This window comes from Coloeus monedula (assembly GCF_965178545.1).
Source record: "Coloeus monedula genome assembly, chromosome: 3".
NCBI classification, from domain to species: domain Eukaryota; kingdom Metazoa; phylum Chordata; class Aves; order Passeriformes; family Corvidae; genus Coloeus; species Coloeus monedula.
In genome coordinates, this window is record NC_138783.1 from 19,696,579 (window position 1) to 19,984,936 (window position 288,358).

Genomic DNA, 288,358 nt, shown 5'->3' on the forward strand with positions numbered 1-288,358 from the left:
CCCCCCAATTCACTGCTGGGGTAATTATTTGTCCAGGTCACAAGCAGAGACTTGCATGATGAACTCTAGCAAGGCTTTGTGTGCCAGCTTGTGCTTTCCTCTGAGCAAGTGCTTGTGCTCCCCAGGTGCTGTGGGCCAGGAGAAGCTCCACAAACCCACAATGAGCATCCCATGACTTTTCCTGCCAGCCAGACTCTACGGGGCTGTGTTTGCAGGACCAGAGGCAGCAGCAGCAGCTTACTCTGGGTAAGCGCTTTCCCTTGGGCTCACACGTGTTCTTGCAAACTGAGATTTCACACAAGCCAGTGAAGACAATACTTCAGTTTTATTGTTGTTTAGGCATGGATAGAAACATTAATTCTTTTGCACTCTTGGTTCTTGAGACTTGCCTATAGTGAACTTGGAGCAGTGAAAAACCCAGCTCCTCGGACTGACGATTTAAAGTGCATAGGAGATCAAGCAGAATCCCAAAGGCGAGGAGTTGTTTATATTCCTTTTTCTGTAGCTGTGAAAGTTGAAGGACTTTTTTTTCTTCTCCTTTGCCCTATATTCCCCTGACAGCGGTATGAAAATTTTCAGCCCTTCCCTATGCTTTCCCTTTGGAGTTTTCCCTATCTTTGGAAGATTCCTCTCTGTATTTAAGAACCATTTGTAGTGTTATAAACAAAGAGAGGTGATAGATGCACACTCCTTCACAGGACTCTGGTACAACTTTTCCCGTTCAGAGTCATGCCCACTGAATTTGTTTTTTCTTTTAAAAAACGTGTATCGCTTGGCAGTGTTCTTGCACCAAAAGAAAAAGATATATTTATATATAAAGTAACTTTTTTGTGTGTTCACGTTTTATTTTGGAAAAACAGGTGTTTAAAAATTTTAGAATTTTTTTAACAAAATTCTAAAAAGAAAAAAAATCACAATATTTACAGAGATAACAGAATGGCTTAGCCATGCAAAACAAATTACTTTGGTTTTTCCCCCATTTTACTTTGGTTTAAATATTGACCAAGATTATAATTTTTTTTGCCAAGTAAAACAGTAACAAATTAAATTTAGAGGCATATAACAGGATTTCCCTCTAATATTTTATACAGCATAGAGTTTATAGGACATCTTATGTATTTAATCCATGCCAATGCACTACAGGAAGCTTTTATTAAGACATCAGTCACTACTGCCCAGACATTTAACATTTTACAAATTTACAAGTAACAGTGTTTTCTTCCCCCTAAATAATGCAAAAGTGGCAAAATACATTTCCTAACGTCCATCTTTATCTTTTATTTATTTATTTATTTTTGCCTACCAGTCTATAAAAACTTACTTTTTCCCTGGATATTTGTAAATGGAAACCTGATGTTCTGCTTATTCTACTGTTCCGCTCTATCAAAGTTGCCTGCTACCTTCTTCCAGAAACTAACTTTCCAGATAAGATGAAACTTATCTCCCTTAAGTACAACTTTCTATTGGCCATTCACCCTAAAACCTTTTCCTATCAAGTACCATTCTAAAAATTCCCTCAAGCAAAAAACATGTTTATAAAGTTACAAACTTGAATGTAACTAAAGATACATAGACATTTCATTGTTACAATTATATGTACTGTTTGATAAATTAGGTACCAGTTAAAAACACTAAAATTATCTCAAGGTGCATTCAATATCTGTAGCATAGTTAACAAAAACACACAAAAAATATATATATATATATTCTATTTTTGTGGGAAAAATGCAGCTTTGATATGACCACGTTTTAAAAAAAGTTTCCAATTCTGACTGGTATCTCTCTGAAATGAAGAAAAGGTACAGTACTTTAAGGCAGCGAATAACATAAAGGAATCAAAATTAATCCAGAATTCCAGTTCCTTATCCTAATGCTAACATGAAAGACGACTGATAACCATCAATAAAATGCGTGTCTTGCTCTAGAAGAAAAGGATTTATTAGCCACCAGCTGTATGTAGGCTAGGAATTTTTCATAGTGTTCCTTGCTAAATACCCAGACTTCTTCAGGGAAACTCTTTATTCCCTTTCTAGCCTGTTTAGCTGTGCATGGTTTTTTTAAATGTTCCTTTTCATTAACAATTTAGTTCTTTCTTGTCACAGCTGTCCCCCTTCTGCTTTACCACGATTTCAAAGAATGGAAAAGGAGTTTGACATTTTCCTTTAAGACAATCTTACACTCTAGGTACTTGCTACAAAGCAGAGGCTTCACTGATAACAACCAGAATTAGACATGTACCTGCTCGAAGGGTGTCATAAAAACAATTGAAATAAAACCATTACACTATACATCAGATTAACAGCAACTCCCAGAACAAAGCCTTACAGTGTATAAAAATAGCTACGTAAAAAATTTACATAAAGGCAAACAAAAAGAAATCTTCAGTGCAGACATTTACAAAAAAATATTTCAAACAGAACACAACATGGTGACCTATTATCATGGCTGTTGCCAAAATTAGTTTGTGGGGTTTTTTTAGCTTGAGATAATTGTGTCTAAAATCCTTTGAAAACCTGGTAGTATGATCTGCTTAATACTTGAACCATGAATAGCTGTCACTTCTTTGTATATGTTTAAATACAATCCACGTTCATGCTTCAATTGGTCTATATGTATTCTCTGAAAATATGAAAGATAAAAGCCAGTTAAACATTTTAAAATATGTTACCCATCATGACTACTCTGTATGTAAACTTCAAATAACAGATACATGAATAGTACTTTCTTCTGCAGCTCAGTGATGCAAACACTTTCTTTCGTGACAAGAATCACTGTTACTGGACGTACTGGGAACAATATTGCAAATTTATCTGGTAAGTAATGGATTTATGTCCATTTCATTTGTGTAGATCTACTGTTCTGGAGGAATACAGAGTAAAAGATTGCACTGAAGGCACACATTGTATTTATGCTGCAACCTTTTCAACATTGAAATTGACTTGTTTTCCACCTTTAAATCCTTCCTAGGCCATAATTTTGGTATTCCCAACTCCCTTTTCCAAACTAATAAAACACTGATATTGCTGGTAAAGTGCCTACAGCAATGCTGCATCTCTTTATATACTATGTAATTGCTCTATATAAGCCAATGAATTCTGAATATTTAGTGAAAAACTTGTGACTGGTATTTGAAAATTTCAGACAATACTGACATATTGACATTATTAATGAGAGTTGCATTCACTGAAATAAGAAACCTTGTTATGTAAACATGAAATATATAATTCCAAATGCTTTAAACCCCTTTTACCTCAAGAAAGTGTCCAGTGCTATTTGCTTAAGATCACTGAAAATCAGGGCTGTCTACAGGTTTCCTGTAGAGGAGCTTACAATGCAAACACCCCTCCCTGTGTACTACTCTCATTTTTAAGAACAGTTGATGACAAACTCAACAAACCTCTCTACGGTTAGCTGGTTTTCAGACTCTTGTGTTATCACAGTGTTAATTTTAAATGGCCTAAATTGGCCAGAAAAATGGTCTAACGCCCTCCTTTGGGTACTAAGAGGAGAGGTGCAGCAGTGGTGTATATATGTGTGAGCACAGGGTGGTGCTCTTGGTGCTTTGCAGTGCTCCTGTAATTCCCAGCAGAACTTGGGGATCTGCCAGATCATTTGTAAACAGTTTACTTCATACAGATCCCAGCAGGGGAAACTTTCAAACCTGTTACTAATGTAATGGACAGTGTCTCTTTCCAGGATAGAATTGATCACAGTACAGGTGGGTGAAATCTAGACTAAGAGAATTGTTTGGTTCTAAGGGAAGTTTCATGACCTTTGCATTAATGATGAAAAAAGTGACCAAGGACTTGGAAACTCTTGCTTTCAGTAAGGGAAGAAATTCCTGTAAACATTTCAAGTCATACCTTGAAACCTTCTGAACCCTACATACACATATGTACCACAGTGATACATTATACAAATTTATATTTTCATTTCCTTGAGCACATACATTAAAATAAAGCCAAATATTAAGTTCCATCTGAATGTCAGGCTTCTTTTTATATTTTTGTGTGCAGCTCTGAATTCTTACCTAGCCAAAAGCTTGAGTCTGTCTGTCTACACCACAAAACGACTCTACTGCCTCACCTCTGGAAGGTGAACACCAGCCCAAGCTACAGCTTTAATCACCAGAGAGAAATGGTGGACAAAGAGATGTTAATGCTGTAACATGAAACACTTACCTGGAATGATGATTGACACATTTTCTCTTAAGTTTCAGATTTATGATTGTTTTCCTCTAGTTTTTTGTTCTCTTCTATATTTCCAAGATCTTTGTCGACATGTTTTGATGCTGTCCTATAATGTAAAGGAAGGGCATTTTTGCATGTCTACAGCATTTTGTTCCATCCTCATATTCATGACACTGCCTCCTCCCCTCACAGTAAACAGAAAATTTTGACATCTGTTCTGAGCAGAGCAACAGGTTTGCATATGTCTGTAAATAAGCCAGTGACACCAGATCCCCACTGCTGTGAGTACCACAAGAAGTATTGCAGCAGGGCTCTGTGTGTTTGATTTACCTCCTGAGGAATTCAGAATTAGTCTGAGCTAGCAGACATTTAGTAAGGTTAAACCAGTTGTGGAGATCCATGTTTCTTGAGAAAGTAATTGTGCAGCTTGTTTCAATAAACACGAGTCTGCTTTAAGGCGTACTAAAACGTTCCAAGCGTTGCTGAGATATCTTGATCAACACAGCAATCTTTTGTGTACTCGTAGTAAATGACTTTCAGAGCCCGTGCCAAACGGAAGCTCTTTAAATGTGAAGAAACTAATGAAAATTCTGGCAACACTGAGAAAAAATCCCACTCTAGCTTCTAGGTCTGTGCTAGCTATGACTGACAAGCTTTGGGTAAAGATGAGATTGTGTAAATGTTTGAGGGGGGAAAAAAAAAGAGGTATGCCTCATTAAAAATAGCAGGTCTTCCTTAATGCAAGTAGTGGTGATGAATTAATGAGTTGAGTGCTTAGTTTAGCTTAGCACAATAAAACCACTATGCCATTCATTTAATCTGTGAGAAGCCTCACTGTCTGCCAAGGTGAAGGATTCCTGCAGTGCTGTGATAACATTTTGAAGGTCCCTATTTTGAAAATGTAAATGGGCAAATGTGTTTGAGTGGGACGAAGTAAATCCCTTGTGTCAAAGCAGATTATCGTAGCTGCATTTTCTCTACAGATAATTTGTTTCCCCAAACAGAAAAGTGAGGTCTGTTGTGACAGATTGATGCATATGCTCACCCTTGCTGCAGGGTAAAGACCCGGAGTGACGCTGACTTGCAAAATACAAAGAAGACACAGGTTAGGGAGATAGTGTGACATGGCACGCTGACACCATGCAGGTACGCACCTCCCGAAGCAGCGGGCAGAGCTCGCGCTGGTGGAGCGCCCCTGTGCACATCCTCCATCTGAGCAAAGGCCGGGAGCAGTGGCTGCCTGCCGTGTGTGCCCTGAGCTGGAATACCCTGGGAGCAGTGCTACTGAGACAGCACTGTTTAGTCTTTGTCTCTGAAGAGCTCCTGAGGGGGTGCCAATGCACCTGACCCCCCCACCTCGGGGAGTGCTGCTGAAATGCTGCTCTCCGGGCTGGGGAACACAGCTTGGAGGTGGAGTGCCAGGGGAGCATGGGATTCTGGATCCCAAATCCCACAGGCTACACTGAAAGGGACCACTCTAAAATCTTTTTGGTTTTAGAGGCGGTTATTTCCTGAGGGGCTATAAGTTTTAACATTTTAAAGCAGCATTTACCTTTTCCTATCAGTTTAGGGCGCCTCTGTTATATTTGTGTGACTGACAGGAAGGTGTCATCCTGAAAACCCATTTACTGCAAAGATCTGAGCTCCTCTTTATTACAGGCAAATTTAATTTTAAAAGTGCTGAGATAGTATTACAAAGTAACTTGTTCTACAGTGGTAAATTTCCATTGGGCAGTAACATTCTATTTTTTTCTGGTATTCAAAACCTGAAACACATGGCATGCAAGAAAGGATGTGAGATGCAATGAAGAAGAAAATTCAGTGCTTTAGTAGAGACTGACCTTCTGTGAGCTTAATAACCTTTCACAAATCTCTTTAATCCTAACAAAAAGGAAACAACCCCTCCAAAAAAAACCCCTTGAAAATTAAAAAAATTTTAAATTTAAATTAAAACCATGTTTGGTTTAGGTTGAGCACGTAATTTGGCTTGTCATGTGGCTAATGAGTCTTCCATAAATAAGTCCCACAAAATAGGAGACAATAGGGAAAGAGATTAAAAGCTGAAAGAGTCTGGACTCAGGCAATTACCTGAGCTGAAATGAGTTGGATGTGAGAAAGCAGTATCATGCACATCTGTCCTCATATAACTGCTAATGTCTGCTCTTGGAGACTGGATAGATTATGGGCATGGCTCACTGGGATCCTTTTCTTTTGGCCTCTTATCAAGAGTTTTACAGTGCCCAAAGCAGACTGAATCTCATAGGACCTGACACTTACAGCAGAGGGATCTGTCTGGTCTTCGATTAGGTTAAAAGTATTCAATGACTAATGTCAGGATATTCTGCAACGCGATCAGGTTTTGATTTTGAAAGTAATCTATTTTAGTTCTGCATACAGTGAAACTGAATGTCACCTTTATTTTCCTAAAGACACAATGGGCAAAAATGGGACACTCAGAGAGCAACACTGGCTTTGAAAGAGGCAGGTGCTCCAGAACTCTTTTGGAGGATGTTACAAACCACCTGCTTGAAATGAGAGCAGCAGCAGTTTTTCATGTCTGACAATCAGATGGATTTCAATTCTCAGTGCCTGAGACTGAAATGCAGCTGTTTATTTATGGTGGTTTGGTGATCCTGCTGACCTGGTTTTTTTGTTCCCCAAATACCATTATCTAGGCAGATTCAACACCTCAGCACAAACAATGCTGCTGCCTTTTTTAGTGCTATCCAAATAGTGTCATTGAGAGACACAGCAGTTATTTTGCAGAGTTGCAGCAGTGTGATCCAGTGGCAGTGCCCTGCCAACAGCAGAGGCACAGCCACCCCTGGCATGGCACCAATCCCCAGGGCTTGACAGACGTGGCTTGGGTTTGTAACAGAAATGTCTCAAAACACAGGTTCCATCACTTCCTGGGGTGACTTCAGGCACAGGACAAATGCTCCTTTTCAGCTTAGCATTCAACAACACTTGTTCCTTACATTTTTTGTGCATTGACTCTTGTCAGCTTGCTCCATTTTCAACTCAAGAGTGACTTCCTGATAATGTCTGAGCAGGTGGGCAATGGAGTCTGAACAGATAGAAGTATTCCCAAGGATTTGCCCAAAAGGGAAGACAGCCCACTTTGCCCAGGCCCGGAGCACTCTCACACATTGTCATTATCTGCAGCTCCACAAAAAAAGCCCACACTTTTGTATGCTGTTGTTCTGAAGAGTGAGAAGTTGGTTGTAAAAATATGAGTTTACTCACTCAACTCTTTTCTTTTTTCTTTAAATTAATTTGTAAATCATGGATCATTTCGAGCTCTTGCTAAAATTATGACTCATATTTAATATTTATCTATGCTTGCTCTTCAGGAAAACAATTATCCCCAGGGAATCCTAATCAAAATCTGTCTGTAAGTAGCACCAAAGTGAGGTTTTTAGCATTCTTTGGCGTGTATGTACTGAGGGGCCACTATTTTCATGGATCTTGTTCAGATACTGAACGATGCTCATAGCATTGTTTGTAATATGAAGACCATTTTCCATGATAACTGTTTTTCCTGCTGTAGTGTAAATACAGACTACATATAGGTGACCCAAAAATTGCAGTAGGGTTTTAATTTCTGAATTCTTTTAATCTCGCAAGTCTAGGCCTCACCCTCAACACTATTTAAGGAAGAAAGTATGCAGTGCTGTTTGTCCTTGTTACTCAATCTTGTGATAATGACATGTAAGATAATGCACATCTGTGTAGTTCTGGGGGTTGGAGCAGGAGCCATGAATTTCATTAAAACTACACTCAACTGCACTGTTGCAGAAGATTTTCTAGGAGCTAATGGTTTTATACATCCCAATCTGGACTAGCTGCAACCTCCTTATTTACTCCAACCTTGCCTTCCACTTTCTTCAATTGTTTTCAAATGTCCATCAGTAGGAAAAACCACAGAGATCCTAGAAAAATATTCCAATCATCAGGAAATGGATGACTGTTTTTAATTTGTGTCACTTTTATATTAGTTTTTTGTCATGAACTGACACTTTCAGAGATGTTTGTAACTATGTCTTTTCTTTGGAAGGGAACTGAGTGAAAACCAACACAAATGCTGAGTCTTGTTGAAAACATAGTGACTTTCCTACTTTTTTGGCCCACCATGTGTGGACTCATATGCTTGTTTGCTCTAAAGTATCAGAAAAGCAGAATTTTTATGCTTCAAATGTTCAGTTTCAGAGATGCCAGTAACCTTTGTCATCACTGTGACCTAAGAAACATTTCAAGAGTTTGATGTGCTCTGAGTGTGAACAATTTTAAGACTGCTGCTGTGATTCAGCTGGTCCATTTGAAGTTTCCTTCACTGGATGTTGAACGATTTTAACCTTTATCTAGCCTTGTGACTTGAGATTTGGGCACCTCCAAACTCCAGGGACAAAAATGGGGCCAGGGTCCAATCTACGTGCAAACTTTCATGACTAGAGAGCAGGGTACAGGGTGCACTATTTCCTTTCTGAATCTTTAATTCCTGCTATGTCCTCAGCTGTTTCTGGCAAGGTGAAAATTTCATATATGAAGCATTTACCGAACATGGGTGTCCTGGAATCTCTCAACTGACGTCTGACACAAAAATTTTAGAAAGATTCTGAAGTGCTGAGTTATATTCTGTTCAGTGCATATTAGTTTACAATATCCTTTTTGGAAAAAGGAGAAATCTGAAGAAAACAAGTGTTTGGCCTTCTGCTCAGATGAAGGAGAAACAAGGCATGCTGGAGTAGGTAGCCTCAACTTTTTATTCAAAAGGAGGCTGGTTGCAGGACGTGGAATACAGATGAGTCTCTGATTTATGGGATAATATTCACACTGAAAAGAATATGTGGCAATAATCAGCTTTTCCATCAAGTGGAGCTGAGGCAGTGAGTAACTGTACAAGTGATTTATTGGGAATATATTCCAAGGCTACAAGTATAATTCCTACTTAGTGTGGATGACAAGACAATAGAAGATTATACAAACCACAACACCAATAACAAAAAAAAATTAACGTTTTTCTTGCCTCGGCAGACTTGGAAAGTTCTGTGCTGCTGCGTTCTCAGACTTTCCTTTGGCGTCACTTTGGGGATAGAGATTAGGTGAGTTACTGGTCAAGGGTGGGTTCAAAAAGTAACTACTACCTGTTGGCCTGGATGGAGTTGTGCCTAAAGGTGTAAGGTGCTTTTTGCAAGGCCTGCTTTGATTTCTAGGCTATGATTCATAATGAAAACTTTGTCAGAATAGGTACTGACATTCTGCTTGCTCCTGCAAGTATGGTGTGCAGAAAGTAGGGAGGATAACAACAGATCAATTTAAACATGTACAGAGAACAGGAGATTGTCAATGATGATATATCAATTAAGGGGTTTTGAAGCTAGCAACCACATGTCAAATACAGAGACTATTATTAAACTATAAAGGTATTTTTGTTTCCAGTGAACCCGTCTAATCAATTCTAGCTCTAATTTTTTCTCTAAGCTTTAGGAAGAGAAGTTGAGCATGAGAAAAATGAGTGTTGTCCATTTAGGATATGCTATATTCTATCTTTGAAGCAGAAAAAGTTACTGTAATTCATAAATTCATCTCATGCTATATTCTATGATTCCTGTCAGCTCTCCCCACACTACTCAATGGTGCAAGAAAAGATATTTTACCTTCTCTGCCCTTGTTATAATCAAACCACCTCATCCAAAGAAACCCAAACCAGTGTACCAAGGTTTCATGATTCTACATTCACACATTCAAAAATGAATGACAAAGTTATCTTAGACATTACTGCAACAGTAGCAAAGTGTGGGAGGAAGAGCACTATGTTGTTACTTTTAATTTTTTAACACAAGAAGCATAAGCTTTGGAAAAAACCCAAAAAAATCCTCTTTAATATCTGAGTGTGGTTCTGTGCTTGGGTAATTTATAACAACTCTATATTTGAAAAACTTCAAAAACCTAATCCGTTATGGTTGAACTAAAATTTTTATGTATTATCCAAAAAAAAAAAAAAAAAAAAAAAAAAAAAAAAAAAAAAAAAAGAGCATTTCCTAGCAGATGGGGAATTCCTTGTTGCACTTTCGCATCAGTGAAAACACATTTGTTCATAGTAAAATACCACTGGTATATTTTAGATTTCATTTGATTCAATTTTAGTGAAAGATCATACAAAAACCAAGTGAACTTTAAGACTGCTTTTACACCTGTCCTTGTCAGTGCCTGTTATGCACAACCACTTAACCTCCTGTGCTAAGAAGCAGCTGTAAGAGCTGTCAGAAAGCAAGCCTGTTTCTGACTGCCTTTGGTTCTCCCTGGAGACAAAGGTATAGGGATAAGACCAAATGGAGCAAGCCAACTTCAAAAGGACAGAGTAACATGGTCACTTCTTGAGACCCTCCCATTTATATTCAGAAGTGAGCCTCTGTGACAAGGAAGAAACTTGAAAGCAAGCAGGCCTCACTGAAAAATGCTATTCTATGCCTGTGATGGCTAAAACCTGGATTGGGATGAGAGCTTCTAGATTTTTCAGCAACAGAAGCTCTATCTTTACCAATTTTATTTCAGAAATCTTAAAATATAGGTGAACAAAACAAATCTCTCTTTTCCCTGAGATGGTTGAGCCTTATTCTGTATGTTATTCCATTTTAAAGAAAACAAGCTAGCCAATTTCTAAATGAAGGCAGTTTCTAGCACCAGTACAACCACACAGACTTCCACACAAGTTCCACAATTAAGTACTATATTTAAATGCAAGAGTCAGCACAGACTTGGCTGTCAGGGAAAAGGACCTCATTACAACTCTGATCTATGAAAATCTTTGAACCCCACCTCTAGGACATGAGTCCTGTTCAGCATTAGGACAAGACAGGGGTACCAAGTTTCCTTTCTCTACCAAGTGCACCTACTGTAACAGCTTTTCCCCACTTTAGACTACTGGAATGCTGTAGAGGAAGGAAAACAGGTAAACATACATCTCTGCTTATCAGCTTATCATTGTTCTTTTTCCAGTTTAGTATAAAGTTTTACAAAAATTCTTACTTTGATTTCTTCACATAGAGCCAGTAGACAACACCTGCAATCAGAGCAACCAGCAGAAGACCGACCACAATTCCCACTATTAGCTTTGCCTGGTCATTAACCTTTTCACTATTGTCATCTGAAGCAAAGAAGAAAAGTTAATGAGATGACCTACGATAAAGTAAAGCATTACAACATTTCTAAAGAATTTTCACCAGAAACAAGAAAAGGGACTAGAAATGGAAAAAAAAACCCAAACTAGGCATTGCTCTTTAAACGTGTTTTTAAGCTTCAAGAAAGTCACATCTTAGTCAATCACAGCACTAACTATTTCAAATCAAGTCCAGCTTTAAGGGACTTTAAGGAACTTGTGCAGTGCTCTACACAGGTCTTGAACCGAGACAATCAAAAGCAAGGGTTACAGAGAGAAAACCATACGTACCACTCCTATCCTCTGGCTCATCGTATTCTGGAATATTTACTGAAATGAAAAATGTTAAAATTAAATTAGAGACAACACATATTTGACCTGAACATCACCTTTAATTGCCTATTTACACCAGTGACAGAAACTGGAACAGTGTTTGCCAAACAAGATATTTAATCCCATCTTTAAACAGAAGTCTTTCCTTTGTAACTATAATATATCCCTTAGAAGAATTTTACTCTAAAACTGTATAATATTAAAGTCAGAAATATTTCTGAGTATTTCTGTGCTAGCCTTCCAAAGCTTCTCACTACTTTTTGTCATGATGTGATTAAAGCCCAGTATGGCTGATTTCTGTTGTGAGTCAAGTAATACCAGTAATAATAAACTGGAATTTAGGGACTAAGGGATATTGTCAATTTAGCAATAAATAAAGACCTCTGTCTTGTAAATAAAGTATTACTTTGCAGTATTTTGTGCTATTGTGTTGTACTATTATTTTGTAATATTGTTTACTTTTCTAAATAGAGGTATCTAGCCAAGAAAGTCATGAAGCCTAAGTGACCTCATGTAGAAAGCAATCAATAAATTTTATGTACTACTGATCCAGAGTGGATTTACAATTTCTTGACTTAAGACAAAAAGGTTAAATATCTTAGTATCAACATTACTATGCAGACCTACTCTTCATTTGAGTGTGATGTATGGGTACTTTATGAGAAACTGTAACTTTAAAGAAATGATCTTTAGAGGACACTCACTAGCAGAGACGTTCATGGAGGTCACAGTCCTTTCTAGCTCATTTTCTGCAATGCAAGTTAAAGTTACATTTTCCTCAGGAGCAATTACAATTTTACTGGAAAATTTCCCATTAACATATTTTGTCTCCTCTGTCTGAAAAGGTGAAAAATGAAGATTAGTATCCTTTAAAAACACAAAGAACAGTACACTCATTAATTGTGTTACACACTGAAAATGTTCAGAGGGAAATAACTTTCAACTATTATTTCAGTTCTCCAAACAATAGCAATAGAAATACATTTTTTATTAAATGGCAATGCAAATATTTGAAAGAAAAAGCCGGACAAAATATCCAGTTATAGATGGCATAGTGCACACTGTAAGACTAATGATAATAAAGGTTTATTCTGAAAAAGTTAACAACATTCTGTATTTGCTTTTCTTTCAACTATTTAAAAAATATTCCAAATGGCAAAATTCTTAAAGGAAATTTCAGACTTCTAAGGTGTTATTTTTTCCATCTTGCTGTTTTTCATTTATGTCATTATAAGGAAAAGAATTGCTCTAAGTTTTCCAGTTTCCAGCTTTCTAAGCTGTTTCCACATTAAGCATTATTTTGACAAGCTCCGTGTATTTAGTAGCACCTACAGTATCTGCACTGTAATAGTGATGTGTTGTTCTTTAAATTTGCTGTACATCATTCTTGGATTAATGCAACACCCAGAGAAAATTATTTTCAATCATTTGTGTAGCTTCAAGACAATTGCTGTCCTATACCTACAAGTCAATGGACAAATTTTGACAGCTACACATAATTTCTGTAGGCTTAAAGCACAACCTGATGAAATGTAATGGAATCTACAGGAGCACTGTACATTGTACTTCCATCCACTGACTGTAGAGAGATCTCATTTATTTTTCCTGCTAAGGCAAAATGTGGCAATACTCTGCATGGGATTTGGTAATCCATATAAAAATATTTCAGTTTGCATATTTTCCAGGTATTTTGCCTGCTATGTAGGAGTTCTTCTTATTTATCCCCAAGGATGCGGGCATAATGTGAGAAACAACAGGTATAACCATACAAAACCAACTATAAATATTAGGATAAAAGCTGCAAAGCCCATAAGGAATTATACTGAATGTAACTTCTGATTCACACATGCCAAATTTCATTACACTTCACTCAGCTAATGCCTACATCAAGTACCCATTTGCTTTCTAATGTAAGTTCTACAATTCCATCGTTATTTGCAAATTCTTTATGCAATGGTGAAATCAGCACATTACCCAGATAAAACGACTAAGTACCCTCATTTAAAAAATGCATATTTCATTTGTAACCTTTTCTTTTTCCTTCCAGCTTCAGCTTGTAGCCAGTGGATCTCCTTTGCTTTCACCTGTTCTATTCAAAAAGGCTTTATCATAAAAAATCATCCATGTAAGTACCATGTAGCTACAGCTACCACTTAACCTTCTCTTATATAAATGAAAAAGACTTTTCTTCAATCTCACTATCTGAAAAATGTTCCTCGACTTTGATTTGCACTTCTTATACACTAGTTTTTGGTGAATAAAGTAATAAGAAAGATACTTGCTTTATTTAGGATGCTTCCACTGCCTGTAACTGTCCACTGCACTGCTGGTTTGGGGAAACCTTCCACATGGCAGATAATTGTTTTAGACATTTTATTTGTGTTGGTTTTCTTGGTCATTTTGATTTGAGGTTTTCCTACAAGAACAATGTTGCAGTTAACCATTTGATTTAAAAAGAACAATAATAATCATAACTTTCTGCTCTCTTACCTTCCACAATAAGTTTAAGTGTCTGTCTTTTCCTCAATCCTTCCACCTCCTGGAGGGTCGTTTCACAGACATAGTTTCCAGCATCTTGATACTGAAGACTTGAAAATGATGGACTTGTTTGCATTCTGGTATTGTCCTGATAAAGTCAGGAGTTAGAAGTGACAGAGATAGACTCACAATACATTAACCCCTTAATGACAGATGTGACTACTATCAACAGGAGTTTTCACATGCTTTGGAAAATTAAAGCCACACTTTTAAGCTGTTTCCCCATTAATAACTAGCATTTGAATATCCAGCGTGAAAAGTAGAAACTGATGGAGATTTATAGAAGCCATCTCCTTTCTTCCTGAACAATATTGCTTTTAAATCTAGGGCATAAATGGGATCAGTTATTAGCTCTGAGCTTTTCTAGTGGGTTGGCCAAGACCACAAGTGACAAAACATGTTTGAGACACAAGCAACTCTCCTCTAGGCCAGGCTTACGAGATCGACATATCCTCATAAACAACCATTAGGCATCCTTACTGTAAATTTCCAGCACTACAGGTTTGGTGTAAAGCCACCTTCTTCAATAGCTGCATTTTTCACTGTCTGACCTCTCAACCCGTGCCCTTTTTGCTATGTTTATCAGAACCAAGACCAAGCTCATCTCTGAGAAAATGCACCAAAATTCCTCCAAACGGGCTTTTTTTCTTAGAGGAACCTTATTCTCAAAAGGCCTTGCATAGACAATTTCGAGAAAGTTGTATTTGTGTTACAATATGCCTTAATTCTCTCTATTTGAAAGCTGAGCTGATAATTATAGTAACTGATTTTCAGTCATCAATGTGAGTGAATAAGATCTCATTTTAAGCATATGCATAAGACTCATTTTAACAACATTCTTTAAAAAGCCCAACGAACAACTTCCTTCCTTCCTTCCTCCCAAAACACTGAAGTAGCAGCAGTAATATGAAGGGGTGAACACTCAGATGAAGTGTGAAATAGATTAATTACTGACCTTTATCCAAAACACAGTTGCATTTCTACTGGAAGAAATTGTGCATGACACAGGCAGGGCCTCTCCAATCTGTTTTGTGACTTCTCCACTAGGAGTAAGCTGCAAATCCAAATCTGGGATAGAAAGAACATTTGTAAAAAGTTAATCTCAGAAAGCCTGGCCCATTTCAGAGGCTTACCAAGAAAAGAAAATGTGACTAATTGCACTCATTAAATTCAAGATTTCATTTCTTCAATAAAATCTAAGTCAATTTTACAAGTAAGGGAGATGAGAGAATTATTCTAAAATAGGCATTGCAGAACATTCATATTTTTGCTGTAATTATAGGCTAACAGGAAAAGCAAAACCTCACTAATCACTAGAAAAATGGATACATTTTTTTCACCTTGTTCTGCTGAAAGAATGACACAGTAGGCATAAGAAGATGAAGAAGTACTCCACATAGAAGTATGTGAATTTGGAAAAGGAAGTACAGAATGCTGTGAGGGCAGCTTGCTATGGGCCAGGTAAAAATGCATCTTCAGGGGAGGACTAGTGCAGGTGGGGACAGGTTATGCTAAATAGTAATTGTAGAGAAAAAGGCAGGTCAAGGGGTACCTTTCTTTTGTGTGATAAAACTAGAGGATTTTTATCCTCAAAATCTGGAGGAGATGAAGGTGGTCAAAGAAGGTGTATGAGACATGATACTGACTGAAAGGGTGAGATGTCTGAATTACAGGGTTGGGGCCCTTTACACACGAAGCCCTTTACTTAAAGTGCCACTTTAGGTACCTCAAAAAAGACTCCAAGCTCTGCCTGACATATTTAAGCTCCCAGGAAATTGCAGTCAGCGACAGCTGTGTTTGACACAAGGCAGGGTGAGAGCCAGTAACAGGAGTATCAGAAAACACTGCTTTGGATTTTTCTTAGTATAAAGGTTTATATATAATATAAACCTTATATATATAAGCTATTTCTTAGTATAAATGGGCTGGTCATTTTTTTAAAATTTTAATCCTACAGTGAAAGAAAAGCAGAGTTTGCCAATCTCTATTTTGCTTCCCCTCTGACAGTGCCTTGCTTGTGAGCCAAGTTGCCTGGTTGAATGACTGTCACAGATGTGTGTGTGCACACACAAACATGTGCAGTCAAATGCACACATGACTTCATCACAAATATAGTACTTGCTGGCAAAGTACTGTAAAGCCTCCTTTTGGCTTTTAAGCAGAGCTTAAAAAAAGGCTTGAGACAAAAATCACAGTAGAGGAAAGCGAGTTTTCCTTCACAAAACCATGAACTTCCCTACTGGCTTCATTCAGTGGTTGCCCTGGGAACACCATTGTAATTAGAGGTAGAACTTCAGGGAACAACTAGGGTTCAGCCTGTACTACTAGTCTGCAGCATTATTATCTGTGTTACAAGCCCAGTGTCTCGTCCAAGAGGTCACAAGGACTGTACTTTCATTTGTGCATTTGTCAAAGATCTTGATGAGATAAAATGGCATCTTGTTTCTGTACTCCTATGGGGATTTCCTATCCTCCCTCCTGTAACCAGTAAATGGAATCCAATTATTCTCCGGTGGCTTCCAGAAGAAAAATAAAGAAATAAAATTACAAGACTCCTCCGGTGAGCAGCATATAGATTTGGATGGTGTATGGGATGTGTTTCTTCTTGCTTTGTTACCCTTAAACACATTCTATCAAGGCAGAGGGGTGGTTGAAGAAAAAGCTAAGATTTTTTCTTTTTTCCCTCAAGAATTTCCTTATACATGTACTTAAACCTCTTGTTCTTTGAAGCAAGATAGCACCTCAACCCCAAGAGATCACCAAGACCATTCAGAAGGTGTTCCTCTCACATTTGTCACAGGGAGCAAAAATTCATGGAAGTTTTTGCCTTCATCTCAGGCAAGAGTGACACTGAGCCCAGAGCAATCCTTGAGTCTTCCTCCAGGATAGTCTGTGCCCTGCCAGCCCCTTTGTGTGGTGTAACTGGGACTACAATCCCTCTCACACCATGGTCTTGGTTGCTATAGCAATTCAGGAAAATTTACAGTGTATGAGATGAGCTATGTAACTCAGAGCAGTATTTGTATGACTTGTGAGGCAAGACAGAATTCAGCTACTGTTATAGGATCCCCTCTAGGAACTCTGCACAAGCAACTTGATTTAGCTTAATTTTCTGCCAGTTTATCTGCCGGGTCCACAAAGAAATGCTATGTAGCTACCTTTATCTCTCTACTTAGTAAATAATCTCTCTTTGGTACAGAAGTATGAGGAGAAAATATTTCTTGCATACAGAAGACTGTCAGAATTAAATTTTTGTCTCCATTGAAAGAAAAACTTTTCTGTGAGAATTTTCTGTACATTTCACATTTGGCTTTGAAATGTTCTTCAGAAACAAGCTCCTCATCAGGCACCATTTTCAATATATGCTAGCTCTTAATGTGGTCTCACTTGAAGTCTTGCATTGATTTCAGTGCTGTCTTTGCATACCAAGTAGAGCAGGGAAGAGACAAACAGTGCATTCTGCACGTATCACCACATCATGTGAGGGAGGTATGGAATTAATGTGGGCAAGACTGGAGCACACAATTCAGTTTGGAAACTGTGGCACATCTAGGACAGACTTCCAGCATTTAAAGGAGGCCTCTGATTGTACTGTGCTACAATTGGGAAAACTATGCAGGCATTTGCTTGTTGTCTGAGCTCCATGAATAAACTAGCAGACAACTAGAAACTTCTCCTAGTATCCTGAGAATATATTTTCCCATGCAACATTCAAAAGGTGATTTCCCCTGTATTTTTGATGGCTTTAATGAAAGAGACAAGTCAATACAAGGCTATAAAAATATCTACAGAGAAATACAAGTGCTATACTCCTAAGACCTTTAATTTACTGGTGGTTTGCAGAACCCATTTTAGCAGAAAGGAAAGCATCACAAAGAGGAAGTTCCACAGACCTACTTACTCCATACTAGGTTTTGCATGCAGAAACAGTTACAGAATCATAGAATGTTTGGGTTGGAAGAGACCTAAAAGATCATCTACTTCCAACCCCCCTGCCATGGGCAGGAACATCAGCACTAGGCCAAGTTGCTCAAATCCCCATAGCAATAGATAAAGAAAGGGGACTGTGGGTTGAAAGAGTTGCTTCTTTATAGCTGAGAGAAGATACACCTGTCCTCTGCTGCAGGGTGCTTTCCTTGCCTCGCTCAGGGAGTGCTGCTACATCTCTGTAAGTGGTTGTAAACAGCTTTTGCTCTGGTCCCCTTCTCTGCCAGTTTTGCTCATCTGACCCTGGGCAAACTCACTGAAGGAACAGAGCTGGCAGAGAATTTACAACCTAGTGTAAAAAACCCCAAACCCACAACATCAATCTTTTTCTGTTGCTCCCTCTGTAGAGGGACAAATCATGCCAACCACAAGCACTCAGCTCTGCTGGACTCTAAACTAGGATCTGGCTGCACAGATCCTGCTCCGAAGGGCAAGAACTCAGGTTGTACAGTTTGTCCTTTCATCCCTCCTCAATTTCCTTTATAAATAAAATATTTCCCTAGACACTATGGGTAACTCAGATGCTTCAATGTCAATTTTCAGCTTTCTGTAAGTCTCATAATTTACATTCAACTTGCAAAAAGGGTGCTCTGTATTCAGCCAGAATATTTTTCTGCAAATAATATTTGAGGAATATGGCATTATAATGTTTTTTTCATACCAGCAAGAAGCTTTCCCTACCTAGACACTGAAAGAAATCAGGGTAATTAGAATGCTCAATAAAATTGTTTTGGGAAAAAGCACTAGAGTTGAAATTTAACAAATTACTGTAAACAGTTTCTCAAATTTAAATTATTATATTACCTGTTTTTTGTTGTGTTTGTGGTTAGGTTTTTAAAAAAGAAAACAGAAAATCTAAAATACTGAGATTGGATGGGAAGAAATGAAAAGCCCTGACTCCTAATCAAGGTTTTTTCAGTGTAACAGCAGAGAGAGGAATATTCATCCATATGTGACAAGGTAAAAAATAAAGCAAAAGAGGGAGAAAAAGTAGGATTTGATAGGCATTAGTAAGTACTATCTGAAGGACAAACTACATCCTGCAGAAATGCTTTAGAGCAGCATAAGGAAGACACTGAAGTACCTTAAGGATTGGGCATGGTCTGGACATTCAGGAATTACAGAACTATTCCAGGCCATTGCACCTCTTTTAAGCAAAGGCTTTATTTCAGATAGAGGTTTTTTGGAAAAACAAAATGAACCCTAAGTAAAATGAAGCAGTAGGGTACTAGAGCATAGCTCTGAGTTCTGGGTAGCTGCACTAGCTGCCAACACCGGGAAGACTCACACCTAGAAAACACATGCTTCTCTGGCATAGTAAAGCTCTTCCAATGTGCACACAAACTAGAAGAGAAAGGAAAACTGGCTTGTTAAAAATAACATGGAGTGGAGGATGTGATTTTTTAATTATTTATGAAAGTATGAGTAGACATGCAGTCCACTAGGAGAAAAATTAAAGGGTCAGTTATAAAGCTACATTTGCTACCTTAACTTTGCTAAGGTAAGAGGCAGAAGCACTGGGCTCTTTTCAGATTTTATATGCCCAACTCTTGGCAAACAGAAGGGGTGGGCAGGGTAACAGCAGATGAACTTACTAAAGGCAAAATATTAATTAAATATAACAGTGTAATTGTTCATGTACAGGTATATTATGGATGTATTGTATCTCTTCCAGGAAAAAAAATTCAAAACCAAACACAAAAACATGAAGTTTGTTTTCATGTAAAGTACAACAACTGTGGAAGCCTTTAAACTTCATTATCCATCAGATCCCTCTGAACCTGTCAACTATTGATGCTACCGTGAAGACTTCAGACCATCAACATAAGAGTTCCTGCTCGTGTCTTCTCCATAGGGAGATTAAAAGCAACTCTTGCTTCAATGGTTCCACCAGTTCAATGGCTGCTTTCGAAGTGTTGCTGATAGTGTGAATACACAGTATCCAGCTAAAGAAAATTTACTGAGCTCTGTAGCTCTCACGATCCTGGGAAAAGTAAAAAAAAGCAACTTTTCCTATGAGAACATAACAACATCCTAAGTCTCTTTTCTAGACTCCTTACATGTTAAGCTCATTGAGGGAATGTGAACTTGATTATGAAGAATGGCCTTCAGTGATATCCCTGTGGATCAGCTTCCATGTTTGTGTACATTCTAAGGCACAGCCAGAAGAGAGTAATTTGCTCTATATACGTTCACATGACGGAAATATAAAATACCAGAATTCTCACTGTATGTGACAGTGTATACTACACAAAAGTTACATGAAGTGAAACTGTATCTAGGCCAATGAATTGAGAAAGTTGAGATTTTCAAACAGAAATACATTAGAATAAATAGAAATGACCAGACACTCCTTCAAACCCACCGCTTCACCTGTAGGTAACTGCACTAAGCTACATACATAAAGCAGAGAAACCATCCCAGGAGGTCCAAGATCAGTTTGTATCCTACCTAAGAGTGCAAAATGCAATGACTTACAGTGCACAGTGATGGTGGTCGAGTCCATCATGCTTTTGTCAGTCAGAGAGCACCTGTATTGTCCTGTTGCATTTCGTCTCACATCTGTCATTACGTAAGTATCTGAGCTTCTTATACCTTCTGTTTCTCCCTGCGGGTGGAAAACAAGACTGTACATGGGCTTGCTAAACCCACTAATTTTTGTTGAGGATTTTTTAAATTATAAGGATAGCTAAATACTCCAAAGTACGTATAGACAAGGCATCATTGAAGTGTAATTACCTATTAATTATACTGTGATTTACTTCCTGTGTGAGAACATAATTTTAAAAAACAACTACAATCAAGAGCTTACTCTTTTAATTGAATGACTAACTCATTTTAAGAGGATGTTAATATACAAAATTTGAAAGTTTAGCAGAATAAGTATTGCAGAAATCAAAAACCAAAACAAATTGTGTAGCTAAATCTGATTCTGATATATTCAGTCTGGGACAAATCATGAACTGATTTGTACTGCATTGCAAATTTTTGAACAGCACAAGCAAACCTTGCTTTATCCACATCACAGTATAGACCCTGGTCAGGTATACACTGCATTATATGCAGTTATCCACAGACACTGGTGTTCTGAATTAGCCAGCAAATGTTGCTTTCTGGCTGTCCAGTTCCCTAGTTTCCCCCTGTTTACTGACTTAGATCAGCTTTGAAACAAGCATAGGATGATACCCTAATTCCTATCTCTGGATCCAGAAAGAGATTTATAATACCTCTGAGCCTTTTGAAGGAATCACCCACTGCAGCTCTTCTTGAGAGAAAAGACAGGGAGCCCAAAGATAAGACAAACTTGGGTGTTTAGCTCACTCACTGTGATAGCGGAGCAAGGAGAGATACCAGACACTTTTTCACAAGCATTTAGTGAGTTTCTAGGATGATTCACTGAATCTAAATGGCTGTTCTGAGATAAGGACTTCAGCTCCTAGCTCCCCTTGCTCTCTTCAGCAATTCAAACATGCCAGGAGCCCAGAGTAGACGACAATTACGTTCAGAGGGTGATATTCTGGGTTTGAAATATCTGAAAGGATACCACTTCTGTCTTGCAAGAGCAGCTCTGCTCAATGCTGCAGCAGGAACAAATAAGGCATGTAAAGTAGGAGTGGGAAGCAGGACATGGGAACAAGGACCAGGAGCATTAGAATATAAAGCCACATCTGTCTGTGGACTTCACCAGTACTAAGAAGATTAATGGTAACAAAGCCTTTATTTTTCTCAGTCTGTGTCTTATGCATTTGACAGATTTGTTCTCCTGTGCTGTCACACACATTCTTTTTTGTGTTTTATATGCCACCTAACAATTAATTAATTAACTGAAGAAAAGAAATTGCACAAAGATTAATCTGTGAAAGTCCAAAATATAGCTGAATTAATTTGCTGTACTTTCACTGCTGGATCTGTGTTATGACAACAGATGAGTTGGTTTCCTTCAAGGTGCTAAACTGCTGTAATCAAAACTGTTTATTAAAATACCTGATGATGGGAAATGAAGCCTTGTAATTTTTAGTAGGTCTAAACTCCTGCAAAATTCTGGTGGGCTGGGATAAAGGAGAGATTTTTTCAAAAATATTTTGCCAACTGAGGTGAGGCATTCTCAGAGAATGCTATAATGGTCAATGTCTGTCTTCAGTGTTTGTCGCATCGAATTCCTTCCTTCATTTGTTACAAAACCACGTATACACTGACATGTAGCAATGTCTGTAGGAAGGAATGATACAGAATATTTCACTAGGCAGCGACAGCAAGGCAGGACGCACCGGAATGTAAAACAGGAACTCCTGTGGAGGAGGGTTGCCATTTCCTGAGCACTTCAGAGTGATGTTATCGCCCTCTTTAATGGTACTACTTTGTGGCAGCACTTGAATAGTCACCTTCTCTGTTGGGTCTGTGAAAATAATGTACATATTTAATAGCTTCAGCATAATCCGCACAGCAACACTATGCATACAATATTCATGGCCCAAGAAAATGCAATTTTATCATCCCGCAGCTGAAAATATTTGCACGTGTAGATCTTTTCATAAAAGAACTTGAAGTTAATCACACTCTCTATATTTTTGCCAATTAAGTGCAAAGAAATCATATGACATAAAATTCATTTTTCTTCTCCAAAATACCTGTAACTGAAACAGCAATGATTACAAACATGTCATGTGCTTTAAAGCAAAAGAAATCCTGATTAGTATGAACCATTTCATGGTGTGATTTCATTATGAGGGATTAACTTGTCCTCTGTGAAATTCCCTTTTTGGAGGACTGCAGCAATCAGAAAAACAAGTGAAGCTCTCAACACCATGTATTAGTACTAGATAATAGCCTTCTGGCATTAAAAAGAAAGAAATATGAACTAAGCAACTATATTCAGCCTATTCTATATGCTGATCACTACAGGCTTTCAGAAAGATAAATCTGGTGAACATAATAGGACCCTTAACATAGTCAACAGAACAGTAAATGTAACATACTTCTGTCATGTTCACTGAAGTTGAACTATAACTTACATTTTACTTTCACAATTTTCTAAAGCATTATTTAGCAGATGCTATTCTTTCTAAGTAGAGGCTTAAATATAATTTTTAAAAAACAAAGTAAAATGAACAAAATTAAAGAAAATAATATGGGCAGATAACTCTCACCATTTTAATTTCAAAGGATAAATAAAATTCCATCAGAGGTGCCAGTCTTGCATTAAGATACAGTACAGCGCACCTTATTAGGCACTAAAAAATCTCCACAGCAAAGAAAGCCCTGGCTGACAGGTGATTTTGTGTGCTTAGTGAAGCGTGCGCTCTACAGCCCTTCCAACCCTCCAGGCATTTATCACGTCTGTCTTCTGTGACGGGATTTCTCAATAACAGGAGCTGCAGTTCACTGGGGCCTCTCAAGGACTGGGAGCCCCAGCAGAGCACAGCACCTCACCCCTCCTCAGGGCAGGAGGGGTACTGGATTCCAACCAGCCACAGCCTCCCTCCCTCCCTCCTTCAGAGCCTCGGCTCCCTTCCCTGGCCGAACAAGCTCCTTCCCCAGTACCTTCAGAGCTGAGGCACAGCTTCTCCTGCTTAGAAAAAGGAAGTCCAGCATCACTGCTGGTATGGAATACAACAGATGCAATGAGATAGCTGGCCAGGAATGACATGCATGCCCCTTTTGGTAGCTGCTGGACCAAAAACTCTGTTTCAGGGGCTGCTGCAAAAACGTGTGTCTCCTTCTGTCAAGTTTACGTTAAGGTAAAGTTATCATAAAGAACGTCTAGATATATGCTGGAATTGCTTAGGCTTTGTCTCAAGACTGAAAAGGGAGGAATTAATAAAGACTAAGACTTTAGGACTTTAGTCTAGAACAGGTTTTTCCTCACAGAGATAAACAGAACTGGATGAAATGGGCACAGTTAAACAAAATTAACATTCTTGCAAAGCACCAGTCTTTTCTGTAGAAATATCTTACCCTTCTATCTACTGTAAACAACCAGGAGCAAATTTTAATTTAATTTGCTAAACTAGAAAAAAACCCCAAACATACAGAAGTAAATAGCAAAAGACTACTTAAACTAAGATGTTTAAGATGAAGAGGTCACTCTTCTGAGGAAGATGCAGCCTGAGAACAGGAAGATAGTATCCAGTGCCACGCAGAGTGGTGTTTGGCATGAGTAATGTGCTCCCCTGCTTTCATTAATAAACAGGAGCAGCCTGGTGAAGGCACATCTTGCCTCTCAGTGGCACATATTCCTGACTTGGTGTTTCTGCAAACTTGAGATTCTGCTTTCAACAACAGCAAAATTCCAGGAGCCAGCACCAAAAGGCAGCCATTTAGTAAATGAATGCTGCTATCCCAGAGCTGTCCCAGCCAATGTGCCACTTCAAGGAAAACACCAATGCTGGAAGCAGTATGAGTGTGAAGTGCCTTTGACTCTAATCTGTCATGTAAAGCAGTTTATCCATAACAAGACAGACACCTAACAACACGGCATGACTGGGAAATCTGCCTGACAAACATTATCTTTTTACACTGATTACTGCTGAGGAGAACCCCACATAACTGGAGCCTAGATAATTAAATATCTGAAATACTATCTAAGTTCCCACTTCCAAGACTTCTCTCCTAGTACTCCTAGCTTTCAGTAGCTTCCTTGCTTGCAGCTGCAAAACCAAGCACGTAACTGCTGCTAGCTGAGCTAAATTATCCTAATCCAAGTAACATCCAACACAGCAAGAGCTAATTCACTCTTCTTCTCACATGAGGTTACAGTGGCTGGCTCCTTCCAGGACATGAACTAGCTATTAAACACTTGCATGCTAAAGATTGCACTAACTCAATACAAACGATAAAATAAAAAAACAAAACAAACAATGAAACATTTCTTAGATCCTGAGTGAGTAGATATATCTTTAAAAAAATCTTCTGCCCATATAATTTTAATCATGCTCTCCCCATTTCTTTAGGATAAATGGATAAGTTGCAAGGAATGAGCAGCAGGTCTTCATGATTTTGTTCTATTGGTTTAGAGATGCAAAATATCATAGCTTTGACAGTCCATCTAAAATAAAAAAGGCTGAAAGACTTCAATTTCTTAGAGTTGGAGTCTGACTTTTTTTAATCTGCATTATATTTGACTCATTAAAAAAATCACAATTATTGAGAAATGAATTAGAATCACTGAACTAAACTAAAAAAGCAAAACCAAATCAGACAGGCCATTAACATCAACTAACAGCAGTCATGAAATGCATCTGTTAACAAAGAATTTCACAAATTCATTTGGAGATGCATTTATGCAGAGTAAGGAACTGAAGTTACAGCAGATGAAAATACTCATAAAGAAAGTTGGGAAACTCCACACTCTAAAGACAAAATTCATACTTGAGGCCTCTTCTGAGGTACTGAATGGTGTGCTTGCCTTCCATTATTTGCTAATTAGCAGCACACTGGTGGAATTAATTAAATTGTGTATTACTAGACCAGGACTAGAAGAGCTAGTTTATCAAACATTAAATCTTTATACAGAGGGCACACTATACATGGCCAGTGACCATCCTGCAGCCGTGCAGCCTTCTTTTCCCCTCACATGGGGTAGTTCTTACTTGCGAGTGCATGCACCACAGGAACCTGGAAGAGCCTCACCCTCAACAGGTGAAGTGGCCCTAATGCATGAAAGCAGAGGGGAAATGAGGACAGCACAGCATCTCTTGGCAAGTAGTAGCAACAAATGCTTTCTGGTCATTACATTTCTTTCCTGGGAACATCTGCCATGCACAGCAGGAGTTATTCATGGTCATGGGGCTCCACAAATGACAGAAAAAAAAGCCACAGTGAAATTTGGTGCCCAGCTTTAGATCAAAACCAAAAAAATAAGAAATGCTTCTAGCTTTAAAGTGATGGGATAGGTGTCTGCAGGCTTGGAATGCCTGTGGTGTTTCCAGGAGTAACAGTTGTCCCAGGGGTTTTCTTCTCCATTAGTTCTTCTGCTTGTCATTCTGGAGAAACAGCTGGTGAAAAGACAACCTTAATCCAGAGGAAACCAAAGACCTCCAAGGTTTGGTTTTATTTGGGCAAGGTCAAAACTGATCCCCTACCCTGCGGCTCAACAAACTTTCCCTGTAGAGGAAAAGCAACTATCATCTAGGCAGAACATACATGGCACTTCCAGCCCATGGCTTTTGTTTTCAAGGCAATGGTGCACTCACACTGCATGGAGAGCTCCAATGCCTTACTTATTTGCTTTGTATTCAGCTGGATTACACAGCTGTCATACAATTTATGCTAAGACATAGATGCTGGGCTGTATACTTAGACCCTATCACTCCCAAAACAGGGACTAATCTTTTTATAAGATGAGGTATTTCTTGAAGTGTGCAGAGAGGTAACACTTGATTGGATATATTGTCTATCTCTGGTTCCTCTACATCCTGCTGTGACCTGCTCCCTTCTACAGTCCTTCAGAAGTGTCATTTTACAAGACTTTGAAATGTCTCTTCCCCTGGTCTCTAAGTGCTGCCACCTCCTCTGATCTTTCCTTGCCAACAGCCTGTTTTGTTTACTCGAAGGAGCATTTTGATTTCCACATCTGTCAGTAACACAGTAAGGAAGCTGCTTTAGAATTCAGTCCAGTTAGAAGCAATTATTTACACAAATTCTCTACTTAAAAGTCTACCAATATTCAAAATATGTATTTTAAATGTAAAACACAGCATCTTACAGCTGTAGAGAAGCATTTTATGCAAGGTAGACAGCCAGCATTAACTGCTTGGTGCTGACTCTGCAAAGATGAAAAACATTTGAGTTTACTAAAAACTGTATTGTGTATTTACTGCATATTTCAGGGGGCACAGAATCAACCACTATAACTTCTCTTAAAATTCTCAAAAGCCCATTTCACTGTGACTCTTTATGGCTACCACTTTTGTCAACGAAATCTTGATATTCAGTATTCTATTGTTAGGAAAAATGAAATCTCATGTAAACCTGAAGATAATAAAAATCACCTTGGCAATGTACTCAGACCTTCTTGATGCAAATCAATTTTGAAGAAACCATTTCAATAGCCAAGAAGCAGTAACTCTCTAATTTTGTAAACTGTTTTTGATTTTGCTTTCCCCTGCCCTGGAGGTAGACTTTGTACAGCAAAAGATGCTTTTTTGATAACTTACAGTGAACATCGAAGACAACTGGTTCAGACTGCATAGTTTTCTGGCCAGATGGTCCATAATAAGTCACAATGCAAGAGAACTTGGCATTTACATCCTCCTTTGTTGGCATGTACTGAAGAGACGATGTCATGGTGAAAAGTCCGGTTGTTCTGTCCACAATCTTTTGCAAATTTATGACCACAACTGAAAAGGAAATAATGTTTCAGTGTCACACAGACAGAATTTGAAACCTTTTTCCTGTATGTTGTTGCCTGTTCTGCATTTGTGATCAGGCTGCAAACATGCAAGCAGCATGACATGTCACCCAAGAGCTTGTACAAACTTTTCCTGTTGTACTGCCACTGAGGCATACAAGGAACATTTTACCAACAACATACTCCTAACCTACCAAATATTTTAAATCCAATCCAACAAAAAAACCTAGTTGCAAACTGGTGGGGTTTTTAATATGAATCTCAGCCTAATTTGTAAGACAGAAAGAAGGCCTCAAAAATGATGGCAAAAAAATTAGGATCAAATTTATTTTTTAAGCTTTCTCTGATTTATGGAAGGAAAAATATTGTAGCCTGATCAGTCTGTCAAAGTTGAAAAGAAGGAAAAAAATAGTCGTTCATACATATCCTGGAAAATAACAGTTGTATAAGATGATGGTCTACACGGTCCAAAACACAATATTGAACAGGTATGAAACTGAGACAGTTAATGCCTTATAAGAAGTTGAAAATTAGATACAGGTTTCTATTGGTTACATAGGCCCAAAAATAGCTTTGTGATAGCATTAATAAAGGCAATTCTCCTCCCCATGATGTGGTTTTAGAACCGGTACCAAAAGAAAAAGATTATGTGGCATAGCTTGGGTACTCTGAAAGGGCTAAACATCTTCTAGTTACATCTGTATATACATACAAGTAGCTTTTCTCAAAGGAAGAATATATTAGAAGAAAGCAGAGCAACCCTTATAAACACTCTTCTTGAGCCATGTGTGGATCCAGGGACATTGGTCATTACCAAAACCTACCATCATCCACGGGCTGCAAAACTCTCCCGTTTTTGTACCACGTGACATTGCCCTCGGGATAACTGTCCCTTGCAATGCACTCCCCGAGCTGCAAAACAGACAGGAATTAGTCACTGGTTTTCTCCACTAGGTTTTGACATAATTTTGTTTTTACTTATGCTGTTTTGGGTAAAAATTTCTAGAAAGTTCGAAGGCTTAACCTCAACTGCTTTTCTTAAATAGGGAAAATCAAATCAGTGAGGTACAATTTGGAAGAGGGTGGTGGGCCTAAGGTCAGGACGGCCCTTGTTTGCAGATCAGGCAGGAATAAAGAGAGTAGTGGCAAGGCAAATGCTCTGTGCTCAGCCTGGCTATAGACTCACAGGCAGGTGTTCATTCACCTCTCTGAGCCACCACCTCTGTCTGGACTGAAAAGGGACTTCAGGCAGCTGTCAAGAACATAACTGTGAAGGAGGATGCTTCTCTTACCATTTGTAGCTTCTCTGTTTCTAAGAGGTCTGCTTGATGTAAGATTTCTGGTTGAGAGGGTTGTTCTAAAACATAAATAGGATAAAAGTACTGGTGAAGGGAGCACAAACAGCTGTTTGAAAAGCAAAAAGAATACTAAAAATATGTGGACTTTTGAAACTAAACAGAATAATCTGGCCTGATTATCACAGCCTTACCTATGTTTTCCCATTAAAAGAAGAAAAGGTGAGGTACTTCTCTCTCAGTATTGGCAAATGGATTGAGAAGAACAAACTCTCACTTTAAACGTGTCACACCTTCCATAATGAATTCCATGTATTCTGACAATACATCTTTTAGCCAGACAGACTATTTCACCACCCAGGAGGAGAGAATCTGATCTGATCTATCGATTTATAGGATATACATGCTGGAGAAGGAGCCAGTGGTACAGAAACTGTAGCAACAAAAAAGCAGCTTTCCTGCAGATATTACTGTAGCTGGGCTGTCAACATTATAAAGGAACAAAGTCAACCTAATAATTCTTCTAATGTTTATTTTTTCCTAACTGGGATTATTACATTTAAGAAATTCAGATGATAGAGAGAAGTGTAATTATTTTAACCAATTCTGTGTTAGTCATAACTCTCTTAAAAAACCACAAACTTTTTCTTCAGTGCCAGTAAGTCTTTTTATTTACTTTTATTATGGTAGATGGACCTCTTGGCTTGCCAAAGTGGAGGATCTATCAGTGTTTCCATCATAAAAGACTACTTTCTAGAGACTATATAACTTGTCTGTTAAAACAGTTTGGCCTGAAGCCCGGAATGCAAATTTTTATCTCCAAAAAGAGACAGTTTTCCCCACAATTTTAAAAGGAGAGGGGAAGAGTGAAGGAAATAAAAAATAAATCAATGTCTATACAGTCAAGGAGAGCCTCTACACCCTATCTATACTGTTTAAACAAGCATACTTTGACAGACTGGATCATTCTTAACCGTGTCAACTTACAGAACCCTTTCCCCAAATCAAGCTTCCTATGAAGCACTGTTTGTATGTCACTAATCCCAGCCCAAGTGAACTTCACCACTATCTTGCCAAGGTCTCTACACACTGATGAAGTTGCTGATGTGCAGATGCACTGCTCCTGTTGTCACAGAGGTAGCAAGCCTGTGTGTTTTCCCAATAATCCATTTTACTTGTGCACATAAATGCACAGATACTCTTCACTTGGATGACTACTCCAGGACGGAACAAAATCAGGCCAAAAGTGAAATGAAAGTGAATAAAAGAACCTATTCATCTGACATTTTCAAACAACTTTGCTTGTGGCAAAAAAGAAAACCAAACAAAAGAAACAGTCAAAGCTATACACTAAGACCATCATATTTTCTTCAAAAGACTAATAAAGATCTTTATTTTTAGGAGAGATATGCATGTTTATTTCTCTTTTGTCAGCTTTAAAGGAAAAAGGTGAATCTTTTTCATATAAGAACCAGTCAAGGACAAAATATTTTCCTGTCAATTCAAGAAAACGTGGTTTTACAAGACCATTAACAGGCCTTCTGGGTCAGATTTTTGGGTCCCATAAACAGGGATAGTTGCCTGCCTGTCCCAGTCACCAGCTGACCAAGCCACAACACCTTCTTCCACCTCAGCTTTGCTTCTTTTCATCGCTCATCTCCCCCAGGACTGATTAGATGAGACCCTGTTTTTGGTGCGTTGGACACCCCTGCCCCGCAGTGATCCTACGAGGGAAAGGGGAGGTCCCCTGCTCCGTAGCTGCTGTCTGGGGCTCTCCTCGTTCTGAGTGCTCTGTGACTGAGCAGATGTTCCAGTTGAGAGGCTGCCACCTGCTCTCTGAGAGCAGCCTCCAAAGGAAATGCCTGCTGCCAGACCCCCACAGCCGCTGCACGTGCACAAAGGTAATTCACTGTAAAACACTTACTTGGCATTTACCAGCTCAGCGTCTGAAGCGAGAAAAAATTTTAAACTTGGCAGCAAACCCCACTTTGGTGGGTTTGCAACTTCAGCACACTGCTTATCTCTCAGCTTAAGAGCTTGCCAGAGTACTTTTCAACTCTATATAGGCCTCATAATAGAGGGAAAAAGAGTTCACTGCCTACAAAAGCCAAGTGTCAGTGCAGCAGGACAGCATCTCTGTCTGCTGGGCTGCTCTGCTTTGGAAACTGGCCATTTAATTCCACAAAAAAGTTGCTGACAGGATCCATCTGGAAAGCTGGTAGTGCTTGTTTGAGTAGTCGGTGAGAGAGATTAGCAGGTGGTAACTGCACAACGAGCCATTTCAGCTCCTTCGTCCTGAGTTAATCAGGTAGCACAGCTGAGGGCATAACAAGCTCCAGCAAAACCCAGAATCAGCCATGACTCCTGGGATGCAGCTGATTTTCAGGTGCACAAGGTCTTGGTTTATGAGGGTCACACTGCAGCTGCCTAGCTCTGTACCTGTGGCTCAATGAGTTAGAAACTCCCCTGGCTAAATAAATGAAGCTTGCCAGCTTAACTCTTAACTCTTCTGCAATTAAAGCAAGCAAACAACTAAAAATGAGAACTTAAAAACCAGACTCAAGAAAATTAAATGCAAAAAAATGTTAAGAGAACCATGAATAAAGTTGTGAATGCAAAGTGAAAAAACATAAAGGTAATTTTTCTTGCAGCACTAAGTTGGCCATATTACAAGCGTGGCATCCTCCCTTGTTATCTTCCTTAGTAAACAGAAGATTTCTCTATTAGTACTAATACACAGAATAAACCAGACAAGCTGTGCTCCATGGCTGAGTTAGCATTGTGTTCATACTTAGTAGAGTACACAGTAATTCAAGCAGTTAGCATTTCATTTCACCATATACCACTGCCTCATCTACATATTTACTACTGTGCAATAAGTAAACATGATAATTCTTGATCATTTCCTTTGAAGCACTGTGTTTACAATGCGTGCTCTGAGCACACTCGTCCCTGTTGTCATTAATTCAATCGTTCTTGCAGTCAAATTGAAAGTGAAACGAGGGAATTACTATTGGCTCCTAATCTGGCCTTAAACTCATTTATGTGACTGACAGCATAGACATCATTGAGGACTCCCTGACACATTCTACCTGAGAAAAGCAAAAGAATGCCCTTCCAAAACATGAATTTGTTTTTCAAGCAGAGTGTGATCACTTTGAAACTGCCCGTACCTGCAGTCAGCGTGTTCCCACAACAGACTTACTTTGACTGTGTAAATCTGCACCTGAAGAGCAACAAAGGCCAAAAGCCATATAAAAACATGAAGCTAAGGAAGATAAGACACTGCAGCCACAGCCCTGTGTCCCTTAAAAGCCACAATGGACGCCTCCCCAGGCTGACTCAGGGTTTGATGGATTACACTTCTGCTCTGAATCAGCACCAAGAAGAGACCAGGCTTGTCCTCGCTCCTGTGTGAACTCTGAGCTGGGCTGTGCCTCAGAGGACTGGGGTTTGCACTGCAGACCAGCCTTGCCATCGAGCTGTAGTGATACCAAACACTAATAAACCTTGCTTTGCTCCAGGAGAGAATGGCACACTGGTACTTCTCCTTCCTACCGTTCAGCAGGGGACAAAACAAGCATTTGGGGCTGGTGGCTCATTTTCCAGCCCCTTGCTCTCTCCCTCACGGTTCGTGCTGTTGCACAGTAGCTGCTTAGAGCCACTTCAAACCTCTCGCCTGAACTAATTCTACAGACTGCACACGGTTAATGTTTCCCTCCGGCAGAAAAATTTGCTCTGAGAACAAATGGAAAATAATCAATGCTAATTTTACATTTTTCATTTCCAAGGCCAAATGACATCACATAAGTGAGTCATTATCAAAGCCTAAAATTCTCTTTGAGCCAGCACTTATCATGAATAAACTGCAAGTGCAGGCAGTCCTGTTACATAAATGCCACCAGTAGATTACATTTTTGAAAGCTGCAGAAATTTGCTAGTCTTAGTAATTTACTGAGCCAAACTTACTTTCTTGGCTTTAATCCTGCCTTAAACAAAAGTTTCTGTAATTTATGATTCAGATGCTGATGAATGTTAATGGTAGTAACAACTAGATTTACTTACTGAAAACTTTGACTATCGTCGGCTCTTCGGAAACATCATCTTCTGTAACTAGCATACACACAAATCTCTTTTCATCACTGATTCTTGCATTCTTGATGGATAATGTATAGTTTTCTGAGAGACTCAACCTGTCTTTGTAGTCTGGTACATCATCATACTGTACATTTTTTTTTGTTGATGATCTGAAGGCAATAAATACTGGAGATCCATTTGGCATTTCCTATAATAAAAAGATAAACACCTCTATTTTGTATAAACACTCATTTAAAAGTTCCTGAAGATTTGCAATTGGAACAAACCCATAATTTCAAAAAAAGCCCTCTGCAAACTGTATCAGATGGCTTTTTTTTCCTGATTAATTTCTACTGTACATAGAAGAAATTCAGTGTAATAAGAGAACTAGTTTAAGACTGCCATGGTACACATTGAGCATATCATCAATAGAAATTATTTCAATCCTTTTGCTCAATCTCAGCATAGCAAAGGGCTTTCTCTAATAAAAGCTGGTGGTTTTGGCAGCTCTTGCCAGTGTCTGTATGAAAAAGTACTTGAAATAGATGCATGTGTGAGCTAGTCTCAACAGCTTCAATTTCCTTTTTTCATTATTGTTTTACATATTCATATTGTTTATTCGGGATATTTAGACTTCATTCCAAATGCAGGATTTAATCAGGCATAACTGCCTATTTTATTCTAAATTAGTTTTTAGCTTTATTTCCCTTTGTTTTTAAAAGACCCAAGAGCTTGTAGTATGGGAATATACATACAATCAAATACTGTTAATCTGCAAAGTATCATTTTCTAGACATCCTCCTTATGCAGTTGCCAATCCAAGAAGGAATACAAAGTTGACAGCCTTGCACAAATCTCTCATATAAAAAAATCTTTTTTTTGTGGGATGAAGTTACAGGGACGGTTCTACAGGATTGGATTCCTTCTTCCTTACACAAACACATGCACAGAGGAGAGACAGACAGTATCTGCCTTTATTTAAAGAGAGGTGAAACACTGATTCTATCTTTATGTTCTGTATTGTGCTGGGGGCTGGAAAAGGTTTTCATTCTCTTTTGTCCCTTATACCTTGCAGCACTGGTGTTAGTAGTGTTCCCAGCACAATACCTCAGTTGGACTGCAGAGCCCACAAAAGCATGACAATGCTGTGACGAGATGAGTGGTGTCAGAGCTGGGCAGAAAGCAGGAGGCATCAGCTAGCTGTGGAGTTTAAATTCCCTTACAGTCTTTCTCCCTCTCCTACTTTTAACTGCTGGATTTGTCTAGATGTCTGTCACACAGGAAAGAAAACACTGTCTTGACTTGATACACAGGAAGTTGGCTGTCAAGTGCAAATGAGCTCCTGACACCCATAGCCTACCTAGCTGCAAGCACACACAGGTAGACCCTGAAGCGAGCAACACCTGCCATGGTGCAAGTTTCCCAGTGCCTCCACATTCCCACCAGGAACCCAAATTGCTCCTCACAAGGCAGGAGAGAAGAAAACAGAGTTCCTCCTTCTTCCAACTAAATAATCACCTGATGAAAAAAATTAATCCAACCCTCTCTGTTGCCATGCTGTGAGCTGCCCCAGGAGAAAAGGCACCACTTTCACTTGCTTGTGTGGGCTGTCAACAATTTCATACAAAAAAGCCTGTCTAAGTTTCTGTTGTATGTTAGGTTTTGTCTCCCTTTCCATTTAGAAGAAGCTACAACATCTCCACTTGCTGCTTGGTACTCGTCCAACACAGGCAATCCAAATGCAGTGGAAAAAGATAACACGTTTCTATTTTTCAGAATATCCTTGCACCTTCAGAGAGATGGACTTGTGTCTTCCCAAGAAAAGTCGGCAGACTGAAAAAGCTACTGCAAAATGTAGGCACTCCATCTTCTGAATGCTCCTATGAAACAGTTTTACTTCTCCCTTTTGGGGAAATGTTCTCCACAGACTTCTGACTTCATTTCCCAAAACGTGTTTGCAGAAAAGGAACTACTGAGTGGATGGGGGCTGCAGAAGCTGCAAACCTGAAGGTAAAAAGGAAGGAGCTAGGGGAAAATAGGACTCCCCCTGCCACTGGCAGATCATTCTCCTGTAAAATAGGCTGGTGGATGCTATTTGTAAAGAGAGAGCTAGCGCTACATAATTTTAAATCCACTGTCAAACTAGAAATTATCTATTATTCCAGGTACATTTTTTTTGAGCAGAAGAGGAAATTTAGATGAACTTCACAGAGGCAGGAAAACCATTTGTCTCAATACCAGTCTGAGAAGCAAAAGGGGTTTGGTATGCCAGCATTTTTATCCGCATATGCTTCCAGATTTCGTTTGACTTTGATATTCTGATTCTCCTTTTGACCTGGGATACCGATCATATACAGGAGAAGCTCATACTGCAGTGTTCCTACTGCAGGCTGGCCAGCACACCTAGAGAGCACCCACATTTTTGCCTCTGTTCCCTGACAGAAATGGCAGAGTGAAACCACCAGTCATGCTCCTAAGGTCAGCTCTGCTCTCTTCTTCGCTGTGCATTGAGCACAACGAAGTCTGAAACAGATCCAAGTGACTGTCAGGTCAACCAAAGCCGGGACAGGGCTTTTTCCCAGGGATGGAGCATGCTCTGCTTCAGGTAGCTGACTTCAAAAGTGCTCAAATGTACAACAATGGCTCTGTCAAGTGAGCAACACCACTGGATAACAAGCCAGATCTCTAATACAGGTTGGCAGAGAACTCCTGAATAATTATTTCTATTGAACAATGAGATTAATTCCTCAAACCTCTAATCGACGCTTGGCAGAAATTATACAGCTTGGAATCTTGCAGTCTTACAAACACGGGAATAAATGGCTTCATATATGAGGCAGAAATACTATCATTTGGAATCTTAAAATCTCACACACACAAAAAATACACATCATCTTATAGCAGCTCTAACAAATATAAAGATAAGCTATACTTACATATTTCCATTTTCCAAACATAAGACCATCTGGTACTTCTAGAGGACAAGGCATAGTAATAGTGTCTCCATATACTGCATTTACTGTGTACAATCCCAGAGCTAGAGGAGAAACAGAAAGAGAAGAAACAATTTTAAGTGTTTTCTTGAATTCCCATATGCTAGATAATATTTGGTTCACACCTATTGCAACAGCAGCTCCTTTGCAAATGGTTATTTTCAGGCACGTAGGATTTATCCTCAATCCTGTAACAAAACAGAATTCCTGTCACTAAATTTGTTAAGTAAATGTTATGACATTTTTGGACCCATGTTTCCTGCTGGAGTCAATGGGAGCCAAGTGGATTTCCAAACACAACTGCACCTGTTCAACCAGATTAATACCTACCCTACAATTGGGATTGTCTCAAACTTAAAATGTACAAAGGGAAAATCCCTAAACCTTTATTTTCTTCATCTGAAAAAAGAGCCAATTCTGCCTGGGAAGGTTACATTGCAACACACTACTGTGAGGAGGCCACCAAAGAAGTGATACTCTGACTGCTCCACAACATTAAAAACCTAGGAAATGATGACAGAAAAGAGAATGATAATATTAAAATGTGTTCCCTAAAACCTGGGGGGGAAAAAAACTAGTCCGTACATTTAGATTTTGGAAAAATGAAGTGAAATGCTTCTATGAGTTATTTAAGAACAGCTTTTTTGTAAGCCTCAGCACAATGTTATTGTGCTAATGCATATAAATTTACAGAATAAAACTGACCCACTTATTTTCATTGTCCAAAACATGTGAATTGAACAAAACCAACAGACCCTAAAGTGAAGAAATGCTGAAATGCAAGGAGGCTTAAAGGGGAAGATGTTACAACTTGGTGCATTTACTACAATGCAACTTTGCTTCTAGTTTCCTTAGTTGCCTCTTGTCTGCTGCTCCTTACACTGGAGAGAGCTTTTGCCTCTGGTGCTTGCCCAGAGAGTGTGCTGGCTGCCTGCTCTCAGCCGCACATCTGCGACTTCTGTCAGATTCTTTGCTCAGAGACTCAGGATCTCCCCCTTTGCTGCCCTTTCATTTGCAACTGTAGCTTAAGGGCTTGCTGCCAAAGGAGCCGAGAAGTAAGATGCTGCTGATGTAGCCAGGTGTTCCTGAGGAGAATCATCCATTCCTTCTAGAAACATTAATTTTTCTGGAGATTCAGCTCTTTCTTTCTATAGCTGGAAAAGAAACAAGTTCCCATCCACCCCCAAAGACCTGAGCCACACACCCCTCTGCTTTTCCCAAGTCATAAGGCAGTTGCTGGGAGGGCCTGACAATTCTATAGAGCGCATGGCTGCACTCAATAGGGAGCTTTTTCAAAGGGATTGTTGTTTGTTTTAAAGAAAGTCATGCCTTTTCAAAGAGCCAAAAACGGAATTCCTTGACTACAATTTAAATTAGAAAGACTTCAGAGCATTTTTCTCACATAAGGACTTTACAGCTCACTTAACATCAGCTTGTACTTGTCACATGTATCACAGAGACAAATGAGGCTGTGGGGCTTGTGCTGTGTGATACTGCACAAAGAAACAGTACTCCAAAATCTTTCCTTAGAGAAGCTACAACCTGGATGGCACCACATGGTTAAGGCAAAAAAGCAGGCTGGAGCTTAATGGACTGAAGGAACACAGGAGATAACAGGCACCACTACCTGCATTTATCTTAAACTTCCATTCGTTCAACTGCTCCTTTTCAGCTAAAGCACTAGTAATCTTTCTGATTCTGTTACTTAATTAGTCACAAACATGCTTTAGGTGCATTATTCACACTATAAGTACTGGATGCTCTAATTTGTTATATGGTTCACAGGGACCAGCTGTTTTTCCTAAATGACAATAGCGGTGATTCCACTAGATGGTGCTGAGTAAGAGCAATCTTTGAAAATGAAACAAAAATTTTTAAAGAGATCAGATAACTTCAATTTCATGGAAATATAAGCAATGTTTTACAATACCAAGCCATAAATTGAAGTAAAATTCAAAGCTGGAATGAATTTTTCCCTTGGCCCTTTCTTGCACTCATCCTCATTCTGATCACCGGAGGGGGGGGGGCAACGCAACTCTGGCTTTGCAAGCTGAATCCTGATTTTCATTTCTTTGCTACAGCTGAAAAAAGCTGTCCTTTTTTGGTTCCTCTCTCCCATGGGACCAAAATTACAACAGACTTGCAAATATATATCCAGTTAATAAACTGGTTGGTACCTGTTCAAATTCCAGCTAAGTGCCATTTAGTAATTTGAAACCCGTAATAGTGTTTTGCACCACACGGAAAACCAAAAATTGCTCCTCTGATATGAGATACTCGCTGTTATTAGAGGAAATACTCCCTGTCATTAGAGGAAAACAAAATGACCCCCCAGGATCTGAAATGCTGCTCTCTTCTAGACACCCATTTAGCCCCCGCAAAATTGCTAAGGTAACAAGTATACACAACTGAAGACTCAACAAACAGCCTCACAAGGTGAATGAAAATGTTTCTGGAAAAACTCTTTACAGCATTCAGAGCAGGTAATTGATGAATGGCCTGATGAAGGGAAAGACTGGCCTCTGATCTTAGAACTCTTTCAGCTGAAAGGCATTTCTTAAAACGGACCGAATCATGACTTGCCATAAATTTTGCCTATACTAGAATCACACAGTTTTCTATGAATTTGCTACCACAGAACCAAAAAGACACAGATTTTACTTTAAATACAGAAAAATAGTCCTTACAAGAATACAAAAGGTCCCCCTGAAAAATATTCTCCTCCTACTTCTGTAGCAACAAATCTAGCACACTGAAGGAATGAAAATTAATTGAATAACTTCAAACTTTCACTGCAGTAACTGCAGTAATCTCCACAAAACAACCCTACCAACCTATACATTTAAGAAACAAACAAAAAAAACACTTCAACAGAATTGGAAATTCCTCTCTCTGTTGCTACTAGACATATTTGCAAAATGGCGGGATGAAGAAGAAAATTATTGCTTAACAATATGACAGTGCTTGCCATCAACCATCATATTGTGAGACCTCTTTACATAATTTCCAGCCCATGTTAAGAAAAAAAAAATGAAAGCAGGATCTACAAATACATAACAAATTTCTCCGTGCCCTAACACGATGCAGGGTCAATGTCAGGGCCCTCGCTTCTCATTAACTGCAGGAGGGCCCAAAGGCGGCTGCAGGGAATAACGCTACGTCACCAGACATCATGTCCTGCCCTGCTCTATTTCTGGTGCACCTTTCTGTAGCTAATTAAGAGCTCAGCCAGATTCCTTACATGATTTTCAGATGTCTTCTGAAACTGAGCCAGTGCTGTTAACAACACACTAATTCAGAGGCAGGATCTTGCCCCATGTACACCAAGAGCAGCTCTACCTGCTAGGTTTGAATTACACCTATATCACTTTCCTTCCATTTCTTTACATACATAAGAGGCTTGAGCAGGCTGAGATTTACCTCATTTCCCTCTCTTTGATCCAGTGCTGAAGAAACTCTGAGCCAGATGAAACCTTTCCACACAGGTTCAAACATGGGAAGAAAGCAGCAGCTTCATGAGGTATGATGGCTCAGAGTAAGATCCCAGCAGGACACTGGGTAAATTGAGATGACATAGTTGTTGATGATGCTTTTAGTTAGAGAACTTCCCATGTCTCCATGGCAGTGCTAACTGCATCCTTCTTTGTTCTGCTCTCTGCCTGTGTTTCACAAGGGAAGAACCAAACAGTACCCACATATTCAAGGGACAAAACAAAAAATCTTGAACAGAAGCTTAACGGCAGAGAAGGTGCTGTTGTTATTTTAGATCCTCACCAAAAGTACAAGGCAAGTCATACTTTAGACCAATTATTATTTTTAAATCAATAGGATCATGTAGGAGGAATGGATAGAAGGTGAGCTAAAAAAAAAATTAGGAAGCTGATATTTCTCCAAGGAAATAACAAAAGCTGTAGAAAGTGTGTGGAAAGCAGCCATGTTTTCTACCTCTACCATCCGTTTGCAATACTGAAACAACTTCTTGCCACAAACTCATCTTCTAGGTGCTTAGTAATAGCATTTTTGGGACAAATGTAAAACAGAAAAAGGGCTGTTCAAACACCCTCTAGATGCAAGCTCCACGTGAGACTATGAACCTGTATTTGAAAACTGGCTAGCACAGGTACTGCCCAAGACTCATCTGCACTGGTCTGCACAGCAGGGCTTACTTCCAGTGCAGTGGAAATCTGGGGAGCCAAACCTCCCTTAGTACATTGGTATCCACTGATTTAAATCACGTTTTACATCTACAAAGATGTCCTATATTCTCCTTTGCACTTCATTTTTTACTGCTGATGCTTCTGCCCAGGCGGGTTCAGCAATGCTGCTTTTTATTACACTTTCTGGACCCAAGGAGCAAAGTCTCATTACTAAAGAACAGCAGGACACGTTGGCCGCTATGGTTCTTTGCAGCAATCAGCAGCATCAAGCAGGGGAGGTCAATTAGCAGCTTCTTCAGTGGCAGTGTCCAAGCTCAAGAGCTATTATGCCTATTTAGCACCTACCTCAGAAACTGTAGTTAACTACTTTGGAAACTCTACATTAGGATTAGCACTCCAAATCTTTACTTGAGGCATTAGCCATCCCATCTTTTCTCCAAGTAGCCCCGACTAGCCTGTACTAAATAGAATCTGGGAGGTTATAAAGCTTTGCCTCATGAAGTAAATATTACGTTGTTTGCTACTTTTCTTTCTGCCCTCCACTTCGTAAAAGGATTTCAGCTATACAGGCATAAACATAGGTCCTACCAGGCTCCCACTTAGGTACCAGCCTAAATTGCTGGTACTGGCCTAAATGATTTATTTTAGGAAACATCAGTGTTTCACAAAACCATTACATGTTCTTAAGATTGGGAAGGCACCTTTTAGAGTCACAGAACCATTTAGGTTGGAAAAGTCCCTTTAGATCATTGAGTCCAACTGTAAATCTAATGCTGCCAAGTCCACCACTCAAGTATGTCCCTAAGTCTTTTAAAGACCTCCAGGGATGGTGACTCAATCACTTTCCTGGGCATCCTGTTACAGGGCATGACAGTTCTTTCGGTAAAGATATTTTTCGTAACAGCCCATCTAAATGTCCCCTGCTGCAACTTCAGGCCATTTCTTGTGCGCACCCATCTCGCTACAATCTCCTTTTAGGTAGCTGTAGAGAGTGATAAGCCTAGTTTCCACACTGAACAGCTCAGCTCCCTCAGCCACTCATCACACGACTTGCTCTCTATATCCTTGACCAGCTTAATTGCTCCTCATTGAACATGCTTTTATTAAAATTAATTTTGGGGTTTTTTTAAAGACAAAGCAGTATATGAATGACAGCTTGGTACAATACTAAATGTATTAGAAAAAACTCTCCTGCTTTGGATGTGACAAGATTTGACAGCAGGTGTTTGCTGTCCCAACTGTTGATGCCTTAAAGCAGGTTTTAACACGAAAAAGTATTTTTCATTTAATTAAAAGCACTGTTTGGAGAAAAAATTAAGAGAGCTTACAAAATCACAGACTGACTGAGGTTGGAAGGGACTTCTGAAGGCAACTGGTCCAACCACTCTACTCAAGCAGGGCAATCTACAGCCCTGACCTATGGTTGTCCAGGACCCCATCCAGATGGCTTCTGCACACCTCCAAGGAAGAAGACACCACAGCCTCTCTGGGAAACCTGTGCCAGTGCTCAGTCACCCTCACAGGAAGAAACAGTTTCCTGATGTTCAGAGTTACATCCTGTGCTTCAGATTGTGCCCACTGCATCTTGCCTTGTCACTGGGCATCACTGAGAAGATCCTGTCTATATTTTCTTTGTACCCTCCCTTTCAGGTATTTGTACACACCGATGAGATTCCCCCTGAGCCCTCCCCTGTCCAGGCTGAACAGCTCTCTCAGCTTTTTCCTACAGGGGAGGTGCTCCAGTCCAGCCCTTCCCTGGACTCTCTCCAGTATGCCCATGTCTCTCATACTGCAGAGCTCAGAAAGGGACATACTGCTCCAGGTGTGGCTTCACCAGCACTGAGCAGAGGGGAAGGATCCCCTCCCACAGCCTGCTGGCAGTACTTTCCCTAGTGCAGCTCAGAATCTCATTAGCCATCTTTGTGCATGGGTACATCACTCATGTCCAACTCTGTGTCTACCAAAGGATCTTCTCTCCAGAGCTGCTTTCCATGCTGCATGGGCTCCTCAGGTAGGGATAAACTTTTAAATATTCCTTCTCTCTCTCTTCTCATTGGCTGGCAAAAGGTCACTTTTTCAGTAAGCCATTTAGTAGGCTTTCAAGATTTTCACAACAGTGAGCGAAGACCGTATACAGCAAATGGTCCTTTTATTTTGCCACCTGTGCCTGATAAAATCAGCTGAAAAACGAGACAAAACCTTTATGGATATAATGGGCCTTTAAATAACCCTTTTTTTGCTTAGCCACAACAGCCAGGGAGCCAAACGCCACCCAGCCTTGAGTCTGCACATCTCTACAACAGAGGTTCAGCTGCTGTTTTCTCAACAAGCTCATCCTCATGATCCAGCTTGTTCTACTGAAAACAACTACTCTTCACATGAGCTACAACAGGCAGTCCTATGCACAGCTCACACAGTGTTCATTAATTTTCTGACATAGCACAGAAAACACAAGACACACTTCAGATGTCAAAAGACTGGTAAAAGCAGGCAAAAAAAGGCTCATGTTATCAAAACTCACACATGGGACACCCCCTATTTCAGCTAGGTGGGTATGATCATTCATATGCTGGGCATGAAAATAGGGAAGCAGGGCAAACACTTCCAAGAAAATTCAAACACTGATTATCTTCACTGCATATGATTAAAAACAAAGGCGCATGTGTTTGTTGATATGTTATCTGATACAGGTTATATAAACAGTATATTGTTTCTTATCTCTACCTGTTTAAATAGTGAAACAAATCCACACATGAGCGACTAGGTCATCAAAAGGACTATTAGTTACAAAGAATCATCAAGAGTATCCAAGAGGGAAACTAATTGTAGATAAACATACACATCAGTATTTGATGCGCCAAACACTTTTAAAGCAACACAGCAGAACTTTCTGAAGGATTTCTCATACTTTATCATGGTATACCTTCAATTAGTTTCAACCCTGAATAATATTAGAGCCCAGGCAATTTTAAAGGAAAAAAATTCTTTATAATCTTATAAGCACTGATGGAACAGACAGAAATTACCCTTCAGAATGCATACTGCTAACTTGAGCTCTTTGAAGATGTGAAGTAACTTGCACATTTGGGACAGTTTGTGGTTTGCTTTTTTTTGTTTGTTTGGGTTTTTTTGGGTTTTTTTTTTGTTTTGTTTTGTTTTTTTTTTTTTTGCAGGGGGAGAGGGGAGGGAAGGAAGGGGAGAAGATCCAGGTAAAAATATGGTTGTGGCTCTGGAAGATGTTGAGTTGCCTTTGACAAGCTTGTCAGATAAACACTTACTTAATTCCAATGACACAAGTAGCCAAACCCACACAAACAGGAGCACTTATGTACTTAACACTGATTTTGGCAAGTACTCGACCAGGCTAGAGAAATGGAGCTTGGCACCCAACAACATAAAGGACAGTACACATCAGCAAACAGGCAGGGTATTTAAAGCTAAAGAGATACTGAAAACACCAGAGAGTAGGCATTAAATGCCAGCAGAATTCAGCTATCATTACCCTACACAAGCATTAAGTGTGTTTAAACCACAGTTTTTCTTCATGAATTACGAAAAAATCCTGAAGGAAACATGTCAGCCCTTCAGAAATCGTCTTTCTTATGAATATGAACAATTACTCCTCTCTAATACCATATAAAACAAGTGTTTTCCTTATCAGTACAAAGAAATGAGCTATAATTAGAAACTAGCTGAGATAACTCGTCCCATCTGACCAAAGCTACATGGGCTCTATCACCTAAATCAATAAAGAAATCCTCAGCCCACTCCTTCAAGAGGACTGAGTCCATTGCATGTTTCTCACTGGCTCTTTTCCTCGATAGTTCAGCCAGTCTTGAATGGCAGGGATGAACAGTTTTCCTACAAATGCATACAGTTCGGCTTTACAGTTCAGCTATGTAGCCCCAAGTGTGAGCTCCAGGCTGAGCCTCTGAGTTTAGGTCCAAAATCCCATGGATCACTTTAACCACAGTTTTCAAAGTCCTACAAGGTGACCAAATAGAGCTCTGAGTGCTGCGTGCCTGTTCAAACACCAGACTACTCAACTGCTGTTAACTTCACCGAGGGCTACTTCTGTTCCAAGATCTCAAAATATCCAGCTGTTTCAGTATTTTGGTGGCTATTTTTCCCACTTCCCAAGCCAGAAAACAGCTTTCCTATCTCTATGCTCCTTTTCAGTATGATTTGCATGTAGCCTGATTTGGAACTACTTTAGCAGAAGCTTTTGGGAAGATTGAGGGAAGTTTCTTTGCAAGGCAGAGGTTTTAGGAAGTTATGTCCTTTCGAGAGGTTTTGTAGTGGATACCACAGTGCGTAGTTTACAAGGATTATCATCATTGCAAGCTTTACCCTAGGGAGGTTCACACTGAGCATTTCTCTGAACATCTTCTATCATCATCATTGCTAAAGCACTGCGCTGGAGAACATACAGAAAAAAAGCTTTTCATTTTGAATGTACCCAAACACCAAGAACGCATCTAAATAACGATGACTAATAATCTTTTGTCAACTTAGTAGCTTCAAATATTACATATAAAGCAATAACCATGACATTTTCCAGATCATAATCATCAAAAGTTTCTAGAACTTTTGATAGGTATGCAAAAGAAATTTGCACGTAGTCATACTCCTTTAAAACTTGAATGGCCATCATTAAATGCATTATCGTTGTCATTTAAAGTAAAACAGATACTGCTTCCAAGTCAGCAAAGCTTTCAAATGACATAAAAGAGCTGTTCCTAGCACTACCCTCTGCAAAGCCTGAGACTAAATGAGCAGTTCAAAGCTCAGTAACTGATGCAAAATGCTACTGCAAAATGAACTACTTGTGTCAGCACATCAACCTTCCTACCTTACCACCTCAGCCTTGCTCCAGTGCCCAGCTCCATGAAAACAAAGGGAACTTCTAAGTCCAACAGCTCTCAAATGGGACCAGAAAAGCTCCACTTTTTAATCTACTCCCTTTAAAATCAGGAAGGCTCCAAAATCTGCTAAAGAACTGCAAGGAAAACCCATGAAAGCCACCAGTGCCTTTGTAGCACATGGGCTTTGTTATAGCAAGACTTTCCTTCCAAAGAAAAAGACCTAAGCTTCTTTTCCCAAACCACCACTCCAAGACATCACTGTGATTTCAGTGGCCTTCTAATCACACTATTTTATAGAAGTCCTTGCTTTTGGCTCAGAATTATTTAACTCTGTTTCTGGATTCAGTGCTAATCCAAAACTAGTCATATTTGCAGATTTAAATTTTCATGTCCTTTGAGTAAATCTTAGAGGTTTAAAAGAAGTTACATATATGGCAGCGTTGCTGTAAATAGAAAAAAATGCAGAGTAATTCCAAGCAAATACTTACAAACTGGTCTTAAAGAACACACAACTACCTACTTAAAAATGCTTGAATTAGTATAAGGCTAGTAAAGACAACCTTTCCACAAGATCCAGGTGGAACCACATCAGAAGACACGTCCAACATTGGCAAATTGTGATCAGCATCAGAAAACCCAGCTATGACATTTATGAGCACCATACAGTGGGAAAAAAAGTTCTTTCCCACAACTGATGCTGCAGCTGAAAGACCAGGGTTAATAATTTATTTTCATACCATTTTTTACACATTTCTTAGGATAACTTCCATAATTCAGAGGAAGAGAAAAAATGGCTAATGAATCTTCTTATAAATACTTCTGTTCAAGATGTAGCCATGCCTAAAGGAACTATGATTTTTTTTTTTTTTTAACATACTAGAAATTGAGAGTAGTTTATTAAAATAGTTACCAACATACGGTGTGATTTTTTACAAGTGGTCAGGCACATCTGCCAGGGAAGTGAGTTATAGCTTACTAAAGTCTGATGACACAAGCTATCTGCCAAGAGATGAGAAGAGTCAAGAAATATGACTCAGAAAACAGTTTCTGAGTCAATACTGCAAAGAATTTTTACTTTAAAGGGTATACCTAATTATGAAAAATGGAATCAACAAAGCCTTTGTGGCTTAGTGAAACTTCCCACTGTTTCTGAGGTTAGCCCCTGGCTGCTCCTGCAGAATATTTCTGATATGCTTCTCACTTGCACTTCTAAAGACCTTCTCCATTTGTTAAAACTACTCAAATTGTTTTTTATTTTCTCATTATGCTAGTCAACAAGACTGGTGTGTAGCCAATAACTTAAAGGGACTTAAAAGTTTCTCCTAAGTCCAATAAAACCTGCAGCTCAAAAACAATTATCTAAAAATCCCCATTGTAGTGTTCTATGAATCCCTTTTTTCCAACTAAAAAAAGTCAATAGACAGCATACTAAAAAAAAGATGTTTTCCCTCTTGTTTTTTCCTAGCTTGATATTGACAGTACAGAGCAATATATCTCACAGGTTAGTAGTATAGAAAACCCACATTTTTTTGTACAAAAATGCTGAATAAAAGGCTAAACAGCACACATTTTTCATACCAAAATTATGAGAGGCTTTGATTTGGTGCTCTAAGTAAGATCATGCTGCCCCCTTTTATCCCAGATTTTAAGTTAGTGTCCAACTGGCAGTGCACCAAAGGAGAGGACAAGATCTTCTGATAAAGGAGGCTGAACTTTTGCCACATTTACCCTTCACCCTGCTGCTTCACAGCAATGAGAAGCCTGGGAAAAGGTGATGGAGGCACCAGAGGGGAGATGCCAAAGGGGGTCCAAACCTCTTGGCTCTTTCCAGGGGCACCTGGAAGCTAATGTACTGTTCCTCATAGGGTGAGACACTTGGGCTCCCTTCCTACCACACCCATTAACCTTTTCCCACCAGCCTGTGAAGGATCAAACCAGCGAGAAGAAACTGCAAGACAGCAAGGGGGAGGTCACTGCAACCCACTTGGTCAGCTGCTGTTTCTGGGAAGATGCAATCACAGAGCTAAGTTAAGGCTTTGCTCTGACCATCAGCTAACCAAAAAGAGAAGTGCCCTTCAGTCCCTGACCCAGGGTGCTCCTCTCCAACTGTCCAAAAAAAAAAAAAAAAAGTTTTCTTTCACACACATTATGGCCTACACATGCCAGTAAAGCACATGGCAGCTTGTCTACATTCAAGTACCCCTTGTAAGTACCTTATTTTAGGTTCTAGTCTGTGAGGCTCCATAAGCAGGTAAGAGGAGAAGGAACAGATTGACCTTCCAATTACAGTTGTTTCAGGAGTTAGGCACTATCTAAGAAACAGATGCCTTATTGATTCATGCTTCAACTCTTGCATCAAAACAAGGGAAAAATAGTTCTAGCCCTAGCTTTTGAAAAGCAGCCAATAAGCAGTATTTTCTTCACCCCGGCCTTGGCCAGATGCAAGGACACACACAAAGACTACAGCATCATAGAGGAAAGTCTGATGCTGAATCCTCCTACTCCCAGTCAAACACATGGAGGGGCTCCATGGCCACACTGCCAGAGCCAACATCAGCACTAAAGCCACTTGGTTTTCCTGACTTGTTCCCTGAGCCTTTTTTCACTTTCATTTAGCAAAAATTGCATGGATAACATACCTAAGGTTTGGCAAGTACAGCAATAAATAGGAATTACCCATATCTCCTGCTATAAAAGTAAATTTAAAAAAAGATACTAAATTTCTTGCTAAGTGAAAGCTTAGTAACTATTTATATTTTAAAAAATATGAACTTTCCAAAACATGTATATATTTTGTATACTTATTTAAGCTTGAAGGAGTCTCAGGAGCAAAATTGAAGCACCATAAAGCAAATAATATTGCAAAGCATGAGGGGAGAAAAATACCACTGATCACTCTAGTTAAAAGTAAATACATGCAGTGGAAAAAAAATCAGGAATTAGGGGAAAAAAAGGCAAGTAAGACAAAAAATTAGAAAAAGTGATGTAGTTAAATGAATGCCACCAGAGTCCTCCTATGCAAAGAAAGCTCAACAGCAAACAACTTTCCTCCTCTTCTAACCACTTTCCTCCCTTGAGTTGTGTCCTTTCTGCCCACAGTCAGATGGAACAGGCACTTCCCTTCCATCTGTCTAGGATCTTTCAAAGTTGAAAATTAGTGCCTGACAGGTTCCAGCAATGTAGTTTTTTAAATCATGCCTGTTGCTCTTCTACTTCAAATCATGATTTGCTCTGTCAAGGAATCCTAAAACACAGAAAACGGCCAGATCTCTACTACTGACTGCTGCAGATCTGCAAACATACCCCCCTCCATTATCTGCACGTCCACCTAGGCCTTTGTTTACTCATGCAAAACTGTCCTAAGGCTCAGCTCCTCGGCTTCTGCCACAGGCTCACTATCTGCTATCCATAATCACCTCTGCAGCAAACAGGGGTTCCAGCAAGCAGAGATGACCCTATGGGGAGAAGCCATCATGTCTTGGTTCTCTTTATCAGTGCTCTGAAACACTTGCAAAAGAATCAATTGTAATCCTGTAATAATCCCATACACCCCAATAAGTAAGAAATAAAATATTTGGTGAATGTAAGTCTGATAGGTGACTTGCAGAAGGGCGCAAGGCACTGACACTCTGCCAAGACAGGCACCCAAAATTGCACATCCAATATTGTGTATCACAGAAGAATGTTTGTCCTACCTGCCTTTCATCAAGGCTATGGGGTCCACAGCTAATTAACAGTGTCCTGCCACACTTGCCTTACTGCAGTTACACTTACCAGACCTGCTGCTTGCTGGTTTTAGCAGTTAGTCACAAATAAATCAGCTAGCCTTCATGATGGAGAAAATAATAACCTGTGACTGTAATTTGTATAATGTGTACAGAATATTATTTTCAGTGAATGAGCTTCATTAACTTGTGGTGAAAACCATGTGCTCATCACCTCAAAACAAAAAACCCCAGCCACACAAACAAAAAAAGGCCAAGGCCTTACAGAAGATACAACTTTAGAGAGCACAGATGAAGGGCAGATTTATCCTTCCATGACACTGAGTGGGTGAAAAAAGCTGTACAGGCTTTGAACAGACCCTCTTGGGCAGACACCCTGCAGCTGACAACAGGCTTTTGGCTGCTCCATCTTTTTTCCACCTGCTTTCCCTACTGATAAGGGAGAAGACAGAGCAATGCAGATGAAATGAACTTAGCCTTGCCAAATCATCAACAGGTCTTTGTTACCTGAAAACAGGACCTATCATTTCACTGATAACACAACAACACAAGTGTGGAAGGGGAAAAGCTCCTTGAAAGTATAATGCTACAAAATCCTTATGATTTATGCTAAAATACGTGACTGATATCTCCTCTGTAGCACTCTTTAGATTTAATGGGCTCCTCACAGATGGAGTTTTTTAAATTTCACAGATGCCTGTAGGCAGCCTTGGTACTGGCAACAGTCTCCTGCCTTAGGAGGATGAGCTGAAGCAGATGTGCACTTTCACTAACGGGAGAAATCAAGACCACCTTCATTTCTGCAAGTTTGTCTTTGCCTGCCTTTCTTAACCAGTATGTTGAAAACTCACAGGTGTGTCAAGAGCAAAGATTGCAAGCAATATATAAACCCAAATATATAAAAACAAAGGTTACACAGACTCTTATTCAACAGTGAAACATAGACATATGGATAAGGAGATATCTGAGGCTGGTGTGACTTCAGTGCCCATCATGTCTACTTGGGGATATTACTGACATGTGAGGGTAGGAAATGCTGCCAAGTATCACGTTCTGCTTCCACCTCATGTGTATTTACATTTCTACCTGCATATACAAACTGACATCTGTTGTGCTATTACTTTCCTGCTTTTCATGAATTTTTTTTTTTTTACAAAAGAAACCCCAAAAAACCAGCCAAATAAAAAAAAACCCAAACAAACAAACAAAAAAAATCAAAAAACAAACCGCTGTTTAAAATAACGCTGCATATATAAAACAATGCTGGAAAGGAGCACATAACAGCAGTTCAAATCTGTATTGATGGTGGATGCAGTCACAGCTTACAGTGATTTTCCAATATAATATAACATTGGAACATATAGGTACTGTCCAGTTACTGAACAAATTGCTGTAAGTCTCAGCTGCCATGAAAGGTTAGAAAATGCAAAGCATGATTCCTACTAATGCTTTAAATTAATACAGGAGTTACTTTCTAGAATTTTAAAATGTAGGCATTACTTTCTGCAAATACAATGCTGCTAAAAAGTTTAAAAGCAGCAGGTTACATTGCAAGGCCTGTATGTGGGCCCAAAAACAGAGTTACTGTCAGTGTGTGAGAATGGAAGCCATAAGAAGTTTAATCTTTCAAATATTTACGCACGTATTTATCATCAAGAACAAACAGTGCAACAGCATGAGGATGAAGACATGAAATATCAGCATAACTACTAGAAAACAGTTATGTTGACTAGGCTTCACTCCCTATCGTTATAAATCTTGTGGTAGCATCCTGAAACTCCAGGACCCCATGTGTAAGAGGATACGGAGAGACAACCAAATGATTGCTCAGGGATCCAGCCCAGACCAACCTGATGCGGAGCACTTTAGGGCCCCTATGGAGCCACTCCTACTTCCAGAGCATAACCCCAGCTCAGTGGAACCTCGCAACTCCAGGTTTGGGCCTATGCCACCAATAAAACCTGCTATGTGTTTTGCAGGAAGAGAGAAACTTTGACTGCCTGGGTGATACACTGTGCTGGCTTCAGGGAATGTGTTTTTTACACACAGCTCACGTCAACACAGTCCTGAACAGCAGTATCAGAAATGATAGCAGCTGCACAGGCTCTGGTGCTTGAAATTTCAGATTTTGATCTGAATGGCCAAGTAAACAGCAATTCCTTCAGAGTAGCCCACCTTAGATGCACAGCTTCCAGTGCAGAGTAGCTGCACTTATGTTGTCATTGAAACTCTCTGTAAACACCAATCTTGGTGTGAAAGTCACTGCTTCCTCTATACACCTGTCAGAAACTCAGCAGAGAAGGCAGCCGTGTTTTAGTCAGCATGACAACTGCTGCAGTGCATCATGCTCCTGTAAACCGCGTTAACGCCCAACTTTATTAATGCACTTTTAAGTACATTTGAACATCATCTTTTGACCTACACATTTGGGCCATAATTACCAATTTCCCTGTCTAGGTACTGCTGCTGCTGCCCATATCACCACTTGCCCCTGAGCAGGAACATAGAGGACAGGTCTCCTGAGCTGTTATTTTGATTTGTGGCAGGAGCTTTTACCGGTACAGTGCTAGTTATCCATCTTCTGACACTAATTATGTACTCAGAGAATGACCATTTTGCAGCCATTGAAGACAAGGTGTTTGCTATGTAGCCCATTTGTGGGCAAAGCACAGCATTTCTTGGCTGAAGCAGATCCCCTCCTGAAGAGCAGAGCCTTCATGTGCACCTTTATACTGCAGTACTGAGAAGTGAGAGGTACCTTACTTCTCTGCTAAGAGCACTCTTGTGCTTTCTGCAGAGAACCCGCGTTCACATGGGGTCTGCGTGGGACTGCCTCAGCTCTTGCTAAGCTGAAAGCCTCTCTGAGTCAGGCAGCTGCAAGCTGTCCTGCTGTGCTGTGGCTCTAAAGCCATCATGCCCGAGGGGACTCCTAGAGCACCCATTACCTGCAGCCCTCCCAAATCACTGCTCTGTACCAAGAGGAATATAACCGTGCTGGGTACCTGGCAGAAAACACTTCTGAAAGGCAGAAACAATCTTACAGCTATTCCAAGCCGCCTCTGACCATTTGGAGGGGTGCCAAGATGGCTCACAGGCTCAAAGAATCTGACCCCCCCAAAAAAACTTGTTCTATCTTTTGTGAGGATGAAGAACACTTTTAATCATCCCCACCTTCTGTAAAAACATGCACTAATTAGCACAAATATTTTTAAAAAATGCTGCTATATATAATGATTCTAAAGACAACCTGAAAATTAATTAATAATTCTGGAATCCTTTTTTTTTTTTCCCCTCTTTCTGGAGCACCATCTGGTGCCCTTCCTAAAATACCAAGGCTAGAGAATTATTTATGTGAGCTTTGACCATCTCTGAACAGCTCACAGAATGATGTATGTTTTTAATGCCCCGATACTGACAACAAGCCTTTTTTCTCTAAATTAATGGGAAACAAGTGTCACACAGTGAAGATAAAAGTGACTTTGTGAAGTTTTATTCTTTAGAAGTTGCCTTTTGTAACAGGTGAGGGTCTTTGCAGAAATGTCAGTGTCAGCTTGTCTGACCAAAGGGAGGAATGCCATGGCACATGTGGTATGAGCTGTGCGTGCACGGTGGGAATTGATGGTATTTCAGGTTGGTCTTAATTGGCTTGTGAAAAACAAACAAACACCTATCCCAAACCAGCTCCACCACATACAAATCAAAACCCTAGAGCAACCCATGCCAGCCCCCAGCAAAAGAGTAGCTTCCTTTAGCCTCTCACAGGTACAAATCAGCTTTTTAGGCTGATTTGTTTAACTTTTCTTTATATGTTTTTCTTTTTCACAAATGCCTTTGATATGCAAATTCACACTGAAAAACAGATGTTCACAGCCTAAACCAACCCACAGAATCTCAGAATGGTTTGGGATGGAAGGGACCTTCAAGATCTCCTAGTTGCAACCCCCATGCCATGGGCAGGGTCATGTTTCCCCAGACCAGGTTGCCCGAAGCCCTGTCTAGCCTGGCTTTGAACAGTTACAGGGATGGGGCCAAGAAGAGTGAGTGAAAGGCTGGCTTTTTGAGCCCTTATACAGGAGTTGGGTGTAGAGCCCTCAGAGCAGGGCTGCAGTGCACCAGCTGCTCACCAGCTGACCCCCAGCCATCCCCCCTTCTGGAAAGCAGCATGGGCGCCTTTCAACAGAGACCCACAGCTTCTGCACTGAGGGGCTGTGAGCCTGGACCTTTGGGAGCAGGGCTCAAAAAGTACCTGTTAGAAAGAAGTAAGAAAACTTAAACTGTCCATTTACAGATTCCTGTACACACCAGTGAATCTCAAAGCACATACTCCTGGACATAACTGCTTTTATCCTTGCTCTAAAACAGCACAGAAAATGTCCCCAGACATACAGTGCCTTGAACACCATGGTGTGGAGGGCTGCCAGCTGTGGCAGAGCTGGGATGGGGAGAAGCAGTGAGAGACAGTTGGCACAAGGCAGCTTTGAACTGGGTGACAGAGCACCAGGCTGCAGAGTTTAAAGTGGTTCATTTTATACCCTTGGCATTATCCTGAAGTACTGTTTACTAAGCACCACGCCTCTGCTTTGAGGAGGAGATACCAAAAAGTCCCTAGGAGTAGCTTCACACCTGAACCTGCCTTCTGTGCACCAACAGCTGCTGCAAGAATTATTTTTCCTCTCTAGACAATCCATATAAGTACCTGAAATTGACTGCTACAGTATTGAAATGAGTTCAACATAAGATAAATATCCATCATAGCCATTAAAAAAAAAAACCCCTCAATATATTAAGTGCTCTAAAATCAAAACAAGGCACCTTAAATCAAGCTGAATGCATCTGAGTAGGTTTTCATTATCTAGATTTATCTTAGGTACATGTCATTTCTTTCTCATTAAATTGCAATATAAATTGTATGCATAAAAATATTAAAACATATTTTCTTCTCAAAATGACTAAAATGTGATAAAAGCCCACACAATACTTTCCCTTGCCTTGGTGTTTGCAAGACAGTACCATATGGCTTGTCTGAATCCCTCAACAAGAGTTTTCCTGAATTCAAAACTAATTTGATTTGGCAGCTCTTTCTTTAGAAAAATGTAAATTTCCATAACATATTTTAAATTATATTCTAGCTAACAAAACATTATTTTCTTGTTCTAAGTACAAGCAAGCTTTTACCTATTTTTCATTTTCATCATAAAGGTAAATTCTTCAGCTTTTAGAACTGTCAGTAGTATTTTTTCCAAACAATCTTTGCACACCACTAATAACGTAATATTTCATAGTTGCCTCCATGCCTCCCCTGCAGCTCACAATATTAGGCACTCCAAAGATCCAGAGTACATGGTAATCTCTCTCTTAAACAGCTGTGCAATCTAAGTAAGAAGGACAATCAAAGGAAAAGAGACTTATTGAAACCAGTTTTCTCCTATAGGGCCGGTGCAGCACAAAGTTCTCATGATGGGCAAAGGCCAGGCAGGCAGCATTTGGCAGGATGATTACTTTGAGTTGGTTTTCCAAAGCTGTGATGCAGAAGACCATCCTTCCTATGACTTGTCTTCCAGAACAACCAAAGGAATTAAATCAACTAAGGGCTTTTCTGAAGAGATCTGCTTATAGGCCATGCAGTAAAATAATCTGGTTTTGTCCTGGATTTCACACCAGGATGAAATCACTTCTTCATTTTTCAGGATGGATGCAATAGCTACAAACAGAAATTGTTATTTAGTTACACTTCAGAGAACAAAGTAGTTTATCATAGGTTGCTTCTGTGGGCCTAAAAAACCCTGAACTAGTACGATAACCTTCCTTAGAGCTGTGTGTGACAGGCTTTTCTTTACAGTAAAGGAAAATGAAGCTTGTGTGACTGATGCTCACAGGTACCCCCCCACAGCAAGACAACGAGTTAAGAAGATGACAATTTCCACGTAAGTTTCACAGGAATGTAAGAAGTAGTTCATATCAAAAGTGTCGTGAAGACAGGGAAGAGGGAAAAATAAATGAATAAATAAATCAAAGATTGTGGCCAGCTGAGAAAAAGACTGCAAAACCAGCTTAAATTGACAGGCTACCAGAGCATCCAACCTGCAAAGTTTGCAAGGCTCCTAGGAAGAGGCAAGTTTTCACAGGACCTTCTACCTGCTTCATTTTCAGTGGACTGATGGGCATGAAGCCCATGGGAAAAATAGCCATAATTAGGTCTACTGTCCCTCGCTTCCTTAGTTACATCTCCACACCCCTTTATTCAGCCATTTCTGTGGGTGAGGGTGACCTGCACCAGGCTGCACAGGCAAGGCTCTGCAGGAGGCAGGCACTTGGGAACATCAGTCCCAGGATAACAGACAGATGAAAGGAAGACACAAGTGAGCACCAGCACCTTCCCTGCTATCTGAACAAGTCATCAGCTGAAATGATCCTTAACAAGGTGAGCTGTGGTTGTAGACCTGTTTCTCTATCTCCAGCCATTAAGGGACAGAGGTATACTGTTCTAGGAGTAGTTTCACTTCATTAAAACTATTATTTGAGAAGCAGGGAAACAAGAGGAAAAAAGGTCTTCATCCCCCAAAACCAAAATTCAGGGAATTCAGAGGGTGCAGCAGATTTTCTGTATCAAAGCACAGTCCTAACTAATCTTACAGAAGCAATTCTAATTAAGCAGGAAATGAAGAACAGTTCATTTCAGACTGGCTGAAAGAACAGTGGATTGATTTAAATCAAGTCACTGATTTTAATCATGGATTTAAATCAGCCAAGCAGGACACCTTGATTTAGCTCATCAACTTTAATCTTGTACTTTTTACTTTTTTCCTAATGAAAGCTCATTCATTTTGTTAAGATAATGTGGGGAAGTGTAAAAAAGAACATACTTCTGGTTAAAATGGCTTAAAATCTTTATTCTCACTCAACATTAATGACTTGTGACTCCAAAGCTTGAGCTGACTATTTTTTTAACAGTTAAAAAGCATAGCTTTTAAAATTCAATCATATTTTAAAGCTCATGAAACACATTGTAAATTATTTTAGAGATTGCAATAAATTTAGGTCTTGATAAATGTAAGGAATTCTGCTTAGATATCTTCTAAGACTTTTTGGGTAAAACAACTCCAATTTGAGATACCGCAGATTTCAATCTATTTCTGTGAAAGAACATTAGAGCTCACTGGAAGACAAAGCATTATGTAATTTAGGTACACCTATTGAAAGTATAAAACCTGACACTGTGCAACATTCTCTTAAAAAGAATTTAAAAGCTGTCAAGATACTTTTGCAACTGTGTTAATACAAAAAATATGAGGAAAATGGTGCTGAGATCACAACGATGAACTGTTCAGAGAACTTTGAATATGAGATAGAAATCCTGATTAGATGCTACACTAGGAAAAAAAAAGTGTCATAATTTATGGGGGAAAAAAATTCCAAAGCAAGTGTCAGCAAAAAAGGAAGAGGACATGTAGGGATAGTCCTTGTGCTGGGAAAGACCTGGAGGTGACAGAAGAGCAGAATAGATTTCACGTGTAGCTACTTGTAATACAACGTGGCAGAAGCATAGAGAACAACAAAGTGTATTAATAAGAATGAAGAGAGACATTAAAACGAATTAAGGGACATTTCAGGGGAGCGGACTGAGAGACACATTACTTCCAGTACACCCAAGCATTACCAGTGTACAGCATTAGTGTTTCATTCAATATTGTTTCCTTTTTTTCTCTTTTAGAGCCTTGACAGAGAGAAAGGTTGTAAGAAAACACTCATTTTGTACCACTGCACACCAAGACATACCTCTCCATATAAAAGTCAGAAAATCAAATACAGAGTTACATCAGCTAATAAATACAAGACAAAAGCACAGGGAGCTTGTAGCCAAGCAGTACCTCATTTTAATTGTTGGTACAATTCTGACTGTTTCTGTTAGGGAAAAGTTACAGATGAAAAATATCAACTCTTAATCTTTATGAGTTACTATTTAAATCTCTGCCAGGGTGCTGGGGCTCTGCTAAAAATGAGCAATGAAAAAATGGTGATGCTTTATTCATTAGTCCTGCCCTCAGCAGGCATTCAAAGCTGGGGGCTCAGAGCTGCTTATTTCCATGTCAATGTGTTAAGCGCCTTTCCCTTCTCCCCTTAGCTCTGCAAAGCTTTGACAGAAAGATGGGGATGGAGCCCATCTCGAACCATTCTGAGCCAAAGCAGACCTAAAACAAAACTTACAGTCCCTTCCAAAAAAGATTAAGTATGTTTGATTTGCTCATATTCTGCCTCAGAAATATCGGAGGATAATTTTTTTTACCGAGAATATTCTTGAGTAAGAAAAGATTTACATTTGAATTTGAAGTGTTAAGGTACTTTTCCTTACAAACCGTGGGAACCAGAAGCACGAAGTGTCAATCTACTAACCAAGGCAGATGCAGTGATTCTGCTTTTATTTTTCTTTGACACAGCAAAGAAAAGGACTTTTTAAACACCACTCAAGAGCACACAAGTGATAAGAACAGTCAACCTGGAGGGAACATTCAGAATAAAAATAGACAAAACCAAGCTACTGTGGGCAAATGATGAAGATTTAACAAAAACTCCAGATTGCTGGCCTTTGGTGTACACATCAGATAAATTAAAGTACACAGCAATACAGAATTTCTCCTGCTTTGTGGTTAGGAGCTTCAGCTACTTACTTTTGTTCATTTGCTTGTGAGGTAATATTCCAAGGTCCAAGCTACATAATCTGTGCACTCTTGATAATTGAAGTTACCTACCTGCAGCTTCAAGAACTTAAAAGAACACAGCTGCAGGTGGATTCTCTGGGCACCACAGTTCTTGGAGTGTTGACCACTACAAATACATGCAACAGAGCAGTTTACATCATCTTAAATAGGTACACACTTCACATAACTGCACCTAATGGTAGCAAAAGAAACACTCGGCAAAAACAAGGGCAAGATGCCAGTTAGGAGTGAAAGTGGTGGCACCAGGAGATAAAGTCAGCTGCATTAACTAACAACAGCACTAGCATATTAGTCTCTAATCATCTTTTGCACACTGTCTTCTCTCCCCTTCATCCCAGTAGGATTACCTAGTGCAGTTTATATGACGGACCAGACATGTTTTTGAAAGCTGTATTTGTTAATGTCACCTCATCCTCTGACATTATAAACCAAATATATGTAATTTGGTGTAGATTGTTCAACCTTGGCCTCCCCTTCCCTCACAGAGGAGGGGAAGAGGGGCAGAAAAGCTCTCTTAGTGTCAGCACTTAACTTTGTCCTCTCAAGTCTTCACAACTTCATCTTTTAAAATTACAGTTTTTAAGTGAAAGTAATAGTCAATGCCTTCAAAATTCTGTAAAACAAAACCCCATACTTTCTATGCTTAGAGAGCTTCCATAAATCAAACTGTTAGAGCTGGACTGTGAAACTGGCTCAAATGATATTTCAGGGCACTGAAGATGCCTCATGAGGTACTTTATCATCTATCTCATCTTAAACAAAAAGCTATCACATGAACAAAAAATAATATCAGAATACACACCTACACTGCTTATGAACAAGCCCCTCTAACAGGAGGAAAGCTGCACTGTATTATAGACAATGAATACATCTTTGAATTAATGTGTTTTGGTTTTTTTTAAATCAGTAAGCTTGCTAAATTTATATACTAAAGAGAAAAAACCATCAAACCTTTTGGTAATCAATAGACCCTCAAAAGACAGAGAGCATCTATTTAGTAAAATAATAGCTATCCAAGCTGGTTTTGGCACATCTAGCTGGATACACCTATGCCAGCTGCTGCAGTCAGAAGCAAATCAAGGACAGACTTTTCCCTGTTTTCCATCACAGCCAGAATTGTTATGCTTAGTCACTCATCATAACAGAAACACATGCTTAGGAGTAATTACTGAAAAACCTTACCCTGTACTTTTCACCAGATTTCACTGCGCAGATTAATTCAAAGCATAAAACCTAATGATAGGTTAAACCTGGGACTTAGCTGTTTTCAGAAGGACACTTGCTATGTGCTGACACACCTGCTTTCTTGCCTCTTCTGTATTTCTTCTGTTCATCTATCAAAGAAACAATCCTATTCTTGTCTTGTGGAAACAGCCACTGGAGAGAAGTGAATCATATTTTAACAAGCAGCCTTTTGGCTCTGTTCTATTCAAAGGAGCCGTACATACAGGAAAACACGCAATTTTCTTTTCTACCTAACTTCACATTGTAATTTTTGTGAAGAACACATTTAAGCAGGTATCTTCAGACCTATAGCTTTTTGATTCTAGGTAAATTGTTGGGTTTTAAAAAATGTCCACACATTTATGCATTAGTATTTTACATTACAAAAAAGCCCCAGTCTTCTGAATAATTTTTTCCTCAGAACTATGGTTCATCACCTTAACTTGAGGTTTGTCCTTCACTGAACACAGAATGCAGCATTTCTTATTTTCATTGTTTACACAGGACATACCATCTTAAACAGAGTTTACATTCTTCTGTGACAGCAGTTGCTTTTCAACAAGTGAGTAAAATTATTTTCATTAATAACTTGTTTTTCTGGTTTAAAAAAAGACAAATCCACATGAAATAAGTTGTATAAATGTGAAATTTTGTTAAAACACTCATTATTCCTAGCAAAAAAAATAAAAACAAACCCAAAAGAAAATTAAACTAGAGCTTATTAGCATTATACTGGGTATTTTAGGCCAAATACTGACACTTTGATAGCTGATAACTAAATAAAAATATTTTTGATTATGAGATTTACCCCTTCAGTTTAAAAAGAAGTGCATGTACAATTTTTTGAGATATTGATGGTTGAGCTATCAAATTTTTTGAGGGATAACTTTAAAGTTTATATCTGATATGAGCTGGAGCTAACACATCTGGTTTTAAAGGTACATTGCAAATAATAATTTCAGCATTTCACAGATATATATGATATATTCCTGGATTTTGAATTATTTAAACACACATCATTAAACATAGACTTTTTTCCTTGGTTACAAAATTTTATACAATCACTTTCCTGTTAAAAAAACCCCAACAAAACCCCAAAATCTTCAAACTTTAAATTTTGGCACATTTTAGGGCTCATGGGCTGAAACCTAACAGCCCTTACAGTCTAAAACAAGAGAAGGGATCCAGTTCAGCTCTTCCAATGCAAGCAGTCTGGCAAGTAAAAGTTCTGATTTATTAAGAATTTTGCACAATTCTGCAGAATCCTATCTACAGCAAAGCAGAAGCCTATAAAGATGTTAAACCTTTCATCTATTAGGATTCAATCTCTGCATTATACTTTCACCTACATATTCCTGTAAGATATCAGAAAAGGACAAATCAAAATAATATGAAATATTCAAATTACCAGATGAAGACGGGACTTATCAAAATATAATGAAAAAGTTGTGTGCACTCAATTGAAAAAGAAATTCGATAGAGATTTTATATTTCAGGTTTCTGGAAAGAGAAAGTGGGTTAAATGTAGGGTATGTATGTACCTACACAGCTGTTTATGTGTTCATTCACACTATAAATATGGCCGGATTTCACATCATCTTATTTTCAATCTCACAAGCATATAATACTGAAACTCCAAATAAAAAAAAAAGAGCCAACATGCCCTGCCAGGTTAGTGAACTCATTACAGTTTCTTGAGATTTCAGCCTTCAAGCTCCCTTTAAGTGCATGAAACGCAATAGCTGTGGCTTGGGTTCTGATTTCAGCTGCAGCTTCATAAAACACTGAAATTTAAAAGTTATTCCAGATTTATACTAGAGCAATTAAGATGTGGCTCTACATTTTTAATGTCATCATGTATACTTTTTAAATCACAGTGGAAAAGTCTGTTATGGCCACCAGAACAAAGCACTAAAAGCTAATTATTTCAAATCTATATGTCCTTGCTTTTCTCCCTGCTAAAGCCAGTCAACCAACCCAGCATTATCTTTCAAGCTGCTTCTAGGTTTATTCTGTTAAACACATCAGTCAGTTTTCATGTAAAGCAGGGTGAAAGACCTTATGTGAACCAAACACCTTAATTTCAATAATTTACTGCTAGGAAAATTGTGTGTTCTATAACTGGAGTAACAAGCAAAGTATCAATAGAAAACCACAACCAACCTATGAGTATTAGAGAAAGGAAGGTCTTTTGGCTAAAGCTCTGAATAAAGAACAAGGACACTTGTATTCTTGTTCTGCCACCAAAAATAAAATATGCATCAGACAAATTGCTTTTGAACCTTTAAACCAGCTCTATAGTATTTTGTGATGAAATAATAATACATTGTATAAAAAAAATAATGATTTTGATAATATTGTTAAATGATCTAACACCTGACTACTGATATGAAATATGTAGTTTTAAACTCTGCTAGGTTAAACACCGCAGTTACATAACAAATGATGACAAACTGTTCTGAAATAAAGGCAAATACTTGTATTTCAATACTGCAAAACAATTACTGTATTTTCTATATCATTAGAGTTTCAGTATGCGAGGCGCTATAAAGCCAACTCATAAAAACCATCCCTAAAGCAGACCGAAGTTAGAATGCAGAGAAAAACACATTCCCAAAATGAAAAGCTTAGCAGTAGTAATAGAATGGTGACACCCACTGTGCACTGCAAAAATGGAGGAGAAATTATAAAGAAAAAAAGAAACATTGTGTGAGAAATATTTTGATAGGGTTAGGAAAATGCTAAAGCTCCTTGACAGGGAATCTCTTTCCTACACTGGAGAAACTTTTCAATTGCTATCCATGCAGGGTTTGCTCAGTACATCTACCTAAGTAGTCACCTGAGCTTAGAACTGTCTGCTTTTGACTGCACACTCTTCAGATCCTGTGCACATGATCTGGGAAAGCTTCCAGTGGGCAGAGCAGCTCTTCATACAGCCCTCTGGGCTTGTGTAAGTCTGTCTCAATGGTTGAAACCCAAAATCTTCCTTCACAGTTCGCCTACTACGCTCAGTTTTTCCTACCTACAGAGGTTTTAGTTACCCATGCAACACATGGAGTTAAAAGATTACTAAGCTATATGATGAAAATTAGAAAAGAAATCCAACCCAGAATGCCAAAGTTGTATTTTACAATAAGAAATTCAAGTGAACCAAGACACACAGCCAACTCTTATTTTTTAAAATAGGGCAGTAATTGAAAGCGATAACTCTGCCTTCATGTGGTTAGCTGTTTACTTTGTTGATTTAAGTATATTCATATCTAAGCCAGGTGTCCAAGTAGGCAGATGGAAGTTGGACAGAAGTTCTCTTATCTGATGCTTTCCTCTGATGTATACAGTGCATGTAGATAATTGGTTAATGAATATTGGCTTTACCTACATATCATGAAGCAGGTTGAACCTGTCCTGTAACATCCTTGAACATCAAAATGAACTCTAAAACAGGCTGGGTTTCAAACATAATGCGTACACTTACACAATAAACAGCTTGCTAATATCCACATCCTTTGGGAGCAAAAGAAACCTTGACCAAAACCCCCACAGTTTTGCCCAAAGGTTTCTCATGCCTTCAGGCTTATCCAAGCAACTCACAGGACTCTCTGTTGAGCCCCTTTCAGGCTAATGAAGCCTTTGTTTCACAACAAACCAAAGAGATCCAAGTGATTTTGCTGACTTTTGCCCAAACAGGCCAACACAATCAGGTTTAAGGCGGAACAGCTCAGGAAGCAATGTCAGAGGCCCAGGCCCACCGAGGCACATTGAGTTTTCCCTGACACTTTGTTATTGGATTACAGCACACGTGCTCCCTTGGCTGACCTGCGTTTCCACTCTAGGGATGGGTACTGCAGGAGTAGCTGCCTCTGAAGTAACCACAAAACCTGCTATTTAATCCAGATTCTATGGGCATTGCCAAATAAACCCTCTCAATGCACAGTTAGTATAAAAGTTCACCAATTTCCACAGAAAAATCTGAAATTGGTGTGGTAGTGACAATTCTGTGAGACTTTTCAGGGTTTTTATGACACATAAAATTTATGATGCCTTATATATCTGGGGAATAAATAAACTGAATGAACACAGTAATAATTTTTCAAATGATTCTTTAAGGCATTCTATACATATTGTAAGTCGAAATACAAACTTATAAAGTGCTGCTAAAATTCTAACCTTCAGGTTTAATAGCATGAATAAAAAAAATTGTCATCATTTGGCACCCAACTGTGAAAACAAAACCACCATTTTCTGGTTTGGAAAAACAAAACAGATTTTGCTTTCAGCTCATTCTTCATGAAACAATGTGGGAAGAAGCAGCTTTAAACTGGTGCTTTTAAGTGTCACTTGGAGGCACGGCTACTTAGAAAATTAAACCCATAATACATTAAATTACAAATGCAACTCCAGGTCTTCTGGGTATTAACCTCATGTTCTAAACACAATTTAATTTGACTCAGCTGCCTGTCAGAAAATTGAGAAGACAAAGCAAGACTTCGTAACTTTTCCACTACAGCACAGTAATCAGTCCTTCTAAAAACTTGCTATTCCACTATACTCAAAATCACTGTGTGCAAATACAAGAATTACTCCTTTACACTTTCTTTTATATTTTCTGTTCAAAAACTGACAGCAAAAAGGAGTCAGTGGAGTAAGTATTAAAACACATCTAATCTACTTGATTCTAGAGATGTCAGCATATTTTTATGTTATTACAGATTTACAATCTTCCATACTGCTCAGATATCACAATTTCTCTCTGCATTTCAAATGTTGGCATTATTAGGGCTTCTCTTACAGTGGCATGAAGCAACCTGAAGACTCAGTCTGCATGGTACCAGGCGCTGCACATCTCTGGAGGCAGACTGCCACAAATCCTTGCAAAACAAGCAAGGCAGAGGGACAAAATGAAGGGCAAAACACTTCTTCTTCCACTTCTTCTCCCCACTTCCCTGCCCTCAAAGCAGCCATGGGAAGCAGGATCCAGTGAGCAGACACTGATGTGCTTTGGAGGTGAGAAGCTGTACCATGGAGCTGGGAATGCCACCGTGGAACAGGTCACACCTGCTGCTCACCAGCAGCCTCAACTGCAGATGGAAATCTCAGTCTTTAAGATGATCTTCCTCAAATCCAGGCTTGAAATTGCAGAGGGGGGCAGAGCCATCTCTCACAAAGGGACAGAGACCGAAATCACCTTCTCCAACAAGATTAACTGAGGAATTCAATTGTAAACATGCCATTGCTGTGGTACCTTGGTTGGCTTGTTTTAAATGGTGAAAAGGCAGCCTGCGGGAGATGAGAAGGGCTAAGAGGCAGGGACAGCTTTCTTCCTAGGGACAGAACATTTCACAGATTCAAGAGATATTAAAATCTGTTGAGTCCTGGGCTCACAGCCACAAGCTCTGTGAGCACATAAAGGCCAGCTCTGGAGGGGTCCAGACAAAAGAGACACTAAGAGCAACAGCTACTTCATGCTTTTTCCAGGTCTGGCTTACAGAAATGACGTTTCCCCTTAAGTTCTCCTGTTAACAAATCCCCATGGATGCTGCTACCAAGGGCTATGAAAAATGAAGCATTAGGAAGGATGCAGAATCTGTTGGTGCAGAATGATCAGCCATGAGCAAGTGATGTACAGTTTGCTTGACAGGTCTGAACACTCACCCCTTACCACATAACCTCTTGCTTTTTATCAGAAAAGTACGCAGTTGGTAAAGCTGCTCCTGGACAGTAACCTTATTCTTTTTAATAGGCAGGAAGAAGTAAAAGTAGCAGAAACTACAGAACAATAAGCCTTAATAAGCCACAGATATTTTATTTGAGTTAAAAATTAATAAAGAATATTTATAAATCAGAGTAGTTCTCAAAAACGTTAACTCCATCAGGGATACATTTCTGTATGAGCAAGAGAGCACAGACATTAATTTAGAAAGTCAGTATTGCTTTTTGGGTGATCAAAGTGACATATAATGGAGAAATCTGATTTCCTGAATTGCCCCTTAGTCACACTCTGAGAAGATACCCAGCTTGACATCCCAAGGCTAAGTACAACCAGTTGCACTGCTGCTTAAGATTATCAGGTCTCTACAAAACATAGGATCCCCCCAAAATTCTGTTGTTATGGGTAAGCAAAATTCTGAAAACTGGCTCAAACCTACAGAATCCTCTATTCATCATATTAGAATTTCAATTAATGTATATGGACATTAAAAAAAAAACCCTAAATCAAACACCTAATATCCCAAATCCATCCCAACTCAACAAATTCATGGCTGCAAGCTGTTGAAAAAACAAATTTTTTTTTATTATTTTAAGAGATCTCTGAAGATATCTTAAGAGGAAAGCAAACAAAATCCTTGTACACCTTTAGAAATTTGATTTTTTGAATCAAAACTTTTGAACAAGGATTTGTAAAAAGGTATTTAAAATTTTGTTTAACTTTGTCTGTGGGTTTCTTTGATTTGATCGAGGAATTGAGACCCCTCATCTTGGAAAACATGCCAGAGCCAGCTGAAGAGCACAAGCCCTCAGAGGTATGTCAAACAGACATATGTGCTGTAAATTAAAAGGATTTTCCTCAGCTTTTATAAGGGGTCATCAGGCAACTCCCCAACTGTAACAGGATCCACAACACAAGTTGTTCATAGCTGCAATCTCCACACTTCCCTCCCTCTTCTCGTCTTTCCTGCCCAGTTGCAGAAAAGTGTAGAGCACCAAGTGTTCCCTCTTTGTGCATATAAAATAAAAGTCCAGGTGTTAACTCAGCCCACATTTCCCCAGCTAGAAACTAACCTGACTTGGACTCATCTCCATCTGGAAGAAACACGTGACAGGACATTATGGGGGGAAAAAACTGCACAGGGGACTCATCACAGACCCAAGCCAGGTGCTTTTTCACTAACGCCAGTTCTTCCCACATAATCTCACGGCACTCTAAAAACTGAGTGTTATAAAGGTGAGCTGTAAAAAAATACTTTTTTTTTTTGCTGTTACACACTCTTGAAATCTTCTATGTCACATTAAAAGGCCCAGCAAACAGTTTTTCAAAGGAAGAAAGCAATAAGTTACTTCTTTACTCTGCTTAGTGGGATACCCTGTTGTGTCTCCAGGACCTCCATTAAAGGAGGACTGCTCACAGTCCTCCTTTGGTTTTCAACTCATTACTTGCAGGCCTAAGATGCAAAGACCACTATGTTCTAAAAAGCTTGCTCTTGCCAAGTACAGAAGCAGCACTCCCAGTTCTTCTGGTGTTCATCACTTACAGATTTGCTTTTTATGGGGTTTTTGGAGGAGATGGGAATACAGATCAGCATGAGCATAAAGTCAGCCAAAGATACATCTTTAGTATTAGCCAGCTCTGGGTAGATGTGTCCCCACCGTGCCCCTGAACATACTGTAGAATCGCAGACTCATAACAAAGCCTGGCTTGAAGGGGGTTTGGAAATCATCCAGCACAACCTTCTGTTTAAAGGAAAGCCCAGATCAGATTATGTATGGCCCTGTCAAGCCAATTCTTAACTATTTACAGTGAAATACTACGTTTTTGTCTAATCCTCTTCAAATTAGGTAACAAGGGCAAGAAGAACACTCAGATGCCAGATGGATGTTGACTTCAATGGAGGCCTTTCATTCTGACTGATTTTCATATATTAAGTTTTTTCCTTCAAGGAATGACAACTTCTAATATAATTTGGAGACAGAAAGATGGTGCAAGGTTAAAATGATGCTCCAAAATGCCCAGTATCCTCTAGCTCTAGAGTTTCATAATAACATGGAGATAACAAACAATAAAAATGCAGCTCCAGATTTACCAGAGCATTCTAGAGACCTTGTATTCCAGTTGCCATTTGGTGTAAAACACAAGCCACAATATTGTTTTCCAGCTAGAGACAGAAAGAAGCTGGGTGAGTTTTTTTGTAATTATTGTGTGACAGTTGAGACAGTACTAGAATACCTCATTTGTGTTAGACTTGGGTCTGTCTAAAGCTTGCTCATATCAGTCAGCTTCAACAACTGCTGGATCAGATCCACACCTGAGAATTTAAGCAATTTAATTAAGGCTTTGTCAATCCCAAAGTTTGTTCAAGAAGCATCTGGCCATTAACTGAAGAGGACAGGTTTTTCTTTTAAACTTGTGAGGCTCTCCCTTGAGGATCACAGCAAACACTTTAGGTCCTTAATCTACAGCTAAGGTTAATCTGTTTTAACAATGCCCTAATCAGCTAAGATGTGCCGGATATTGATGAGAAAGGAAGCAGAACAGAGCCTTGATTAACTGAAGGGCAAATTAATTTTTCAACTGAATCCTGGGACACTGGAAAAAAAACAGGTGAAAGGAGGAGGAAAATTTGTCTCCTGAAGAATAAGGAAAGATCTGAAACTCTAACTCTCTGTGCAGAACAGCTAACTACAGGAGAGGCATTTGGAAAAAGAAGAATTACAACCAATCAAAACTAGAACACTCCAAGGTTGCTTCCATTAAGAAACTCAATATCAGATTAAGACCACAGGGAAGAAAGATCCTCTGAATGTGAGTTTTGTTAAAAGGAGTATTTTAGGAAAAAAAGAAGAGAAAGAAATGTGATTTCAAGTTGTGAAAGAAGGCTTCCCCCCTGCCCTGAACTCTGCATCTGATTGCTAAAATTGGTGCTATTTGCCCTTTCAGTAGCTACCTCTGTGGATTTTATCAAAGACTTTTGGTGGGAAACCAGGATCACCATCTACTTGTTAGGAAGAATTACGCCAGTGTTATTAGATAGGCCAGACCACCAGTCTCCAAAACACATCAGCAGCTGCTGAGATGGCACTTCATCTCTTGAGGATGAGATTAACTATTCTGAACCTGATGTTGAGAAGCAAAAGAAATAGACTCTGCACCCAAAAGATGAAGAACTTAACAGCTGATCATCAAAGAAATCATTCTCTAACACTTATGCAGACAGGGCATGACCTGTACCATTAGGTGTGTGTGGGGAAATGTTAAGAAGTAACATTTCTTGTAACATAAATTGCAACAAATCAAAGCAAAAACATCACCAAAAGAATTATGAGAAAAAAAATTGCTGATTCACTATTTAAGTAATGTCTCTCTAGATGGATCTGAAATTTGCTATTCTTGTTAGTCAAGGTTCCTCATAAATATCACTGAAAGAAGCATAACATTGAGAAAAAAATACCAGCAAAAAAGGTGAGGAAGCAGAATCAACTGAGTAACAAGAGGTTAGATAGAAAAAAAATTTAAACTGATTAATTTTTAACTGAATTGAAGTGATTCAATACCAAACACTGGCAAAATTAACATGGCCCATGAAAATTGTTTAACATGACATAAAAAAACAAATTTCAAAGAACATTGAAAAAAATTAAGAATCCTAGCTTAATCTGACTCTATTAAATCACTGAATACTTTGAGGATCTTAAGCTTGCTAATCTGTAAAGAGACTTTCAGATACTATAAGCCATTTAAAAATTCTTTGTTAGGTTTTCTTAGAAAATTATCAAGACCAGTATCTTTTGTATATCTCTCCAAACTGTGATTTGGTAAGTTGGGATTTCTGAATGTTGTTGCCCATATGTCTTAGTAATGTCAAAATTCTCTGGGTTTTTTGGCATACAAATTAATTTTGGTTCATGAACAGTCCTTGAGCTGAGTACAAAGTTGTTTCCACCAGTATCTGAAGCATACAGAAAACCTACCAAAAAAATGCATCTGAACAGACTACCACTCCTGGCTGACCTATTCATGCTGTAAAATTTCCATTTCAGCTCCTCAGCAACTCCCACTTATCTCCCTTTAAGGGTAAGTATTATCAGGGCTAAGTATGTTTTTTAGAAATTTGACTGATTTTTTGTATGCTGATGTAAAGCTTACCAAGCATTTGTCACTAAAACACAGTCCTAAAGTCATAAACTCAGGATATTTATCTCACTGTATTTTTGTTACCCCCAACAGAACCATCTATAGCCATTCTCTGACTATAGGAAAAATTAATAAAGCAGTAAACTCAGGTAAAATTGATTTCACCTAACTATAATTACACTCAGTGTGGGCTTCAGCATCATCTTTACGCTCAGATGAGGGAAAACAGCATTTCTAGGGAACTAGAATATTCTTCCTCACAGTGAATCATGCCCTCTTGATTGTGAGCAGATGCTGTGTAAACAGCTGGCTCAGATGCACAGCTGGCTCAGATGCACACCTGCCCAAGTGGTCAGATAAACTCCTGTGATAACTTTACTCAAAATATTTGTTCAAAAACAAAAAAATCCCAAACAGAAAACAGATTTTTTAAGGAAGTTATCAGCAGAAGCTGACAGTCAAATATACTGTGCATGCAGCCTGCAACTGTTCCAGCTCTGCCTTGGGCAGGAACATTTACAAACCCAAAGCTACCAGAAGTCCTCCCCACAGAGCAGGGACACCCCGCAAATCCACACTGGCCACTGCTGCAGGTCTACACATGCAGCAGATCTCCTCCCTCAGGTAAGTGACTTTGGATGCCTGAGGAAGTCCCAACACATAAAATAACAACAGCATAATGGAGCTTCAAGGACTGTTCAGATGTTTATCAAGATTTGGTTCATATGGTTGCAAAAAAAAGCATCCTCATTTCTACCACCCTGGTACAAATACTGATTTTCTAGTCACTGGTCTGCAAGATGAAATGCTGAATAAGCACTTTCAATAGTTTACAATTTTTGCAGACAAAAAGTAAAGGTTTTCTAATTAAAATGCTGACATTAACTTGCTCCAAGCATTACCAATATTCTTAAAGTTATAGAACTAGAGAAAAAAAAAAAAATCGCAAAATCATGTAAGATCAGTGTTGAGAGCATTACTTTTCACAGATAATGTAAGTGATGGATTTCTTTCCACAGACATTGGAAGATATTTCCCAGACACTGCATACAGAAGAGAACACTGCGCAGGCATTTAATCTAGTCTCTGGCAATAGAACATTCAAAATATTTCGAGGATGTAACAATGACACCGATGTATAAAACTTTATTTCATGGAGACCTTGATATTGAGCAAACTACATACAGAGATTCTCTAGATATCTCAATTAAAAACCTACAGAATTTTTAAAAGATATCACCATTACCATAAATCACCAAGATTAAAAGAAGCACACAATTGTTTATGTTACTTCTTCAAGTTCACTTAATTGCTTCAACTAATAATCACTAGAATTTGAAACAATTTTTTTGTAAGCAGCTACCAAACTAATTTCCTAGTGAACTTTTCTGACCCTTAAAGTAAGTAAATAAATGTATACAAGAAAAAAAATCTGTTTAAAGACTGCAACAATTAAGAATTTGTGTACAGCTGATTTTTCAACAGAAAGTCTGCTCCTGTGGGAAAGACAGGATTAAAAAAACAAGTCCTTTCTCCTACTTTGTGCTCTCCAACACAAGGAAAAAAGAGAGGTAGAAAGATACTGTAATTCACAGGAAGGGCACAGAGTTTCTCTTTCAAGGGAAGAATCCAAAATTTTTCTCATTCGTTTTCAGACAAAATTTATCTAGGAATATTTTGTCACGACAAGCAATTTTAACAATATAGTTCAATATTTATCTATTTATTTCTAGCTACTATCCCAAGCAACATAGTGATCCTCCCCGTGCTCTCTCTTAAGCATTGGAAGCTGCTACTCCTTATCTTTTACAGAGCTGTAGGCTGTTTGTGATTTCGTGATCTTCTCTTGATGATCTAAACTCACTTTTTGATACACATAATTTTTCCAATTTTCAGGCAATTCTTCAAGGAAGCCTTCAGTCAGAATCACTTAGGATGAGCTTGTCTCCCACAGCAGTGAAGAGTTGAGGGAACTTGATTTGAGGCACGGCCAAGAAACATCTAGTTTCAAAGTTTAAATGTGCCAGTGTTGATTGTAACAAGTCCTTTTTTGCAAACTGAGCTAGCACACCCGAGCACGTTTATTTTGCCAGTGAATCAGTATCACTTGAATCAGCATCTTTGCACTTTGGGGAGAGATGATGGGGGAAGGATCTGCATTTTTGACTATCCAGCTATTCTGCCTCCTCATGATATTGATATTAGATATTTGGATGGATATCTATCTGCTCTATTGAACAGGGAAATTAGCTGGTATCTACTGATCTGGAGGACATTTACAGGGATTTCATCTTCTCACACATCTGCACAGACTGACTGACTGCTGTCACTCTTATCAGTAGACACAGACTTTATTAACCAGTATGTGGCCCTTCACAGGGAAGGATAAATGCTGCCATTCTTTTTCTTTGTGAAGTCACAAAAGTAACAAATAGAAATTAATGTCATGTCCCCTCTACAACCACAGATAACTTATGTGGTACCATGTGTTGTTAATTCTGATGGTAGAAATAATATTGATGAGATGAAAAGGGATTTCACACACCCTGACCTATGCCTGTATTTTCTTCCTACAGCAAAAGAACAATTGAATAGGATTATCTTCAGCATAATCTTTACTATCATCCAAGAATCAAGGAAAAGAGCAGAGTTGGTGCAGATTATATCTACATACTATTTTAAAGTTCTCTGGACATGTACTATCTCCAGAGTTTTATTCCCTTCTTCCCCATATCTTTGCAGTCATTTTGTGAGAATTGTGTGTAAGCCAAGAGCAAACAAATCCTTGTTACAACACATGTTTTACATCCCTTCTGCAGTCAGTATGAAAGCTGTCTTTGTAAGGCACATGTAACAGACTGTAAAGGTTTAGTGGTGTGACTTTACCCTGGATGTCTTCCATTGCTATACTCTGACTCTAAATTCAGTGGATGAGGCGCAGCAGTAAGAGCACTGTCTCCCACAAGGGTTAGATGCACAAAGAGGAGCTGTTTTTTTCTTCTGTGCTGTGGGCAAATCTCTTGAGTACGGAACAGAAGATAACCACAAAGGCTGACAGACTGGGTGGGCTTGAACAGGCTTTCATTTTTTCTTGTATAGATAACTGTTTTAAGTCAATTCTTTATGGTCATTAGAATGAAACATTTTATTTCAAACTCAGGATAACATGCTTTTGAACACAAAAAGAGAGCAAACAGACCAGGGACTACCTCTGCCACTCCCCTGCCCTTCAATTTAGTACCGTGGGAAATGGTAAAGGAAACCAGAGGAGAGAAGAGACAGTACTTTACAGAGACTTCGGACATAGTTGTCTTCTCATGTCATAAGAACTCTGGACTAAAAGTCATCTACCTTTATGAGGCAACTTAAAAAAATAATTTGGGGGCACTTTCAAGTGTATTGGTTCCTCCCTCAGAGATGTCAAAAAGCAAATTAAAAAAAAAGTGCATACTTACTGGCTCACCAATAGTAATTACTTTTCTCATGCAGTGGGACAATCTGAATGAATGATCGATGCTCCAAGAGCAGCTGTCTGAAAGCCCTGAAGGTCTCCTGCTGGTGAACTTCAAATGCATAACTAATCCTGGCTGTTTCTGGTAGGCAATATTCACCCTCCCAACTCTGCTGGGGAGGAGACAGAGGAAAAGCATTAGGTCACAGAAGCATCAAAGCACTTCAGCAGGGAGTCCTGTGTTTCCTGTCTCATTTTCCAGCTCTTAGTATCACACATTTACCTGTTATCTTTTCTCTTCAGAGGATCCCAGGCCATACTTCCTCACCATAAAGTTTCCAAGATAAGAGTGGGAAAGGCAAGAAAAAAGCAAACAGCTCATCTGGCCACATTCCCTCTTCCTCCTGCACTTTGCCCTCCACAAGCAACAAACTAGACACTCTGAACAAAATGAAAGCCACTCAGTTTTCTGTGGATCTCTCTGTTCCACCCACCAAAACCACATTCAAAACAGAGGACAAGGCCAGAGGTTTCACCTGATCTACAAACTGGCTCTGGAGACATTAATCTTAATTAATTACATCCTGCTTTATAAATCCAGCAGACAACATAACACATGTGCTACACTGATTTCAACAATGCTGGAGAAAATGAAGTAGCTGACAAAGGGGAAAAAATTGCCTTTTCAACCTTTTGCCATTTGAAATTAATTGCAAAACATGTGCCAGCGTAGTGTAAAAAAGCTGAAGTCAATATAAAAATTTGCAAATGTAAGGACCCTCATGTATTTGATATATACTTCATATGATTTTGTTTTTAAACAACAAAGATTTTTTTAAATTAACCAGTTTACAGGCATTTTTGCTACATCTTCATAAGCTACCCAGAAAAAGCAGTATTACCATTTCTGGTTTTCAAGCACAAAAGCTGAACAAAATAAAAAGAAAAATCAACTGTTTAACACAGGTTTGAGCTGAGAGAGCCTGGAGTTCATATCCAGCAGAGTAATGAACTTGGCAACCAAACATGGAACACAAAGAGGTTCTATCAGCCCTCATTTCAAGGTGGTTATGTACAGGGTCACCACCCTGACAGACACACAAACACCTCAGGTCACCGACCTGACATCAGTGGGACAAGCAAGCAGGAAGGGAGGTGCAGCTGAAGGACCTTAGGAGTGCCAGGCTCTGCATCGAAAGGAGACAGCAGCTCTTGGCAGCCCAGGCAGCCCCAGCTCTTCCCACTTCCAAAGTAGTTGGAAGAGGAATGCAAATGGTGACTCTCTAAGTAACTGCCAAAAGCTAAGTGCTAAGGAAGTTACTTAACAGACTGACATTTTTAAGGTGAAGTTAATGGGACCTAACCACTCTGCATTAGTTTCAGCCGTTATCAGGTTCTTTAACTTCACACCCTGTTTCAAATGGAGTAAATCATTCATTGCTTTCTAAATGGGCCTAATTAGTTAGCCAGGCAGCATGTGAAACTTCATTTCAAAATGAAAAAATGACATCCCAGAATACTTAGTTAACCTGTCCAGATCACATACTCCCTAGATTAAAGGCCAAGAACTTGAGAACACAGCTTCCATATTCATAATAAACTACAGATCTCTGAAAGCAAGGCTGGTGGAAGACTCTGGGCAATACATGCCCATGTGGCAATAAATCCATTTATGGTGCCAAATTAGTTTTCCAATTTACACTGCAGAGCTCAGGAAATCTTGCTCCAGTTGTTCAAAATCATCATGATCCAGATTCAGCAGATGTTTAGCAATGAAGCACAACACTTGGTACCGTACTTAGATGCTGAATTCAGGTAAGAGTGGGATAAAGCAACTGAAATACAGAATTTCCTCAAATACCCTTGAACAATAAGGTAAAAAATAATGGCATATTTAGAGAATGCTGAGTACTATTGTCTTTAGTGATTATACTTCTAATTGCAGTTGTCATCAGCTTCTCAGGAAGATCATAAAATAAGAAAAGTTTCAGGAGTGGAAATTGAACAACCAAAAAACTACTGATTTTTAAATAAAATTTGTCAAGCTTTCTAACAGACAGAGTTTTACACTATGCCCTCTAAATTATCATTGCCTTGAGACATAAAGCCCAAGAACAGAAGTCTCTACTCATGAACCCACCGGAAAAAAAACCAGCAAGGAAACAGGCACTTCAGCACACTTTTTTTCCTCCTTAAAAGGCCAAAGCACACAATACCTGCCAACATAATGGCTTGTTTTGCTTAAAATACTTAGGTGATCTATTTTTCAGTGAAAGTAAAGGTTTTTAAAGATCCCTGCAGAATAAATGCATCAAAAGGCATATATGATTTTCCTTATATTGATGTTTTCATACAGTGTTGTTGGAAGGAGATACAAAGAACTCATTGCTGGCTAGGAGTGACATCACAACTACACATTCATATACAAAATAGAGGCCACACTGAGCAAAGTTCAACAACTTTGAGCATTCTCCTGACAAAACACAACTGTCTTATCAAAGTATACAACACATGCATGAGTTCTCCACCTTGTCTGCTTTAAATGATTCAAGTGACCTGGCCTAAGTCACTCCTCCTCTGAAAAATGCACAATTGAGAAATGGTTCTTAGTAAAAGGGGCAGGGGAATACTGAATGTGAAGTTCTAGTGCTCTGCATGTGTCATTCATACTAAACTGCCTTTTTATGAAAGTGGACTTGTCTGTATTTGAGAATTCAAGAGTCGCATTACAGCTCTGCATAGAGACCCTTGGAGGTTTGATTACAAAAGCCAGACATCTTATTGTGTATTCCCTGCTGACAAGAAGTCAGCAGAGCCTATTACATCACTTCAAAGAGTGGTAAAGCAAATGCAGGAAAATCCCTGAAGTGATCTGATAAATGATTTTGTTAGTTAGTTTGGCACCAGTGGGTCTGGTATCTAATGCTTATGACACAGCCTACCAACTACATGGTATTATACTCCTGCTATTTTATGTCAACAAGAAATGTATGCTGTGACACAGGCCTTTGTAGTAAAGTATAGAAGGAGAGAAAAGTCAGAAGGGAACACAATACATTTCCCAAGTAAGTAAGGAAATCAATGAATTGTGCTAGGATTGAATATTGCTAACAAGCTACCATTAGGGAGAGAACCTCACAATTCAGACCAACTCCAAGCATATCACATTGCACTACTAATACCTAGCTTTCAAACACAATTTACTATTGGACAAACCCCCAAACCAGGGTATCAAAAGATCTTTTGCTTCCCTCATGATACACATTTCACACAATCTTCAGGTATATCCAGTATCAGACTACGAATGAAGGAGGGAAGCAAATGAAGGACAATAATCCAGAGAGTGACCTATTTCACAGAATCATCACAGAGTAAATCAAGTTAAACAGGATCCCAGGAGGCCTCTAGTGCAGCTCCTCTGCTCAAACCAGGGTCAGCCATGAGACCACTTGAGGCTCCCCAAGGCTTTATTTGGGCAGATCATAGAATCATAAAAGCCCCTCCTGCATGGCAGACTCCTCACCACAATTGCTCCAGTTTATCCACATCTATCTTGTATCTAGAAGCCCAAAATCAAGTGCGGTTTTTCCAATGTGATCTAGGAATACCAGTTCAAGGAAGTAACTGCTTCTCTTGACCTGGTGCTATTCTGCTAATGCAGTCCCATATAGCATTTGCTGTCTGCTTCAAGGGCACACTGCCAGCTTGTGGGCAGTTTGCCTATTGAGATCTCTAGGAGATCCAGATGAAAAGTCAGGAAAAGAAACTTCTGGAGACTTGGTCTGCCTGAGGACTTCTTATCTATGTGCAGTCACTCAATCTGTCCTGTTCAGCAACAGGGCAGCATTTTCCTTGCTTATTCTTTTACTGCCCATCCAGTGGCACAAGATTGCCTTGTTGTCCTTGATGTCCATTTCCAGCTCCAGGTGAGCTTTGGCTTTCCTAACACCATCACCGTGTGCCTGTGCAATAATTCTGAATCCCTCCTTTGCAGCCTGCTGCTGCTCCCCCCTCCCCAGTACAGCTTATTCAAAATTAAGCTCAGTTGTGATCTACCTACTTTTTTTGCTGACTAACAGGCAGAAAGCCCAAAGGAGGGAAGGAAAATATCAGTGTGAAGAACTTGCCAGGTAACTTGAGATCCCCTCACAATCTTTCTCTCCATCATTTCGTGGTTGCCTCAGTCATTGATTACACCACCAGTTTCTAATTGTTCATGAGCTACAGATCAGGAAAATATTACCCCTAGCTGGCCCAATAGTGTAAGTGTCAACAAAAAAAAAGTAATTCTAAGTCCACTTCAATATCCATTCTATAATTCTAAGGTATTAAGTCTGGTGTAAATGATGGATTTTGTGAAAAAAATGCATTTAAACTGCTTCTAGAATTTAATGTCTTTTAGTACTTGAATGATTTGACTTTGCACAGCCACACTTGGGACAGTAAGAATTCAGATACGGAGTTGCATTTGATAGCAGTGGTCACTGTACCCAGACTTAAGGCAGTAATAAGCCTTTCAGTGTCTGGATATTATTCCAACTATTAGAAAGATAATGTAATATGAACTTCCAGGCTAAGAAGTAGTTCGGTATTGAAGCTTATGGCAAAGCACAGGAAAATAATGATTGAGCTGAAAAATACTCTCATCAGTATTTTAGTTCTTTTTACTTAGTTTATCTAAAGCAACCAGATGCGTGCAATGAATAAAAATGTCTACTTTGCAGCATTTCAGCAGTATTAGAAAAATATACACTTGAGTACACAAATATTGGCGGAAGGAATCCTCTGCCTGAGTTTGGATATATGGTAGTTTTGTAGGTCATGCTAAACTTCAAAGAACAAATATAAAAATTGCCCAATTCTTCTTTTTAATAAATAGAACTTTTGAATGAGAAAGACTAAAGGAGACGATTTCCTTCACAGTTAAAGCACTCTATAACCACTTTACTACTAGCAAAAGGCTTTCCCCCACCCCCATGTCTAGACAGCAGTATTTTTGTGTGACAGAGACCAACCAGCCCAACCTAACTGTCGGGCAGAAGGAGTAACATCAGTCTTTTTTAGCACTGTCATCCTTGATACTTTTTTTGGATGAGGCTTCCATTTAACATATTCAGCTGTATCTGATGTAGATGACTGTCTGCTAGGAAGAAGACAGATGACCCCTCTGTATTATCCTGTATGGGAGCTGCATTGATTTTGCAATAGCACCTTTTCACTGTTTTGGTTCGCAGTCTGGCATTTTTGTCAGTACTGGCAGTTATTTCTCATTCTCTTTCTGTGAAGAATCCCCATCTATCATCCATCTGGATGAAAGCCACAATAGGTTTTGCTCATCTACAATAAACACTGTCATATATGGAGCCTGGTGTCCTATCGAAACAGAGCTTATGTAAACACAGTGAGCTGTGTACCTGTCCATCCATCAGCTGAGCCCTAATTACTTTGGCCGGAAAATATCTTGGAGTTGATACAGAGCTACCAGCCTCAAAGTTCTTCAGTACTTACAATTTTCTCATTTAACAGAGATAAGTACTACGAGGAAGCTCATATTTAATTTAATTTAATTTCTTCCCCTTTGGAAAAACTAATTCATGTCTGGCTGATTCTCCTTGGATGTGGGTCAGGGTTATCATGGGTATGACCTCAAGGTTCCAGGAGCTTGAGAAGGCAGAAGAGAGGTGTGAGATAGGCAATACAGTGCTGTTTGAAAAGAGACTTTACTATGCCTTCTCCCTGCAGATGAACACGTTGACATGTTAACCAGTATATTCTAACCAACATGATCAAGCTGAACAGTAGCAAGTCCTGAGTTGTACTTTCCCAGGAAGATTGCCCTTGACAAATATAATCAAAAAATTTCTGTAAGAGAGCTCTCTGAGAAGGTGATGCGATATTTATCATATCCCCAAGCTGATTCAACCTGACTCATTTTCTCAAAGATTTCACTGACCCACACTCCTGCAATCCCACACAAGCCTGTGTGTCCAGGTGGTCTGGCCAATATATCTTGTGCGCAACACTGACTTCAATGCAACATCCTGTATTATCATTCTCATGTAAACTGTTGAGGTAACACTTGTTACAGCACTGTCCTTTGCTTCAAAGTGTTGCTTACTTCAGTCTTCATAAATCTTAGGCATGTTGCTGTTCGCTGGCCATTACCCCTTGTTTGTTTGAAATGTGTTTGTTTTTCCCTCATGAGCTCCCAGGAAAGAAAAATAGATGATATTCTGCAACCTTGTTGTCACCGTCCTGTTGCCAGCAGAAGACACTGCGTTCTGAGCATTCATCTATGTTGAGGTCTTAGTCTTCTGGTCTCTATATAAACCATATGTTCTTCGGTGTTACTACTAGGAATGGTGTCCTGGGAATGGCACCCTCAAATTGTGTCTGCTGTTAGCAAGACAGGCTGTTCTTACAGTCCTCACCCTGATCTTTCTTTTGGCGCTCTCACAGAAACACAAACACATATAAACAGCTCTTCCACTGGTACTTCATAAGGTCTTCATAAATGTAACTAAATTCAAAGCATTGACTGAAATGTAAAACTTTCCTTTCAAGTTAACATAACTGTTACAAACAGACTTGCTACTTAAAATCACTGTTGGTTACATTCTTGTTATTTTGAGGGTCTGAATAACATTGTAGGTGAGCCAAGGCTTAACTTTGACAAACACCTTCTTTGTAAAACCCCAGAACCTGCCTCTTCATGCTCTTCTGAACCCCTGCAGAAGAACTTCAAAATCTCCTTCCATCCCTGGAAGGGTTCAAGGGATAAAGCTCTGAGCAGCATGTCTTATGGAAGGGTGTCCCTGCCCACAGTACGGGGTTGGAACGAGATGATCTTTAAAGTCCCTTCCAACCCAAATCATTTTGAGTCTATGATATGACCCAATATCCAAAATGCATCAGGTACCTGTGTTTATGTTTTTATCTGCAGTGCCAAGATGAAATCCTTCCATGCTTACTTATCTCCAGGTAGCTTTTCTGTGCTTAGAAAAGGCAAAAATCAGCCCTCCAATTGCTCTTAATGAAACACACAGCTATTACAACATAGCTGGATTGGCACTTAACAAACATGTCCTTATCAGTATACACTTGAAAAGACTTATGACGATGGTTAAGGCACAAAAACTTCCCAGCATATGGACATATAGTTTCCATGTTTCTTGTCTAGTGTTTACAATTGCCTCTAGAACTTGCACCTAGACCCCGAAAAGCTGATTAGTTCAATTGAGCTAATAATAAAAAAAAAAAAAAAAAAAAGCATATCGCAACCTTCACTTGACATTAACAAAAGTGTTTACATGGCACAGTTCCTGGCTTTCCAAGCCAGCAGAGCCTCTGCAACACAACTGATTAATTAAAGAGCGCTGAGAAGTTAACACTGAAGGTTACTGATTAATTGTATGTTAGAGCTGCCTAATCAAGTACCCAAGGCAATAAACAAATACAAAGATATATTATACACTGATTAACACAATTATTTATAGTTTTACTTTTAACTGGTTGCCTGCCATACATCAGTCTTTAATGTGAATAAACACTGGGAAGGGTGATCAGGATCACTTACTGCGTTTCCCAGTCAGCTATTATTCCCTGGAAGGGAAACATATGATTATAAATCCTACTTCATGCATGGTCATCACAAAGGCACACACACTGAACGAGAAACCACACCACAATCGTTTATCATGCATTTTTGAGTGCTACTGGTTGCTATGCATGTCTCCAAGGGCTGAAATTCGGCATTGCAAACAGCTGCTAGCCATCATTAAGAGAAAGTAAGCAAGCTACTCTAAATACTACAGCCTTATTTGAGGACAAGATTTACACCTAGAGATGATCAACAGCTCTTTCTCTGATTCACATTTCTCAGACCTAACAGCAAATTTCTCATTTCAGAGATCTTTGCTTCAATGTACGACTTTCCAATCCCAGACTGTAATACTTCATCTCATAAGGCTATTTTCATGGCCTCCTCTAAATCTATCACGTAACTCATTTCTCCATATCAAGAGACGAATACTAAAATGTGTCCTCACTCCATAGTTTCTGTGTTATCCACATACAACACAAAACAAAACATTTCCTTGCAAGCACTGGGATGAGTTTATTCACTGTTAGAGAGGTCTTTTGAAGGAAAAACTACAGGAAGGGCTCTGAAAGACGGAAACTCTGGAATTATTCTTTTGCCCCCAAAGTCAATGAAAACAACTTTGCCTCCTGCAGAAATGTCATCAGTTCTCCTCCCAGATATGCCAGTTCTGTCTGATTCATACCAAGAAGCCAATGAACAGACTGCCTCTTTTGTGTTCACCATCCACCTCTCTCCTCCTCTGAAGAGAAAAAAGAATAAAAATGAAAGAAAAAAAGCTGTGCCTCAAAAAAGGCAACAATTACTGAGCAAGTCATTACCTGGTACTTTCTGCAGAATTTTCACTGTGCCATAAAAAGTTTTATTAGCCACTTTAAAGGGCAGAGCCCTTTGTTAGCCTGCCCTTAATACAGTCAGCACAGCAGTTCAAGTACAAATGTTTATTCTTGTCCTGTACTATACTTTTGTTATAAGCCATTTGTATTTATCCAAAATGACCAAGATCAAATCTGCCATTAAATTACTTCTCAGCTATGAGGGGACAGTTCAAACTTTCCTTCTGTGTCTGAACAGCCCCATCTATATTACACTACTTTGAAAGAACTTCCTGCCACAAGACTGGTGTAAGACAAGAGGCTCAGGCACATTGTGCCAGTTAATCCTGTGTCCTCCAGCTACGAACATTTGACTGCTTGCAACAAGATCCACAGCCAATCACAGATTTCCCTTTTTCCATTGAGTTGGTGAGCATGAGATCTGACAGCTCCAGCATGCTCATCTTCCCCTATCCCCAGATAACTACTTTTTAAAGCTGTTCAGGGGGATGAAAATATAATAGCTTCAGAAAGGGTTGATCAGTATGAAATAAAAGAGAAGGTCAAAAGCTGATTGATGCCACCACTGAATATTGTAATATTAAGATTCAGTCAATTTATATTGTTAAAAGTCACGATTTTCATACCAGTACCATCTATTTTTCCCATGTTAAAATTACCATTAGAATTTGTCTTTAACCTCTTTTTTTTTTTTTTAAATCTGGTTGCAATTACAATCAATCAAGAACAAACAAGCCCATCCCTTATCTCCTGAATTATGGATTCTGTGACATCAGTGTAAATTGCACATTCAAAAAATCTGTCTGTCCTTGTTTCCAAAAGTGGTTAATTATATAACATTTGAGAGTTATCTTTTGGAAGGCTAATTTTCATAAGAATCTTTAAATGTACAATAGTTTTTTTTCTTCAGAAAAAAATCACCCAGCAAAACAGAACAGCGGGAATGTCTTAAGAATATTGAGCATCATTCACGTATGTACCAATCCTGTAAGTATTTATTTCATGCTCATGTACTAACGACATTTCTCCAACCAGGGACTCTCAAACCCACTGTTTGACCCATGTGAGCACAGATCTCTTCAGCATCCTGCGCTTCCAAGTTAAATGAGAGCGTGTGTCCCGTAGTGAAATTTTAGATCAAACTTGAATCTGGAGCACCTGTGCTACACATGCAATCAACATGCTAAAGCAGGCACTGGACCTTCAGTAACAATTACCACTCACTGAATAAAACATTTAATTAACCATCAGGCAGGGAACAGCTGACTGCGAAAGCTGTTCAATGGCCATCACTCTTACAACAGAAATATATCAATCCTCAGCCATTAAAAAAAATAATAAAAAGTAAATTAATACATTAAAAAATAATCTCACAGTATGTTTGTTACAAGTACAGATTCGGAGATTATAAGGGGGTTTTTCCTTATTTTCTCTCACAGATTGGTACTTAGTCTGTACTGCTAGCAGTATAGTGACTTTTGCTGTACTGAAAGTTTAACTGGTTTCCTCAATTTTGACACAGAAAGGTAAGCTAATTTCATAGCAAGCAAACACACTTCTTCCTTCAATTGTATAGCAATTTTTATTCCAGTTCATTTTTAATTATCTTCCAGATTTCTGTGACTAATAAAACTCTCTACCACCTTCTTCCACCTTTTCCATGACACTGTGTTACAACACAACTCCCTCAGATAGCTTTCCACCTACTTTGTCATAGACTATTTCCAAAAACTAAAAGTAACTGGACACAATCATTCCAACTGTTCACACAATCAAAGGCCTTTCAAAAGCCTCTATGAGTATGCCCTGTAGCTGATGGAAGTTCTCCTAGCATACATGCCAAACCAATAACATTCCAAAACACTCAGGTAAGAGTTCACAGCTCAGCAAATTACACCCAGGTACTGCTGAAGGGTACACCTGCAGTCAGGAGACTAAGTTAAGAGAAGAGTTCTTTCCTCTGTCAGTAAAACCCCAGAAAATGTGTCAGATAGGACTCATTTCTATTTCAGATGCCTAGTGACACTCAGTGGTTTCGAAGCACTTTTTAAGGGCTTGTTTCCTAGAGGCCATTGCACTACCAGAAAAAATACGGTGAAACAACTGAATGAATACATTTGATATGGACAACTGCAAATCTCCACGTATTTCTACTATTCTGGGGTAGAGAATGACCCCGAGCTCTTGAGCTGACCTGTTTATCATGACCTAATTTTCTCCAGCAAACCTCCCTGGACAAGCCCTTAAAAAGAAACAAGTTCCGTGCTCCTTTTATGATGCATGAGAGAGAGCTGTGCCCTAAGTGTTAAGCTTCTCTACACTGAATATCTGAAAAGTTTATTATCCCTGTAGCACATAATCAGGCAAAAAAAAAAAAAAAAGTAGGTAAAATAATCCCCTGCTTAAGGGTTTGTATTAAGAAGATGGCAATGGTATTTAAGAATCAACACAAGGCACACAGCATATTAATCTCAACAATCTGAACAGTACACACAGGCTCCTCACAATCCTCACTCACAAAATAGCAATGAAGTTGTCACTGTTCTTCAACCAAGCCATGCCTTCTTAACAGCCTCCAATGGCAAAGCCCAAATATTACATCTGAGAAACATTCATGATGGCATTCACATGGATCAGAAGGCAGAATTTTGTGAAAGGCTATTTATGCTCAAGTATTTAAGTTTTGACATTTCCTTGCTGAAATTTCAAAAGAGGATATCTGTGGGTGTTTTTGATGAATTATGTATCATAAAGACAAGAAAGTTATTAAGGAAAAGGATACTGGTGAGCACAAGATTGTTCATTTTCATTAACCAAAAATGAGCTGAAATATACAATTATTGAATGCAGTGTACTGTAACCTAGAACTAACCCCATAACCTTCCTCCTGCAACAAAAGATCTAATTATACATCTTGCTATGAAATCTTGTGAAAATACCCTCTGAACACAAAATTAACTTCTGAGTTATTCTTACTGTGTCATCGCTACATCGAACCTGTGCAAGTGCTTAAGTGCTCTAATTATAGGTTTATAGGATAAATGCCTCAGAAAGTAACCATCTAAACTCCATATAGATGATCAGGACAATTACTCTTGTGCAAAAGTGTTTAACACAATGCTAAAACACACAGCATTTGAGTATTTAAGTGCACGGTTTCTGTTGTTGCCTACAATTATCTTCTGTCCAAGCAGTGGTGTTACTGTCAGGGAAAACAGAAAAGTCTTTGAGCTTTTCAGCTTTTTTGTTCTCCTCCCATTCTTCTAATGCTGATGCTAGACTCCCACTATAAGCTAGAAGGCATTTGCAATTTGTAAAATAACTTGTAAACAAACAAGAGTTGCAGAAAGATCCAAACAACACAGTATCTTCTGCAATGGAGGACTGAAACCATAACAAAAATCCTCCTACTTGCAACAGAATTTATTTCATTTTCAATTTTGAACTAAGCATTAGTGAGTGAGAAACTTCTGTTGATCAAGGAGACTTGCAAACCTCCTGTCCTGGGTTGCAGTGTATTCTATTACCATCCTCAGGAGCTGTTGAAATCAGGTGGGGCAGTGTTTCCTTGCCTCCTCCCCCCAGACTATCTTGCTGTTAATGGCCCATCATTGTCCTGCCGCATGACTCAGAGGTAACTCCCTCCGGACTATCATCTGATAATGAGCCTTATCAACACTTGGCCTCATGACTCATTACCCCATTGTGAGGTGCTCCACCCAGAGGGAGGAACCAAGCATCCCATCGTGGATATAATCTGGGACTCTGACCACCAGAGACAACCCTTCCCACTGGATTTCCAGAGGACAGGAGCTACACAGCCACCATTGGACTTTCTGAGGAAGAGCAGACTCTTTTACTACAGGATCACCATTTCAGAGGACTGCAGCCACCATTCTGCCAGACTGCTACCACCACCCTGCCTAACAGGGTGTCAGGTTGTACCTTGACTCTGTCAGTTTGACAGTGTTTTCTTTTACTTTTTTTTCCCCTTTCTTTAATTTCCACAAGATTGTTATTCTGACTTGGTGCTCCCACTGGTTTGTTTTCAAACTAGTACACCTCCCAAGCACCCTAGAAAAGACCCATGTTTGTGAGCAAGTTGTGTTGTTTACACCTTTAGAAATTTCAGCTTTGTCTTGTATTTCCCTTTCCTTTGGTGGTTTTTTTTTTTAATGTTCACAGGACTGTATACTGATGGGTTTCTACAAGTCAAAAAAAAAACCCAGCAAAAAAGCCAAATGTCACCACTGCAAATGCACAACAGCAAAGTTACACCTGCCAGACTTTGCTCCTAGCAGGATGTTTGGTGATGGATGTACACTCCATGCTCTACCACCTGCCCTTTTCCTTGGCTAGCATGGATGTGGACACAGAAGAGAATCAGGGAGACTACAGATTACAGCAATAACCCTAATGGGGATCGGGTGGAAAAAGCAGGAACACAGTAGGAAACACCACATCCCTAGCAAAAGGAGGTGAATAAAAAACATGAGGAAATGCTGGATAACAGAGCTCAAATATTTAGTCTTTGAGATTAAAAGTCATTAAAAGCCTTCCCCCCTTTTCCATGTCTCCACACTAATGCTTTAATCCTGTTTGCAGGAAAAAAAAAAAATCTTACAGATTTTTACTCATAAAAGTATGATCCATCTGGGTCTTTGAGTTTTAAAATGGAAAAATAGGTGCTATCCAATTTGAGAACACAACCATAGCAACCCTCTATTTTCATGTGAATTAGAAATAGCTCCCGCTCTGGTTGGGTCAGACTTGGGATGGGACGAGTTAATAAAGAAAAAAATTGGGAATTGTAGATGCATTGAACTAACTTTTTTGTAATAAACTAAACTAAATCTGCACAATTTCTTTGCAATTTAAATTGCTGCTTTGTCAGCGTAGCAGAGAACATCTTAGCAGGACCACTTTATCCTTTGTGTATTCCCATAAGTAGGGCTTATCAAACTTCTAGACTTGGCATAAATTAATATGGAGCAGACTTACAGGCTTAAGAGACATTTCCCCCAATTTTTAGAGACTTGATAACAACTGTACTACACTTTTTAGTACATGACATTTTTATGGTCTTTTTACATCATAATTTTTAAAAAAAAAGGAAATGCAAAATCTTCATTGGGCTGAGACTGAAAATTTGTAAGTACCAAAGGAGTTAAGTAACCCAAAATTTAATCTGTGACACCAAATTTTTAGAATGATACAAAGTTGCCGGCATGTTCCAACACTCCAGTTCATGTATTACTGCCTTTACATGTTTAACACTTCCAGTTTAACCTCATCTTGCTTGAGTGCTTCTCTTGGTAGTTCTACTAGTACACTTTTTAACAAGGGAATCACAAGAAACAGGTTCACAGCTTTATCAAACAGTAAGAGCTCTCAGGCCTACTTTAATTTGAAACATACAGGAAAAAAACCCAAGTATTATTCCGTGTCTTTCCTAACCAACCACACACGTTCATACACTTGGGATTAGCCAATTGCTGTCACACACAAAACCATAGTGACTGAACACAGACATGTGAAAATTCCAAACTGGGAAAGTGCTCTCCCAGTGTTTGGACTAGCTCATTATGCAATAATTCTCATTTCTGATATTACATAGAAAAGAACACAGAATCTGTTCAAAGCAGTAACACGAAAATATATTTTAAGTTTTAGCATGCTAACTTACATGAAATCAATCATTAAGAAGCTCACAAGAATTTCCTGAGCAAGTTTTGCATCACAAAACATACTGCTAAGAATTTTAGTTTTGCTCCAATCATAAGATTATATTAAACAAATGGCTTAGCCATTTAAAGTTCTATGCCAGGCTTCTTGTGAAGTCAAGTAAAGTTGAATGGCATTTCACTATGGTTACCATGAAAGAAAAAAGACCTATTGTTGGAAACAGACAACCAGTTCAAATAGATGGTTATTCACAGTCATTTGTAGCTACAGTAAAAATTCTGAGTTCCTTTTCAGGAAGTCAGACCCTGTTTAAATGGTGGTTTTGCTTCTGTTTTTGCAGAGGCTTCTTGACATGTGTCAGAATCCTAGATTTATTTACAGCTTGCAAAATTAATTTGAAAAAATGCTTAGGATAGAAAAGTTAGAGGGAACAAGAGCAGCACTTTATCGTGTTCGGAGCCCAGTAACAGTATTTGAGAGTTTGCTTTCCTATTTCTGTGTTACAAGTGACATCCCCCACTAGGCATGTTTTGCTCCAACCCTCCTGACTTGACCCATTAGAGGACACAAAAGCTGCCAGGTTTTTGTGCCAGAAAAGCTGCTTCTAATTAAGAGAAAGTGTGTATCTCTTGGTATCTGCCACAAAATTTGCCAGATTCTAGATACACTCATGTTCAATGAGGAAAAAAACACCCAATTCCTTTTATTTACTGCTATCCTGCCCTTCAGAAGGGCTAATGAGTTCTGTAGTCACCGTCAGCCACACAGCTGTACATGCTGCAAGGCAGGCAACAACACTGACGACTAAATGAAGACTGATGACATTCTGAGGGGAATGTTTCCAAGAAAAATTTCCCTAATCAAATTAAGCACTGTGCACATAGATGAAATTTTATTTTTAATCACTCGTAACTGTTTGCATTCTAGCAAACATATTCTAGCACAGCCTTAGAGAAGTGGAGCAACTTGTAGTTACTTGGATACACTAGAAGAAGAGGGACAAAGCATGTCAGATCACAAATGCTCTTCAGGGTTGTCAGGAACCACTATTTGCATAACCTCTCTCCCCTTTTTTGAAAAAACAAAAAACCATAAAAACCCCACCCATCAAACAAACAAAACCTCAAAGAAAGACAACAGAATTCTTGTGGCTTTCAGCACATTCTGTCCGAGAAAGCCAGCAGGCTCTTTTAATATTGTCAATCTCAGTTTCACTTGTTTATCTTGTGTATGTATGTGCTAAGAAAAATACTGGAAACAATGGCAAAAATAGCTAGAATCAGACCGATGTTTCACTAGTGTGTAGTTAAAAAACCAAACCAACCCCTTATGTTCATTTCTTAAATAAGAAGCTTAGGTGACACAAGTCAGAATTCCTTCTCTTTGTCCAAGGTCATAAACTCATGCTTAGGTGAATCCCCCTGCAAGAACACAAAAAGATGCCTCCTCAGACTGAAAACACTCAAGGAACTGCAGTGATACACAAGTATCTCCCTGTTAGCCACGTGTTATGTGCCTTTTTTCATCCCTTGATAATTTTAGAGTCATTCACCAGGTAGAACTGGCCAACACAATTCCTGTCCAGTGTGATACAGATGTCGAGGGATCAGACCACAAGTCTGCCAGAAAGCTGCCTGTAATCTCCTCCCTCACGATTTTTCACTGACCTAAATTTAAGGCTTGAAGTGCTTCCATTCATAGCACACAGTATACTTGATATATTCACATACTGGTGGCCATTTCCTCTATTAAAAAAAATATATTATACTTTTTGTTATAAAAGAGGAAAAACTGTCTACTGAGAAAAAAATATATATTTCACTGTTTTGGTCATTGGTCAGAAAAGAGCCGTTCCAATTTTACCCCACTAAGATGGTACTAGAGAATTCAAAATGCATTTATAACCTAAGCATACACCATTTTTAGCGAGCTATAAAACTTAACCTTTGTAGAATATGAATAGTGCTTCACAATAGCTTTTAAAAAGGCTATTAAAACTTCACACTTCCGATAAAAAACAGTCTAATGCTCTTGATCCTGACATCGCCTTCATATAATGTATTTCTTCTGCTACTCAACTGTGTGAAAAAAATCCCACCTATATTCTGAAGATTACATCTTTGGACCTTCAAAAAGTAATCTAACTTGAATTTGAAGCCTGCAAAAAAAATTAAAAGAGAAAAAATCCTCAGTAGTAAGAAAATAATTTTATCCAGTTCCTGCCTTGTCTGCTCACTAATAGGGATGGATGTCAAGTAATTAAGGCTTTAGTGGGGTTTCTAATTTTATGAAAAGGGGTTTTTGTAACTTTCAGATGGCAGAGAAAGAAATATCCTCCCATTACTTCATTGATTTGTAACAGCATCCAAAAACTAGTTTTTTCATAACCACTGAGAAGAGAACAGAAAAAATTAACCGGCATTTCTTCTGATACAACTGTGGGCTAGACTTCCAAAAGCCCTTTGTTTATAAAGCAAAGCCAAAAAAATTAACTGCCACTGAACCAACAGATCAGAAAACCAAAGCAATATGTTAATCTAACACTGCCTACAATGAACTGTTCAGTTTTTAGGTCAAAACACATTTCTTTATGGGAACATACAGGGCTCCTTGGACTCTCCCGGGGCAATAAAGCCTCCACATTGTATTGTCAGTATAGTGAGTAAGCGATCACCCTTTTCACAGAGAAAAGCAACTAAAAAAAAAAAAAAAAAAAAAAAAAAAAGCACAGGGCTCATATCCCCAAGTCTCTTGCCTCCCAGCAGAAACCTCTTTTCTCATGCCATATTCATGCAAGCATGCTGCACACGACAGCCATAATCCACAATTCAGCAACAAGAACAGGATGTGTGTTGGCACAAACAGAAGGTTTGAAAGACGAGCTATGGCTGGGCAGTAATTGATTCATGCTTTAAAAATTCTTCACACAGAAGTCAGTTCTAGAAGTAAAGACTCCCCCAGCAAAATCTACTAGATTAAAGAAGAAAAACAACAACAACAAAAAAACAAACTAAAGAAAACAACAACCACCAAAAACCCTACAACAAAACAAAACAACCCCAAACAAACCCAAAACAATACCAATTTTTTTACAGGCTCATTACAAAGAATACCGATCAGAAAATAGGTATAGGCATGCACTTTTCATTTCTCCCTCAACTCTTGGGTTCAGCTTCCTTGACTGACTGCAGCAATGTCAGCACATCACAGTAGCAAGCCCAACTGTGAGACCAGAAAATCACGGAAAGCCATGACCCCCTCAGTCTTTTTCTTGTTGACATGCTTCTTCTGTACGAAAATTATTTCTTTTGGGGGTTGAGATGCTTCCTAGGAGTTGACACATGCAAGATCCACTTCCCCTTGCTTACAAATATACATGGGATGGCTGTACAGATCTTCCTCCCTATCCTGCAAGTTGGGTGCTGGCAAAGGGGACTTAGACTTGCATCTCCAGCTCCTCAAAAAACCACACCACTGCAAACAGCACTCACGCTAATTCTGAGCTGAACATCTTTATCTGCTTTGCAAAGTCACTTATCTTGTATTTGCTCACACTTTATGTCTCATTTCTAGTACATTGGTTTTCATTTTCATGGAAGATTCTAATTTTTTTGAGTTTCTGGGTTAGACGGCTGAAGTCCAAAAGTCTTCATCCACATAGATACCAAACAGATATAATTCCTTTTAGCAGGCTAGTCTCTAACCCGCTAGTGTTACATGTGGTCTCTGCCAGTTTAATCTCTGTCCCTGCATTTTCCTTCCATGTTCCTCCCACACAAGGTGGGAGTAGGATAAAGGCAGTAAGACAGCTCTTTATACTTGTAACAGTCTCTTCCCACACAACCATAACAACACAATTAATAATCTCAGTATTTGAGTAAGACTTATCTAAAAATTCTTGCAATCATATTAAACATGAAAGATGTCCAGTTTTAGCCCTTCATGTTTTAAGCTCCATTTCAGGGAATTTTTTAAGCCCTGTGATCAGAGGATGGAGCAGCTCTCCTACCCAGACAGGCTGAGAGAGATAGGCCTGTTCAGCTTGGAGGGCAGAAGGCCCTGGGGAGACCTTACAGCAGCCTCTCAGAAATCTACAAGAGAGTTGAGAGGGACCTTTTACGAGGACATGTAGTGATGGGACAAGGGGAATGGCTTCAAACTGACAAAGGGGAGATTTGGGTTCTTTACTGTGAGGGTGATGAGGGCCTGGCGTGGGCTGCCCAGAGAAGATGTGGCTGCCCCATCCCTGGAAGCGACCAGCTAGGCTGAATGGGGCTTGGAACAACCTGGTCTAGTGGAAGATGTCCTGCCCATGGCAGGAGGGTTGGGACTAGATGACCTTTAAGGTCCTTTCCAACCCAAGCGATTCTCTGACCTAAACATAGTTTTGGAAGTTTGGCACATTAACATTACACTTGCTTTAAAGCCAGATGTGATTTCACTATATATCCTGCCTTTCCACTATCCCTTGAATATTTACTGCAGTGTAAGAAAAAATATTGTAACTGAATTTATCAGCTAGCTCCAAAAACTGAAAAGTCACATAGCTCATATTATAGCTTAATGTCTGAATGTAAAATATAGCGATTTAAGTATTTTTTTCTTGATAGCCTAATCTGATATTTTTCTTAAACTCTTTGTGGGCAAAACAAAACCATCCACCCTGATGTAAATTTTTTCCTCATGAAGAGTGATATTTACCACTTCCTAAGAAAGTCAATATATAAATTAAAAAAATATTTTAATGTTTTTTTCAGATTTATCTGCGGATTTGTCTTTATTATGTAAAAAACAGAAAACCATACCAAGCCAGAAAACCCCCCTAAACTGAATAAACACACTACAATAAACCAGTTTTGCACTTCAAGACCACATGCCCTCTGCTTTAAGAGAAATGCTACATGCATGGGCTGTCACTGTCTGGCATTGCAGGAAACTAGCTTTCATAACCAGAGGATGAGATTTCAGCAGCACAAATCATCTTTGGCTGCCTTGTATTTTATCATCTCACCACCAATTTCCTTCTGCTGGGGAGAAATGAATACAAAAGCAAGACATTCTATTTATCTTCGTTTATCTTCCATATTGCTATGCCTTATGAAAAACAAGAGTTTTGGTTGCTAACTCCAAAGTCAAACAAATTCCAGTGCAGGAAGTCTTACAACCACCCTGTTACAGCATTGCTAGGGCTTGGGTTAGTTTTTTGGGTTGTTTATTTCTTGAGGGTTTGTGTTTTGGTTTTTTTGTTGTAAATCCGAAAGAAATAACTTCCTCTGTAATTTATTATATCACTAAAACAGCCAGAGTCAGCTAATGTCTCATAGAAATAATATATGATGACAAATATTTTGCCATAAGTTAGAGGCAGGCAAAGCTAAAGCTAGCATGGGTCTCATTACAATGCCATTTTTGGAAGCTAAGTCCAGCTGTGTGTCATTCCAAAGAATTATGCATATTCTTAATTAAAATCTATTAGTGAGCAGGATATTTCCCCCCCTTCATTTTCATTTTATCACTGCATTTACACTGTGTAGGTAATGGCAAGAAATGTTGCATGTGAAGAAATAGAAAACATTCATTCTGATTTCCTAATTACAAGGGAGTAGAGCCTGGCTGTTTTGAACTATCTCTTTGTTGTTGGTTCACATGTGCATAAAATGAGCAACCTTTCCAGTAGCTAAGTGAGAAATAGCAGAGCATTGCTTTACTGGCACTCTGAAAAATGACTGCTTGTTTTCAGTAATACCAAGGACAAAGTAACTGGTGAATATACAGAATATCAGAGCAAAACCATTCAGGATCATTCTACTCACAAGATACTGACTGGGAATCAATATTCTTCCACTGTCTTTTTCTGTCTTTCACTATCTCAAGTATTTCCCCTCTTTAAAAGATAAGCAGCTATTGCAATACTTGTATCCTTACATTAGTGGGGAAAACAAACAAACAAAAACTCAACAACAACAATGAGAGTAGGCAGACTCTCAGGTATTGGGCATCCTTCAGTCCAGCCTCCTTCCTGCCAGTCCTGCAGCCACCCTCTCTCTCATTAGTACTTCACTGCTCTGCTCCCTCAGGGTCTTGTTACTCAGCAGCAAAAGCAACAATTTATTTTTCAAATGGTGGGGGAGAGTTAGATGTGTGTAAAAAGAAGCTCATGTCTTCTCCCAGAAGAGTCACTCATTGGAAATACCAGTTTCGGTTTCTTCACTCAATTCAGAAGTTTGCAAGGAATCAAAATTTCCATATTACTTAGATCCTGCTTACCTGCCCTACAAAAATGCTGTGATCTATGCCTGAAATCAGGAGATCTGACGTTGATAAGAGACCACAGGAAACCACATCATACTGACTTTTCATGTGGTATTTTTCACTGTTCTCACACACCTTTCTTTCTCGTCTACCTCTTTTGCCTCCCACTATATTACTTTTCTACTGAGTTTACACTCCATAAAACAGTTATGCATTAATTTTATCCCTTAATGCAACTGATATTTTAAAGCATAAAAAATTAATTTTAATGATACAGTCAGAGCAATTTAATTATGTCCTACTTTTGAAATGCTGTAAAAAGTGATTACACCTTTACCTTCACAGTTCCTTTATGTTTTATGTCTCAAAAAACTTCCCTGAACTTTGTACCTCCAGCTATGTGAATTCTTCTATTTCCAATGAACAGCAGGTAATGGGGAAAAAAAGCAAACAAAAACCAAGGAGGGATGTGGGTCACCTTGGACATTGTAACATCAAGGACCATGAGCTAAACTGTGTCCTAACTTGTCAGGCATTGGTTCTAAGATCCAAGACATCCTTTTTTGGATTGCTCCTTTCAATCAGCTGTAGTAAGGATATATTTGTGCACACATGCAAACTAACAGAAAATGAAAATTCTGATGATGAATAGGATATAAACAGCATCATCTGAACTAGGTTCAGTTCTGCACAGCTATAAGAAAATCACGTATAAAGAGATATGACTAAGTCTTTAGAATAAAAGTCTAACACTTTCATGTGCCTTAACAAATATCCATCAAGTTTTCTATCCACATCCATCTTGCTTTATTCATTACATTTTCACAGTTCAGTCATTTTCTCCACTAATACAATGTTTTGTCCCAAAACCCCCACCATATTTGTACTTAGAATCTGATACCAGATGAATGAACCCACCTTCTAAAAGTTAAGATGTGGAGAAAACAGTGTGTCAATTACCACAGCTTTAGTCAAGACAATGACACATTACAGCTCATAACCAAGTCAACAGCTCTGCTCCTCCTGTCACTGTGTTCATTTGCAAGGCAAATTTTGACAAGGATGAACACTGGGAGGCTGAGCAGAGTGGAGAGATGCTATGATGCTGCCATTAGAACAAATAACACTGCATGGAAAGGTCTGGGATTGCCTTAGGAGTAGAATAGTAGAAATGGGACAAAAGATATAAAAGCCCAAGTTCTGCAGAACATCTCACAAGTGCTGCACAAGTAGACATGTCTAGGCATGACAGATAATAACACAGCAACTATGGTCAGACAGCTCTACAAAAAAAACCCCCTAAATTATACCTGGGGACAAAGTATTAATGTCACTGCACAAAACCACAGTGAAGCGTAAACTCAACAGCTCATTTCTGTTAATATATCTTCAAGACCTGATTTAACTTGAACAAGTAAAATGATAGTTTACTTGCAAGAAGAAAGAGTCTATCACATGAGGGAAGACTAAGAGAGAAGACTTTATTATCTGCACATATTGGAGATAGAAGTGTTTAAGCTACAGTTCAAATACTGCCAAAAAACTAATGCATATTACTAATGCATTCTGACAAGCTGAAGTTTTCTTCCCTTCTGAATGGAAGAAACAATGACAGAAAACAATTTTTAAAGGGAGTCAGTCAATTCATAAGCAAAATTTATATTATCATCTGCAACTATGTGGGCACCGACTCAGTGATCCAAGGTGCCTCTTCCAGTCTTAAATGTGAACCTCTCTCTTAGTAATATCAGTATAAATCTTCCCAAAGGAAATTCCAGTGTGGGCATAAACCTCTTGCTTCACCCAAATGTGCCATGCCCTTTAGCCTGAAATTAGCACTGAACACCTGAACTGGAAATGCAAGACTCCTCTGAGCCTATCTCAATTTTCCAGTCTGCTGAATTTTTAAACAAATTCCTCTATAAGGATCTTCTTGCTGCCTAGTCCCTTACACATTTAACATAGATCTACTAAAAATTTCTGTATCCTCTCCGCTCTCCTGTGTTTTCACCATTTTTTTTGTTTCAAATACCCATTTATTCCTGCTGAATTTCCTGGGCCTATAACAACATGTTGTAGCCCAGTACTTGAGGCAGAAGCCTTAGAGGCTTCCAGGAGCACCAGATGTGTGTGATACCCTCACACCTCTCCATGCAGCACTGGGGAGGGAAGATCCATCTTTGGTCATACTTCACACTCTGCCTTCTCCTTCCCCTTTCCTGTCCTTCGTTCTTTACCCTGCAATACATTTCTTTCAGAAATGATTCTGAAGTGAGGTTTTAGACTTGACACACCATGGCGTTTTTAGCATCTAATAAGCCGGTTTAATAGCAAGTACTTATTTGCTTGCATCTCCCACCTGCAATTTCTTAGCACTAATGCTGGTGTTGCCAAGCTCCAAGGTTCCTCCCCATAAAAGTGGTATTAAACTTCTAAATTACAGACCTTGTCCTATGTGTTCTAAATATATAGAAAAATATTTCTTTTGCTCAGTTGGAATAAATTTGATCTAATTTGATTCTGTGGATTGGGGCTTATCAGTGCATCAACTCTGCTTAAATCACATCTCTTACCAGATACTAATGTTTTTCAAGACCACCAGCAAACAAAATACCAAAACTGTTGTTCTTCGGTGCAAAGAAAAAACCCAACACTTTGGAAACGAAGTCCTAATTTAAGTCTGGTGGTTCTAGATTTGATTTTGGTACAGAACAGAACTAACAAACCCTTGCAATTTTTGAATAAGAAACCTAGAACTTGGACTTTGAAATGTGTCTAGAGGCTACAGTAAGGAAGAATGTACCAGCATACCATTTTCTAATTGAGTATCCAATTCAAAGTTTCTACTTACTCATTCAAATGCAAATTAAACCAGCTAAAGCACAAATGCCCAGTCTGAGACACAAATTCAATTATAACAAGTCAGTCTCTGAATTCTTAATATGGATGCTTTTCTGTACTTACATTTACATTTTAATCTAGACAGAAAAAACCCAACAACCCTGATGAGGCATATGCAGATTAAACTTCATGGTTCTTATGTATATGATAAATTAGAACAAGCCAAATAAAACAGACAAATAGGAGCTCTGGGATTTACTTTTTTTTCTACTTTAAGAGACAGGTATGACCATTTTTATCACTTTTTGTGAAGACTTTTCCTCTCAGTGAAAGAAATGTAACTCCGGACATCAGCTCAGAGATATGACCTCAGACTGGTATTGCTGGTATGACCACAGGTAGATTAAAGGTTGGAAGAGATTGTTCATCTGAACTATGGCAGCTTTTACTCAACTTAAAAGTACTTCATGGCTTTAGCTTCTAGAAACACCTTTCAAATTACAACTAATTAAGAGCTGAATCTCTTTGAATGAGCACTCCTGCAGATACCCAAGTCAAAAGACTTTGAGAGGCTTGCTCCATGCACAGAACTGAACAGCTTCCAGCCATTCCACACACTGACCCACCCCGGCAGTCAAACACCATGCTCAAGGGCTCCAATCACACAGAAGTGCAACCCACATCTCCCATTCCTTGTGGCAGTTATTTCCCACAAGGTATGTGGCTGGGTGTGGTGGGCTGACCTTGGTTGGATAACAGGTCACTCCCCAACTCAGCTGAAGAGGGGAGAGAAATACAGCTGAAGGCTCAAGGGTTGAGATAAGGACAAGGAGATACTACTCACCAGTTACCTCCACAGGCAAAACAGACTTGATTTGAGGAAAATTAATCTAATTTATTGCCAGTCAAATCAGAGTAGGATAATAAGAAAATAACAACAAATCTTAAAACACCTTGCCCCCACACTTCCTTTCTTTTTGGCCTTAACTTTACTCCTGAATTCTCTACCTACCCCCACAGTGGTGGAGGGGGATGGGAAATGGTCAGTTCATCACACGTTGTCCCTGCTGCTCCTCTTTCCTCAGGAGGAGGGTTCTGCACACTCTTCCCCTGCTCCATCCCACAGGAGACAGTTCTCCATGACCTTCACACAGGTTCTTCACAAACTGCTCCAGTGTGGGTCCCTCCCATGGTGTGCAGTCCTTCAGGAACAGACTGCTCCAGTGTGAATCCCCCACGAGGTAACAAGTCCTGCCAGCAAACCTGCTCCAATGTGGGCTTCCCCCAGGGTCTCAGCCTCCTTTGGTTCTGCTCTGCCGTGAGGCTCTCCACAGATTGCAAGTGGATCTCTGCTTCCCCATGGACCTCCATGGGCTGCAGGGACACAGCTGCCATACCATGGGCTGCAGGGGAACCTCAGCTCCAGTGCCTGGAGCACCTCCTGCCCCTCCTTCTCTGCCCTTGGAGCTGTTTCTCACCTATTCTTACTCCTCTCTCCTGCTAAATCTCCACTGTGCAGAGTCTTCCCCCTCCTTAAATACATTATCCCAGAGGTACTGCCACCATTGCTGATGTGCTCCATGGGTGACACTGGCTGTATTGGACATGGGAGAAGTTTCTGGCATCTTCTCACAGAAGCCACCCTTTTAGCCTCACCAATACTAAAACCTGGCCCTGAAAACCCACCATACTGGTTCAGAGAAACCCAGCCTTCTCCAGGGAATACTTATCCTTCTTAGACCACAGCTCACAGATGTGTGCATCAGCACTACTGATCCAATCTGCTTGTAAGCCCAGTGACTGACAGCAGAGCCAGGACTGTGTGCCCTGACAGTAACAAGCCTAGTTAATGCAGTAGCTTAAGTAATCCATTCTTGCCCTCATAAAAATCTGTGAATCTTGCTCAGTGCCATGTGCTCAGAGATCAATATGTTTCACTAGATCCCCAAAAAGATGCTTTGATCTTGTGTTAGAAGCATACATACAAAAAGATCATTTTGTTTCAGAAAGGGCACCCAAATCAAAAGCAAAATGCATACATGTCTTCCCATCACACACACATGAAACAGGATGTTTACACATCCTGTTTACAGTGTTATCCAAAGACTGAATTTAAAGGTCTTTATGGTCTCAGCTGACCTGTAGCCATAGAAGCCTAACATTACAGTGTGGCAGATTTTCAGGGTCAAGGGTTACACCTAAAACCAAAAAGCAAAGATAGAGTTCATTACAGAACTTAAATGGATCATATTTGATGATCCACCATGAGTGAAACTTAGCTTTACATCATCCAAAACTCTATCCACAGACTAAAGACTAAACAGCTAAGCACAGTCTTCCACTTAGCCCGTAACTCCAAACTGAATACAACCAAACTCAACTCCGTATGAAATACAAGTTTTTGACAAATTGTATTCTGATGGAAGAGTTTTATATGGTTCAGATTTCCTGCTGATCAGTTAAGATTACTTTATCATATAAATTTTTATTTATGTGAGTAGCTGTTTCATGAATGTACTTTCTTTTAAGGTATCTTCTCCTGCTCGCTATACTTCATTTATTTGCGTCATCATCCTCTTCCTTACTTCTGTCCTTTAATCACAAATCTTCCTGCAAAATAATTTGCAATTTTCCCATAGCTCCATGATCTACTCACACCTTTTTGGCATTAAAAAAAGAGCAGAAATATTTGTGGTGCTGTGATAGATGAAATTTGAAGAGGAGAAGGGAAGGAGATTAAGTTTGTTGCATTGTGTCTTTTGCTTGGGTGCTTTCTGGAGAATTAAAGTGTGCATTAAGCTAAGCATAACATTTCTCAAAGCATACAATTATTCATAAAGGTCTCTTGTGCTTAGCTTTATATTTTTTCCCCAACAATATTTAGTGCAACTTGCAAGCATCAATAAAGAACATGGCACCTAAGAATATCTAACACACCCATTTAAGGTACGATATTGGCACTTACAAACTATTCTAGTAAAACTTCTGAAGGGCAAAACTAAAACAAGAACTCAAAAGTGAAGTATAGCAATCAATCTTACACAAACACAGCAAGCTTTCACAGCCACCAAGGCATGTTCTTGCATGTATTAGAGCAGGTAGGCTATTCTGCTTTCTGCTCTAAGCATTAAAAATCCTAGAGGAGAGATTTCATGCCAGACTAGAAGAGAGAGAAACAATCGTAAAAATGTATAATTTGAAGTCATTTTGTGTTTAAAATACACCAGTACAGAACTTCACTAGTTTAATAAAGAAGTTACATACACACAGAGTGGATACTGGGTCACAGGGATCTCAGGGGCAGAGCTGCCACCTTGTAACAGCAGAGAATTAGTTTGTCAGCATTAGAAATAATCAGGGACTTCCCTGTTTATTTAGCACATTTAATGATAGTAAAAACAAAGAACCCTGGCTATTTGCAATGGTGAAACTTAAGCAACACGTATGTATGAGTCATTCCACTTTGAAAACTCACATTGCTGAAAAAATTTAAATGGTTTCTAAGATCAGCCAAAGAAATTAAGACAAAGCAAGCAAAAACTCAGCAGGACAGGTGATTTGATTTCAGCTGACAGAAGCTACACATCACCTAGCTTCCACTAAGGACACCACTGCTGCACTAAACAAACCCTGCAATTTGACATCATAAAAGTTCTGAAAAAACAGTACATTACATCCTGGAATCACTATTTTTCTTCACTTGGTGATATTTTACAGCAACTGCCCAAGGGACATGAGAGACTTCAGCGCTAGTCAAATAAGAATCTGAGGAAAAAGAACTGTTTTACTAATACAGGCAACTTAATTGGAAGAGCTGCTAAAGTGACCTTCCAAGTGATAAGGTGTAATCGGGCTGCTCCACTTCCAGAGCATGTAAATGAATTAAAGCCAGAGGTACTGGACAGCTGCCTTAGAGCTTCTAACACCCAAAGGTGTTTTTGAAACCGGCTACAAAGGGACATATAGTCCATCTTGCAAATAATTATCTTAAGAGGACAATTCAAGAGCACACAATTAGCTGGAAACTGCATCCTGAGAGTAGTGTGGTGTGCCTCTTCATTACCTTGGCTGATGAGGCAAGGCAATATGAGAGCTGTACTGAAATAGGAATAAAACAGCCAAGACTGTCATGGACTGGGACAGGAGAAAAGGAAGAAAGGAGGGGAAAATGAAAAAACCCAGTCAGGTGCCAATTTCCTCCAACTGTGGAAAAAAGCAAAAAGTCTGAAGTACAGATCTGCTTTTAAAGACAAGAGCCTTCAAAGCAGCAGCTCCAGCTTCAGCAACAAGTCACTTGGTAGGAGGAAAAATGCTCAGGATGTTGAGAAACAGCCCATGCTGGAGCAGAAACCATTGCTGTACAGCACAGCATGCTCTCTTTCACCAAGTTTCAAGTCAAAACATTATCTAACCTGTATTTTCAATATTAAAATGCAGACAGTAACAGCAAATAATTAAGCAGTATTTTTATTTCCTTATTTTAAGGAAACCAGTCACACTATATGAAAATACAGTGATCAGGAGTCCACTCACACCACTATTTGTTTTTCTTCTGTAGGATGTTTCTACTGTGCAGTAATAGGACACAAAGCACAAGGAAAAAAGGCATCTGCAGAAGTACATGTGTATCTGCAGAAACCAGCTTATGAAAACCTCTGCTACAGTTTATTTTCCTTGCATTTGAACTTGCATAGCTTTTGAGGAATAAAGCAAAACAAAGAACTCCAATGTAGTAACAGAGAATTAAAACACATTCAGTAAACACTGCCCAAGGCCCATTTGAAAAAGAAAATAATTCTATGTTTTCTTAGTGAGATAAAAAAATGGAGATAGCAGTGTTTGGATCATCATCTCTGTTGCATCGCTTTCTTCTACTCTTAGTTCACAAAAAAAAAATTGCCAACTAAATGCTTTATGTCATTTATTTTAAAATTAAAAAATACCACTTTAATAACTGATCAACAGGAGGAATTTATAATGAAAAATGGGCTTTAATAATATTCACTACACACAGAATCACAAGGGTTTATTGGTAATAAAAGCCTTAATTACAGACTCAATTATTGATAGGCATAAATGAAGTACCGTTATATCATTTTTATAAGCTGTGTAAAATATAAAATAGAAAGCAAAGAAACCATTCCTGGGCTTTATTACTTAATGTCAGTAAGCAATTTTTTTTTTTAATTTTTGAAAAAAATTCTGCAACAGCCCTCATTCACTCTGCTTTTCTTTTCCATTACCTTACACTTAGCTTTGCCATCTCCATCCAATTTCTCCTTTCATGCAGTAACAGAGTCCTTCCCAGGCTACTTAAATTCTTTCATTCTGTCATTTTAGATGATTATACAAATGAGCTCCACTGAGTTTTTGACCCGGCCAGCAGCAAAGCAAGCAGGTCCTGCTCCCCCAGGCATCCGGCAGCAGCACTGCCTCAGGTGCAGCAGCATTTGCTAGAGGGACAACCCCACCTGGCCAGGATGAGGTGGTGATGGTGACAAACCAGTTTCATTCTAGTACCCTTCTCTCATCTCTGCAGAGGGCAGAGCTCACTCTTATGTCCCTGTCCTCTCCACACGGGACTTTGAGAAACAGTCTTGCAAGTCTCCAACCCCTTTTGTATGGCTCGGGCACCTCTGAGCTGATGTTCCACAAGGTAGCAACAAAACCAGAAGGAAAACTGCCTTGTTGACAATGCAACTGAGCAGCACCTTCATAAATCAACTCCTAGCACAGTACCACAGCTACATCTCTCCCCTCCAGAGTGCTGTGCTCATTCCAGGATCCTTGCACAGCCCCAGGCACACTTAGCACCCCAGAACACCACTGCCAGAAGACACCTGCCCTGCAATCAACCCCCTGCTCACTGAAGAGTTGGTTAAACCATCTGTGTGGTCTGGATTCCCTGACTAATTTGTGCAGAAGCTTGGGACAACTTGAGAAGACATGCATGATCTTGGAGAATGGAAAAATAGCCCCTCTAACCGCAGATATCAAGACCTGAAGGAGCATCAAGCCAGTCAGACTAGAAGAGGTTGTCATTCTTACCATTGCTTCCTGTTAAATAAAGATTTCTGAGTTAAATAAAGATATCAAGAGTACCTAAGAAATGTTTTCCTTTTCACTGCTGCTGCAATCTGCAGCTGGCAGTTGAATTTCTCGGTGAGGACCTGGGAAGAAAAACTTCCACAAACTTAAAATGACTGGACATTTCCAGAGATTCAAATGCTATCTACCACTTTTAAAAATAGAGATGCAGTGAGGACACTAAGTCAATTACCAAAAAAGATAATACTGAAACAGAAAATGCAGTTAATGAGAGCCTGACTAATGCCAATTAAACACTCTTTGAAAAAACAGGATGCCTATGATACAGTATGATTCAGAAACTAACTGGTCTATGAAAACCAGCCTTGAACAATAAATAACAAATAGTTGTGTTAAATAACTATAAAATTAACACAGAGCAAGAATGTTTTTTCTGTAATTAAAAATGAGCAAAAACTCAACTGGTAACACCAAGCAGTTTCAGTAGATTTTACCATGCTCAAAGAGAAATAAACAAACAAAGAAGAGGTACAAGACACCCAGTTCCACCAAAATTAATTTTATCTTGGGCAAAATAACCAAGAAATACAAACAAATCAAATACCCTACTGGGCATGATCTGGCTAGTGGAGAAACTTGATCCAACCATTTCTGATAGCTGCAGATATTAGGAACTTAAAACAAAACCCAACCAAAAAACCCCCCCCCAAAAAACCAACAACAAAAAAACCACCCTCAAGTATTATACTGCACAAAAGATATTTTTTTAAAATATTTCAGTGAAGCAAGCCATGCAGAGGTATGCAACTCTGACAGGATATGCTGCCATCCAGCAGAAAACCAGAAAAAAAGCCTGCACAAGCCTTCAGAAATACCATCATGGAAGAGTTAATAATCAAACATCAGTTATAGAACATTTGAGCAAAAATAAAGAAGTGTTTGATAAGAAGGTACTTAAAAAATAAGAACATGAAAGGTTGCATATAAGCAGCAAACACTGGGCTAGCAGGACTGAAAGATTGACAATTACATGGCACAATGATCTCACAGCCTGTCACCAGCAACAAATAACTTCTGCATACAAAGAATTTTGGATCCTTGTTGAGAACGTTGGAGGAAAATAAAATAACAAAAAAAGAAGAAAGTTATCCTTTGTTACTCTCCCACTCATCTTTAAATTCTGAACAATGGTGAGGCTGAACTAACCATGCAGGGATGCAAGCATTCTTTAAACTCACAAAGCTGAAAGTAAAGTAATCTATGCTTACAAGTGAAAAAACAAGGTGTTTGACTAATGAGAAAGTACACACCATCATTTTTGTTGTGGGATGAATGTAAATTGAGCTTAGAAATTGAAGGGCTTGACCCTCATCGTTCAGAAGCCAGTTTAAAAGACTTCAGGAAAGAAACATTTTTCTTTCATCTCCCTAAAATGCAGCATGTAGAAATACACTGAGATAATGTGCAGGCATTCACTGAAAATTATTACAGCAGCTCCTAACCTTTGCTAACAAGTTTCAGGGCTAGGTAATTGATTATAAAAATGAAACTGCATTTACTATTTGCTAACTTCTGATAAGTAGCAGGTATATAATTGATTCTCCCTTTCAGTATGCATCCAACTGCACTGGTATGAAAGCCTATATGTGAAACGCTGGTATTTTATTTAACAGTTTGTTTCAGTGCCTACTTTCCCCTCTATGAATAAAGACTGAACTCAAATTGCCATAAAAAATTATATGGACTACTTCAGTGTATGTAGTGTTACTACTGGGTAAATGGCCTGAGACAAAATGAGATTCAAGGTTATCTTAAGTTTCTACTTTTCTGGGGGGAATCTAGGAGTCAGAAGCAATCATTAGTCATTGTTTCACAAGTCTCCCAAGAAGATCTGTGCCACAGAGATCTGGCAAATCTCATAATCCCCATGTTTCTAGATCTCCAAGACATAGTTTGGTAGACAAATTCTGATTAATTAGATGTATCAGAATAGTCTGCTAATATAAACATAGCTCTCATTAGCATGTGTATTCCTGGCAGCATAACAATTCTCCCTTCTTCCTCTCCCTTGCTCTGTTTTTGACAGTGCAGTCTGCTTACGTAAGCACATCTATGCTCACACCTGAGCTGGCATAGAAGCATCAGGGAAACATGCATTATATTATTGAGCAAAGTCTGCTGGGTAGTTAGCCCTGAGAATTCTACCTAATGTTTATCTGATGTGTTTCCTCTCTAGATTGTCCCAAAACCCCTAAAGCTTTTGTTTAATGACCCACAGGGGGAAAAGTGCAGTGTCCTTTACTCCTTTGCATAATCTCCTGCTGGCCTAGAGCACAAGTCTCTCCCCATGGTCACTCACACAAATAGGTCAAGGCAAAGGACTTTGAATCCTCATCACATTCACTTCTGATGGAATGATTCCTAGACTGAGAAATTCTGCAAAAAACTCCCAGGTGTTATTTGAGATGAGAGATGAGCCTGTGATTAAAAGATTCGTGCTGTCATGCTATCATAGGCATGGTTAAAGCAAAACAAAAAAAAATATTTGTTTAAGCCCATTCTTTCTTTAGACTGAGGATGAGTTCAAGTAAAAAGCACCATGCCTAGAGATCAATCTTCCACTGACGTGCCTGTCCCCTGCAAAGGGAATAGAGCACATGCCAGTCTTCAATAACTCCTGCTTTATCCCAGTAAATTTTCTACAGGTCTTGCTTCCTATCACAGTTTTATGCACTGAGAGCCAAGGTTTTACAGGATTTTATTTATGTCTCGACAACATTTTAAGTATTTAAGTCTCTTGCAGCTAGTCACAGTGATCCTTCCTTCACTTACATTTTACAGTCTTCCAGTATAATGAAAATGGATGTCCAGGAGCTGGAACAACCTAAATGACCATTATTCACAACAATCTAATCAAATATGCTTCACTGAAACTTAATATTTAAAAAAATACAAGCTGAAATTAAAACTATTCAGGGAGTTTATTTTAAATAGCAATAACAATAAAGCACTACAATATCTCGTTGAAAAGTGGGACACAAAACCACATGAATGGGACCATAACTGAATTAGTCTACACTGCAAAATAAACAAGTAATCATCACAGGATTTGATAGCCATGCATTTAAACATATCCTAATCCCAAAACTAATAAGAAGGCATAACTATAAAAATAGATCTCTCATGTTAAGTCTCATAAAAGTCACAAAACTGCAAATCTGCTCTAAAGGATTTTCTCACATTTTAATTAACTATCATAAAAATATTGTGATGAGATAATCTCAGTTTATATAGAAGCATTTTCTCCATTTAAAATTATACTCAAGAAAGCTTAGTAAGCTGCCTATTCCCTGCTGACAGGCACAAAAAAATATATATATTCATTCTCATACATTATACTTTATAGATGGGAAAACCGTGTGTGAGCAATTTAAAAATGGAGGCTTTAAAAAGTCAGCCAAAGAGGTGAACTTGCATCAGTCTTGGGAAGACTGAACTAGATCAATCCCCTACTTAAACTACTTCTCTGCAAGTCATGATAGCTCAACACGCTCTGCAAGGAGCAGAAGATCCTATGACTCACAGCCAGTATCTAGCATCTTAACAGCCTCTACACCATGGTTTACTGTATCCTCCTGTGTCCCCTCTGCATGGGCCCTGCTATCTCAATCCTAAAAATTAGGTCCTTAAGAATCTATTAAAATACTCAAATAATTTCAAAGCTGGGTGTTCAAACATGATGGATCACGGCCCAACACTATTGTGCTAGCTCAGTTTCTAGATTTAGTAACTAAGCAAAGCTGCTGTTATAGGTTTACAGCACCTGTCAACTACCACAGGCTGATTCTCCCTACCTCAGTCCAGACACAGCATGAACAGGCTTAGATCAGAAAAATAGTTGACTGTTGCAATTTCAGCAACAGTGCATCATATATCTGCATTTATTACAATGTTCTTATTAAACAACTAATGTTACACTTCTTTAGAACTGGTAAAAATGCATTGTGAGAACACAGGCTGCTTCCTTCCATGAGTGAGAGATTTTTGACCATCTTGAATGCCCACATTGTAAGGTGTGAGTCACCCCAGAGAGCATCTGGTGGCCCAACAGCACAGAGACAGACATTTAGGTCACCCACTGATTATGCTCAGCACATGACACCCTTTCCCTGACACATTACCTCATACACCAAGACTGTTATGACAATTAGACGAAATCACTGAGGGCCTCCCTCAAAAAAAGACTGTCAGTATGAAGAGCTTTTCAGTTTATCTGTCCTGACCCCTACATGGAGAAGGGAGGCTGTCTATAAAGGGTGTGTTAGTCCAGGTGATTGCTCTACAAGCACAAGGCACGTATTCCCAGTGTAAGAACGTGTCAGCTTTGCAAAATCCCTGTGGGGAAGCAGAGGCGGCTTCCTGAGACAGGAAATATCACTCAGCTGTGTGGCTGACAGAAGAGGAACAACATGGTGACATGGCAGTAACATGATCTTTACCAAAAGGGACATCCTGTTAAATTATGGCAGGTGAAAGGGAAGGGTGTGACTGCCAAACCCAGGGGAGCACGTGAAGATACAGACACGGGACTGCAGGCACTGCCTACCTTGAAACTGGGTTCTCCCCTGCTCCTCTCCCTCAAAATACTCTGATCAGGGGCTCTCCTCAACCCCACCATTTCTCAGAATGCTTTCTGTTCTCCTGTCACAACTTGTTTCACTCGCAAGCCCAAATCCAGCTGCCCTTTCTGTGCAGAGGAGTTTCCTCCCCCATCCACATAAGGGAAAGAGGAAGCACACACTGGCTCTGTGCAGCTGTGCCAGGGCCTTCTGCTTCCTTCCTCCTGCCACGGCCTGCCTGCTCTCCCATCCCAGGCTCTGCACCACCAACACTCCTTCCCCGCCTCTGCAGCAGCAGGGGACATGACAACCCTGATCCAAAAGCAGGGCTGCCCTCAGACTCAGCCGACTGTTCTCCAGAAACTCACAGCTGCAAGACATGCAAGCCCCACACACGCCAGCTACAGCTCCTCCTGCCCGCACACTGTCTGTCCCTTCTGTCCCAGCTTCCCAAATGACATTGTATCCTCCCTGGTCAGCATTGCAAAGACCCCTTCCCATGATTTTTATTTATTTATTTTCACAGGCTTTAGGGACATACCTGGTTGGACATGCTGGAAGTAAGTTCTTAGCCTTTTATTTGGGTATGCCACTCTGCAGAGATGCTGATCTGTATCTTTGGCCCGATCACCGCTACTGACAGCAAACTTCTCTTTCTAGTCTGTAAATGTTCCAGTCATAAATATTTGCTTACAGAACAGTGACAGAAAAGTGGACTTTTGAGTAGACACATTAATACACCCTGTCAAAGATCCAAAGTGCTGCTGTTGCAATCCTAGATACTCCAGCTTTAATTGTTCCGACCTCTAAAGTCTTCACTCTCCAAAGCCTACAGAACACAGAGACGTACATTAGTCAATGACACTGAAGTTAAACAATATGCTAGCAAAAAAAAAATTCTATTTCTCAGCCTGAAACATTCTCAAATATCTTTTGATGTTCAAGTGCTTTATAAATCAAAAATACCTCTCTTATTTTGCTTTCTTTAAACAAGAAATCTAGACCTTTTCTCTTAAACTTCAGCTGCCAAAAGAATAAAAATTGGTGGGTAAGAATTTAAGTAATCTTTGCATCATTTTCCCTTTCCCATGATTTTGAAAAGTCAGGTTCAGACTCCCCTCAAAATAAAATGTCAGTAAAGCACAGCTTTAGCATCCAACTCACTTTACAAAATTTTAAACCTTCACTCGTGTGTGTCATCAGTAGAAGAGATCACATGTGGCAATATACAAAATACAGCACCTAGAAGGCTGTATTAAAGCCCACACGAGGGTTCAGTCCAAGGCTAAATCACAGACACTGATGCTCCTCAGCTGCAGCAGTAGCTGGTGGTACCAGCTGACACTGTCAGACTGCCTCGAGAGTCACAAAACACTCAGCCTCGTCCCTTCCTGCAACACAGGGAAGAAACAGTGTCTCACAGGAATTGCTACTCCTGAAGCAAATGGTGGTGGGAGCTGGATGTCCCTGAGCTCTTTGACCTGGACATGTGCTGTTCAGGTTCTGATCACAAGGAAACTTCCCTGCTCCAAGCCTTGCAGGGCAAAGTTCACCCATCCCTGTCACTGGGAGAGCTCTTCAACATACAGTTCATCTGGTATATTTGCAAACATGATTTGCAGAAGATTAAGCATTCCAGACTCACCAACAGCTTGTTGTCAATAGAAATTATCAAGGATGTGCATCCATTGCAGAAGCAGACCATACAAACTATCCAGCCTTGCACTTGCAACTAAAGCATTGCCAAGCAGCCAAAGGATGTGAAGTGTCCATTATGTTTGAAGCATAGCTTCAAGCAAATGCCACAAGAAACATAAATCTCATATAATTTTTTCACCACTAAAGTACCAGAGATCACTCAAATTCTTTCAAATGAAATGTACGCTGTGGTACTTCCATCCTGACTTAACAACCCAGGAGTGCTGACATGTCCAAGGGAGAAATGGTTCTCCTAAGACACTGTCAGTCCCAGCTCACAAAAGCTTCTACAAATACCACTGTTTGAAAATCCTGGCATATGGTTGCCACTGTTTTCAGAGAACACTGATCAATTTCCTCTTTCATTGAGTTATACTTAAAGGAAAAAAGAAATCCACAACAAAACAACCAACCAACAAAACCAACTGAAAAAACCCCATCCAACACCAAATCCACATCCAGTCCTCAGTGTTCCCCAACCAGAAGGAATTAAAGAAACTCTGGGTTTTGGGTTCTTTTTAAATTTCAAGTTGCTGTTGAGGAAGATAATGGAAAACTGCAGAGCTTAGCATTTTATTAGCAGCTGGAAGATTTAGGTCATAACCTCACACCTGGAATTAATGCAAGTCCCAATAAAACTTTTGGTTTTCTAGTAGCTATCCTTCCCTAAAGACACAGTTCAGCTTTAAAGAAGGAAAAGAAAATGCAAAAAACAGAACTTGAAGTGACTTAAAAGCCAACTAAAAAACCCTTTCAGGCATCATGAAAAGCTCCAGCAAGAAAATGAGATTTTCATTGCAATATTCCTTTTTTTTTTTAAAGTTCCTATTTTTAATTAACAGGGTCCTTCAAGTTTTATGTAGAGTTTATCACACTGTCACAGAACTTGCAGTCTGTGAGCCACCAACCTCCTTCTGTGGTCATGAAAAAAATCTGTACTGTACAGCATGTCCAAAAAAATAGCAAATATTGACTCTATTGCATGAGGAGAGCCTCCTCACAAGGAGTCATAGTCCCCACATGCTCAGCACTCTGCTCTCTCACGCTTACATGAAAAGCTTCCCAGAACAATTGTTGCTGTTTACAGATGACAACGCCTCACAGGAAGACTAGAAACCAGTTGAAACACAAGTAAAATCAAGCTATGGATGCTACTTTTGTGTATTAGAATCCACACCAGAAACAAGGCATCCCACTATACCAAGAGGGCTAAGTTTTCATAAGTACACAAAATTTCCAGTGTGAAGCTCATATGTGGCCCTCAGGAGTGACCATATGTAAAACTAAGAATAAATCGTTTTGAGAAACACTTCGAATGTACTACTTCTGCCCAGAAAAATTGACAAGCTTTTGGACTGAGCCATCAACCTCAGCCTTCAAAACTACTCCCACATCAAATAAAACTGGACTGAGCATTCCAGCTAGAAATGATTCACCTGCCTGTCCTCCTCTGGGTGCAGATATCGCTCCTCCCAACACCCCACTTTTCTGGATAAAGCTGCTGGCAGCTCACATTCAGCCATTCAGCATTCACTAAAGAAACACAGTGTTATTCATTCCTCTATGCCCTGTGCCACTGATGCAATGGAAAGAGAGCCAAAGATTGTGAGCATGCTGGATGTGCTGAAACCCATCTTTCCTTATCACTGCTGTACTTGCAGATGGACATAATGATTAAAAAGTGAGCCACAGAGGGCTTCATGCACCATTCAGAGCAGAAAAAAAAAGTGAGATGTTTCTAAAGTAAACAGACACCTCTCTGCAGTAGGTCAGAGAGCAAGCATGCCCCCAGCAAAAGGTGGGAATTTCTCATGCTTGGGAGGAATAGAGATCTTTCCCCTATTAGGCAGCAGAAATGAAACAGCTACCATGGAATTACAGGTGACCACCATTACAGGGAGATCCTGCCTGCTGGCTCTTGAGCTGCATGCTGTCCAAGAGAACTCCAAAGCTCCCCACACTGAGCTGTGCTGCCCTGGTGGCTGCCTCAGCATTCCAACCAAGGCCCCCTTTGCTGGATGACGACAGCCAGCAGGCTCTGCAGAGCCTAACACTGCTAGCATGCCCCAACACCCAGCTACATTCCCACTCCCACAAGACCTCCAAAAAAACACAGTTCTCATTTCCCCTGCTCCTATCCCTTTGGCTCTCAGGCAGACACAATGCATCTCTTATGGCCCTCTGATACACCAGCAGTTTTATACATAGGCCAGAAAGTTTGCCTTCCTTCTGGCTGCAGATACCAAGGGCTTAAGGCTCTTTCAAGACAAGGAAAGAACTTTCTTACAGAGCAGGCAGTATGCTAGGAGGCATAGAAGATGAGAAAATATTCTGTGAATCTACTAAGAAATGGTTTACCTGCCTATACATCCATGGTAGTCACCATTGCAACATAACACTTATTTCCCAATATCTTAAAAGTTTTAGACTCCTCCCCCTGCTGCCCCAGGAAGCTGTGCAGAAGTTTTGGATTTAACACCCGATGACACTGATCGTGCTGTAATCAAACCTCTCCTGATGGGAGAGAGTTTTTAAAGTCCTTGCCAGGAGTTCCAGAGACAAACGGGGACTCTCAGCCTTCGCTGCTTCTTGATAGTTGCTTATTAAGTCTTATCAGAAAAAAAGAGTCACTAGCATGATCCAGACATAGCACAAAGCAGAGAGTACAGGACAAAGTCAAATTATCAAGATTACACAGCCTTTTTAAAGGTAAATCAACCAATGGTTTCTAAAACATACATTATTTTTACTTTTCTACCAATTATTTAGTAACACAGTCAGGAACTGTGGAATTCTTTGTCCAATCATCCCAAACTACTTTTACTGCAGAATATGGAGTAGTAGAAAAAGAAGAAGGTTTGGAGAACAACAACAATCCTCCATTTTGATGTTTTTTGCTTTTATCTATTTACTACCTTAACAAACCCAAAACCCCTATATTTTTCACCCTGTGACAACCTTACATAGTAGTCTATCACCTAATTTACACTAGTGTAGTTTCTAGTTCTTCTCTAAGAGTAGGCAGTTTTTTCCACAGACAGAGGTCAAAAGCTGTGTTGTTCGGGGGGTGAAACCCCAGGGAGAGAAATATTCTCTGCACTCTGGGTTCCTACGACCCCAGGGTACTTAAAGTGACAAGAAATGACCCACAGACACAAGGGAGTCTGGATGAAATACCAGAACCTGACCCTTACCAAGCCTTCAGGTGAACTTCCAGAAGGCACACTCCGAGATTCATACAGACACTTCGGAATTTGCTGCTGTGGGGCACCTCATATTAACTGGGGTTAAATCTTGAGGGTGAAGGACTTAAACTTCAAAGGTAAAACGGAACATGTTGCATCATTCAACAGCAGTGTGATGTGCCAGGTCAAACTGAACTATGGAATAGTCACCCCTCCAAAAGTCCTGTTACAGAAACCATGTCAAGAGCAAAACTACCAGAGCAAACCATTTTCTAGAAGCTTTAAATATTTAACAAAACAAAAAATACTGTGGAAAACAATCGTGCAAAATATAAACTTATGCAATGTGAAGTAGCTGTCATTATTTACTCATACATTGGTGACTGTTTCAAACCACAGGACTCCATTACTAATCACAATTACTAGAATTACTTTACTAACCATAAAGCTTTGAATCACTAAGTTCTTGTCTGTGCAGAAACACAATAGTAAGAAACATAATTCACTCAAACTGGAAGCTGCTGGGACATTTATAACACTGACTTCCTTATTGCTTCTGTGTGTAGGCAGGGCTTAAGTTTAGCAGCAAGTTGTGCAGCAGTTTGAAAACTGAAGAGTAATATTAAAAATACTTGACAAAAATCTCAGTCATGACTTAAATTTGGAAAACTTATCCCCTCTCTAACCTTTAAAGCTGTCAAGTGTAAGATGCAAATATTTTCTGGATTTACATCACCAGTTGTCAGGGCACTACTTTGCTGTCAGTGTCAGAAATTTTCAGCTTCCCCAGTTTTAGAAAGCAAATCCCATAATGGGGTGTCACTGTGTGGATTTTAAGATAAAACCTACCCTATCATCCTCTCCATAGGCGAGCATTTGATGTGCTGTATCATGAATGAAGAAATTGATTCAGCATTCTTCTCTCTTCTGAAGTTACACAGCTACACTGAAGCTCCCCAAATCCTGCCTAAATATTCCATTTGTCCTTTCCCTGTTCCATGTATGGTTTTGTAGGTAAAGGCCATTAAGTTCATCTCTACTCTCCAGAACAACTAGAATAAACCAACACGCCATGATTTTATGTGGATGAGTCACAGAGCTCACTTTGCTAAACACATGGTGCTTTGTACGTTTCACAAACAAAAATTCCATGCCAAAATGGAAAAATGCATATATTAATACTCTAGCTATCTCATCAACAGCAAAATAATTCAGAAACTGCAATTAAAAGAACAGCATCTCACAAATAATTTTGAGATCTCATAGTTGCATTCAATTGCCCATTTCTAAGCCCAGTTCAACCCATGTATTCTCTGTAAGGTACCCATTTACAGACTCTTAAGTGAACATTTACCATTCCACCTCAGAGATAAACTGCACCAATCCTCTAAAATATGAGTCTTAGGAATTCTTCCTAAGCATGAAAAACTCACTCAGCTCAACAGTGAGTTCTCAAAAAATAAATTACTTCATTTTCTAACAATAACAAGCAAACAACAAGAGCACAAACAAACCCAAAACCCACCTCACCAAAAACTCACATTAAAAAGGCAAAACAACCAAACTATGAAATAAGTCAGTTGTATATAAAATGCCACACTTAAATCAAGCTGTACACAAGCTATATCTATTTTGTTCTCCACTATCTATGGTTAGTTTCTTTAGTTAAATTGGAGAAAAATTGATTTAAAAAATGCAACTTCTGCAGCAAGTGAAGTAATAAAGGGCATTTGTCCATGATTCATCTGATTGAAGAATAATGCTGAGTTCATTACAGGCTTACTTGAAGGTGACTCAAAGAATATTTTTTTAGGAGTGCTGTTCTTTAATTGGACTTCATAATTAGTTTCAAAACCATCTGATAAGAAATAATATTTTAAAAAGGAAAGTATTGATGAAAAATATAAAGTCCTAAGTTTACAGAGCAGTTATCGGCTCTCTGTATGGAAGCTTTTCTGCATTAAAGACATGGAATGGGTTAAAAGCATACCAGCACACACCTAAGCTGGCTTCTTTCACAATGACCATGTTTACAGAATGCATACATATTCCACTTCCCCTTTAAAAAAAATCCTAGAAGAACTTACTGAAAAACCAGATTTTTTTTTAACAAATATCCTACCTAGCATTTTGCTGGAAGTGTTCTAGCTTTCTCTCACCACAACAATAAGTCTGGTACAATCCTTTCCTTATCCTCTTTGTACCCTATTTCATGCCACACCACTCTTGGCCCATTCCATCCCTGAAAATACCCCCTTTTTATTCTAATTCTTCTCCATGAATCTCACCACCTGCCTCCCCAAGTGTCACTTGAAAACCTGATTCTGTAGTGTATCCATCTAAAACACCCAAAGCCTTGCAGCAAAAGAGAACATCTCTAATTGAGTCATCTCTTTGGGTCTGTCTAGTATGTGATTTGGATTTGCCCTTCCTTCCCCTTCATGCAACAGGAAGGCTGTGATGAAAGTAAGATGCTTGCAGTAACAAAGCCTACCACTACAAAACAGTGTGAAGAAACAAAGACTTTTAATATAACTTTCTGGCTGAAGCCAGAGGTCTGGGAAAAGCTGAGACGCGCTGCTTCTAACAGTAAAGTAGCGGAGCTCCCTCTATTGAGTTAGCTGCCAATATCTCTTCAAAGTTTAAAAGATGCCAACTATGGTAAGAATCTATGTTCTATTAAAAACCCAAAATCCTCCAGCCTGGGCAGCTGGGACCCATCATATATACTATATGCAAGAGACAGCTAAGGGAAGGGGACAGCCACCACACAGAGCCTGTGACACATGCCAAAACGTCACTGTGTGTCAGGGCTCCAGCCCTGGGGACTTCTGCTATCCTTGGCTGCTATTTGAGAGGTTTCCCTCAGGTCCAATATTGCTGTGACCAGCACCATGATGCCAGGAGGTACTACAGATGGTGCTACCACAGCACAAAACACAACACACGCATGCAGTTCAAGCTTTTGAAGTTTTTCTTCACAACAGGGGTTAAGTATACAGAGTACAACCTAAACAAAATGTATGGATATACAGACTGCTGAAACACTCATTAAATCACCAACTGCACATTTTAGTTCTTATCAAGGGAACAGCTTAGTACTTCCATTGCTGTTGAAAGCACTTCAAATGCTTTCTAACCAAATGTTACAGAACTGTTCTAACCCCTGATAACCTCTAAAAATCACACCCTGAAGCTGCAGGTACTTTGTCTTGCTCTGTACACTATTTTATCATTTTCTCCCATTTTTTACCTCCCAAAAGAAGTGTATTTCTTATCAACAATAAAAATACTAGTTCAGCAGAAGCAGTAGTGTTTTAATAAGCAAATATTTATTTGTCTTTCTGGAGACCTATATGCATGATAACAAATGCAATTTGATCTTAAGCTAGGCAGAAATTCCTCAAAAGAGCCAACACTTTGAAGCAGTAGATTAACATCCACTGATGTAGGAATGATTATGATTCAAGCCATCCTCAATAAAACACAATGGGGAAGAAGAAAAAAGAAACAAAACCGGAGAAGAAAAAAAGGAAGAAACTTGATCTGATCACTGACAGTAGAGGACTGTCAGAATACAAGGTAAATTGCAATCTCCTCTCTAAATGATGATATTCATTTTCTAGTGTATTAAAGGCAGAAATGTACAGCTTCCTTTAATATTCATCCTGTTCCCATTAAAGAAAATATACCAAGATAAAGAACATGTAGGTCAAAGCCTTGTCTTCTGGGAAGATAACACTCAACCATTTCGTATCAATGGGAGTTGTTAATATTCAGGTTTTCCTGGAAAAATGGCGTTCTGCTTGAGTCATTTCTAATTACCACCCTACAGCATTTACAGTTCTTTAAGAGTCTCTCATTTGAGCATCAGTGCATAGAAGCGTAACTATTTTTCCTGAACACAGAGGAACTTGGGAGAAATCAGAATATTGCAACAGGTCCTCAATTCTCTTACAAATGTGGCCTTTCAGTTTACATACATTTTTTAATAAAAAATGACTGTATTACCAGAGGAAAAAGCCACACACCTGCCAACCCAGAGGAACCTTGAGTAGCACTGAAGAGAGTTGGCAGAACTAACCAAGACTATACTAAGAAACCATACTATTAGTGATGAGGAAAAACAGTTTCAACAATCAGCATGGTAGTATTAAAAAAAGCCACAAACCTCCCGTGTGTGAAACAGCAGTGGAACAAGCACTGGAGACCAGACCTCGAGCCAGCTTTTCTGTGATCATCATGTTATGGTCATATAGTACAGATCACAAGAAGGGGAGACTAAATATTGGTAATCTAGTGTTAGGAGATCCAATTACAAATTACAGCTCCTACAAAATAAGCACATTCAGTCTCTCCAGTGTTAATAGGCTCAAAGTGCACACAGAAGTGGTGCTCCTTTGTAGTCGGTTTCCTGTTCGGCAACCTGCTCAAGTTTAACCCAAGCAGTCCAAAAACACTTTGACCAAAAAATAGTCTCCAGAAAGTCCTCTGGTAGGAACCTAAAAAAGCCTATGATGGTGTGATATGGTATGGGCAGCCAATACATTAAAGCTACTGCTGCTACAGAAATGCTTGTTTTCATTTGGCTCAGAAGGATCTCATACAGAATCAGGTATGACATCATGGAAATCTGCAGTGAGCACTCTTACAGCTTAAGACTGTAAACCACCCTACATAAGTAAGATACTTGCAAGAAAATAGAGAAGACAGTTTTAACCTGATCACACAGATCTAATTTGCATTATGCAAAACACTTAATGCTATTTATTTTCCCCTTTATGTATCCTCATGCATAAATATTTAGAGATTCTGTTCCCCAAAAATTTCTGCTGGAAGTAAGTCAACAAATGACTTCTAATGCAAAGAAAGATAATACATAACCCCAGGGTAAATAATTTTAGCAACCCAGGTTACTTTCAGGAAGGAGAACAGATGGTACTGTAAGAAAGGGTATTACTCTTACACAGGTTGAAAAGTGAAAATAAAATATCTTGAAATTAAATATGACTTGCAACAGACATATTTATTTCATGAACATAACATATATTTTCTTCAATAAAAATCACTTGGCTGAAATTTCAAGGATTTACAGACCTGGATGATTTCTGTTGTTGCCCTCTGCCTTCTGAGTGCTACAAACCCAACAGTAGAGGGGAGAGCACAAGAAAAATAGTTTATGTTGGAAGACTTATATACCAAAAAAGAAAAAAAAAAAACAAACCCTTAACATATCAAGCTCTTCCCAAAGCAATCAATTTAACAATTTATAACTCACTTAGGAATGAGTCTGGTTTGTAACCTGTATATTGGATCACAAACACATGGCACACTGAAGCATATACATGTGGTGCAGATGTTTTCCGACTTCAGTTTCAGAAAACCCATGTGAATTCCAGATCTTAATGTAGAAATCCAGTTAGCTTCCCTAGTTCAAAGCCATACCAGATATACCAGGGAAAAAACGCAGTCAGGGGTGAGGACACAATGAGTGCTACGTGAATAAGATTACACGTTTCAGTTTCACTAGGCTTAGGCAATATGGCAATATGTAACAAGTCTAGTAATAAAACGAGAGACTAAGAGCTTCATTGTTACAATCTACCAGAAAGCAGGGGGAGGGGAAAGCTTTACAAAGGTCATGATTAGCTGCTGATTAACAGTTGACTTTCTTTTCAAATACAACCATTTCCTCTAGAGAAGTATGAGATTATAATCGGTGATCTCACTTAATCTGACCTAGAGTTAGTCTCTTAGTACCAAATATGTATTGGACCTCTCTCTTTTTAAGATGAGTATCTTCCTAGGCAGGCTGTTCTGTGAAGAAATAAACCCAAGTTTTCTCATAAGGATCTCCAGTCCATCATGAATATTGCCAGAGATATTTATACCTGCGGCCCATAAACTTTTAATATGCTTTTAATAGCTCATCTACTGCTTTCCAGATCCAAAGCTCCAATGGAACTCCCAAAAGCCAAGCACCATGACAGAGCAATACATCCAGAATTTGTTTTGATGATAGCAAACTAGCTATCATCTAAAACAGCTGAGATAGCAAGGGGGGAGAAAGAGTAAAACTACAGCAATATCAAGAGCTTTTAATAGGTATTTTTATGCTAAGTATCTTTTATATTTCTCAGAATAAACAGAGAACTAGAGATTTAAATCTTCTTCTGGGCTTTCCAGGCATTTTCAGTACTGCAGGGAAAGTTTCCCAGCTGAGGTGGGGCTGGTTTCTCCCCACATGTGTTTCCTTACATTTAAGCCTGAGTTTCTCCTTGAGGGGGCAAAGAAGGAATGAAGAGCAGAAAGAACAATTTGGATGGTTTTGCTGACAACCTATTAAGATCATAGGTAGTCAAGTGCCACCTTTTTATACAGCTCCATGAACACAACCTTTGAGATAAAATATTTTACGGTTTCACATTTTCTTCAATCGGAAAATGTAGACAGTCACACAATCAGCAAGATCATTTTGTATTTACTGGGTGAAATCTCTCCACAGGGGCCAAGTCTTGCTTCTTAGAAGCTGAGATCCTTATCCCTCTGATAATCCACATGCCTTTAAGATTTCCTAAAATGAACAATCTTTCCTGAAGACTTTCTCTGCATCACAGCAACCAGTATTCTTTGTAAGCTCTGCCACTGGGACTGATATTTATTATGTCCGACAGTGATTATACACTGTATTTGCCAAAGCAAAAGCCAAGCAGCACAGCCTGACACACTGCTTACGGTTCCAGTATTGCTGTTGATCCTGTCTGGAGCTTTTTTACTATTCTGTTTGAAATTTATAGATTCAGCAGCCTTATTTTACTGTTGTAGCTGGTTTTCTACTTGGAGCTTGTAAAACACAAGCATAAATGATCTAGTGAAAAAGGTCTGCTCTTCTCTTCCATTTCGACAAGACCATGCTGGCCGTAAATGGTTAACTGGGGAGCACATAACAACCAGGCAGAGGCCAGGAATGAAAAACCACCACCAACTTCAACACTTCTGCAAACCATCCGTTGTTGCAAAGGCACATAGAGGCAAAGCCATTTCTTAAAGCAATACAAAATTTTACCACAGGCTGACGCTCTTTCTACAAGAATAATGAGACGGTCCCCGCGCTGAAGGCAGAACTCACTTCACAGCTTTTCCCTCATACTTCACTTTCACGCTCAATATTTACAAAACAAAGCCTACAAACACCTCATAGCCAAAATATTCCCAGAACAATTAGGGTATTTAGCACTCTCTGCGCCTTCCTACTTCCCTAGGGCCTCGAGAGAGCTTTTACGGAGCGGGAAGGGGAAGCGAAGTTACCCACGCGACCCCGATCCGCCGGAGCAGCCTAAGGCACGCAGCGCTGCCCCCAGGCGCGGGACCCGCGCTCCCCAGCGCACTGCCCGCGGAGGGGGCACCGACAGCGGGGCTGCCCCGCCGCGCCCGGCACCGCTCCAAGCGGCAGCGGAAAGCGGCGGGCGGCCGCCGGCCCCGCGGGCTGCCGGCACGGCCACGGGCGGCCACTGAAGGCGGGGAGGGGAGAAGCGGCTGAAGCGCCGAAGTTGCAGGCGGCTCGCTGCGCAGACGTGCCGCTCAGCCTGCGAGTGAAGCCGGCACCGCGCCGGGGCTCGGCTCTCGCTCCCGCGGGGGCAGCGCTACCCGGCGCCTGCTGACAACGCCCCGGGGGGACCCCACCGCCGCTTCCCACGGGGAAAGATGAGACCGCCGCCTCTTGGTCCCCCTCACCGCTGGGACAGCTCCTGCTTTTCCCGCAGGAAAAGACGGCATCAACCGGCACACCCTCGGAGGGCAGGAGAGGACCGCTCTCCTCCAGTAGCGCAGCGGGCACCACCGGTCGGAGCCACCCCCGGCGCGCAGAGAGCCCGCGGTAGGTGCCGGGGCGCTCCGGGGAGCGGCGGGCGGGCACCGCCACTTGCACCCCGGCCTCCCCTCCGCCAAGTTACGCGCGGCCGGGACGGCGCGGCCGCGGCCATCGCCTCCCGCGGGCGGACGGGCGCTCACCTGGCGGCAGGCAGAGTGCTGCGAGCAGGAGGCAGAGCAGGGGCGGCAGCGGGCGGCGGCGGCAGGAGGCGCAGGCGGCGGCGGGGGGCTCCATCATCCCGCCTGCCCGCGGCGGGACCGGGAGGCGGCGGCGGAGCGGGGCGGCGCGCCCGCGGGGGCTCTTCCCTCTCGCACTGGAGCGCGGCGGCGACTTCTCCCTCGTCGAGGCCAGGAAGAAGCAGCGGCGGCTTTCCCCCGGCGGCAGGAGCAGCGGTAACTTCCTGGGCGCGGGCGGCGGGGCGGCTGCTCTCCCTCTCGGCGCGCAGCGAGGAGCGACTCCGCACCGGAGCAGGTGGCGGCTCCCTTCTGGCAGCCGAGCGGCGCTCCAGGACTGAGCGCTGCGGCAGTAGAGGCGGAGCCGGGCGGCGGCAGCGGCGAGGCTGGCCCGGCCCCCCGAGCCCCCGCCCCTCCCGGCGCACGGCGCGCAGGCGGGGGGAGCCCCGTGGGCAGCCCCCGCTGCCGCCCCGCCGGGTGCAGCCTCCGCTGCCGCCGGGGATGTGCCTCTCCTGCCGCCAGGGATGTGCCTCCCCCGCAGCCCCGGGATGCGCCGCTGCCACCGGGGCGGCGCTGTGAAGGCGAGGGGGCCTGGGCGGCGGGGCTGGCGAGCATGCGGGACAAACCGATCCCCCCTTCACCTACCCCTGTTTTGCCTCTGCTCGGTGCATGGGCTGTTTTCTGGTGCTGTGTTCAGGATGCGTGTTGGTTACGAGTACTGCAAATCCGCAGCTAAAAAAATGAAATAATAATGGCAGTGCCCGTTCTGTCGTATGTATAGAAACGAGATGGTTCCTCCTCTGAGCCAAAATGAAAAAAGAAAGAAAAGGAAGCAAAGATAATAACGATCAGCTTAATCTGATTTAATTGATATAGCAGAGGATTGGATCAAAGGAAGGGAGCTCACGACACTCTGGCTGCATGAAGAAATGCACTGCAGGGTGAAGAGGGATCTTTCGTCACTTGTGGAAGTCGGCTGCCCTAAAGGTCAAAAAGATTCCTCATCAAAGTAATGCAATCCAGAAGCAGCGCTTTCATGCACAGCGCTCTATTCTCCTCCCGTTTCGGTCTGAGTAAGCAGTGCTCTTTCACTGAGAGGGAAATAAGCACGCTGAAGCCGCACAGCAAGTTTCTCAGCTAGCAGCACTGCGTGATCAACATGTAGCCCACGCTGTCATGTGAAGCAAACCTGATGTCCAAAATCTGAAATATGAATAATGCACATAGTTTGGTCTCTCCAGAGGGACTTTCTAGTAGTGAAATCCGAAGTGTCAAGTGTTTCTTCACTTCACCATGTGATGATTTGAATTCTTGGACGGGAACTTCCCCAAAACTCCTGAAAATGAAAGACAAACTTAGCCAGTCTATCGTGCTATTCTCAAAACAGTTTTCTTGATGGCTAACAACTAAAAATACTTAAACATTACAGTGATAGAGTACCTTTAGAAAAACACAGCCTGTGTACTTTTTTGTATATTATGCTTGTTTTCTGTAAAGCGGAGTAAGAATATTTGGCTTTTAGAACTCTAAGTCTAAAGCATTGTCTTCACTTCAGAAAGTCCTTCTGTTCTTCCACATTATTATTATTATCTTTCTTATTGTGTAAGGCATGCCATGCAATCAGTTTTAAAAATATTTTACTTTCTAGGCTTACTGCTCAGCAGAGCTCTGTCATCCTTTGTTTTCTCAGCAGATTTCTCTTTACGGGCGTAAACAGATTTAAAAAATACTACTTTTAAGACCAATAATCTTTTTGTTTACCTGTTGAAACAAATTAGTATTTCCCATTCTGGTTTTTTTTTCTTGTGTGTTTAGATATAGTAAGGTAATCATTAGTACGGATATTTAATATTCCTTTTGCTGTCAGACCTGGAGACCCGCTCAAAATCTTCAGAGAGGCTTTCTATAGAATTGCACTGAGATGACCATCTAATGGAGTTCAAACTTTTATTTCTACTAGGTTTTTGGTTTTTTTAAATTTATAGATCTTTTAATTTTATGTGCTGATTTTGCAGCAACTTGGGCTCCATTACAAATTAAGGGCCTAATTCTGCCTTCTTCATTGATATGGACAATCTTGTTGAAGTGAGTAGAATTGTGGCTGGGAAAAAAAGACAGAAAAGGCCAACTCTAAAAATGATCTAAACGCAAATAAACATAAGAAAAGGCTTATAGGCTAGAATTCACTCTGCATTTAGTATGTTTGCTTTTTTTTTTCAACATAGCAATAGCGAGAACAATTTGTATAAATGCAAACACATGGTTTGCTGGTTTAGGAAATTAAATAATGCCCAAGTACCTTGTTTTCAAAGCAGATGATTAACTGCTGCCTCATTTGCATCAACATAATGAATAGTATATGTTCTCTCTCACTGGGAGAAGGGATGAGGAAGTCTTTCTGAATATTGTAAATAACTTCCAGTGGCATGGTGCAGAGACTAAAAGGCAAGCTATAGAACTACACATTTCAGGCAGGCAAACCATACAGAGTAGTTTTACAATTTATGCTCAATATAGTATTGAGAAAAGTTATTTGAGGAGTATTTTGCTCTGAATGTCTTGTTTAAAGTCTGTAAGAAATATGAGAAATGTGGGAGATTACATTAAGGACATAATACTTTAATCAGAGGTATGATTTGTTTAGGGTTTCCCTCACTCCTTTGTCATTTATCTTCAAAGCTGTTTCTACCTTTCACATGAAAGGAGCTCTTTGAATTCTGAGTAAATAGAAAACATCTCAAGATCAGATTACTTGAGGGTTTTGATAACTTTACAGGATTCTAAATGTGATTAGAAATTGTTAAGATAATTATTAATGATATCTTTATATGCTATGTCATTTTGACTATCTTCAGTTCTGAGATTTAAAATTAATTCTTTTAATGTCTATTAGGTTGATAGAACATAGATTTTTTTTCTACAGATTATTTTCTTGGGGCATGCTCCTCTTCCTATTGAAGTTAATAGGAGCGTGAGTGAGGCACTGATCTGTTGGGAAAGCAGCAACTGCCTGGCTTTAAAGACCAAAATAAACATTTATTTTGAACAAGTCAAAACACTTACTAGTACAAAAAAATTTTAGTAGAAAATAACTGTTTTTGAAAAGCAATAATAATAATACTTTGTTAAATGCTTAATCCTATCAAACCATAGATTTTCTATTTATGTGACAAAGTGGATTAAAAGTGTAATCCATTAATAGTGGTTGTGCATAATAACAAAGAGTTTTTGTTAAGCTGAAACGTCATTTCCCTTTTACAACAGGTGCATAAAACACTTTGGAAGCAAATTTCTAGCAAGAATAGTAGAGAATAGTGTTTAATAGAGCACAATGCTCCTGGTAATTTAATCTGTGGTTAATAGTGAGTGGAGGACTGTTAATATTATTTCAAGGAAACTTTGCAGGATGGTTTGGCTCAGCACTCAAACTACAGTCTGCAAAGGGGAAACCTGTTGTTGAAACTACCCTTGAATTGTGAGACAAGTATTGAATGCAATGTCCAGCCTTGCATTTCTGCAAATCTGATTCTGTTAGTTTGGCTGGGCACTGCTGGGGTAAAGGTTTTAATTCAGGAGAGACCTGTGTGGGTATAGATGATTGTGTTAAGATGTGATTCAGCATTATCTAACATCAAGGGTTAAGCATATAGTAATCCATACTGCTGGTTACAACACAGCTACAGGAATTTTTAGTGAATCATCTGGGATTTGGCTCATGTTTTATGACACTGGAGAAATCCACAAGGTGCTTCCAGTCCCCTTATGCACCTTGAATACTTTAAACACCAGGCTCTGCAAATCTGAGCCAACACATGCTGAAGTCAAGCAGAGTCTTTCACTGATTTTGCTTGATTGCAGTAGAATCTGTGGTAGATGAATGCTCTTGTCTGTCACAAATTGTTTTGCATTGCTCAGTATTGGCACATGAGGATAACTGGCAGCAAAGTCTTTCTGAATTGGATCAGCTGTACACGGTCAAGTGTCTCTAGGTTGTAAAGTATTTCAAACAGAACGTGCAGAACACACAGAAAATGGTCAAAAACCAGAGCTGGCATAAAGGCAAATTGAGACCAATAGTAGCAAAGAAGAAAGCCTACTTAACCAGGGTTTCTGTAGGTATCTACAAATGTGGCTGTCTCTGACTAAGTAAACAAAACCCATATATTTGGAATAAATAAAAAAACCCTGACAAATTACAGTAAGAATAATACCTGGAATCTGTGTTTTCAGTATTTCTTCACTGCAAAAATCATACTACTCCAAAACATCAGCAAATGCCTGCCAGAGTTGTTATTACTGTCATCAGTGTAGCAATTAGGCTCCTGAAACAAACTTATTTTCCTATTACCCGTGTCCAGTTTCTTTTTTACATAATTTAACTAAAGGACCAGTACTGTACAAACATTCATTAAAAGAACATTACACTTGTATTATATACAAAATACCCAGAATGCTTTCAGCTGAGATGAAATTTTCATAAAATACAAGTGGAACATGAGAGTAAGGAGTTTGAAGAATAGGTGGTTGTCTTTAAAAGTTTGTGTTCTGCCTTAACAAACATGAAGAAAACAAAATTTTTAGACTATAAGTAGGTTTTATGCACAAAATAGACAAGAGTCACATTAGCTGCTGATGATTGAGAACTACATAAAGAGAAAAAGCAATCCAGTTCTTTAGGCTGGACCAGTATGCATCAACTTTGTGGGACACCTACTTGCCTTTTCCTCTGCCTTTTTTATAAAGGTTTGAGGTAGGTAAAAGTGATCAGTTTTCAGATTTCAGGTCTCTTTTTTCCATTACAAAAGCCACTTACGAGGGAAAAGAATTATTTTTCTATGAATATCTAGTGAGATTCGCAAGTGTGAAGAGTAGCACTGATAATGTATTGAAGTAAAATAGCTGTAATACAAAGCTTTGCTAAAATGATTAGACTGCTTTCCCTTTTCTCAGTGTCCATGAAACTAAATTCTTTGACTTTCTATGCTTTCTAGTCATTAACAGTCCCTGACTGTAACAGGAAAATACCTTAATAATATAGGATCTGATGGGTCTCCTGTACTAAGGAGCATCCTGGACAAGACATGTTGCATTCTGCCAGAAATATCTGCAAGCGGTTCTACAACATCTGGTTTGAAATGTTGGCGTGCTGTGAAGGAGCAAGAAAGAGCAGAGTGTCATGTGATTTATTAGGATGTCACTGAGTTTCTCTGCCCTGTTGGATGGATCCAGACAACTCCTTACACTACCAGCAGCTGGCCTCTCCTGAGTCCATCCTACACACTGGCAGTCTCAAGTGGTTCAGAACACAGTTCTCAGAAGTGCTCAGCTAAGTCCTGGCTTGTGAAGTTGTTTCTTGGGCTGAGGAGCCTTTCCGCAGGGCTGTCCACAAAGGAGTGGAGTGCAGTTGGTGTTGGTGCCAGCCTCACCTGGAAGCAGTTCCCCATCTGTTCCCTTGATGTCACTTCAGTCTGGGACTTGGACTAGCTTGATTCTTGCAAGGTCAGCTCTGGCATAATCTGCCCCAGTTTCCAAATCTGGGGCTCTGTTACCTCGTTCTACTCATGTTGCCAAAGCAAGTGCAGACAACATCCTGGCAGAGCAACAGAGGAGAATGGAGGCCCACTCTGGCCAGCAGCCTCCTTTTATCCCTGGTGCCGTGCTGCCAGTCAGGAGACAATATGCAATCACTCCGGGATTGTGTGGCATCAGATGAGCTGGGGCAGGTGCTAGAGTTGAAACAGCATTAGGAGGAGCCTTCAGTTTCTGAAGTGTGAAATAGTGCAAATGGGACCTCTGGAAGCATTGAGAGAGGGATCCTTCCATACGGAGTGCCCTTGCTGGGGGGCTAGTGGAGAATAATCTGACAGAACAGCAATGGACATGGCCACAGGCACCCCCTCCTGCACCAACAATGGAAGACTATTTAAATAGCACTGTATTAAAAAATTAATTTTGACTTCCTTTTTTACAGGGGCTATCTCTGATTTCTGTAAAAGAAAATCAAATTCTCATGTGGATTCCTGATTTCTGTATGAGCTATATAATTTTTAAAATCTTCTTGATCAAATCTAATCAGAATATTGATACTGTGCAATTTTTAATCTGGGGGTCTGATTAAGCCTTAAATCATGGTATTTTATAAGGTAGGTACTCAAATAGCTTTCACCTTTGTCCTGCCTTTCATTCGAGGATTTCGGATTCTGTGAGAGCATTAAGTGCTTGGCAGCCTCTGACATTGGACAAGATACTGAACCCTAGAGATATGAACAGATTTCCTAATCTGTTTGAAAAACCAGTGGTGATCAAAAGAAAGGATTCAGAGTTCCTGAGATTTCATTCTCAACCTCCCAAACTGAAACTACTCTGTTTCTATTTCTGTTGGTTAGAGAAAGGTAGTAAAAACAAATGTAAAGATCAGAAGCATGGCTGGTTGTCAGTTCAGTGAAATGCTCCTGCCTGTACTAGTTAGTGTGCTCATGCTTAACTTTCAAACCTAGCCAAGGGGAGAAAAGTGGAGGTAACCTAATCAGAGCATGTTTTAAATTTTCTCCTTTGCATTATGAAAATAGCTGTGAAAGTAAGGATGGAAAGAAGTGAAGTTTATTTTATAGAAAGTTTGGGTGCAAGAAATGGAACAGAGTCTGCACTTTATCCACCTGGAGACAACTTGGTTTTAGGTCCACCTGTGGCTGAAGAAAATCAGTGAAAATTGAGCAAACCTGTAGGTCTCTGTGGAAAATGGACAGGAGAAAGACAACTCAGAGCCTTTCATGTCTACTCAGAACTTATACTTGGACCAAAGGAAATTTGTTGCCTTTTCTGCAGAAGCAATTTTCTTCCCTTTTTGTCTTGGGCAAACCAAAGAACCTTGATCAAGTGTTGAAAACTGATGAGTTAGTGTTGAGTGGAGCGCATGCACCATACTGCAGAGTTCAGCTCCTTCAAAGTACTGCTCCTTTGAGAGATGGAAAGGAGGGGTTTCAATTGGAAAGGAGGGATTAAAATAGAGAGTCAGTACCAGGTTCACACTGGTTTTCAATGCTAGGACACTGGGCTCTGCACATCCCAAAGCCAGGCATTTTCCTTATGTGACAGGTATTGCCTCAGACCCTAATAATCAGTTTTTCTTTACAGTCTTGATAGTAGTAGCAGACTTTATCATGCTGCATGACTTTTAACATAAGCAGCATTCATTCATTAACTTGGAGGAGAGCATCAGCAGGAAATCAATTATGCTTTTTTTTTTAATGTAGCCATATGCAGAACCATTAAAATAAATCCACTGTCTGTGTTCCAGAGTTGTGATTTCTTCCTTGCAACCTTTACTGCAGTGTGCCTGCCCCCAGTTGTGCTACATCAGCACTTGCAGATTAGGAAGAGCAATTCCTAAGTAAATGAAAGGAATTGCTTCTTTCCAGTCTGCCAGTTACCCAAGGCAGTAATAGGCTTGCCTCAAGAGGTGAAAAGGCCACCAGTTGGTCATGTGTTCCTCAGAGCCATGTGTTGTCAGATCCCTGGAAAAATGTATTTGATCTTCTGTCGTTTATCTGGATACCTGTGTCAAGGCTAGGTTTGTAAATTATATTTTTAAATGTTCAAAGATGGAAAGGTTTTCAAGACCAGGCTGTTTGGATTGCAACACAACTTGAGGGAACAGTATTGGAATATCTCTCTTATGTATGTAATGCTGGTTCCTCAGAAGGTGATATTAGCTCTTGGAAAGGAGGCTGTGATTGAAACTGTTGAAAATAGAGAGTTTAATTAAATCGGTAGAAATGTGCCAACATACTTGAAGATGTGGAGGGATAGCACATGGATTGTGAGAATTAGCCATGTAGGAATTATGCTTATGATATAATATGTATGTTGCATTAGAACAAAAGTCTCTGAAGTGCTTGGACTCTCTTTAAATAGGTTTGCTGTTCTGGAACAAGGAAGAGCTCCTGCTACAGACAAACTAGACAGGATGAGCAAAATGTGTTTTGAAGGAAAAGAAAATTGTTTTTCTTGTACATCATCCTGGCTCAGTTGAATACATTAAACTGTTGTACATGTTTCTTTTTTATGCTAAAGCAAAAAAAATTGTAGAAAAAGTCAAATCAAACTTGAAGAAAGCCTTTTGATTTGCAGAAATTATAATAGGGGATGTATTTTCATAAAAATGAACTTGTAATTACCTTCAAGAAATTGTAAAGATGTCTTTGGGAAGGAGATTTATGGCATTGTATGTTGGCAGAAGATGTAACCACAGGTTGTTGGATTAGGGGCTAGTGCTGAGTCACAGTTTAGAAGGTAATACCAATTACTGGTGCATCCTTGTGAGAGAGGCTCACTGTAGCTGCCCCGTGTTTCCAGTGGCTAAAATAATCAGTGCAATTATAGAAGCAGTGTTGCAAGGGCTTTTTTTTTTTTTTTATATGGAGTGCTGAGAATTTCTGATAAGGATGCATAACTAATATTTTGCCAATCTATTTAGTAGCAGTCTGCAACTCAAAGGCTGGAAGACAATTGTTATCAGCTGTCTCAGGATCACACTCTGCAAGAGATGGATTCACAGGCACATTGTAGATTTCAAGGTCAGATTCACATTCTCTCAGGATGTGTGTAATGGTTCTTTGCTAGGAATGGAAGTCAAAAGGGTTCAAACCTCCCTGGCATTAATGTTCTAAAAGTTTGCAGTTAGTAACAAGAAGGAGAGTCTACCTGTTTTGCTTAGAGCAGATTTATCAAGATCTCTCTACTATTCTGGCTTACATTTGATCTAACTTTTTAAGTCTATGAAATTTTTCAGAGCACAATTTATTCCCTTGACTCTGCTATCCAGAGTTCTAATTTATTTGCAGACTTGCTGTTCACCCTATTCTCTCATTGCCAAACAGTCTCCCATGTCTCACAGACAAGATGTTTCTCCTTCATCCTACTATTTCTGTTTCTTTTCTCTGTCAATCTCAGTTCATATGTGTGCCTATTTCTGTTATTTCTTGGTCTGTCCCCCCACCCTCAGTCATTAGTCTTACCCCACAGGTAGGTTTCTCCCTCTCTACCTGTCTGCAGCCTAGCAGCCTCCAACCTGCCATTCAGTTCTTCTCCCCACTTTTTTTCCGTGCACCTTCCTCTGAAGAAAAAGAAGATCAAGAACCCCTTAGCTCTGGTTTTAATTCCCACCAAAAATCACCTACTCACTGCTTGCTGAGCTCAGCAGCACGGGATTCTCCTGTTACTTGGAAATGCACCTATAGCCCTTGTACTGGTTTTGGCTGGGATAGAGTTTTTTCTTCCTGGTAGTTCCTATGGTGCTGTGTTTTGTATCTTTGACCAAAACAGTGCTGATAGAAGTACTTGCACAGTGTCAAGTCCTTTTCTCTTTCTCACACCACCCCACCAGTGAGGGAGCTGGGGGTGCACAAGAAGTTGTGGGGAGACATGGATGGGACAGCAGACCCCAGGTGACTGAAGGAATATTCCACACCATATGGCATCATGCTCAGTATGTAAAGCTGGGGAAGAAAGAGGAAGTGAGGGATGTTTGGAACAATAGTGTTTGTATTCCCAAATCACCTTTACAAATGGTGGGTCCCTGCTTTCCTGGGGATGGCTGAACACCTTCCTGTCCGTGTTATGTAGCGAAGTAATTCCTTGTTTTGCTTTGCTTACATATATGGCTTTTACTTTCCTTGTTAAACTGTCTTTATCTCAGCCTACAAGTTTTTTCACTCTTACCCTTCTGATTCTGTCCCCCATCCCATTGTGGGGAGTGAGCAAGTGGCTGGGTGGGTGTGAGCTGCCTTTCAGAGCTAACATACAACAGGTCTTGTTCATTGCAGAATGCTTCTGACACATTGTTTGAATTTCTCTTCTGTTTTGTACTTTTTTTAATTCACCCTATGCTAAAGATGTTACATAGTCACTACAAGGGAACAGGCTTTATACCACTTTATTAATAGATAATGACATACACAAAACAGAGGTCATGCCACTTATTCACCAACAAAATTGTATGTTCAATATGTAGTTCAAGATATGAAGATGCATCTGTACAAGGATAAGGATGTTTATAAGTGTAAGATGTATGCTGAAGAACCATTTGATCCTCAAACTAAACTTTTCCCCTGCTGTTCTTTTGTAAGACAGTTGTAAAATCTATTTAAACAAACAAACTGGATGCATTAATCACAGTTCTCTGCACCTTGCTCACATTCACTCCCCCACTCTTTAAGCATAAATCTTTCAGCGTTGTTGCTTTCTCACGTAGATAAAAGGTCAAAACAAAAGAAAGAAGTTGGAAATGGGAAGAGAGTGTAGACATTTTATAAGTCCTTTTGTGGGTTAGAAGGGGAAGGAAATTAAAATTTGCTTCAATGAAACAGGGCAGTAGTGTATGAAGATTCAGTTTTCTGAGAATGGAGGTGAAGTTTTAGAGAGGCATAAATGCAGTTACTGAAGTGAATGCTGCTGTTCCACTTTCTTTTGAACCACTGCAACTAATTTTGCATGCATTGTGAGCTTCTTTTTTGCAAATCATATCTCTTTTGAGAGAGATGAACCCCTTGAAAAGCAGAACCTCTAAAAGGCAACCAGGCAGATTTGAGCCTATAATTGAGCTCCTACCAAATTAATGTTGCTTTGTCAAATGCTACTTGATGACACAGAGGATGGCACAGCCATGTAATTCTTATATTGTATGAACCAAATTCTGAGGTCTTAAGAGGTTCTTAGAAATGGCATCTATCTCACTTATAGCTAAGTGTCTCTTAAACTGAAAAAAAAAAAGAAGAGAATGATAGTACTTACATGCAGCTTCTATGAAGTGCTCATCATGCACAGTTCCAACAGCACTTTAAGAAAGAATGTCAGTATCATTATTTATATTGTGTTTGATTGGGAAACTGAGGCAAGGGATGAAGTGTTGAATTCCTGAATCAACAAGTAAAAGAGTCAGGAACAGCTACAATGTCCCATGAATGCTAATAATGCCCTGTAATCTTTAACATCTTGTTTTTCCCTCTGAATGTTGCTTGAGAATAAGCTGTCCTTGAGGGAAACTCTTCAAGTGGGCCACTTCAGTTCTTTGAGAAATGTTAAGAAGTCTGAATTTGAGTATTTTTTTAATCCAATGCCTCTTTGCTATTGAATCCTTCATGTCCTTCCCAAAGTATATGTGGAGCCTTTGCAGAAGCCATGGATAATCTGGAAAACGATATTGTTAGGAGGCAGGCAGCATGCTGATTTATCTCCTTTGCATTCAAGTCATATACTGTGGTCTTTGTTATTTCAATAGCTGCCAACCACAAGGACCAGAATGAAGAGCAGGGAGAAGGCTGAGCCAGAGATGACAGAAGGAGAGCAAATATATTGGCACAGGGGCTTTGCAGTGGGTGCATTATCCTCCTGTGACAGCAGATTGCCCTCTCAAGGTATTTGTTCAAAGACATTACTGAAGATAAGTCTTGCTGAAACATGAAGTTTTAGATAATGCTGGTTAAATGTGATTTTTAACTGTGTGCAACGAAATAAGTTATGATTAGGTCATTTAGATTTTTTTTTTTATGAAAACATCCTTGGGATCTTACATATGCAATCTATAGGACATGGTATTTATCTGTAAATAAATTGAAGGTAGACAAAACTATGTGGAAACCATGGGGGACAGAGGTACTTTTCTTGTACAGGTGCTTGGGTGACTGCTACAGTTAATGTAGTAGGCATTATAATTACTTGTTCTTATGACCTTTTCATCATGAAGCCCTAAGTTCTGATCAGAAGACGGACAGTACCATGACCCTTGTGGAACATTCATGGGAAAAGATGGGCAGAAATGTGTGACTCTGTGATTCAGAGTGTTGAGGCTGTTCGTGGCTATAGGAATTGGGTCTTGATTTTTCAGAAGGATATCATGTTCCCCATGCAGAGCAGCTGCTGTTACTGATGACTCCTACTGTTTGAACACATGGAACACAGCAGCAGTGGCTACACATGATTATATGTGTATGTATATAAGGGAAAGAGTAGGCTGGAAATAAGTTTGGAAATTCCTTTGCCTTCTGAACAAGGATACATTAGCTTCAGAAATAATCCACTCTTTAACAAGTTGGAAAAATGATTCAGTTACAGCTGGTGGGAGGCTGAAGAGTAGTGAGAATCAGTTGCAGAGACATATTGTATGCTGCTAACTCACATTCCTGTTTTTGGTCTTTTTTATTCCTAGCTCTACAACTATTTTATTTTAGTATAGTAGGTTTGGAAATCATTGAACATAATACTTTGTTTGCTAAGCTAATCTTTGAATAATTTCTGTCCAGAGATAATTTATTTTTGTTATTCAAATTTACTCCAGTGGCTTGTTTGAGGGGGTCTTAACACTCTTCTGCAGCATATGCGAGCTGATCTTAATAAATGGGCTATTGTAGAGTTTATATCTCAACATGAAATTGAGTTTTTACTTGTAATTTATTTATATTAAAACTTTCCTGGATTGTCAAAAACCACCAGTATTTTTGCATGAATTCCTGCTGACCTGAGAAATTGTTTATGCCCTTACTTAAGTCCATCCTCTTTGTCTTAAAAGTGAAAGAAATCTTGGCTGATTCAGGGCAGTAGCTTTTTTGAAGAGTGTGTAGTACATTTTCATTGCCTTTTAGCCTAGATGCAGCTACCACAGGATGCAAATGCTCTCCATGAAATTCCCTACGTACGTGGTGAGTTAACCTGCTCTGAGCTCCTGTTGTGTTTCTCTCAGTACCCCAGCTAGTAGCAGCCATTACTGTTGCAGACATGCACAGCAGACCAGAACTGGTTTCCTTTAGCCATGTTCCTCTTGGTGGCAAGATGCTGTTTCTAGCAGTCCAAGTGGCATTCACTTCCTTTCAAGAGAGGTCCTTTTGGCAGCACTCTCACCAGGTCACAAGCAAGTTTCAATGGAATTTCTTGTTGCACAGGTTGTTCAATGTACCTCCCATACTCCCCAGACAATGGCTGTATTTTGCTGGTTTTTAACCAAGTAAGTTTCCTGTTAAACAAGATTATGGCTTAATTAAGATGCAAAGAATTTGATCCAGTATTCACTTTGTTAATGTATTCTTTGTTTCATTTTCCTCCCAATTTTCCTATGCTATCAACCTCTATTTGGAAAAAAATAGTTTGAGAGTGTAAACAAAGCAAAGGATTTAGATGAGTTTGTGCCCTAGTAACCAACTAAAACCTCCTATTTTCATTGAGATTAAAACTGTGTTTGAACTCTCCACTAATGGTAAATCCATGGTTATCAAACTGTTCCACAATACCGTGGGAGTGAATAAGGCAACTATTTTTTGGAGACATTGCTTGTGATTGCTGGAAAAGAGAGGCATATTAGCAAAACATTCAGAAGATTTATAGCTTGTTTGCTGCTGCATAGGAGAGTAAGTGCAGATTACTGAGGGCTCTCAGTTATGAGGGCTATGAATTAAAGTTGTTATCCATAATTTATTATTCTCCATGTGCTTCCAGTCTACATTTAGTTAGAGAGAAAACATACACAGGCAGAGTAAGGAGGAGTAACCTTGAAAGAGCAAGACTTGCTTCATATAATTACCATCTTCCTAGTGTCCCTGAAAACAAATACAGAATCTTACAGTTATTTAAATACTTGATTTCTATCTTGCTTTAAGAATTGGAGATACAGTCATCAAAACAGAAAAACTGCAGCAGCCCTCTTGCACAACTTCTGTGCCTTAACCATGGGCTTCTGTGGAAACTTTGGAAGACTAGAAAAAGCAACAATGAGCCCTGGAAAAACTACCAGCATAGTAGAATCCACTTCTTCTATTCTTGCAAGTATTTATATACATTTTTCATAACTGGTGCTCCTTGGATCTAGTGCACAGGTCAGACCCAGTACACTTCAATGTGTTTTTCTGAAATTGGATAAGAAGAAAAACCAGGAGTTTGATAGATGTACTTTTGTTTGTTACATCCTAGGACATTTTTCACACTGATGTAGATGTATGTATTTAGAGAGAGAAAGTTGTACAACATTGCTTAAAAGAGGAAAAAGAAAATGCCTATAATTTCTTTTAAACTCAGTTAAGGTGAACTTTATTATCAAAATACATTGTTTAATGGTCTACCCTTTAGCCTGTATAAAAGAAGCATATCCACTTCTCTTCAGTATTTAATTATTTTCTTTCCCCAAAATTTTAAATATTTAATAATTTATTGTTTCCTGTGCATCTTCTTTTTTTCAGTGTCTTCAAATTAGCTTCTCAACTCCTGCCCATGTAATGCATGGTGCAAGTTCTGCAAAAAATGAGTAACTTCATCCACATATAGATGTGTAGGGTGGCTGACTTTGTAGGTAATCATGATGTAATTAGGTAACAAAATTGTTATGTTAGAGTCTGCCTAGGCAGATTGAACTTCACCATTTTTCAAATTGTCATTAATGTTCATAAAATGAGGATATAACATTTTATTACCTGGAAATAATTTACATTTATTTCCTAGTTATTAATTTTTAAATTTATAGCACAAAAGTAACAGGAAGAGATCTGTCTGAACATTCTAGATTCCTCTGACACATATCTGAGAATGGAATAAATTCCCACCAAAAGCAACATCCTTGTGAAATGCGAGAAAATCATTGGGTAGATCAAAAAATAAACCAAAATGCTTTTTTTTAATTTGAAGAAGATTCCCAATGCTGCTATAGCAACGGTTCTAACAATTTGAACCTTGTGATGCACGAAGGAAAGGGGTGGATTTCAGCAGTATTGAGGAACTCATTGAAAAGTGAACCTTAGAGCCGTTGCTAATGTATTGCCAAAGGACAGAGTTCTTCTCCTGAACTCCAGACAAACAGAAGAACTCAGATTCAGTTCTCATGGATGGATTAAGACTCCTCCAGAGCAATTTACCTTGTATATTTTTTTAACACAGTGCAGTCACAGAAGTGTTGACATTGCTCCTTGATTTAGTTGAGATTTAGAAATGAAATTTCTCACCACCACAGTAGTGAGATTTGTTTGGCAACTTGTTAACACATTAAAAAAGAAAATAACTGGGTTTATCATAAAAATGTACTCCTGAGCATCACATACATACCCTTTGCCCCTGTATTTGTTGCCTTCCTTTTTTTTTTCTTGCACTCCCTTTCTTTAGCTAATAGTCTGAAAACATTTATGCATGTGCTCCTTGTAGGTTTGAAAGTATTCCAGATGTGGCTGCTCAAATGCTTAAGTTCCTGTGTTTGCTGAACCTTTAAGGACTCCAGTTGTGGTGACAGCAGTGTTTTCTTACAGTGTTTTAAGGCCGAATATCTGAAGCTATCTAGATATTTGGCTTCCCCCAAATCTAATAGAAATCAGTTTCCTTAAATACCTTTGAAAATCTGCACTCTCAATCATTTGGGGCAGGAACATTCTTTTCCCTTTTTAAAAACAGAACAGTATGCCAACTTTTGGTTGTGTTTTAGCAGCAATAACAATACTAAATGCAATCACTGCTGCTTTTTTCATATGTGTATGTATCTTTTTGCTTTTACATTATTACTGGAGGACTTGCTCCATCTGGAGAAGAGAGGGTCTGGGAAAACATAATAGCAGCTTTATATGGAGAGGTGAGGAGGTGATCAAGAAGCTGGAGACAGGTTCCGAATGGTGGAGCATGGTGGGAGGGCAAGAGGTAGTGGACAGGAGTTCAAGAGAGGTTCAAACTGGATACAAGGAAAAAACTTTTTCCCCAAGAGGACAGTAAGGCAGTGGAACAGGTTGCTCAACAAGGCTGTTCTGTCTCTGTCTTTGAAGGATTTCAAGACCTGGTTGGACTAATTTGTGAGCAACCTGATCTGCCCTCAATAAAGATCCTGTGTTTGACTTCCTGAGGTCACTTAAAACTGAGCATTGTTATAATCCTATGAGCATACTATTTTAATTACAGTGGTTTTAAAATAACACTACTGGAACAGATAAAAATGGCTACTGCACTCAGATTGTGAATGAATTAGTCTAATCAAGCAGTTCTGTGTGAACTACAGGGTCAAACTCTTCCTTGATACTGTAAGTATGTTTCTCTATAGCTTCTGAATCATTGTAGTGATGCCACATCTAACGACATGCAGGTGCTTGGATATATTTACTGGAAAGACAGGTTGATTTTGTTTTTGATGTCTAGCTGTTGAGATAAAGAGGTTGGCAATACCTTCATAGACCGTAAGAGAGGCAAGCTTAGTATTGCTAGGATTTTAGCTGTTAATAAATTCTTCAGTTTCTGACAACCAGCAAATTTTTTTTGAAAAGCAGAACTTAGTCAATGTCATTTTCAAATGAGACTTCTAACACCTAAGATGTATTGTACTATAACATTTTTTTCTACATAAGATTTTCTTTAAATCATCTCTCGTGGTTAAAGACAGATGTACCTTTATTCCATGCTCTAAAGCAGTGTGTTTTTATATTATACCTTGAAAAAAATCTGCTTCCATCTTTCAATTCAGAAAGCCCCATCAAGATGTGCTTGTTTTTGCCTCAGATAAAAATAAAGAAATAGAGGGAGAGGGAGAGAAGCTACAGTTTTTAAGTTCCTTTTTTAGAGATTCTGATTTCAACAGCTGCAGAGAGTAATTACTATAAAGACTGTAGTCCCAATTGTTTTGAGTTGATGTTGTAGCCCTACCGTAGCAGACACTCAGCAGATGCAGACTGAAGCACACAACTTGAAACATATGGCAAGATAAAATCTGAAAGCTATACTAGCTAGCTACCATAAAGATTTTGTGAGGGAAAAGAACTTTAAATCAACATAGACTTTTAAGGGAGGACAGCAAAAACATTTTAGGACAGAAATGAGGATACCTCTCTAACACTTCTGCATCTGCAGCTGAAATCTCTGGAAGAAGAAGTAACTATATTTTATTCTAATTGAGAGAAGTTAACAGTTTTTTCTAGACTTCAATATAACACTTATAATCTCAAAGTTCAATTATTGCACATTCTATTATTCCAAAGTCTTTGGTACTGTATCCGTATTCCAAATAAGGCAAAATAAAATTCCAGATATTACCAATAAGAAAACAGATTTTAACTCAAATAAGTATTATTAGCGAGTAAGTCACTGAGACAATTTCTGTCATTTGGAAATCATTTAGCTGATTTCCACTGGAGGCATGATAGAAATAATGTAGCACCTGCCTATTCCCCTGATAGGCAAGTTTAGTTTTAATTTCTCTGGTAGAATGCATTACTGAAGTGCAATTGCCATTCATTTAATTTTAAGCATTCCAGGGTAGAAACAATTATATGCATCTTAGAAGGCTCATAGAAGGCTTATAAATGTGAATATCTACATCTATATTTATACAAATAAAGAATATATATATTGGCATTGATGCTTACGATGCCTAAAATGTGGGATTATTCCTTTCACCTGTAGATATATACCTCCACCACACATGGACATTAAATATATGAACAGAAAGTAAGAGTTTGTTATCTCTGCTGGTCTTCCTACTGTCTTGGTTTTCCATTGTCAGCTGCTTCATACTCTGCCCTGCTAGCCATCATAATCACCCTGATTTTCCATCTTTCACCCTTCTACCACTCGTCTTATGTAAAAAACTTCCCTGAGGTGCCTAGTCATGTTGAAGCAAGTCTGACAAGCAGCAGCAGGCATCCCAGAAACACCTTAACATGTGGATGACACTTAACTGTAAACTATGCATTTCTGTTTTCTTCCATATATTTTGATATATGTATTTCTTGTTTTTATAAAATATTTACATGTATAACATCCTGGGAAAACAGATCCTCCTGAATACAGTACAATATTTTTTTTCTGTTTCAATACTGTTTGTGTATCACACTGATGCTTCTAGAACTGTCTGGGTGTCTAGTGTGTGGTTTGCAGCAACATCTTCCTTTTGCATCTAAGCCTTTAATATCTTATGCTTCTGGTTAATGTTAATGGCACATGAGTGGGAAAGGTCTTGTAATGCAATGTACTGTTCCTATCTGTGTATATTAAGTGCCTGAATGCATCTTGTCTTTACTAGAACGGTTTTTTTCTTGTGAGAAAAAAAAATTGCTATTCATTGACCTGTTATCCATTGCACTTTTCAGAAACTTGCCCTTAAGAGATAGCAGGGTATGGGGCTGTGTACATCTGAAACACACGTTCACATCTTCAGAGATAAGAAATGGCATGCATCATGACCAGCAGATATTTCATATTGGCAAAGAATGATTTTAAGTCAGATTGGAAGCTGCTAGATGCTATGAATGACAATGACGACTCCAGATATCCCCGGGAAAAAAAAAAGAAAAAAGGAAATGCATACACACCATGTCAGAAACTCTTACAGCATTCTGAGTATGCCTGTAAATTCATGTGGAATGCATCTCACACCTGGTGTTTGGTTGAAAGATGTACCACCGGATAACTGTGGTAGAACAGAAAAGTGTGTGGAAAGTCTTTACTTAGAATGCCATGGTCCATTACTGTTTCCTCGATAGACCCTAGAAGCACTACATAATCTTTGACTTAGGTGAAATACCTGGCTTTTTAGGAATCTATAGTCAAGGATTTGAATGAATCCCTTGGACATTCTACTAAAACTTTTTTTTAACCTGAGCAGGAAAAAAACAATGTTTCCAAAAACTCCTTGATGAAGTACAGTGAAATGGTCTTTGCAAATATATGTAGGAAAAGAGGTGAAGACTCTGCTCTGTGCTTGACTGAGTCCAGAGATGCCAGTTGGTTAAATAAATGTATATGCATTGTCATTATTATTATTATTATTGTAACTATTAGCGCATTAATTATAATAATTTTTAAGGTTCCTAGTAGATATATTACTCTACTATATTTACCAAGACATCCTGTTTGTTAAGAATTTAACTACTGTACAATTTTATGTGGGGAATAAATCTTGTAAAACAGATGAAAAAGGAGCTGGGGAAAAGAAAAATTAATATGGATTTTTTTCTTCATAGTCTGACCTAGATTACATCATCCACGTAATTTACAGAGTCTGCAGATATCACATCTGACTGAGAGCTCAGTTCAAACTGCTGCAGAAGGCTGGAGCAAGCCTTTCATGAAAACACAGTCCTGTGTGTTGTGCTTGCTGTGGTTGGGAGTTTACTACATGGTGTTCCAGGGCAGAAAGCTGAATGCAGCACTTCCTATTTTTCATTGCTTGTAATTTGCATCGGCCTTTGAATTTGAGAAGTGAGTCGATGTGTTTCTGGATTGTGCTTTTCTGTGCTCTCTTGCAATTCTACTTTTGATGTAGCTGCAGTAGGAAAGAAAGGGCTTTGGAGTAAGTATTAGTGCCCTATCCTGCACAATTAATGTAATGCACATATCTGGACCTGGTTCTTGTTCTGTGGAAGTGGGCATGTAGAGTCCTGGTCACTCAGGCTTAGGGAAGTAATGGTAACTGTGTTTGCAGGATTGAAAGGAGTGTGCCACATTCAGTGAACTCCTGTTTCTTAACATATGTACACAGAAGGTGTACAAGAGCAGTGTTCCCTTTCCCCTTCCTGAAGGTCTTGCTTTCCTGGTATCTTAGAGGGAAAAACAAAGGATTTAAAAATTAATGTCTTTTTGGAGAAGTAATTTTAAGCAACATGCGGATTTTACACGTATTTTTAAGTGAGCAAGATTTTTTTTCATTGACATAAATAGGTAATAGCTGTGTTATTTGTGTCCTTGTTTTCGCTCATGGTGAGGACAATAGATCCTTGTAGCTCAGACCTCATTTTCAGAAAGAAGTTCAGGCATAGTCACACCCAGTCTAGTCATGTAATCAGCATGCTCTGCAATATTGCTAGTTTAGGGGCAGTGAAGTTTATAAATCAGCAAAACAGTAGTATAAAGCAATGTATTTTTAAAAGGAAAGCACTGTTTAGACAAATAATGATTAGGTGAGATGAAAATGATGTTACTCTTAACAAAACAATTTACTGGAACATTTTGAAGATGGAATTGCCAGCAGGCAATTTATTTTGCTTTAAAATAAGCTTCAAAATTGCCTTCTGCCTCTGTGATGGCAGGATGAGGGAGGCATGTATACAAAACCAGGAATATATGTACGTGCACTTATACATCAACACATATCCCCATGCATGCATACATTTGTGCATAGAGATAATGCTTTCCTTTACAACATTTATGTTCAGCTCTTTAAACCTGATACCTGCTGTTGTAACAACTCTGTCTTGGAATCTCACGGCAATTGCATATGGGAAGCAAGTCTCTTCTAACAAAAATAATAAAAAGTTCTAAAACATTTTATTAAAACAGGTTGAGTATTACTGAAGTCAGATTGATAGAGCCTTTTCCAATCTCTATTTCTACATATGGAGCATTTCACGTATATGGAAAAAGAAACAAACCGTTTTGGTTTGCAAGTTGTATGGTAGGGGCTATTCCACACTGTAGTCAATAAATTTGGTAAATTCATTGTTGAGATGAGAAGAGTAAAGATGTAGAACGGACAGTAGAGGACATGGAGCACAAAATTGTGAAAATTTCAGAAGAAAACTGCTAAGAGTCAGGTTTTCCAGCTTAGAGCTTAGGCTCTTATATGTTCACCATTGCATGCTATTCCCCTTCTTATTTTAGAGACATGCACTTCTTGCACAATGTTAGTACTGAAAACTGAAATCCTTTAATATCAATTTATCTGGTTTCCTATGTTATGCCCATGGTCTTCAGACATGCTGAATTTGGCACAGACCTGGGACTTGAAAGAAGTTCTGAGCATTTTAGAAAGAAACTATAACACATATGAAAGTGCACATATATGCAAAATCCCATGAAAAGGTTCCCCGAGTGTACTGAGGATGGGTGGGGAGGCCCCTGACAGAGGAAACAGGGCAATGGGATTGGTTGAGGATGGCAGGGGCATTTGGCAACTGATTTCTCTAGCTGTTGTTGAAACCATTATTCCTGCTTTTCCTCCCAAAGCTGAGATTTAGGTACTCTCTGAGCATCTCTCACTGATTTTTGAGTTTGTGTGAGGGATCGCAGGGTTTTGTTCATGACCATCTGATCTAACACTTCAAAGGGCTTATCCCCACATGTGGATATCTGAAAATACTGTTTCAGAAGCACACAAGCTAGGTGGAATCAGGCTGGCAAAATGTACATTGTAGGGAAGAAGAAACACTGTTGTCTTGCTTGCATGTATGCATCATCCCGAGCACAGAATGTTGCTCCAGAAAGGCTACACTGCCTCAGGTATTCAGGAGAATCATTGCAGTTTAAGTGATGTTATTCAAATCCCCTAAAATCTGTATCTTTTTCTTATTGCTTGAGATACAGTAGTACATTAGTGAGGTAAAGGCAGAGGTGGTGGTCCAAGTGCAGGGTTGTTTGAATGAGACATACCAAAGTAGTGGGACCAGTACAAAGAGGAAGATGACAGCCTATCTAGAAAAATATCTGTCTTGGCTTATGATCTACCAGATATAGTAGTACCCAAAATATTCCCACCATGTTTCCTCCTCCAACACTCAGTTATACAAGATAAGCTACACCTTGTTAAGAAAAACTACATTAAGATGAGGTAATAGATCACCTTGCAGAATATCTCTGATTATCATGCTGCCTTTATGGCATATAAGCAACTTATCAAAAATACTTGATTTCAGTGTCAATCTTTACATCTTCAAAGAACTGGAAAAACATGAAATCTCCTAACCCAGCTGGGAGCAGGAAGGATTTATATTATTCTTATAATATCTTGCTTTTATGAGTGAAAACATTAAAGCAAGTTGCAACCCTTCTATATTTGCAGAATAAGGACTTCTGTGTCATGAATCCAGGTGGTCTAACCTGGTACTGCTGATTGTCTCGCCAAGGGCAAAAAGGGAATCAATGTCAGAACCAAAATGGGAATGCAGACATTCCAGGTGACAGTTGCAGAAGTATTGATGTGGTATGTTTATTTAGCACTTCCAAAAGTTTTATGTAAGTCAATTCACAGAGAGATACGCAGATATCTTGGGGTGCATATCAACCTATGCACCTTGCCTGTTCCTGTCTGAGCTCCTCACCTTTATACCCTACTCCATTTAATACTAAGTGTTTGTATTTGTGGTTCAAATGCTGCCTACAGAGCCTGTAAGACCTGTCAACACTGGCAGTTCTGTTGCTGTGCTGTGCCACTGCCATATTTCATCCTTTGTCAGCAGCAGCTCTAAGGGTCAGTCCTCCCTATTTCCAGCAGTTAGTGCCATCAAAGATTAGAAGATTAGGTACAAAATCAGGACATGACACACGCACTCATGCTGGTTGCTTGGATTTACCTACACCTTCAGCAGCTCAAGCACTCTTCTGGGCTAGAAGATTCCAGAGCCACATTGTGGGGAAGTGGCTGCTTATGGCATAATTCCCCTGAAATTAGGACATAAATTTTGGTTAGGATGCCCAGGATTCTCCCTGACAAGTCTGCACAAAGCATCTGTGCAAGCTGAGGGTTCTGCCTGCAGCATTTTAGTAATAGGAACAAACGTACCTCACCAAGAAATGACCCTTGGGACAACAGGAATCTGTCAGAACCTCCTAACACAGCTGTTTCTGGTGTGGACATCACATTTAGCCTCAGAAAGTGAAGTTCTTTATCAGTTCTTAGGCAGCCTACAGCAGCTTTATGAACTTAGGGGAAAAATCAGAGAGTTCTTCGAAGACATGAGCAATACTGATACTGCACTCAAGGCAATAATTGAGCTCTGTACCAACTTTCTCTTTTATATTGTTTTGGAACAATGAAACACCCTATATGCTAGACTTTGGAGATATTTCTTGATTTATTTTTCTCCTATTGTTTTATCAATACTTTTAGCATGGCTTTTTGTCAAAGTATAGAAAAGACCCTCATCTTTCAATTCTTTCTGTAGGTCTCTGACTTAAAGAAGAAATAATGCTGGGCTGAGGGACATTTTTTGGTAAATCCTATTGCTTTTAAAATACCCAAGTTATCTGTTGCCAGCACAGAACAGATGCTAAGAAGAGGTGGAGTGGATTTGTAGCAAACCAGTAAAAGAAGTCTTTCTTATAACATCCAATTAGAAGTCTTTGTTGTAACATAAGATTATGTTTACATTGTAATTAAGCTTACATATCGTCCTGATAAAAGGGGTTTAATGTAAATATTTTTTGTCAGAGAGGGAACAGCTTCACTGCATAGTATACAAAGCACACAGAAATCTGAGCTACTTTTAAACACTCTTGACTGGGTAGATGCCTGTACTACCGCGGTTGGATTGCTTCTATACTGATTCACATACCTCTACAGTATAGAGAATTATTCTATAATGCCCCTGAGTTATAGACTGCATGCATGGACACCCCATACCAGATGTACTACATACAGATGTACTGTAATAGTTTTCCCATCTGGTCACAAAGGTTATTGTGCAGATTTTGATTTTTTCCCCAAAATAATGACCAAAATTGTAGTGTGACTCAGGAAATTAATACCAGGCGAGTTTCATCAAAATACTTGGGAGTTTTTGCCATCAGCGTCAGTAGAGCTGGAATTCCATCCACTGTGCTTTTTAGCAAAGATACCCTTGGATAAACTGCATGGGCATGTCCAGTGGGAACGCTGAGCAAATCATGCAGCTAAGAAATAAGAGAATAAATCTTCTTAGTCCCCTCAGAAGCACACATCTCGCTCAGTTCTAGGAGGCTAGTGGAAAGATCTTTGCCCCAAATTACAAACAGATCCTAAAAACCTGGGAAGCCCCCTGGGAAGTCTTACACTGGGCCAGCCACAGAGATTGTCCTCATTATTAAATTGCCTCCCTTGAAGTAATTTTGAGGATTAATAGAAAAAGTTAAATATTTTTCATAGATAAAATGATGTCAAGTATCAAACCACTGTCAATGTTGAATGCTTTATTCAACATTGCAGCTACTGTAGGTACATGTTTGAGTATCAGCTTTCATTCTAAATAGAAGTTTGCATTTTGTGTGGTTTTCATGTTTTTCTTTGCAAATATCATCTGATGCCCTTTTTAAACGGCAAGGCCAAAGCATGAAATGTTTCTCTTGTAGTGAAGCCCTTGTAGGGCTCTTAAGGCTTACAGAGCCCTTTTAGGTGGCGTTTCAGCAGCTCTGCACATTTTCTGGTGCTTAACTCACTTTTTGAAATCTGAAGAGATAACAATGAATAACATAAAAGGAGAAAGAGAAACAGGCTGGAGAAATTCTTCAAAGCACAACTCTAAACAAAAGAAATATGGGGCCCTTGTCCTGTCTGCTTCACATTCCTGTTGTAACGATTTCAGTTCCTTCTGGTTTCCTTATCTCAGGAAAGAGATAGCATTGCTTGCTTACCACACACAAGGGCTGCGGGAAGTAATTGATTTAGACATACAGGCTGCTTTTGAAAGCCTGGAACATTATTAATATGAACCACTGCCTGCCAAAGACATGACCATCTAACCACTGCACCCTCTGTGATTGAGCTTTATGGAATCACTGCAATTACTCCCAACCTGCGAGGATTAAGGAGGCCAAGCAGAGCTTTCTATTCAGCAAATTCATTTTCTGCTTTATCCCCAAACTATATCCCTCTTCTTGGTTTTGCTCATCAGCATTCAGCTTCTAGCCAAGGAGCCTGTGGGATCTGCCTGGCTGGCCCGGAGTGAGACTTTAAGGGGCTTCCCAGGTTTTTAATATCAGTTTGTAACTAACTTGGAGCCGAGGAGCTGTCTGCTAGCTGCGGTGTCAGAGCAGGAATTCACACTGCTATTTTTAATGTCCTTAGAGCAGTTGCATGTCCCTGGGGCTCCTGCAGACATTTATCCATCTTAGGCTTCCTTCCACAAACCACTGTTGGAGCAGCACTTTCGAAATGGCAGCTGGCTGTGGCAGGCGCCGATTCACTGTGCTTTAGTCATGACTGTTGCTTCATGCTTGTAAGTAGCACTGAGGGGTTGTTCTTTCCTAATTGCTTCCAGCTCACCCCTGCACCACAAGAAAATATTTCTCTGCCTTGTTGATCCTCTAGATTGTGCAGATATTGTGCCATTGGCTTTAGTACCATGTTTTCTGTGCTTTCAAGGTATTTTAGTATTTTTCGCTCCTCTCTTTCCTTCTGCTCCAAAGCTCTGCTGTTATGCTGTGCTGGACAAGTCACATTCCAGAAAGAGTTAGAGTAATAAATAAGTTGCTGGCAAAGATGCTTCCTTTTATAAAAAATAAGTATAGCAAGCCAGCATGTTCCTTTAGCTTTCAAATGTACATTTACTGTTAGCAGTAGTTAAAATAGTTTGAGATGGACTATTTCAAATACTTATGTGAATGAATAAAAATATTTTGCAGGAAAAAACATTTTAATCAATGTTCAGATGAAAAACACATTTTGTGCTTTTTCTTTGGAAATATTTTTGCTGTATTTTCTCTTAATGTTAACATTTTGATTCTGCATTGTTTTATTCACACTTCTATATTATGTTGTGTGCATGTGTTTAATAAAGATTTGAATAAATTAAGTGTTTTGGTAAGCTTGTGCTACAGTTCCATTAATGTATTATTCATCTTTTACAATTTTTTTTGGTTGGGGAAAAAAGCCCAAATTGTTATTCTTCAGTCTGAAGGTACGACAAAATAAGGAACCATGGTGCAGTTTCTCATGGACTAGAAGTGCACCAGCACATCCTGACACACAGCTCTTGGAGAGTATTTTAGATTTACCTCATTCCATTGAAGTTTCCATAAAATTCCTGCCCTTTTCTCTACTTGCCAACACTTCACAATTGCAAACCAGCACAATGTTGTAGAAAGGTATAACAATATAAAAATGTGACAATATTTTATCTAATAGTAAAGTGACTTGGGAATTGACTGATGTAACTTGGCCATCTCTAGTCTAGTGCTTTCATACTCTGTGATGTTTAAGCTCTGATAATTTATATTTTTTTCCCATAGTCCAAACAGGAGGTATTTTAGGGAGTCAGTCATACTCTGTTGTAGTCCACAGTTTTGTATTTTTACCTGAAGCTCTTTATTTTCACCCAGTAAAGGCTGGAAAATGGAGTTTGAAATTATGAAACACAGTCTGAGCTTTTCTGGGGAAAATATTTCCATCTATTTTTTATTCTTGTATATATAATATTAAAACTCACACAAAAATCTGAAGGAATAGGAATCAGGCAACAATCTTCCAGCAAAATTCTTGCTTTCCTGATTGCCAGCACATGTTTTGGTATGCGAGCGAATGTGAAATGTGATGAATTTCAGTTTTGCTTTATCCCCCAAAAGCCTATCTTAGGCTAGCCCCTTATACGAATCTGGATGAGTTTAATCAGAGCTGAATTTTGCAAGGTGTTAACTCAACAGGCACACTTCTATTCTGTCACTCTAAACATGAACTGCCTTAATTTAAATTTTCATGCATAAAAATCAATTATCTTCAATTTTGTCTGCAATTCCCCATAAAAATTCAATCCCTTTCAGAAGAATTTTAGGGATTTTATTCAAAATCAAATTATCTGGGTAGATTTTTTAATAGGAACGAAAGGATGGAAGTGTGAGTTTTTGACTCTCCCCAGAGCCATAGGAAGAACTCAAACATTTTGCAATCAAAATATTATGTTGAAATATTGCAGAGTCTTACACTATTTGGCAAGACCTTTATTAAAATGTGCAGTGGCTTTTAAACTCTACTTAGATATTTGACTATATTTCAACGTATCAATTCACTTGGAGCTTTTAATAAAATATTAGAAAAGTTATTTTACAATTTTCTATATGTTTTGGAATTTTAAATTAAATATTTCTTCAAATTACTTCTTTGACATTGTTAACAGCTCTTGTTCTGTCAATAATAATAATAGTAGATAAGTAAAAGGTAGTATTAGTATACTGATAGTAAATGCTTTGTAGGTTTTTATTTCAATCCTTGATGTCTAGGAAGAACATCTAGTTAAGTCTGACACACACATATAGTAAATTTTTTGGGGTGTCTGTTATATTGAAATACTGCATGTAGCCATTGAATTCTTTTGAAGATGCAATTTTTAGGCATTTTGCCTCGGAGTTCAGGATCTGATAATTGTTTCTAACTGTTATTGTTTGCATATTTTGTAATAAGAAATTAAATATAGCAGCTTTCACTTGGGAATTTAGAAATGATTCAGGAATTCTTAGTTCTATTCACACTGTTTGCTGAAAGCTAATATTATCTCTTTTTCAGCAGAGGGACTCCAAACAGCAGAACGCAATGCAGTGGTAGATGCTGCTTCCACACGTTTTTTTTTCAGGTGCTGTCGTCCCTAAATATTCCTTCTCCCCCTGCAGTTTTCAGTTCAGACAACAAAAGCGTTTGGCACGTGGCTCTGGTGATTGCGACCGTGCCCACTTGTGAAGGCAGCAGGAGCCACTTGAGTGGCTGATTTCATTGCTGCTGCTGCAGTCGCTGTGGCTCACTCTGGGGCACTGAGGGCCAGGGGCCAGGCTCTGTGCCCAAGGTGTTGCAGGCTCAGCTGCCCATTGTGCATGAGAGCTTGTGGGGCTCAGCCTGTAAATTGCAGGCATCTCTGTCTGCACTTTTCTTCCCCTCCTGGATCTGTGGGCTGAACAGAGGTCAGGTGTTCTTAAACTGATAAAGGGACTCTTGAGAGAGAAATGACTTGACCATCCGTATGATGAATGGCTGAAGAGAAATCAAGAAAAGCTAAGCTTCAGCTTGGCATCCAGTACAAACACAAATGTACATTTTGTGCCAGACATCTGTGTTTGATCCAAGAAAAGCCCTAGGAAAGAGGCTCTGGCCTTTCTCCACCTGTAAGTTCAGAAAAAGGCATGAGAGCTCAGTTTGCTTTTCCTTCGTGTGTACTGTGTTTTGTCCTAGGATACTGGAAGCTCTTAAAAGTGGAACAGTGTATTTCCATTCAGACCCTGAGCTTTACTGATCACCAGGTGCACCGTGTGGTTTCCAAAACGCTATCCCAAAGTGTGCTCTAGCCAGTATTTCCTGCCTTCTGGCTGGACATACAGAAGGGATGCCCTCATGGCAATGCACTTCAGAACATTTACATATGCAATTACAGTGTTCTCAAGCAATGTGCAATGCTCTCAGTATATCCAATTAAAAGCTCTCAAGGAATTCTATAATTCCTTTAAAAATATACAGTCTTTTGATGCCACAGGTTGTGTTCCATGTTCATTGGAATACAGGTATTTGCTTCCAATCCCTTTGTCCTTTGTTCTGCTCTTCAGAATGAACATCACTTTCTTCTCATTGTATGAAGGACTCTGGGTTCGTTGCTTTGTTTGTTTGCTTGCTTGTTTTACATTTAAAAAATCCAGATCTTGCCTATTCTGAAGGACATTTTGATTGCATGAGAACACAATGAAACATCACAGGTTTGAAGCATACTTGAGTTTGTTTTTGCCAGCCTCTTATAAAGAAACAGAAGAAAAATTGCTTTTTATACAGCATTCCTTTCTTCAATTATCTCTTGTAGGAATTCCCAGTTCACATCTCTTTATCATCCAAATGATTGTTCTACTAGAAAGGTTTCAAGCTCATATTTTTGCCTTTGTTAAATCTCATTTTATTTCCCATTGATATGAATGGAACCTTGAGACCTGGCTCATGTTTTGGCAGTCTGAGATGTTACAATGCTTCAGGACAAATCATGAAAATACTCTAAAAATTATTTATTTAACCATTTTTAGAACATCTGCAACAGTTTGCTTAATCTTGAACACACAGAACCTAAAGTAAAAACATGCTTACATTAATCAGGTTGCTAGGAGAGCAGCAAGATTATGATCAAACAGTAACTGCCCTCAGGAAAGAAAAGAAACAACCTGGTATATGAAAAAAATGGTGGGATGAAGGCAGGAGGAAACAAAGCAGATGATATCCCCAGGTTTTGGTGGATTGGGGTTTTGTTTGGTTTTGTTTTGGTTTGGTGTTGATGATGATGTTTTCTTTGGTTAGTTGGTTGGTTGTTTTGTTGGTTTTTATATGGCACCTCAGTAGTTTCTGCTTAGCTCTACCGAAAATGATAAATTTGAATAGTGAGGTTTCCCCAGATTCTGCTTGGGCTCTTGAAGCCCCCAAAGGACTTCCAAATCAGGTTCTGGCTGACGAGGACAGCTTAGCAACAGAAACAAAGCTGTAGCTGAGTGAGCCTTATTTTCCAGTTTTAATGTATCCTGTGTAAAACCACCAGGCTATTTCCCCAAACATTCTTAATAAAGCAAAAAGTGGAATTTTTCAGAAATCATTACACCAGCCCAGATCCTGCTGAGTATATGTGTTTGGTTTGTCACATAAGAAATCAATAGCAATACTGCAGTCATGGGACTGCACAAAATATAAATGTGTGCATTTGTTTTCCAAAATGAAATCTTAAAAAAAGGAGATGGAGAGTGAGATGAAACATGCTAGTGAGTAATGGGGCTGCACTAGAGTTTCATAAAATTGTAACATGCTTTGATGGACATGTCCAGTGTTAATTTGGAGGGAAGTTAGATGTGCGAGTTCAAATGAGTTTCTAATATTGAAGAAAACTCATGCACTGTACTCAGTGTGGAATTACACATCTGCCACCAGGAAGCTGCTGCAGTATGAGTCTTTGGTATGGAAGTACAAACTTCGATGGAGAATTCTGAAGGCCAGCCCAGGATAGCCATAACCATGCTCGTGGATGGTTTTTGGCTTCTGTATGTCTCCATGTAAAGCAGTGTCCAAGATTTCAGTCTCCTCCGAGTAAGAGTGTAATGCTTCTCTACTATATCCATTAATGAATGGAAAGCAGTGCAAAACAAGTGGATGCAACTTCAGAGTGTTTTATTTGAATGTAAGCTGACATTTCTTAGAAAAAAATAAGGTTTTATCTTAAACAAAATTGTTATTAGAAATAGTAATGTCAGAAAAATTACCTTTGCCTGCATAGGGGCAAGCCTATATACTTTAATAATAACTTGAAATTTTGTCAGAAAGCATATTTTTGTAATGGTTTTTAGGGGGTTACATGACAGTAGTTATCTCATTATTCATCTTCAATATTAACAATTTATTAAACTGTAATAAAAGTATTCAGCTTCATCCATTGAAGACTGGAAGTTAGGTCTGTGAAATTTTATCCTTAACACCTATTAAAAGTGCAGAGTTAGAAGAATGTAAAAAAGAAAAGAAACTTAGGATGATATTTCTGACAATCTAATAATGACAACAGAAGACTATTCATTAGACAATATTTAGTTTTATCTTCCTTCTGATTCATTAAAGGTGCCTAACTCGTCTTTATATTAGGCTTGATTTTGTGGTAAAATGAATGAATATGTGTATATTGGAGAGTAATTGGTCTTTCCATGATCTTGTTAGAACAAAAATGTTGACTCCATTTTTTTTTAATGTGGGTAATAGGGCCTAACTTCTCTGTAGCAATTTGGAGGGGGCAATTTGGGGTGGTAATTTCATTCCTTCACAAGGGAATTTTTTAGCTTTACCTGAATTTTGCAGCTGGTGACCACAGGATGCAGAAGGAAAGTGATACACCTGTAGAATGACACTAGAATGGGGAAAATAGGGTAAAAATCACCTGGGTCCCAGCCCATCGCACTGTCCTTTAGACCAGAAAAGAGACATGACTTGAGGGTCAGTCTTTTGTCAAAAACACTGTGCACTCAAAAAATTGAATTGTTTGTCATGCTGAAAATCTCCACAGCTGGCTTTTTTGAACGAAAGCTAAAAATCTGCCATGTTATAAAGTCCCTTTTGTAGCAAGTAGCCAAAATTTAGTGGTTGCTTTTGCTTGTTTTTATTTTATGAGATTGTGCAACAATGAGGAATTCAAAAAGTGAAATTAATTAATATCTATTCCTGGAATTAGTATTACAATTACCTCACAAGGGCATAGACCAGGGCAAGGATAAGCCAGGAAGGCTAACAGTGCTCAATATCAAAACTTAGTTGTGCTTGTGCCCAGGATCTTGCCATGACCTATGGTACCTCTGCTCTTCAGTAGGAAAAGGGAAGAAAAACACCTCTGTCATTTCTGAAAGTCCTGTGGCTAGGAAAATTAGACACGTTTCATTTCCATCTCCATTAAACTATGTTGACAAACCAGACTATTAGCCATATTTGAAGAGGATTAGTAATTAACTAGGTGGCCTAATTTTCAGAACTCCTTTGTCCTCCCAGAAGAAAACAATTAGAAATCTATTTCCACATATTATTTAAAATAAAAATACTTCACAACGACAGATTTTATTGCTTGGCCAATGGTTTGCAAATGAATCATAGAATACAACGCATTGCTTTTTGAAGTTGCATTTGGTGGCTTTTAATAAAAATCACACTATTTATGCATCAGATGGAACATAATCTGCTTATTTACTTTTTCCTGTGCAAAGCATCACTTTAATGCCAGTCTGCTGAGACTAGCAGAGACTGACAGAGACACAGTTGCATCATTAGAGTAAAGGTGCCAAAAGGGATATTTGGCTCTTTCAGATCTCCAGCTCTTCAATTCCTTTTATGCCAGCAGGGAATATTTATTAAATACTCTGAAAACCAATTCAGACCATTTAAAAAACACTGGCAGCATAAACTTGCATGTGATTAGCAGAGAGAGCTGCTGGTCTGGGCACAGGATAAGTTACAGGAGTCCTTAAAGCTGATTCCCCAGCTGACTGTAGCTCAGTGCATTTCTTTAGCCATGCCTGTATGAATGGGCACAGGCAGATGAGAGCTTGTGTTCCTTTGCATTGTCCAGATCAAAGCCAGCTCTGGTCGGGACCTTGTGGAGATTTCTTGCCAGGCTGTATGAGGCAAGAGCTGCTCACTTTATTGTGGGGGTGCTCCAGGGTAGCTGTGGGGGGTGTGGGGTTCTCCTGTAAGTCTCTGTTCAGGTGCTGGATAGCACCTTTATTTACCATGGTGCAGAGATTATGTTCCTGTCCCTCCTGTGGTGGAGCTGATGGGGCTTTGTACCTCCTGGAGTTCTGGCTGCCACTCGGTGCTTTTGTACTGATGGGAAGAATCATGCTGGAAATATTTCTCAAGGGCTCTGAAGAGAAATGGCTCTCTGTGTTCTTCATGTCCTTTAAAACTGTTGCTTTTCACTTTTAAGGATGAAAATGCAGCTTGGTGCTGCTCTTGAGGGCATCATTAATCAGGTCTGACTGAATGCTCATCAGTTTAGTAGATTTATGTGTATTTATTGTCATTGTAACATTTCATGTGCAGTTACATCCATTACATGGAGACTGTGCAAACATAGGCAGATGCAGATTCAAGGCTTGTCAGGTGTATTTTTTCTTTGCAGAATCAGGGGCACATTTTACACAGCCAAGTCAGAGAGTTTGAGCTACTTTTATAAATTCAGATATATTTAATGTTGATAGCGTTTGGAATAACAGGTGAGAGCGCAAACTGAGCTTAGAATCTGTTTCTGCTCAGCATTGTGTGACTGCATAGTAGGAGGAGTTTTACAGTCTAAGCAGGTATCTAAAGGTGAAGATTTGTTTGGGAAAATGTTTAGAATTACAAAGTGATGTGTGCAAGATAGCACAGCAGATTGGATGCAGATCTTGGCTTGAAACCATAACTCCTGCTTTCTGGGACTGTTCCCTTGTTTCTCTCCAGCTCTCCCTGCCAATATAGAGATATTATCCATACATGGACACACAAATGCCACAGCGGACTGCAAAGCCAGATCTTCAGCTCAATAAAAAATCAATGCTTTTTCATTATGCCAATAGGGCTATGCTGATTTACCATATATGAAGATTTGACACCATGTTTCTGTTAAAGTTTTCAAATATTTTTAAGATTCAGAACTCAAGACTTCCAAAATTTCCTTCCTAATTTAGGCATTAAATCTATATGTAGGCTGAGAAGTGTATGACCTGATTTTTGATGAGTGATTCCGGTATAAGCAGTGGTTGCCTGAATCCTTCATAGCTCAAATCACCCACATCACTGCCTACATATGAATGCGGGTGCTTAACTTCAGGCCACCTAATTTGAAAAACTTGTCTCAAGTATTGCTTTTGGCTGCTGGAGATTTTACTGCAGACAAACATTCCCATTGCCTTTGTTCAATTCAGCCATCTATCCTTCTGAGTCTTCTTTGTTATGGTGTGTGTAGCTCTTGCATTAGTTTGGTCTCGTGTAAACAGATAACCTTTGCAAAATTCTGCTTAATCTTTCCATAGGTTCAGAATAGGAATGGATGAGGTTCTATATGTGGGTACTGTTGCTAACTTAAATAGTACAGGACAAATGTAAAAGTAAATTGGCAAAAATGCCCTCACTGGATGAAACGTAATGTCCTCAGGTTGGTTCTTCTCAAGTGCGCTTGGTTCTAAAATGGGTGCATTTCTGAGGGTGCTTGCTTTCAGCTTGGCCGCCAACATCCTTTAATTTTCAGCAGTACTTTGAAATGACCTCACAAGGTTATATAAGAACCCTTTACAAGGCGATCTGGAGACTGGATGAACATGTCGGGCTGGTATTTCACTTACATCCAGGTGTACTGTGTGACATATTAACACTGCAGACAAATCTGCTATTCCTAAGGGGCTGGGGAAGCGTCAGTCTCAGGCAGATGCAATACGAGGGGTTGACAGAGCAGACAAAGAATCACTGCAAGTTACTGTAGCAGGTGAGAGATGGATGCAGGGGAATTGAGCAGGGCTTAGTGTGATGCTGCGTGATGTGCAAAGTAACATAAAGCATGTGGCTGTGTTTCGTGACTTAGAAAGAAGGCATAGATGGTGATTCACTAATATACATTCTGAATGTAAAGGAGTGACTGTTTATGGCTTAACTTCTGTCACTCTCCCAATAGCTTGAAGTCTGGTTCACAGTGACTGTACCTCCATAAGTACTTCCATAATTCTGAGCTTGATCTCATCCACGAGACCAAAAAGGTAATTAAAAAGATGAGCAGTGCCTAGACAAGTCATCGTTTTATCTAGAAGTTCTGAAACACTAAATCCACATAATCTGTAACATCCTGTGGGGTTTTCCATTTGCTTAATTTTAAAACTCCTAAACAGTTGTTACATGCAGCTGACAGATATGGCAAGGTTTTGAACTCTGTAAACAACTTTGGATGCCCATCTTTTATAGTCACGCAAGTATTTAGCGTCACCTGCATTATTTTCTAAATAGGGAACTTGCTTCTCCTTTTTGAAAACCTCTTTAGGCTTTTCAGTTCAGTTTGAAATGTAAGCTATCTGAGGTGTAGACTAATCTTTCTGCCCTCTGCCTGTGTCATGGCTTCAGGTACTCTTAATAAGCAATACAAAAAGAACTTTTACTCCCTTGTTCTCCTCTTTCTTGGTTTTTATGTAAAACTCTTATTTTGTACCCTATGATTGCAATTTGATTTGACTATTTACTTACTTTATGCTGATCATTATCTTCCTACTGTGTTCTGTCTTCATTTTTATTTTGCTTCAAAGCTGCCTAGAGTTGAATTAAAAAAATAAGACCAGTTAAGAACCGCAAGGTAGTTCATTATCACATACAGCAAATTAAGTTGTTCATTCCAGTGGTTTTGGTGGCCACCAGTTTGGCATTTCTGTATTTGGAAACCTTTTCGCACTAACACGTGAATGCTGGAGTGTCTGTAGGTATAGGCAAAAAGACTTGCCTGAAATAGCAGATTGCTCTGTGCAGTCCTGTGGTGATGACCTCCTGATAGCTTTGCCTGTACCAGAGCACTGCAAAATCAGGCCAGCTGCAGCTTTAAATGAAGCTGAAGGTGGGTGGTTGATAGGCTGGGGCAGCACCTGTTGTTGGAGGTGAGCACAAGGCTTCTTCTCCCTGTTCCCTGGATACCAAAAAGAGCACCAGAAGCAAATCTGCAGAGCTGTAACACTGGGTCTCTGACCTAGTTCTGTCTTCATCTCTTTTCCTTCCAACAGCTTGGGAATTATGGCTTTGTCTTGACCCAGACACTCATTCTTTTGATGAGGCTTTCCTTATACTGCATAGAAGTCCCAAATTATAGGAGAAAACTTTTTAAAGCTCCTCAAAACTCAAGAACATAAAAATTGCAGCTATTTTCAGTATAATGAGGCTGTAAATCTTTCGGTCTTTTTAAATCTCTCTAATATTTAAGTTCAGTTGAACTACAGTAGCACAGCCTTGTGGGTTTGACAGTTTGCTTTTAAAGCTCACCCCTCCCTGAAAATTTTCTTACAGGAGCAGTCCAAAACATGACTGTGTCAGCAGGGCTTCATGGGAGGAAGCACTTTCTTTGGGTGCTGTCACATCTGTTATGACATACTATACCAGAAATCCCTTCTCATGCTGGTATTCTCCAGGGGTATCAATCTTTCTTCAGAGGTGAAAGCCTCAAAGGCTTCATTCTTACTAGTGGTCCAGGGCCTGTTTTCTGTCTCCTAGTCCACCTGACATAGCACATGAAATAATTCTATCTCTCTGGATGCAATAAATTAGGCAATATTGTCAGGGCTGCAGCTGTGCTGCTTCTGCATGTACCTTATCTGCACTTAATTATGGATTAATTTTTGATATGTGCCAATCTGGCACTGGCAAAATATGGGTGGTTTCTGAGTTATGCAAAGTACAAAAATTTTGGTAGCAAAGGAGAGAAAACAAGGAATTGGGGCTGGTTTTAAGATCAGCTGTCTGAAGGAAGCAGGGTAACATTTAATTTCCTAAATTATATTGATTCAGCTTCCTGAAAATAAGTCAAGAAAGGGATAATTTTCACATTTCATTTAAATTACAGGAGGACCTTGTAAATTAATTTATTGGTAGGCAGGTAAAGTTGAATTACACTAAGAAAAGAGAAGGTGGCATCTTTCTCAGTACAGCTCCTCTGTGGGTAACTTTCAGAAAGAGGTTCAGAACATCATTAAATTACAGACTCTAGAGACTGAATTGGCTCTGTCACCATTTATAATCCAATTAAGAGGAAATAAATAAACAAACAAACAAATCCCAAGACCCATCCAAATTGTCAACACAGAAAAAAATGCATTAAAGTTTAACTCCCATAAAGTTTTCTTTAATGAAAAGGGTGCACTAAAGTAAATGCCACAAAAATGCTGCTTTTAGCAAATTGTAGGTATTAGCATATTTAGGATTTGTAATTTTTTTCTGAAGCCCCTGATAGTCCCCAATATCTTTCCAATCAACGTCCTGTTATTGTTCTCCTGATTTTTTGGAGTACACAAACAAGAAAATGAAAACCATTGAAAAATTTCATCATCTGCAGCAAGATTTAAAGCTGCTTTGGAGAAACTGTGCCTCATTATCTGGAAATACAGCTACCCAGACTGAAAACAGCCCATGATGACAGAATGCAGCAACTTGTCTACTTAGAAACACAGGCAAATCTATTTCCCTAGTGCTCTGTTCTCCATTGGTTCCCCACTGAATACAGAATGAACTTAAAATTTCTGCCTTATGCTCAAAAGCCTACAGAGGGTTTGCCTTTTTTTCCTTTCCTTAGCTGTAATAGGGACTCACTGTATTAGGTAGTTTGCAAAGTCGTGTGTGAACAGTCCCAACCCTGGCACCACTGAGGAAACAAAACAAGAGGACTAGATTGAGTGATAATTTTTCGGCAAATTCACAAAAGAGCTGGGAATGGAGCCAAATCCGTGACATTCACACTAGTTTCATAGCAGCCAAAGCACACTGGCTGCCAAAGCTACTCAAGTAAGCACATCTTTCTTTCCAAGCATCATCTTTTGTAAGAATTTCTGTCATAATAGTGAAGTTTCTAATCTCAGGATGTGAAATGGGATACTCTTTTATGTCATGTGCAAAACTTACTTTAGCAAGCAATTAGAATATCAGCCCAGGGAGATCTGTCAGACACGTTTGTTCCTTTGATTTAGCTTTCCAACATCATCACGTCTTTCCGAATCTCAAAACCAAGAAGCAGAAGAAAGAAGAAAAGATGAGGGGATTTTTATTTTATTTCCTTAAAAATCATCCAGCATCTGAACAGTGCAGGGCTGAAGGTAATATGCACAACTCGGTTAATAGAAGGGAGCAGGCTGGACAAAATTTTGTTAAATATTAGTTTTTGTTCCTACAATGTCACATTTGGTCATCTTGAAACTCTTTCACATTCCGTCTTCTCCAGATTGAAACTTCAACCTGAAAAGATTCCTGTTCACCTCTTGGTTTTGTGTTTATACTTGCTGGGTGCATCCATATCTGCACCTGAATGCCCATGTAGGCTGAAGGCTGCTCAGAGCCCTCCTTTTGCACAAAGGTTCCCAGCTAAATGGGTATGTACTCAAACTTGTTTTGCTTCAAGGAGACCTGGGAGATCAGCCTCTTAGCTGCCATAAATTTGGACATCATATCTTTACTGAACAGGCACTGAGTATACTTCCCATGTGCCCTGGACAGCACACAGAACCCGAATCTTGAGATGCAGCCTTCACCATTGTTGTAGGGGCTGCCTCTATCTTAGTGAGTGCAGAAAAGCATAAATATTTGTCTTCCATAAGATACATTAGGGAGGTAAAAGCTTACCTTAATTATGAATGAAGTACAGCATTTGCACAACTAGGCAGAGTTACTTTTAATGGGGTATATATTTAAACGTGTCTTTCTTTGAAACTTCAAGCTCATTGCTACTTATCTTTTTTTATTAAGCAGCAACCTGTGTTGGCTAGGTGTATTGATGAGCTTGTACTTCAAAAGAACTGTGATTATAATCCATATTGTTATGAATAAAACCCACAAAGCTTGGATCACATGAATATGTAACTGTATTTTAACAGATCTGCAAAGAGGTTTGCAGGATTGTAGACAGAAGATGAAGTAATTAATTAAGGAATTACACCCACAAGGTGAAAAGTCCCTAAAGATAAGTATGCCAAGAGCTATTTTAGGGAAAAGATCTAGGGTTTCTACACCTGAATAATTTTATGCAAATCTTCAAAGGCAGTGCTTGTGTGTGTGTGTGTGTGTGTGTCTCTATTTTCTCTCTTACACAAGCGCTCTCAGCTCTGGAGTCTCAAACTCTTTGTAGCCTCATACACATCAACAGTAGGCCAGAAGTCAGTGTGCCTAAAGGTTACAGGAGAGGACCTTCCAGGTGGGGAAGGTCATGGTGACTGTTTGATCAGGAAAAGAAGCATTGAAGGGGATAAGAGAGTGTAGGACATGGAGCTGGCTAATGCTGAGGAAGCTCATCTCTTTCCTGAGCTCTGCTTAAAGACCCCTTTAACTCACTAAAGCAGTTTACATAAAAAATTTAACCCAAGGTCACAGAGAGTACCAGACTGTGAACTAACCAGTTACCATATTATAATGTCAATTTGACACAGGTGGCTCCCATTCTGTGTATGCTTTCCATTCTTCAGTTGTGAGGAAAAAGAGATTCAAAAACATTTCTTCAGTATGTAGGTGTCCTCTCTTCCTAGATGTTATTTTGAAATATGCTGTTTGTACTTTTCATATGATTAAATGCTTGGCTTAAGATACCTGAAATATCCTGTAATCTGCACACACACACAGATTGTAATCTCATGTAATACATACAGAAGTGTTCTTATTATTGTTTCTATTTTTAATCTCTTCCATTGTGTTACTAGGAAAGTTCCAGATTTTTACTAACACTTGTGTGCTTAGTGTATTTATTTTTTAAATGTGTGGATTTGCTTATTTATTTTGATTTTTAGATGAAAAATAGATTTCTTTTAGTTTGATGATCTCCTTATTATATTCAGTATGTGTCTTTCCACTCTTTTTTCACAGTAGATAATACATTTTAGCCACCAAATTAGAATAATTCTACATACTCCTCTATTTTAAATGACCTTAATAGTGGCTGTGGTTTGTTTTAGATAATAAGCAGGTTGACAAGATGATTTTTAGAGGATTTTTTCCACTTGTAAAGCACAAAAGTAAATAAATAAATAAATAAATATAAACAGGAGCAATTTCCTGTTTTCCTTTCAGTAATTTCTGGCAAGCTGAAATATTTTATGCTTTTTTGTGTATTTCAGTGAGGGCTTCTGCTCGTTTAGGAAATAGGTTTCTCCTGATTCTTAGGCGGAAGAAGTAAGCTAAGAGGGGCAGTGTATATTGCTTAAATGAAAGAACAAACAGTAGTAACCAAGCATTCCAATACTAGAAAGCAGAAAAAATACATTTGAAGTTCTTAAAATTATATCTTTTGAAGACCGGGGAGATTAAAAAATTTGCGTGTCTTAAGCACTGCTTGTATCAGATGTGTTTTGAGCACTGCTGCTGTTGAAATTTTTTTATGTTTAGAAGTTTGCAGCACATCCAGGTCTGAACTAGGAAGCACTGCTGGGTAATATGTCCCACACCATCAGGGAAACTCCTCCGTGGTGTGTCCTCAGTGATCCCATACCTGTGACCAAACCCAAGCAAAATGGTGCTATTACCAGAAAATTACTATTGATTATGATCTTTATTTTCACACATTTTTAATGGAAGTTCCTGACATCATCGAGGGTACTTTTTTCACCTGAAATAGTAAAAACCCACTCTTGGGCTTATGGCCAGGAGTGGGCTGTGAATGTGTCATCTCCCTGTATCCAAACCTGCCATGTTCCCTGCATCCTGAACTGCCAAGTTCCCTGCAGACCTTCGCTCCAACTGTACCTAATTCCCTCATAAGTTCTGGCACTTTTCCCACTCACAAGGGTGAATCAATCCACTCTTAAGTCTCATCTATGCAGCTTGGATAGCAAAAGGTGAATATTCAAATTGACAGCCACAGTCTGGAATTTTAAGCTGTGTTCTACAAACAAAATGCATAGGTACAAAAATACTCAGGCAGACCTTTTTCAACAATCCTAGTAGCCACCACTGTATAACAAGGGCATGAATTTTTGCAGACAGTGGCCCAGGTATGTTTTATACAGCAGAGTGTCCTACCTAAACTGTGTCAGCTTGGTACACAAAACTGAGCTCTGCTACCTCCTAACACTAATTGTAAATGGAACTATTACAGAGCCAGGGAAGTCATTATGATGGCTCTTTGTCTAAGTCATCTGGCAGCCTGTAAAACATGGTGTTTGTGCTGGTATTAGATGGCTCTGAGAGCTGTATATCACACCTGTCGCTCTGGAGAGGCACCTGCTGACTGTTCATATGCCAGCTTGTTAAAAAAGGTATGCAGACAACTTGGCTACAAAATCTTCCTTTTATGTTTAATGAAAGCAATTTGAACTTTGGTCTGTGACCCTGAAAAGAGTTGTGAAAGAATTCTTTTAAGGATGTATGCAAGGAAAAGAAAACCTTTGCTCAATGCGTAATTGGTCCAAGGACAGAAATTTTTAGTCGAATATTCTCGATAAGGTCATTCTGTATTTATAGGTAAACTGCCTTTTGGTGCTTTGACCCCAAAACCCCTGCTGAACAGAAATACTCCTCCAAGTGTCTGTCTAGTGAGAACAGGCCATGCAGAAAGCCAAAGATATGCATTCCTTGGCATACCAGCATTGGTAGCTGTTCCCAGCTCCCTGCACAACATTCTTGCCTTTCGTCTCTGAGGTAAATTAGTGCATGGGCCACAGCCTGGCTGCTCTGTACCTCCCACCCCTTGCCTGCAATTGTCTGGCACAAAGAAAGGGTTGCTTCACCTTTGCTCTGTGCAAGTGTGCTGCTGGTCTTTTCCGTGTTCTTGCCCACTTGGCTTCTGGGGTCATGGCAGGATTCAGATCCAAGAGAGCCAACACTTTCCATGTGCAGAAGTGCTTTTCCATGATACAGAAGTCTTTCAGGAAATGTAATAATTGTCCTTGTTCCTGCATTTCATGCAGAGGTGCTTGAGGACACGTATAAATATCTGCAAAGAGTGTTTATGGGATGCATAAAGCTCTGTCCCTGGCTTTCATGCTCACTCATCCTTAACCCTGCTAGAATGAAGAGATATACATAATAAACGATTCATTATGAGTGATTATCTCTGGAGATTTTTTTAATCTAATCAAAGCACAGACTATGTCAATCATATGCAAAGTCTCAAATGGAATTATTTCTTGTAATCAACCACTCTTAAGTTTGTATGTAATTTTTACTGTGTCATTTTTAAAGGAGATCTCATTGTCCGTGCCTCTTTTGCAAATTGAAATAAAGAAATAATGTATTTTAAACTCCATATTCAGGACTCAGAGCCATCAGCTGAACAGCCTCTGGAGTCTCAGGATTTCCAGTAAATTTTCATCAACAGAAAATCAATCACTTCGGGGAAAGATATGTATCCCAGTGGTTGTATGCAAACAGAAGAGTGGTAACACGTGTTAAATTAGATGCCTTGTCAAGTGGCACAGTAAGAATGGTGCTAATTTACATAAACCATTGCAACAATAGCCTCTGACACAGTAAAGCAGACTGTTAACTGTAAAAAATAATATTTTTTAATGTACAACATATTACCAGATCTCCTTTGAGAAAAAGTAAGTAAAAAGAAAAAAAGTCAAACTTTTTAGTCTAATAATGGAAAAGACATCCCATAATTATCAAGGTTCATAGAATGTGAATGGAAAGTTTTAATTGTGAATTTCTAATATGTATGTGGGGACCCTATGGTTGAAAACTTAATGAAAGGTAGACAAAAAGGATTTTCTAAAACAACATGAGGGAGTAAGTATGCAGCCTGAATCTGTGGAGCATTGATTAAAAGTAAAGGGTATTTCACTGTGTATTTCTGGCATTGAAAATTTGCCCTTGATAGGCTCATTTGATCTCACCGAAAGAGATTTCAAACTTTAGACAGGAAGTGGTAAATACTATGCTGTACAAGAACAACAAGGCACAGACATAATTTTGTTCTTCTGCTCAATGTGTAAGGCTAACGGGAAGCACAGCCCCGCAGCTGCTCTCCTCTGGACTGCAAGCTGCCTCCTTGCTGATCCACATGGCCATGATTTCTTGCCTTCCCACCATGTAATGACACAGAACTGCGGCCCAGGAAACACTCTGGGAGCTTTAGCGAAAGGTAAGAAGGGAAGAGGCAGAGTAAGTGACCCAGGTGGCTGGGGCTGGGTGTCGGACAGTTGCAGTACCAGGTCAGTCCTGCTCTAGGCAACACAGGGCCTGCTGGCTCTGGAAGAAACTGGGAAAGACCCTAGTGAGAATTTGTAAAGGAGCAACCTTGTATGGTGTAAAAGCACCCTGGGGCCTTGGTAGGATGCTGAGGAGGTCTGTGAGACTGCATACTGCAGTGAGTCACCAGTTGGACACTTATTCCCATTCAAGCCAGCAACTTCTAAACCTTCCTTTTCATGAAACAAGAAGTGTAGAAAGCAGGTACATTAGAAGCTAAAACAAGGGTTCCCTGTCTCTTCTGGTGATCCAGCTGGAGTTTTCTTGTCACACTGTGTAGGTGTGTCAAATGGTAGCACAAGAGATGTATTTAAGGCCAGCACTGCATTTTGGAGGCATGGAGCAGATCCAGAGGTTCTGTGGAAGGAGAAATTGTATGGAGGGGCAGCTCCCTGTGGTCCCCGAAGAATGGAAACCTTTTTCTTTGGCAAAACTCAGATATCCTTATGATTTAATATATATTTCTGTCTAACCTAAACCCTTTATCATGATTGAAAAGACTGTTACTGATTTGGCAGGATTTTGAACCAAATGTGTTGAAGACGTTACTCCTATGTAAAACTTAATTTATTCTATGTGTGTTCATATACAGCCAGGTCCCGCATACATCAAAATGTATGTTTTCATTCACAAAAACACACAATGAAGACACTTGCAATTTTTCTACCTTTATGTCTTCCTGGTGCCAGAACTCATAAAATGGAACACTTTTTTTTGATAAGCCATGGGAGTTAATTTGCTCTTTATGCCCACTCTCTCTGTAATAAAGCAATGCTGAAATACTCCTGTTCATGTTGCCAAAAACCAAAACGAGCGTGTGAAAGGGCACCAAATCTGAAAAAAGCCCAGTTCAAAACTTGTTTCCTTGGAAATTTATGAACGCATGAAAACAAGGTGTCAGAATGACAATGTGTGTGGGCTATTAAGTTTCAGTATAATAATGGTGCTCTAGCTAGAATTATATCTCACTTTTCAGTAGTTCATTTAAACTTTGGCACTTTAAATAGTTAAATCACCAAATGAAGAAACTGAGGCAGGTGTGATTTTGACCTATATTTTTAAAAAATATTTCTTTCACACTGCATGAGCACATCAGTGAGCAACGAGCTAAGCACAGCTCAGCCTGTTTTCAGTGCAGACTCAGTTCATGCATGCAATGAGAGCAACACCAAGATCTGTATCTTTTCAGCAGATATGGCCTGGAGCCAAGATCCTGAGCAATGCAGGTGCGACTGGAGTATCCAGTAATGATTTGGCCCCACGTATGCAAACTGCCAGAACCTAATATTGGCAAGAGGAGAGGAAAGGTCCCATCTGCATTTTGTGTGTGACAGGTGTGGCTCAGTCTGTTGACTCACAGTAGCAAGAGTAGTGTCATTATAAGCCCTGCCATGATCTTTGTTAAGTCTTCGTGCTCTGCTGCAGGGGTGCAATGCACAGGCTGCTGCCATTTGCCTTTGTACTAAACACCTTCGATTCTATTCCAGCAAAGACCAAATGCAAAAGGGTGGGAGGTGAAAGAATGCAGCAAGGCCTTAAATCCCAAAGTCCTGCATGTGGATACATGTTCTGAAGTCACAGAATGACCAACTTCCATTTCTAGGCATGTAAGACCATTTCCAGGGGTCACAGCCTGGACATTTTAGGAATTAGATTCAAGGGATTTTAGGATTCCTTTAAAAGGACAGTGTATAACTAACTGCAGGTGTTAGATGATAGGTGGAGCATGAATGAAATGGAATGATATTAAAAAGACACTGTCTTGATAACTGTTGTTCATTAAAGGTCAGACTGTGTGGAGAAGCCTCTAATTTATGGATTATATCGAGGTAATTCACAAGAGTGAAGTGAGACAGGTCCTTACAAATCCTTCTTCTCATATGATAGAGAACAGGCATCCCAGAGCCTGGTCACTTTTTCACTTTTTCCAGAAGCACTGACAGGGTATGGAGAAAGAGAAAGACTCATTTCAAAGAAAATAATGTACTTCCCAGAGGCTGGTAAGCTGCACATCATTCTCCATAGAGACCATTGCCTCAGACAGGTATGTTAACTTGCTGTGTTCTGCTTATGCTATTATTATTATTAATCTTGAAACTTTGGTTTCATCTCTGGTAGATGATTATGTTTTGACCTGTGATTCATCTATTGACTTCTAGTTTTCTGTGTGATTAGGATGTTGAGCAGTTGCCAAATTTCCTACCAGAGATGTCTGAACAGTAATGGTAGATTAAATAATCTCTACAAACCACATTTCTATACAGGCTCTTAAAGCACATTAGGATTTTTTGGCATGAAAAGCAATTGTAAACTGCAGTTATGGTTGTCATCCAGCACTTAGGTGTTATTGTAACAGAATGAAGAAGAAAGAAAGGTTATATAATGATTACTGACATGATTATGTGATGTGTTGACCTTTGCTAACTAGCACAGTTTCTTTTTCAAGTGTGAAGGTACAGAAATAATATCTGACTCAAGATTTAGAAGATTTCATTTTCATCCTCTAGAGGTACTAGCTTGTATTACTTATTTACATTTATCATTAATAAGGACCCAGAAGCATAGCAAGTGAGAAAGTAGTATCCCACAAGATATTCTGGAATTTCAAAGAGTGCTTTTTTCCTCAATTACAATGAAAATCTCAGTTAGACTAGAAATGCTAATCTATTTTATTTTGGAATGCTAAACAATTTTATTTTAATAATACTGAAGCAGAATATTATATTGAATCAAATGTCTGAAGAACATTATGTAAAGAACATGAAACCTTGTACATTAAAGATAATAATAACAAAATTGATAAATTAAAAAAAATATATTGAATGCTTCCAACTTTTCAAAACATAAGGTTTTAATATGACAGAATCAAAGCAAAAGGTGAAACAAGAATCAATTTTATACTTTTGTCTCAAGGGGATGAAAACTGGCCCCATCTTATTTTAATGCAGCATTTCTGGATGTGAAACAGCTTTTGACCACGTATTAATTCTTAAGAAAACAGGTACATCAGAATCAGTCTTTGCTTGGTTCCTTCAGTAAGTAACAGTGAATGACTGTCTGCAAAGCATTTCTGTTGGCCGGTCTTAATTGCAGTAGAAGAGACATCTCTCCATCAAATTCCTGCAGGCTGTGTGCCAGGGACAGAAGCTCTGCTTGGCTTAGATGCAGGTCTAAAGGGATGTAGCAATTAAGCTGTTTTCTTATCCTTAGGTCTTCACTTATACAGAGTTACTGCTATGCAAAACCGGAGTGTGAAATTACAATTGGTGTGGTGTTGCACAGAACTCTACACTAAGGAAGAAAAAGGAGATGTTTGTGTGGCCTTGTCTGGTCCTGTGTTTTGGAAACATGAGCACCACAGAGAGTGCTATTAGTAGGATGAGAGTATGGAATAATGAGTAAGAGCACAGATACATTTCCTTGTCAGTAAACCCAGCCTTCAGCTGGGTACTCCAAACTACCTCCTTGTGTAGACATTTTTATGAGCAATCAGAAAGGTAGCTTACTTAAAAATGTGCTTTCTAAGCTGTTTGGCTCTCAAAGCTATTTTGAAAACTTAATGTCTTTGAAGATAGGTTGAAGTGCTTCAGTCATATTTGTGGCATTAATAAGCTTCTCACAGAGTGTGATTGTAGAATGGCATGTGTACAAACCCATAATAACTTCCTAACTTGTGCAGCCCTCTTCTTAGACCTAATTCCCTCAGCTCAGGGTTGACACAGGGCCACTGGCAATGTTATCGTTCGGTTTAACATGCCATCCCTCTGCCAATCTCAAGAAAGACTAGCATCAAGCAGCTGCCACCAGCAGCTGTGGACATTCAGCACCTCTGAAAATTAGCTGCAGGGTATCTTAAGTCTGGTATTCCAAAAGCAGTGAATCATAAATTAGAAGCTGCAGTTGCAAACACAACTGTGGTTCTTGAATTTTTCATAAGAACTACTAGAATTAAAGCCTTACAGAGGATAAAAATAAGTGAGAAAAATCAAAAGACTTGCTGTACCCACTTGAAAAGGAGCATCTATATGAATGATACTCACTCTAATTGTTTCAAGCAACATCTTAAAAGCAATGTTGATAATTTTGAAATAATAAAAAAGATTAGTAAATTATCCATTAAAGTGAAGCTACACTGCAAGGTTGACAGCTAGTGTGGTACCATACTAAACAACAAAATGAACAAATTTGTTGGTTAAAACAATGAACAGTTGGTTGATAAACCTGCTGGGGACTTGGCAAGAAAAGCTGAACATCAGTAGAAGTTAAATTGGGATGGAAATACCTGAAGAAAAAAAAAGAATGCAGGAAACTAAGATTTGAAATGCCTCATTTACTATATTTCATTTTACAGTTTCTTACCTGATATCCTACATGCTTATCACATTTTACAGCAAAGATATCTGATTCTACTCAATAACACAAAACACTTCTGTTTAAACAAAGAATGAAACATAGCCCCATTTCTGAATTTATATTGGTTCTATAATGTGGTGTCAGATATCACAAAGAGTATTGCTAGAGTCGTATCACCTAGCACAAACTATGCCATACAAGTTGTAAAACAACATATCCAGGTCTAGGAAACCCTCTTGCCTCTAATCAAGCTTGATAAATAGGAAGTCCTTAAGCTGCTGGCGTCAGTGAGATAATATCCAGATCAGTTCATGTCACAGAGCTGTCTGAAAGATCCCTGACTCTTCTGCTAAAGATTTCATGGATGGAACCACATTTCTGGTTTACTTTGGACTGGTTTTGGATTTAATCTCCTCATTCCCTACACCTAGCAAACTTTTACGTCATGAACGAGTCTGAGAGTATTCAAAGGGGATTTCTTTTGGAGGAAACTAAACCAGAACACATGCTCCAGTCATGCTTCAGATGCAATGGGCTCAGTGCATGAGGCCAGACCAGAAGTAATTTGAAGCTCTCTGAAGTGCAGTTCATGCAGATACCAGTTCCTAAGCACCAGCTGTTTGTGTCTAAAAATCTTCTTTTGCTGGCCTGCATTACTTGGTAAAGCAGACATAGCTTGTCTGTGCATCTGCATTGCTGCCTGGACACTGCCCCTGGGCCAGGCTGCCTACAATTCCTGCGCTCTGCAGGCAACATCAAGACCCTTCTAAGACTTGTTTGCTTCTATGGGCTTTGCAGAGGATAAAGTGAGTTTACAACAGCCTTCCCCTGAGCAAGGAAATCTGGGGTCCAAAAAGGCAGTAGACTTGAGACTGAGAATCTTTATCTGGCTTCACATGGTCTTGCAGTGAGTTTTTAGGACCCACATGTCCACTGGAGTTGTAGCAAGGGAGTAACAGTGATTGCTGTTTGGCTGGTGCATAGTCCAAAAGAGGTAAAAAACATAATATGATGTTCATGGCGTGTGCCTTTTACAGGATGCACAACAACATGGACTTTGGGGTGGGAGGACTTTTTGGAGTGAATCATTTGGGTTAAAATGGACCTTCCCAGAATTATTCTCTCAGCTTCTTCCTTTTCTGTCTTTTTCTCAGAAAAAGAGTTCTCCATTGACTCGCAGAGTTCTGTTGTCCCCAAAAGGCTAGAGATCTCTATTTTCTTTTAATGTATTTGTCAAACCTCACCAGTGCTAATAAATATCCATATGGGGTTTAAAAAAAATCCGTATGGTATTCCTATAACAGAATCAGCATGTGTAATCCACAGAAAGCATCCACCCAGTGGCTTTAAAAGGCAGCCAGTTCTCCATAAACAAAAAGATAATATAATTGGCTCTATGGTCCTATGGAGGGAAATCCTGGTGATTTCTCCTCTCTGGGTTCTGTCTGAAGGCACTTCTCATGCTTGACACAAGGAAGAAGGAGCTTCACACTTCACACTCTGGTGTTAGAGGTGTGCAAAGCCTCTCCAGGTACCTGGCCAGTGGAGATGATGATTGTGGCAATTGTGTGCAGAGTCACTGCATCTGCTGAACTGCCTTGAATATGCTCTGTTGATTTTGTGATTCCTGCTAGCAAAGAGACTTCTCTAGAGGTTTTTCTTATATACTGTTATTGCATCTTTCTGGGATCCACTCTACCCACGAACCATTGCTGACCAGCGCAGAAGTTGTGAGGGCTGGATGAGAAAAGTGCCTTTTAAGAATTGACTGTTGCACTATTTGTGTTCCTACAGCCCATACATCAGTAGTGCATATTTAAAACATGGTGGTGGTCTCTTCCTGGTGCCTGTGAATTCTGAGGAATGTGAATTACTGATCTATTTTGGTTATTTTATTTCTTTTAGAACATTAGGTCTTGTTTTCCTTGTTTTTTTCTTGGTTGCGTTAGCAGATTACACCTCCTCCTTAGCAGCCCATTAATATTGATATTTTCATGTTTATTCTCATATCTCACTTACTGTCAAAAAATAGTAGTTAGCAGTACACTTCATTTAGTGCAATGTATGAAACTAATACTATCTCAGAATAAATAAATTATGCCGCTCATGCATGATATAAAATTTAGAAAGGAATCAGATGCTAGAAAGAAATGAAAGAAAGGAAAGAAAGGAAAGGAAAAAAAAGAAAAAAGAGAAGAAAGAATTGCCATGGACACCCAGAGGCCAGATTGATGCAAATTGTTGTAAGCTTCATTGGAACAAAAGGGGAAAAAAAAATCAGTTCTCATAAATAATACTCCTCCTCGTTGCATGTTGATATTGTTTAGATGAGTGTTTATATGACTATTTGACTGGATGCTGGCATCTTTCATTGCTTTAGAAAGAGAAGTTTGTACACACGCTGAAGAAGAACAGAAGACAAAAAAAATATATATTCCTTATAGGAATATGAGGGCCTCAAAAAATATATATTCCTTATAGGAATATGAGGGCCTCTGCTAGTACTCTCTCTGCCCAAGGAAAATGTAACCAAATGTATGAGAAAAAATGCGCAGTGTTTGCAGGCCTTTTTTCTCCATTTCCCACAGAATTAGAGAACAGTGGGTTTGGAAGGAACTAAAAAGGTCAGACTGTGAAATTTTCAGGCAAAAATATTTGTTGGACCCTTCAAAAGGGAACTAAAAATAAGGGAATAGCTTAAAAACAAAACTACTCATGAATGATTTGGAAAAAATTAAATATTCCTCACAGCTGTAAGTGTTCTCTGTGCTTTGCACTGGTAACTCAGGGCAGGATGCACCAAAGCCCTGACCACTGCAAATCAGTCCTACACCAGTGCTTGTCCCTTTCGTTTTTTTGCAGAGGAGGGTAGCTCAGTAAAGCAAGAAGCACTTGTGTGGACAACATATTTCACTGTGTTTAACTAATTCAGTTATTTCCAAGACAGTACAGTGCAGTACTTACTGATACATGACAGGCAGAAATTCCTTTCACTTTCAGCCATCACAAAACTAAATATTCTTTTTTCGCTTTTTGGCATCATAGCAGAAAATGACACGATACTAATATTATTCTCTGAATTTTGCATTGAGTATGCATGAACAGGTAGAGTAAGCTGTAAATCCTCTTCAACTTAAAAAGATCTTTTTCAAATTTCTTATTGGGAACTTCTACTTGTAACATTTTTTTGCTCATAAAAAGTGGTAGCAAAACCATCACATCATACATATATGTTTGATATTGTTTTATTTTGGAATTCACAATAAGTGGGACTCTCAAAAGCAATCTGTGATGATCTCATTCATGTCTTACTGGCATTGCATGTCTGCAAGGACATGCCACTTTGGAAAAAATCCACCACAGAATCACTTAAGCTGTATTTCTACGTGACAGTAAATCTAATTTTAAGGAGCACTGTAGAGAAACAAAACACCACAGCCACATGAAATAAAGCACTGAAGCTGTACAATATCTCCCTGTCAGTTCAAGTTGTTAAAAAATACTAAAGGAGAACCTTTGTTTTAGCAGGATTTAGGTCAGAAAGGCATCATTTGTTTGTTTATAGCTGGGATAAAGATGAAATGCAGCTCAAGATATAAGCCCCATGTTGTTGGGGCAGGTGTTGGTGGTTCTGTATGGCAATAGGAACATGTCAGAGTCCTTGGATTTAGTCCTATGAGAATATGGGCTCATAGCTGGATGTGTATGTGCCGTAGGGGTCTGTAGGAGCAATGGAGAGCTTTACTTCTCTGCAGTAAGAAAAAAGACATCCCTGTATTCAAAGGAGTGTATCAGGTTCACCTATTATTTCATCTGTGTAAAAGAGGGAACTCTCAGTAGGTTTATGGTAGCGTGACATGGGTGAAGGAGTGCCTTTTTTCTGATTTAATTTTGGGTCAAAACAGAAGAATCACACTGTTACTCCAGTGCTGTGTTACTGTCGATGCTCAGGGCATCTTTATAATTTAATCTACTTTACTGGCTACAAAAAGATCACCTAATGCAGTAGAATCATGCCAGCTATCAAAAAATAACCTGAGTAGTCAGTGAGTTGGAGTGATCTGCTCCGTTTGTCAAATTTGTGGAGTTAGGGCACTTGCTTGCATTCCCTCTGCCTAGATCCATTGTCATAAATTTGGATTGCGTGTCAATTACTGCAATTTATGACTACCCATCTCTCCATTCTGAATATGTATGTGATTTTAATTTAAGGCTTCCTTACTGTACAATATTTATTATCAGTTCTCTATTTTAGCCAGCATGGAGATAACTGCTATTTTACACTCTTCTAATGTCTTCTCTTTTCAAGGTCATCAGTTTTGCGACATCGCTGAAAATGAAGTAGGACGTATGGTTCAGTTTAATCAAATTTCATGCTCTGTTGCCTCCTTCTTATGGCCTCTGTGCTAATTGATCAAGTTTTCAATTAAAGTCCTCCATCTTTGTTTTAATTCTTTGTTAAGGTTTTTATTCCATTACATGGTTTCATGAGATCTAACTTGTTACAAGTGCAAACTGTCTCTGCTTTTCCAACTGTCTAGTTACAATAATTTAGCCATATAGCTACAATTTAGCTATATAGTTAATCTCATTTCCACTTTCTTATTATTAAAACCCTCAGTGGACTAGCTTCATCTGTTGGATTTAGACTTAAAATCCAAAAAATTTGATTCATTTGTCAAGGTGAGATTAGTTTACCTCATGAATCTTCATGGCTAAAAATCGCTCTGTATCTCAGCGGTTTCCAGCCATCTTGCTTAGCCACAATTAAGAAAATTGCTGTTCCTAAAGAAATATTGAAATGACTCTCAGTAATAAATGGGGGCATGCCAGGCATGTGCAGAAAACACTGCCTTATAGAGAGGTTTTCTAAACAAGCAGTGATTCTGGTTTCATTCCTTTATTGTTTTTGTATGGATCAAGAAAATGTTGATACTGTAAATGTATATTGCTACACGAGGTTGTTTACTCATTCTTTAGTTCATAACTCTTTGTTTCAGCCCCTGAGTACTACTATATCAGATGTTTTTTGAAATCCACTAACAGGTTCATTTTTAAAAATCAAATAATCTTTTGAATCAAGTATTTTTTAAAAGGCCAAAGAAAATGTGCTTGCAGAATCCATACAAGTACAATCTTTTTTCAGGGAATCTTTGTTCAATTAGGGACAGTTCAATTTAAGTTATGGACTTCTAACTTAAATTCTGATGCTTTCAATTCTGATGAAAATATAGACCAGATCATTCTCTGAAAGGACTATGATAACTGTCAGCAGTCTTAAAAGGTTTATGGTTTACACTCTTTGTGGTATGAAAAAATCTCACTTTACAATAATCTTCAAATAAAGTGTGAAAGTCTATAAAACATTTTACATGCTTCTGTTTAAGATGCAAAATCAGGTTTGCTTTCAACCTCAGCTATCTGAATGTTAAAACAGAGCTAATGTGTCAATAAGACTGAGTGTAGCAGACCAATTCCAGAGTCACTGTGCTTGTACATTTTCGTATGCTGTTTTAGTATAAAGTCCAGTAGTTCTTGAACACTTACTCTCATGTTATTTTGAAGAGACGTGTTGTGGTTTAACCCATCCAGCAACCAAGTACCACACCACCCCTCACTCACTGCCCCACTCACAGGGTCAGGAGAGAACTGGAAGAGTAAAAGTGAAAAAACCCATGGGTTGGGATAAAAACAGCTTCATAGGGAAAGCAAAAGCTGTTCACAAGCAAAGCAAAGCAAGGAATTCATTCACCACTTCCCATGGGCAGGCAGGTGTGCAGCCATCCCCAGGGAAGCTGGGCTCCATCAGTGTAACGGTGAACAAACGCTATGGCTCCAAACATCTCCCTTCCTATCTTCCCCCAGCTTTCTATGTTGATCATGATGCCATATGGTGTGGGATATCCCTTGGGTCAGCTGGGATCTGCTGTCCTGGCTGTGTGCTTCTTGTGCAGCCCCAGCCCACTCACTGGTGAGGTGGTGTGAGCAGCAGAAGAGGCCTTCACTCTGTGCAAGCAGCAGTAACAACATCTCTGCACTATCAACACTGTTTTCGGCATAAATCCAAAACACAGCCCCATACCAGTTATTGTGAAGCAAATTAACCCTACCCCAGCCAAAACCAGCACAGCATGCTGCAAAGTTCTGTGGTTTGGAAATCTTCTTGTCCTTTCATGTTGACTATTCAGGCAGTCACCAAGAGAAAACCTGATGTGTCGGGAGTACTTGAGTCTTGGGAGTCAGGTAGAATTAGGTAAAACCCTGCTTCTACTGCAGCGGGTGCCAACATTTCTGCTGATTCAACATAGTCAGTATAGTCTTTCCACCCAAGAGGAAATAATTCATTGATGCTGGTATCATCTGTGGCATCAAATTCTCCTTGGGATCTACTGGGTTTCTTTGGGCAAGCCCACTGACCACAATGAATAACAGAAGTATCAATATCAGCAGAAATACTTCTGTTTGTAGAGGTTCTCCTCAGCCCTCTTCAGAGGCATTTTTTTAAAGGATGGTAAGATTCATCTAGTGTGTAGCTGGTTTTCAACAGCAGTCAACTATCGAATGCTTGAGGAAGACAAGGCAAGTATGCAGTGATGCCTCCCTGGCATATTCTCCCTGCTTCCAGCAATCTATAGTTTAACAAATTCCTTGGTTATAAACATAATTTTGGGGTTTACCATCCCTGGTGGAATAATTTCCATGAATTGGCCCTGTTGCTTTTTGAACTGGTAATAATAAACATTATTTAGAACAGTCTTGGGCAAGAAATTTCTCAGTTTAATTGTGCTGCTTGAAAAAGTGTCTTCTTTTGTTTGTTTTCAGCCTGTCACCTGATAATGTTATTTTTTGCCCCTATTTCTTGCACTGTGAAAAGTCAAATAATCTCCTAATGATCTTCTCAATGTTATTGACATTTCTATTAATTTGTGTCACATCTACCCTTGGTTCTCTGTTTTCTCTTCAAAAGAGTCTTAATCTAGTTATTTCTACTTTGTACATTATTCTTGTCTATGTGATACCTTCATCTGAATGTTTTCTCACCCTCATACAGCCTTTCCGACCAGAAAGTCAGAACTGCAGGTAGTGTTGAGCTATGGGCACACCATGGGTTTGTAAAAAGAAATAATTACATTTGCAGCCTGATTCTCTATTTCTTTCCAAGCATCCCCAGTGTTTTTCTTGGGCCAGCTGATGTTTTTATGGAATCAGCTGCTGTAACTGGGAGTTCTCATTCTGGACACAGGGCAGATAGTTTAGAGCCTGTCCTTGAACACATCAGATGAAATTGTGTCTCCTGGTGCATCACTGCATATTTACTGACACTGCATTTTGGCTTCCATGTTATTCTCCACTATTGTGCTTTATTTCTGTGTGTTTTTACAGCATCCTTTCCTTTCCACTCTTCTGAATAATTGAGCATTAAAAAACTTGTCCTCTCACTCTTCCCTCTTTTCTTTTTTCAGCATTTTTGTAAATATTTTTTAAAAGCCCTTTAAGAGGAAGCTTGTTGAAAGCTTTTTGAAAGTCCTTTCACTATGTGGTGAAAAGCCTTTGAAAAGGCTTTGTACTGTCCATGCACAATTCCTACAAGTGGAATTACCTCAAATGGGCAAATGCTTTTGCCTGAATGTCTCTGCCCTTCACTTCTCCTCCTCAGAACAACAGGTCAATAATGCCCCTCTTTTGCAAGTTATTTTAGGGGTTTGGGGAGTAAAGATCATACAAGTGTTAGCCATTACTATTTTCTAATCTAGCTATTTCAGTAATGACTTACATGCTGAATGCTTGAAGGGAGCCATAGGAAGAACACAAGCTGTTCTTTAATTGCATCTGGCGGCCATAATAACTAATAATTGTAAAGCAAACGTTGTCTACATTTGAAGTATGCAACTACTACAGCGAAAGAAGATTATAACGTCTCTTTGCTTTTAAAAATCCCTCAAAGCCGTTATGTTCTTTAATAAGCACGTTCTGGAGTGTATTTTCTTATGCAAGTGGGCAATTCAAGAACTGCAGAGATGAATACACAGAATTATACATTTAAATCAAGATTAAAATAAATTCAAAGAAAATTGAAATTTTTACTAAACTTAATAAAGCAAATTCCTGTATCCTTCCCATGGTTATTCAACACTGCTTAGCTTGCAAGAAGAAGAGTAAAAAAATCCATTCCCTATCCTAACAAAAAAAGATGGCAGCAATAAACCTCTTTAATTGAATGTTTGATTATTTTAAGAAAACCGGCTTGTTTTTTAAAATGTATGCTCTGTTCTCTCTTGACATGGTGAGCCACAACACATAATAAATTTTAAACCACTTTTGTCTGCGAATGCACAGAATCGATTTAAATAGCATTTGCTTGCATTGGATTAAGAGGACAGTAGCTCAGCAAGTAGGAAACTTTCTGAGCCTCCACTTGCTCTCTGCTGAATGCTAGGCCAAACTGAGCTGAAACTGATCTGGTTTTCTCATCCCAACCCAAGTAAAATAGGAAGTTCAGGTATTTCAGCAGGAGATTTGGAACCAGCCTGACATGTGAGTTGTAACCTGGAGGATGCTCCCCAGCACCCCTTATCTACTAGACAGAGTAGAGACAGTGTGGGTTGTTTTCAGACCCACCTTATTTCTTCACTCAGTCACATGTAAGCTGGAAAGTGCTCTATGAGAGCCATCCACCCTACAAATCATAAACAAGTCTCTCTTTGAGTCTTCTTTGGCAACCATTAGCATCAATATCACTTCTGCAGACAGAGTTTGGACAAACTCCTATTTCCTTCTTAGTTTCACCTTTAACTCTGCTATCACTCTGCATTCTGTGTATTCTAGAACAGTAGGCACTGTTCTCTGATCATGGTAAACCAAACATGCACAGATGAATTGACCTTTTGCTAGAAAACTGGAATTTATTTATTCCTTCCCCTTTTCATTGTGCGTGCTTCTCTTACCCCCCAAGGTTCCTACTTTCCTTGCAAAAGAATAACAGAGAGATAATGATTAACCTTTCAGTGCCCTGGTGGTCTTTAAGAGTTTGATTGACCATGGTCAGAGTGCAGTGCCTGCAAGTCTTAGATGACACAGAACGCAGAGTTGTAACAGCAAGTACCTTTCACACTAGTGACTTTGTATGTGGACAGGAAATCACATTGGGTTTAGGGTTAATACTCTTATTTAACCTAATAAACACATTTGCCACAGGCTACCCTATGTTATCTATTTATGGTGACTCTTTTAAGCCAATTTGTCACTAGTAAACTAGCAGAAGAAACCATGATTCTTCTTAAGAGCTGAAGAATGCACTCGTCATCTCTATTTCAGAAGCTGCTGTGGGAAACAGCCTCATAGCTGTTTCTTCTTCAATCCAGCTGGCTTCTGCTAAGCTGATGGTTGCTGTATTAAAAGACAAAAAATGCTATTCTTAAATTTAGGTTTTATTGAATTTAATCATTCTATTTTTAAAGCTGCACTTCAGTTAATGGTCCAAACAGATCAATATTTATAACCGGAGTTGTGCAAATGAAATATATTAATAAGTAAAACATATACACTTGTACTTTCACATAAAACTTAATTAATCTGATGTGATTTGTAGACATTTTAATTGGAATTATTAGCTAAGGAAAATAAAGTGTTTTCCTCTCCCTGAAAACAAGGAGAAATTCTGGTTATTTCCAAAGAACAGATACCAGATTCTGATTTAGTAGTGTTTTTTCATAAATTAATTAAGCTCAATTTCTTCAGGCAGTGCCTTCAATTTAAAGAAATGAAAGACCAGTGGCATACCTTTAGGAGACAGTAGCAGTGAAGCTGGTCCTTCTGCTAAGGGTTGCAGAGAGTCAGCTGAAGGTACAGTAGCTTACTTTCAAAAGCAACATCTTGTGCTGTGCCTGAGAAAATAAGCCTAACCACTCAATAGACAGAATTAGCTGACACTTGGTTCTGGAGTTAGCTGAGTCAACACCAGCTCTGCATCCTTTGCATGGTGGTCTTCCAAGATGTGTGAAAACTAATCTAGAGCAAAATTTCCCTTGATGTGTTTGTGGACTTACCCTCTCCATTATGTCAAGGTCTTCCATAGACTTGATAAAACTGTCAGTAGACTTTGCAGTCTAAAATAAATGCATATGTCATAGGCATTTCCTTTTTTGTGTGTAAGTGGAGACTGTTCTTACTCTTTTGGTTAGGCAGACAAGAGTAGATTTCTGTCACCTTTCTATTCCTTCTTTATTTTGACTCCTGGAACAAATCTGTCTGATCTGTGGGCTGCTTTATTTAGAACAGTGATATCTGGATCCCAGATGCATCCCTTGCTGTCCCAGACTGTCAGAGTTCTCTCTGTATCTTGGGAAAGAGAATTCAGGGACACACAGTGTCAGGTCATCAACCCTGGCTTTATATAGTCAGAAAATCTCCTATCAAGTGTAAAGTGTGCCAGGGATGAGGATCTGATCCCATAAAAAGGATAGGAATAAAATATCTCTATTCTATAGAACCAGAATTGTTAGATCAAGAATGTGATAGTAGTAGCTGCCATGTTGTACCTGTCTTTATATACTAAGTGGTCAAAACAGATATTTTTCTTAATCACAAGTACAGGTGTTTTGATGGAGAGATGTAATTTCTTCCTAAACGTTTCACATGCTGTTTGGTCCGTGTTAAGTTGCTTACACACACACAAAATAAAATAATTCTCAACAATAGTTGTCAGCAAGACAATCCCTCCCTTTTCACCTGTGCTCAAAACTTGTTATTAAAAATGGTTGAACTGCTAATGAAGATGAAACAAACCTCTGAGACATTTTTGAGAATACATTTGTCAAGTAGAATTTTATGAATTTCGTTTCATGAAGGAGTATGCAGGGACTTGCTGCTGTAACAAAAAATGAAAAGTACCCATTCTTGTCTCATGTCCATAGATTATTAATGCCCCCTATGCAAAAAGGAGTATGGACACCACTCCTTCCCCCCTTGTTTTCCTATAGCAATAAAGCAGTGAAATCTGAGTAACTAATTAAGTTTTAGATTTCCCATGCAGGAAAAATCCCTTCTCAAATTCACTCTCAACTCAAATTCATTTCTGAAAAAGCCATGTCTGGGATGCTGGTAGAAAGCTGGACACTATAAGGCTTTTTGCAGTTTTGAATGGTGCAGCTGGTGCTGTCAATTCAGTTTAGACAGTTTTAAAATACCTGAGAATCCCTGGGGGAAGTTGTTTTGCAGTTCAGTAGGCTTGGCAGGGGTGGTAGTCCTGTCCAGGTTGCCGAATTCGTTTTGCTTACTCATGGGAAAAGTGATGCCCATGTGTTAAGAGTAGCACTTGATTTAAACTTCAAGAGGGTAGATTTAGATTAGATAATAGGAAGAAATTCTTTACTGTGAGGGTGGTGAGGCACTGGCACAGGTTGTCCAGAGAAGCTCTAGATGCCCTGTCCCTGGGAATGCTCAAGGTTGGTTGGCATTTTGAGCAACCTGCTTTAGTGAAACCTGTCCCTGCTCATTGGAAGGGCATTGGAACTAAGTAGCCTTTAAAGCCCCTTTAAATCCAAATCATTCTATGATTTTTCTCATCAATGGCTAGATAAATAATAGTTACAGACCAAACTCTGCAAAGAACTCCTCATGTCAAGCTTTGTCTCTAGGACCATCAGCCCAATGCATTCTGCTCTGTGATTTGTATCCATTTCTCAGTCTGAACACAGGAACCAAAATGTCTGTTCTTGAAATCTTGCAGTTTTCAAGATTTCATTTTCAGTTCTTATGTTCACTTCAGGAAAGCCTGACTCTGCTGTCTCTACTTTTAATTCTTTCTTTCCATTGTACTTAGGTCCAGAGAGAAATTGGTGGCACCTGTGGATTTTGGTGTGACTGACTCAGATGGCAAACGGGACAGAGAGGAATGGCATCTGTGTGGTTGGTCCTTCATGACTGTAACTACTTGTTCCTAGAAATGAGGAACAGGTGCAAGAAATCAAGAGGCGTCCAAGAGTCAAAGTCTCCCTGTTCAGTGCAGATTTCTGTGGGAAGTTTGCAGAGACCTGCAATGAACTGCTCTGTGCCTGGCTGTCTGTCTTCTGGGATTTTTCAGCTACCCAACGACTTGGGAATCTGACTCTGTGGCAAAATTTAGCTTCAGAAATTGAGCTTTTGTAGTTTTGCTTAAGTTTCCACCTTTTCTGGTTGCATAGTACCTGATCTTAGTGTAACCCAGTGCTGTATTATCTTTCCCAGCCTACACTCTGACAGCTTTTAAAAGAGGCGTGAATTTTCTCTGTTATCTCTGTGGGATGTGTAATGCCCTACACCTAAAATTCAGCTTACTAACTATTATGCTCCTGCTCACTTCAGCTAATGGAGACAGCTAATAAGGTTCTTTTACTGTATGTTCCCAGAATATGTTACATAGCCTGTGTTAAAGTCTTTGCATAATTGTTTGATGCATTAACAGGTCCTGGAAGAGTGGGAGTGAAAGAACAGGTTAGGAATTTCAGCTTATTTAACAAGCTGTTTTTACCTTGCCTGACAAAGGAGGTAGAAGAGCCTATATCACAACTCTTTCCTGAAGATCAAGCCACCTACCTTGTTCTGGTTTGATTAGTCTGATCCAATGTTTCCATTTCTGGCTCCCAAAATTGATTTACCTATTTTCCATGTGATTTTGCAGCACAATGGTGACAGAAAATAGATTGTGCTGAAATCCTGAAGTAAACACTCCATTTCTAAGTAAAATCAAGATAAGAGAAGGCAACTAATTAGAGACACTTTCTAAGCACCTTTGTTGAAGACACCACAGATGTCACTGTTGCACAGGATCTTCTCACAGAATTTAAGTCCAAAGACAGGGAGACCCCAACTACATTTCCCATATTGTAAAAACCTGCAGGTTTGTGTTGCCATATGAAACACTGGTCTTCACTTGGACACCCTCAGGTGTGGTAATAAATAATACCATGAAACTATACAATAAAGAAATCATGGTTACTGCTGCCCAGGAGTGTGTGTGCTCTTGTTGCTACAACCAACAAAAATCACAGCAAAATTTATGCCTCTCTAATCTAGTTATACTTGGTGTTAACACTGGGAAAAACTCAGGACCCCACAGACATTTTACAAGTGAAGGCCCAGTTTTCTATTTTCATATCTCTTTTGTTTTTCCTAGAGATACCCCACCCAAGAATCAATTGGGTTTTAAGTGACATAGGTTACAATGTCACCACATAAGTCGCAGTAGAGTTTTCTGAGATGTGAAGATGTGTACTTTCTTTTTATTTCGAACAGACTTCCTTTTTATGCAAGGAATTCTCTGACACCCAGACTGAGAAAAAAAAGGTTGGAGTATATTATCTACACCTACCAGGAATTCGTTACTTCTAGTCGGTGTTAAGAGCTGAAAAAATTAGTTTTCAGACCTCGTCTGACTCTGCTGCAGCTGACTGGTAGCCTAAGTAAATAAAGTGATTTCACTTCAGGAGATCTTAGAAGATTTGATTTCATCACCAATGTAAAGATTTCTGAGGGTATGTAGAACTCATATTCTTTTTACATCACCTCTGATCATAACTGCTTTCCAGGAGAATGAGATTTTGTATTTTACTGTGTTACTTAAATCATTATTTGGATGACTGAGAAGGCAAAGCATGACTTTGCTGCTGTCTTTTCTTGCTCAGAAATTCCCTTTGTAATCGGCTGCTTGCTCTCATTGACTGTAATGGAAGGAAAACAGCCCTTGACACAGAAAGGATTAATGGGAAAGGTCAGGTGAATGAATAGATCTCTGGAGCAGAAGCTGGGTTTGAGGAACAGGATAAAGCAAGCTACAAAGCCAGGAGAAGGTGAGCATACCAAGTAGGATTTGGCATCAGCCTGGAGGCTGATGCTGCCCTGTTTCAGTGTTCCAGGCAATGCATGGTTATTTGGGCAAAGGAAAGAGACCCCACCAAATCCTGCTGTTGGTAGAGAGACCTTTTGAGTCAAAGGTCTGAGAGATGGTTCTCTATCTTAAAGGGAAGGACTCAGAGCACTGTGACTTCTCGTTCCTATAGTTCTTTCCAGATCCTAAAAAGCAAGTGAACATTTTCTACCCAGACTGAGCATCCTCAGGGTAGGGAATTGAGTGACTCAGCCATGTATCAACTTGCAATGTGTATATCCCTGCAATACAAGTCAAGAGGCATTTGTTTCCTGTGCCATAAAAGACCAAGGAAACATATCATTATTATTACTATTAGTTTTATTGTTTAAGGCTTGTATTGGGGCACTGTGAATTTTGGTTTGTTTTTTTTTTTTTTTTTTGAAGAAGGAACTGGCAAAGATTAAGTGATCTAATAATTTGTAATAATAGCACTGCATTTGTGGGTACTGCAGGGTGTTATATTATGGCTTTTGGGACCATGCATGCATTTTATAGGGGAATAAATAAATAATCATTTGTGACTTCGAAGTGTAACAGTCTGCAGCAGGGAAGGACAGAGAAATGAATGTTGATTCAGAAGGGAACTGCTGTTCCAATTTGCCATAATTTTAACAAGAAGAGATCTGTTGAGTGCTTATAGGAGAGCAATGTGTAGTTAGTACTTCAAGTTAAGTACTGGCTTGACTTTTTTCCTCTTTATTCTTGGATCCATTTATGAGCAATCTGCAGAAATAATGAGAAATTATTGAAAGTTTTCCAAATTTCAGACCTTTTTTAAGGTGATAAGAAGGAGCTGTACATTTTAATACCTTTATATCTTTCTTCACTTTTCAAATCTTTGTGAACTTCCCTATACAATTCACCTCTGAACTTACACTGTAAAATCTGATTTATTACTAAAAATTATGGCCAGCTGGATATTGATTTACTCACACCAAATGATAATATATGCTAAGAGCAGTCCCTTAGGGCATACTTGTACAGTCAAATGCAACTTAGATTTTCAAAGTCTGGACTTATAGCAATAAAATGGGTTAATTTGAAAGGCTTTCTAGAACTTAGTAATTATTCATATTCCCTATTTTTATGAAAACTAGCTTGAATTATTCCTAATGAAAATATTGTAACGTTTGTTGGATATGAGAACTTGCTATTTACTTTGGATGTTAAAAAAGATTGTAAATATTCTACCTCTCTTTCTGAGACATAGTAATTCACAAGAATAGTCAGTGATACTGCTCACAAAGGGGAGCTGAAGTCTCTTCTGGCCTTTAATAATTATAGGTCATACTGTGGCCCTAGCTGTAAAACAGATCTTCTCACTTCAGGAGGTACACTGCTGACCGCTGGTGTGAAATTCAGCCTCCAGCTGGCATAGTTAGCTGTGTAAGAAGTGAGTACAGTTATAAAATTCTTCTAAGCGATTTTTGTGGCTTTTTCTAGGCATGGAAGGCCCAACCTTCCCTGTCATGCAGGGAATTTCTGGAGTTCCAGGATGAATGCCAGTCTAGATTCTTTGGCCCCAAAATTGTTCCCAAGGCAGCCAGAAAATCACAGCTTAATCTACAAAAATTATATCATCATGTTTCTAGTTCACACTAACAAGTCCGTCAGTGAAGTTAATAACACAGATTGAGTAGCAAAATCAGTGCTCAGCTGTAGCAAGTTTTCTTCTCAGGAAAGAACCAAATTATACTGAGGTGTGGTAGAAAACACATTGCACCACTTCCCATTGTTACAGCCATGCTGCGTCACCTGCGGTGCAGCCGGGGGAGTTCTGCACACGGAATGTACAGCAAGACCACCCCTCAACCACATCCTACCTTTCAGGGTAAAAACACAGTCATAGAATGGTTGGGGTTGGAAGGGATCATCCAGTTCCAACCCCCCTACCATGGGCAGGGACACATTCCACTCCACCAGGGCTGCCTTCCACTAGACCAGGTCTCTTCCATCAGAGACCCATCCAGCCTGGCCTTGAACACTTCCAGGGATGGGGCATTCACAGCTTCTCTGGGCAGCCTCACCATCCTCACAGCAAAGAATTTCTTCTGAATACATGAGCTGGTGGAAAACCAGCACAGCAAAGATCCTCTCATGTCAAGGTAAAGACTGGGGAGGGTGAGGTGCTCTCAGAGTATGCCTGTCCTACGTTTGAGACCTAGAGAAAACTGCTGTAGCAGACACTGTCCTTCTGAACACTTGTAGGCTGAGTGCTCTGAAGAACATGTGCAGTCAGCCTGCCCTAGAGAGACAGGCCATCTAGAGAGGGATGTGGGACAGTCTGCATTACTTGGCTGGGGATCCATGCACTGCTGTCTGAGGGGGTACTTTTAGCAGTGTGGGTGCAGCCTTTGGCAGTCCCCTGATGCTAGATTCCATGTGTATGGAAGGTGTGCTAGCAAAAGTTCTTATCAGCACCATGGAAAACCACTCTAGTTTGGAGAAAAACTATTAACAATTGAGCAGATACCAGGGCTGTCTAGCACTGGTGGCCCTGTGTGGTTTATATTTAGTTGCTTTACTGGTGCTTCACTGTAGAGTTTATCTGTATTTTCAAGAGTACGTTGGCATTTTGTGGACAAAGATTAGTGCACTGCATGGTTGCACTTGCACATGTCCTTCCCTCTTGAGAATTCCTTGTGGGATGTTAATTTTCCACTTCTAAAATGTTATGTCACCTTTTAAGAGAGAAGTATTATACAGGAACTGGTGGATACAGCTTCCAGGTGATGCATTTATCATTTTAGAGTGTAGAGAGCGAGGGCAATATTGTTGAAAGGCCAGATACAAGCCATTGAACAAGAAAATAGCAGTGGCACTTCCAGGGGGGTAGACATACCAGAAATAAAAAGATTTTGTGGCATCTCATAGACAGAACTGAGAGTCCTAGACATTAGCTAACTCCAGAGCCCATGGCTCTATCTAGATGTCCAAAGCACAAGGGAGTCAGTGGAAATGGATATCACAAAGCAAGAGACAAATGGCCAAACTCGATGCTTCTGTATACTCTGACTGAATAATTTCACTCACAGTAGGGGAAATATTCCTGTCAGTATTATTAGTAGCAATATTTAACTCAAACTTTGGAAAGCAATGCTAGTCTTTGACACAGTAAACATTATGTTTTCTGTTTACCTTCCTCATGTTTATGTTTTAAAGTTTATACTGTAGTAAATAATACAATAGCATATTTTTATTAGATTGAGGAGACACTTTTACATTCAGTTATTATCTGTTTAAACATTGGTAAATGGGCTGTTGTCAGAGATGCTGATCTTTGGATATCCTTTTTCTCTCCAAATGCACATTCCAAACCCCGTAACATTTCCCTTCTTTGAATCTTGCTTTTTCAGCCTTTTTCACCCCTTTTTTTTTTTTTTTTTTTTTTTAACAGAAGATTTTATTTGTATCCTCAGTTTTCCAGTGTGTTTTTGTTGGGCATGGTATGCATGGATATTTTATTAATGTTCAGAAGCAGCATTTTTATGATTCCTTATGATTCTTTCTCCCTCCCCTCATAACACAGATCTGATTTAGTGGAAGGTAATATATAGGAAAATTTTTAGTGGCTTATGTGATCAGTAGAGAGCTAGCACAGAGCCTTCCAGAAACTCTTGGCAGGACCCTGAGATGATCATCACAGACGAGTGGCTGATTGCAGAGCTGAATCAATCCGTGATTACATTACAATATAAGGGCCAGTTTCTGCAACCCCTTATTCATGCAGGCAATTCTAATGGAAGCAAAGCTAAGAAGGAGAAGAAAGCTGAAATCATCAAAATCCTTTCAAGAAGAAAAAACTTCCTGTGGAATGAAGGGGTTAATGCCTTGAAGACTGCCTTTTCCCCACACTTTCCATCAGATGCATACAATGTGAAATGAAGAGAATAAATTTAATAGTTGCTAATGGCTTAAGCAAAAGAAACCTCTGTAAGGCCTGGCCCCAAAAATACTGAAGGTGTTGCTGACTCATTCTGCAATTCAGGGGATGTTTCTTCAAGTAATCTATTTAACTTTGAAAGACAAGTGAAAAGTTCCTTAACCGGAAGTTGCTGGTACGGATAGATATTTTAAGGTATATTGATCTGAAGCATTTATTTGAAAAAAATTTGTATTCTGATGTATTTTTAATGCCATAGAAAGTATAACTGCAATTAACACATTTCTATTACCTCTAGCCCAGCTTAAAACTGGAAATGTGACATGATGGGTATAAAAGGCAGAGGAATACATGATTAAAATGTAGTCACAAGAAAACACAGTGGGTTGGGTAACATGCCTCCAACATTGCTTATTTTGTTTTTGAGAAAAACATTTAAAAATCCACACTTAAACTGTGTTTTTAATAAAACCTGTCCCTATGTAAATCATTTAAGCTTATGCATATCTTGAAAGCTCTGGTCAAGTCACACTGATATAAATAGAAAAGGTGTATTCAAACCCATCAGAAAGAAAACAAATATGGACTGATGTAAAGTCCACTGATACCTGGAGGGGTGTATTTAGAGCATTTGCTAAAATGGGATCATTCATTTGTTCATTCCACAGCTCTCTAATGTATTCCTAAACAAGGGCAGGGCAGTATTCAGGTGAGAAAAAAAATACAGGGGATGCAGTCTGTGCCCTACCTGATCTTAGATTTTTCACAGGGATTGGAAAAAGTTTTTGAAGTACCTTCCAGCAGGAGAAGTATCTGTCATTTCCCCCCAGTTTCTTGGTCCTATATTTTGGACAGTCTTATTTCCCTCCAGGATGTCTACATTTCTGGAGACTGTCTCCAGGCGCCTCTAACTGCTACCACCAACCAGCTCCACATGGGGGTTTAAAGGAGAAATTTCAGGATCGTCTTTGGGACCCATGACAAGTACTGAATAATCATGAGATGGAAGGAGGGTGTAGGAAGAGCAAGTTAGTTTTAAATTTCTACTTTTTTTTTTTTAATGTATAGAATCTGCATATACAAGTGCGGAAACGTTAAATTTCAGCTGTTAATGATGTTTTTTCACTTATCCAGCACATTGCAGAGTTGCCCTGAGTGTGCTGAAGAGTGTGGCTCTCAGTCTTTCCAAAGACCTTTCATTTGAGTAGCAGGTAAGAATTCCCACTGGACACTGGTCCAAGGGTGCAGAAGGGATGTGTGTATTCAGGGATCTGTGCAATAAACATACCTAAGCCTGCATGTGTTCTCAGTATTGGTCCTGTGAACTCCTATTGAAAACAATATGAACCTTCCAGTCTGCTTTTAGAAGAGGCTTTAAAGCAGACTTTTGAACATGCATGTACTGAAGGAGCACAACAACAGGAAATTCAGGGGTTCAGAGCTATGGTATAGATAACAGGTTTTTTGGACCAGAGTACAAGGAGTTAAACAGCAGTGGCACACTTGAAGTAGTTTCACACTGGAATGTTGCAAATCCTGTTGCTTGTCTCAAGGTCTTGCATACAGAGAAGTTATGAGCTGCAGTCTGATTCAAAGCTATACAAGTTAGCTATGGTTTGGCAGCCTCAGGACTATGTTTACACACTATTTTGCATTTCTGTTCAAATAAGTTCTCCTGAAGTTTTAGGATTTCCTGCAAAGCTACAGCAAAAGTGGTGATATATTTTCCATAGGCTTCATCGCTCTATGGGAGAACCAGCTATGCAACCCGTCTAGTGTGAAGGGAATTCTGTCATGAATTGGAAAGGAAGAACAGAAAAATGTCACAGAAACAGTCTGTCCTTTGGGCTAGTAGAATTTTATGTCACTGGCCAGAAATAGGGGGATATTCAAGCTAAGATGACTTAGTGCTGTGCTTGATAAAATGTAATAATCCTGACTGAGGAAACTCACACAAATATTAATAAAAATGGAAAACTTTGAAATCAAGGCATTTGCAGGTGAGTGGGGAGGCTTCGTCTTCCTTCCCACAATTTACTGTCCTTCACTGCTGAGGCCCAAATGACCACAGATGGATACATGGATATGTGGATAAATGACTATTATCACAGCAATTGGCTTTATCTGTCCTGTGCAAATGGTAGGAGGAAAATTAATACAGAAGCAACAACCGGGTGAAAGCCACTTTAACAACAGCCATTCTTCATGACGTGCTGCATCCTAAGCTGCTTTTTACTAAATGTTTACACTTGTGTATCCCTTGTGTATCACTGAGAGACATTCATGTCTACTGTATGATTTAGTCAACTCCTGCAGCTGAAGCACCACAAAGCACCCTGAACTCTGCCATGCAAAAGCTGATGGATTCTCGGTGCAGGGGCATTGCTCAAGACCCCTTCCATTCTCCAAAAGACACCCACCCTGAAGCCCCTCAGAGCACCTGGAGCTCCTGACGTTTCTTGATTTCACCTTTGGGGAAAAAACAAAAAGGATGTACAGTTGAATACTGCACTGGAAAGAGAGAGTTGTGTGAGAAAAGTGTGCTCCTAAATGTTTGGAAAGATAGAAATTACCTCCTTTTTTTTTTTTTTGTGAGCTCTGTGCAACAAATTCAGTCCAGGAATTAGTTACCCGAATCACCTCTTCCTTCTGTCTAACGTAAAAAACACTGTCACACTCTTAACTAATGTTTCATTTTTGTTTGTAAATGTCATATTGGATACTTAATTAGGCCAATAATTATCCACACATTAGTGTGAACTTTTTGAAGTATAATGGTAACTTGTTAAATGTATAATTATTACTGCTGATAATTAGTAACATTTTTTTTATGTGCATCAGTAGTCCTGCAGAAAATATAATGTTTGCAGTACTGAATGGTGAAATTCAGGGGAATTTACATCTCACAAAACCTTGACCTTCCTCAGTTAGAATTTTCCATGTCTTGGATATTCAGTTATACTCTACACTTCTAAGAAGCTGCAATTTTGAATTTCCTGCTAACTCAATACCCTTCTGTTGTTTTTGAAACAGGAAAATTGCATCCTTTGTGTCATTATTATGAAATAATTTAACTCTCTTTTGATGCAACTAGTTCTGTGTGAAATCCTTGCTTTTTTTTTTTCTTTGGAAGTTCAAATAGCAGGCATTTGATTCCACAGCTGAAATTCTCTGTGAGGATGTTTATTTTTAAGGATCTGAGCTTGATGCATACTTTCCATTTTGCTCTAGAACTTTGAATGGAAAAATACTAAAGAAAACTTGAAGATTAAATATTAATTCCTGCTGAACATTTTAGAAGCACTTCCCTAGCCTGACCTATTCATTTTATTACTGTACAAGACTGTGTTGCACATAAATTTTTATGTGTGTGTGTGTCCATATATATAGGAGGGTACCCATCTACATATGCTCCCTATATATACAATTTATATGCCCATTAAGTACAGAACCATATGTTTTACAATACTATGGCTTCACTAGTATTCAGCAGAAGTTAAATGTTTCAGAAGCTGAGGTACATCATGCAATTGTAACTGCAGTCCTTCACCTATTGCAGTCTTTAACAGGGTGATCATGCATTACTTCTCAAATAATGCATCCACGTGTTTTAAACCTAGAAAATTCTCCAGTCTCTCTGTCAGGAGCTTATCTTACATGATTTGAAGTCAGTGAAAGCATTCTTACCAACAGGATGCAGAACTCCACTCCTTAAGCCAGTCCATCCTCTGCGCAAAGACAACTTTAAGGCAGTACTTCAAACCCCAAATAGACAAACTTTCCCTTCATTACTTCACAGGAACAGTAGTATTTACCTGAGTTTTATTTTGAACCATTTATTCTTTTTTTAATAAAAATTATTTATGAAATCTTTTCCTCAGACTCCTGCTAAGTTCCTTTCTGATGATACAGAAGACTCCTATATCTACTCATCTTTAGTCATACTAGGGGGTCATAGTAAAAAAAATTACTATCCAATTTATAGAGGAAACTAAGTTTTTTTGATTTTTTTTTTGACATAAACTTCCTAAGGACAGTTTCGATTTTAATTTTTCAAAAAGCACAACTTCAAGTTTTTCTAAATAAAAATATTTTATTGGGTTGACTTACCTTAGTCCTTAGTAGAAGTTATAAATGAACCCTTTTACATACATAATTCTCTTTTCTGGGATTATCTTTACAGATGTAATCTTACTAATATTGTATTTTCGTATTGTCTTCCATTTCACCTAAGGACAACATCTAGTGTGCCAAAACCTGAGTATCCAGCTAGAGAGGTCCCAAAACTCGAAGTTACCTAGATTTAAGAAATAGTTTGGACCCTTAGAAAATTATAAACACCGATAATAAATTTTGGATAAAGCTTCAAATTTGGATTGCTTATTTGAATGAAATATAAAGGACCTTAGAGGTGGCATCTAGATACTGTTGTTCCCTAACCAAGTTGCAAAGCAGATGAAAGGAAATAAAACCAAAAGAGAATGATTAAGAAGAGCAATGAAAAGCTAAATAGTTCCCTGCTGTATTAGAGTGGCAATAACTTTTGTCACTTTGATTTGCAGCTTTGTAAATTGGGAATATCATGGCTGTTTCTGATGTTTACACACACTGAAAAGATAATTAAAATTGTCTACATGCTAAGTATTTCAGCTATACGTGGTATTTTAATGGCAATATCTATGCATATCAAAGCAGCGTAAAAACACAATTTTTTCATACTTCATCTGGGCAAAGAAAGGATGTTTTCTTCAGTCTTCCATAACCCATTCTCTTTCCTCTGCTTTGAGTGTATGAACTTGGAAGAGCTGTACCTGGAGCCATGATGGAATAATAAATACTCTATGCAACCTTTGGGCTGTATTTCCCTCCTGGTTTTTTTGCTTTTCACAAGGGTGTCATGGTTTGACACTGGCCGAACTCCAGGCACTCATGAGAGCTGCTCACTCACCCTCCCCTGCCACAGCTGGGCAGAGGAGAGAAAAATGAATGAAAGCTTCATGAGTTGAGATAAGGACTGGCAGAAAACATGCCAAGGGCAAAACAGGCTCAGCTTAAAGGTACAAACTGAATTTATTACTAACAGAATAATGAGAAGTAAAATAAGCCCTTAGAACACCTTCCCTCCCCAGCCCCTCCCTCCTTCCCAGCGACAGCACAGGGAGACAGGACATGGGGGCTTGGGCAGTTCATCACCGAGATTTCCTTCCACTGCTCCGGGAGAGGAGTCTTCCCATGTGAGGCCGTGGGGTCCCTCCCAGGGGAGACTGTTCTCCATGAACTTCCCCGGCGTGGGCCCACTCTCATGAGCAGCAGCCACACCGCACCTGCTGCAGCGTGAGTCCCTCCCACGGGCACACAGCCCTCCCAAACTGCTGCGCTGTGGCTCTCTTTCCACGGGGTGCAGTCCTCCATGGACAGGCTGCTCCAGCCTGGAAGCAGGGGCCCCCTCTCTCCATGGAGTGTTCCACTGGATCGCAGCCTCCTCCAGGCATCCACCCGCTCCGGCACGGGCACCTCCCCCACGGGCTGTGGGTGGATCTCTGCATCCCCCATGGATCCCCATGGGCTGCAGGGGCACAGCTGCTTCACCATGGTCATCACCACGGCCTGCAGAGGAATCTCAGCTCCAATGTCCTGGAGCACCTGCTGCGCCTCCTTCTCCACTGACCTTGGTGTCGCCATGTTGTTTCCCTCACATATTCTCACCTCCTCCTCTTCTCTGGCTAGGAAAAAACTGTGCCCACTTTGTTTTGATTTTTTTCTTCAATCTTTCATCACAGAGGCATTACCAACCTCTCTCATTGGCCCAGCTTTGGCCAGTGGCATGTCCATCTTCAGAGCCATCAGGGATTGGCTCTGCTGGACATGGTGGAAGCTTCTGCCAGCTTCTCACAGAAGGCACCTCTGTGCCCCCACCACTACAAAAAACCAGGCCATGCAAAACCAGCACAAAGGGTGATACATAAGGAAAGCGAGAGTAGAACTTCTTTTTAAGTCTTTCAGCCTTGCCTGTTCTTTGGCTGGCTGGCTCCTCTGGAAGGTATTGTGCTTTAGGAGATTACTGCTTATGCAAACTTGGCTGGAAGCAGAGCGCTCTATCACCATGCTGAGCTCAAGTAATATGCTGCCTCTTAGTAAACCTTGCTAATTTGAGTTCAGCACTGTGCTAACTTTAATTAAATGGCTTCTAATTCAGAGCTGGTTCATACCTTGGCTTCTATCCCCATTCATGGGAAGAGTCAAATTTGTCTGCCCATAGTGATACGACAAATCCCCACAGTTATTACTGAGTTCTTTACTGAGTTGGTTCAACTTGGCACTGTGACTGTAGTGGCCTGCTTGCTAGGATCAGTGTGAATGTTTATTTTCCATCAGATGTTCAGGGAGTCAGGGAGTCAGGAGTACATTAAAATAGCTCATCCTTTATTCAGAAACATAAAGGGAAATATTTTATCTGTTCCACTTTCTACCTCCAGAAGTTACCAAAACAGCAAGACAAACTTTCTGATTAAATAATATAAACATAGGAGAAGAACAGCCAACAGTGTCATAAAGTTAATACGAATATATTTTTATTTGGGCTGAAAATGAAATAATTTTCCTTTTCTTCCCTTCAATTATAATTTCTGCTTTGAAAAAATGATGAGCGCAATCGACATCTGCCAAAAGCAAATGATGTGTCAGTTTACCATAAATTCCTTGTCAATTCTGGGCAAGTGTAAAAATGCTAAATGTAACATTAATGGATCATTTTAACATACCAGAATTGCTAAATTGCTCCATACAATGAAAATTCTCATTTTTGCCATGTTTGAGTATCCTTTTCTAGTGCAACTACTTTACCACTGTTCAATGACCATGCAAGGAAATTAATTTCATATTCTTTCTCCATCACTGCAAATTATTTTAATTATTTCTGCAAAAGGTAACTGACACAATCATCAGAGGTTAGCAGATAATTTGGGAATGTTTATTTTGCCAATTTATCCATTCTTGAAACATCAATATTAAATTATTTTATTTTTTGTTACAAATACATATAGAACAGCTGTAGTGAATGTGAGTGTTTTCTAGGAGAACCTGTGACCTCAGGGTTCATGAGTTAATACATTTGTTCTGGCTACCAAAGCTTAACTGAATATTAGTGCAACCTTTCAAATACTATAATCTGAAGGCTTTTGTAAAAACAATATTTTTGTATCGTACCACAGAACTGTATTTATGTAATGAGAAAGCATAATGTGCTCAAAATATTGAAGTTCTTGGCCTCCTGCTGAGCATTTGATATTGAAATATACTTAGTTATAGACTTTGAAATTGATGCCCCTTTTCATTCTGGGTTGAATTTGCACCTTTACTACAGTATTTTCACTTTGCATCTCTGCACATAATTATTGTGAGACTGATTCAACAGGGGAAAAATAAAGAGAGACAGAGTTCTGCCTGAACATCAGATAGTGTTACTTTAATAAAACTTGAAAGTTTGAGGGACTAAAACAATAAACACTGCAAAATGCCCAAACCAGGAATTCAGGCAGTCATTTTTTGGATCCTTTATTACCCTTGCAGTGTTTGGAGCAGAATTTCTGTAAAGTGAGGTGTAAGTGTAAAAGACAGCAAACTTTTGGCCTCTGCGATCTGTCCTGCAGCAGAGTAAGGAATCCTGTACTAAACATCCATCACCTGTAGCCTCCAAGCACTTAAGTGCTGACATGGACACTTGAATAAGGAAATGCAGCAAGGGTGTTAAGAAAGACTTATATCTTCCTAATCCTAAACTCAGTATCAATTTCTCCCTATGTATTCACTCTGCTGAGAACTCTTAATTAGCTCCCAAGGCAAATGGACTCAGGAAGGTGACTGTCTCTTTTCATTCTGTGCTGAATCATCACTGTCATAAGCAGCTACAATCTTTTTGCTCTGTGAATGTGAGTATATTTTTAATGCTCATGTCAGTGCTGAAGTGCCCTCAAAACATTATTATATTGCTTTGGCATAATGAGCATCTCAAGGAGACATTCACAAGCTGAGCAGATCCTTAGTCCCTTGGAAAGTGTTGCTGTATAAGCATGTTGAGGACATACCATTTTAGCAACACTAGTAAATTTGAGAGGGTGGAGGTGGTGGTCTCCTAGGAGGTATTTCACTTTGGTGGCTTTCTCAGAGAACAGTTTGCATAGACTGTGCCCACAGGACAGTCAGACCCCAGGCATAGTCCTGCTGAGAGATTCATTGGCGTGAGGCAAGTTCTTTCAATCAAGTTCAGAGCCATGCATTTCTCATTCAAGAAATTTTGGCCCCTTTGAAGCCAATAGGTGTTCTGCTGTCATCTTGCAGTGTGAAAGGTGTTTAAGCTCTGAATCTGCAATAACCTAAGTGGTTGAATCAGAAAGAAGCCTGTCAAGTTACTATTCACAGCAATTGGTGGTGATATGGGATTAGTCTGGGTTTTTTTGGGAGGGAGATTTTCTCAAGATATTTAGGAAGTTACCCCCATTTCAGTTCAATCTAGCTACAGATTTTCTTCTTTGTATAAGGGCAGATCTCTCCCAATGTCCTTATAATGGTTCCTTTAAAATAAGAACAAGGGAAGTGTACACAGAGGTCCAGCTACTTGGGCACTGTCAATCCATTGACTTCAAGATCTGCTGAGAAATCAAACCCAAAAGCACGCACAGAGGGGTCTTCAAACTTGATGTTTAATTAACATTAAAAATTTTTAGAAAAGCCTGTGCCAGTTCAAATCCTCATGCTGCAAATTGACATCAGTAAATTTACATGCCAGCACTGATGTTGCCAGACTTTCATCAGTCACCAACCTGATTACCTCATGCATTTGCCCACTGATCCCAGAGACATAAAATGAAATTCCAGACAGTGGAGTTTTCAGTCTCGTGAAACCAGAGCCTTTCCAATTCTCATCAGATAATTTCTTAGGACACATCACCTTCTAAAATTTAACTTTGATTTTATAACTTGGCTCCATGAGGGAGCAGAGCGGCCAGTGTGATGATGATGGATTTTTATATGAAGTCACTACCACTTAGGGTTACCATTAACTCTCTCTCTCTCCCATCACTTTAGACATTCAGGTTTCCTACAAACATTTCTCTGTGATATAGCTTCTTTACATGTTAACACTCCCAATGATCTTTCAAAAAATATGTTTCCAATTTCTTTTTCCTTAGCTTCAGAAATGTCATAATCAACTTTCTATGGAAAAATGCTACTGGCCACATTTATTTCAGGTACATTGCAGCAACAACAGGGGTGACATGTTGTGAAGGAGAGTGGGTTGTTCCACTCACAGCTTGTTGGCCTTGGTTTGGCCCTCTGACTCATAAGGAGCTTTAGATATGGTTGTTTTCAAATTGTAGTCCTCTTATTTCCCTTCTTTTCCCAATGCAATTTCTGTACATTTGCCTATTGATTTGCTTCTCTTCAATACTTTCCTTCTGCATGAATATAAGGGTTTTTATTCCTGTTGTATTTTCCCTGACTTTTCATTGCTGTCTCCACTGCCCTTCACTTTGTTGAACCCATTTACATCTCTGTAAGGAGTGAGAGAGAAATAGTACCCTTCAGTCCCCCATTTGCTCATCTCATTGCACAGGTGTAAAAGACAAGATATGAGATTTTCAGGAATTAGGTCTGGCTCAAGCTATTCAGGCATTGAATTATGCTTGCAATTTGAGGTTTAGAAAACACTGGAAACCGTCAATTTTCATGTTATGCAATTGTGCAATGGAATGGAATAGCACAAAATCTTACTTTGATCCACAGTCACTACTTATTTCTGTGCTATAGCAAACTCTGAGCAAATGTGAATTTAAATGCAAGTTTGTAACCCCTGAATTGGGCAGTATACGGTCTTTGAGATACCAGGTTTTGCTGCAAACAATTCATGCTACTCTGTAAATATTCTTTTGCTTGTAAACAATTCAGTCTTCTGTAGGTTCCCAGGCATAGGTTAGTACTGTTGGTATGAAAAAGTTTTCAGCTCAGCTGGCCATTCTTCCCTCATTAACAGGGCATTCATTTGCTCCCCTACCAATCTCTGAGCTATGCAAATCACAGCCTGATAGAAAAGTGGGAGCCTGTTACTGTGATGGTTTAGAAACGGAGGTCACCCAGCAACTGCTTTGATAGCTCCTGAGGTTTGTGTGGATGGACATGGAGGATTGGGACCTGAGAGAGAAGATGGACAGCTGAGAAAGGCAATCACCCTGACTCTTTGCTGGTAACCCATCTTGCCTGTGCTTACGTGTGTGTATATTTTGAGATCATTAGTTATTTTGAGTTCATAAGTTATTCTGTCCATTTATCCAAGCTTCTATTCCCAAATCCAGTGCATCTCAAAGTTTTGGTTTGATACTGGTTTACTAGTAAAGTTATTACACTGAATCACTTAAAAAGCTTGAGAACTTTGCTCTCAGACTGAGCTTGTACAGTTACCTGAATGACATGCAATGTTTTGTCCTGGTTTTAAATTTATCTGCATTGTCTTTGGAGACACACTCAGACCTGGGTCCTGTGGAGTTCATGGCATCACATAATGGTTGTGGTTGGAAAGGGCCCTGGAGCTCCTCTACTTCAACCTCCCTGCTCAAGCAGGGCAGTCCAGAGGCTGCTGCCCAGGACTATTGTTTCCCTTCCAAGGAGGGAGACTCCACCCCACCTCTGGGTGACCTGTGCCAGTGCTCAGTCACTCTCACAGGAAAAAAGTATTTCCTGACGTTCATAGAGAATCTTGAGTGTTTCCATTTGTGCCCATCGCCTCTCATCCTGTCTCTGGGAACCACAGAGAATATCCTGGCTCTGTCCTCTTTGCACCTTCCCTTCAGGTATTTGTAGACATTGATGAGATTCCTCTGAACCTTCTTTTTTCAGGGCTAGACAGTCCCGGTTTTCTCAACCTTTCCTCATAGCAGAGGTGCTCCAGTCCTTTAACCCTCTTTATGGCATTTCACTGGATTGTCTCCAGTAGCTCCAAATTCACAGTCACCTACACATTTTTAGGGTAAAATTTAGCCCTGTGCCTATTTTTTTTCTTTTTTCTTTTTTTTTTTTAAATAATTCTGGCTATTTCAGGAACACTTAAAATGGAAAAGTAATGAGAAAATAAGAATATCTAATATACTTTCAATTTCTTTTTTCCTGCTAGAGATGCTTAAGAGGCTGTGGTCTTGTTCTAAGTCATTTAAGAAATGAACAGAGGGACAACTTATATGGGAGATTAATGAGTGTGAGGGACTTTGGTAATATGGGGGTAAGTACAATAGAAATGTTATAAATACCTGAAAAATCAGCACAAAGGGGTATGGGCAAAACTCCAAATGGTTGTCACTGCTGTAAGATGGAAAATAAAACCCTTAATGGGCAAAACCTCTGCCTGTTATTGGTAAGAAGCACTAAAAGTAGCCATTTGTAGGAGCACTTGTGGTTGACTAGCACTTGTTATGCTACAGGATAGAAGTAGTAGTCCTGAGGAAGAGGTTTTTCTTTGTCATATCAGCAGCTTTAAGTAGAGCACAGATGCTTTATGCTTCTAGGCTTGGTTATGTTAGAAGATGTACTGAGCACAGTGCAGAGGACTTTTTTATTTTTAAGTAAGAGATGTGCTGGGAATGAATAGTGTGACTAGTGAAATTCTGCTTCTTTCATTTGTAAAAAAATACTGCCACTTTTCACTTTTGCATGTGTTTCCAGTCGAGATAGGTGCAAAGTCAGATATTTTCCCAGAAGTCAAACAGGCCAGAGTGTACAATAGCAATTAAGTATTGAAGTGTGCATATGACTAATTAATTAGTGCCATAGGGAAACGTGTTTTGGCTTCTTCCTGGAGCCAATTACCACATGCCTGTGTTCTAAGGCAGAATGAGAAGCAGCCCCATGCTGAAATAGGACTGTGTTGCAAAACAACATAACAAAGAAGGAAGGAAGGATGTGCTGACCAAGCCAATGGGTACAGATACAACAAAGGAAAAAAGTATTTAGGAAACTCCTGCACTGAAAAAAAAGCTCAAGCTGCTTTCAAGGGACAGCTTCAAATCATAGGTGCATAACTTTTTTAAAATTAATGTACAATGCTTAAACATATTGAGCCCATGGTGGGAAAAAGCATATAACTTACTTTTAATAACCCCATCAAAGTGGGAATGCAGATAAGTTTTGATACTTCCATTTTTGCTTTGTTTGAGTTCATATTCCTATATTTATAGTTTCACTTTAATTCACTCCATGTTCAGTCCTGAACTGTGGTTTACATGGTTGCCTTTGCAGCCTCAAAACACCCATTCCTCCTGAGATGGAATCTCAGCAAAACTGAGCAAATATTTTATTCAGTATCAGTATTAAGATGGGCTTTTGGCCAGGATGCTTTCGAAGAGTCAGTAAGGATGCAAATCTAGGCTCATCAGCTGACCCAGGGGCTGGGGTTTACTCCCTTCTGCCCTTCCAGAGACAGCAGAGACTTCCCAATTCTTCCTCACTTTTAGAGGATGCAGAGACAGTCCCTTCACCAGTCTTTGTTCTGCTGGTGTTTCATCATCCTTGGAATCTTGTCTCCTTGAAAGATGCTTCTTAAAAAACAAGCTCAGTTGCAGGAGACAGGTACAGTTATATGTCTTGGTTACATCTGCCATGTAAATTATTGTTCAAGCAGCATTAAAAGTAGCATTCTCTCAGTCACTGAGAATGTGGACAGAGTTCAGCTGAAGCTTGGTGAATGAATGTTGGCAGAAACTTTGGCCATATTCATTGAATATTTGCACAAACTGGGATTATGTCAGTAACAATAGCACAAATTTGTAAGTTAAATACAGGAATGCCTCCTAGCAAATGACAGTGACTGGTAATGCCTTCTGACTCTGTGATTTGCTTCAAACTTAGGTATTATCTTACCCAACTCCTGACATGAAGAAATGTCAAGCGCAAGTATGTTTAAAATGAATAAATCTCTGCAGAATTCTTTATGCTTCCATTTCCACCTTGCATGAATACACCTCACCAAATACATTGCTACTCTATAATACTTTTGTCAGACCTAACTGAACAGGATTTAAAAAACTTTAGCACGGCTTTATGGCAAGAATATTCATGAATACAAATCTATAGTTTGCTCACTCTTAGCATAATCCAGGTACACACTTTTCCTGTGCATTCATTCATGGGAAACGTAACACAGATGAAAATCCCATAGAGAATCAAGGTTTTTATATTTGACCATCTGTGCTTCTTGCTGCCAAGAAAATGTCCTTTGCCTTTGCTCCTATCATTTTATTGACTCTTTTGGCAGGTGGGGCTTTTACAACCATTTTATTATTTTACCTACTTTTAATCCTTGTCTCCCCTCTTTAGGCCCTCTTAGATGGAAGTATTTAAAAAATATGCCCCCCTATTTCCTGCTGCTTTCTTGAAACAGAGTATTCTGTTCACTCATTTTGTTTCTCAGCACGACAGGTGCCATCCCCTCTGGCTTTTCTGCTTCCACCTTGAGGCTTGGTAAGATTGCTGCTTTAAACATGAGCACTCCTCATTTCTCCCCCACCTCCTGTGCATTAACTTTGGGGATCTGTTTATCCAGCAGCTGGCCTGCTGAAGCCGTGGATCTCCAGGGATCACCCCGCTGCATTAGCAGTCATTTTCATGTCTGCACATGGCAACTGTGTTGGTTTCAGCCAGAACGGGGCTCTTCCCCACCTCCCTGACAAAAAGGGCGGCAACGTAGTCACAGCTGAAAGACCCAGCGCAAAGAAGGAAAGGACTGGCCATTGGTGTCTAGAATTGACCCCTTGCTTCTGTTTCTGGTTTTGTGGAGGGTCTTTCTGTGGTTTTGTGAGCACAACCTACCTGGATAACCCAGAGGAAACCCAGCTCAGGAAGTGACCAGTCCTTCCCAGCAAAGACACTCATCATCTTCCTGGTGGGAACCTCTCCTCTCCTCTCCTCTCCTCTCCTCTCCTCTCCTCTCCTCTCCTCTCCTCTCCTCTCCTCTCCTCTCCTCTCCTCTCCTCTCCTCTCCTCTCCTCTCCTCTCCTCTCCTCTCCTCTCCGGGTAGGGTAGGGTAGGGTAGGGTAGGGTAGGGTAGGGTAGGGTAGGGTAGGGTAGGGTAGGGTAAGTGCCCACACGGAAGTCTGGTCCTTAAGGTCAAGCTCTGAGCCACCCCCACCTCTTGGCTTTTCACGTGCAAAGTGCTGCTAATTGTGCTCTTCAGCTTTCATTTCTGCTTCCAAACTCTGCTGGCAGGGCGCTGCCTTGTGCATTTTAAGATGAGCCTCAAGAAGGTATTAATAATACTACATGAAGGTGCTGGACATAATCAGGACAGGCCTTGGCTTTCTTTCAAAGAATTAAAATTCAGTTTTGATCCAAACCCACAGCTGGTACTTACAAAATCATCATGAATAAAGCTGCCCAAACTCTGATCCATATACATTCCTGTACTGTTTCTTGGTACATCTGTAATCAGAGGGATGTAACAAATGGGTAAACAATTTGTTACATCTTTAATAAACTGGACAAAGGAAAAATCAAGATCATGTTCCAAACCCATTTAAGAAAAACTCATCAAATTATTTAGCGTAATTGTGGTCCCCTGGATTTTGATTTGTTGCCAGACTATATTATTTAATGCACTCAGAAATGAAGAATTGGTATTCCAGTGGCACAATGTATCAGAGTAACATCAAAGATATTTATAGTTTGTGTGACGGAGTTGCACATGAGTTTTAGGAAAATATTCTGTTTAAACACACTTAGTTGTGGGGGCTTGTTATATTGAGCATTATCAGAGATAACAATATTTCGTTGGAGGCAGATGACTATCCAGAAACATAATTAATCATGATTATTTATGCCATACCTAATTATCAGGAAATAGCCCCAGGGATACACTTCAGTTATATTTCAGAACCTTCAGAGTATAATTACTTTGCTTTGTATTAAATATTCTTTCCATACTCGTGAAGAAGTTTAAAATGTATTTTTTTAAAAAATAAGGTCACAAGGATAGAAATAAATAATGTGCAAACAAATAATGAAAATATGTGCATTTGGGGGAGTTCTGAGTTATTATGAGGAAGTACAATAATTTAATTCTCTTCATAATTAGATAAAAGAAATAGCTTTCTACTGTATTTTTTAATATGTAAGCACACTAGTATAACAGCAAGGACTTTAAACCATAAACCTTTTGAAATTCTGTTAATGTAGTACAGCGTGGATTAAAAGCTGGAAAAAATACAATGCTACCTAAGGGTTTGAATTCTCAAAGACTTTTCATTTGTAAATTTTGAAAGCTATTTTTCAGTGAGGACCTTTCATATTATAAGGAGTTTTATAGCTCCTGGTGTTTCTGGAAAAATATTTAGATGTATTTCTGTCTTATTATTTATAACCCATTGTGTGTAATTAAAGCATTTAAGAGGAGTTGTAAAATTAGGTAGGCAATGTACATGAGTACATGTCTGTAATTTACATTCCTGGTTGTTAACAATATTGAATACCTTTAAAATGAAGAAAGGATAAAACTCAGTATAAGACCTCAAAACATGCACACACTTGTGGACCTAAGCTATAATTTTATTGAAGGGCATACCACACAACAAAGTCATTCCTGTATAAATGAAACCCTGGAAATTTATTTTTACAAAAATAAGGCTTTTTCCCCTTGGTTTTTTTTGTGTTTTTGTTTTTTTTTTTTTTTTTTTTTTATAAAAAGGACAACAACATATTTTCAGCACCGCTATAACCAGAGGCTGTTTTTGGGAACATGGTTCTTGCGTAACAGATTTGCAGAACTATGCTGGAATGCATGTCATTATACTGTCTGGGTAAGGAGGCTGGGGGAGTGGGTTGGCTTTGGGGATTTTATTTTTTTGCTTGGGTCATGCTTAGGGAAGTTATGTATGTCCAGGCAGTATATTTAGTTATTTTATTAGCTGGCAGAAGATGAGCTTGGAGGTACTCATTCAGTACAGCCTCTTAGTGCGTGTGCTTAACGTTGAAGTTGGAGCTCCTGCCCTCAGTTCAGGGCGTTACGCTGGTATCTGTAGCCAAACGTGGCTTGTACCAGCACCACAAGCCTCAGCTCTTGCTGCACAGACTCACCCTACCTTCAGTGAGCTGCCCGGGAACTGTCATGGAGCAAGTGCTGACCTCTGGGGTCTGGCAGGAGTGCTGTAGGATCTCTGTAGTTTCACTCCTCAGGCCTAACCTTGCCCGGGTCCCATCGACGCTGGGAGCGCGTTTCAGTAACGCTCCTGCCGTGTCTGTGATTTAGTTAACCAGAGGTGAGGTGCCTTGGCAGCTGCATCATTGCTGTGCTTAATGCCCATACCCTGGTTTTAATGTCCATGTGGTTTGTGGCACAGTTTTGAAACCTCTGCAGGGTTTGTCTTTACAAAACCCTCATTACAGTGAATTTAAAGGATTATTCTCTTCGTTAAATTTTTCAACCTGCTTAAATGTTAAGAAGAAAAATAAAAGTGGGTATTATTTTAAAATGCTAAGAAGGAATGCCTCATGTTAAAGTCAGGAATCTCCTTTTAACACTGGGCAGACAAATACAGAGATTTGCTAGAATTTAAAGTAGAGACAGCCCTCAGATAAATTCCATTATGGTTTAATGACAGCACAATGTTTATCTAAGACAGTGATGAAAAACAATGTGTACACTTGAACTGCCACCGTATGCCTTCTTTGAATAATCATATGTGAAACTAAATGTTACCTGGTGAAGTATTTCCTCAACAAATGTCTGATTTTTCCCTATCTCCTATCCCAAATTTTTATTCTCTGCTTTCTTCCTAGCCTCCAATGGACTATCTGTTTTTGGTTTTTTGTTATCTATTGTTTGAAACAGCATTAGCATAGAAGGCAAAGTGTTTTGGTAATTGAACATTCAGTTAATTAAACCAACTAACACTGAATGCCAGTGTTATGAACTGACCGCTTTCCCTTGGCATTTTCTTCTTGTAAATGTAGTCACTTCCCTGAGATTTCTGAGCATTACTGTCTAAGTTTGCTCTGCTTCTTGATGCTGATGGACAGAAGAAACCTTCCTTTAATAAGGCACTAAGGTGGAAACAGTGATCTAGTGACTTTTTAGAGAATATTAAATGTTTCATTTTAATTTTTTCCTCCCAATATACCAGGCCCCAAAGGCAAACCCTAAGATGCAGTGAAACTTATTTATCTGATGTTGATTCAGTTTACACTGAGGTGAGCTCTGGTACTTCCCTGAGCAAATTCTCTGAAGTGGTGAATGGTTGAGGTGAGAAGCTATACATCTCCAAAAGGCTTAGTGGAGTTCAACTGCCAGCAGAATGTGGGAAATGAAAGGAGAAAAAAAAAAAAAGGAAGACAATTCTAGGAAAGAGAAAGTGATCTAATCTTAACATCCTACTTTTTCCAGAAGGAGCCATCTTGTGTTTGAGTCTAAACACCTTCCCTACCACCCCATGGCTGGTTTCATCCAGAGCTTCTGCATAAATTTCTGGGCCAGGCCAGACACCTCAGCTTTCACCACATCTACTTTCTCCAGGTTGAAAGATATTCCTTTCCTAAGCAGCCTCCTCTGATTTGAAATGTGTGCCACGGCCACCAGAAAGCCTCAGCTCAGTTCTGGCTAGAGAGTAATGGTGAGCAGGACAGCTGTGAGGGAGAGAAGTCTGCCAAGCTGGAAAAAAGTGGACATTTGGAGATCTGAAGTTTTGATCTGGCATGCTGAGAAAAATGGGAGAGGTCAGGGCTGCTTTTCCCAAGGACACAATGGAAGAAGGGGGATTATTATTTTATGCATGGTGCACATGAAACAATCCACAATAGACGTTTTTGATGAGGTAGACATAGAATGCTTTAGATAAATCTTTTCCTCAAAGAGAAATTCTCAGTCTTCTTGTAGCGTTGCTGGTAGGAGCCTATGGCACATCCTCTAGTGTAAACAAATACACACTGCCTTCCACTGAAGGTTTTGGAAGAAATTAGGCATTTTTTCCCCCTAGAAACCCTGTTTGCCTTTATGTGGAATTGTGAAGGCAGCTTCTGCACTGTTAAAAGAAATTATACCTTGATCATTTATTTTTCTCCCCTTGTATTTACTGTTTTACACCTTCTCTATCTCCCAAGGTTTTTTCGGCAGGAGGAGAGATTTGGCTTATGGCGTCCATCATGTGTAATTGATCTCTGTGGTTGTAGACCCTGGAGTGTGACTTCAATGAGAAATCCACTCCAAGCATAAGCTGGAAAAATAATCTCCTTTCTTTCAAAAAACTGCAAGCGCAGTAGGAAAAGAACGACAAAGTTCTGGCAAATACTCTGCTGTTTGTATACATATTGTTTCCTGGTGTTTTAGTTCAAATTTTTCCAGAGTGGAAACCTATCTTTTATCAGACAGTTCTCTCCTCCATTCTTGCCAAGCCACAGCAGAATAGAGGAACTATTTTTAAGTTACTGTCTATTCAAATTGTTTGAAACCCTATTAAAACACTACATATACAATTTGGAGATAATTTTAAATTCTTTCTGGAACCTATTTGCAATTGCTGAGGCTCAGAAACAATCCAAGGGAAAAATACTTTTATATGGTACCAAGCTGAATATTTTTTACAGCCATATTAACCACTATAGATAATCTCATATTTGAATATTCAGTGCTCAGTAGAGACATCTGTACAGGTATTCACTGTACATCCATCCCAAAGAAAAGAAATAGGGAAGCTTATAGAAATGAGTACCTTTTTACCATTGTTCTCTTTTTCTGCCTTGTCTTAAATTCAATAATGACCTTGGTTTATTTGCACCCTTGCATGGCAGTAATGACCTTGACCTGCAGAGTCATCCCAGTTACCTCAGGTAATTTGGAACATTTTTCTGATTTATGTAGGAGGAATAACAGTCTTTTATAAAGTTCTCAGATTGGAATTTAAAAATCCTGGTTTGGGTAAAATGAAACATTATATTAAGTGATTTCTTTTCTTTTTGAACTGTTTGATTCTCTGCAAATTGTCATCAAAATGTCAAGAACAGCAGCAGCAAGAACGTCAAAGACAAGCAGCTAGAAGAGTTATCTGCCAAAAGCTGTTTAGACAGGAAAGTGTCTTTATTTCTATGGTGTCTAGACTAGGTTTTCAGTCTTCTTTTTCTTACCTTTTATGCACTCATTAACAGTTGCGTATTTTGCTAAAGAACTCTAAATGCTGGTTTTTCTTTTTATTATTTGTTTGCATTGTTAAATGCAAAACAAAACAATCAATAATTCTGTCTGCTGTTAAATAGATCTAGACTCTGGGTGCTCTTAACAGTAGACAAAATGAACAATACAGGATTACATGTATTTTGGTCACATTGCTTGTTAAATTCAGCTAAAGTACAATAGCATTTTGTAGATTTAAACAGGAATCTTTTTTTTAAGAAAAATAAACATCAAAGAGCTAGTTTTTGCTTTCGGCTTCTGTCTTTTTAATTTCATATCTTTGCAAGTGTCACACTCTTTATTTTCACAAAGCCACTGCATTCATTCATTTTCTGTATTTATTCAGCATTAGATACAGGGAGTACTCAGGCAGTCAGTGCAACAATTTTGAAGAGCCTCACCAAAACCTGATGTCAAGAGAACATCCTGCACTGACCTCAGCAAACATGTTGTTTAGAAAGAAGTTAGAGATGTCAATTGAGCATTTCGATGAAGTCTTTCAAGTGTAAATTCAGTAGCTGCGTGTCCCCTTTTCTTCATGTCACTTCATTACGTCTCATTACAAAAGGTCCAAGCAATAGCAAGTGATACATTTCCTTTTATTAGGGAGCAGTGGCAAGGAACTGTTGCTTATGTTTGTTTTGTCCTGACTGTTACTCTCAAAGTCACTAAAATACAGCATGGAAATTAATATATTGAAAAGAAAATAAAGTAATTGTGAGTGGCTGCTCTTACCTACTGAATAGTGAAATATTCCTAGAGACTCTGTTCCCTGGGGCTGGTGACAAGCTCTGGCTGAACATTAGAAATGTCTTTTTTTTTTTTTTTTTCAATGTGAATCTTTATATCTGAGTAATTATGAAACCTCCAGAGCAGGGAACTCTTCCAATCAAATATATGCATCAGAGAAAAATATTAGTCCCACAAACATGACATGAGATAGCACATCAATCCGTTAGTAACCGGCTCCTTTATAACTCTGCAATAGTCTTTTCCTGACTCATAAATGTCACCCAAGAACACAAAGTATTTTCCACTTCCTAAAACATAGAAATTTTACATCCCTATATCTGAAAGATTTAATTTTTTATAATTCTATTACAAGCTGCAGTAAAGAGAAGAAAATTCAAAATCCCCAGTGAAAAGGGGCACTTACACAAAGTTTATTGTTAAGCTAGGCATGACACTACTCTTTTTCCTAAAACTGAAGCGCTGTGCAGGAATTTGGACCCTTTTACTTTATCTCATGTTACACTTTTATAGCATATGGGGTTATGTAAAATATTTTGAAATATGAACTTATTTTGAAACCAAGCCTCAAAGCATTTATTTCTGGAAAAAATTAAACCTTCTAATTTTACTGAGCAAAAAATGATTTTTTTTTTCCAAATTCAAAGCTCTTCTTCAGAACAAGTTTGTGTTCCCCCACGTTACTTTCTAGTAGGTCTAGTATTTTGACTGCAAAAGTCTTGCACAGAAGTTGCCTCTACCCTGATCTGGATTTTAGATGCTGCCAGAGTGTAAATAAGGAATAGTAAAAAAGAATAACCACAAGCAGGAAAAGAAACAAGGAAAGTATGAGTTTGCTTTAGTGTAGGCAGCAGCATGCCTCCACACTTTCAATTCCCTGGTGGCCAGGTTCCATTTAGCACTTAGACTGCTTTCATACATATATATGTTTTTCCTGAGCTAATAAATATTTCTGCTTCTCCTTAAGGATTAATTTTAGGCATAAATGAACGTGAAGATAGGGCACGTGAAAGGTCTGACTTTGGGGATTGCTGAGCCCTTCAAAACATTCTGAGAAGTAGCTTAGGTAAGTAGAGGTGAAAAAGCTGGAACAGTAATGTGACACTGGCAGCAGTGAAGGCTTTGAGGGCCTCATCTCAAAAGGAAGAGTCAGATAAAATTCCCTATTGAACTAGTGGGGAAAGAATGCTAACGAGAAAGAACCAACGAATCCTGCCTGGTTTGCCAGTGTCCTGATTTATGTACTGCATCAGGACTTTATTTTTTGTTTCCCCTCATCTTTCCAGATCTATTTCTGTAGATGAAGAAGATTTCTATAGAGGAAGTGAGTGGCCGGAATTAACCTTGTGCCCATGAATTAAGCAAAAGAAAAAAAAAAAAAAAAGAAAAAAAAAAGATAAAAGAGAGAGACAGAATGCAAGAAAGACAAATGAAGCAACATACTAAGTCAGCTGGTTGACTCAGGTCCTTATTAGCCAGAAACCATGGTGATCACTTAGCTATTGGTATTTGAAGTGAAACAAACTAGTCTTCTGCAGAGCAAAGCACCAAGGAGAGAAAAGCAGCAAGGAAAGCAAATGTTGGTATTATCTAGGCAGTTAAAATGCCTGCCTTATCTGAACATCTACCCCAAACTTGAAACTAGCAACATTACTAAAGTGGGAATAGGATTATTTTCACATTTAAAATAGACATAGGTCTTTCTGATTGCATGTGACTGTTCCTGCAGCCAGCTGGCAGGGAGCAGCCACCACCCGAAAATGTAGTGTGAGACCTCAGTGTGACCATGTGGTGCATCCAGGCACCGCACCTCACAGGGTTCCATGATGCTCTGTCATCGTCCCAACTCCATGAGTATTTCTGAACTCTAAATTGATTTAAAAACACTCATAATGACCTGCTTGAATCAAATCAATCAAAATTCATTACCGAGGTAATAAAGGTGTGTTAGAAACTGTCATAGATTTTCTTAATCACTCCCTTGGATTTTCAAGTCTTTGGTATTCAGACATGTTTTCAGCAGCTGAGCGCTTCCCAATATCTGTGTAAAGTAAGTAAGCGGAGGTGGGTCATGAAAAAACACAAAAATATTGCACACTGTTCAAAAGGCTGCTTCTAGGTTACAAAACAGCTGGCTGAAAACATACTCCATGGTGCTGTGTTACATATGAATGCATATTTAAGTGGTGTAGAAAGCCATGCTTAAAAGAACATGTATACAGGTCCCTCTGAGAGCATGCTGGTGCCAGGGAATGCTGACCTGACTTCAGCACATGGTGCCTGCCCATGTAGCATCTACTAATATTGACACAGGGATGCTCCTATCTTCCTTGTATTTCTCCTGCACCAGGTGATATTGCTGCTTTCAGCCCTACCCAAGTCAGCAGGAAAAAAACAAAAACCAAACTCCCTTCACATTCATGAGTCTGTTCCACTTCTTCCTTTGAATCCAGTCTGGTCACCTTTCCTTGTTAGTGGCAATTGCCAGCAAGCTGCCCAATTTTACTGAGGTGACAATGCTCACAGGATTAGGAGAAGCCATGGTTTTCTTTTTGGCCCAACACTGAGCTTCCTTTGCTAGGCAGAGCTGTTTCTAGATGCTAGAGTTAGTACAAGAAACCTGGAGGTGCAAAAAGGAGTCTAGAAATGGTGAGTGAGTTTGGGATGGCACTCAAAAATGTGGAGGAATATGAATACAGAAAAGGACAAGAGGTAGGGAAGAGTTACTGTGAGAAAGGGGTGTACAGGAACAAGCAAAGAAGTCAGTGTGTGTTTGAGGAGTGTAGAGCTACATGTCTTTCTGAGAAAAGCAGGAAACTGATTACATGTGTTCAAAGGTCAGGAGTGCATGGTGAGAGCTGGGGAAGGCTTGCATGGCCTAGGATGGGAGGCTGAGAAAAGATAGCAGGGCAAAGCAGCAGAGAGAAACTGAGTTCTGGCTCTCTTACAGGCTCTGTATAGACCAATACACATTGTTTAGTCTTCTCATTACTTTCCCACTTCTGATGTCCCTATTTTGTGGAACTGTTGGGCCAAGAAATATTCATCAAAAATCATGAGGCCTTCAAAGGTCTTGGATGATAAGACTCATACACACAGCATCATAGGTAAGACCTGTCTATCCACAGCTCCTGTGGCATCAGGTCAGTATCTGTCTCTGAGGAGGAGCCAGAGGTCCATGGCCCTCCTGTCCTGGCTAACAGATCTGGAGCTTGTAGCCCAGGCAGCAGATGCTAAGATGATCGGAATGAAAATCTTCAATTCTGAGGACCTAACCTGGCTCTGGAATTCTGGAATTAAAATAGTAGAAGATAGGGCATTTAATACCTTTTTCTATCTCTAGACAGCAGCAAAAAGTACATGATTCTGAGCATGAGTGAATTTGGTGGAAAAGGACCTTGCAATTGTGAGTAGGTTCTGGGACAAAGCAGTAATGCCTTGGAGAGAGTTTTACATGTTTAGAGAAGAAAAGACTGCCAAGAAAGGAGAATGTGTCTGAGCGGAGGCAGTAATCATAATTTCTGTGGCTATGGAAAGGGATTATGTGAGAGTTTTGGTAATAAAGGAGATAGGGTGAAAAAGAGAGTGTAGTGGGGTAGAGAGGGAGTGAGCACAGGGAGCCACAAAATGGGAACATGAAAGTAGAAAAAGAGCTCTCTAAAAGGAGGGCAAAGTGTTGAAAAACACTGGGGAAAAAAGAGAAAGGAAAAAGGTAAGATAGGAAAAGAAAAAGAGAACAAATGGCAATTACTTCTGCATTGGGTAGGAAAAAAAAATGACCTTAAGGAAAAAATTAATTAGAATGTATCTGCAAAGATAAAAGATGATGAGAAAAAAAGAAACAGAACAGAAAATGAAGTTGCAAAGAGAAAGAGGGAGACAAAGTACATGTAAACGAAGTTTTTAATTAGCACAAAGGATAAAGATATCTAGAGAAAAAAAGCATTCGGATGAAATATCAGGCACTCATTTATGTAGGTCCCTTCAGAGTCAGATTTTTACGCCTCTTTTTCACTACTGACATTTTAAAGTTGAACCCAATTCTCCCCTCTTGGTCATTCTGACCATTTTATTCCCCTTGTGACTGCACCATTACTTCAGTAACACAGAATGATGTAATTCACATTTTCCACATTTGTGTTTATGTTTTTGCTCCTTTTTTATCATTGTTTCTACTGACACTGATTTCCTCATTAAAGCAATTTTTTTCATCTATACTGACTCTGTGTTTCTGGATGACAACTTCTCTTTTATCTGGGGAATATACTTTGATAGAGCTGTTGGTACCCAGTCACTCTGCATTTGCACTGCAACTCTCAGCATCACTTACCACATGTACCTCTCAAGGAATGATGCATGTTTCTAAGCAAACAGCAGTGGTGAAAACTTATTCAGGCTACATTTGCCATGAGTTTCTTAATGGACAGTGTGTTTTATGAATACTACTGCAGTTATTTTTCCACACAGATGACTCCTATGAATTAGCTTTTGTCAGACACAGAGTCATAAGTTCCCATTCCAGTCCCTGACACTAGCAGAGTCTGTGAATTTGAACTCTTCATTAAAGAAATTGGATTATAAAATACATCTGTCTCAGAAAGAGGTTTAGTTAATGATGGTAAAATATAATGAAAATCTGAAAGCCCTGGTAACTTTTTTTTCTGTTTTGAAAAGCTTGACAGGCTGTTTTGTATTTCAGCTTCCTTTGATTCCCTGCTCTTGCTAGGGAAGCTAGTGTAATGAGGGAGGCAGAAGGCTGGATAATAATCCTGCCTTTAGCATCTGGATGGCAGAGTAGATTTAAACACAGTTTTAAAAGGCTACCACAAGTTTGCTGTGTGGTTGGTTGTTATGCTTTTTCAGGCTCTGAATGAATTTTATATGCACTATGAAAAATTTCTAAAGTAAACTTTGCATGGAAGGGGTATAATGAAGGGACCATTTGTCCCATCTCATTAAACCAAATGGGAAACCTGGGATCATAATTCTGTGAATTTTATATGTTGTAACTTAAGGAGTGACCCCAGAATGGACAGATGCACTTGCACAGACTTTGGTCTAGCTGGCACAGGAGGAAATGCAGTGGAGATGGGATAGTCCAGATGTCAGCACTAAATGGGTCCTGGAAACTTTTTCCAGCTCGTAGCAAAGCTTGTGCCACCTTGTCTTCACTGCTTGGGTCCTGCAGGTAACTACACATGGAGGAGAAGCTGTAACTAGCCATGAATAGAAAAGAGGATTTCCAAATGGCCAGGCCATTCCCACTGTTCTTTTCCCCCCATGCTCAGAGGCAGTGAATGATGCTATCCTGAAGTGCATGTCATGCAGAGCAGGCTCTGCTTCTGCCCAGGCAGGTTTTAACAAAAACAAGGCACCTTAGATTTCAGCTGTGAAAAGTGCTGAGCATGCATGCTCATGCAATTCCATGCTTTTTACTTGGGGCAGAAGGTTCTGCTCCCTTGGCAGGGCCACCCAAGATCATGGAAAGACCTTGGCTGTAAAACCTTCTGCCACCACCAGCAACCTTCTTATGTGATGTTCCTGGAGTTTTCTTCCATACATGTTCAATATCTAAACTATGCCCTCCAAATCAAGGGGAAGGAGACCCAGGACTTCAGTGAACTTGGACAAAGCTCACAAGGAGTTTTCTATTCTGAATAAGAGGACCATGGAGTGGAGAGTAGATGGGAAGGAAAGTGAAAGCTCCAACCAGCCAGCTCATGTTTCAGGTTTTGAAGCATTTTCATCCAAAAGAAAAGCCTGGAGATACAATCTTCCATCAAAGATCTCCCACAATAACATGGTTTCAGGCCTCCTTGCCAAACCACAGCAGATGGTTGGCGTGTTTGAAAGTGTATAATTTCTTTCTCCACTTGTAGGCTTGCTCTGTGTGGGACTGGTGAGAGGGGCAAATATATTATAGGGCTAAAATGAGTGTTCAGCCCTGAAGGAGATGGATGCTCCTTCTGTCTAGGGTTTAACTACTGACAGTAGTAAATACTGTTAGACTTGCAAAGAAATATAGACTTGCTTATCATCACCACAGATAAGATGACACACGAAAGCTATTTGAAGACTGAAGTAGGTCTGGAGAAGTAGTTCTGCATGTCACACAGACAACAGCCTTATACATATACACATAATACATTCCATTAAGCTAAAGGAAAGAAATTACTATTTTCCCATTTCCACTCTTCTGTGTAATTATATTTCTGTATAAAGTGAACAGCAGGTAGAGTGAAAAATAAGCGTAGTTTGTTTTACGTGTGCGCACACATATATATACTCTGTGTATGTGTATACATACAAAGGGTTTTTCTACAATAGAGCCAGTCTGGCCAAACTGTCTTCTCTGGGAGATTTTGTATTAAAGCTTGTGTTCTTACCAGCCTCACAATGATCTCAGATAAGGAAACTGCACCTTTGTGAACAGAACAGAAGAAAATCTATTGCTCCGATGTTTATCTATTTGCATATTCGGAAAGAAGCGTGACCTCATTCTCCATTCATTGCCCCATTTTATTCTTCAGTTTATCTCTGAATATATTTTCTTTGACCATCTCTCCGATGCCGGTTACTTAATCTTAATGAGTGGAAACTCACTAGTTATTATTAAAACTGTTTAAGCAATGTAAGGTTTCATTTTCTTGTGTAGGCTCTTCTTATTCTTAATTGTAGTGATCTCATTCCCTAAAGTGTCTGTGCTTCCATTATTAACTCCTATTAATAAATTGTATTAATAATATACCATACAAGCCCCAGTCTGAGCTGAAACACTGCAACACAAACCCAGAGGGGGAGGAAACAGTCCTCATGTTTTGTTTTAAAAGGAAGCAGAAGTATTTAATTTAAAAGTGAAGCCAAAGACAATATTGCACTGGATTCTCCATTTTGCTGACACCTTACTCTTCTGGTCCTACCAAAAAGCTCTAATCTTTTTGCCCCAAATTAACACCAGAGAGACTCTGCTTTGAAAGGCTGACACACTTGTGGCATGAATTGAGTTAAGGTCAGACTGCCCTTGTGCAGTGCAATGCCAAACCTGGAATCCTGACTGTGGGATCTTCAGTTGAAAAAAATTGTTAAGTCTGACCCGAATTTCTCAAAGTTCACTACAGAGGAGCACAAACTCATAGAGTTGCAAAACATAAACAGCAATTCCATTGTAAGGGTCTGAATCAAGCTGTCACTGCCACGCTGTTATAGACAAGCAGAGCTGCAGCAAGAGGCATCACCGAGCTGGCATCACCTCGCTGCAGCTGATTCAAAAGTATTGCTACATACAGGAACCACACTGTGGAGCTGCTTGTGGAGTCCTCATGCCTGGTGAAGAAAAGAGAGGAGGGGAAAGGGGAAAGCAGCCTGGAAGCAGCTACAAGCTCACTGCCATCCAGCCATGCCTTAAGCCTCCATCCAGATGTAGATGACTGGACACAGAGGCAGGCAGAGCTTGCACCACGGGCAAGGAAAGGAGTTCTGGGCTTTGTTCTGTAGCCCCTTGGGCTCTCCAGCCCCTCTAGGGCAGCCTGGCTGGGTGTGCAGACTGTGGCAGGAAAGAGGCACTGAAGTGTCCAAGTGACACAGTAGCAGAAGGAAAGCTGTGCATGAATCCTCATGAAGTGTGGACTAAGTCTTTTGATTCACTAGGACATAAATAATTCTGCAAATAATTGTTCCTAAAATTAATGTTTCAGGGTTTTTTCCTGTCTTAGCTTTCCAGTTCTAAATATGTCCACTGACAACTTCAGCATGTTGTCTTTTGTATAGGGCATTTGGTAGTGCCTATTTGTCCCATGCTTCTTGTGAGGACATGAACCTGCATTTCAATTTTAAGCAGCATTTTCTCAACATCTGACCCTTTCAGCATTGCTGTGGGTGATGCTGGGCAGAGAGAAGCAGGGACTGATCCCATGCAGAGTTACTGTGGGGCAGCTGAGAGAGCCCTTGTTGAGCTCAAAGCTAAGCTGATGCCTCTTGCCAGGGAAGGGCCTCCCTGCCATGTGTCGGGGAGCCTGGCTGGACATGTCCTGCAGGATGTGTTATCAGCACAGTGCCTCTGCTTCCACTTCTGGCAGAGCTCAACGAGAACAGGGATGAGCAAAATGCCAGAATCTGTGCCTGGTGCAGAGATGATCCTCTTGGCTCTCCTACTAAATATTTCATTTGAACCAAGTTCAGGGCTCAGCCAGACAGGCTCCGGAGCCCTTGAATATAGCCTGCATGAGTGAGATGACAAGGTCAGCTTAGCTTAGTTTGGCTCAGCTCATGCTTTCCAGATCAGCTCAGCTCAGCTCAGCTCATGCCTCCAGGACAGCATTTGGCATCCCAGCTCATTGGGAGTGAGGAATATGCAAGAAAGGGACTGCTTGCTAGCTTTAGTGGTGTCCCTAATAAGGCATTTCCTTCTTTTGTGTCAGCTGTTGCTTCTCCCGCTAGGTCTTTTTCCCCTCCCCTACAGCTTTTCTAGTTTGCTTCCTCCTGAGGCTTTAATAAGAAATGAGGTTGAGGGAGGCAGAAGCAAGAACAATTGCACAGAAAGGATACCACGTATCTGAATTCCTCCTGTGTAGATAAGTATTTCTTAGCAAATATGGTCAAAAACGTTTGGTGGAAGCAGCTTTATGTTAGATAGTATCAGCTTGTTATAACTGGGACATTTTGCAGGAAATATTGATTATAATGATATTTCACTTTGAACAAAATGGATAGTAATGAAGCCACCTTCTCACTTTCTGTAAGGCAATGTTTTGAAATGACAAGCTGATCAGACTGGAACCCCTTGGCTCCATTTTGGAGTGGTTTTCACTGCAAATTTTCATTTTAAATGAAAAATTATAACTGACAAATGTCAAAACAGAAAGTAGCATTTTAATTGAAAACATTTGTAGGGAAAATTCTGAAAATAAACATTCTGTTCTGATCTAATATGGAGAGATTCAAAATCCTGGACTGTCTCTGAGACGGAAATTCTGGCTTCTGCATAGCTCTGATAATATCCAGAGCTCAAGCAAAGCATTGATCCTGGATTCCTTGACCAGTAAAAACTGCTTTTGTCTGTGTGTGTGTGTTTTCTGCAGATGGCTTCCATCCCTCTTTATTGTAGCAGTTCCTAATATCAGCCAAAAATATCTGCACAAAAGCCTCTGTTATGTCTCTGGGCTTGAATTCTGGCCAATGTTACATATATGGAGAATAGAAACCCAGTATCTTGAATGGCTATCTTTTGCATTATACTGACAGAGCAGAAGCTGGATAAAATGCAGTGTGCAAACTGAAATTGAATGAGCCATAAAGACTGAAATTACTCATTTGGGAAGTATGTTCTGAGTGTCACCGACACCTTAGAGATCAGGGAAAAATAAATAAAAGCATTTTCTCTTTTGTTATTAGTTTGTATCTTTGCTTACTGAACTGTGTGCTGGGAAGCCAGAAAGGTCCTGCAAGGGGCAGAGGACGTAAAATTTCCATTATGCTGTTGCTCTGTGGCAGCATTTGGTATAGGTGAAGTGCCTTCTAAAAGCAGCTTCTGCACAGGGCATGCAAAATATGAAGCAGCTCACAAATTACATGGCTTTGCCTTTCATTACTGCAGAAATAAAACTTCCTTTTAGACATTGCCACAAAAGCAGGGGTTCCAGATGCAGTTTTGTGTTACAGACTGGCAACAACAAAGATATGTATTTTCTAGAAGTGCCATTTTCCATTCCAATAACCCTATTAAATTCTATAGCTATATGTGTTCCTTATTTTAGGATTAATATATCTGATAAGAGGACTGTTTGTCTGAATCCTCTACAGTGCAATGGGAGAAAGGGTACAGGTTTTTAGAGTAAGATGTCAATTGAAGTACTTAGGCTTTTCTAAGCTATATGCATTTTTAAAAACTTCCACCCAGTAGTCACCGATTACTTTCCACTGCCTGTAGTTCATAGGGCAGGAGAATATACAGCTTGAGAAAACAAAGCTGAAACCATATATTCATTATTCTACAGATTTTTGCTGCCTTTCCTTACAACACAAAGAGGTTTCCCATGGCATATATCTCAATAACCTCTGCTAAGCCATGCAGGACTGTTCCTGGCTGGTGGGCTGCTCTCAGCAATAGTGCAGCCTGGTCAGCACACAGCTTCCCCAAATGGCTGGGTCCCCCAGGACCACAGGATGTGGCTATTTATTGGTGGTCCCCAGACCTCAAAGGCTGTCCCTGTAGTGCAAACAGGTGCTTCTTGCTGCAGCTCAGGCAGTGGGATGTGGCTGAAGGGTTGTCAGGGCTCAGGCATTGCATTGGTGTGCTAGTGATGGTTACAAATTACAGCAAACCCTGCGTGGTATTTGGAGCATGTGCGAGCTCCAGTTGGGAGATTCTCATCCCTTTTGTTCAGCTAAGCCCAGGGGATCCTGGATCATGCAGAGGACTGCAGAGTTTAAAGTATTTTCATATCTCTGGATTATGTTTGGAAGAGAATGGTCTCATGCTGAAAGCTTCAAACCAGCACTGAGGAGGGTGGTTTGGGCCAGGCAGCAGGAAGAGATTTGGCCTTAGAAACACATTCACAAGCCCTAGAGAGAGCCCCGTTCTTTGTCCAAATTGCAGTGCTGCCCTAGTGGGAGCCCACCTCCCCCCATCTGGGAGAGGCTGCAGGAAGGGATGGCACAAGACAGGTTCTCAGACATAACGTTTCCAGCACACTGTAGTGACAGGGAATTTTTCTCTGTCATAGGATCATTCGAGCAGCCCCTGTTCCACCCACCTTTATCATTACCAAAACAATGGATGGCATATCTTGCCTGCTATTGTCTGGGTGGCAAATAGCCTTCAGGACGGGAACGAAAGGTGGGTGTGAAAAAGCTTGACTGCTATAATTGTCTCCTATTAGCTTAAACATTTCTCCTTTTCTGCACGTTGATGCAGACTAAAGACAAGGGAATGAGTAAAGATGTTATCTGGGGTTGGTTCACTTCCTTGTTTTGTGTCTTGCTTGTTGTTTAAATTTCTATTTTTAATTTGGAAATGAATATTTATACTATCCAGTATCAATTGTACTTTTAATGAAAGAAAATCCTTCAATGCTTTTATCCTTGTTTTAATTTCTACCAGTCCCTAGGAAGCTCCCCTCAACAGGCTAAGTGGTTAGATTTAAATGACATTTCCTTGTTCACAAAAGCAATGATTTCTTATGTGATTCGTGTCACTGGGAAAAGTGACATAATTCTTGGGAGGGATGGGATCTTGCAGGTTAGGTTATATTAGTCTTGAGTTATCACATGAATCTTATTATTCTGTGTAGGTTCCTCATCTTTTTTTTATGTTTTCATCATATTCCACTGAAGACTTTGATGTACATTCAGAAGCTGAGTGAACTGCAGTGGCAGGCAGTTTCCCTCTCTAGCGGCTGCCTTGCCCTTTTTTGGAAATGTCTGCCCTCATAATATGGACTGTGGGGCTTCTCCTAAATCCATGCAGTTAGCTGCCAGGCTAATTAAAGGAGATTTTAATCTGTTTTAATTCATGGCAACATGCTGCCCTGCAAAATGTTATGGTGAAGAGGTAGCTCAAAAGCCACCCAGCCACCTCAGCTACAGAAACAGCAGCTGTCAAGAGGTGACAGAGTGGACAATGAGGGAGTAGAGATCACTCCAGCATCAGGACTTCAATCTGACAGGAAATGTGTGGCAAGATCCTTAAAGCCTCCCAGGGACGAAAAGTTACAGCAAAATACTAATATACTTGTTCCCCCATCAATGTAATGTTTCTTTCCCCTATATGCCTGCACAAGTTCTTGGTCTGATGACAAGGCTGGTGTTGAAAGCTTAAACCATTTTCAGCACTTTCTTGAATTTTCCAATAACATTCCAGCATAAAATCCAAAGGAGGGATAGCAGCATTGTCTGTCATATTTAGCTGCTGTGAAATTGTGTGACACTAAAGCACAGGAAGGAAAACAAAATCTTGAAAGCTGATAATCCCTGCACTTTGTTCGTTGCAGAAAAGCCAGGTTAATCCCAAAATATTGCTGCTGTTTCTGGTGCTGACATACCATCTGCTCTTCTTCATGCTAGATTTGACTGGGTATGAACTTTAAAGCCCTTCTTGTAGATGACACTTATTTGTGTCTTCAGACATTTTACCTTCATGTAAACATACTTTTGCTTTCCCTTGTAAAAACCCATTTGCTTTAATGATGTGGCAATTACCAGCAGCAGCAGCAGCAGCAGGAGACACCAGGGGTTGGTTTTTGAATTCTTTCTGGAAGGGTTTTGGTGGAGCCTGATGCTAGTTCTCAGGTGCAGCAATGTGCTCTCCTGCTGGTTTGGCAGTGTGTTTGCCTTGTTCCCAAGTGGTAGACAGAACAAAGACTACTTAATTTTGGCAGCTATGAATAGGAATGGGTAAAAAGTCTTGCTGCAAACTGTCTAAAGTGCTTAGAGAAGCTGCCCCAAGAACCGATGTGTAAATCCCCCACAGTGGGTTTTCTTTTAACAGAAAGTTGTATGAGGATAGCACAGTGTCATTTCAAACAAAAGATAATATTAAGCCTAGCCAGACTGCAAGTAGCCCAAAAATTACTCTATTTCTATAGTAGGACACGTTTTGAATGCAGGTGCCTGATCAAACTGGAATGGAATTTAAAAAAAATTCTTTGGGCTTAAAGGAAGTAAAATTACTTTCTGAGATCAGTACTGCACCTTGCTTTAGAAAGCATCTTAGTTTTGAAATTTTCTATAGCAATAAAGCAATTTATTTAAACTCCTTCTAGCAACCCACAACCCAATTTTCCTTTCTCGTTACAAGTGTTTATGACAAACACATTACCCAGGATTTTACTGTGTATGCAGACATGAATATAGCGTCCCCAAGTAATGGAATTGCCTGTTTTATGCCAGATACACATTTAACACATACATTTATAATGCAATTATTAATGCAATGGATTAAATATGGAAACTACTAAACCCCAGAAGAAACTAATTTTCAGTCACTGATAGGTTAGAAGGATTCATGTACACCAGGAGGAACTAGTGCAACAAATAGAAAATGTAAACTGTGACAGTATTCCTTGATTTATCAAAATTATGGGAATAAGTCTGTATGACAAAAATAGACTGGTTTGAAGCTGTATTAAACCACAATATTTTAAATAAACATAAATACAAGTGTGTGCAGAAATTATGTTAAAAGAACAGTTTTAAGTTTTCAGAGTCACTTTACTAAAAAATCAGGAAAAGTCAGAATTACAGTGATTATCAGGAGATAAATGTCCACTCCACCATGTCTATGTATCATGACACAGTTCTTAATGACACAGTTGCATATAGGTTTTTTCCAAAGGACCATACCTCATTCATCATGCAGGATGGATGTTGCTCACTTAATCAGCAGTTATTCTGTCTCTTGTTTACTCCATATTACATAGATGAGAGGACTCAAGCCTTGTTTGCTGCACACTATTCAAACCCTTCTCTAAAGACAGAATTTTCAGTTGCCTCCTGGGCTTTTCTACTGAGCTCATCCCTGTGGTACCTGAGCACTTTGCAATGAATGCATTTATTTATACAAGACCCTTGTGAGAATGAGAGATATTAGCCCTATTTTACAGATTCACAGACAAAATTCTGGTTTTCCAGTCTATGGCACCTATGGCCAGATTTTTCCAGTGTGCTCAACTTTATCTGTTTAAAGCAGAGTTCAGGTCCTATTGAGCTCAGTTGCAGCTGGAATACTCAGCATTTCAGGAAATCAGGCTCCAGAGTATGAAGTCATATACCCAGAATATAAAACACAGAGAATTTCTTTCTGCTCAGAGGAAGTTTGCTTTTTGCTGTTCCTGATTTCATGTCCGATCCACTCCTTCTCCCTGACCCCTTCCCCTATCCCTGACTGCTGCCCTGTCTCCTCTCAGGCACAATGAGGGGAAGCAGGGTCAGGCACAGCCATTAGATAACTGGACAATGCAAAAGGCAGAATTCACAGGGTGGACAGCAAGAAGGAGTTCAAAGGAGGGATTAAGAAACTTTGTCTGGGAGGATAGGCATGGTGCTAGAAAAGCCAGTGCTCAGCTGGAGTTGATACTTGTGAGGGATATCAAGGAAAACAATAGAAGCTTCTGTGCTACTTAGCAGTAAAAGGATGAACAAGAAAAATGTGGACCCACTGGTGAATGGGGCAGGTGATTTAGTGAAAGGAGACAGAAATCAGCCTGGATATAAGAAAAAGTATTTCCCAGTGAGAACAGTCAGGCTGTGGAGTTGGTTGCTGAGAGAGGCTCCATCTTTGGAAGTTTTGAAGGAGGTTAAATGGATACAGCCCTGACAAGCTTGATCTGACTTCTTGACTGACATTGCTTTCAGGAGGAGTTTGGACTAAGGAAATTCCTAGTGTCTTTCCCAGAGAATTACACTGCAGTTTCTTATCCACTCTACTTTACAAGCATGTTTTTCCCAAAAAACAACAACTCACCTAAGATTTTACTGTGGTCTTTTTAACATTTGAACTATAGTACTTTTTCAGAGACTTAACTGGAAGAATCATAATTTAGTCCTGGGCTGACTCATGTCCAGTGGGGCAGACATTTAGCATTGACTTAAATTTTCCCTGCACATATGAACTGAGAGATTCTCTTTTTCTCTTGCAATGGGCTACAATGAGGAGAAATTTGGGAATTTTATTTGTGGGAAGAGGAAAATTACATTCCTGACATGAGGACCACAGTTTCTTTAAAATAGGAGGATGCAGGTACTTTTCAAATTGAGGTTGGGAGAAGGTGCCAAAAAAAAAGTGAAAAAAGTGTTTTCCCCTAACGTCAGATAAAGAGTAATCATATTTACCACAAATAGAGAAAACCACTAACCACCACCACCATAAGGGACACTTCCACTAAATAGCTGTAGTCTCACAAAGCTGTAAGCAATCCAGCTTACAATACTCCCTGGTGTTGAGAAAAGTCTTAAAATACATCATGATCTCCACGTCACCTAGGACAACGGGTTCTGTAGGAATCTTTCTTCACATTACTTTCCCATGATAAAGATACAGCAAGCAGGAAACACACTGCCAGAAAAGAATGACAAATCCAAACCAGCCTCAGCTGTGGTTCTCTTGGGTGCACAGCCTGAAGTATCTCCTTGTTCTCCCAGAAACATTTCTGCATATTCTCTTTTTGTGTGCAGTACTGTGGATCAAATGAAAATAAGAAAGGTCCTTAAGAATTTTTCCATCTATAAATGGATTCCAGAAATTTCAAAGTGCATTGCCAACAAAGATGCAGTCTAAAGGTTTGAAAATACAAAATATTGCATAAATGTAAAGCTGTACCTTATCAATTCCTTGCTCATTTTATTTCAGCCAACAGAATGGTTTTAAGCTTCTGTGAGGGCAGAGAATATGTTATTTCTGTATGAGTGCAATTTACTTTAGTTATGTATACATAAACATACACACACACAAACACATATGAAGAAGCAGTTACACTAAACTAAGAGAAGGCACATTTAGCTGAGGAACACATTAGTGCAGACATGTTTCTATCATTAACTAAGTCAGTTTTAAACCCATGGAGTTTTTTCACCCTTCACTAGATGCAGTGACTAAATATTATTTCCTTAGTTGAACACTTATTGAGGTCCATGCTGAAATCCATACTAGGCAGTTACCTCGCTTCCAGAATGGAGGCCTCTGCAGAACCAGTATCAGAGCTGGGAAGCTGAAATCCTCCTGTAGTGTCAAGAACCTGTACAACCTCTCTTCACCCCTCTCTCAACATTAACAATTTTCAACATGAGCAGTTGGGGGGCAAGGATCCTGAAGTGGATGCACATGTGAGTCCAGTGAGATTGTTGGGATCTAGATCAGTTGCTCATCAAACAACAAAAGCATACAAGTTGTGGGCAATATAATCTTCACCAACATCCTCAGGTTTTAACATTTACAGCTCTGGTCACCGTGAGCAGTGATGGTGCCCTTTCTATCCCCATGCTAGGGAAATAAGTTGGGAGACCACTTTGTCCCTTTCTCAGAGGGGTTCACAATTTCATCCTGAGCCTTGCCCTGCAAAACGACTGAAGTTCAGCCAGAGATGAATGAATGAATGCCAAGATGTCACAGCAGGCTTAATCCCTGTAACTTTAATTTCCTTTACCTTTATAGACTGGCAAAAGGAAGATGTAACTTCTTAATTTTTTTTAAGGGAATGAATCCTGTGGCTGTAGGGGATGGCCTTCATTGAAGCAACTTTCTATTTACTATCAAAAAAAAAGAAAGGTTTAGGTTTATTGGAATCATTCAGTGAAAAAGCACAGAAAAACCAGGTCATCCTTCTATCTCTCATTTCCTCTGCTTCTTTTTTGCCCCCTCATATGGTTTGAAGGGGACTTTTTGACATCTGCTCTTCAATTTGGGGCTGGTTTCAGCACTAATTTTTAGTTTCACTGGGAGCATTTGAACTCCTGAATAGCATTTCTCTTATCTTCACCACACCAACTAGTTACTGCTACAAAAGGGGTGAGAGATAGAGAGAGGCACCTGGTACTTCCCAACTGAGGCAACTGCTGCTACTAACCTGCTTTTTGTACTGAGCACTGAGTCATGCATTAGGGTCACAACAAGATTTATTTATCTGAGTTAGAAGAAATAAGTAAAAATTGAGAACAAGCAGACAGTAGTCATTGACAGTCAGTTGGTACCTCGTGAATTATATTCTTGAGTTAGCAGGGATTCACATGTTCACTGAGTAACTTTTTTCCCAAGTACAGTTGCTCTTGGAGACATCTGTGATGGTACTAATTCTATGATTATAACCCTCTCTACCTCTTAAGCCTCTTCACTTCCTGCTTGATAATTGTGCATCTTTAGAGAAATCCAAGAAAAAGATCTCTTTTTCACAAGAAGGAAGCATCATGCGCATTGTGAGAGTCTCACTGACATGTGGCTCTTTAAACCTGTGGCCTCATAGTTTATGATTTTGGGGGGGATATGCTTATAGTTTGTCAGACCTTGCTGGTGGCTTGGTATGAACATTTTTCAGGATTTTTGGTTGCCAAAATGCAATAAAAAAATGAAAGCATTTAATTATGTGAACAATTATCTGTTATGATGCTGCTTGCTGTTTGTGGCTCCACTTGGCCCAAGGCCGTCAAACCAGGGACAGGGCTGGTGTGGGATGTCGCTGCAAAGATGAAGGTGCTGGAAAGTCATGTGGCTCTGTGCTCCCACAGAGCTGAAGTTGGGGAAGAGAAAGGAAAATAGCCAGGCTAGGAAGGTTTCTTTAAATGGGAGGTAAAAAGCTGAGGAAAGTTTATAGGTGGAGGCTGTGCAGTGAAGGGAAGAAAAATTCTCAGTAGTTTTCAGTGGTAATCTTGTTCTTCGTTTTTTTAACAAACTTCTTTGTTCAGTTCAGAAGAAAAGATGAATAAGAAGGGGCAACATGGTAGTATAGAAAGCAGTGAGTGCTAGAGAAAAGGTAAATCACTTATGCCTACTTACTGTAGTACAAACATACAAGATAATAGGATATTGGAAACGTGTCTGTCAAAGCAAAGAAGCCAGGAAGAAAGGCCAAATACAAGTGAGGTACAATACATGGTGAAATACAATACTATTTTCTGAGTTCAATATCCATAACAGGCATTCATGAACAAGCCTAGACTGTTACTTATAAGGTCTGCAATACAGTTATTGCACATCACATTGATGCCAGGGCAGAAGTGACTGGGATTTGTAAAGGGACGGAAGTGCACCAACTTAAGGTGACAACTCAATTGTCTAGATCCATTCAAACAGGCTACAAAGGCAAAGGAGATAGGAGTGACATCTTTGTAATGTGGTAATCCAAGGCCCCTCTACCAGCTCTTGCCAGTAGTGGGAGGCCCTTGGGCCTTGGCTTTGTGAGAAGTGTGTGCTTCAAGGAGGGGCTGCTGTGGAAGCTGGAAACCACGCTGTGCAGTCAGCAATCCCACAGGTCCCCAGGAAAGGCTGTTTTTGGGCAGAGAAGAAAAAAGGTCCTAACCATGCGACAGGGAGGGAAGAAAGCTTGCTTGGGCTTGGGCTCTATCTCCATTCTGCCTCATGCATCAATACAGATCTTATGGGATGCATCATCCTGCAGCTTCCCCAAAGTCCTTGTCCAGTTTGGCAACAGCAGCTGACAAAGTGCAGAGGGATGTTGGGGAGTTATAGCTTCTGCAGACCCTTGATCTGAAGGAAAGTGAGTGAGATGCTGCCCAGAGGGCCTAAAAGGGAGTAGAAGTTTATAGAGATGACATTTCACTTTATGGGAAGCAAAAGGAAGGACATGATGTAATCACTTCTGGATATTATCTTAAAGGCTCCTGGACTCCAGTGGAATGTAGAAAAACATAGACTGTCAGAAGTGAGGTAGTGGCATTGAAAGTATATCACTGCTGAATCTGCCTGGGGAGCAGACCAGTACAGGCACTATTTTCTGAAAACCTTCATCCAAGCTTTAGGATGTTCTTGAAATGGACACTCAGAGAAATAAAGAGCTCAGAAATTATGCTACTTGGGAGCTTTGATTGGAATAAATTACAATCAGAAACATCTTTTGTAAAACAAGCTCTTTTTGGTTTAAACCCCTTCTGCTCCGCGTGAAGCATCAGAGAGCAGTAGAATTACTTTGGTGTAAAGTTATTTATTTCCAGACTTCTGGTAGGCTCCAGTGAATTATAGTTACTGAACCAGCTTTTATCTAAGGTTCCTGCAACTGAGCAATTAACTTTCTGACTTTTACACTAAAGCAATTCATGTAAACAGATTGTGGTTATGAAGTAAAATGTTTCGCAAGTCATAAATTGTGAATCAGTTGTTGATTTGTCCCTTCTTTTTTTCTTTTATTTTCTGAACAAACATAAATTTTCTGTCTGTAGTGGGATTTTTTTTTTTTTCTAATCTACTGAAATGTGAATATCTTTGGCATGTAGAAGAACTCCCAGAAAGAGTCTCAGCCCCTGGCAGTTTACTATGAGGGGTGAGAGGATTCCTCTAAGGAACAGGCATTTGGGGAATCATTACAAACAAGATTCCATTGGTTATGATGTAATATAAATTTATAAGCAGGAAAAGATTACCTTGCATTTACCACAAATAAGAAAATGTGGCTATGCAGTTAATGTAAGGTAGGTCAGGCTATATAAATTAATCTCCTTTCTTATCCTTCCTACTTCAGTGAGTAGCCAAGCCTACAGGATAAGTAATGTATCTCCTTTGCATGATGATACTTCCAATCCTTTGTCCTTGCTTTGCAGAGCTCAACAGTATTGCCACATAAAGTATCATCAGTATCACAGAAGCTTGCCCCTTTTGAATAGATGGGACACCTTCAGAGACCCTGCAGATACAGGCCTTGTTTAATTTAGACTTTGGCTCACAGCTGCAAGAGCTACCTCGATGGTAACTTCTAGAGAATAGTAATATGCCTATTGACTTCCTCTAAGACTAGTCCTTGCACCTTCCCCAGAAGATATTGCACTCTGAAGATTATGGAGCAGAACATGATAAAAAGGACTTCTCTGACTCCTTTGACTGCTTAATAACTAACTATATGACCTCTGTTTAGAAGAAAAGCCAAGCTAATTAAAGCACACTTCAACAGATTGTATTGCCTATTATATGACTACGATGTATAATGTAAATGTAGGAAATATGAAGATTGAGTGTGGATAAAATGTTCCACTGTACACCATCATAAGGATTATAAGAGCACTTTGCAAATGTCTTCACTGATTCATTTTATGGCACTTTGCATCACCATGTAATCATGCATAATTGCTTGAAAAAACACTTAGACTTCTGGTCCCTTGGGGTGCAACTTGGAGTCAGAGAGAGACAAAAAAGGGTCAGTGTTTGAGTAAGGACTGAAATGTTCTGCAGTAGTACAGCATGTTCCCTGGAACTGGAAATATTTCCGCAATAGCTCCCTCAGGAAGGCTCATCTCAGTGATCTACATCCTACATACTTTTATTCCAAATTATGTAGTTTTAATCCAAACCTGAAACCTTTTCTGCCACCTATTGCTTTTTCATCATTGTTGTCCTGTTACCCGAAAAACAGTGTTTGTGATCAATTAAAACTCAGAAATGTCTTCAAGATCCTGAAAGTAATTTTTTAAAAAAATCACAATGTTGAAGGGAGCAAAACAAATGCTGTTATCTGCATTTTCAAGATAGAAATGTGGAGGAAAAAATGGAATTAGTTTTCTCTGGGTGCAGGGTCGTTACAGGACTAAGGATGGTCTGGTGTTGTTGGATCCTACTTTGGCTTAGAACAACAGCCATGCTCTTAAACTCTCGTGAGTTTAGACATTGTCTTCATGGCAGGTTGGGCTTCTTTTGCTTTAAGTACTCCTACACGCCCAGAATTGACTTTCTGTGATGGTCAGCTGGAGCCTTTTGGTAATTAACTGAAAGTTTAGTGGAGGAAAAGAAGATAGAGTCCTTTTTCTTTACGAATCTTTTCACAGGTGTGGGCTATCTCATTAGTTAACTCTGTTATTTGACAGTTTTGAAAAGCGTCATGAGGTCTGAATGACTGCGATTACTACTCACCTTGTTCTCTGTGCCTTGACTCAAATGCCTTTAGGTAATTTGCAAAATCCCGAGATAAAGGCTGATATGCAAACACCATTCCCGAGATAAATGGCAACAAATGTTCTGTATGACATGCTTTATTTGTGAGGCACTCAGATAACACAGTGATTGGTGTCTGGTTAGACAGATGGGGTTTTATTATTTTTTTCTGATCCTTTAAAGTTGGATCCTCTGTTTTGAAAACTGATTTGACACCTGGTCAGACTGCTCAAACCAGAGGCTTGAGAGAGGTTGTACTGTTGCAGTGTTACAAAGGCAGGCAAAATGCACAAGAGTGGTGAGGGCTAACTTGCACTTGCCTGGAGGAGTGAGAAATGGTATACAAAGCCTAAACCATACAAAGTCTAGGCTCAATATGTCCTGTGTGGGTGAGTAGTTAGAGGTGTCTGTCTCTCGGCTGCAGGTCCCACCAGGCAGTGGTGATCAGAGCTCGGTGTCAGATTTGGGCTATTGGCTTTTGCCTTCATCAGGAGCCTCTGTCTGCATCCCTGCAGTGCTACAGTGCTGACCACGACCCTGAGACTGTGCACAGGAGCCACACTGGTGACTGCAGACAGGGAAGAGCAAATCAACACTCACACTGTTCAGCCTGACATCTGGCCAAGCTGTGCATCTGCAGTTCCAAATCTGAGCATTCCATGCAAATATGAAAATTGTTTCAAGGTCGAATCTCAGAATTGCTCACAATCATACCATTCAAGTCAGAGGAGTGGTTAGAATTAGCTGGATCTCAGATGTAACTTTGTCTTCCTTCTTCATCCAGCTTTGGAAGACATTTCTCAAGTAGTGTTCCTGCTGTGAATTTGGATTCACCTTTGGAGTGACATCCCAAAATGAGGAAACCGCCTCTTATTCCTGGTTAATGCTTGGTTTTCTCTCTAAATTAAAAATAACCCCATATTTATCCTACTTTTTCCTTTCCCTGTTCCCACAGAAGAAGAGTCTCTAACTTTGTAGTTGCAAATCCAAATCTGAAATCTATGACAAGATCCTTTCCTCACCAGACAGTGGTTGGCCCCGTAGTGAAGTTCCATGCTGCATGATTTGAACAAGAAAATATTGTTTCATCCACCAGTTTCAATGGCCTGAAGATATCCATGGTAGGCCAACAGTGATCAAAATGTTGGAGCCATCATCTGGTTTAGTTTTGGTAACACATTCAGTGGTGTCAACCTAGATGTGGGCGGGAAAAAAAATGTTTGGAATGTTGAAATTACAATAGAATACTAGGACTATGCTATAAGTTCTTTCTTTCTTTCTTCTTTCTTTCTTTCTTTCTTTCTTTCTTTCTTTCTTTCTTTCTTTCTTTCTTTCTTTCTTTCTTTCTTTTCTTTTCTTTTCTTTTCTTTTCTTTTCTTTTCTTTTCTTTTCTTTTCTTTTTTCTTTTCTTTCTTTTTTTCCTCTTTCTTTCTTTCTTTCTTTCTTTCTTTCTTTCTTTCTTTCTTTCTTTCTTTCTTTCTTTCTTTCTTTCTTTCTTTCTTTTTTCTTTCTTTCTTTCTTTATTTCTTTCTCTCTTTCTTTCTTTCTTTCTTTCTTTCTTTCTTTCTTTCTTTTCTTTCTTTTTTCCTCTTTCTTTCTTTTCCTTCCTTTTCCTTTTCCTTTTCCTTTTCCTTTTCCTTTTCCTTTTCCTTTTCCTTTTCCTTTTCCTTTTCCTTTTCCTTTTCCTTTTCCTTTTCCTTTTCCTTTTCCTTTTCCTCTCCTCTCCTCTCCTCTCCTCTCCTCTCCTCTCCTCTCCTCTCCTCTCCTCTCCTCTCCTCTCCTCTCCTCTCCTCTCCTCTCCTCTCCTCTCCTCTCCTCTCCTCTCCTCTCCTCTCTTCTCTCTTCTCTCTTCTCTCTTCTCTCTTCTCTCTTCTCTCTTCTCTCTTCTCTCTTCTCTCTTCTCTCTCTTCTCTCTTCTCTCTCTTCTCTCTTCTCTCTTCTCTCTTCTCTCTTCTCTCTTCTTTCTCTCTTCTCTTTTCTTTTCTCTTTTCTTTTCTTTCCTTCTTTCTTTCTTTCTTTCTTTCTTTCTTTCTTTCTTTCTTTCTTTCTTTCTTTCTTTCTTTCTTTCTTTCTTTCTTTCTTTCTTTCTTTCTTTCTTTCTTTCTTTCTTTCTTTCTTTCTTTCTTTCTTTCTCTTTTGTGTCAAAAAAAGAAGAGTTGAACAGAGATACTTTTTCAATTTCAGAGACAGCTCCCCCCCCTTTTTTTCTATTAGCCTACAATAATTAATTTAAGGAAAGTGACACGGTTTTAGAGGTCACACCATTGAATTGCAGACAGCTGAGACATGTCTAATTTAGCTGCCCTGTCTACATAGGCCTTCTGAACAATCAGTGGAATCAGAGATGCTTTTGCAGAGGCACCTAAAATTTGAGTCACCTCCTGGAGGAGTTGTCTTTCTGGGTTAGTTATGTTGAGGCTTATGAACACTCAGTGGTGGTGAACACCCTAATTTCACCTGAACGTGAAAATGCTTCTATGTTTTTCATGCCAGTTATTTACCCTTTTCTCATCCTTTTCTAACATTTTGATCAAATGAAAAAGCAAACTCTGATAGCTTAGAAACATTGATATACAATATTTCCATTTCGCTGCATTTCCCTCCATGTTTCCAGCTAAAATTTTTTACTGTATCTGATAAAATTTGTGAAGGGCTTTTTGTTGCCTTGGAACACTGTTTTCCAGCAAAGTTACCGGCCTGCTGTCAAAATATTCAAGGTTAAAGCCAGCTTTAGAATAGAGCAGATAGCTTCTGTTTTTCCCATAGTCTTTGGATAAACACAAATTCCAGTTTCTCAGGCTGTTGACTTGGCTTCTTTTACCAGAGAGGAATTCAGAGAGCATATGAATAAAATGTCAGATAAACAGAGGAGTATCTTCTCCCTTTTAAGATGCCAACCACACCTTCGTCAATCTCCTGTGAGGGAAAAGAGTTGAGTACACTAATGACAAAGTGGCAAATGTGCAAACTCCCTCAAGCAGCACTTAAAAAGCTGCTTCATCACAGCAGTGTGACAGGGACATGAATAGAGGATTGTTCTCTTACTTCAGATTCCAAGCAGCCATCAACTTTACTGCACATTTTCACCTATGTGAATTACAAATTAGTGACAAATACATTTGAAAGCTAGTCATTACCTCAATCAGTCAATTCTTCAAAAGATGTATCAGTGAGATTAGTTGCTCTCAGTTAATTACAGGAACAATAATTAGCTAATAAAGGAGTATCATCATTCATATAATATTGATTTTCATTGTTTTGGAGATACTAATTTTAAAAGTCCTTTGAATCTATATATTGAGAAAACACCCCAAATTACTTTTAAAATAACTTTTTTTCAGGTTATAGGCAGCGTTTTACTCTCTTCTAGTTCTTTCAGACAAACTTATGCTTCTGCCATCTTCTCAGCACTGGGTTCTGTTGAAAAATAATGAAATGATCTTCAAATGCAGCCTCAGTAGTGAATTGCCTTAAGAAAGTTAAGTGAAGGATGATTAGACCAGTTGCTGCTTTTAATCACCACTCCTGTCCAAATCTAAACTGATGCCAAAAACTGGCAAAGATGGGTATGTCAAAGACATTGTATCTTATCCCTATAAAAACAAAATTTGCTCTGAAATTACAGATGCAATACTGTAGGATATCATACTTCTCCTCCCTAAAATTAGTACCTGAGGGAGAATGCATGGTGAAGGCATTTTTAAAACAAGATTGTGCCAGTTGGTTCCTTATATTTTGTATACCTTGTACTTTCTTCTCAGGACCTTCAGCCCAACTTGTTAAATCTTTATAGCTCAGTCACATTCCCAAGTCTGAAAAACTATGAGAAGAGATGCAGATCCTCATGGGTAAGAAATAGCCATCATGACACCCCAAGAGGCATTTGCAAGTCCAGCCCAGTGTGTCTGGCTTCCCCCTGCAGAGTCAAGCTAAGGACAATAATCCAGCATTGGATGATGGACACACTAGAGATGACCTTTTAGAAGACCTTCCCCTTCTCCCCAACTCTCCTGATATTTTAAAAACTATATGATTATCTAAGGGTTTTGGTTTTAATATTTGAATTTTCATTTCACCTCTACTTTTACTCTGAAAGCCTCTCTTGATTCCTGCTCCAGTTCTAGCTGCCCTGGGCAACAATTCCATTAACATATCACTAACACCCTCCGCTATTTATTTAAAAAAAAATGATAAAGCCCAGTTAGATGTCAGTAGACTATGATCATCTTTAACTTAGCATAGTCTAGTGGTTAAAGCAATATAATAGAAGGCAGGAATATCTGCATCTGACAAAAATTCTCCCAGAAAATCATATAACTCTGTATCACAGCTTCTTTACATGTAATGTAAGATTTATACCTGACAAGGTGGTGTGAGACATCCATACATGGTATGCATTATTTTGCCCCTCTTCATTTCCTTATTATGGCTGCTGAGTACTAATTACACTACTTGAACTCATGGTTTTGGGGAGTTCCCTTGGATGATTTCCGAACAAAATCAACCTTCATTAACTGTTTTTCTTTCTCCGTTGTATCTGATAAATAAGAAATGTTAGAGAACACAGAACTCCTGCTGTATTGAACTAGTGGTACCTAGTCCCATTAATGCTTTAATCATCAAAACCATAGTGGATATAGAGTTTTCAGACTGATTTTAAACAGCTCTTCTCCAAATAATGAGGGGAGTAAGAACCCTTGTACATTCAAACTGATGTTCTTCAGTGCATAGATCAAACCACAGCATTGCTCTGGATTCTTTACAAAAATGTGTAAAGGTCTTCAAGTTTCATCTGCATAAAACACTGTATAAAAGTGAAAATTGTAGGACTGATTTGAGCATTTCTGATCATTTTGTCTGGGTGTATGTGACGTCGCAGCATCCACATGTGACACTCTAGCAAAATTGCACCACCGCTGATTTCACATTACTGCTGTTGTTTCTTTGTTCTTCCTCTATTTTTTTCTTTTTTTCATTTCATGAGGCAGGTATGGAAGGACTCTGATGGGAGGCATTACTGCTGCGGAGAAGGTGAAATACGTGTCACTGCTGAAGAGAGGGACTGATAGATGTGAGTGGATACATCACCATCTCTGATACTTGGTAGATGGAGGGTTGAAGAATAAGATGATAAACTGTTGTAGACACAACAACTACATCATTCCTCTCATATATCAATTCAAGGGAAAAGGACTAAATTAATTCTTCTGGAAGATTATGTACTCAGGATATGGACAAATTGGGGTAGTCACAACCAAATGACACCCCTACTGCCATTCCCTTTATACAGCACTTCAGGAATCACTACACTAATGAGACTCAACATCTTCCTCGTGTCTTTACAAAAATCACTTTTCAGGCCATATTTATTATCTCCTCACAGTTCTTCCTGTTGGCACACTCCTGAGGCAGAAGTAGATCATTGAGTAAACACTAAGCTCAGTCAGTGCCCTTGCTGCAAATGCTCATATTTGTCATGACAGTGATTCAGTTGGATTTGGAAGGATGGCATACTCTGAGCTCCCTGAGCATTTCTCTTTCACAAGTCCTGTGGCCTGACTGAGGCCAGTCTTACTCACTAATCTTACTGCTCTTTGCCCAGAGGGTTTTACACCTGTATGACTAAATGAAATATTCATTTCTTTTTCTGGAAATGCATACTTTCTTATGCTGGAAAACAGAAGCAATGCAAAAGTGATTGGATCAATTTGTCTCAATTACTTTGTGTAATATTGAATTTAATGTCATTTAGAGAAACTTAAATGGAATTCTGAATTATTTTTCCTTTTCCTTATTTTTCCTTTTTCTTTCTTCCTATGCTCAGTTTTGACACTGGGAAGCACTAATTTTGTCCCTTTCTCCAAACAACCATAGCAAAAATACTTAACCTGTTTTAAATGCACTTGCATTTTATCAGAAGTTACTCTTCTTCCCCATGCATTCACAAATACATACAAAACTCCATCCATTCAGTATGGACTAGACAAATACTCAGAACATAATCTTCATGTATAAAAGATTCCCTATAAATTAAATCCTTCTTGGATATTAGAACAGGCACTCCAATGAAGAGAAAAGAAAATTAAGAGAATGTGTGACATAAGAACTTGAATAAACAGAAACTCTGTGATGCTAAAATACAGAGGATTGAGGAGAAAGCAAATCAAAGACCTCTCTCTTGAAATCTCTCCTAATTGGCAAATCACTTTTATATCACCATGGTACTGCAGTACCATGAGGAGACAGATGCTCCCTAAAGCAGTCAGCCTCCAAACAATTCAGTGCATTTCAGGCCAAAGCAAATAACCTGGCTTCTGCTAGAAAACTACCCAAACCCCAGAACATTTAGTGGTAAGCATGTCATCTGCTTTCTCTTCAAAGCCAGGCAGGAAAAATAGAGAATTTTTACCTTTTTATCAGGGAAAGACTCTATAAAATGTATAAGATAACCATAGAATCTTTTAGATTAAAGAAGACCTTTAAAATCATCAAGTACAACCATTAACCTGACACTGCCAAGTCCACCACTAAACCATGCCTCTGAGCACCACTTCTGCACATCTTTTAAGTATCTACAGGGATGGTGACTCCACCACTTCCCTGGGCAGCCTGTTCCAGTGCTTGGAAACCCTTTCTGCAAAGGAATTTTTCTGAATATCCAATCTAAATCTCCCCTGGTGCAACCTGAGGCTGTTTCCTCTTATGCTGTCCCGTGTTACCTGGGAGAAAAGACGGACCTCCACTCGACTACAACCTCCTTTCAGGGAGTTGCAGATAACAAGGTCTTCCCCAAGCCTCCTTTTCTCCAGGCTAAACAGCCACAGATCCCTCAGCTGCTTCTCATCAGATTTGTGCTCTGGACCCTTCACCAGCTCCATCATCCTGGTCCTGCTGGCCACATTATTTTTTATACAGGGTAGGATGCCACTGGCCTTCCTGGCCACCTGAGCCCATGCTGGCTAGTGTTCAGCTGCTGTTGACCAGCACCCCCAGGTCCTTTTCCTGTAGCACTGCCTGGGGCTGCTGTAGAACACAGCACTTGGCCTTGTTGCACCAACTGGCCTCAGCCCATGGATCCAGCCTGCCCAGATCCTTCTGCAGAGCCTTCCCGCCCTCCAGCACATGAACATTCCCACCCAGCTTGGTGTAATCTGCAAACTGACTGAGGGTGCACTCAATCCCATAGTCCAGATAATTGATAAAGATATTAAACAAGACTGGCCCCAACACTGATTGCTGGGGGACACTGCTTGTGACTATCTGCCAGCTGAAGGCAGCACCATTCTCCCCCCTCTCTGAGCCCAGACAGTTTTTTACCCAGAGAAGAGCACACCCATCCAAGCCCAGAGCAGCCAGCTTCTCCAGGGGAATGCTGTGTGAAATGGTGTCAAAGGCTTTGCTGAAACTCAGGTACACAACATCTACAGCCTTTCCCTTATCCATTAGGTGGGTCACCCTGTCATAAGAGGAGATCAGGTCAGTCAAGCAGCACCTGCCTTTCATAAACCTGTGCTGGCTGGGCCTGATTCCCTGGTTGTCCTGTACATGTATGTGGTGGCACTCAAGGCGATCTCCATGATATTGCCTAGCACCAAGGTCAGACTGACAGCTCTGTCATTCCCCAGATCTTCCTTCCAGCCCTTCTTGTAGATGATATCACATTTACTAACTTCTGGTGAACTGGGACCTCCCCAGTTAGCCAGGACTGCTGATAAATGATAGGAAGTGGCTCTTCAACCAGCACCCTCAGTACTCTTGGGGTGGATGACACCTGTTCCCATAGATTTGTGCATGCCTAAGTGGCATATGAAGTTGCTAACCATCTCCTCTTGGATTAGGGAGTCTTCAGTTGGCTCCCTGTCCCTCTCTTCCAGCTTGGGGGGCTGGGTACCTGAAGAACAACTGGTCTGTAATAGTAAGACTGAAGCAAAGAAGCCATGAAGCACCCCAGCCTTTTCCTCAGCTTTTATCACTACGTTTCCCCTGCAGCCAATAAAGGATGGAGATTATCCTTAATCCTCCTTTTTTTGTTAATGTATTTATAGAAACTTTAAAAATTGTCTTCTACAACACTAGCCAGATTAAGTTCTGCCTGGGGTTTGATCCTTCTAATTTTCTCATAACATCCTTGTAGTCCTCCCATGTTCCCTGTCCCTTCTTTTAAAGTGCGTGAGTCCCTTCTTTTAAAGTTCATTTGTTTCCTGAGTTCCAGCCAAAACTTTCTGTTTAGCCAGGCTGGTCTTCCTTGCTTGCCATTTGGGAGTTGGGGACAGCCTGCTCCTGTGCCCTTAAGATTTCCATCTTGAAGAGTGTCCCACCTTCCTGGACTGCTTCCTCCTTCAGGACTGCTTCCTAAACTACAGACTAGTTTTCTAGAGAGGCCAAAGGCTGCCCTTCAGAAATCCAAGGCAGTTTATAACTCCTCTCCTTACTTCTCCAAGAATCAAAATCGTGATTACTATGACCCAAGCACCAGCCCTTCCCCATTCACAAACACGTTCCAGTGGGATGCCTTTCATGGTTGGCTCATTCACTGGGTGTGTCAGCTGCATACAGAACATTTTGTGTGCCTCTTCATCCTGGTTAGATGGTCTATAACAGGCTCCCTCCCTGATTTTGCCTTCTTGGCCTTCTCTCTGACTCCTACTCATAAACATTCAGCCCTATGGTCACCATGACTCATCTCTAACCAGTCAAAACACAGGGCTACCCCACTACCTCTCTTTCTTTGCCTGTCACAGAATCACAGATTGGTTAAGGCTGGAAGGGATCGCTGAATGTCATCTAGTCCAACCTCCCTGCTCAAGCAGGGTCCCCTAGAGCACCCTACTCAGAAATGTGTCCAGACAACTTCTGAGTACCTCCAGTGAGGGAGACTCCACAGCCTCCATGGGCAACCTGTTCCAATGCTTGGTCACCTGCACAGTGAAGCAGCTCATCCTCCTGTTCAGGTGGCACGTCCTGTGCATCAGGTTCCACCCGTTGCCTCTTGTCCCATTTCTCGACACCACCAGGCAGAGACTGGATCCATCCTTTTGACATCCTCCCTTCAGATATGCATAGACATCAATGAGGGCCTGTCTCAGTCTTCTCCAGGGCAAACAACTGTCCTTCCTGAAGAGTTTATAGCCATTCATTGCAGCACTCCAGGCCTGGTCTCAAAGAAAATTCTCATTTGACAGACAGAGCAGAGCATGCTGTAAGAGCTCTTGATTCCTACTGATTGTGACCTACCAGATAGCAGAGGAGGAGAGCTCCTCCACATCATCATGGTGAGCACTTGCACAGCAAAGGACAGCATGGGTCCCTCAGCTGAGGGACTGGCATAACTCTAAGTTTGGTAAAACAAATGTGTATTTTTCAAACACAGGACATTTCCTGTGTTGAAGCTGGTCTAGAAGAATTTCAGCAAACTCTGTGAGTGTGAGACACCTTTAGAGACCATTCAGTAGCACTCACATATCTCTTCAAGCTCTTTAATTTACTGCTTTCATCTAAATGCTTTAGCAAACCTGGAAATATTTCTCTATGTTGATAAATTTTGGCAGCTGTAATAATTAATGCCTGCAGAATAAAAGGTGTGTCTATAAAGTGCTGTATATTTTTGTGTAGGTAGCTGCACATAAATGCAACCACAGGCATTCAATAATCATAAAAAAAGTATGAATGCTGAGTTCAGATCCAATGTGCCTATTGATTAAAATGCCAATAACAGCTATGTATTGTAAAAATTAGGGACAGATTGCAAGACTATACATGGAGAACACAGGGAAAGAACTTGTTTAGATTATGTTATTATCCCTAGTGAAAGTAGTCCACATAATTGTTCTGTCAAGTAAGATTCTTACACTGCAAGTTAGAAAAGTGTGGGGGAACCTGTTAGCCCCACTTGTCTGACCTGTTCCTGTCAGAACTACCTTTAGTTGGAGCTTCAGAATGAACAAACCACATAAAGTCTATACCCCCTTTCTAACATTATTATCCCCCCTGCTGGTTTAATTTATGTGTTTAATTTTGGTTTGCTGGGTGCAATATGGCTAATTGCTTGAGAGCTGTGCAACCTTACAAGTGAAATTTTGCTTTTATAATTTGTAGCACATCAAGTGTAATAATGTTCATTTAATTTCTGAAAAAGATAATTATGCTAATAGAATTATTTGAATAAAAATTCACACTCTATGCAGGATAATGTCCTCTACCTCTTAATTTATACTAATGTAGGTCTGTAAGGAATTTTTAATAATGTGCTTCAACCCAGGGCCAGGAAGTGCTATACAGAAGCAAAGGACTGAGAGGTCTTAAATGGGACAAAAAGGCTTCAGAGGTCTTTGTAGCAAAAGCTGTCAGAAGTGATGCAGGTATTGAATTTGGATGGATGCTACAAGATGCAGTAAGCAGCCCTGGTCACGTGGGGGGATGTGGTCTTGCTATGTTTAGCTAACAAGTGAAAGTAAGGGAGGAAAAAAAGACACTCTAGGTCAGCATTTGCATTACACACAAGCAGGGCTTGCAAGGTGTAACCCTTTGTGCAGATAACCCATTGCCTCCCCAAAATGCCTGGCACCTAGGAAGGGCCAGCACTGTGTGAGACTGACCATGCAGAAGCTGGCACCCAAAATGACATGGCACCCAGCTTCATCCATCACCCTGGAGAGACAGCTGGATGGAAAGCACAGTGGCCGGAGAGGAACAGCACCTCCCTTAGTCCCAGGGAAATGCAATCTATTTTTACAGCATGATGGCTTGGAACTGGCTCATAAGGCACCACACATACTCCACTCTGACGCCCAGACATCCTCCATGCTGGACAAACTCTGTTTCAGCATTTGGGCGGTGACCTCAAGAGCACTGTTGACCAATAAGGAAGCTTTTAGGGCTGAGAAGGGTCATTCTGAGGCGGGGTTACCCGGGGGGGGCTGCTAATTTGTAGCCCAGCACAAGCCAACATCTCATCTGACCATCAGCCTGAGAGATGCACATTCAGGCCATTCCATGCCCCCAAGCCACAGCTGAAGCATCCTGAGAGATGCCTTAGGGCCTTTGCTGTTCAAGGATGGACATCAATTTAATTTTCCTGGAGTCATTAGGATTGTTGCTGCATTGGGTGACTCTGCTTCCAGTGGGGAAGTCATGCCTTCAGCTAAGCTCTCTTTGCATACAGCCTTTAGGATCCCCATGCAAATGAGGTGTTAATGCAGCATAGTTTGCTGTATTTTATTTTGGATGAGATCAATTATCAGTGTGGCCAGGCTTAAAAACATATGATCCCCATCTCTTCCTGGAGTAAACTTCCATCCCCTGGCTCTTGCATGTGTTGCTCAGTGAAAGGCTGGCCACTGGTGTCTGTCAACATTAAACCACACTAAAATCTCGTGCAGTTCTTGCTTTTAAAATGATGCTATTGGGGGTTTCCAATGTTGATTATTGCATTTGTAACAATTTCCTAGACTTGGAATGAGGAAACGATTGCAAATCCTCTGTGAATGGCTTAAACAGGGAAGCATGATAAATGAAAGTTTCTAAAGGTGGTGACTTTCATACTAGAGTAATATAAAATACTGTGATTAATGCCCAGACTGTCAGTTCATGTTTCTCCCTGAATTATTTCAGGAGGGTTTTTTTACATGCCATTAGTATATTTACAGGTGATAAAAGAGCAGGTTTGGCAGTGTAAGGGTTTAAAAAAACTATTTATCTGTGGAAAGGGTGTCATTACAAGTGGCAAGTTTTGCACAACTCCTCTATGTTTCTTCCTCCAGCGTTCTTGTCCTTCTTCTGCACCAAGTTAATCATTCACAGAAATGGTGATTTCAAGGTCACAAATAAGGAGGCACTTTTGCAGCTTCTCCTTTTTGCTGGAAAAGAGGGGGGACTGAGGTCAAGACTATTCATTTCACAAATGCTGGCTGACATTAATATCTGAATGCATTCTTGATTTCCTCTGTTGGGTACGGGAAATAGCTTTAATATCTTGTATACCACAATGTGGTAGCTATTGCCTTTTAATGTTGATCCCTATAGACCATCAATCCCTAACTAGTGTGGCTACTTACTGAAACTGAGATGGTTTCACACCGATTTATAGGTAAAAGATTCCGTGTCTCATGACTAATTCCTCAAGTTGTGTGGTTCCACTTAATTTTTTTAATTCCTTTGGCCATAAACCACCACTGATTTTTAGGTAGAACTCTTCACTGATTTGATTGTGGAGTACTTAAGAACATTACTGGATTTTATGGCATCATGTTTTTATGGAGCTGAGTTACTTAATGATGTCAGAACATTTGTTTTTGAGATTTTCTCTTTTTTTGGTTTTGTTTTCTTCTGATAGCTTTAAATATGAAGTGCCTTATAACTTGCGAAGAACAAGTTTGTATGAAATAAAAATGGCTATGGATCTTCACTGAAAATACATAGTGAGGCTATTTTTACTTTCATTGCTCAGTTTTGCAGAATAAACAGATTACAATAAACAGAATACAGAGAGATGATAACATTATTATTATTATTTATACAGCACCATAAATGTGCATTCTGCTTAACATACAAATAAAAGATATCTCAGGAGATCACTTCAAGTTCAACTCCAGCATAAAGCACAACTTTCTCCTGAACATTTCCTTTTTTTCACAGTTGTTAAGAACAAATGTTTCAGACTGGAGTGCATTAAAGTGAGGAACTGAAATCCTTACCTAGGCTCAAAAAGAAAGTGATTTGATCATACTGCTTAAATGTATAGGCCAAAACTCACCCTCTTATAAAAGTCCTCTTGACTGCAGGGAAGGCCAGAGCTGACCCTACATTCCCACCAAAGCTGCTGGAGTCCAGGAGTGCTCTGAACTTTTGAAAATCAAGATTTTTTATGTTTTTAAAGGTGATGCCTCACTGTAGGTCATAACACGTCACAAAAATTATTGCAGCATATCAAACTGCATATTAATCACAGTGCTCACTTTCAACCAAAACCTTAGTCATTTAAAAAAATTTATTCTCTTATTTTTTAAAGGGAATAACACTGAAGTGATTCAGGCCTAGAGACGCTCTATGAGGAAGGAAATCTTGGAGACTGAAGAGATTGAGAAACCCCAGTCGGAGCACTGATCCAGGTGATGAAAGAGGTGTTGTATAAGCTCACCTCCCAAGGTGTTGAGAGCATGTACATGCACTGTTGTTATCCATAGATATGAGCTGGGAGCCACAGGGGTGAAGAGAAAAGCTCACTCCAGAGAAACAAAATATTCCAAACGAACAGTTTTAAAGGAAAGTCACTGAAAATACTAACCAAGTAGCACAACAAATTAATTTAAAATACAGCATTAAAAATACTAATTAAAATAAGTGCCTGTATAGTACAGTGTTTACAGATTTCAGAGGGAGGAAAGAATGTTTGCTGGAAAACTTTATAATTTTGCAAGGCAATAAGAGACACTGGCAGGTGCCAAGTCCCCTAGGGATAACTTGTGGCCAAGCTTCAGAAGTCAGGAAGGAACATGGATTTCAGTGTATCTGCAACTAGGATCTTTGGCAGGATGCAATGCTTTGTGCGCCAAAGGGACACCTCTTCAGAACAAATTCTTTCTTTTAGAACTTAATTGTTAATGTAAAACCCCATTAATACAATTGTGGCAAGAAGATTTATCTAACTTTAATGCCTTTACAAACTGGGTAGTACTTCTAAATAGCCTTTTTTAACACTTGTGAAAATTCACCCAGTCAAAAAAAAACCCAAACAACTTCCATCCCTTTGAGCAAATGAATTGTGCCGCTGTTGGGGCACTGAACATTTAAGCAATGAGAAAGAGTGTCCCAGTAAGAATACCACTCTAATCATGCAGCTTTTCATCATGACACAAAGATAAACTCAATTCAAAACATTTCCCCTAAATACAAATATTCAGAGCAGGTTCCCAGAGCCATCTTCATCTGTTGTCCCTGTTTTCTCACACAGATCTCACAGGAATGCTGAGGTTGGAATTTTGTAGCTCCCCTAAACATGAGATAATGCTATTCTTTCTAATCATCAGTGAATTAGCTAAAAATTCCTGAAGTGCCAGCTAAGCAGTGATGCAGAATAGACTTCAATATATTCTAAATCTGTACCAGAGAACAGGAGTACTACATTTTTCTCTGTGCAAGAGTTTGTTTTGAGCATGTGCACCCTCCATGTCCTGAACTCTTCATAAACTGCAGAAGTAAACAGAGAGTGCTGCATTACAGTGTTGAAAACGTCCTCCAGACACTGTGCTTGTCTTTAAGTCATGGACAAAATTGATTTGTGAAGTCTGTATTGAATACTTTATTTTCAGTAAGAACTTGTGGAAGCCTATTTTTTAAGAAATGGAAGGAATAAAAGCAAAGTCCTTGCTTCCAACCAAGTAAGACCTGACACAATTTCAAGTAAATATGAATGGTAAAAAGATGTTCTAGCACCACGTTACTGCCTCAAGTTGCAAAAGTTAGTAGAGTGGAAATGTGCATCATTCCAAATCTGAATGGATGAAAGGCCTTTGGTTCTCAAGGGTTTATCCATAACAATTCAGACCATGTTAGAGTTTGGGAATTTGTACTTTTCTATTAGTTTGACCCAGGGGTTAGGAAATAACTCTACTGGAAAAAATTCTGGACTCCTGTGAATTTAGTAGAACTTTTGTAGTCAGCCATGTCTGGAGTGGGATTTTCCTGATTGTCCAAAACAACTGGAAGCAAATAGCACAGTGTGAAAGAAAGTTTTGTAAACCAGGGAGAAAATTTCTCTTCCAAGGATCAGAAAACACAGAAGCCAATTCTGTTGAATTGAAGCCCATCTTTACAGTCCTTCCCAGTGTGATAATTGATTTCAAATACCTTTTGAAACAAGGGATGGTATCCAAACAGAGGCTATCTGGTGTACCTGTATGACATTTATTATTACAATCCAGTTTCTGAGGAAATGTTTTTGGACACAGTCCTTTTTCTGACCTGAAAAATAAGATCAGGAAGATTATAAAGCAATTCCAATGAGGAAATAAATATTTACCTGTATATTTTATTTTAAAAGTCTCAATCAATAAATAGCCTCTAAACAAACAAACAGCCCCTAAAGCTGTTTAAAAGCCTAATACAAAATTTCTGTTTAAGATCTAAAGGAAATTCTCTCTTGTCTATGGAAAGGGGTTTGGCTAGTGTCTCAAGGTCTGTTCCAGATGTTTTTAAATCTGCATGTTTTAAATCTGCTTTACCTTGATAATCCTTCCCAAGACTATCCAAGAAGAGGTCCGTCTGGGTGCTCTGAGAATTCAGAAATAAAAAAAACTCTCCAAAGTGATCTTAGTGCTATCTTCAGCTACCTCTGGCCCTCATCCAGCAGAGCACTTAAATCTGTTCTTCTCTTTGAAATTGGCTTGGCGATGTCAACAGGGCTTCTCATATATTTGCAGTTAAATACCAGCATAAATGATTATTTAGATCTAACCCCTCTCTATCAAGGCTTGAAATACCCACAGTAGTCACTGTAAGGGAAGGCTTTGTTTCATATTTCTGTTGATCATGTTAACATGTTACTTTTCTCTTTCTACAGATTTGCTGGACTTGCCACACACTGCTCTGGTTCAGGCTCCAAAGCTTCTTTGGCCCAAATTTATCCCTCTCAATCTAAACATCCCCACTCAACCCCTTCCATCACCTTCTCGGTACCCACACGTATTTACTGCAGTGGCCTGTGTCCATTGCTGGGGAGTGCTGACCTTCAGTAAAGCCAGCAATGGCTTTTACTAATTAAAGAGCAACTCACCATCTCTAACTTTGCCCTTCGATTTCTCCTAGAAATCCTTTTCTCCTTAATAGAAAAACATCTAGATGATGGAACAAAGCACGGTCATCTGGTGACCCTTGATTGCCTAGAAATCTAATAGCTGTCTTGCAAGCTGGGGATCCACCTCTCCTTTTTTTTCCCCTTAGAACTTTGTAAAAGCTAATTGGAAAGCAATCACAGCCCAACACTTAATAGACTTTCACATTTCAATAGCAAACATTTTTTTCTGTGTTCAAGAGGCACACTGGGCAATTTGCTCCCTTTCTTAGAAGGTAGGTAGTTTGATCTTGGCTAGGGAAGAAGGCTACAGTATATCACTTTTATTACCTTCTTTATATGAGAATAAATGTTTTATAAAAGTTCTGAAAATAATTTCTTATGTCAGGGAGGGAGAAACTTAGTTCTAGTACTCAAAATGCTTTAATTAGTTTTCCCTGAGTCTGTTTTCTTTGTTATCTCACTACAGCTGAATCAGTTTTATTACCCTGAAGAAATAATTTGCTCTTATTAAGACCAAGTACTCTGTTCAATAATTTAATATGTTACATTCATCTTTAACGTTAAAAGGCCTGAGACAAAGTTCACTGAAATCAATGGAAAGTCTGCTAGGGACACCAAAGGTCTTTGGATCCTTTTAAGGGAGTTTCAGTCTGAAGAAGCATCCATATTGTGGTTATTATTGTGCAGCATATCTAGCTTGGATTATTAGAGGTGTAATTATGGTAGTCGAGGGCTCTGTGGGGCCAAATGGCAAGTATTTATGCAAGTCCTTGAGCAGGTGGAGCCTTTTTTAGTCTGAGTTCTTTGCTGCCATGGTTACACTACTACAAATACCTGCCCTTGTTAGCTTTAATTTAGCTTACTTATGGTTACAGAAGTTAAAGGCACTCCAGTATAGCCAAATTTACTCTCCCTAGAGGTTTCTTGTGTTATAGTGATTTCATCCCCTCAATCAGAGGTATATCACTGTCTGGTTTTCCTTCATCACTGGGTGGATCTCACTACTGCTTGTCAGCAGTCACCCATAACAGACAGTCTTCTCTAGCAGTATTGTCATTTTCACTTACAATCCATTTTCTCCTTTTGTTACTTGAAAAGGTTTTGATACTCCTCCTTTTCTGATAGGTAATTTTTGTTCCCAGCCACCTGTGTTTCCCTTGTGAATCTGTTAATGGCAATAAATTAATCCCTAGATGCATTATAGCATGGTTGAGCACCATTGTATTGACAATTGAGCCAGAAAAGCCCTTCTAGCACAGTTCCTTAGAGACTGAATATAAAAAGCCATTCTAGAACATCCTACACTCATATTAGGCAGTATAAAAATCATGTTGTGTGCTGGAAATATTATTCTCCTCCAAAGGACTGTGAAGCCTAATGTTTAACAAATGTATTTTGGAAGTGTCCAGTATGCTTGCTTATCAGTATGAGAATTATGAGCACCTATTTTAATTTCAGGAGAAAAATGAAAATGTCACAATAAGCATCTTAAACATTTATTTAACAAGAGAGAAAGTCCCTTACCATTGTCATTGATATTCAAGAAGGCAAAATCTGATGTCTGTAAGTAATCTTACGTACTCAGCTAGTCTGTTTTTGTTATGGTCCTGTATGTCCAGTTGAAATTCCTTCACCATAACCTACTGGTACATTATGGACCAGATCCAAAGCTGGGTCAGATCAAGATTAATGGTTGAACTTGATCTTAGAAGCCTTTTCTATCCTAAATGATCCTATGATTCTAAGAAGGGGCAGCTTGATACATACAGTCTCTTTTGCCTTGTACACTATTTCAAATTGTAATAAAAGTTCCTTAAGACAGGAAATTTTGTGTCCTTATTTTCCATTGCTTTAACTTTTATTTCTTTTTTTTTGAAGCTTGTGAGAAATTAGGGTAGACATAAATAATTTTGTCTAAGTTTTTTCACAAGTGTGAAAACCTTAAATTTTTAAGGTATGTCCTGAATCACGTGAGGGAGGCATAGAATACTCTGGCTACAAGTACTGGTATCTTGAACCCTGTAATTAATTTTCAAGTCATGGTGCTGGAACCCGTCCACCATCTGTGTCCTCGATGCATGGACTTCATGAGAAGTATTGCTACAACCTCTAAATGGGAGGAAAAATGAGGGAACAAATTGAACAGTTATTAAGAATGGAGCTATTTTCCTGATGAAACATGACTCATGCTGACAATGGATATTCAAAGTACTCTGCAGATTTAATAAGTAATGTTTCACTGGTGATAAGTGATGTTTGAGAATGATAAATTTTGAAGGGAAAGAAATTTTGCCCGAGTTTGTTCAGACACTTGTGTATCGTTTTTCTTGGGTACCTTTACCATGACATCTATCAGGAACCAATGCCTAGGCTTTGGGGACAGCTGAGCTTAATTTCTAAGCCTAATGTATGTATGCCCACATACACTGGAGTTTTGTTCCATACTCCTTGTACTTTCTTTTTTACTTCAGAACAAAAAGAATATATTGATATGCCTGAACTGATTAAGTGAATGACCCTGATACAACCAATTAATAATGTATATTCTCACTTATCTTGAAGGGGTTAAGGAAGACAACTCTTGGCAGGCAGATTTATCACACTCAAAATACCTGGTACAAAGACATGAGCTCAGAAGCCAAAGGAGGCACAGGCAGACTTTATGTCTTATTGCCTATTCTTCTTTGGGTGGTTCTGAAATATGATTCAAAAAAGCTCTTATCATGAGTGTATGTAGGTGGAGACAGGACTTACTATGCATTAATTATAATCTACCACAAGCCTATCAGAATCCTATTGCTGGACCAAAGAAAAATACCTCTTTAATGTAATCTTGATGGTGTATGAATCTATATCATAGTTCCTGATATATATGTAAGAACAAGTGTATTACAGTATAACTGTATTAAAGTAGCTTTTGAAAAACTTCTCAGCTTTTCTAGAGAGTTTTAAAAGCTAATATCAGTGCTAATATAATATAAAAGAAAGATTTTGTTCTTACTTTTTTAAAATGTGAAGTGCATGTTTGATATTCTTCATACAATACTGGTTTTTAATGAGGTAAAATCAGTACAAGGTGTCTGTTTCTTGACTGATAGAAAATCAGAAGAAGAAATTAGTATTGTGAGAGAATATTATTTGCTTCTCTTGGCACTATCTTTTTGTCTTCATAGCTGAACTCTTTATTATTTTCATCCTTGCTCTATTGAAATCTAGGGGCAGGGAATACTTGTGTAGCAGGATATACCTCCAAGCACACACAGGTGTACTGAAAAGCCTTATGTGTGAGCTCCTGCAGTGATTTTTTAAATCCTTAAGCTAATCTATTGTCCATCTCCTCTATACCCAATGCTCTGTTCTTCTTTTTCTCTGTTTTCAAGTTGGACAATTCTATTTTCCGCTTCACCGAAATGAGAGTCAAAAGCCTTTGATTTATACCCTCAGTTCTCTCATTTACAGATAGTACCATTACAGAGATTTTTCACTATCCATTCTGCTTTCAGGTAAGGTTAGAAGTGCTCTGGATCTTGACAACTATGCAGCAGCAATAGGCTCAGGAGAGCTGCAAGAATGAGTCATGTGTTCTCCAGTGGCAAGTGGGGGGGAAATTTGTATTCTCGAGCTATAAGAGGTGGTTTTCTTCTTTTTTATTTCAAAACAAGACTTATTCCCAGGTGTTCTAGCCAACTAAATTGATCAGCAAAGCCACCAGTTTTAGGTCAAGAAGAAAATAAATATGTTTTGAAACTCAAACATATTTATCACCTACTTTCCAATACAAAGACAGCCACATTTCTCTCAGTGTTTCTCATAAGTTGCTTCTCTTCCCTTCACTCCCATGGCCTGCTAGAAGAAGGTGCTGTTACCTGGGGTTCCCAGAATAAAGTGGGTGGACCCCTTCACTCGTACTCCTGTCCAGCCAACCTCTTTCAATATGTGGTCCCTGGAGGTGTAGAGTGCAAGCTGTCCTCTGACAGCTGTACTTCCACTATAAATATAATTGTACAGGCTTCTTATCCAAAGCCAAGAGCCCTTGGTGAACCAGCCTTTACTAGCAGTGGGCTGCACGCATATGTGGAGAAAATTTCAGAGAGATACCCAAATCCTACTGAAAGTTGATAGGAACTAAGCACTTAACAGACCCTTTCTGCTCCAGCATGCCTTGTCCTGAGATAGAGATGTATTACTCATGCAGGACTCAGTGCTTCTAAGGTGTGTTTTTTTCCTGTTAAAAATGAAAAAAAAGAAAGGAAGAACTCAATGACATTGCTTTCCACTGAGTCTAATCAGGTTCCTAGGCTATATTTTTTCCTAGCTAGAATTTTAAATGTATTTACTTAGAATATAAACTACGACAGAGAAGATCAAGAGGTTTTATTTCAATACTCTGACAACCCCTGATTTAAATTCATTGCACTGGTACATTTAAAAAATTAATTTTCCTGTATTTAAAAAGGGTTAAAAAAAGTAGTAAAAGCGGCTTGGCTTTACAGATAATGATAGCATTTAGCAGCTCCATGTGAGTGCCAGCATTAATGCTATGCTGAGGTATATGGTGAGAAGGAAAACAAAGTTTTTACTGCTTTTCTTAGATGTTTTTTACAACCAGCACTCAGCGAAACTGGGAATAGGATGGCAATGCTGCAGTCCTTTATGTCCTTCTTGCTGTATGACACCTCTGGTTAATGCAGCCTACCTCCAGCACACTGAATATATCAGCCTCTTTTAGACACAGCTGCCAGAACTAATGTCAGGAAGGCAAGCAGAAGACCAGGCATAGGCGTATCTTTAGGCTGGCAGTCAGAGAAAAGACTCTTTCTGGACTTTTTTTTTGAGGACAACTTATTTTGTAGCATCACTATAGGGCAACAGGAAGGGTCAGAAGTTAAATGAGCAAGCAATTTGTTGACAACATGGGGAAAATGCTGCTAGTGGACTTTGAAGTGGGAAATGTTTCTTAAAAGCAGACACCAGATGGGAGTTGATCATTTTGATGCTAGCAGGACACAGAATAGACATATTGTCAATTACCTAAAAGACTGCACAATTTGTCAAATATGAGTTGGACAAGAAGTGAAAGAGAAGTTATCCATGTAGCGGAGTTCAATGAACAAGTTAGCCCAGCTGAATGAAAATCTCTAGCAAGAGATCTTACTTTAAAGCATATTTTTGATCCCAGATAAAAGATCACACTTAGCAGTGATGTTTTTTCTTAGTCTTGTTTTTAAGCTGGATTTCCCAATGAAACGTTGTTTAAACACTCAGATTGTCTACTTATTTTTTGGTATCATGCCTTGCCTTTTAAATCAACTGGCAGTTTTTGACAAAGGGAGAGACGTCTCAGATCTGCTTGCTTCCTTCACAATTACTGCATACAGACAGTTTGATAGAGAGTCCCCTGCTAATGTCTTGTTGCAGTATGAGCACAAACCTTATCAGGCACCAGTGAGTCTGTACTGATGCAGTGTGCCCTGAGAAACAAAGCCAGAGAAAGGCAGGTTTCATTCTTTGTGCTTCTTATGAAGTTTTATTTTTCCACAATCTGCTAAATTCAGTAGTCAGTTTATACAAAAACACTATCATATTTATAAGAGGGCATACATTACAACTAATTCATTTTTATTATTATTATTAAAAATATTTGAAAACTTGTTATGGTACAGACTTCCATAGGCATCTAGGCAGCCAGGGAAGAAATGGTCTGGTTCATTTTCTACTTAAGTCAAACCCAGCATTTTGTTTGCCTAAAATACTGTACCACATCAGGCCATTTTAAATGATAATATATGAGAAGTACATGACAAGTGAGCTTGTAATATTGGCCATGAACTACCAAAAAACTTGAGTCTATGTGGTTTTGACTAAAAAAAATCAAGGCAAATATCTCAGAAAAGCCTAACTGAAAAGAAATAAAGAGAGGAATCCTTAAACATTCGTGTATTCAGACGTGGAAGTGGGAAGAAATACGTATGAGGGAAAAAGGGGGATCATTCTGTTGTGTCTGACGGCCACACAATTAGAGATGCATAAACCAGCAAGCTGAGATATTAGTCAAAGATGTCAAGCAGAACATCGATCTGACCTAGAGACAGTACAAACAAACTAGTTTAGATAGCAGTAATGCTCAGCAAACAGAGCTCTGTGTCTGTGTGTGTGTCTGTGTGTGAGTGTGATACACTCAAGAAGTGCCAGATTGGGGTTAAACTGCAGGCCATTTGTTTATAGTTTAGGAAATACTTAGCATAAGACCAACAAGAAGCCTGTGGGATTATCCATACAAGCACAATCCTTGAGGCATCACAAACATCTTTGCATAAAGCAAGACCAGCTGTCAGAAAGGAAGAATAATTTTCTCTAATATTTGAATTTATTAGCCATAAAGAAAGGCTGACAAGAAATGTGAGGCATGACCATGTACAACAGGAGGCAGAGGTCAAACAAATGCTGCATATTCTGAATTCCACAGAAAACACCCCTCCAGAGGACAGCAGTCACGAGCTTCAGGGACTGTACTGATTAAAATGAAAGAAGAAAATACAGAGACAGAAGCAGAAGCAGAGCAGAGAAACCCAACATATTCTGAGCTGGCTGCTATCAATCAAGTCAGTACATTGCCCCTTATCATCTGGAAATTCAGTTTTCCCTCAGCAGAGCTGACTACATGTACTTTCTCAGTCTACTGCGATGGAAAGTTCAATCATCTCCAGAAAGCAATTTGCAATCCCAAACAAATTATATAATTAAGAAATCACTTTCAGAGCACTGTTCTAAGTTGTTTGAGACACAGCCCTATTGAAATCTGTCTCTAGGCATCCTTTGGCTCTCAGTGAGGTTTTAAGGGGTTATTTAAAAATACAGATATTAGAGACAATGTGAATATGGCAAATATTTCACAATGTGTGTCCTAAGGCTACAAACCACCATGCTATTCTATCTACCAGAAAATAGTAAAAGAGCCATTAAACTCAGACCTCGCTGAAGTCAAATGAAAGAGAGGGAAAACTCAAACCCTCCAAATGTTGATGTGTTCAATGATGTGTTTCAATGAGTGAAATGACTGAATTTTGTACACTGTATATTTATGCACTAAAGCACACATCTAAAAAGAGAGGAAGGGAAAGAAGGAGAAAAGAACAGACTTGAGGTACAAAAAAAATGGCTTACTCTGAGGATCTCAAAAGATGCAGTGACAAGATCCCGATATGCAGAGCTGAAGGAGCTCTTCAAAATCAGTGTGAGAAAAACCACTTTCTACTCAAGACTATACGGCCCACAACTCTATGATGCATTTTCTCACACGCATAGCCCAGACCCCGCAAACTGAGTTGGATATAGGGGGTGTGATGCAGGGGCAGACTGACAGCCTGAGCACACCAGTGACTAGCAGGAGTTCACCCACCTGCCACTGGCAATATCCTCTGCCCAGGAGGCACTTCACATGAAAGCAAATGAGGTGTTAGCTGACTCAAGCAGTGCAGAGGTCAATGCTGATGAAAGACTAGTGAGCAGGGATTCAAAGGAGCAGCTTGACAGGAATGCGATGGCATGACAGGAGCCAAAGGAGTTGAGCATGCTGCCTGCATCTATTCCTGAAAAACAGAACAGAGGAAGGTGAAGAGGCTCAGCTGCTTTGCATATAACCTAAGGAAAGAGGACTCGGTGAAGGAGGACTGAAGATATCAAAGGAAGATTGTCCAAAAGTGATGACAGTGGCAATGTGCTTTCTGCTGAGCTTTGTCCCACCAGTTGCTGAGGTCATGCAGTCCTAGGGCTGTGCCCTGCAGCTGTGGGCCCACATAGCACCTCGAGTGCTGGCACAGGAGGCTCCAAGTATGTGCAACCACAACTCATCACATTATTGTGGGAAGGGAAACCACTGCTTGAACACACATGCTTTCTTGAAAGCAGGGGAAGCTGGTAGGTGAGAAAGAAGGGTAAGAACAAACTTTTGGGCATGCTTTAAAACAAGGCAGGGCTTAGGTTTGTTCAAAACTTTTCTGTCACTTTACTGACAGAAAACAGGATTTTCAGCTAGTTTATATATTCATGAAAAGAGCTGATTTCTGTAAAAAAGCTTCGTATTTTTAGGACGGGGATTAGGAGAAGATGAAATTTTTCATGCAACTGAAAAGACTACAAACACTTCCTGATTGCACTTAATGTTGTCTCAGTGTAAAGAGCTGCCAAAATTTTCCCTATCACCTCCATGACTGAGTACAGAAATGAACCACAAGCCAATGAAATCTATTTTAAACAAAGCCTTGTAGTCAGCAGTGCCAAAATACATCTTTATCTTTAAAATAATAAATAACATTGACAAAATTTGCAAAAATAGGAAAGATCTTTCTGTTATGGCCCAGTCCCGGGAAAATATGTGTCAAAATACCTGAATGACCTTTTGAAAATATTTTGTGCAAAAAAAAATACAAAGCATGAAATTGAAATCATATCCTGATCCTTAGTTAGTGTCACTGAGTACAAATAAGAAACAAACTACTTGTTCTTAGGTCTGGAAAAGAATGAAGGCAATAAATATCAGATCCATTATTTCTCCTTTAACAAGCAGTGCAATATTTCAGCCAAGAAATCTCCAGCCACCCTCAATTGTTGCTAGCAGCCAAATCTAATCTAAAGACTGGGGACATGGATGAAAGTGGGATACAATTTCTGTCTTATCCTGAAGTCTATACCAAGAATAGCTTTCACTTGATCCAGAAGAACAGTTTATGGCTCCAGGACTTGAATACCTTCCCTGTTGCTCACTTACATGCTTTGCTTGCAGGAAATCAGGTTCCCGCTGCCAATTATGTTCATCGTCATCACTCATCCACAGAGTCTTACTAACCTGACAGACTTTTATTACTCTGAGTGTCTGTTGTTACCCTGAGCTGGTGTTTAACCTCTTCTCTGCCAGGTCATGGCATGTGGTCAAAGACCATACACATCTCTAGGAATATGGAGGGGCAGAACACTGATGGGAGAATGGGCCAGCTGGAGATGCTTCTCCCCTTTTCCACCACGCTTTATGTCACACCTGCCACAGTCGGTTCTGTATGTCCAGGTCTTTTATCTCGAATAGCACCTTTAATTCCCTAAAGGGTATCTAAAAATACCTAAATACAGGATTGGTATAAACAGTCCAGTTCTGAAATGAAAAGGTCTGTTCATTACTTTGTTTCTCAGTTAGAGACAAAGCAGTAGAGTATAACTGCTGTTGCTGTGCTAGGTAGCTCTCATACTGCCCAGCTCACACCTCTGTGCTAGGATAATGTTTTCTGAGTGTCCTGGGTTACAGTGTATTCTATGACCATCCTTGAGCTGTTGAAACCAGGTGGGGCAGTGTTTCTGTGCCTCCTCCCTCTGGACCACCTTTTAATGAGCCCATTAATGCCTTGCCTCACAGCTCATCATCCTATTGTGAGATGCTCCATCCAGAAGCATTCCATCCTGGATATAATCTGAGATTCCAAACACCACAGACACCCTTTCCACTGGATTCCCAGCAGACAAGAGCTACATAGCCACCACTGGACCTTCCGAGGAAGAGCAGACCCCTCTACAGGATCACCGCTTCAGCAGAACCACATCCACCACTTCAGGAGGACTGCAGCCACCTTTTTATTGGACTGCTACCGCCACACTGACTAACAGGGTGTCAGGTTGTATCCTGACTGTCAGTTTGAACCAGTGTTTTCTGCCTTTAGTTTTTGATTTCCCTATTAAATTGTCATTCTGACTTGGTGCCTCCCACTGGTTTGTTTTCGAACTAGTACACTGAGGGGTCAAAAATAGCAGGCTTCTATAGGAAGACACTGCATTATGTATGGTTGGAGGCCAGCACTTGAGTCTTGGAGTTTGGCTCCTTTGAACTCCACTGTTGGCATCTCTTTTACTTTTAGACTTCCGTTTCTGATGGAAATGTCCAACATCTTAAATCAAGGTTGTATTTCATCCTTTGCTGAAAGAAATAAAGTGGGGTTAGGAGGGAAAGCATTGTCCTTCCTTGTTTTGAATCACAGTGGAATAATGCTTCCAAGCAGCTGTTGCTTACTGGGCCTCCCAAATAACACTGTCAGCAGGACAAGGGGGCCCCAGGAAATAAGACACAAATATTCTCAGGTGCATGAAATAATTCTTTCATCTTTCTCAGCAGGTCTCAGAGGTGCTCTCTGTAAAAGACAAATATTGATTTCTATGTAGACAGGTATCTGTGTAGGCACCCAAACCTTGCAGACAACTTTCATGAGGTATGAAATGTCTGTAATGTGTAAGCCTCTTTCAGTTACTTCCCTTTTCCTATTCAGATTTCCCTAAAGATTTTTAGTTGGCTGATAATTTTTTAATTTGCCTGCCCTTGTGCTTAGATCTGCTAACCCCTTCTCAGGCCTGGCTAAGCTGGCTTTGGTTGTATTGCCATTGAGCATTAACATTCATAAGATTATTCAGATAAAAATTGTCTTCAGAGAAAGAGGCTGTTGCCATCTGATGGCTGTGACAATTTACAGGGAGGGAGCTCTTGCATGGGAGACAATTCCTTAAAAGAAAAGAAAAACACAGGAAAAGGGCATTGTAGTAACACAATGAGCAGGGCTGGTCCTTGTTCAGGAAAAAGAGTTAAACCAAAACTGTTAAGAATGAAGTTTGGTAGCTTTATTTTGGTATCTCTTCAGCTTTTGCTGCATGCTGGCATTCCTTGCAAAGAGAGAAATTTAAGTGAAAAGTCCTATTTTATCCTTTTCTGTTTGCAAAGGTCCAGGTATTGCCCTGTCCCCACAAAATGATACGAAAAGGAATCCAGCTCTGAGGCTTCCTACGCACAATGAATCCATTTAGCTGCCAGAATACAATGTTCAGAGTCCAGGCCCCAATTTCTGTCTCTGAAATTTCCAGTTACTGAATTAAAGTGACAAGGTGTGTCTGGGTGATGATGCTTAGCTCATTATCTTAGGATCGTGAGACATCACATACACCCTTTTTTCCCCTTTAAGGCCTTCTGAAATTTTGAGATTCTCTTTCTTTCACGTGCTTTGGATTTATTACCTAGAAAGTTAGCTTTTTTGGAAAAAAAGTCACACTTTTTTGCAGGGGTAGAAGATATATTTTCCTATGGCTATTTCCAGTGTGAAAACTGACAGTGGTTAATGGGTTAGCACCTTGATGGGTCTCATGTTTTGCCCCCCTCACTTTTTGCTGTTACTCTACCTTCAGGATTTCATTTGCATTGCACCCATTGGTCACAAGTCTATGGTCAATCCTGTGGAAGCCAGGGAAAAATAGCCCTTAAAAATCCAGTCTTGGATTCTTCCCACAGACTGCCCAGCTGTTCCTATCTGGATTTCTGTTCTCTATGTTGTTTTTCTGTACTTTTCATTTAGGGGTTAATATTTGCTTCCGTTTTGCTCTGATTTGCAGCAGATACCTGGATCTGTTCACTTACATTTGAATGAGAGAATCTATCTAGAGTTATTCCCATTGCTGAGTGAACTGGAATCTACTCCCTGGGTACTTTCCTTTGCTTTGGTCATATAACAGTTAGTCACTGTATTTTACTCTGGCTGCCTCATTTCTGGGAGCTTGCTTCAGACTCCATTGAGTTTATTGCCTACACTGTGTCAAACTACAGTCCATTATTGTCGTCATTTTATTAAAATAGTCTCTAAGTGCACCAGATTCTGAACGCTTGACTGCAATATTCCACGGAGATCTACTTTATTTTTATATTGGTCAAAGCTAACAGTAAAGCTGCCATTAACAGCCAAGCTAACGCCTATGTGGAGTGCTTCCATGCTTTTCCAGTGCCTGGCATTTAGTTGTTGGCTCTTAAATGCTATATCTCGGCCCTGGGTACATATTGCTTTTGCATACCAGAGGTAAAACACACTTCTATTGCACAGGAAGCAGCATTAAACTAGCTGAAATCTAGTTCTATATTTAGAGCTTCATGCATTCTTTATAAGTTTTGTGTTATCTCTTCTGATCTGAAAAGGAAAGCAATGCATTTGGCCTTTATGCCATATATTACACTCTAGAGTGTTAAATAGAAAGGGGAAATGTGTATGAGTCGATAAGTGATCTTTAATATGTAAAACACACTGCTTACCTTCTTCAGATCTATGGGAGAGATACTGTCTGGTTTGTGTGTAGCACAACAATTCAAAAGTGCGTGTATTTTAATGCCAAGCTCATAGGGATGCGATAATGAAATGCAGACTCCTTAGAACTTTACAGCAAAGTAGGAGAAAGTCAAAGAGAAACAACATTTGTGAAGCGGAGGCAAAGTACAGAGCATTCTTTTAGCATTTTAGCATTTGTGTTCTGTTGATATTTTATTGTGTCATACAGACTGAGTAATAAAACTGTGGAGCATTTGAGACCCTGTCATGCTTTTAAGTTGAGCTTTTCCAGGGAAAGTGGGAAAACATGTGTACAGTAATGTTTATCTTGTGTGTGAATAACTGTTCATGAAGTATAGTCATACTGAGAATCTCGTTTTAGTGCAAGTGAAGCTGTTTAGATAATAATGTCCGGATATTTTTAATAGCTCTTGGTAATATCTTATCCCCTTCCACTCTAAGTGCCTTTGAAAACCCTCCAAGTGCTCCAGGAAAATGCTTCAGAGCAGAGCTATATGTGTAACAACCTCAGGTATTATCAAGAAAAACTTAGATAAGAAAAGATGTTCAAACCTTGTACTTTCCAGTCTTCTACAATTAAACCCACTGGTTTAACTGCAAAACATATATGGAGGACTAAAAATATGCAACCTCCTTACCAAACCCACTATAAAGGAATTAATTTCCATTACATTTTTGAGACGAAGTACAACAGCTTAATCATTGGGTAGGGCTGGTGAGCTGAGTGTGAGGAAACAAAATCATGACCTCAATCATGCTAGCACCATCCAAGTGAAAAAACTGGCAAAATCTAGTGTGTGAGGCCCTGGCTTAAGCAAACACAATCAAACTCCTAATGTAAACAGAAAAAAGTTAAATTTCTTAATAGGTCAGCAATGAGTTTAATCAAAGAACCTTGTAAGCATAATTTTGCTTCCATATCTTGTAAAAAAATTACAGTCATAATAATAGATTCCTTTCCCTGAGACAGATTTTACAGCAACTCTGAGTAATTACATACATCTGGTGATAACTTTAAAAACTGCAGTTATAAAAGGAGCTAAACTAAAGAATACAGATTCCCTGAGCTATAATAGATCAGGTTTTGGAGCCATATCCATTGTGACACCCTTTAAAGGACAAATGCTGCTGCAAATTTGGAAAGACTTAACTTTAAACTTATTTATAACATTGTTATTATTAACACCTGTATGACAGAGATCTTAATTTCCAAAATGGTGGAAAAGCAGCACAAAAGATTTTGCTGCACATCTCTAATTAAGTTCAACCCAAGTGCAACCAGTGTTGTATGGTAGAAATTTCACATCACAGTGAACTTGACTGGACTAGTAGTTGACCATCACAGATTAATATTTACAGAGGTTTTCAAAAGCCCCCTCCCCATATATATTTGTATAAAAAGCTAATCTGAAAAATGTGTAAAGTACACTTTTTTCATCATACAGTTCAGAAATCTGTCAAACACTCTTAGCTGGCTCATCAAACCCTGACCAATAATCCATCTTCCCTGCTCGACTCAAGCATCCCAGACATCTTGGTAGTGTCATACAGCTGTCACTATTCAAGCTATCCACCAAAGAAGAGCTTCCTTCCTTTCCCAAAACTTTCCCTTCCCATCCCCTCTCTCTACCCCCCTAAACTTCAAGACAGTGTTTGGTACTGGATTAGTGTTTGATAAAGAAATGGGGACTTCGGGAGCTGTGTGCTTCCACCATATGATGAGGGTTTGGCAGTGCTTGTGTTAATTCCTAGTTATTTATCTTGCCATTGTGCTCTTATCTGAATACCTCACAATCTTTTGGGTACTCAGAACAACTCTGTGAGATAAAGGACAATTCCTCTGTCACTCCTTTAGCAACTAGAGCCAAAATTTGGAAGGCATTTAGTACATTTTATCCAGGGTCAGAGGTGACCAGGGAGAAATGGAAGGAGGAGGGACGTTACCGATTTTGAGTTCTCTAACAGATCAAATGCAACTCTAGGTCTGACCTCATTATATTATCAAGTCACAGGACTTGTAGAATCATAATAGATTCATTAAGGCTGGAAAAGACCTCTAAGATTGAGTTCAACTGTTAACCTGGCACTGCCAGGTCCACTCCTAACAGGGGATGCTGCTTAATCTATATACCAGGCAGGGAGAGGGAAGGAGTTATCAGAGGCTCCCAAGGGAGCCATCATTGGCTTGCCCAGGCACTCAGTGCCCCAGGCTTGAATTATTTCCATCCTCTGTTGGAAAGGTGGGATACAACATCAGTGTACTGTTGGACCTCCTCCTCTCTTGGCTCACCCAAGTGTGTTGTACATGTCTTGTGCCTCTCAGCTGTAGGAAATGTGTGTGGAGCTGTAAGAGCTGACATCTCATGGCTAATTAGTCAGTTCCCTCACCCAGGAGAGATGAAATCTAGGGTGAGAACCAAGGGCTCCCAGATGAATATTTCTGTTGTGCTTCAGTTTCTTGTACAACGTAGTCCTTTGCTGTCAATGCCCACGGTATTAGACTTCCCGTGCCACACCCTGCATGTTTAGGAAAAGGAGAGGAGGATGGCAGGGGAAGACAGCGCCACAGAGCTTAATTTCAGCCCTTGGTACTATTGAGGTATAGGTAGCTTCATGCAAAGCCACATTTGGGATCTCCAGCAGCAGAAGAGCAAGCTGTCCCTCAAAAGTATCATCTGCAGCTGTTGGGAAGAATGGAAGTTCATCATGATGATTTTGGGGAAAAATGACTATGCATGCTTTGTTTGGGGAAAATACTTCCTGTGGCTCATAGGTGTAGGGTCACACAAAAATATAATACCATGGAAGAGTGCCTGGGAGCCCAGGCTAGAAAGGCCTCCATTTTCTGGGCTTATTTATATTTTTCTCCCTTGAGTACAGAGGTGAGTGGTTATTTTATATAACTACTTACAAGGTAATTTTTTGTATTTCCAAAAGGTGCCAGAAATCATTTGAGGAGGGAAACAGAAGGAAAATCTATATGCCTTTGGGTCTGTCCACTGAATTTGATGGGAAGCACTGGGTTTTGCATGTAGAGACAGATTAGCTGGGCAGAATATCTGCCTTAAGATGCACATACACATGCATATGGTATGTGCAGTATAGAAAATAAACTTGTTTTTGTTTCTCTGTTTGTGTATGTTTGGTGATCTGGCATTCAAAAGATCTGCATAAAAATTCAGTCTTTGCCTTTCACCTGACAAGTAATAAACCCATTGTCAAGTCAGGACAAAATTCTTTTGCCATACAGTCAACCCCTGCTTCATGGGGTCATGGTGGTGGGTAATAAAACAGAATATAATTAAAAACACATTCTAAAATTATTGTTAGGATTTTTCTTTTAAAGTACCTTCCTGAAAAGCTAGACACCTTACTAACATCAGTCCAATTACAGGAGCCAGAGGGAAGGGGAATTATAAGTAATAATTTTAGAAATAACCCCAGGATGCACTTTGTGTGCCTCTGAGCCAGGAAAACTCCAAAGGGCATAAGTCTGGAATACAGTAGCTGGCTCGTGCCCAGGCAGATCTGAAGTCTTACTGAAAGCCTGACAGACAAACTGCAATGCATATATCACAAAAGCATCACCAGTAGCACTTAGCCATTCACATCTGGTTCTCAAAAATAATTTGAGTCCAGGTGAGAAAAACTGGCAGATATTTTTGGGGATAAATACTAAGTGTCATTGAGGCTCTGGTTCCATATCCCACTGGAATGATTTCTTTGGTGTTATTGTTCAATATAATGACCTTAACCCTGTTCCTTCAATGGCCTAAAGAGAAATGTAAGTTCATAGAATGAGTAGTCCTGCACACAACCAGACTTGCAGAGGCCACAAGACCACAACTATACACACATTTTTGTAGCTGTGACCCCAGGAACACCACGCAATAGTAAGGACTGTAGTGACTTTCATCATGAAAGGGGATATTGTTTAGTGAATGTTTTTTCTGATGCTACCAGGCAGGGTAAATCATGCTTGTCTGCTTATGCTTATGCTTTCAGCTCTATTTGACAAATCAATGCTGGAAGAGTTTTCTTCCTCCATTTTAGTTCTTAACTTTCCTTGCTCCCGTGTGAAGTAGGATGGAGAAGAGAGAAAGAGGCACTTAGTATTTGAGTTTTGGAACCAGCTCTAGTAAATCTCAGCAGCCAGCAGCAGCTGACATCTCCTAATGAGAATGATCCTTTTCTGCAAACAGCCAAGTTCCTTCTTCTGGGTTCTGCCACTGCCAGCATCCTGCTACAGAAAGACTCTCAGCAGCAAAAAATATGTTAGAAAATAGTAGTGGGAAGGGAAATAGTATTGGCTGCAAACCTGTTGACCCAAATCAGATGTTAACTTCCCTCCTTGCTTCCAATTTAGTGGAAATAAGCTAAGGATTTGAAAATGTGACTTTTCATCAAATATGATCCTATTTTTCACTCCCTGTGTTAAAATGTGCCATTTTATTAGTGCTGTCTTGCTTTTAAGTTTCTAAAGTAAAAGGAAAATATATTATTTTTAATAGACTGGAAATGTAACAGCATGGGAGTCATTTGCACCTGAAACTTCCTTCCTCTCACTTCCCTCGACACACCCCATTCAAATCCACAAAGGCCTTTTTAACATTTAGCACATGAGAGCTTTTTGTGTGGTCAAATTGTTTTCTCCATGGCACTAATAATGCTGTAAACCTTTCAACATACAAAACCAGGATATATTCTTTATATGCTTTTTTTCTTGTTTTTTTTTTTTTTTTTTTTTTTTTTTTCTGGTTGGTTGGGTTTTTCTTAATTTTAGATTAAAGAACAAAAGTCAGAGCTCCACAAGAGGCAAGGAGAGAAGTTGTCTGTATAGATACATGCCTCTTGCTTCTTCCATGAAATCCTCTGTATTTGGCTTCCCTGTAGATCTGGAAGCACGCAGCATGACTTCCAGACTTTCCATGAGGTTTGGAGTTCTCCTTAGGCTTCAGCTGTAGGAAGCAGGCATCTTTCCTTGGAAATTCAGCTCACTTCCCTTTTTCCTCAAAGCAAATTACAAGTTCTGCAGGTCTCTGAGAGCAGCTTCTGACCTGGGTGCACATCTCTCGACTGGAGACTGAAGGCTGATAGAAAGTATAATTTATAAACCCTTGTGATCTTCAACCTAATATCTTCGTTGTCTTTATGGGGAGTGTGTGAACAAAAAAGAGACCACAAATTATATTTAAGTGCTTGGGTTTGGCAGTCCTGAGCAGACAGGTAGGCAGACATCTGATGTTTAAAAGAGATGATACACAAGAGACAGCCTCAGCTCTGTACACACAGCATAGAGGGGGAAGCTGGCTGGAGGCCCTGCATTCTCTCTATAAATTGACAAAGGGAATGAAATTCAGAGTAAATGCTCAGTCTTTGTGATTACATCAGTCCATTGCCACTACCCAACGCATCTTGTGCTCTCTTTTATTGTAGCATGATACCCAGCAGTAGCTGGTACCATAAATGATCTCTATAATCTTCTGGAACTCTAGGTGAAGTAAGGATAGGCTGGCCTCATTATCTTCGAATTTTCCTACTTTTTTTTTACTTCAATCAGGCCTTTAACATCTTCTTATATGTCTTTTATTTTCTATTTGTTGTATGAGAAGGTACAGGAACTCATTCTGGAGATGCTTATATATTTGTGAATGATGTAGGTGTAGAGTCAAGCTGAAGTGGATGCCTTATTAAAATGAAATTGCGGTACAGGGAGCCTACCTGTGACAGAAGAAATAGCAAAGAGTAGAGAGCAAGATTCCTATGTACTTCTACTCTTCTGTGCCCTTTTTTCTATTCATCAATCTTCCTGCCGGGGAACAGGCCATTGTTTAATTTAGTGATTCAGTCTACTAGGCCTGTTGTCAGGACCTGTGGACAACATTATAAATTAATATCTCCATTTGGGGAAATGGTACAACAGGCCATGGGGTTGCTTCAGGCTCTTCAGGCACGGAAGGAAAATTGAGAAACTAAGTGATACTCAGTCTTTCCCCCTATCAAAAGAACATAGAAATGTTCATAAAATTGCCCTTGTAAGTTTTTCACATTGCTTTAATGCAGTAAAAAAACAGTAATCAATCCTATATATATGTGGCCTGTAAGATAGCACATACAGGCACACAGAGCTGCCCAAGTCATCACTCCACTTCTTTGGAGGTCTCTGGAGTTGCACAGCCTTTCCATTTTCCTGACCCCCAAAGCATCAGTGAAAAATGCTTCATAAAGTTATAAGCTCATTTAGGTTGGAGGCAGACAGTTATCCTGGCCTAGTGCCCATCACAAAAGTAAATGAGAAACACTGCAGAAAATTCCTGGCCATAAAATACACACACACACACACACACACACACACACACACACACACTCTTGGAAGAGACAGATAGACCTTTCAGCCTGTCTTTATAAGTTCAGTAGTTCTAAAGAAAACCAGGCAAGACTCAGTATCAATAGATGAAGCCCAACTCGGAGACCTTGTGTTGCAATTGCACTGGGTACTGTTTGTGGATGGCAGGCTGGGCAAAAAATATCTGCATGTGTATCAGATGCCCACAGCCTGGCCTTTACTGGAGGCACTTCCTCAATGTCCAGCCAGTCACAGTGGTACACAAATTCCACTGCTAATTATCAACAGTTAAGATTTGCATCAAACCAGCTTCGAATTCTTCCCTTCCTCTTAAGGTGGGCTTGGTTTTGCCAAGAGGAGCACTGTGCCGTGGCTGCCCAGCTGGGGCACAGCTCCCAGCTGAGCACATCTGGATGTGGCTGTGAGCCCAGCTCCTTGAGGAGAAGGTCAGGGCAGCTGCAATGGGACAGCTCAGGCCAGCACTACCTAAAGTGACAGCCAAATGGGATTGTGGCAGCAGTGTAGACCAAATCCTAAACATTTACAAAAACTAAATAACATGGTTGGGCCCAAAGGCAATGTGTAAGACAGCATTTGGCAACTGCTCTTTTTAAAGTGGTATATTTTTAATGGTATTTTTATATCATGCAGATATTGCAAATACGAATTGCTCACCAGTGAACACTCATCTTGCAAAGATTCCAGCACTAAGTGGATCTTACTTTCTCACATGAAAGGAATATATCACAGAAAAAATAAGACTATCTCCTACATGGTCAGGTTTTAGCAGAAATTAAAATCTTAAATATCTCCCATTTATTGCTCCGTTAACTGGTGAAGTTAGAAAGCCTGGAAATATGCCAGTTAGCAAGTGGTGTGCAGGAGAGTCAATGTCTTTTCTAGCTGGTTTTAAAGACAGATCTCTTTAGCTAGGTAACTATGCTCATGCAGGATTATCTTGAACAGGACAGAAAAAAAAGACATTATGTCTTTATCGTATTATCACTTAAAATTTGTGAATGTTTTGGGGTCTCAGCCAGACTGTGGCTCTATTGCATAAGGCCTGGTGCAGACAGGGAGTCTGTGAGCAGTCACAGGCTTTGCACTTTTAGTCTGAACATTTTTTTCTGAAAACTATAGCTGCTGCACAGAGATTACTGCCTGAAAATCTCACTTTATTTTTAAAGGAGTATGTTTCTCACCCACAGTGCCTGGAAATGAAAGTTCTAAATGCTCTAGCACCAGAACACACATAAAAAGACTGTAAAATGAAATTGTCTGCTTTCTTGGTGTTAAGTCAGTCCTGTGATTGATTGAGAAGGGAGAGGGTGTCAGGAAGGGAAGGTGTCATTCAAGGTTTCTGAATGCTGGAGTTGGGCAGAATGGCAGGTTGTTGTGCTTCCTCCCCATTATAAAACTTAGCAGTTTTAAGCAGACACCATTTTAATCAGACCATCTGCGGTCAAAGTACTGGCCAGTTCTCCAACACCAGCATCTGTGGTCTGCCCTGTCATGACATAACAGAACACTGGAACCCAAGGATGTTCAGGGATGTTCAGGGATGTTCCATATGCTAAAAAATGCAATTCACATACCCACATAATTGTGCGTTTCTGCTTCTGGGCTTTGGGAGGGCTCTTTCTTCAATGTCCATCCTATTTTACTTTGGCTTTTGATGCAGTTTTGAGTTGCCACCCTCTCAGAACTCACAATAGATCCAGGCAAAACTATTGCAGTTCACCATGAGGAACACTAACCCCTATTTCTATCATAATCAAGACAAATTAGCTTTCATTCACCCATATTCACCTTCATTTCAGCAGCTTGGTCTTCTGAGTGTAGACACCAGCCTGATACCAATGAATCACAAAGTTCCTGATGCTTATTGTCTGTATAATTGCTACCACAGCATTTCTTGGGCATGATGAGACACTATTCCTTTCCTGCTTTGAAGATGAGCCATATTACTGTTTGCTGGACCTCTTCAATATTCAGGCCCCACAGTTCAGAGAAAAACAGCTTCCATATGTTTTGCTTTCTGACAGACTCCTTTGGCCACTGCTCAGAAACATGTGAGTTATAGCCAGGCACCAAGCCAGGATGGCCTTCAGGTCAGGTGGTATGGACTCTCTGTGACTAAGTCAGAGCTGGAGGAGGCTCTGGAGGTTGAAAAGTTATTTTGCACATAAATCCCCTCGTGAGGCTTATCTTGGAGTTAAAATTTGCTATCTGAGCAACAAGGTTAATCCAGTAAATTGGGCTTGAAAAGACAAGACTTAGGTAAATGAAAGGACATAGAAAGCTACAGCTAACAAATGAAATGAAAAAACAGAGAAAACTCATGATGTGTTCGACTGGAATTTATGGGTAAATTTTTGGAAGGAGAGAAGTTTTTGAAAGACTTTAAGATTTTGCTTAGCTTCTCTTTCAAAGAAAACAGAATCATAGTTTATATCTATAACAAGATCACTTTTGGAGCCTTTCAGATTTCAGACATCTTCTTCTGTTCTTTTTTTGTTTGCTTCCTTGTTTGTTTGTTGTGTGGGTGGTTTGTTTGGGTTTTTTTCCCCTCTTTATGTCTTTGTGCTGTATTTATCTGATTTTTCATTCATCTTTCTACATTTCCTTCTGGGCTAGAAAGCTAGCACTGCCTGTTGACATTGTAAGCCAATTTCTCAAAAGTTGGCCTCAGACTCTGTTTTTCAGGGTTCTTTTTGGGTTCTTCATAGGACCAAGACACTGCAAAGAGCATGAGGCAATTGTGGAGCTGGAGGTGAGAACTCTTCTGTTTGCATATCAGAATTAAAACTGGGAACACCCAACATCTGCAGAGACAAAGATGGACTGGAAAATTTTCTATTTATGTCCATTTGTCCTAAGTTTCTGTTTATTCTTCACCTTTACATTAGCCATGTTTTTCCTTATTGTCTTTTTGGATCAGCAAACCAAGTTAAACATTGATCAGTGGACCTGATTTTTCACTGTCTCCACTCTGGTAGAACCACAGTGGCCAAGACTACCTATAATTCTGTCACCTGATTCATGCAGTTTGGATTAATGACTTGTAGGAATGGCATACTAGATCCTGCCTTGCATCATGTTGCTGATGTGAGATCAGTTTAATGAAAACCCATGAGAGGTAGGGCACAACAGAGCATTCCTTCCTCTGGTATTCACTTCTCTTTCCTGTCATTGAGCAGTTTAAGAACTTCCTGGCATGGAGACTGTGGTCAGTTTAATAGCCACTGATGAAAGGAGGCTAGATCAGTGCTGGGATCTAAGCAGAAGTCCCCTGGGTTTCAGCACACTTAGGTGCATGCTTAGCTCACGCCAAGGGCGGAACCTGCTCTGCTTGTTTGTGAAATGACCTAGGGATCTAAAAAGGACTGCTCTCTCAAATCCATCACCTGGTGTCAAAGTGGGATTACATCCTCTCTGCCACAGCAGACCCAGGCCAGCTGGTGAGTCATTCCTGTTTGCTCTCACATGGCTGTGGGCTGCTTGAACAGCCTTTTCCCCTTTCATGGGGCAAGGAGTGGCTGTTTGGTTTCTTAGCAGCATGGTCAGGTAAAAAAAGGGGTGCTGCCTGCAAAGAAAGGCACTTATTGTAGCTCATGTTTGCACTGAAAATTTGGAAAGCAATGCAAACAGGGACATCAAATATGAGCGATATCTCAAATATGGTCTCAAGTCTGACAAGTGTGAGAGAGAGATGACCTCTACCTTGCCGGATGTTCGTGTTGCTAACGGGACTAACATAAGATCTGCAGTTGTGCACAGACATCATGAGGGATGGTAAATTTCCCAGTCACAAAGTTCTTTTTTTTTTTTCCATTTTAAAACACTGCGTCATTTAATCCCTGATTATACCCAGTGTTTGTCCACAGCATGCCAAACTGCGCATCATGGATGCTTTTTCTTTTTCCTAAAGAAACCATAAAAAGACATATGAGAAGCAAGCAAGAATATAAATAATCCAAAATTTAGAAGGCAAAGTCCTTCACTCTGAAGAGATGCCTGGTAAATATTAGAAATAGGCTGTGTAGCTATGTACCATGTAACTTCCACAGAAGCAGAACAACACAAAGGCTGAATCATAGTGAAGCTAGAGTGGGACAGGACAAATAATCAAGAAAAGTCAGCAGGAAAATTAATCTCTGTAAAACTCCAGGTGTAAACTAAGAATCAAAGAAAATATCAGGAGACAGACCATCTGTAAAAGATATAAGAAATGAAAAATAGCATAATCTCAAAAGGATGGTGGTCTAAGTTTCCGTGATTTGTACTTAGTTGCTTTAGTGACTGTAACACTGGACACAGGGCTCTTCAGTCATGTAGTGGGAGTAAACAGGTGCTTTCAAGCACACAGGAAATATACATGAAGACCTGCTGTTGTGCTTGTCCTAAATAAGTGAAAGACTTGAGGAAGCAGGCTTTGGCTAAGTTTGCTCTGTCCCTTATATGTCTCTGCTGAGCAAAGCCTCTGGTTCCTTGTGTCAGGACCCTTAAAGGATGCTGCTCATTCTTTTAGCAGGAATTAGGTGCTGAGCATCCCCTGGCACTGTTTTCCTCAGAGGACTAAGATCCGACAAATTTTGCATCTAATGATTTTGAAGAAGGAGCATCTGAAATGAGTGATTAGTTGGGTATGGGTCTCAGACCTCCTCACTCACAACATCATCTTCTATGTCAGCAAAGTAATTAAGTTTAAAAAGAGTGAGCTAACTAGTAAGAGGACTACAAGCAATAAAGAGAATCTGTTAGATTGAAGATAAACAGATCCAAGACAAGGGTCCTTTTTGAACTAGAGAGACTTTTGAAAAGAATATAGATACTCAATTCTTCTGATATTTCTGAAATTCTTGTTGTAGAACTGTTCTGCTTCAGACAACACTGAAATGCCACAAACATCCCTTTTTGCACTTGGTGCAAATCTTTATTTTGCAACTTCTGTGTTTAGGTGACCAGATGTAAAGAGGAATGAAGAGCAGCATCCTTTGAAAGTTTCTCAGTTTTACCTAAGATAAACAGATACAGCTGTGTCTGAGTTTTCAGTATAATTTGTACTTTACTTACTACAGGAAATTCCTTGAATATTATAAACACTGAAGTTATCTAACTGCAAAGAGCAACTCTCATTGGCTACTGGCAGGATTTTAAGAGCCTGTGCTGCGTGTTTCCAAACCTCAACCAGACCGCCTCTCATTCAAATCATGGTCAACGGGCAAGGTCAGTTCTTTAAAGCAGACAAGTGAAGGTTTCTCATCCTTTACCATCTTCCTTTACCTCTTGAGAGGACCCTTGGTCAACTGTTCCTGAGTCACAAGAAATTTGCCTTGGCAAATTGGACATGCTGTCACAGACTATTAGGAAATTCTGACATAGGCAGGCTGCCATTTAAATGCAGAAGAAAGCTGCATCATTGCTGACATCGCATGGAAAAGCTGAGGGTAAATCTGCAAGCCACCATTCTCTTTTGGGAAGTTCTGGGAGCACTCCCACATATCTCAAAATGCAGAGATAAGCACAGCAGCCATCGGGGCTGCTCACAACCTGCAAGCAATGCACCTCCTCCAGGCACACATGGGACTGCAGAAAATGCAGCAGATGTGCCTGCTGTTTGTTGATTGTTTCAGCCAAGTCCTGTGGGGTCAAAGAAGGGGTTGACAAACTGCAGAGACATTTAAATCTGTTTTGGGCCTTGTGTTTGTTTGTGTTTTACTTGGGCATGCTCAGAGAGTTCTCCCCTCTTTCTGCATGAAGGGCCTCGATTTATAACAACATGGAAAGGCAATCATCTAGACCTGCCCCAGTTGGATTACACACTATGGAAAATGTGTTTAATTATGAAAAACTAAAGACAAGGAGGATGTGTTTAGACTAAGAATGTAGACAGTTTCTTGGCTAGAAGCAAAGCTGACAAAAAGGGTAAGAATTCTAGAACAATTGTGAAGGATTTATTTACATTTTTTAAAAATCTACACATGTTTTCACTTAAAGCTCTTGGGAGGGTCATTTCAAAGACTAGGACTCCTGGCTGTTTGCCTTCATCTCTGCCTCTATTCCCCCTCCTTGCAACTTGAACATTAATATAGAGACCGAGGCAAAAGAAAATGCTTGTCAGGTGTGACATATCAAGTGACACAAAAGTTCAGTCACAAGAAACAAATTTTAAATTGATCAAGTACTGTGAGGCCTTTTAGTAACCCTTTTTGGTGTATTTTGCACAGTTCAGGCTACAGGCATCTTCCAGATGGTTTCCAGCCTTGCTGCCAATGAGAAGTAAAATGTATAATCATAAGGTGTATTCTTTCTAAGCATTCCTGAACTACAAAATGAAAAGGAATAATCCAACCTTTTTTTCACAATTAGTTTTCTTTAAGGTTTTTGGTTTTGTTTGTTTGGTGTGGTTTTTTTTGTTTGTTTGTTTTGGGTTTTTTTTTGGTTTTTTTTCTCTTTTGCTTCTGCTTTCTTTACTATACCTTCTATGTGGGTTACACTTAATCTCCTCTGCAAAGCCTCAATAATCCTTACCCGACCTTCCTGGAACACCAAAACCCAGCAATATAGTTGATCTGCAGGGCCATTAGAGCCATTCATCACAAACGACTCAGCACAGTTTAAACAAGGAGAGAGTGCACCTATACGTGCCATCCTCAGTCAGATTAAATGCCAGCTGCCCTAACGTTCTGTCTCAGTAATGTAGGTCCCATGACCAATTTTCATGATAACACGGAAAAAAAAATCGGCAGAGGAGAAAAGCAAGCGAAGGGGATGCTCTGGATTTCTTCAACCAGATCTTCCTCCTTTAGGAGGGGGGATGCTCATGTCACAGAGCTCTCTCTCAGGCTGCAGCTTACCCGTGGAGCAGAGGCAGGGATCACCCTACCTATAGCTTACCTTCCCTAAAGAGCTGTTATTACTGCAGAGACACCTTAGGTTCTGAATATAAAGGTCAGAGCTCTTATCCATAGCTGGGAGTCTGGACAGCAGGTCAAGGTAGCTGGAAGCTGATGACTGTCTGAGAGCTCTGCGACAGACAGAGGAAGAATGACCAGGGGGAGGGGGAAGGGGGTGGAGCTCTGCCTAGTACGTGATTTTGGCACTGTGAACTTCAGAAAAAAAAGGGCAGAACACTCAAGAAGGGCTTTAAACTTCTTTTGTTTTGAAATTTCTGGGCTAGGATAGCGCTGTATGTCAAAAGTAAATTCCAGCTTTCCTGAGGACCCCTTGCTGCTTGGCATATGATGTGTGCAGACTCAAGACGGCCAAAGAGAATTTCACTTGAATTTCAAATACAGGAGCAGGATTCTCAAAGACATGGTAAAAACAGACAGCCTGAGCTTGTAGTCATTATGAGATCTCAGAAGATTTGGGGCATCTTTTTAAGTAGCAGACCTTCACCTCCATGCTTATGCACCTGTAGCATGGGCAGGAAACAGTAGGGAGCAGAGCTAGGACAGTGGCTTTTCTGATGATCATAGTGGATACAGGATATCTTTGATAACTAAATTCCACACTTCAGGCCCCATGGAGTCAGGTAGCTCAGCCACCCTCAGCTCCAGGATGACTTTTACCATGAGTGGATTTAGTACTGCAACTGTACCACGTAGTGCCGTTGGAGTTTTCCCTTTAAGAATACAGGGAGGGTCACACCTTTAATTGCTAAGGAGAAATAATGGCAGCATGAAGTACCATCACAGTGTTGCTTTTGTCAGCCACCTAGATAATCCCAGCCTGTGAACTTTCTGTCCCAGCTCCAGGAATGTATGGCTCTGAGACAGAAAACAGGCAAGTAATGAATGCCAAAACGGGCAGGTAATCGCTTGGCAAGGACTTCTTTGGCTTAAGCTTTGAGCCAGAAAATGGACATTTTCATGATAATGGCATAGAGACAGAGGACTCCTTGAGGGAAATAAAACTTGTTCTCAATCTCTTCACAGGTGACAACCCCATCTGCTTTTTGCTTTGTGCACCACATGCTTATGTCAGTTTATCTTCAGAAACTAAAAATTTAATGTAAAAAGGGTTTCCTAGATATGACTGGAGGAAAAAGCAATAAGTCCACCATTAAATAATGAATAAACTGATTATAAACTGCATCACAGCAAACATTAACACTCATGATATGATGCCTCACCGAAAATGGAAATATAAAGAACATATTTAATTTTGGGAAGTGAAGAAAAGAAGCAGGAATGATTCCACTGGAAAAATGTAGTATTATTGTTTTCATCCTTGCTTGCTTTGTGCTAGACAGGAATCCATTAACATCAAGTAAGGCCTATTTCTAATCCCCTTGCTAAGCCTCTACTCTCGACCCAGGAGAATTTGTATTGAAGCAGAAACATGTCAATCATTTTGGCCAATTAAGCACAATAATAAACATGAAGCAAGGAAAAAAATGTGGGTGGTATTGCTGGGATAAGGAGAGCAGTGTCTACACATTTTGAAAGCTTGTCTAGATTATGAGGTTAGCACAACGAAAAATCATCTACAGCTTGTCTCCTAGGTCCAGGGGATATTCCTGACCTATAGCTTATTCATTTCCTGTGCTGATGACACATGCGTTCAGTATGTGACAAACGGTAACAGGATTACATTTCACACATATTTCCCTGAGTTTTTGTTTCCTGAGTACTCCCCATGCTTTTGTAGCATGCTTCAGGCTAACAGCAATTCAAATGCTCACTGGGTTTATCTGGGAGCTTGTGAAATAAATCAAGTGCTATTTGCATGCAGCAAGCTTACTAGATATGCTGGTAACAACGGTCTTGGTGATGCTCTCAGCTGACAAGGAGCTAGCTAAGAAATTTCTGTTTGGTTTTTAGCTGTTCTCTAAGCTTATCTTGTAAATGGTAACACATTTTTGTTTGACATCTAAAAGAACAATGTCACTGATTTGCAGAGGGCATCAAAAGTTCTACTGAATTTTTATTGTTTTTATTGATGGCCTACTTTTCCTGCCTCTGCCTGCTCAGTGACCCTTCCACATTAATTGAGTGGACCTGCAGCAGGGATTTATACCGAGCTCTACAGGTAAAGCAAATGACAGGAAACAGAAGCTGTGCAAATCGCCTCTGAAGGTGATGTACATAACCCCCTGAAATGTACGGGCTTATGTTGGCATGCAATTAGGAAAGGAAAGGTGAATTCTGAATAAATTTATTGGCCATAAAATGTAAAACCATCAGCTGAAGACCTGGGCTCTCTCTCTAGAAGTAGCCCAGCTCTGAGATGATCAGAATTCTGGGCTGAAAGGCCCATGTGCAGTATATACACATCCATGGTGTCTCTCAGGGGTCAGAAAGAAAGAGGGAGATAATGGGGGAAGTCTGGCTTGCTGCCAGCTCACATTTTCATTTTGAACAAATGTGTGTAAAGAGTGTAGATAGAATCCCTGAAGACAGTGTTTATCTGCTCAACTTCAAAGAAGGCCGCCACAGGAGGACTGTGATGAAATCTGGTGCAATGATCCCTTTCAAAAACAAACAAACAAAAAGTATATATATGTATATATGTATATATATAACTTTTTCCTGCTGGAAAAGACTGACAGATAGGTGAGTATGGGCCTGAACACTCTTTTTATTGAGGCATAATAAGGCATTTATCATTTCCATTTAGGGGAACTCCGATCTCTCCTTTGCTTTCTAACCATGATTGGTAGGTGGAGGAGCCATTTTGTTTGAGAAGTTGATCTGCACTTCCCCAGCCACAGGTCTTGACGTATGCTTGTGCAGGCTGGTTGTAGACTACCTCTCATCCATGAATTATGCTTTTGTTTTCCTTTTATCATTCCCTTTGGTTGAAACAGGGTCTGTAAATATCATATCACCCAAACACTGAGATGGTGGAAAACAGGTTAGGAAAACTATGCAGACAAATCCCTCCCGCTCTCTCCCTGTCTGCTCAGAAAAATAGCCCATTTCTGGTTATTCATCCCAAAGTTACCAATGTTTAAGCTAGTGGCTGGCAAGTACTAAATAATCAGAGGAATGCAAAAGACTTTTGGGGATACCAAGTCCCTCCTGCAGGCTGAAAAGTACTGTTATGCTTTGTGATGGTCACAAGCATGTCCGAGGTTTTTTGAGCTCTCCAAAAGGCAATCTTCATAGCTCACACAATACCCAAATGAAATAGATTATACTCAGAAAGGATTTATTTATTTTTAACCTTTCTAGCTGTACCACAAATGATGCTGACATTATGCCATTAACTTACTCTTCACATTTTAATATTGACTATATATGCATCCTTTGCATAGCTGTTCAATCTAATCTACATTTGCTTCCAGCCTTTTTCCCCCCTCTATCTTGATCTAGCTGGCAAATCAATGAGACTGCTCTTTAGATTCAGAGTCTTTGGAGATTTGCATGACTGAAGAAAAGATTGTATTAAAAGGGACGGGAGAACTTTTACAGTGAAGTACTGCCAAGGAGAGAGCACAAATAATACAGAAAACTTTGGGATTTGCCTACACTGCAACTGGCAGTAATACTGACTTTTGAGTAATATTGACTTTTGAGCAGGTTTAACCTGATAATGGTGAAGGTTTTGCACCAGGCACTTAACCTGGGTTGCACAAGCTAAGCAAGGATGCTAAGGATGTTCACACCAGCTGAGGTAACCATCAGGAAGGCCAGTTTGAGTTACTTGGCATGCACCAGCACAGAGAGTTCCCATAGGCAGACAGGGGTACAGCCAGCACTTACTTGCTGAAGAAAACAGCACAACCCCCCCACAAGGCTGCATACATTTCAGCCTGGGGAGAGGAGTTGTGCTCTGCAGCCAGACTCTCCAGAGCCAGAGATAAAATCTACCAGCACTGCCTGAGGAAGCAAAGTCTTTCCTTTCGGTTCAGACACAAGCAAGAGCTTCAGCTTTCCAAGTTATGAGCCCCTTAACCTTTGGCTGTACAAATGTGTACTTAACATGCATGTGTTAACGTAAAATTCACTCAGGGCCTTAAACAAAGGCCACTGTAATCAACGTAAAGAATAGGAGAAAAGTAAGCAGGTCTTCATCTTCTAAGGATTTTTCAGTGGAAGTCGGGTTCCTGTTTATTTAAGGTTAACATGAACTATGTTTTACTTAAGTTGGACCAACTCCTCTAGCTAGGAAATAACAAAGTTGTCATCAAAACCAGTCAATTTTGACTCACCACCTAAAATGATCAGTCATCTGCCTAGAGCCTTGTCAACTGGATGAAGCTGCCTTTTGGCTGAGGCTACAGATGGCCTTAAAAAGATGTCTAATCTTGAAGTCAAAATTCTTAATTAGATATCTACCTTCTAGTGGTACAGCCACAGAAGAGTCCTGATACACACACAGCATCCATGTGGGAAAGGTTTCCTTATGTATCAGGAAAATGCCTAGCACGACGACCACTGACACTGACTGAGGCCTCACCCCTGAGCTCTCACTCAGTCCCGGTGGATGCATCCCGGTGCAGATCTGCAGAATTATACAGTGAATGGGAGCGGACATGTGGAAGTACAGCCCCTGCACCCTTAGGAGACACGACTCTGCCTGACAGTCAAGGTTGGTGAGCTTGGGAGCACTATCAGTTGTCTTCACTGGGCATCCAGATTTGGAAACGTGTGCATCATGGCTTTCCGACTGCCTGCAGACCAAAGCTCCCCTCCACAGGAAACCAGAAGTTGCGAGCTATATGACACACACCAATCTGACACCCAAACACCTGCAGGCAGCATATGCCAAGATGCATGATATTGGTAGGAAGTGAGGAGATCTTCATGTCCCTCAGCCTTGACACACGCATGAAGTCTGGCTGGGACCACCAAGCCCCAAAAAGTAGGGAAATTTAACTCTGCTTCTGATGCTTTATACCTTTTTTTAAATTCCAAACTTTCATCATGAGTAAAGATCCTTTTGCCTGCTCATTCTATAGCTCTTCTCTTATGCTGCGCTGTTGGACAGAGTTTGGTGGTATGGGCTACAAAGAGTTTCAATGGCAAAGGGAAGAAAATGGTTACCTCACTGTGATGCAACAGCTCAGAAGCAGGGATGCTTTCTTGTGTTGCACTGGCAAGAACTGCTTTTATACAACTGTCCACGATTTTGCTTTTGAAAGATGTGCCCTGAACATGTATGGACTAAAAAGCTAGTGAAAATGGCTCTGAAATTAGATAATGCAAGCTTTGGGGAAAAGGTGTAGAGGATAATTAACTGAGGATGTATTCTTAGCATTATCTCTCATAATTTAAACAAGATAAAAATGCCTGTGATAGATGTTTTGTTTCATACACTGATGCCATCCACTGTCACCCAGTACCATTATCTGAGTATCCAAGATACTGTCACCCAGTATCCATGTCCTCTCCAGGGGCTAGATTTATGAAAGCATGGTAAAATGGTTCTTATCTGAGAACAGGATACCAGTTATGCTCCTGCTGATATACAGCATTTTTCTGGAGGCTGTACTCATTAGATTGACAAATTTGAGTTTTTCTGTCTTAGCTCCCCGATATTTTGCCTACAGCACCAGATCCACCCATCCTATTCTCCTTTTGTTGTAGAGTGGAGCAGAGGGGATCTAGAGAAACTGAAGCTGGGAATGCCTAGTTCTGGCATTCACAGCTCAACATTTAGTGCCGCTCTTGATGGTTTTAGGCCACCTGTATTCCACTAAACACAGCATAAACAACCATAAACACAGACTGGATTTCCTTAAAGGATAATCCTTTTTTGAATAGAACATCATGAACTGGTACTTGTTGACACAAGCTCTCCTAGCTTCCCAGACCATACCACTAAGTCATGTCCATTTCCCACTGCACAGGGCCCGACCTTTTCCCCTCCTCCAATACTCTCACCTCCCTCCTGTACAGTAAAATTAAGATGTCCCAATCATCAGAATATCGCCATGTTTTTGTTGATGCACTACCTCTCTCTGTTACTCCATCATGAGCCAGAAGAGCAGCCACTTAGTCATCCAGTGTAACTTTTCAGCATTCCTGAGCTCAAGAAGAGCCAGCTGCCTTCTTCCACCCCATTACAGGAGTCTCAAATACAAGCAATAATTACCCTCTGGAAGCACCCACATTTTTTGCCTTGATAAGACCTGGCTATGTGACATGTTTCTGGATTCCTGAAGCTTGAGGAAGTAGACCTCATCATTTTATATTATGATTTAAAGATTAAATGTAAGGGCTGACTATTGTTAGTCTGTGAAAATGTCCAAGAAACCTGCAGTTTGTTTTTAAGTTACCTTTTCACATCTGAAAGCTCAATGTTGTTTTGCTCTTTTATAGCCAATTATGCATAAATCAATGTCATTGGTGCCTTAGCACATAACTTTTCCCTAGTAGATGAACATGGGTTTCTTTTAATCATTGAAAAATATTTAATTTAATGAGTACTTCATTTGCAGTGATAACTTCCTTTATCTATTCTGTAAGTCATCCAAACAAGCTCTTTTGTTATAGGGCTATTTTTTTAAAAATAAGATTCATATGAATTTTGATTTGTGCCCCATATGCCTCTGGAAATAATCCACAGACAGATATTTATATTTGGAAACTATCTTGAGCTGTCTAGTGAATATTTCATGGTACCCACAAGATGACAGCTTCTGAAAGTCATTGGCATTGGTAGGCACCGGGTGTATGATTTTTTTTGGTGAGATACAGATGAGTAAATGGTTCTTGAGAGAGCTCAGAGAAATTTAAAAACAAAACCTGGAAGAAAATTAGTTTCTAGAAGGATCAATCTGGGACAGTATTAATGGATATATTATCTTGGCAGAACGTTTTTTATCATATATTCCAGCTGGGGGTCCTCTAATATTTCTGAAGTTTTTTTTTTTTCTAAGAATGTCATACTTCAGAGGAATGAGCAAATGCTACAGCTGAGGGTGTGTCTTTCAAAAAAATACTTGCAGAACAGGACATGCTGACAGTGCATGAAAACCATGGCTGGACGTCAACCAATTAAAGGGACAACTCTTTCCTACACCTCTAGAAATGAAGTGCAAGCTAAATAGACCTTGTTCAGACACATGATACTGATAATGCTCTTCTAGCAGCATTCAGATAAATTTGTACAGAGCAAGAAACTCATTGAGCTTCTTCCAGTTGACACCCATGTTCCACCAGAATCACTGTTCCACGTAATATCCACATTAAGTGTGACTGATATTTGCCTTTACAGCAATGAAAAATAAATATTTTTAAATGGGCATTTGTTAGACCTTTCAGCCATGCAGGTAGGAACATACAAAATACTGAATGATTCTACAAAGATCATAAGCTCCCTTTTTTTGTCTTTATCTTGTAATAGAAGAACGAGGAGGAAATAAAAAAGGTAATAACTGCCAGACTGAAAAAAGGGAAAATTCCTATATTTGCTGACCTCAGCAAAACTGAGGCAAAAAAAAAAAAAGAAAAAAAAAAAAGAAAAAAAAAGGCTACAGAAAGGATTTAGTCATATCTAAGAATAATAAAAATATCCACTGTCATATAACTCATGGGATGACTTCCTAAAGACAATCCTTGTTCCTGTATTAGGCCCTAAGCAACTTCCAGCTTGCCTGGGTTACAGACAAACTTCCCTCAAAGCCAGATTGTATATTTATTTATAAGTGTCGTAACTTTCAGTGAACACTCTCATGCTGGCTGCTATTGAGCACCCCAAAAGGATACTGATTGCTTTGGAACAAATATGAAAATATTTGGAGTGGAGTCTTTGCCATGCTTACTCTGTAGACCTTTATGTCTGAGGCAGATCTGTAATCATCCTTGACAAAATGTTCACTGGAAAAAAAAGTGCCTGATTTGCTGCATGTTTATTGAACACATTTACACGTGACCAGGCACCCATTCTGGATTCTGCAGTAGATGGGATATTGGTAGGTGATAATTGTAGGTGTTAATAAGCCAACATGCAAGAAACATTTTCTTCAGCTCTTTGGATCCAGAATCATAATTGCCACTACTGTCAGAAATGGTAGGAAAGGGCCATGATGGGCTAACAGGATTTTCAGCTCCATGTCTTTTTAGTTTTTTACAGCTGGTGAAGACAGCCTGAAAGAAAAATCTGGGGGAGGTTTATTTTGTCACTGACTGTGTTGTGTCTATTCCTTCCAAAAAATGGAAAACTTCAGTCTGCAGCATCTTTTGCTAGAAGTAACTTCATGCCAGAGTTTAAACAACATGGAAACACTTTACTGGGATCCTTATTCATATTCTTATCTATGACTCTCGGCTTGCAGTTCCTAGCTACATGGATACTTGCATTTTTCATGTATTACTCAGACTTCATACCTTATGAATATGAACAAGAAATTGGCAAAACCTCACATCTCCTAAGACAAAATTCAAGTGTTCCCTTAAAGAAAAAAACCCCCGCATTCTAACTTTTAAGTCTAAAATTTCTTTGTGTACTTCCAATGAACTATTTATTTTACTGTCATATGGATAACAAGTGAAGCAGAAAAGATCCCTCAGCTAGGAAATGATGACAAAATTTTGAAGGTATTAAAGTATACCAAAACACACATTATTGTGGTAAGACTGAAAAACTAGTCTATGCCTTCAGTCCCAGAGCAGTACAGGCTTGTAGAGGTTCATGCTACACACAAGGATATATAGTATTAATGGCACAATGAATGCTTTGTGTTGGGAAACTTGGAGAAGCAGCACCCATGCTGTTAATCACATCCAGACACCTCCAGTCCCCTCCAGAGCCTACAGGTTCTGTGGTGTCCAAACTAGGGACCTTGTACACACACAGGGAGAATTCTACACCTTAGAATAGGGTCTGAGATGCGCAGAAGATTGAGCAGGAAACGTTTTAAGAAAGATAACAAGGGAAAGCTAAGGTGCATCTTAAATCCTGGTGCTTCCTAAGATTTATGTGTGGTTTCATTCATGATTTACAGCTCTTAACTCTCAGCCGTGGAGATGATAATTTTTCTCTCTTGTAGTCAAGGAGGATAGACGGGATGGCCTGTAGCGAAGGACTTATCATGCAGGGAGTTTAAAGAGAGGTTCCCACATTACAGACTGGCAGGAGGGTTAAACAGAGGAACATCTCACATGTGTATCTACCAGGGCACAGCTGTAGGGTAGGTGACAAACTCTGCCAGACTATCAGAAGAGGTGTACTTGTACCTGTGGCCAGAGGCAAAACTCAGTGCCATGTTAGCATCAGGTTATTCTGGGGCTTTATTGCAGAGAAGGCCCTCAGTCTCTCAACTGATCCCACCCTTCACACAAATGGTTCTGGCAGAAAGACCCTTGACTTTAATGCAAGAAGCCTTAAAGCTGTCAGCTGAGAGAAATACCCTACTGCCTTACTGAAAATTAAAAGGTCTGGCTTTTGCTAATGGTTATTCAGAGGTTAGGTAATAGAGAGCTACAAGGTCAAAGGCAGGGGGAAAGTTCCTTAGAAATCAGACACCAACAGTGCTGAGCATGGACTCTGCTCCACACTGTGCTGACCCTCATGCACAGACCCATGCAGGAATGCAATCACAGCTGTGCACTCGCTGTTTCTGGGCTTCTCAGGTAGGCTAGGCAAAGTGTACAAATCAAGCTGTAGGCAGAATATGTCTATTAAAATCTTCCACATGGAAGAATCATAATTGGCTTTTACACACATGAGCAGGGGCTTGGAGAGATGGGTGCTTTCTCTCAAGGCTTTCAGTTTAACAAAGGATGTTTCTGGAGGATAGTCAGTGAATGATAAAAACTGAGAAGGGGGAAACATGCACTCCTTGGCTGGGAAGTTATCAAACTTGTAGAGCCTAGGGGCTCTCTTCAGATGCATGAGCAGCTCCTGCTGAAGACAAGGGAAATGGTGTGTCAGTGTCTATGAACAGAAGTTGATCCTGGCCCCAGGTACTTTAGAAAGAAGTGTTTTCTTGCCTCTCTCTAAAGAGAAGGTACTTCATTCCTCTTTCAAAAGTAAACGTAAACATCATCAAACATGTTATTACAGACAGCCTTGGTGCAGTCTCCCCACCCTCTAGCTTTCCTCTCCCTATCTCCTGGTTATTTAAAGTTAGATGTAGTACACAACTTTAAAGAAACCTTATATGGCAATTTTGCAGCAACAGTAAAAAGTGATCAGTTTCTTTGTCAGACAGCCAAACAACACTTCTGAAGTACTTTTTGCGCTGACTTCCAATCTTACAAACATTTGCTCAAAAAGCATGTTTCTGTTACAGTACCCTTCTCAGCTATGATGTCTGCAGTTTACAACACTCTTTTTGAGTGAAAAACAGACAAAAGCCATCCCAGATTAAAAAGGAACAATGAGAAAATCCCGGGCAAGGAATTCAAGCCAATCTCTGCAGCATGTCAAGGCTAATTCAGGTCCTGCAGATTCGAAGTAGGCAATGTGTGCTCTACATGCTTACTGCAGAAGCAAGGTGAGTGAGAATAAACTGGCTAGGCCCAAAATGCTCACAAAGGTTCCACTGACACCATCGTGTACTCAGGCATAGAAATGTGGCCTTCTTCCATTGCCTTGGCTCTGGCATGATGCCATGATGGGAGAAGGAGGGCAGTGACACCACTCTGTAGAAGGAGAGGAACCCAGTGCACACTGAAGCACTATACAGGATACCAGTCCATTGAAGGACCCTTACATAAGGGAAAAAGTTAATTTTTTTAACTCAGATGCTTCTCGCCTTTATGAAAAGAACAGCTGAGCCACAAAACCTTCCTGCCAAGCAGTTGCAGGCATTCCCTCTGTGCATGCACCAGAGAAATGAGAGATAGCAGAACTATACTACAGACCTTGGTGTGCAGCCCTACACAGCCAGATTTTATTCATGGACTTCATTTTCATCCTGAAGAAAGGTTACATGTCAATTACTGTATACAGTGCACTTCATTGAGAGATTACTGAACACTATGAATGAGTCTATAATAGAAGTCTGTCCTGAAACAGGAAAATCCAGCAGTTTGACTTGGCTGATGGATGCGTCATCAGTTCCCAATATCCTGACTGCTATTAGAAATGAAAATGTCTCTTCCTTTAACTGCTTTGGACATCTCATCTGTTCTTCTGGGTGAATGTACCATTAAATGTCAGTCTATAGATGTATCATTTTGGGGACGGTGAGTAATAAGCTAAATTCTTCCTATCTCAATGAGATACACAAATCCAAACACAGGGACATCAATAAATGGCTCAGCAGTCATAAAGACCAAGCAGCTGCAATGCCTCTTGACATTGCAGGGTGCAGCACTTCCAAAATCTCTGAGGGGGTTAACTGTTCAGGGTTGGAGCACGCCTTGGTATGGGATTGTAGGCAGAAAGATTGAAAATGGCCCTGATTTTCTGAACTAAGTGTTGGTAAACAGAGGTTGCTTTACTGTGTTTCACAATATGCCCTCCTGGACTCTTATACCTTTGAATCCCTGAAAACTTCAGGTGGTTTAGGGAGTTTTTCTGGCAGAGGGTACTGTCAGGACAGGAAGAAGAAATGAATTAATGGCACAGAGACTTCTTGTCTGACTGCTGTGCACAAGGTGGTTGGAGTGGGAAGAAATGCAATATTTTTCTCCTTAAACAAGCAATGCAAATGTGAGGAGGGCACATCAGGATTCCTGGGGCATTTTTAATGATACCAAAAGAGATTGTTTAACCTCAAGAGGTTAACATTTAATAACTAGGTTAGAACCTGCTGTTATAAGACTTGTCAGTCTTCTACCACTGAAGAAATATTAAACATCTGTAGAGGCCACAAAGTGGGGGAGAAAAAAGTCATGCCTGAAACATTGGCTAAAAAAGAAGTATAAGGAAAATATTTTCAGAAGTATCCTGGGATCATTTAAAACTGGAGGGTTTATAAATAAAGGTTGATACCTAAAAATGAATGCCCAGTGGGATTAAAAATACCTACTGGAACTTTCATAGGTTATGTGAGGTATGGGCTTAAAAAACTCTTTTCTCAGTCTAAAATTATTTACACATCTTGAAGATTTTTGGCCTTAATCAGCTAACTCCTTTTTCTCATCTAAATTAACTCAAGTCCCTGGGCATCTAAGGGAAGCTTAGTCTTCTGTATAACTAAGGTGCCTTCAAAAATTTGCAGGAATTGTTTTTGCTCTGACGTGGTTTGAAAGTAAATGGAAATTCACTATACACTGATGTTAAACTAACAGAAAGGAAAGCAGCAACGTCCAGGGAAAGGGTGTTGTAAGTGTTTGCAAAAGTCTTCAGTGTATGTGCAGAACAGTCACTGGTAGACTAAGGGTTAAAACAGAAACTGGTGTATAAAAATCACAGAGCCAGATGAGGAAGCATTTGAAAAATAGACACAAAAATAAAGCTTGCACCAGAGCTCAGACTGAATTAAAGCAGACTCACAGAACATCTGGTCTGGAGATGGTGTGCTAGCAGCTGAGTGGCAGCATGTCTCACAGCCTGACAGGCAGTCAGGAGCAGATATGTTTCAGGCTGGCTTGGAGGCTCTCCTGCTCAGCCTGGCTAGCTGGGGATACCTGCTCTGCCTGCAGCCTGCAGTGGGGCCGTGCTGCATGCCCAGGATCTCAGACAAGGCTGCCCACAAACAGGAGGCAGGAGAGGCTGTGACAAAGGCTGCAGGGAGGTAGGGAGTCAGGTCTGCAGCAGCAGAGCACACAAAGGTGTAGGGTAGGGGACATGGGGCAGGGAGCAGCAGAGAAGGAGGTGGGTAACATAGGAAACACAGGAGGTGTGCAAAGGAGCAGAAAAGTGAGGTCCGAAGCTGGTATGCAAAGTTTCTCCTGCCACTGAGCTGGGCAGCCACAAATAAACCAGAGCATTGTCCTAATTGCTTACACACCTCCAGGCCAAAAAAGGATGATGTGCCCACCCTTCACACTCAGGACAAGCTGCACCACATCCCAAGAGAGGACAGCAGCTGTTTGGAGAAAATGGTCAACAGAATGGATTGATGAACAAGAGCACAGCCAGGGCCTGTGGCAAGGTTAATGGGGTGGTGAACTGCACAATGTGCTTGCCAGGGAGGATTAGATCCCCCCAAATGATGGAGTCACAGTCAGCCATGCAGACCTGATTCTTCAGTGCTGAAGGCAGCAGTAACTTCACCACTGAGGCAGGGACAGTCCCGACACCCAGCTCCACTTTCCTCAAGCCCAAGGAGCTGAGACAGCCAGCCACCCTTTCTCAAACTTACCCTGGATCAACAGGAAGCAAATTACTATTATTTACTTGTTTTCCTTTTTTCAACTACCAAGATTGCTGAAAAGACTTCCCTTTTGAAATGTCACAAATGTATAAGAAAGAAAAATGCATTTATTTCCTCTTTTTTTTTTTTCTCTCTGTTGCAGAGATCTGACTGTCCTGAATGTCAGTTCCAAAATCCTCAGTGGCTTATGAGAAATTGAGCTTGCTCTTCTCTGAGTGCCTTATAATGCTGAAAGGGGACAAGCTTACTTTGGACCATGGAAAAAAGGGAAAATAAACAGCAACATAAGTACAGACTGCATGAACTAATTTGTCAAATCACTTTATCCAATGTCCCAGCTTTATGCTGGACTTCTTCCATGTGGTCTTGCATTATTTCCCTTTCTTCTCACCTTGTAAAGGTTCCAGTCCTGCACAGATCTCCACGTATTTCTGTGAAATATGCAGCAACTGCTTTGGTCTGTCAATGTGATTTAAGTTGTAGTCTTCTTATGTTGGGGCTCTGCTGTTGCTAACGCTCCCATGCTTAACTACCTCACACTGCAGAGTTTAGCACATGTGCAAGAGTTGGCAAGACCAACTATTTGCTTGAGACACATTATATGAGAGCTATAAATACTTGAAACATGGCCAAGAACAAGTTTTGAAACTATAAAAGTAACATTGGGGGTGAAATGACAACTTTCATTGTCAAAAGGGAAGTGTTTTATTACAATTTGCTGGATTTTTATTTCCTCCCTAAAAATTAGTGAAATATTGAAAGCAAAATATTGCAGAAAGTTTTCTTTAACACAGCTTCTACATTTTCCTGGAAACAATCATTGTCTTCTTTGTGTCAGACACTGAAAGAACCAAGATACAGCAGAACACTCAGAGAGTCTTAGCTATGCTTGAACATAATTTGGAAGTATTATGCTCGTGGATTAAAAGAGCATTATTTTTAAATGCTTCTGTTTCAGCCAGTGTACAAAAATATCAGGAAAATCAGAATGATCCTGGCAAATCAGCTTTGTGATGCCTTCTCCATTAAGGTTACTGTCTCGGTTTTTGAGACAAAATTTTTGGAGGAAACACTCTGGAATGAGTGTTCCTCCCCTTTTCCTCCATCAATGAGACAAAGGGGTCACAAGGAGTGAAAATGGGAAAAAGAAGCCAAACTATTTATTAACTCACAAACAAAACAGGGTAGAATAGGATAAAAAAACCCCTCAAAATACAACAAATTCCCGGAGAGGGAACAGACACATGGGCTTGGACCAGCCGGGGCCACCCTGTGGGCCCACCCCAGCAGGCTTCCCAGATGAGTGAGGAGGAAAGGGAGGCAGTGAGGCAAGGGAAGGGAAGAAGAGCAAGAAAAACCAAGAGAACCTTTTTCCCGCTAGCTGGAACACAAAGGAAACCCCAAGAAGCAGCACAGCGCTGCCGGTGCAGTCCCTCCCGAGCCCCGCCGAGCCCCAGAGCCCCCGAGCCTTTGGGCTGAGCCGTTCAAGCGCCCCGCACTCGGTCCCGTGGCTCCGGCCCCGCCCCCGGGTCCATCTTAAACAAACAGCGTCCTTGGGCACTGAGCGGATGGTTAAGGAATAAAGCAGCTTCATAACATCACCTCAGGACAGTTACTTATCCAAAATCATGCAAAAATTGATGCAACACAGAACATTCTCCAACTCATCCAACATCCCTGCTTGTCTAGATGCAGCAAATCACAGCTTCTGACAAAAAGGACATAATGGAACTCACAAAAGAGATTGTAGGAAGGAGTGATTCACAGAAAACATCATATGCAAATGACAGTAGAAGAGCAAACAAAGCGTCTAACACTATAGAAAGAGGAGGAAGGAAAATTATTGAAAGAAAGAAGCCCACAACTTAGCTGTAAATGCATGAAAGAAAACAAGAAGATGAGCCAACAGCCAGTGAGGATTTGTTAGGGAGAAACCATAGCAAACAACTCATTCACTTCAGGAAGACGATAGCATATTTTTCCTTTGTGTTTAGGGAAAAGTATACACATCATATAATTTAATTATAACGCATTTTTTTGTGGGGTATCACAGGAAGACCACATGAACAAGCTAGGGGAGTGAAGAATGGATGAATGTATCACAGGAGAGTAATAAAGCTGGTAGGAAAGCTGTATTTGGAGAGAAAACAAGAGTGTTTTTTGGACAAGTTACGCTGCGATTCTGGAGTTTTTCAAATGTTTGTCTCTGATGCAGTGATACTTAATATTTTCATCAATGACTACTAGGATGGAAAAAAAGAGGATGATTATTAAAAACTGGAGATGATAAAATCCAAACTAAGTGGGCCTGCAAGTGTGTCAGAAGACAGGATAAATCTGGAATGCCCTAGATGGGTGATGGAACGGGAGTTATAAAAAGAGACTGTAATTCAGTAGGGACAAGCAGAAAGTACATGGACAAGAATCATCACCATGAATAAACTCAGGCTCAAAAATAACGCTGTAGGTAGCATTTCTACTGAACAGGTCTGGGGATCTTAGTGCTCAACAAAAGTCAGTATTTTCATGCTATTTTGTAAAAGTATCAGAAGGTATAAATAGGAATAAGTGAAATAGACTTTGACCTCTATTCATAATTCCATAAAGCTTCAGCTGAATATTAAAACATCTGTCCAGTTTTGGGCAGAACACCTCAAGAAGTGCAGGGATCAATAAAAAGGAATGCAGTGGAGTTCATGAAAAAAATACAGAAAAGCACAGTCGCTGGCAGCAGATTGAATGAGTTCTGATTGTAGCAGAGAGCAAAGGCATGGCTGACTCTTCAAAGCCCCCAGCAAGGCAGAAAAGCAGCAACAGGCTTACATTATGACCAGAAATATTCAGGTTAGCAGTAATTTAGAAAACTTTTTAAAATTGAGAGTACTAAAATGACAGAATAGATTTCCTGGAGATGAGTTTTGTTGGAGGTCTTCAGGGACACGTTAAAAAATACCTGTGATGAAGGAAAAAAAATACCACTGGTCTTTCATTCAGGACAAGAAGCGGAATTCTTAAGGGAATATAGAGGCAATGATATTAATTCATTCTCTAAAGTGCCTTTATAAAGCTTATATAAAGAATTGAGTTTGAAATTGTTACTGATGTTTTACTCCTGGAAGAGTGTTCCAAATGTCCATTCAGGAACTGGATCCTCATTCTAACTGGGACAGTGAAGTGAAATATTCCCTCGTGTATCAGAAACTCCAGACAAAGTCATAGAGTCTGGATGAGCTTGCAAGATCAGGTCACAACTGGCTCTGCTAATACTTACCAGAAACTGCTGTCTTTGTAAGAGCTTTTGTTGGAATTGCATATAAACAGATCTGTTACCTTGCTCAGTCCAAAATTATGACCTTGGCTGAAGTGATGTTTGCTTGAATCCATTACTGGAAAAGTACATTACAAGAAAAATTGCATGCTGCAACGGCTTGAAAGCAGAGAAGGAGCCAATATCAGGATCACTTTCCTATTCTGGAAATTCTGCCCCAAAAATGAGAGCTTTCAATCATGTGGCTGAAGTATTGAAACCCAAGAAAGACTGAGACAAGATCAGCAGAGCTGTATCAGGAAGGGCTTATTATGGAACAAATTCAGTACCAGACTTGATGTATTATGATTAGTGACATGCCCTCTATACTGAGCTGCGGCCAGGAGTGACTGTCCTGAAGGAGGAACCCAAACACAGCACACTCAGCATTTCAATGGTGTGGGCCCAGAAGCTGGGCTGACCTCAAATAATCTAACTTGCAGAGGAGAGTGTGGATGGCAAGAGGTGGATCTGACTCTAGGCACTCTCCCCAGAGACTTGGTATAACTCTTCATGACCAAAGGACTGCTGTGACAGATAGCTGGCATGCAGATAGGCCATTTATGTGTAGGAGATGTGAAGCCATTTGCTGAATAATGTGTGAAATCATTGTAACTATTGGCTGAATGGCACGTGATAGTGCAAAAAAGAAAATGTCTGAAAAAGCAAAAGAAAAGGATAATTGCAACAGCAGAAAGGATGAACTGAGGTGCTGAGTCACTGAAATAAGAAAGAGAAAACATTATTAAATCTCTCTCGCTGATTTTGTAGGGCTTTTCCCTCATGGTACAGCCCCCAGTGTATTGCCAAAGCTTGTTTAAAATAATTCAGTAGTTCTCATGGGATGCAATTCTGCTAACTAATCATTTGTATTTCTTTATTTCTTTCTGATTCTTCTACCCAAGACTTTACATCCTACTACCTTAGCCCTTGGATGACCTGCATATAAATTCCTTTCCATAAATGAAACCTGCACCTTTCAAAAACCCCATGTGTTGTTGTCACATCAGCCTCCCATTTCATTCCGGGTTGGTCAAAGCTTCAATATAATGTTCATTTTTATTTCTGGCAATTTCCTTCCATAAATCAGTCCCTCCAGTGCCTTAAACACATCTGTTACTTTTCTCTGAACATCTTCCAACCTATCAATATCTTTCTGGAATAGAAGGACCTGGGATTATATCCAGTATTTTAGAATTGTTACTTCAGAAGGATTTTGCATTAAGTCCTGTAAGTAATTGCAAAAAATTTATAAAAGCTACATTCCAGTAACCTTGAGCCATAAGATGTTGGTGGTCTCTTCTCTATGGCGTACATAACAACACTGTGTGCCTCACATGGGACATAGCTAGGGAAAAAAACCCTGATGCTCAAAGCAAACTGGACCTGCTTCATGGTCATCTGCAGCCTTTTTGACCTGTGAAAATTATAAACACTTCATTGATATTTTCTAGTCCAGTTTTTAAACCAGGTACTGAATAGATATGATGATGAGATTCACTTCTGTGCAGATAATCTGCATAATGCTTAAATTTCATTTTGAGATCTGTTTTGAGGTGGAAGATGTTATGAGAATGAATTGCATGCTTTACACTGACAGTATGTTTACCCCTAATAGTTACAAAAGTTAGTCACCTCTGTGTGAGCAGACCACAGCATATATTAAAGTTGATGTTTTAAATTCAATTTTATGGTTCTTTTCTTTCCTAGGTTTCTTTTCTCTCCTATGTTTCTAGCATGTTTCCTTTGGGGTATGGTTTACATCAGGCACCAGGAAGGAGCAAGACAGGATGTTGTAATGGGAAGAGTATAACACAAGCATTGCTCAAGGCCCCTTCTTTTCTATATCACCTTGAACTCATCCTGACCTGATTCTGGGACCTGTGTTTGGCAGAGCACTTCTGTTTAGATGCTTCTTTTGGTTAGTCAGTTTCATCTGCCAGTGATTCTGCCTGAGTTTCTTATTGAACATAGGCAGATACAGAACATCAGCATACAGAAGTTCTGCTTTTGGGTGCACAGACCATGCCATGACTTCAGCTAACACTGTTCCCTCCTTTCTCAACCTGACCAAGGATGAAGCAGTGCCCTACTCTGCACCCAATTCTAAAAGCAAGTGGCTGATACTCCAGGAACACTGCCAAGGGTGTTATCTCCTTGTAGGATTTTACTTTCAAGGAAGCTGTGATCAAGCTACTTTTATACAGCTGCTTTGCATGTTGCTATTCCTTCCCGAAAGTCAGATTTTGAATTCCTGGAGAGAGGGAACTCCACATACCACCACATGAACATACACTATCAAATAAATGGTAATTTTAAATGTGCCTATTCCCCTCTCTTGATGTTCTTTGTTCTTAGCATGCTGCTTGTAGTTTTTCCCTTTCTTCCTAGGAAAAAGAATTAGGGTAAGGCACAAGCCTGATAACTCTTAATATGATAAATGGCCGAGTCAAAACCAATGACAATGCCTGGGGATGTGGAGAACTCTTGTATGGAACTGTAAGCACAGACCTTCTGCTGCCTAAGAATCTGCAAAGCAGATTTAGTTGCTTTAAGAAGACAGCTGGACTCTTATCACCTGCTGTGCTTGCGTTCTTCCCATCACTGTTGATATAACTTAGATTGGAATCTGAGTCTCTAATAAAACATTTGAGTGTTTTATTTTGCATTTTATTTTGCTGTGTTTTTTTAATGCACATCAAAGTCATTCATAATTCCCAGAATTTTCTACACTGGACTGTTTGGTTAAGCAAAGACTCTAGTGATGGTGTGAATTATTTATTTATACTGTCTACTTTTAAGTTAGGGCCAACATTAATTTGGCTGGGTCACTGGCATTGTGGATTTAATTGCCATGTAAATATCTATGGAGTCTATGTCTTTAATTAGTGTGCGAAATTCTACACAATTTATGAATAAAATATACTCATTTTGACATTTTAAAACAGTTATTTTATTAATGAAGAATTTATCAGTGTTATGCCAATTCCCTTGCCTTTTGTTAATTATATGCCTCTCTTGCATTTTCTGGTACGTTAATTTTGTTTGGTATAAATATTTGTCCTCATTAAGATGAATACATTGTCAATGTTGACTCACTCTTTTCCTCCCAACAGATAACTTAAATGGGACTTCATTTTTTTCATCTTGTTACTCTTACTGATTTGTAAGAATCATCTAGCTTTGTTCCATAAAATCCTCTTCACCCAAGGAGTGGCCTAGCTTTCTCTATGTAGTATGTATTCCATGTTGAAAAGGATATTGGGTAGGATTTAGCTAGCTATGTTTCTTACACGAGGGAATACGGAGAGAAGTTTTGTTAAGATACACTGTCCCTTCTGTGAACCTCTGCTGCTAGATTGATAATTCACACATGACGCGTGCTGAAAGGCTTGAAGTATGCAGATATGGAACAAGGGACATGAACAGGAGAAGGCTGTGGTGCCAGAGTGCTTCTAGAGCAATGGCAAAGCCATAAACTATACAGGAATAGCTATGTCCCTCTGAAAAGCAAGTGCTTTTTTAACCTCACATTCCTGGCTACAGTAATTCTGACTCCCTTTCCCTGTTAAAGAATAGGAAAGCAAACAACAAAATAAAATTGACATACAGCCATGAGTCTCTTCTGTCACACAGCTTGCATATTTTTACTTGCACATGAACTGATATTATGCCAAGACCACCAGGGAGGTACAAGGGATGTACTGATGGGGGAAGGAGAGAGCAGGGGCGGCAGGTGTGAAACGTTCAGAGAAGGCAACAACAAGTCTGCCTCTGAAAAACGGGAGGGGTGGGAATGGCACCTACAAAGAGTTGTTTTAAGAACCAGCTTCACTTTAAAAACATTAAGTCCCCTGGTTTTATCAGGCATCTACAGAGCTGTTTGAGATGAAAGCTGATAATGGAGGCTGGGCTGAATGCTAAAGATAAATGCTTGTTGATGAGAAGGAGACAAAACATTGACCCCTGGCATGATTTGGGATAAAAGTTCAAGAAAATAGACAGGGCACCATAGAATAGAATCATAGAATCATTAAGGTTTGAGAAGACCTCCAAGATCATTGAGTCCAGCTTTTGACTGAACACTGTGTTGTCAACAAAACCATAGCACTTTTTGCTCTTTTTCAGTCATTTCTCGAATGCTTCCATGGATGGTGACTCCATCACTTCTCTAGACAGTCTGTTTCAATGCTTGCCTTTCAGTGAAGAAATTCTTCCTGAAAGAAAGAAGCAAAGTACTTTTGAAAGCAAATTTAAAAGAAATAATAACTATGTAATAATTTACTCGATGTAGCAAAAAGATGAAAAAGAACCATGCACTTGCATAATTTTTACAGACAACAGAAAACCCTGAAATTGTGTGACTTTTAAGATGCTCGGAAACACCGACAGTTGAGTGAGCACTTATAAAAAAATATTGCTTAAGTTCCAAATACTACATTGCAAAGGAGTCAGGCTCTTGTTGTATCAGGGGGTAGAAAAGCTGGCATGTGCATCAGCTCAATGCTGAACAAACAACAACTTAGAGGAGAACCTTTTTTCTATGAGCAAGTAACATATAAAACCCACATTAATAGTGACAATAAAAAGCAGATGTTCTGAGTTTATTACACTGCTTTGAATAGACTCTATCAAATATTAAGCCAAATTCAGCTGAGGTTACATGATCTTGTACCTCTTGGCCTCGTATAGCTGTTATGAAGCATTCGGTACTTCCACCACTCCTTGTCAGTACATGTAAGGTTTCTGTTTAATTATGCCTTTCCTGTTACAGCTTCTAACCTATGCTAGGTCACAGGAAAATGTCAGGAGAAGACAAATCAAAAGAAGCAGTCACAGCTGAGGGCCAGAACACAATAGCCACACTGCTAAGGATGCAAACAAGTCTGTGGATGCAAAACTTGACATGGTTCCAGGGACACCTATGAGAAAAGCCACTGGTGATTAGATCTACTGGGAGTTACAGGCAAACAACATCAGGGTCAGGAAATCCCCTGAGGCAAACGTATTTGGAGGCCTGTACAATGCTCAGGGAGTATTATGCTTACTTGTCCAGAAGCAGGGAAGGGAGGAAGGAGTGGCCTGAGTCTGGCTCATGGAGGCTCTGCTCAGGCCAGAAGTGGTGTGCAGGACATGTACCACAGGAGCTACCAAGCCAACAGCCCAGCAGTTGTCCTGTGGGCTTCATGGCTCATGCACCACAGCACTTGCAGCAACTCTGTCACTTGGTTAAGTCAAGATAATGCACCCAGAAAATGGTAGCATCTCCCTGGAAGAGGGTGAGCCTCATCCTGAGGAAATGGTGCAGTGAAATGGAAATACATTGTGTTGGAAGAGAGGTATCACTTCTTGGAATGAGCTGTAAACTGTAAGGTACATCTGCCTGTGAGCAGTGTGGATGACGGTGCGGTTCAGATGGGAATGGCCCCCAGGCTGGAATGAGAGGCATCCCATAACACGGACTGGGCCTCCCATGTGTGATCACTGCCTATCCACAGCAGCAGCTCAACTTGGCAGGCTGGATGTGCATTCATTCCAGAGATGAGGAGCTCTTAATCCACGGTTGCACTGAAAGTCTGGAGACTGTGTAGCCATGGATATGTGTGTGTATGCATTCGCTTCGTGCTTCACTGATACAGTGGCCATTTTGACCTGGGGAACTGCACATAAATATCACATCTTGGATCACCCTTTAAATCTGAAATTCAACATTCTCACAGACTCTGTACTACTGTCCAGATTATGTGAAAATATTTTTCAGCTCCTACATTTTTTTCCTCCCACGGATATGCTGTAAGTAAAAAAAAATGGTCAGGTTTGCCTATCCACTGAGATGAGATTATATATCAAAAGACAGATGGAGAATCTGGGCCTGTACATGGATGTAGATTCTGACTGCTGTAAGTCACCTAGAAACATAAAGAACCTCTTCTGACTCTTGAAGTCTTTAGCACATGGATTACTTTCCACTGCAGACAAATTTCATGTCATCAGTTGCTTATTTCAGTTGCAGTAAAAATGAGGACTTGAAAATAGATTTAAAAGTAATCTGAGAATAATCCACTGAGCTCCTTGTTGAGTCATTTCCACCTGTTCATACTATTTGAATTTTGCCATTTTTGGACTGTGACTATTTGACTGTTCACATTTTCCTTTCTACTTTCATTGTATATTTTTATATAATGCTGCTAATTTAGCATGTTTTGTGGTGCTTGCAGGCTTCCTCTGAAATTATTTGATCACACACATTTGTGGAGTGCTTTAATGTCATCTGCTACTTACTTTTGTAGCATGCATTTTAGACAACACCGTGATTTGTTTGAACATTAATTTCTTTTGTGGATGGAAGCCAGCATACTGTTTTCACATAACAGATCTGCACTCAATTGTGTAACATTTGGATCAGGAACATTTAGGATTAAATATGTTTTCTAAATGTCTTGAGAAAGCTTAACTCAACATAAGCTCTGCCGCAGCATTCACACTTTTCAGGTAACTGATCTCAATGCTCTGAACAGCAGGACTTTGAAGACTTCAGGTGACATGATTAGTTAATCTTCCTTCTTTTCTGTCTTCCTTTTCATCTACTCTATTTTATTACATTTGAAAATTAAAACAAATTCTGCCAAGAGCAAGTTTGTTTGCGTGTTGCCCTTTGTTTGCACTGACATTTATATATTTGCATATGATTGCCGTTCCTTCTTACGCTGAAATCCACTCTGCTTTATTGTGACACTACAGTTTAAGTAAGGGATATCCTACTGCGACTTCGGCACAATAAAGACTGATTGAAGTGTCAACGATTTCAGCTGTGTTTTGTACTGCAGAGTTATACATGCTCTACTCCATTTAAGCAAAACAATCCCTAGAAACAGTAGATGACAGGATAAAGGTCAATAGCCAACGATGTGAGCTCTTTAGTGAAGTTTATTGCAATAGAAAAAAGTTACTGATTATATTTCTGTGCGTCTCTTTCATTTGCTTATTTTTTTAAATGAAGTGAATGATATCCTGGTACAAAGAAATTTCTTTAAAACATTGTATTCTGTTTCCCAAATGTTTCTGCAGTTGGTCATGAGACTTGATTTATGAGGACAGAGATGAACCACACACAGGTATATGGAGAAGAATGCTCTAGGAAATTATAAAAACCCACATTATAGGAAGTCCATTAGCTTTCACTTCCTAAATA

The 288,358-nt window shown here is 39.7% G+C and overlaps 1 protein-coding gene across 1 annotated transcript; it reads right to left on the minus strand.

Annotated features, from left to right (window-relative positions):
• Positions 1 to 310: 310 nt before the first annotated feature.
• Positions 311 to 118,995, minus strand: ALCAM (activated leukocyte cell adhesion molecule). Its single transcript, XM_082278726.1, has 16 exons — positions 118,682 to 118,995; positions 35,865 to 35,965; positions 32,917 to 33,136; positions 28,849 to 28,913; positions 28,381 to 28,468; positions 27,363 to 27,545; positions 22,476 to 22,603; positions 20,686 to 20,815; positions 15,176 to 15,288; positions 14,173 to 14,308; positions 13,965 to 14,098; positions 12,387 to 12,519; positions 11,641 to 11,679; positions 11,220 to 11,337; positions 4,182 to 4,296; positions 311 to 2,619 (listed from the first exon to the last, which is right to left on the minus strand). The coding sequence occupies exons 1-15, from the start codon at positions 118,776 to 118,778 to the stop codon at positions 4,209 to 4,211; spliced, it is 1,773 nt and encodes a 590-aa protein (XP_082134852.1). The 5' UTR covers positions 118,779 to 118,995; the 3' UTR covers positions 311 to 2,619; positions 4,182 to 4,208.
• Positions 118,996 to 288,358: the final 169,363 nt, after the last annotated feature.

Excerpts from the sequence above, each read along its gene's own strand:
- ALCAM (XM_082278726.1), bottom strand. The coding sequence starts at position 118,778 with ATGATGGAGCCCCCCGCCGCCGCCTGCGCCTCCTGCCGCCGCCGCCCG. Across the intron at positions 15,289-20,685 it reads GACCACCATCACTGTGCACT|ATTTGGATTTGCAGCTTACT; the intron begins GTAAGTCATTGC and ends TTTCTATCCCAG. Across the intron at positions 14,309-15,175 it reads CAACTGTGTTTTGGATAAAG|GACAATACCAGAATGCAAAC; the intron begins GTCAGTAATTAA and ends TGACTTTATCAG.